This window comes from Staurois parvus, unplaced genomic scaffold (genome assembly GCF_062004578.1).
Source record: "Staurois parvus isolate SC_StPar_1 unplaced genomic scaffold, SC_StPar_1.0 ptg000430l, whole genome shotgun sequence".
In the NCBI taxonomy this organism is placed as follows: Eukaryota; Metazoa; Chordata; class Amphibia; order Anura; family Ranidae; genus Staurois; species Staurois parvus.
Window position 1 is genome coordinate 1,797,361 of NW_028318226.1, and position 288,358 is coordinate 2,085,718.

Sequence of the window (288,358 nt, forward strand, 5' to 3'; positions counted from 1 at the left end):
TCTTTCCTGGGCATTTAGATTTATGTAAATATTGGAGTACTGGAGATGGGAGAGTAGAGGTAGATGGAATCTTTTCAGAACGGATACAGTGGGTAATCTTTAGGTAGTTAAAGTATTCCTCTGTGGGTAATAATTTGTTTTGGAGCACCTGAAAGGGTACTATGTCTCCTGCTGAAAAGAGGTCTAGAACTAGGTTAATATTACATTTTTTATCCACGTGTTTAGGTTGAGATAGGGCATGAATGAGTGTAAAGAATTAATGGGTATCGGTATTAAGGTAGTTTCAGTGAATTCATAGGAGAGGAATGTAGACCAGGCCGCTAGGTAGGCTGTAATGCAGGGATGATTAGTGGAGGTTTGTGCATGGTCTATTGAGCTTCTGGTAAGGAGATATTGTGGATAAAGGGGAAGGAATAATGATGTTTCTATAAGAGACCAAATTTTTTCTTTAGATGAATGCCACCAAAAATATATTCGGTCGAGAAGTGTAGCTAAGTAATATGAGTGTATATGGGGGAGATCAGCTCCTCCTTTGTGGAATGGACGAATTAATAAATTTGTGACAAATCTATGGCATTTTGATTCTCATAGAAATTGGGAGAATTGTTTCTGGATATTGTCAAAGAAAGCTTTGGGTGCTGGTATAGGGAGGGTTCGAAATATATATAATAGTTTGGGTAGGATAATCATTTTTAGGGCAATACATCCTAATTTTGAAAGGCCAAATGTTCGAAGTGAGTGGATTTCTTTAGGTAGGGATTGAAGGAGTGGTTTAAAGTTGGTATGGAAAATCTGTGAGGTGGAGGGTGTTAGATGAATTCCTATGTAGGGTATGGAGTGGTTGGACCATATAAAGAGAAATTGTTTCGAGAGGCCTAGTTGCGTTTTCAGAAGTGTGTGTAGGTTTAGTATTAAAGATTTGTTCTCGTTTAATTTGTAATAGGAAACTTCAGAATATTGGTTAAGTATAGACCTGATTCGAGGTAGAGATTGGGCGGGTTTGGTGACCAATAAATTTTATCTTCGGAACCTTGGCAAGAAATGCTTGTGAATAGAGACTCTTCTCTCAATTTGATCGCAAGAGGTTCGATAAGTAATGCAAAAACAATAGGGGATAAAGTTCAGCCCTGTCTAGTGCTGTTGGTGATGTTGAAAGACTGACATAATATGCGATCTTTAAGAACCCTGGCCGATGGGCGTGAGTATAAAGACATAATAGCATTTTGTATCCATCCTGTAATACCAAATTTTTGTAGAACATCCCTCATAAACCCCAATGGATGTGGTCAAATGCCTTCTCTGCGTCTAATGAAAGGAGCAGAGAGGGTGTTTTTTGATATTCTAGGCAATGAATTAGGGAGAGTATTCTTCTGGTGGCATCTGGTGCTTGTCACCCTGGTATAAACCCTACTTGATCTGGGTGAATCAGATTTGGAAGATAGAGTAATCTGTGGCCAATTCATTTTGCAAATAATTTCATATCCTTATTTATGAGAGATATGGGTCTGTAGTTTTGTATGAGTTGGGGATCATTTCCTGGTTTAGGGATGGTAGTGATGATAGATTGTAGCATTTCTGTAGAGAACCGGAGACTGCGGCATGATTGAAGAGGTTTGTTAGATATGGAGAGAGGATGTTAGCAAAACATTTATAATATTCATTGGAATAACCATCTCCTCCTGGGGATTTGTGGAGTGTAGTGTTTTAATTGCTTAATCCATTTCTTTGGGGGAGAACGGTTCTGAGATTTCTTGGATTTGAGAAGGGGATAGAGCTGGAAGTGAGATTGAATTTATGAAAAGTTGTATAGAGGTGGAGGTCGGTTGAATTGTTTCTTTGTCATCTTTGAGATTATAAAGATTGGTAAAAGTCGGCAAACGCGTTAGCTATGTCTAGGGGGTTGGTTACCAGAGCGTTGGATAGGGGGTGGCGTACTGAATTTATTTTAGATTTGAGGCGATGTTGTTTTACCAATCTGGCAAGTTGTGATCAGGCTTTGTTTCCTATAGAATAATATTTTGCGTTTGTGTCAAAGAAGAGAGATTGAGCTTCTATGAGAGTTTTCCGGTTAGTAGGGTCTTCCAGTAGAGAGGAGTTGAGTCTCCAGGGCCAGGAGGTATAAGATTTATTTGAGTTTCCTTGGGTAATGCTTATGGGAATATGTTCAGACCATGTAATTGTGCCTATTTCCGATGAGGTGATATTTTGCAGAGTCCATTTACCAGAGAGGGAAAAGTCTATCCTTGAGTACGAGCATTGAGAGGGAGAGTAGTATGAATAGTCTCTTTCCGCCCCATGTTGGTATCTTCATATGTCGTATAAGTCATTGGTATCTCAGAAGTGATTCAGAGAGAGAGCAGTGGGGCATTTTCCTGAAGAAGACTCTAGGTAGAGATTTCTGATTATATTGAAGTCTCCTCTTATAATTAAATTGCCTTTTCTGAGTGACGAAATTTTGGTAATTAGATGTTTGCAAAACTGGATTTGGTTAGTGTTTGGTTCGTATACATTGACTAACGTGTGTTGGGTATTGTTAATGAGGCAGATCAAGATGTGGAATCGGCCTTGGGGATCAGCATATTCTGAGATAAATTGGAAGTTTACTGTATTTTTTATTGCTGTCAGAATGCTATTTTTCTTTTTGGAGTTAGATGCAAGGTAAAGAGTTGGGAATTGCTTGATGTTGAAGTTGGGTGTTTTGTCTTGGTGAAATGAATTTCCTGGATGAGGATTATGTCCGCTTGGAGAGAGCGGGCTTCCTTGGTTAATGTCAATCTCTTGAATAGAGAATTAAGGCCCCCAACGTTAAGGGATGCTATTTTAAGAGCCATAATTGTGTGAGTAGAAGCTTGGGAGTTGCTTCAAATGGGATAACGTATCCGTTAGTACTCGGTATCTGTTTGTGATGGTAATCATTATTAAAGTCAGTTTGTGATTCATGCGAAGTGAGGTCGTAAGTGGGTAGGTTCTGGTAGAGTAGGTTAGGTCACGTAAAGGCAATTTGCATGGTTTCTGTTGCTTTAGTGCAGATGGCGGGTGCAGGAAAATATAGGACTGGTTGTTCCAATAGAGAACTAGTGAGCAAAAAAATATAAAAAGATCTTGTTATAAATACAAGAGAAATGGGTAGCAAAATTAGCTACTGTTAACTGGGGGTGAACCAGTATCCATGATTTTAACAGATAGTCATGGTGTAGAAAACGTGTAATTCTTTCAATTGTGAGAACTAGGCCAAGCCATTCCAGCTACTAATGTAAAAAGGGAGGTGTATAGCAGGATGTTGTAAGGGAATGAGGAACCTGGTCAGGTCCAATCCCTGTCCATATGTTGAGGTTGGTGCGAGGTGCATTGAGGGTCTTCCAACGGCAAGATATTCCATTCCTTCAGTAAACCAATGCCAGCTTCCAAACTTCAAATAGTGAAGTATTTGCCCTATTGCTTAATAGTAAGCTTGGTGGGGAAACCCCACTGGTATCCTATGCCATGTTTGCGGAGTGCTTTAGTGACAGAAATTAATTTTTTCCTGTTGCTGAGTGTCGCTTTAGATAGATCAGCATATAGTTTGACGCCGCATATGGTTGTGAGAGAGGTGTCTGAGCTCTCATTGCCGCCATGAGCTTTTCTTTGACATGGTAAAAATGTATTCGTGCCAAAGCGTCTCTAGGGACTGAGGCGGGTAAAAAAGTGGGTTTTGAAATTCTATGTGCTCTGTCGATCACTAGTTCCACATCTGTAAGCGACGGCATGAGGTGTTTCATTAGTTGTTTAAGATAGGACATCAGGGTATCAGGGCTGACTAATTCAGGGATGCCATGGAATTTTATATTACACGTTGAGCGGTCTTCCAGATTCGCTATTTTGAGTTTTAATTGTTGTAATTCTGAGTCATGTTCTGCATGAGCGTCTACCATGTTGTTGTGGGCCGTGTATAGGCCACTAATTTTTTTTTCAATATGGTTCAGTCGTTTCTTATGTTCTTGTACAGTGTTAATGACAGCAGCATATTTTTCATTGTTATCTCAGAGACTGGCTGGTTAGAAATTGGAAATGCTTCAATGGCAGATTGCAGCTGTGACTGAGCTTCATGAGGGATGGTAGGCATGTGGGATTCTGTATGTGTGGGATCCTCTATTCTGGGCCTTGATTTTGCTGGGCTCATGGTGGAGGGGAACAAGTAGGTAGAAGACTCACCCAGGTCCCCATCATATAGTGGCATCAGCAGCCTCGGGTCTGGTGTATATTGTTGTTTATTCCATGAGGGAGCAGAGGAGCCGCTCTGCAGGCCGTTGGCGCCATCTTGGCTGCAGGGATCGTGGGCTGGATAAAAGTCTGTCAGCTTCCGTGGCTGACAGGGAGATTTGCAGCGTCGGGGCATAGTGGCGGAGGTTACCGGGAGGGGAGACCATCACCTGTGTAAGTTAGAGTCCTGCTTTTGGGTTGTAGCCGGTATTCGGGCCGGGATGGCTGAGGAGCTCCGTCAGTGAGCGATCATCACCGGAGCTGGCCGTGCATGCGCCACCTTGTTTTATTTATTTTTTTTTTGTTTACAAACGATTTTAGTGTACATGAGTAGACAGTAAAACAACAGCACACTTTAAAAGTGATATTGTCAGCAAAAACAAGGCACTTTTGAAAAGTACAATACATAAAAGTATATTAACATAACAAAGAAGATAAGAAAAAAAGAGGAAGTTACAAGTGCATGAAGTACGTAAACGACAAAGTAGGTTAGGTGATACACCTGTCAATAGTACATGCCAGCCAACTTTTACTGGGGATGTTATTAAGCATGTAATAAGTGTCTGCAATCTCTCCATGACTCCCATTTTTTATCGTATAAGTGCATCTTATCCAGTAGGGTATAATGAATGCGTTCCATAAGCATTACAGTGTCAATTCTGTGTAAAACGGAGTCCAAGGGTACAACATTGGACCTCCAATGTAGGGCAATAGACCATAAAGTGGCAATACATAATGTGTGTATCAATCTCAGATTGGCATCAGAGACCCCTGGGATATGGGCCCCTAATAAACAGGTCTGCATGGACAATCGTATCGGGGCACCCGACAATAAGGCAGCAACCTCAGAAATCCTACGCCAGATCAAAGATATGGTCGGGCAATCCCAAAATATATGAACCAAAGTACCCGTGCAGTCACAGCCCCGAAAACATAGAGGGGACGTTTGTGGAAACAGTACATGTAGTCTTGACGGGGTATAATACCATCTGGTTAGAACTTTAAGGGCCGTCTCACGAACCGAAAGAGATCTAGAGCTCTTGCATATATTATCCACCATGGAATCCCAATCCTCATCCGAAAAAGTGACGCCACAATCCTCCTCCCATTTTCGTCTGTACAAAGGGGGAGCATGAAAAAGACAGATCAAAAATTGGTGATAAAGATTTGAGATAAGACCCCTACCCCTGGGAGAGTCACGGCTGATACGTTCAAAAAAGGAAATCGGAGAGGATGGGGTAAGGCCAAAGTGCGCCTTAAAAAAGTGCCTAATCTGTCTATAACGAAGGTACTCACGAAGAGGAACATCAAATAACACGCGCAGCATATCAAAGGTAATATAAGATCCTCCTCTTTGGAAATCAGATAATCTGATAAAAGATCGATCATACCACCAACAAAACATATGAGGGGAAGAAAAGGCTACAACAAAAGTAGGATCCCCAAAAAATGACACACCTGGGGGAATAGGAGAGACTAAACCCAATTTAGATTTGTGTTTGGACCAAAGCGTCAGTGAGTGAGTCACTATGGAGTTATGAAAAACAGTCGATCAGGGGGAGATGTTAGACCATAAAATTCCCGGTAAATAAAAAGGACGTATCGACTGAGACTCAAACTTGATCCACGGGATTTGAGAGTTAATAGTAGCCCATTGTGACAATTGCGCAAAACGAGCCGAGAGATAATATAGCCAAAAGTTAGGAAGACCGAGACCTCCCGACCGTTGTGAGCGATACAAAATGGATGAGGCAAAACGTGGATGCTTATTTCCCCAAATAAAATTATTAATAGTCCGCTGAAAATGATCCAAAAACGTTTTTGAGACCGGAACTGGAAGTGCTCTAAAAAGATAAAGCAATTTGGGCAAAATATTCATTTTAACCGCCGTGACTCTACCCAGAAAGGAGATATGATAACTGTGCCAGATCTTCAGTAGAGTAGAGAGACGCGATACACATGGTGGATAATTAGCCGCAAATATATCCGAGTATCTGGGAGTGAGGTTAATCCCCAGATAGGATATCCTGTCCTTGACCCAGCGAAATGGGAAAGAACTACGGAGAGATGCACTTAGGGAGTCAGGAACATTAACAGGCATGACCACAGATTTGGTAAAATTAACGGTGAGACCTGACACTTTGGCAAAATTATTCAATACAGCACACAAGTTAGGTAAAGAAGTCAACGGGTTAGTAATAAAAAGCATAACATCATCAGCATACATGCTCAGCTTAAAATGTGAAACTAATAATGAATAGCCAGAAATATCCGAATGTGATTTAATCGCCAATGCCAAAGGTTCCAACACCAGCGCAAATAAAAGGGGTGAAAGAGGACAGCCCTGGCGGGTACCTCTACCCAATGTTACAGCCAGGAAGCCTAATTCTCGTTTTAGGAGAGTCATACAGGGCATGTATGCCTGCCAAAAACCCCTCACTGAAGCCCATTTTCTGTAGCAAGGAGAACAAGTAGGGCCAAAGAACACTATCAAAGGCCTTGTTTATATCCAAACTCATCAACAGAACCTCTTTGGAATGTAAATTGGCGTCTTGAATAACATTTAGAGTGAGATGAATGTTATCAGTAATAAATCTGTCGGGAATAAAACCCGACTGGTCTGGAGAAACCAAAGAGGAGATGATAGGGGCCAACCGGTCCGCCAAAATACGGCTAAATAGCTTTAGATCATTATTCATGACTGAGATTGGTCTATAGTTTTGTGGCAAACAGTGGTCCTTCTGTGGCTTGGGTATTAGAGACATGTTAGCCAATAACATCTCCTCAGGGAACTTACCCCCCTGCAAAACATCATTAAATAAAGTTATCAAGTATGGAGCCAATGTAGAGGCAAAATGTTTATAATAGCTAGCGGTAAATCCGTCAGGACCCGGCGCAGTAGAGCGCTTGAGCACGCCTATCGCACATGTTATTTCCTCTAAAGTACAGGGGGCATTAAGAGTGACAATCTGAGAGGGTGTAAGGGCAGGGAGGGGTATAGAGTCCAGCCAAGAGTCCGACAGAGGGACAGAATCCGACTGCAGAGGAGCTAGTAGTTTAGAATAAAAATGTTCGAAAATACCCAAGACTTCCTGAGGTAGAGATGAGATAGCACCCGAATTTGTGCGTAATTTATACACGTGTGGGGGGCGCAGAGAGTGGTTCAGCTTCCTTGCGAACATGGTAGATGCCGAGTTACTATGTAATAGGAATGAGGCCTTCGACCAGCGAAGGGCCTTTTCAGTTTTTTGGGAAAGCAGGGCATTCAGTTCCAAGTGCTTTTGGGACAGTAGCTGTTTATTAAGTAGAGATGGATTAGCGACATGGCTTCTATAGTGTGCTTCTAATTCTCGGGTTAGAAGTAGTATTTGCTGCCAACGTTTTCTATTTCTGGATGAGGCCATGGAGATAAGTCGGCCTCGTAGGACCGCCTTGTGGGCTACCCAGAGTGTGGCTGGGGAAATATCAGGGGTTAAATTAGATTGAAAATATTCCTGAATAGATGTAACCACTTCCTGGCGAGAGTCAATATCGGTTAGCATAGAGTCATTAAGTCTCCAAGAGAAGGGAGTAGGTGCCAATCCCACAAATGTGATAGATAAGGCCACAATACTGTGATCTGACCAGGGGCTCAAATGAATGCAAGCTACCCTAGAATTAGCTAGTAAAATTGGGGTACAATATATATAGTCTAATCTAGCATAAGAGTCATGTGGGTGGGAATAAAATGTGTAATCCCTGGCTCCGGTGTTGTGCGCTCTCCAGGCATCCACCAACTGGAGGGTATCTAATTTCTTAGTAAGGGATTTTGGGAAAGCCTGGGAAGAATGCGAGGGGGAACTACGGTCCAAAAGAGGATTTGCCACCAGATTAAAATCCCCACCCACCAAGAGATGAGGAGACAAAAACCTATCCAGAGTACCAAAAAATTTTGAAAAAAAGGTAGCTTGTGCTGAATTCGGTGCATATACATTAGCAATAGTAAGTTCTCGACCTGAAAGGGTGCCTTTAAGAATGATAAACCTACTGTCCGGATCACGATACACATGTTGAACCTCAAAGGGGAATGAGTTATGTAGAAAGATGGCTACGCCCCTACTCTTGGAGGAATGCAGGGTATTATACCCCTGCCTATAAGATCTATGAAAATATGTCGGGTGTTTTGCAGCTGCAAAATGTGTTTCCTGTAATAAGATAATCTTGGCTCCCAGTCGTTTATATTGAAGAAAGGCCGTTTTGCGCTTGTTTGGCGAATTGAAACCCTGGACATTATGCGAAATACATTGAATTACCATAGTAAACAGAGCTTATTACTATCATCATAAAAGTACACATTACAAGGATATCCCCTAAAATTAATTGGCTAGACATAGAAATCCGCAGGTCTATAGCAGACAGACGTACAGGTGGCAGAACCAGCCCAGGGGACCCCCCGGCCCCAACATGGGGGCCATGATGTCCACAGACCGACACAACACCATCCTCATGCACTAAAGTGTTGAAAAAAAAAAGACAAAAAACAATAGAGAGGAGATTTGAAGAGCTCCTACAAATAAGAGGGTAACTGAAGAACATGGATCAGGCTGAAAATTTGTCATACCTGATAAAACAAAAAGTTCAAATATTAAGGGGCCAAATGGGCCCAAACCCTGTCTCCCTAAAACATGGAAAACGGAACTGCCACCCCTCAATCGGGCGGCGACACTTCTGGCCATGTCAGGAGGCAGGGTGGGGTAACGTGTCAAAGAGTTGTGAAACCATAAACCAATGGGCGCAATTAAGAGGGACCAAAGACCCTTGTTATACCTTGACTCGTCCAGCTATCAATGCAAGGCACACACATTACTCAGGATTATAAAATTAACATAGCAGTAACCATAGAAATACACATCCTGACAGCGTAAGATGTAAGAAACAAAATCCCTGTGTCTCAATTCTCGGTAAAGTCATAAAAGACAATAGGCAAGACCAAGGACTGTCAAACAATAGGTAATAGGCAAGTGAGAATGGACCTGTCAACCCGGATCCTGTCTGACTCTCCTTCTATCTCTCCGTGGAGATGGGGTATGCCAAATGGGAGAGACACGAGGGGTGAAGGGTGGACGTTGAGGTGATGGGGCATCCGCTAGGCCCAGTTTGGCCAAGATTGCTCTACCTTCAGAAGGGGATGTAGCTATATATGTGCTCCCATTATGTGGAACAATCAACTTAAAGGGAAAGCCCCATTTGTAGCGGATACGAGCTGAGAACAGGACCGTTGTGACTTCTTTCATTTTTCTACGCTTCTCCAACGTGGCCGGGGAAACATCCGGAAAGATTTGTAAGACCGAGCCTTCAAAGGAGATCGTAGGGGTATTGCGAGCAGCTCTGAGTATTTCCTCTTTGGTCAAAAAGTCCCTCATGCACAGGACAATATCCCTAGGTGGCTTGTCAGTAGGAGGTTTAGGGCGCAGGGCTCTATGGATGCGGTCACAGGCAAAAGACCCAGGGTCACGATCCGGGAGGAGTGATTGAAATAATTTGGTCACGATTAAGGAGAGGTCAGACATAGACTCCGGGATTCCCCTGATTCGCAGATTATTCCTGCGATTGCGATTATCAAGGTCCTCCACCTGCGCCTGTAGTTGAAAAAAGGCAGTTTGTAAATGATCATGCTCTCTGGAAAGTTCACCATAGGCCAGGCTAAGTTCATCGTGTTTGGTTTCTAAGCGGTCTGTCCTGGAGCCCAATGTGGCTATTTCCTGAGAGAGAACATTAGTGCTTTTATGCAATTCTGATTGAAATTTGGCGGCTAGTTTGGCGTACATAGATTCCAAGCAGGACTCCAAGTCTCCTTTTGTAAGTTGCTGTGTATTTTCACTGACCAAGGCCGATAAGGGAGCGGTGGTATCCTGTGTGGGATCGGACAGGGATGCTCGCTCTGTATTGACTGGAGACATGTTACAAAGCTCGTGTGCCTTAAGTAGGTATGTCGTGAGGGACTTCTGGGCTTGTCCCTTTTTTTTCTTTGTGGACGGCATACAGGGAGTCTCCTGGGGGTGATCAACTGAAAATAGGATAATGAATGGAGATTATAACCCCAAGGGACCTATAACGCCCAAAATAGGTTTAGGATTGTAGTTACATGAATGCGGTTAGATCCATCTGCGAGAACATTATATTGTAAAGATATTTAGCAAGCCATGGAAGGGTAGAGAGGACATAGATCACAGTAACACGCAGATATAGCACACCGGAGCAGGATGATGGCACCAGATCCCAACCTAGGACACAAGAGGGACAAGTGGGAAGCAGAGGACCTTCAACCCCAAGCGCAGGGCCCTCCAGGGAGACACTCCATGGGGCAATATTAAGGCCTGTGGTGGTTTATGTAAGGATATATATTATTTATAAAGGGCGTGTCCCTTTCCCTTAGATGAAATATTACAGTGCCTCCAGCCGTTAAAATACGGCAAATATTTAGTAAACCAATAATTTGGACACCTTGATAATTTGATCACCACTTATTATTATACCTTGAATTCTTTTAGCCAATATGATTTCGTACCATACACACAAAATTTGCCTTATAATAGATAAATATAAAAATTTATTTATGTACAAAAATTATATATATATTAATACAAAACGCAAAAGACTGGTGATAAATGAATATTGGTACACACAATCAAAATTATATCCTACCAATGTAAGACACAATAATAAGGTTTCTAACTAATTACATCAATATCACAATTTTTAAATGATCTGATTATTTATTAAATTTATTAATAATTAATAATTTCGAGTATCTCAAAGGTTATATTCTCACAAGCCGTGGCCATAGGATTGCAAGAAGTTAGCCCTTGATATTTTATACTCTGATCATTAATATTCAATAAATTATGAAATATGAAAAAAAATTATAATATGGCAACAAACAATTTTTTAACAGTAAAACAGGATCTCTCTACATATATCTAACTACCCAAATTTGTTGTGATACACTAAGGTAATTTTATGATTCCACACAACAGAGAAAATAGGTAATACAAAATCAAATAAACAATCTCACCGCGCCCGGCATTCAGACTAGGCAACTCTCCCGTGGATTTAGCTGGCAGTGGAACGCCTTTAGAAATGATATTATAGGGCAAGTGATAGATATCTTGGATGGGAGAATGTAGGAAGTTATAAGGACAGAGGTTTAGAAATTTAGTAAAGTTTTAGGAAGTTTGAAAGGATGGAAGAGTAGTTATTCAGCAGAGATCTTCTTCAGATGTCAGGGTCTTCTTTTGATGAGGTCTCTTCTTTTTGAGGTTTTTCTTGATGAGGTTTTTTTTTTCATGAGGGTACAAGGGCTTTTATATCCACTAATCCATTGTTCTAAGATACCTTCCCACCAGGCTTCTTGATTGGCTAGTTGAGAAATGTGTGTACATAAGCTATTTCTCACCTGCCCGCCAGGTGGCGGTCATGTATCATAGAACAATTTGAGTATTTGAGATGACTCATACCTTGGGTGGAATCTTAAGGTAATTTCAGGAATCAAATATACGTCTTTTTCCAGATATAAGTGATCATACCTATAATATTCTAAATAGGGACCATGGAATATAGGTGTATATTCAGTTATTCCTTCTTGAAATACCATCCTGTTTGTTTCCTGATAAGACATGTAACTAATGCTAATTTATAATACATCTTACTTCCCATCATCTCAATACTCAAGTTAGTGATATATAGTTCCCATTTCTGAATATTTAGTGGTGTGTAAAATCCATAACATCTCATTTATAATATGTTTTTGTAATATATTTTTGTAATTATATACAGTCAACTTTTAGACTTAAATGTCCTGAATTTCACCTCTTTGTTTTAGAATCAACATTTTCTATGTGTAGGAAAAAAACTCTCTGTTTGCCTGGCTCTCGTATTGGACTCATGGTAAACAACTGTTAATGCTTTCACCCTTGGTGAACAATAGTATATTGTAATAGTTTCAGAGGTCTGTTAGTTCATCACACTCTGCAAGTTTTGGTTAAGCTTTCAACCAGTTGAGTTCCCGTCTCATTATTGTTAAAATGTTTGAAAGTCGAAGTCCTATCTGGCTATTTGTTTGACTTTCTGTATATGCATTCTTCTCAACCTCAATATACAAATAGTCCTTGTTGACAGTCCAAACAGTCTTATTGTCTTGGAAAAGTCTTACTTCCCCCATTCTCTCCATTTCTTTAACTAGAATCCTTGATGGTTCAACCAAGACAAAATTAACTCTTAGCATCCGGCTATACTGAGCTGTTTGTCATATAATATTATGTCTTGATAAAGTCATATTTTTGAGACATAATTCAAAAGGTCCACAACAAATCCCCCTTTTTTTTGGGGTACAGGCACGTGTAGAGGGGTGTCTGTATCGAAAAACATGAGTGGGACTTTTGGTTAGAGTGATCGTTCGTCTTCTCCGGTGAAGTGAATGAAATAATAAAAAAAAATATATTTTTTTTTTTTTTATAATAAAATGGCAGCGGTGATGCTGGTTGGTACTCAACTTGACTTTGACTTTGACACTTGAAGTGTCTTTAGATGGACACTTCTGATGACGATCCTGGTCTTGTGATGAGGCCGGCCTGGCCTGGCACATCCACCTTGGGGTCCATGGGTCCTCCGCACGACAGGTCTCGTAGACGGTCTCCTAGGCGGGTCTTTTCCTCTGGACTGGCCCTTGGTGGCCTGGGACATCAGGTTATCGTCTCCGGATCGATCTCTGGCATCTGGTCTTTCCCACAGGACATTATAGCTTCCTTCTAGGGTCTGGTCATTGACACCTCCGATCGCCGGTCTGATCATAGTCTGGGCCTTCCTTTCTAAATTATTAAAATGAACAGTTTAAGTATTGGATATACATAAAATTATATTACTGGATCCTGTAAGGCAAAAGATGAGTAATATGTTTAAAGGAAATTTAATAATGATCTCAATATCTCCAGATAGGAACTGGTGGGTTAGTCTTCCAACAACTGCAATTGAGACTTTGGATGGCAAGCACGTAATTGATTGATGTGCACCCATCTATCACTGATTTCACCATACCGGGTAACCTGCAATTTATATGCGACCGGAGAGATTTTATCAATGATAGAGAACGGACCTTTCCAAGATGGAAGGAATTTCCGTTCCTTGATCTGGTCTCTTGCAAAGTTGTATAGATAGACCTTGTCACCAATCTCATATTCCTTCTTGGAGGTTTTGAGATCATAGTATGTCTTAGCACTAGTTGCAGCTCTTTCCAAATTTCGCTGGGCAAAGGCAAAAGCATATTGCAGATGTTTACGTAAATCCTCTATGTACTGGTGTGTGGTGGTAGCATTGATCAAATTTTGATCTGTAGTGCGATACAATAAGTGCTGGGGCAGTACCATCCGTCTACCTGTCATCAGTTCAAAAGATGACATTTTTGTAACTGTATTCGGAGTAGCCCTCAACGCCATCAGGACCAGCGGGAGTTTGACATCCCAATCTTTGCCTGTTTCCTTAACAAATTTCTTAAGGACATTAACGATGGTCTGATTGTATCGTTCTACACCACCACTAGAGGCTGGCCGATAGGCGATATGCAATTTCCTTTTAACCCCCAAAATTTTCCACAATTTGGCCATCACTTCGCTAGTGAAGTGCGATCCTCTATCAGACTCTATCCTCTGTGGGAGACCAAAACGAGAAAATACATGATTTATTAGCAATGCAGCACATGTCTCGGAGCTATTATTTGGTGCTGGTATACATTCGACATACTTGGTGAATAAACATGTAACTGTTAACATATACCGATTTCCTCGTGAAGATTTTGTTACGGGCCCAATAAAATCCATCTGAAGGTCTGACCAAGGCATACATATCCCCCTCTTCTGGAGAGGTGCTCTGTGAGTTGGCTTGGTAGGTTGAAATTGGGGAAATATTAGGCAACCTTGGCAGTACTCCTTCACATCACGTAACATATGAGGCCAGTAGGCATAATCCCGCAGGATCTCATACGTGATCTTCTCTCCACGATGACCGGAAGTGGGAGCATCATGGGCATGCTGTAGCATCAAACCTCTAAATTTAAGTGGGACGACCCATTGTTGTACGCCACCCTTTGAGGTTCGTATCAACAATCCCTGGTATAAAGAGAATTGGGATTTGGATTTCATTAAGATACGTAAATCCTCCTTCCCACTACATACTTCCTTATTTATGGGATTTTGGTTGGGATCTTCTATATGACTATAAAATAAGCCAATTATTGGGTCTTCTTTTTGGGCAGTAATTAAATCCTCACTAGGAGAATCGTGACTCCACTGTAATGCATTCGGATCACCAGCTGTTCTGGCCTGTTGCCTGGTGACAGCTTCAACCTGTACGGTACCTAAAAATTGGTCAATGTCTAACAGTTCACCGGTGATTGCCCCTTCCTTGGCTAGAGAATCGGCCAGATCGTTCCCTTCTTTCTCGGCACCTAGAACCTTGGAGTGGCCTTTGGTCTTCTTGAAGTGCAGGGTGAGATCATTGGACCTTACCAGTTCATCGATGTGACAAAAGAGCTTACCATGTTTCACGGGTTTGTGATTACTCTTGTTCATGTTGTTTCGCTTCGACCTAGGGAAATACTCCACAAAACTATTCCTGACATAATTGGAATCGGTTATGATGGCACACTCTTTAATGTTGAACTCTATAGCCATCTCAACTGCTCTAAGAATTGCAGTAAGTTCAGCAACCTGACTGCTTTTTGGTCCAAGTTTGTATCCCACAGAAATTGGGGTGACACCTTGGGTCCAAACGATTCCAATACCTGCCACTAGTTGGAGCTGTTCCCCATCCTTGTGATGAAAAGCACAACCATCCACATATACACACGGCAGCTGTTTACAGTATTCTTCATCATAAACCTTGTAGGGAGAGAACAGTTGTTCTTCCAGAAAGTCAGTGTCCGGGGCCTCCATAGCAGGCGTAGTTGCGGAACAATCATGGAGCTCGGCTAGGCCCTGGGCTACTGGACTTTCCTTGTTCTGTTTGTACCGAATTTCAAGAGGCCACCCTTGCAAAGACAAAGTCCAAACAGTGATGCGGCTATTAGACACATTTCCTCCCTTGATACGTTCACTCTTTAAATACTGTAAAGGCTGGTGTGCCGTTTCAACAATGATTCTCTCTCCCTGAATGTAACTGCGGAAATTCTGTAATGCCCACACGGTGGACAATAGAGCTTTTTCACAGTCACTGAACTTTACTTCAACCGGGGACAAAGTTTTACTGGCATAGGCAATCACCTTACTGACATCATCACGTTTCTGGTAAAGAACAGAACTCATACTTACCTGCGTAAACCCTGTCTCTAGATAGAAATTTTTACCCCCTTCGGGATATCCGAGACACGGGGCTTGTGTGAGACGTTCCTTTAATTCCTTCATGGCGTCCTCCTGTTTCTTACCCCACGACCATTCGACATCCTTCTTCAGTAGGTGAAGCAGTGGCTTGCTTATCTCGGCGTAATTATCAATAAACTTACGCGAGTAGTTTACCATACCTAGGAATGATCTCAATTCTTTAAGGTTAGTAGGGACTTTAAAGTTCATAACCGCCTCAACTTTCTTCTTTTGTGGGTTCAAACCTTCAGCAGTAACTTCATGGCCTAGGAAGTTTACCTTCGTGCGACACCACTGGGCTTTTTGTAAGGACAGTTTAACTCCTGCTGCTTTTAATTGGCCCAGGACATGCCGAAGTTCTGTAATGTGTTTGGCCATATCAGTACTTTTGATCAGGATATCGTCCACATATGCCAACGTCCCCCTTTCGAAGGCGTCTGGCATGGCCTTGTGCATGAACACAGCAAATTCATGTCCGGAATTTATGAATCCGAAAGGCATTCTCACCCAACAATATTGTCGATTCCCAAAACTGAAGGCCAGTTTGTATTGGTCTTCCTCACTCACCTTTATGGTCCAATACCCCTGTGCACAATCCAAGGCTGTGAAAACTTGGGATCCTTGGAGCTGGGCGAGACATTGGTCTATGTATGGGACAGGCCATCCTGTGTTTGGGGTTTTAAGATACCCAGGATCGGGTGGTTGTAGGAGCTGTGGATGGGCCGAATTATACCCCTTTCATGTAACTTCCTGATAATCTCAGCTAGAGATTCATAGGAAGCTAATGGTAACCTATACTGTCTTACAAATACTGGTGGGGCATCTGGATCTGTTTGGATCCTAGCGATGTGTAGGTCAGTAGTCCCACAATCGTAAGAATCCTTGGCAAAGATTTCTTGGAATTCAAGGAGAAGCTCTCGGAGCAATTGTCGGTCGAGATCATTGGAACACGCATCGGCGAGGGCCACCATCTCTTCCACTAACTCCTTGAATCCAGGAAAGCTTTCCGGCTGACCTATCTCATATGCCTCTTCAAGTTTTGTGGTGAGGTCATTGGGTATGTGATGTGTGTGTGTGTTCTCCTGCCATCCAGGTTCTTTGGGGTACTCTTGTTCTTTGATTGGGTGATCAAAGACAATTGATGTCTCTTCGATTCGACAGGTGCCATCTTTAGAATCGAATGGATAAATGGACTCTATGGTGAAAATACCCTCTGGTAATGAATGGAATGTTTGTTCAATTAATTGTTCCTCCGACAAATATTCATCGGGGATGAGTCCAATCACCTGGTTAGTGACCCCAAAGGTGTAATATTCAGTCTCTACCGCTAGACCAATAAGGGTCTCTTTGGGTAAGACGATGTCCTGATTGGACAGATTATGTACGTAAATGTACATCGGGGATTGATGTGTGTTGACTAGGGGCGTGTGTGTAATGTTCAGTCCCTCCCCCTGCATTTTATGGGAGAGGCATACTAATGCATCTGACCCCTTCAGTCTATGTCCCTTTTTAACTTGGATGGGGAGTATGAAATTATTTATGCCCTTAGGAATTGTAATCTTTTGGGCTACCTGGACTTCAACAGCATAAGGCATCTGTTGCTGGGATTTTAAAGCTAAGTCCAGATTTTGGTATTTTTCGGGGTCCCCCTTTAGTCGACTCCATAAACAGTCATTAATTAGGTCGACTTGCATTGCAAAGCGATGTAATATATCGTTGCCAAAATAAATTTTGGTTTGGGGATTATCCAAGACTAGGAACACATGGGTGGCTGTTTTGTTTCCTACAGTGACGTTTAAGAGACACCTAGCCATTGAATTGTGATCATCAGAGTCATCAAGGGAGTCTGAAATCCAATGACGCTGAGGTGTGGAGAAACGGATCATTTCCATTTCGGTCAGGTGTTTTATCAGCCCATGGCTTACAAAGCTGTGTTCCTGTCTCAAATCTAGTTTGGCATATTTTGACCTATTAAGACCATTTATCCGGATGGGGATAAACAAGTCGCTGTTAACCCTTTCAATACCTGTCAAGAATTGGGTATGATCTCCCCCTTTTCTTGGTTTATCCTCCTGATGAAAAGATATCGTAAGGATGTCATCTTGGAGGGAAATATCTTTTATTTTCTCTTGGGGAATTCTAAAAATGTGTTCCTCATCTCTTCTGATAGGGTTATGGTCATCAGGTTTGATAACCGTTACATCAGGAAGTTGGCTGTTCCTGAAATGGATTTCTAATGATCCAGGCCTTTCTTCCACCAGGTGGCAGTGTTGTCGGGAATGGGGAGTTTTAAGTTTCCCATATTTAATCGGGGTATTTACCTGTGACCACAGTACTTGGTTCACACAGTCAACTATGGTGTTCAGCCTTTTTAGGAAGTCCATCCCAATTATCATGTGGTGCCGGGAGATGCTGGCAATGATGATGGGGTGTCTCAGTTCCTTATTACCCAGTTTCAGTTTAAGCCAGGCGGTACCCATGACCTGTAAAGGGTCTCCACCTACACCAATCAATGAGCTGTCAAAGCTTTTAAGTCTCGGCTTGGTGGGCATGACATTCGCCACTTTATCAAAATGTTCCTGTGACATGATGGTTGCTTGGGATCCAGTGTCTATTAGGCCGACAATAGGAAGATCACTGGCATCCTGCACCTGTACTGTGGCATAATATCTCCCATCAGATTCAGTCAGCTCACACATGAAATTAGTGTGGTTGAAGATCTGTGGGCCCTTCAATAACATATGACTAGCTCTTATCTCACCGCATGTGGTGGACACATTACCCTTATCCTCCCTGGTGGGATTCTTGGACTGTCTCAAAACAGAAGCACAACTAGAAGTTGGTGCTCCATCTGGCTTGTCAATCCCGACGACTTCCGATGCCGCGACTATATTAGGGGCAATAGATGGACACTGAAAAACAGGAGAATCGTTAATACCCAACAACTGGTCCCCCTTTGCCTGAGAACTAGATTCTCTATTAGTAGGCGTGTCAGGGACGGTACACACATCTCCTATCATTCGACTCAGTGTTCTCCCCTGTTGGTTTAAGGCTTGGTTGCCTATTAATTCTGTGACCCTTGGTTGGTCACAGGAGCTGCTCCTAAAAAAGGATTGGATGGAAATTGAGTGACAAGCCTGTCCATTTGTTCAGCCATTTTGCTGACCTGTGCCTCTATTTGTCCAATACGCTCAGAGGAGTCATTCTGTTGATTCTCCCTTTTCCTATACTTGCGCTTGTATTTTGGACGAGACTGGTAATGAGACTCAGAGTCAGAACTACTGCTCTGGTCCCGACGCCATTGTTCTCTCTGAGGTTTTGGGGTCTCCCTGTTATTAAAGGGAGCCTGGGGTACTGTTTCCCCCCTTTGAGCTTGAGGGTGTTCTTGGCGTGGAGGAAATCTTTGGAAGTCGGAGTTTTTATTAAAATTGGGATTCTTATTGTAATTATGGTTCCTGTTGAAATTGGGGTTCCCATAAAAATTCCCATGTTGGTTTTGGCGAGGATAATAGAACCTCCGAGGATACCATTGACTCCTTTGATTCTCATCACTATACTGGCCCTTACCATACTTTTTACTCTTCTCACTTCCACTACCGTAGTTTCCTGGCTTTTGTCTATCCTTTCTCACCCACTGGTTTTGGGGTGCAAAGTTATGGACCTCCTTCACTTGCTGGGTTTGAGGTACAAATCTAGGGGAACCATTGGTTTTACCCCCACGGACTACTTCCGCATATGATTTCTTCTCTGCCTGCAAATTTGGATTTGGAGGGGAAACGGTAGTGGCTGCTACTATCTTGGGGCTATTTTTAGGTTCTCTTTTCATCCCGCCCTCACTGGACTGTTGGATCGAGAATAAATAGTCACTCTCTCTCACCAACCAATCAAGAGAGCATCCTTTTCTGTAATCCTTTGCAAGTCCCAATTTTATGTAAGCAGGTAATGCTTCATAGAATAGTGTCTTGAATTCTGGCTGGTTAGGATTGGGATCCTTTTCAGCCAGGAAATAGGCATTTCTGAGGACAGCCAGAAATTCCGCAGGGCTTTGGTGAGGACCACACTTTAAATTGTAGGCCGCAGCCTTGGCAGAGGTTACAGTTTTATAAGGCCCAAATTCCATGTGGCACTTATGTTTAACCTCTCTCCAGGACTGATTGGAATAGGCCCTCAAGGTCTCAAAGAATTGCCGGTATTTCTCTCCAAACACCCATGGCAGCAATTCTATTTTGGTGTGGTCATCTCTAATGCCCAGAATCTCTAACGTCTGTTCATATGTTTTCATGTGTTCGGTGATCTCAAGGGACCCTTTCTTAGAAAACATAGGAACAGTGTCCTTCAGGAACTTAATGACCTTTGGGGTGTCATATCTCCTGAATGACCCCTGGGATTTCCCTTCCTGCCTATATGAAACCTCATATTTTTCTTCAGAGCGCTCTGGAGTGTATCTTGAAAGCTTAGGAGGTGACCTATATTCTGACCCTGACTCACTATCAGATACTTCGCTGTGATGCGGGTATCTCTGCTCATCAGCCTCTGGCTTGACTGGGTTGGTCCGTCTTTGGACCCCAGAATTTATTTGGGCCGTCAACCTCATAATCTGCTCCTCCAGAGTTTTCTGCTCAGATTTTATCAAGGTAAGTTCTGACTGGTCATGCTTATCCCCTGGGTGAACTTTAATTTTGACAGGAGATAACCTCTCTGATCTGAAGTACTCCACCTCATCTTTTAAGTCCTGATACTTCTCTTGAAGTTGTTTTAATTCCTGAAAGTTTCTCTCATACAGGTCCTGAGCACTTCGAAAGTCTCCGACCAATCTATCATAATATTTCTGGGATTCGTCTAAACGAATACCGGCATGACCAAGCTTCCCTTTCAAAGACTCAATGTCCTGATTTTTGCTTTCTAACAAGAGGCGGGCCTCTGACAACTCTTCCCTTAGAGTCATGGTCCGCTGGGCAGCTCCAGCGGTCATGAACCATAACATGGGCCAAGCTTCTAGGAGAAGTCTGTCACGGCTTCTATCACTTTCTACTCTAGCAAATGCCATTAAAAACTCAACAACCTGACCCTTTTGGTTGAACAGGTCCTCAAAGGTGCTCATAGCCTGTTTTTTCTCTTCATCCACAAATTCATTATTGCTATCCCCCAAACTTAATCTCTTGCGGAGGTAATCTATTACTTCACATTCAACATACTTCTGCCAAGCACCGGCAGCTTTCCGGGCTGGCTTCATAGCTTCCTGCTCAATGCCTTGAGCCGCCATATTTTCCTCGTTATGCTTGGAAGAGGTGGATCCGTGATTACTGGATGCCATTTTGATATAAAATATATGTTTGACAAAGTGTACAAATATACAATCACCAGTGCGTTTTGTGTTATGGTACGATTTCTATGGATCTCAGCAGTGCCTCCAAATTTATCCTGTGGTGGTTTATGTAAGGATATATATTATTTATAAAGGGCGTGTCCCTTTCCCTTAGATGAAATATTACAGTGCCTCCAGCCGTTAAAATACGGCAAATATTTAGTAAACCAATAATTTGGACACCTTGATAATTTGATCACCACTTATTATTATACCTTGAATTCTTTTAGCCAATATGATTTCGTACCATACACACAAAATTTGCCTTATAATAGATAAATATAAAAATTTATTTATGTACAAAAATTATATATATATTAACACAAAACGCAAAAGACTGGTGATAAATGAATATTGGTACACACAATCAAAAATATATCCTACCAATGTAAGACACAATAATAAGGTTTCTAACTAATTACATCAATATCACAATTTTTAAATGATCTGATTATTTATTAAATTTATTAATAATTAATAATTTTGAGTATCTCAAAGGTTATATTCTCACAAGCCGTGGCCATAGGATTGCAAGAAGTTAGCCCTTGATATTTTATACTCTGATCATTAATATTCAATAAATTATGAAATATGAAAAAAAAATTATAATATGGCAACAAACAATTTTTTAACAGTAAAACAGGATCTCTCTACATATATCTAACTACCCAAATTTGTTGTGATACACTAAGGTAATTTTATGATTCCACACAACAGAGAAAATAGGTAATACAAAATCAAATAAACAATCTCACCGCGCCCGGCATTCAGACTAGGCAACTCTCCCGTGGATTTAGCTGGCAGTGGAACGCCTTTAGAAATGATATTATAGGGCAAGTGATAGATATCTTGGATGGGAGAATGTAGGAAGTTATAAGGACAGAGGTTTAGAAATTTAGTAAAGTTTTAGGAAGTTTGAAAGGATGGAAGAGTAGTTATTCAGCAGAGATCTTCTTCAGATGTCAGGGTCTTCTTTTGATGAGGTCTCTTCTTTTTGAGGTTTTTCTTGATGAGGTTTTTTTTTTCATGAGGGTACAAGGGCTTTTATATCCACTAATCCATTGTTCTAAGATACCTTCCCACCAGGCTTCTTGATTGGCTAGTTGAGAAATGTGTGTACATAAGCTATTTCTCACCTGCCCGCCAGGTGGCGGTCATGTATCATAGAACAATTTGAGTATTTGAGATGACTCATACCTTGGGTGGAATCTTAAGGTAATTTCAGGAATCAAATATACGTCTTTTTCCAGATATAAGTGATCATACCTATAATATTCTAAATAGGGACCATGGAATATAGGTGTATATTCAGTTATTCCTTCTTGAAATACCATCCTGTTTGTTTCCTGATAAGACATGTAACTAATGCTAATTTATAATACATCTTACTTCCCATCATCTCAATACTCAAGTTAGTGATATATAGTTCCCATTTCTGAATATTTAGTGGTGTGTAAAATCCATAACATCTCATTTATAATATGTTTTTGTAATATATTTTTGTAATTATATACAGTCAACTTTTAGACTTAAATGTCCTGAATTTCACCTCTTTGTTTTAGAATCAACATTTTCTATGTGTAGGAAAAAAACTCTCTGTTTGCCTGGCTCTCGTATTGGACTCATGGTAAACAACTGTTAATGCTTTCACCCTTGGTGAACAATAGTATATTGTAATAGTTTCAGAGGTCTGTTAGTTCATCACACTCTGCAAGTTTTGGTTAAGCTTTCAACCAGTTGAGTTCCCGTCTCATTATTGTTAAAATGTTTGAAAGTCGAAGTCCTATCTGGCTATTTGTTTGACTTTCTGTATATGCATTCTTCTCAACCTCAATATACAAATAGTCCTTGTTGACAGTCCAAACAGTCTTATTGTCTTGGAAAAGTCTTACTTCCCCCATTCTCTCCATTTCTTTAACTAGAATCCTTGATGGTTCAACCAAGACAAAATTAACTCTTAGCATCCGGCTATACTGAGCTGTTTGTCATATAATATTATGTCTTGATAAAGTCATATTTTTGAGACATAATTCAAAAGGTCCACAACAGGCCCCAGTAGGCCTCTGAGCCCAACAGGGTCCGTGGTTACGGGAGATGGCAGGCTCCGGGGTCAGCAACGTGAGGCCCACTCCCCAAGTCACTGTGGGGGGAGCTAATGATAAGAGGGCACCCGCATCCCCCACTCACTGTGACCAGATGGAGGCTCCAGACAGATGATGTAGGCCGCAGATGCCGCCGCCACCGCGGTAAGCAGCAAGGCTCAGCGGCGTCTCTCCCCCAGTCCCAGCAATGCAGAGGGCGCCGCGGATGTCCCCAGACGATCTCCCACAGCCCGGATGGCAGCAGGTGCGGATGGGAGAGCTGATGGGTGGCGCCGGAGCCCCGGCCCACGCGGCCGCACCAGGCCGCGGACGTCAGCCGCCACGAGGGGCGGAAATATCACCCGGGTTCCGACTCCCCGGGATCGGGGATACTACCCGGGTCCTCCGCCGTCACTCCGTGATCCGCTGCCGCACGGATGGGAGCGGATTTAGAAGCTTGGCACCGGAGCTCCGGATTATGCGGCCGCTCCGGTCGCCATCTTGGACACGCCCCCCGTTTTATTATTTTTTAAATTATTTGTAATGCCCTTTCTATGCAGCTGAGCTGCAATATGTAGGTGGGGTGTTGTGTGGGTGTGGTTTTGGCTTGAGTGTAGGCAGAGACATAGATGGTCCCACTATCTTCTATTGCCCAGGGGCCCCATGAGTTGTCAGTCCGCTCCTGATTCAGTTCCTTTATTCTTTCCCCAGCAAAGCTCATCCATGCCACTTATCTTTTTGGTTGCTCTTCTCTGCACTTTCTCCAGTTCTCCGATATCCTTTTTATGAATTGGTGCCCAAAACTGAATTGCATATTCCAGATGCGGTTTTACTAATGATTTGTACAGGGGTAAAATGATCTCTCTCTCTATAGATTCTCTACCTCTTAATACAGCTTGGCATTGCATGCCATTATTAAGTTTATGATTTACCCAGATCCTTCTCCACCATTGATTCCCCCAGTTATACTCCAATATGTATGATGCTCAATTAAACAGTGTATTGAGGTCAGCTTGTAGGTTGGAGACATCCTGTCAGGACTTTATTCCACTGCAAAGCTTGGTGTCATCTGCAAATACTGAAATGTTACTTTTAATCACAGATATATATAGTTTATAAATACAGTATATTAAAAAGTAAGGGTCCCAACACTGAACCTTGGGGTACACCACTAATAACCCTAGACCATTCAGAGTATGATATACTTTTACCCAAAGGTAAGTTTATAATAAAGCTTACCTGTAGGTAAAATGAACCTTTTTAGGAGATACTGGCTCCTTTTAACAGCAGGTGCATGCGCTCTGAAGGAATGGTATACCCGTGCCGTTCCTTCAGATCACTCTGCATTGGCTCGGGACTCCCGCACCAGGTAGGAAGACCTGGTGAAGAAGAATGCCTCTGCAGCGGTTATAGAGCACCGCTGGAGGGCTTTATTTAAAGGTAAGTCCTTCATAATGTGCTATTATGTGATGCATACTAGCACAATATGACATTACCTTGCAGGGGAGTTTTTTTTTCTTGCTGCGGATTACTACCGCTTTAACTGCTACTCCAAAGAGTTTGGTCTTTTAGCTTGTTTTCTATCCATTTACAAATGGATTTTACATATCATACATTTCATACATACAGTCTGTAGACTTTACCTTACACATTAGCCATGTGTGGGGAACTGTGTCAAATTCTTTTGTAAAATCCAAATATATGATATCCACAGCCACCCCTCTGTCCCCCCCCTTGCTCGCCTCCTCATAAAAAGAAATCAAATTTGTTTGACAACTTCTGTCTTTCATGAATCCTTGCTGTCTGTTGCCTAAAATATTTTTTTCCCAGCAAGAACTCATCTATGTGGTTTTTTATTAAACTCTCCAGTATCTTTCCAACTATAGAAGTTAAACTAACAGATCTATAATTACTTGGTAAAGATTTTTATCCCTTTTTAAATATTGGCACCACATTGGCCTTTCACCAATCCAGTGGTACTATGCCAGTCATTAAAGTGTCCCTAAAAATTAGAAACAATGGCTTTGAAAATGAGAGAGCTCAATTATTTTAGGTCCCCCACTCTAGATCATTTTCTAAAACAGGCCTACATGCTCAGACCTCACCTTTTTTTTACTATTAATATATTTGAAGACTCTTTGGTGCTTCTACTTTCTTTTGTAATCTGTTAGTTTTGAATTTTTGCGGCATTGATTTCCTTATTACATATTCTGTTATATTTTTTGTAACATTCTTTGTTTCTTCATTTTCATATTTTTTTAAAAGCTCTTTTTTATTGTTTATAGCTTTTTTTTAACTTTTGCCGTAAGCCACATAGGATTTATATTTAGCCTTTTATACTTATTGACCATGGGAATATTTTTTGCAGTGTGTTTGCATACAGTCTTTTTGAAGATCTCCCATTACTCTTCAGTGTTCATTGATGCTAATATTCCCTCCCAGTCTGAGTCTTGGAGAGCAGCCCTCAACCTTGGAAAATTTGCTCTCCTAAAAGTTGAGTGTTTTTATCTTTTCCGTATGTGTTTGTTGTTTACAGCTAACATTAAATGAAATCATGTTATGGTCACTGCTACCCAGATGTTAATTTATATGGACATTTATAATACGCTCTGCATGGTTTGAGATTACCAGGTCCAGCAGAGCATCATTCCTAGTAGTGGCCTTTGTGAACTGTACCATAAAATTGTCTTGTAGTAGGTCTACGAATGTTTACCCTTTAACTGTTCCTGCAGTATCATTACTCCAGTCAATTTCTGGGTAGTTAAAATTCCACATTATTATCACTGTCCCTGCCCTTGTAGCCCTTTCAATCTGTGCAAGGAGTCTCCACCTCCTCATTATTACTGGGTAGCCTATAACAAACTCCAATTACCAGTACTTACACCGTTGTAGTATGTACACCCATGTACAGTTCCACCCATAATGCGTCAGCCTCATCAGACCCCTGACTGACCTGTCTGCCCCATTATTATCTAATTTTCCCTCCACCCTCAATCCTAGTTTAAATACTCCTCCTGCCTTCCCATCAACCTTTCCCCCAGCACAGCAGACGATCTTGTACCCCAATGAAAGGTCAGCCCAGTGCTCTAGAAACCCAAATCCTTCCCTCTTACACCAGGTCTTTAGCCATGCATTGAGTTCTCTAATCTCCCCTTCTTTCCTGTGTTGCGCATGGCACAGGCAACATTTCAGAGAATATCACCTTGGAGGTCCTTCCCTTCAACTTGCATTCTAGTTCTTTAAATTGATTAAGGAACTTCCACCTTCCATATATTCTGTCATTGGTTCCAAAATTGACCAAGACAGCTAGGCCCTGCCCAGCCCCTTCGAGTAATTTATGAACCTGGTCCACCACAGATTTGTCTAGGCAAGTCTGTGACAGCTGTAATTATGTACACCCATCCTACTTCTACCCTATGTGAGTGTGTTTCATGTGATTTTAACATGAAACTCGTAAATTTCTGTTCAAAATCATTAATTCCTATCTGCACAAGGAAAGTGTCAGGTTAACAAAAGGGACAACACACTGTTCCTCGGGTACCCTCAGCAAGATTCAGGCCTAATTCACACTAATGTAGACCCATGCTTCTAGAAGAAGCCATTGTACCACAGGTCCATGTATCAAACAAACAGTAAGGTACATCCCCCCCCTTCTCTGGATGATACAGAGGCCTGTTTATGGACATCTGACATCTGTACCTCTCCACACTATTCCCCACAGCTCTATGTTTCACTTTAAATAAGAAGTAATGGTGACCTCTTGTTGCCACACAGGGGACTACATTGTTTGCCACCTACAGTAACACCTTCTTACATTTGCTTTAAAAATACTGAAATGATAAAACACAAAGAGGTCATGCTGATTTTGAACAGTAACTTAGAAGAGTTTAATATTAAAATCACATGAAATACACTCACATAGGATAGAAGTAGGATGGGTGTGTATACTTACCAACTGTCATAGATTTGCCAGGAGATCCCTGCTTTTTAATTCATTGTCACTAGATCAGGAGCCCAGGTTTGGCTTGGACCAACAGCTTGCAAAGTCTCAGAGACTGGCTGAAGCTAAGACTGGCTAAGACTGTACAGTTGCAAGAAAAAGTATGTGAACCCCTTGGGATTACGTGGAGTTTTGCATGAATTGTAACCTTTCTTTTGTTTCCTTTGTTACTTTTGTAACCCTTTCCAGCTTCATGCAAGTCAACAATGATCGTAGGTCTTCTGAGAGCTCTTTTCTGTGAGGCATGGTTCACATCAGACAGTGCTTCTTGAAACCAGTAAACTCAAAACAGGTGTGTGTTTTTTAAGGGCAGGACAGCTGTCAGCAACACATCCAATATCATCACACTGATTGGAGTCAAGGTTGGCTCACTCCTGGCTCCAATTAGCTCTGAGAGAAGTCATTAAGCTAGGGCCTCACATACATTTTCCTTCCTGCAATGTGAATGTTTACATGTTATGTGCAATTAAACCATGGAAACATCTAATGTTTGTGTAGTATTATGTTCAGCAGACTGTGTTCTTCTATTGTTGTGACTTAGATGACGTTCAGAGCACATTTTATGCCCACTTCATGCAAAACTCCACTTGGGGTTCACATACTTTTTCTTTCAACTGTAAGTGTATTCCCCCCCCACTCCCATCGAGTAGGCTGTATGGTGCCCCACATTTTCCAAGGGCAGTCCTGTGACAAAGTGCTGTTCTGGATGATGCAAGGAAACAGCAGGGGCCCACTGTGGAGCGCAGTGTCGGCATCTGATGTAATTCAGGTGTGACTCGTTTCTTGAGTAAGGAGTGCGCGGGTCTATGCCGGACCCTGAGCATGCTCAGAAACGCGTTGCACCTGGATGATGTCAGAGGCCAACACTGCTGTTCTTGACTACGCTCCACAGCGGGCCTCTGGGACTGGAGGAAATCCCGGAGGGTCCATCCATCCATGACCTGCTCTTATGATCCCACAGCAGCAAACCACCATGGTGATGAGGAGAACTGAGCATCCACATTACTGATGAGCTTGTGTTTTATCACTAACATGTGAGTTGCCTACCTACTTTTTAACTATTAAAAGTTGCACTACAGTTTGCACTTAGAGGTGCTGTGTTTCTCTATTGGTTTAGGCACACAATGAAGACTCTTGACAAAGTATTCAAAGGTAAAGAAGTTACACTCAAACTGAAGATCAGACTCTTCCATGTACTCATGTTCTCAGTTGTCAATCAAGGCTGTTATAGCTGGACACAACAAAAACAGGACAGAAAGAAGATCGACTCATTTGAGATTTGATGATGGAGAAGGATTTTATGTATGCTGTGGACAGCCCATAGAATTATTATTTCAATTTTGAAAGAGATCAAACTGGTTATGTCACTAGAAGCCCAAATGATAAAGTTACGACTGTCCTATTTTGGTCACACGGTTAGAAGAGAGAGATCACTGGAGAGGGAAATAATGTTTAGGAAGATCAAAGGCACTAGGCGAAGAGGGAGACCAGCTACTAGATGGGTGGACACATTGACAACAGCTATGGGGATGACACTGGAAGATCTCACCAGACCAGCACATAACCGTCTTCTTTTTAGAACTCTCATTCATCAAGTCACTAGGACTCAGACCTGATTTGACGGCACTTAAAGAAAAAATAGTTTGTATCGGTGGGATAAAATAAACTCCATACCAAAGCTGTTAGTGGTAGTTATATAAACCCAATCATTCATGTCAGTGTGATAAAATAAGCACCATCTACTTGGTGACAGTGGGATAAAATAAGCTCCATCATTGTCAGTGGGATAAAATAAACTCCATATTGTTGGTGTCAGTAGGATGAAAATAACCCCAAATAGTGTCAGTAGTGTCAGTAGGAGCATTGCTTGTCAGTGGCTGCTTCCCAAAATGCCCACTGCCATATTGCTGCTCTGCCTCTGTTGACTTGGAGTATGCTGTGACTGCCAGATAGGAGACAACAATCAGTGCTGGGATAACTGCAGTGCCAGGTGCTGGAAAGCAGCATGTCCCAATACTGGGCGCTACTCTGCCAAGTGTCTTGGATCCTTCAGGACATCCTGCAGGATGTGAACACTGTAGGACATTCCCACAGGACCTGAAACACTTGGCAGATATATCATCAGATGGTCATAACAGGTTTTCCTGTGCAGGGGAAAATCCAGCTAAACAAAGGGAATGATAAAACTTTTCCAGTCTCCTAGTTAACTAGATGAATCTATTAATATTGACAGGCAGACCTGCATAACACCAACTCAATTCTTAAACAAGAACAGAAGGTCTTGTGGCTTTATCAGACAGATGCAGGCCCCAGTATGGACTGGTGACTGGGAGCCCGCCCAACCTTATTTTATCTTGCTCAGATCCAGAATCCAGACAGATCCAGTTTTTTGTAATAGTCACTATATTTCACTTAAGCCTTTTATTTTGTTCTATAAGACTATATCACTTTGGCTTCACAGCATTATTCTGATAGCATGTAATCACTGGTACCATGACATTGGTTTGGTAAAAAGGTACCAGATAGGTATTATTGCATTACTTTGGTCATTATACATTGCACTTCTTTGTATCTTGTATACTCATAAAAAAAATAATACAAACACCTTTAGAATAATATACATTTATTTTTAATTGTGTGTTGCTTTGAAGCAAAATAGGAATGAAAGATTCAGGCTTCTAATAAACTCTTCACACCATCATTTAATGTCTTCATGTCTTTAGCGAGACATCATTCGTACAAACTCTGCAAGGCAAAATATCATGAGTGTCAGATGCGGAGCTGAAAGATCATTTCAAGAGAGAAAATTAGGTGATACCTTGCTTTAAAGCAGAACTAAATACTTTTTTTTAATGGAAATAATCTAAAAGTTACAGCCCAACACTGGGCAAATAAGAAATTATTCCTTGCAGTGGGGCTGTGCCTACACTGGAAGTTTTATTTACTTGTTTTGTCTAGGGAAGAAGAGAAACCACTTTACTTATTTGATCCTTCGCTTCCTGGCGACACTCCTACGTGATCTGGCAGTGGACTGTCCATTGGCGTCCTCACATTCGGGGCAGGGCTATGGACTCTATTCTGATCTTCATGACGTCAGGACCCTAGACCAGTGAAGTGAGGGGGTGCAGATGCTGAAGTGACCAATCTAACTGCAGGGAGCAGCGGAAGATCAGAAAAGAGACAGTCCCACTACAAAGGATCATTTTTTATTTGCTCAGAGTTGGGTTTTAATAATGGTGCATTCATGGGCATTTGCAAATCTGTTATCTCTTGGTTTACCCATATTTCAAAACAATCAGATATGCTTTAATGAAAATCTTTCACTGCTGCTAGTTGTTAAGGGTGCAGAATCTGACGCAGTTTCTCTTATTTTTGCTTCATAATTTAATGTACACTAACCCAGAATAAGAAAATGAAGTCAGAATTCTCAACCTTCATATGTTTCACAGGTCAGTGACTCACTAAGTAGTGGAGCATGGGTGAGGATGATAGTAGAACTTGCTTTTTTGAAAATAATAATTAATCTTCCATATTTCTGTCTCACATTTTTTCTATTAAATTACTAAAGTAATGAAATGTACTTTAAATAAATTAATATTGTTGCAAATAATACATCCTAACTGAATCAGAACTATCTTCCTGGGGGGAGGGGCCTGAATATGGCACTGTGAGGAGTAGGAGCTCCAGACACCCGCCACATGTGACAGTTTTCTGCCTTACATGAGGCCCGGGCTGGTGCAGTGTGAGATCCTGCAGGGACCCCGAGTGCGAGCGGTCTTAGTGGCGGCCGATGAGGGGAGCCGGTGGTGACCAGTGCTGACCGCAGGAGCCCTTGGGAGGGTCGCGGGTGGCAGTGGTCGGAGAAGAGTGCTGGACCCCTCAGATGCCAATGAATTGGGAGCTGAAGGTGGCGGTACTGGAGGAGAAGGGGTTGGTGAGAGTATACAGGTGACCGACCATGTGACCACCCATGTGTCTGCCCAGGGGACTATGGTGGCAATTTGAATATGACAAGCGGTCTTAAAGGAAACACCCTAGGCATAGTTCACCCCAGTGATCCGCCTGGACCTTCCTGGAGCCTGACTTGGAGACCTTGGCGGGGACTGGAAGTGCAGCGGGATTGGGCAGTCCTGTGTGGTCGGCTTGGAAGGTGGTGGTGAGTTGCTGTAGGTAATGACAGGACATTTAATCCTTTGTTGTTCCTAATATAAACTGTTTCAATCTAAAATACACCTGTGCACTGGGGATGGGGGGGGGGGGGGAGGAGAACTATATGAGTACTACATGGGGCGGGGTGTTTAGTGGCTGGCAGAACTGGCTAAATTATTACTACTTCTAAAGTAACACGGTAAAAGCCATCAGAAAAAATAAAAAATGGTCTTTCTTTCTAACGGTAAACCCTTAAACTAAATGAAAAGTAGATGTAGATCTGCTAAAAGGGGGGGGGGGTCAAAAAACCCCCAATCAAATGCAAATACAAGCACAATCGGGAAATACATGCCCCTGCAGAAAAAAAGCCCAGAAACCCAAACCATGAAGAACCAGCATGAAGGATTTAAAAAGTATGATGGAGGTCAAGCTAGACTGTCATTCGGGACACTGGAAGAGAATCAGACCAAAGAATTTCCAAACATGTAAAGCGTAAGAGAACAAGGAAATATGGAACAGCAGGGAGCCATGTCACAAATACCTACAAAAACTGAGATGGCAGAAATGTTGAAACTAGAGATGTCCATGAAAAGTGAGATGGGGATATTATGCAGTGATTCAGGTTGGATACCAATTCGAGTTGAAGAAGTAGATGGAAGAATGAAGGTATACATGCAATTATTCAATAATTTAGAAATGCAAGTGGAGGTGATGCGTGGAGATCAGAGAAAGCTTTCATTTATAGTGGAAGACCAGGAGAATCACAATAGAATAAATAACTTAAGGATCAGGGGTCTACCAGAAGAAGAGGAACAGGAAGAGGATCTATGGGAGAAAATAAAGAGGTGTGTAATCCAATAATGGGAAGAACAGCGACAGAAAAGTTAATAATCGAGGGAGTACAAAGGATCAGACGGCCAAAAGGAGTACTGGCGGAAAGCCCTAGAGACGTGATAGTTTTATTTAATCACTTCAAAGATAGAGAGAGAATATGGAAAGGTTTGCATGACTGTACCAAAATAAAATATGAGGAAACAAGCTTGCACATTTGTGCGGACATTGCTCCAGAGACACTGGCTAGAAGAAGATCTTTGAAACTGTTGCTGGAGCATATGAGAGAGAAAAGTTCGCTATAACTGGGACTTCCCAGCATGCTTAATTGGATGGAAAGATGGAAAATCGGCAAGGCTGAGGTTCCCAGAAGATCTCAATTACTTTTTCAAGAAATTAGACTTGAATAAAATAGATATTGAAAGACGGGCAGAGGGGCCTAGAGAGAGTGGAGGGCAGGGATTAGGAAAATGGCAGGGGGTATCTAAGAAGAAGAAGTAGGGGGGAATGATGTGGGGGGCAAGGGGTTGGGGGGTGAGGTATGGAAAGAGAGCCCCCCTTTTTTTTTGTCTCTCTCCTTTCCCCCAGCCCTCTGTGGCCACACCATGGTTCCCTCACCCCCGGTCCCTTCCTTCCCGGTTTGAGATAATGGGTGGGAGGGATGGTGGGGCAGTGAGAACGTGCATCTGGCAGGCGGTCTGGAGGCCAAGAATGTGGATGGTACGAGTTAAAATTTGTAGTTGGGGGGCGTGTCCAAGATGGCGACTGGACGAGTCGCATGACCCAGAGCTCCGGCCGAGACACTGACAATCCGCTGCCATCCAGGCGGCAGTGGACCCGGAGTGTCAGGCGGAGGCACCGCGGCACGAGCGGGAGCACAGCGGAGGTGAGCCAGGTGATTATCACCCCCCTCCGTGGCGGCGATCCTTTGCGGCCTGTTTAAGCCGCGGCTGCGGCTGAAATCACTACGGGTGAGAGCGGTTGGAGGTAGGAGGGGGCTCCTGTGGACCAGAGACCCCCTTCCCGGAACAGCAGGCAATCCCCCCCCCGGCCTATCGGACCCCCACCACTCAGACCAGGGGATACAGCCTGTAATAAAGGCCTCTAGGCGCCCACACTACCATAGGCCTTACTGAGCCACCAGCGGGCCCACAAGCTCTTCAATCCCTGCAGCCCTGCACCTGGGGAATACAGAGGGGCCCCTTGCTTGTTCCCTGAGGGACCCGAGAATCAATACTCTGCAGGGTTGGCGCAGACACTAGGATCAATACTCATTGACTGCCACATACAATCTGAGGCCTTCACTGGGGCCCTCGATCGTCCTACAGAGTAGCACATAAGTTTATAAGCACAGAGGGGCCAAGCTTGGGCCCAGAAAACATGGTGGCTTAGTTACAGAAGCCCTGACACAAGTTTTGATACTATCAAGGAGAGACACCGCTGCTATGGGGAAAGCGGATAGGAGACCTGCTACCCCACGGTCTAGATCCCTCCGCCGGCCTAACGGTCCCAGAAATCGCAGCATTCCGGAGTTATTCCGGTCTCAGACACCTGAACACGCTAAGGCCTCCGCTCCTGCTTCTCCCACACAGTCGCTTCAAAAAACGCCTCACTCGCAAAGTAGGAACACAGCCACAACACCTACAGCCTGTCCTCTTGATATCCCACCTCTTACTATAGAGGATTTGAAAGCGTTTGCATCAGATATTAAAGAGACCCTCTCTGCTGCGATAGCAGATTTACATATCGACATGCAGGCGGTAGCCCAAAGGCTTGAAGTGGTGGAGGATAAAGTTATCACACAAGACCTTGCCATTCATGATATACGCACGCTGGTAGATATGCATACTATGCGTCTAAGAGAGCTTGATCGCCACATCGAAGACCTGGACAACAGGGGGCGACGTCATAATTTAAGGGTACGCGGTGTCCCTGAAACAATTGAATCTGGTCAACTCACCCAAACGCTCTTAACCATTTTCAATGATCTGCTGGAAAGACCGCATGAGTCTCCTATTGAGTTTGAACGCCTCCATAGGGCGATGCGCCCTAGAGGTAGAGAGACTGACCCCCCGAGAGATTAATTTGTTGCTTAGTCGATTTCCGTCTTAAAGAAGAAATATTGCGTAGAGCAAGGGATTGCAATCGTGTGATCTTTAAAGGGGTGGACAATACATTTTTTCAAGATCACATCTTACCTTACAACGTAGAAAGGACTTGCGCCCTTTATTGGATCTACTACACTCAAGGGGTATTGCTTACTGCTGGAGATTCCCATTTGGCCTCTCAGCAACACACATGGGGAGATCAGCGCACCTGAGATTCCCGGAGGATGTAACACCATTTTGCGAGGCCCTCGACATTCCTAAAGTGGACATACCCAATTGGACAGGTGAATCCCACCTCGCATCCCAGGAGGAAGAAGAACCGATGGAGGCACACTCTGCTGGACATCAGGGAGGAACAAGGCGATGCGGACTATCCCACCACACCTCGTCCTCTCCTGCAAGACGACGGCTCAACTTTGGGGACAGTCCACCAGCCTCTCCAGCACGCCGTAAGGCACGTCATGAATGACACTTGTCCGTTCCCCTCTTCTCACATCAGTGCGTTACCGCTTATCCATTTAACGGCTTTTCTCGCATCTGAGCTAATACTTCAAATGCCTCTCCTTCAAATCCTGGTTCAATTTCACCTCCAAAAGAAGTCCTAACCACTTTGAGACAGGCGCCAGGGTATGTGTATTATAATAGACTGTCCTCACTCTCATGTACAATATCTGCTCATTATATGTGTACACCGATTTTGATTGTGGACACCAAGATTATGTTGGCTCTTGCTTTTTGCAGGCTTCATGGCAGCGGTGTTCACAGAGCCTTAGTCATTCCTCTTACAGACTTTGAAGTTTGTGGGATCGGTCAATGATGACCTTTCGCACCATGCTGGTGGCCTCGGCCAAGGCCGGAGCATGTTGCAATTTTGAGATCCAGTGCTGCAGACTGCTTATTTTCCTTGTCTTATGTCTGCGTCACTAAATCTTAACATACTTTGCAGATGGTTTCCCCAGATAGGACAGGTCATGCGATTGTGATCTTATGTATATCGTATTTTGGTATACTGAGGCCTTCCTGAGTTGCCCGCCAGGTACGTTTGATGATCCATGGGCTATTCCGGAATGAGCCTTATATCTGTGAGTTCATATGTGACACTACAGTTCTGTGATACTGCTGGTACAGATCTATGCCTTGCCTAAGCACATACCTCGCCCATTATGTTTATCAGCAGAAGTCTTAATTACCTATGCGCTCATGGGACCTTTTTCTTGACTATAATGTCCCCCCTACGCACACACACGCATCCAGATTTATGCATTCACAAGTGAGATAATGCGGGTAATGCATTACTGCCCCTCCCCCTTCTCCCCAGTATCTATTCCATATCACCTCCCCCTTATCTTACAGCTTAACTGCCTTCACATCCTTCTCAATTTTGGGTATGATTACCCTTGAAATCTAGGTTTCACCTAGTTCTCAAACACCAGCCTTTTAGCTGCCTTTCGACTTGATGTGGCATCAGGTATACGGAATAGGATTTCACTAATACGTTATGCACACTATCAGTGTGCTTTAAAGTTGTGTTAGCTTTTAACTTCGTGTATTTGATTTATGATGGACCACGTTCTTGACCGGCCACTACCACATGATACTTCCGTAGTGGTTTTTCATAACCACATGCATCTGGAGTTTGACTTTCGTGTACGGTGGTGGCCTGTCGTACAGCATACTACGTCCCGGTTGAGATCAATATTTCTCTTATATTAGGACTATTGAGCTGCAGTTTAACCTGAGGATTGGCCCTTGACCTACATTTATGATTGTTATTGCATTACGTATTTGCTATTTCTGTGATTTCATATACAACTAATGTTGTTTCAGTCTACATTGACATATTATAAGAGATCTTATCACGCTGTCTTTTTGGAACGCACTATATGACATATGACCAGGCGCAGATTAGATGAATCGCTACTATTATTTACTGCTTACCTTGTGATAATATAGTATTGTAACTGTATAACTGCACCACATCCTGTGACATGGTCTCACCTTCATGCCCTCCTCAAATAGTATTACACATGACTAAACACATTAGAAATGGCCCTCAGACCATATTCCCTATATACCCACGAGTGACCACCTCGAATCTCACACACAAATGATTACCTATTGTAACTAACACACCTTTATATGTATTAGCGCATACGTTTACCATGTGAACCTCTCTCCTTCACAATTAGCTGACATCCACCTACCTCCTTGTGTCATGGCTTTCTTTTATTAGACTTTACATTACACGTGCTTTTCTTGTACATGATACCTGGTGGGCCCTTGAGGTTTTTGTTGGGTCTGTCCTGAGGCACCTCACAGAGGCCGCCGCTGGATCTGACACAACTCCGATCTCTACTATACACCCATACACAATACATCAAATACCTTCTCAACGTATAAGACTACTTTTACAGGACAGCGTAGCTGGACTACTCGTCCCCGGAGTTTATTGCTCTTGAGAAGTATTGGGATTAAACGTCATCACATCTGTTTTTAAATGTGAATGACTAATGCTTCTCACCTCTATTGTTTTCTGATATCTTGAACTCTTTTTCTTTCTCTCTTTCATTTCTATTCCTCTCTTCTACCTCCGTGCTTCCCCCAATCACCCCCCCCCCCCTTACCCGGGGTTTTTTTTTTTTTTTCCCTTTCCTCTAAAAATAAAATGTCCACTAAACGCACAACTGTACAGGCCCACCGTACACTCACTGTGGCATCTCTTAACGCAAGAGGCCTAAATATACCGGAGAAACGTTCACAGCTCCTGACCTACATGAAAAGTCTGCGAGCAGATTTGCTTCTCATTCAAGAAACTAATTTTCGTGCTGATCACATCCCTAAGTTTGCTAACGCCAACTATCCAACCGCATATCATTCAGTTAACACAGAAGTTAAAGCAAAAGGGGTATCCATTTTGATCTCCAAAACACTCCCGCTCATGATTACCGAATCTCTCTCTTTAGCGAACATCTATAGCCCCAATACAGCACAAGTGAGTTTTTTTTGTAAAATCTCCAAAACTCTAGCAGCATTCCAATCGAGTTTCTTGAGTCTTGGAGGTGATTTTAATGTAGCACTGAATCCCTTATTAGATACATCGACAGGCTTCTCATCGCAACCCTACCGAGCACTTAAACAGATTAAAATCGAATTGAATGACCTTCTCCTCCATGATACATGACGTACCCTACATCCCAATGATAAAGATTACACTTTTTTCTCAGCACCGCACAAAAGTTATTCCAGAACTGACTACCTCTTTCTCTTGCAAAAAGACTTACACACATTGAAGTCAGCCTCCATCGAACCAATGATTCTTTCTGACCACCACCCGATTACGATGATTTTACAACTTCCCGATGCCCCTCCTACATCTAAAACATGGAGATTAGATTCCTTTCTCCTTACAGATTCGTCCGTTATTGCTCAAATGCGCAAATCTCTAACCAATTACTTTAAGGAAAACTCGTCCCTGGAAACGACTCCCCTCACTCAATGGCAAGCACACAAATGTGTGATTCGTGGACTTTTGCTTTCCATATCTACCTCACGGAAACGTATGGCTCAAGCGTCTTTTACCTCCATACTCCAAAAAGTACGTACACTGGAATGCTCACATAAGCGCTCTAAGGCTGGCGATTCTGCATACGAACTTGACCAAGCCCGCAAACAACTTCGAGACATAGTGGAAAAGAAAACAAAGCGTAGTTACATTTTAACTCAAAAACTCTTTTACGAACATGGAAATAAGAGCGGTAGGTTTTTAGCCCGGGCCTTGCAATCTAAAAAAGCGTCTCATACCATCTCTCAACTTCACTCTAAACAAGGTCTCTCACTTACCACCTCCACGGATATCGCAGCCGAATTCGAAAAATACTATACCTCCCTGTACAACCTACCTTTACCACCCAAACCATCAGGGGACGCTAGATCACGTAAGGTCGTTATCCAGTCTTTTCTTGCTCATTTCCTCCCTAAACCCATTCCCCAGTCTCAAGCAAAAGAATTAGATGGTGTTTTGACGATGGAAGAATTGCAACAGGCCATTGCACAATTAAAACCAGGCAAAAGCCCGGGACCTGATGGACTTACAACCACATATTACAAATATTTTTTTTACGTCTTAGCACACCCATTCCTAAGAGCTTTCAACTTACTAGATACTCCAGGACAGTCCATGCACCATCTCTCCGAAGCCCATATCACACTAATTCATAAAGAAAATAAAGACCAGACATTACATACAAACTATCGCCCGATATCCCTATTGAACGTCGATCTAAAGATTTTTGCCAAGATATTGGCCAATCGCTTATTGCATATCATAGATCCTATTATCTCAAATGACCAGGTGGGGTTCGTTCCCCGTAGAGAGGCTAGAGACAACATGATCAGGGCAATCAACATACACCATTGGTTAACACAGAAGAAACAATCTGGCTTCTTCCTTTCTTTAGATGCTGAAAAGGCCTTTGACAGATTGTCATGGGACTACGTGGAAGCAGTTCTGGTTGGCCTTGGGCTCCCTCCCCGTCTTTTAAACTTTATCATGTCGCTATACACCGCTCCGACTGCTAAAGTTAGAGTCAATGGCCTCCTTTCAGAAGCCTTTTTCATAAGCAATGGGACTAGACAGGGCTGCCCATTATCCCCCCTCTTATTTATTCTTACATTGGAACCTTTCTTGAATTGCATTAAATGGAATGACAATAATAAAGGGATCTCTATAAATGGCAAAACTCACAAAATAGCTGCCTTCGCTGATGACATCTTACTCTTCTTGACATATCCACACATTACACTACCTAACCTACTACAAGATCTCAAACTGTTTCAATATTTGGCCAATTTTAAAATAAACTTCAATAAATCCCAAGCAGTCAATATCTCCCTAACCCAGGACGCGCTTAGACAAGCGAAATCTAATTTCCCCTTCACGTGGCAATCAGAAGCCATCACCTATTTAGGAATCCAATTGCCAACCCAGCTTACAGAGCTCTACGCCAAAAACTTTTTACCCATCCTGCGTAACATTACCAAAGATCTGCACACTTGGGATAAACCGTTTTTCTCTTGGTTTGGCAGAGCAGCTATCCTCAAGATGAATGTGCTTCCAAGACTTTTGTACCTACTACAAACGATTCCAATCAAATTGCCCAACTCCTTCTTCATGTCCTACAAAACATTATGTACCTCGTTTCTATGGAGTAATAAACGCCCTAGAATTGGTTTTGACCAACTGACCATGCCCAAAACGTGTGGAGGTATAGGGCTACCTGATATCTCCCATTATTACAAAGCTTGTCAAATGGCAAGAATAGTCCATTGGTCCACGAACCATTCGCGCAAGGCCTGGGTTGAATTGGAGACTGCTTTTTCAGGTACCTCGCTCGCCACCTCCCCTTGGCTGCTTAACTCTCGCATTCCATCTGAGCTTAAGGAACACATTCTCATAGGCCCTACTTTGTCCTGTTACCATCAGATCTGCAGGAATACAGCGTTCTCATCCTCCCCTGGTCCACTCACTCCGGTCAGATTGAACCCAGACTTCCCCCCAGGTATGTCACATGCCTTTCTTGCGGGATCTGGCCTCACAGACGGCGTGAGTCTGCACCACCTCTTCAAAGACGGATTGCTCTTATCCAGAGACCTCCTTATGAATAAATGGCCTACCTTGACCTTAATGCCGTGGATGTATAGACAACTCCAACACTTTATCCACAGCTCACCCCATCTAAAATAATATACTAGACATCTTACCCCCTTTGAGAAACTTTGCTCAACGGACTCTCCCCAGAGACAAGTTATATCCCTGCTCTATACATGTCTCGAAAACACCAGTGACCTCTCAACTAGGAAAGCTTGCAAGGCCTGGAGCGCTGACTTACAAATCCAACTTTCGCCTGCTGACTGGGACCACATATATGAACACATACACAAAGGATCTATATGTGTCTCCACACAAGAAAATAACTTTAAAGTATACTCTAGATGGTATAGGGTACCATCCCTGCTTCACCGCTTCGACTCCAACATTTCTGATTTGTGTTGGAGATGCCATCAAACGACGGGTACACTCCTGCACATTTGGTGGGAATGCCCATTGTTGGAACCCTCCTGGGGGAAAGTTCAATCTACAATCGCACAAGTTACTACGTATGCCCTAGACCTTTCCCCCGCACAATTTTTGCTTCACCATACCGCTCTTCCATTTCAGACATACCGCAAATCACTCGCCATGCACATGGTAAATGCTGAAAAGCAATGTATCCCAGTCCACTGGCGCTCAACACATGTTCCCACTATACAAGAATGGTTTGCTAGGATCGACAAAACTGAGGAAATGGAGGAACTGATTTCTATAGCTAAGGAACATCCCGAGAGATTTAGGAAAACATGGGCATGCTGGAGTCATTTCAAATCCACTTATACCTATCATCTAATAGTAAAGGATCAATCTATATCACCTGACTGAATGTCCTAATGCGGTATTGGGAAATACCCGGATCACCGGGGACACTTTTACCACGTGTAAGGATGGGCTGTAGGTCTATGTCATGACATGCCTTACGGGGTTTTTGATCCACGGGTTACCCCACTGACCGATCTTGCATGTACCATTTTCTAAGCCTTATTACTACCTTTCTGGCTTGGCTAATACTTAGGGAAGTGATCCAATTTAACTTTTTATTACCTATACATTCTACTGTCACTTAACCTTACCTTATTTTATTTCTTCTTATATTAATAAAGTATTTTTGGAATGAAAAAAAAAATTTGTAGTTGGCTTGTGTGTTTTGAGTCTCACCTCATACTAGAAATCCCTAGTGGGAATATTTCACGAAAGATTCCAGGGCAATAGGCCAGGAGGGTTTTAGGGTAAAGAGAAGAAGGGGGAAGGAAGGGTGGAAATGGGGTGGTGGGTGGGAAAACAGAGGGGGGGAAGAAAATGGGGGTTTTTGGTAGGGAGGGGAAGGAGAAAGTCCATATCTTAAAATGTCTGTATCTGTCTTTTTGTGTTGGGCAGTGCCCGAGTGCTCGAATGGTCAGTCTGCCCCTGCTGCTGTCATTATTCTTGTCAATTGACGCCGAAAAGGCTTTTGACAGGGTTAACTGGAGTTTCATGATTGATACGCTAGAGGTATTAGGAATAGGGCCTAAAATGTTAAGGTGGATAAAAGGGCTTTATAGCACTCTGTCAGCGGCGGTCAAGGTCAACGGATCCCTCTCTCAGTTCTTTGAAATGTTTCACGGAACCAGACAAGGATGTCCACTTTCTCCTTTATTATTTGTTTTAGCCCTGGAATCTGTCCTGGCAAGGGTAAGAAAGTGTGTATACATAGCAGGAATAAAGATAGGGGAAGTGGAGCATAAGGTGGCAGCATACGAAGACAACATGTTATTCTATATTGTAAATCCTAGAATATCGTTGCCTAATTTAATGAGATAATTAAAACAGTACGGCGAGCTATCAAATGTGAAAATAAACCCTGCAAAGTCAGAGATCTTAAACATCAAAGACTTTCCACTTACTTGGAGGGAAAAGGAAATAGGCTATTTGGGAATAAAACTAACTCCTTCAATAAAAGGCCTTTACCAGGAAAATGATATCCCATTATTAAATGAAATAGAAGAGGAGCTGGGGAGATTGTCAAAAAGTGGAGCTTCCTAGATGGGTTGTATAAATCTGGTAAAGATGATGATATTTCCAAAAATCCTGTATATGTTTCCCAGACTCCCAGTACACCTACCAAGATCTTTCTTCGGGATAATAAAGAAGATGATACTTAAGTTTATCTGGGCAAACAAAAAATCAAGAATTAGGTATGTGGTACTGTGTAAGGCAAAAGGGAATGGGGGCTTGGGTATGGCTAATGTTAAGAAATATCATCAAGTGGTGATATTACCACGAATAATAGATTGGATATTTAATTCACAAGGGATAAGTTGGGTGAATATGGAAGGGATTTTGAGTAAGGCACAGTTAGGGAACATGGTTTGGATGCCACAAAATTTTTGCACATTAGATGTGAATATTAGTCCACTGACAAAGAAAGTTTTAAGTGTTTGGGATAGAATGTATAAGCAAAAGGGATGGAAATACAATTCAGTTATGATTCCCTTGGCGGGAATGGAGTATTTCCCCCCAGGGAAGGATAATATTTCTGGGAAATGGATTAAAGATAAGAACGCACGTTTGAAGGATATACTGAACAAAGGGAAATTGCACACTTTTTCTGACTTAAAGAAAAAAATTATTTTGCACATTAGCTGAGTGGCGGTATTGTCAATTAGGTCATTTTGTCTCAATGCTCCTACAACCACTGAGGACGTTGGAGGATCTGTATCCATTTGAAAAACTGCTGAATGTAACTACAGTTCCTAAACAGGGCACCTCCAGGATTTATAAAGTTCTTATGGATATGAAGGGTACCGATCCTCCCAGTTCTTGGAAAAATGGGGACAGAAGTTTGAAACAAAATTGAACAAGCAACAAAAGAATAAAATACTAAAATGAACACATGAGGTGATGAATATGAGCACAGTTAAAATGAATTATAAATGTTTGGCTAAATGGTATATTACACACTGAGTGAGGCACATAAACAACAAGTAGATGTTTCACCTTTATATTGGAGAGGGTGTGGGGAAAAGAGAACAATGGTACACATATGGTGGGATTGCTGGAAGGTAATATTACAATATATTCACGAAATATGTGGGATTACTGTACAGAGAGACCCATGCACATGTTTATTTTATAAATTTGAACCTTTAGTAAAACTACATAAGAACAGGGTACTATATCATCTAATCAGTGCGGCTAAGAGCTTTTTTCCCAAATTCTGGCTAGCCCCAGATCCACCAAGAATAAATGACTGGGTTAACAGTGGAAAATATTTACAGGATGGATGAGTTGTGTCATACTGAGGAAGATAGAATAGAAAAATTTAGGAAAACATGGAGTAAATGGTTAATTTTCAAAACATCTAAAAGATATCTGGAACTGGCTGGAATATACTGTAGGTGGAAGAGCATTAAAGGAAGTTCTAATGGAGTACCCAACAGAGAGAAGGAGATAGACGGGAAGGGATACAGATATAGATAGATAATCACAAGAAGGGATAGAAACTTGGAATTTGGATATGGACTGGAGTAATTGAAGGGTGGGAGGAAGGGTAGGGTAGGGGATACGATGATGCAATTGGAATGTATGTATTGGTGAAGTTCTTTTTATTCTTGTGTGCACTAGATACTTTTTTTTGTATTGAAAAAATGTAATAAAAGATATAATAAATAAATAAATAAATAAAAAGAACTGTCTCCCTGGAGCACAGATATGCATAGTTGAGGAACTGTTACAACCTGCAAGGGTCACAAAGAACTTTAAGCTACCCCACAACATGTAAATCAAGTTTAGGTAGAGTTGTGCCTTAATGTTTACATCAAGCTAAAACCTGGAGGAGGGAAGATAGAGGGGGTAGGATTAGAACCCTGGTTAGGTTTTTACTATTAGAGAGAATTCCCCTGTCATGACAGTAGTTTCACTAAACAAAAAGTGATGAAAGTTTTGCAGCAGGGGAACAAGCAGCAACACAAGCTCACATAAGTTCTCAACTTTGATTAATATATTGTAAAAAAAAAAAAAAAAAAGGTTTGTGTTGCTATTGGATAATTTCCTTTTACCTCTTGTCTGGGGAAATAATTGTCTACTGGGCAGTAAGTGGGGGAAAATCCCTCAAACAAAACCCTGCAAAGCCATAAAAGCCCCATAGGGATTCTAATCCTTCCACAATTTTCCTAAAACTAAAACAAATATGTTCCGGGTGTGAGACACATGTGATACCCATTCAGTCTCCCCACAATGCAAATCTCGGTGTCTGAATGAGCAGTTGCCAGTTCTGAAAACTGTTTAAATTTCAGATATGGCAAAGTTGAATTACTCAAACAGTGATTCTTCAGGTTCGGACAACATGGAGCAGAACAGTATGGGTATGTAATGGGTACCTACACTTCAGATTCTGCCTTATCTGTTTTTTTTTTTCCCATTTAGTACAGAAAAACTTGCAGCCTATGAATTATCTTCCTGTTAACGACACACACAAGCTGTAGAATACATGTGTCAATAATTAACTGGATGAGTTGGGAACCTTGAATCTGTCTGATTTATCAGAGAAGTGGTTCCCAACATTACGTGCCAGGACAGTTAGGCGTACAAGAGAAAAATTCAGTAATCGTGACAGACTAGGCATCTGGGCTGTACAGCATAATGCATTTCCATGGTGCAGGCAGCCTGGTCTCATGGCATCATTGGTTTTTACAGTGTTGGTGGCCAACCCGCTTGAACCATGGAAACACATGACGATTTGTAGCCTTGACCACCTACATGCTAGCTATCAGTGGACACAGTATGGCCGGGCTGCCTGTCCAATGGAAATCATGACGGATGCGGATTAGCTCTCTAGCCTACCACCACTACTTAGCTACCAGTTATGTGCTGATATTAAAGAGAAGATGAGGGCAATATCTGTTTTGCCTCCTACCATCAGACCTTGCAGTGCCCTACTGCCTGCAGTGGTGATTGGAGGCTCGAGTTCAGACAGCACACAAATCAAGGCAATGTTCAGACATCTCTGGCGGCTGAATTTAGGGCATTTAAAGAATAGCCTTTAGCAACCATTCATCTCCTTTTCATTTTCTAGTCTACATTGGAATCACAACTGTGGAAACCTGATTGGATGCTGTGGACAGCACAAACACTCCTTCTTTTAGCACTTTTATAAAAAAAAGCCCAAAGTTCTTGTGGCATGTACCTTCAAAATCCACAAGTCCGTCTCCATTCACGTCCACATCTCTCAGGATTTCATCAACTTCTCGAGGACCAAGTTGCTGACCCAAGAGTTTTCTCATGGCCTCTCGCAGTTCTCGTGTACTGATTCGACCATCACCATTTGAGTCAAACTGAAAGTGTTGAAAACAGTGGATGAAAAGGTTTATGATGAGATAGGACTGCATGTTGTGTAAGGTATCTATACATTACAGGAAACATTTGTTTGTAAGATGAATACTGTGAATGATAACTGTCACAGTTGCTTGTGCTCTCAACAGAACCGTCAAGCCATCAAACGGCTGGTATCCTAACTGATCACATGTGCAGCACAATGGCAACTGCATATCCAACAGAGGCTACGATGGCAGCTTCCTTGGCTGTAAAGGATAGGAGGGTTTAATTCTGCTTTATTGATAATTCTTGATTGCAATAATTTGCAGAGTTAATTCTGATTGGTTGCTATGAGTTACTACCCCTAGTGAGCAAATAGGAAAAAGACCTCTTGGTTGAATAAGGCCCATAGTAAATGCTGGGCTCTCAACTCCTCCCATGAACACCGGGGTGTCTTAGCCCTATGTTGGGCAAATTAAAAAAAGGTACACATATGCATCTCTTGGTGCCTCCTAAAAACTTTTTATGTCTAGTGTCCTACATGTCAAATATGTTCAGTTGAAGAGAGTTAATGAACTAATAAATATAATAATTTTTAAGAAAGTACCAAAAGTAAAAAAATGTCTGAAAAAGTAGCCAACAAATCCTGTTTGTTTAGTAAGTATTCATAAGGTAGCCCTAAACTCAGAACCCTTTAAATTTGTATATAAGAGATGACTGAGAAAAAATGTATGTAAAAAGGTAAAATTACATCAAGAAATAATATACAGTACACATTAATTCAGTGTACACTGTATACAAAGTTCTTGATGGTATTTTAAATTTGTCATACTGTTCTGAGGTACTATAAAGGCTACCTTATGTATCAGAGGGTAGTTGGCATCCTTGCCATGTAACTACTGAGAAATAAATCAGTAACAGGAAAAGCCAAAATACAAAGAAAATGTTGGATTCTTGACTGTTCCGAAGAGTAGAAAAGTTTTTCTCACTCACTTTCAATTTCTGATAGACATACACAGAGATGGAAGGAATGAAGTGCAGTCACTGCCTTGTGATAGTAAGCACAACACACAACATGTGCAAGTAATGAGCATACCTCCCGAAAAGCATCTCTTAGCTCCTTTACACCAATCATGTCGGCTGTCTCTGCTAGAAGTTTAGGCCCCATTAGCTCTACAAAGTCCTCAAAGTCAACTTTACCCCCTGCTGAGAGCAGAAGAACAATTAGTGAACAATTAGTGAAAAGCAGCAGCATTGACAAGGTAAAGCGTTTATACAATGAAGTATGTCTAAAGCTGGATATACACCATAAACCAGCTCCCCACATTAATGCAAGCAATGTGGATGAAGGAATCTCTCCCGCTGTGCTATTGTATTCTGACAGTGAGGACTCACAGTCAGAATACACAGATCAGAGCTGCAGTCATTGGCTGCAGCTGCTGATCGAATGCGGTTTTTCCAGCAGGAGAACAAAGAGGGGTGCACATGGAGTGAAATTTGGCCGTTTCCTTCTGAACTGGCCAACTTTCAATTCATGTATACCCAGCTTTAGTTGTGCCACAGGACAAACCTAGAAAATGATACATTCACACTGCTCAGTTCTTGGTTTGTGGACAATCCACTGACAGGAAAGCGCAGAGGGAAAGGCATCCGTAACAAAAAATTGACAAAATAAAGCACACACAGCAAAGTCATGACAGATGGCCCAGCGAATAAAGTGAATGCCGATTTAAAGCAAACATGTAAACTATGCATTCTGCCAGATGACATTTCCTTTCCTTTAAGTCTGTAATGCAAATAAATAAAGGGATGTCAGGTAGGGAAGAGTCTTAAGCTGATCAGTGGATTAAAGGATAAACGCACTTTAGATTGAAAAATTAGTTTTACATCCTCCTCCCCTCTTCATCTCTGCATCAATAAAGTCAAATAATGCAAGAAAAAAATTAACACTGTATTGGTCTAAGGGAATCTGGGCAATGCTAAAAAAAAATGTATCTCCTGAATGGAGCTATCGTTTTATACTGCCTTTATTATATTACAGACCAGTGGGTTTATGATACATTTTTATTTTTTAAACAAATTTGCAATTATCCTTTAGGGCTCATTTAACTGACACTCCTTACCACCCCTCTAAAAAATCATCTGCCTTGGATTGCTTTTCAGAGAGTGGTAGAGTGGCTGCCAGGTGTCCAGGAATGCCACTTTTCTTATTTCTCTTATTTAAATTTTCAGATTTTCTATTGAAATACCACCCTGCTCTTGATTGAGTCACAGTTGGTGGTGGAACTGCCTGCCAACCTTGACCTGCACATGGCAGTGTGTACTAACATGGCTACCTATTTTTACCTTCCTTGTTGCCTGTGTAAATGAGGCAGAATGAATACACTTATAAAATAAAGGCTATGTTCAATACTGAAAGAGTAAAACCACGACCAACCACTAGCACTTGTATGTGCCTATGGAACAGAACAATTTTTATATTTCTGCTAAAGACCTGGTAATTTTGTCATTACATAACCACTTGCCCTCCAGACAGGGCGGACTGACAACTCATGGGGCCCCCGGGCAATAGGGGATCATGGGGCCCCTGTGTCCTTGCCCAAACTCAAAAAAGCCTATGAAAAAGGTACCAGGGGCATCTCATGGGGCCCCCTACTTACCCGGGGCCCTCGGGCAGTGCCTGAGTTTCCAAATGGTCAGTCCGCCCCTGCCTCCAGAGGATTTACCCCCTTCCTGACCAGGCCATTTTTTGCGATATGGCTCTGCGTTAATTTAGCTGACAATTGCGCAGTCATGTAACGCTGCACCCAAATTAATTTCATGTCATTTTGTTCCCACACAGAGTTGTCTTTTGGTGGTGCTTGATCATCTCTGTGTTTTTTATTTTTTGCGCTATAAACAAAAAAAATCATCAATTTTGAAAACAAACAATAATTTTGACTTTTTGCTATAAAACATATCCAAAAAAAAAAAAATCAAATTTCTTCATAAATTTAGGCCAAAATGTATTCTGCTACATGTCTTTGCTAAAAAAAATCCCAATACGTGTAAATTAAATTGGTTTACATGAAAGTTACAGTGTCTACAAATGGCATTATATATACTGGAATTTTTATGTATTTTTTATACTAGTAATGGCGGCGATTAGCAACTTATAGCGGGACTGCAGCAAGCATTCTGACACTGGGTGGGAACTGACTAATGGCCACTGACATCCCCAGTGACACCGATACAGCGATCAGAACTAATAAAAAGCACTGACACTGTACTAATGACACTGGGCAGGAAGAGGTTAATATCTGGGGGCCATCAAAGGGTTAAGTGTGTGTTGTGCTTACACTGTGTGCTGTTTTACTACAGAGGCATGCTGCTTTGTATCTTTCTGCTGTGTAGAGAGAGAGAAAGCAGCATGTCCATGCTGACAACAGAGAAATCTGTGTTTACATACAGGTCTCTCCACTCTCAGCTTTAGCGGCAATCACCGAGTGCCAGCCGAGAATCGCCGGCTGGGACCTGGTGATTGACATCCGTTGCAACCAATAGCAGCACGCGCATGCACCCTCTACTCAGAAATGCAAAATCACATATATTTACGTGATTTTGCGCAGAGCTGCTGCCCTGTAGCAGTATATCTGCTATAAGGTGGTAGGTAAGTGGTTAAAGAAGAAGGAAAGTCTATCTACTAAGTAAGCTTTAAATGTTACCTGCCCTCTGCTTTTGCCAAGGCTGCATGCCATTTCTAATATTAAGCAATAGATGTAAATTACTTTCTCTGTTTCCTAACGATCACATGACCTCACAGCTCCAGGTCTTGTATAGCTGCTGCAAGAGCCAACAACAGTGAGAAATTTCCAGAGAAGTGATATCATCCCACTGGCATCAATGCTCTGGTCATAGTCATAGTTCCCTCCCACCAGCTGCCACAGCCCCCCAAGACCCGGAGCTGTCAGCCAATGTGACTGCTGGGAAATAGATTAAAAAAAAAGGTAGCAGGCAAAGTTTAAAGCTTACTTAGTAGGTAGCCTTCCTTATTTCTTTTAAATGACAAGGTAATACATATATATATATATATATTTTTTTTTTTTTTTTATTTAGGACAAAACAAGCCATTCTTTTGGTGATATTTTCCTGCAAAAAGTATTTTATTTTCAAGCTAATGTGTAAACAAAAAAATTTAAAAACACGAACATATTTTCTACTTATGTTTTATGTTATAATTTGTTTCGATTTTTTTCAAAAGTTAAAATTTTAAAAATGTAAAAAAATAGAAACAAATTGCAGACAAAAATAGCTAAGGGGAGTTAGGGCAGATTAGGGTTAACTAATAATTAATAGGGGCTTAAATGGTAACACAGTTTATTTAAAAATAAAAAAAATGTATAAGCCTGCTTTTCACTGATGCATGCCATTAAAGCTCACCCCTATATTTTGCAGATGAATGAAAAAGAATAAAGACAAAGTAACAATAGTATGTCAAAATGGACCACATAATTCAACGCTTAGCTGAAAGTCAAACCATTTGTAAAGAAAAATGTAGCTCAGGAAAACACAGTTTTGGCAATTTAAATTTAATTGCATTGGACTGATCAGTATTCCAAAAGGTATGTGTCCTTTTCCTATTATACCAATAATGTTACTGTAGAATGCTCTTATTTGTTAGAGTTACACACACACACGTGAACACTAACTGATTTTTTGTGAGAGTTCAATAAGTTCCATTTCAGTAGGCATGTAACCCATGGTCCTCATACACTCTCCCAGCTCCTTGTAGCCAATGAATCCATCCTTATCCCGATCAAACTCTTTAAATGCTTCTCTCAGCTCTGCAAAGGGAAAAACACAATTATAAGAGCAGAACCATGCAAATACATATATGTAAAATTATGGTAGGACAGTGCACAAGCTTACAGGAGAGGACTGAGTGATTATCCCCACACCCCTGGGCCGGATAAAGGGAGAGGGCATTCTGGTGGGATACCAGACTAGCCACCATCTGGGACTGTGAACTTAAAGTGGCAGATTCTGGGTCCCCTTGTCCAGGGATTCCCTCAGGTAGCTGGGTGAAAAGGAAATTTCATCTGGGGTCTGAGGTGGTACACCAGGAGGGCTGGAGAGATCACAGAAGAGGATTTTTGTATGATGGACTTGTACTTAGTTGCTAAGGAGTTTGTCCTCAGTTTACAGTTCCCCTGGGCAATCCCGTACACCCCTCAACCCCATTCAAGTTTAGTACCCCGTAATAAAAAAAAACAAGCTCAATGACTGTTTAATGTCTGTGTACAAGGTCTGAAGGAAATGTGTGTTGCCTGGCTGTGCAGTAGTATAGAGGGACCCAAATCTTCAGTGACTCCTAAGGGGGTAGTATTGCATTGGCTTTTATCAATTTACGTATATTTCCTGAAATCTACTATCATACCATTATCAAACACCGCTACACCAATTTATTTCGGGTCCCTTAGTGGAGAGCGCAATGCCACTGCCCTGCCTCTCTACCTTGTCCAATCATAGAATGCTTTGCATTCAATCAGAAAATGCAAATCATTCTCTGAATGGTGCCCTTGCCAAGCATCCAACCTCCTATGGTCATATTGCAGCAGGCCAGCTGCTCAGCACAAGACCTAGAAACTAGTGGAGATCTCTGGAGTAGCAGTGTCTACTTCTTTGATTTCCAGCTTCCAGGGTCATTGGCCAGGTATGTTATGTTCATATGTAGCATTTACCCCCTAAAGGGCCAGCTGATTTGGTCCCAAAGTTCTTTCCTGAGTTAGGGTGCTAGCAGCCAGGCACACAGTCTCAGTCACTCTTCCAGCTCAATGACTAGCCTAGAAGTATCCTTTTTTTGATGCTTTATCAGACCAGATTCCCAAAAGAAATCTCTTGATCAGCTCCAGCAAAGTTCAGCAGAATAAGCTCCCCCCAGCTAATGCAGCTGGGACCTTGATGAGCAAATTAAGAAGCACAGCTGAAGTGCCCAGAAGGGCATCATTCCTTCAGGCTGGAATCTTTCCCTCCTGGACAACAATCCCTTTGCTCCAAAAATGGTCTGGGACCACAAAAATATTCAGGCTGCCTATTTGACTCTCCCAGCCTACTACATTCCAGAACCGTCTAGAAGGTAGGGTGAAGCAGTCAAATCTGCAACCAATAAGACACAGAACAGGCCAAAATAATCACAAGCTGCTCAGCTGATTACAGTAGAGCTAAAAGAACTACATTTACCTAGTCTAGCTAGCAGCCAAACTAGGAGAGTGCTACAAGGAGCACCAATGTACAGTGGGGCAAAAAAATATTTAGTCAGCCACCAATTGTGCAAGTTCTCCCACTTAAAAAGATGAGAGAGGCCTGTAATTGGCATCATAGGTAGACCTCAACTATGAGAGACAAAATGAGAAAAAAAATCCAGACAATCACATTGGCTGATTTGGAAAGAATTTATTTGCAAATTATGGTGGAAAATAAGTATTTGGTCAATATCAAAAGTTTATCTCAATACTTTGTTATATATCCTTTGTTGGCAATGACAGAGGTCAGACATTTCCTGTAAGTCTCCACAAGGTTGGCACACACTGTTGCTGGTATGTTGGCCCATTCCTCCATGCAGATCTCCTCTAGAGCAGTGATGTTTTGGGGCTGTCGCTGGGCAACACGGACTTTCAACTCCCTCCAAAGGTTTTCTATGGGGTTGAGATCTGGAGACTGGCTAGACCACTCCAGGACCTTGAAATGCTTCTTACGAAGCCACTCCTTCGTTGCCGGGCGGTATGTTTGGGATCATTGTCATGTTGGAAGACCCAGCCATGTTTCATCTTCAATGCCCTTGCTGATGGAAGGAGGTTTGCACTCAAAATCTCATGATACATGGCCCCATTCATTCTGTCCTGTACATGGATCAGTCGTTATGGACCCTTTGCGGAGAAACAGCCCCAAAACATGATGTTGCCACCCCCATGCTTCACAGTAGGTATGGTGTTCTTTGGATGTAACTCAGCATTCTCTCTCCTCCAAACACGACGAGTTGTGTTTCTACCAAACAGTTCTATTTTGGTTTCATCTGACCATATGACATTCTCCCAATCCTCTTCTGGATCATCCAAATGCTCTCTAGCCAACTTCAGACGGGCCCGGACATGTACTGGCTTAAGCAGGGGGACAAGTCTGGCACTGCAGGATCTGAGTCCCTGGCGGGCAGTGTGTGTTACTGGCGGGCAGTGTGTTACAGTGTGCCATGTATTGTCCCCCCTATTGTACAGCGCTGAGCAAACCCTTTGGCGCTATATAAACTCGTAGTAATAATAATAATAATAATGGTAGCCTTTGTTACGTTGGCCCCAGCTCTCTGCAGGTCATTCACTAGGTCCCCCCGTGTGGTCCTGGGATTTTTCTCACCGTTCTTGTGATCATTTTGACCCCACCGGGGTGAGATCTTGCGTGGAGCCCCAGATCGAGGGAGATTATCAGTGGTCTTGTATGTCTTCCATTTTCTACTTATTGCTCCCACAGTTGATTTGTTCACACCAAGCTGCTTGCCCTTTTGCAGATTCAGTCTTCCCAGCCTGGTGCAGGTCTACAATTTTGTTTCTGGTGTCCTTCGACAGCTCTTTGGTCTTCACCATAGTGGAGTTTGGAGTGTGACTGTTTGAGGTTGTGGACAGGTGTCTTTTATACTGATAACAAGTTTAAACAGGTGCCATTGATACAGGTAATGAGTGCAGGACAGAGGAGCCTCTTAAAGAAGAAGGTGCAGGTCTGTGAGAGCCAGAAATCTTGCTTGTTTGTAGGTGACCAAATACTTATTTTCCACCATAATTTGCAAATAAATTCTTTCCAAATCAGCCAATGTGATTGTCTGGATTTTTTTTCTCATTTTGTCTCTCATAGTTGAGGTCTACCTATGATGCCAATTACAGGCCTCTCTCATCTTTTTAAGTGGGAGAACTTGCACAATTGGTGGCTGACTAAATACTTTTTTGCCCCACTGTAACTATGTAAAAAGTATCCATACCTGGAATTCATCATAAAATATCAGGAGGGTCAAAAGTGGCATAAGCAAATCTTCAGGTATCATAGAAAATACCTTTAAAGAAAAACTCTGGTTTAAAGCAAAAGCAAGATATTGTGTAAAAAGGAGGAGAATCTGTGGAAAACTATTTACAGGAGAGCCACTATTCAACCTAGTGACTTTCACTCTCAAACTGTTTTTGACCACCTTCTTCAAAGCAAAGGAGAAAAGAGGAAGTTCCCATTGCACCATCGGGCCTGAGGATTCTTTCTTCTTTGGACCTTGCCATGGCAAACACAATTTTTACAGTAAATTAAAGGCCTATTTTACCCCAAATACATTTTTGACAATATGCAAAGGCAAAACGGGCTGTGTCACACCCTTGACTCTTATCACTAGGGGCTAGAAATGAGATTTGGATTTGTATCAAATGTGAATCTGCAGTGAATTTCCATATTTCAAATTAGATCTTCAAATTTTGAGCAAATTCGTGGTCTTTGACCTTGGCTAGAACTTCAGAATAACTAATAGAATGTGGGAGCTGACTAACTCATCTCACTTTAACTAACATAGGGGAATTGAGAACAACCATAGTGTCAGTGTGTTGTAGCTTGTATAGTGAGAGAATAGAGAGAGCTGTGCCTGTACTTCCTTCCCCAAACCCACTCACACCACTCCAACTTTGCCCATTGTCGAACAGCCACACTTTACTGCTATCACTAAAATTAGCTTCTTTGGCAAATAATGTATGCATTCATGCTTAAAATCATTGTATACCTTTACTTTTGTTCCTAAACATCATAGTACATGTGATACTATGGGGTAGTATATCTCATGCTTTGTTGTTGCGGGGCCTACTCTGTGGACAAAACCATCTGACACTTTTGCCAACGTATTAATGATCACATTTGCTATACAACAAATGCTAAAATGATGACCCCCATTAGTTATTACATAGGTATGAAGAACAATTTTGACCTATCATATATGCCGTTCATGGACCTAGATAGGGTAAAGAGGGACCCAGGATGAGGAGACTGGGACAGGTCGGTTCTCCAAAAAGAAACAAACATTTTGGATAGAAAGGCTTGCAGCAAATATAAAGCCAGGCCTTTACGAGATGCTCTTGTACAAGTCTTTTCTTTAATGGTTACTGATGTAGATATGATGGTCTGTTTTTTACATGTTTTTCTCTTTTTTTTCCCCCCTTCCCCTCTTTTTTATTCAGGGGGTGTGGTTCACTCACTTTTGGTTGTCTGGTTGTGCGGGGTTGGGAAGTCGCTGGTTAGTATCTCCCTGGGTGGTGCAGTGTCGTCACGTGGGCCTTGATACACCTTTTTGGTGCTGTTCCAACTTCTATTTTCTTCAAGGGGCCCTCCCCCCCTGTGCACTCAACTATCAAGGATGGAAACTTGGTTTTCTCAGTTAGCTGGGTGGATTGGCCATCCTTTGCCTGTTGTGGAGCATGGAGGGTTCGGTACGCATGCGCCGCTATCATGGCGGACGTCTGCTGATGTTGTCCTTGCCAGAGTCATTGCGCATACATGGCGCCCATATCTGTTTTTCGTGCGCATGTGCGGTGTAATTTACCTCTGCCAGCATAACATCTAAACTGTATACATGTTTGGCCGTCATTTTTACCACTCGCACATGCGTACCACTGCAACGTTCCACCGGAGATCATTAGACGATGGCATCTCACCGGAGGGGGAGTATACATTTGGGGCCTGCTCCATGGTACTCCTGGGAGAACGGTGACATCCACATGCAGCCATACTGACTAACCTCTTTTGCAAACAGTATAGGGGTAAGCTATATGCTTTTATTATCGGTGACAGCCTCCTATTTATTCTTTATCTTTCTATACTATGAGTGTGCTGGTGTATATTTTTAAGATTTAGGGAATTGATCTCATCTACCCATTTCCTAGCCTAATAAGGAGCCAGCAGATTATTCCTTGCTTGGAAGATCTAACATTCATATTGCCATCATGGCTGGGCATAGTTTAATCATTTTTATATTCCTTTGTGACCTGAACTGAAGCTTTTGGATTCCTGGAAGCCACAGCGGCATAGGTGGTTTCAGTTCAACATTTAGGTGAACATAGTATATTATGTACGTAAAAATAATTTCCACCTTCTCTTTGTACTTGTGATTGGTAGCGGCAAATTTTGGGTTTAATGTGTATTATTTTTATAGCCTTTCCCATTGGGGTTAGGATGTGGGCCTTGCTATATGCCTTCCACACCTGAACATAGGGGATACCCATTTCCTACATTTCTGGAAGACCTACTGGGCGCTCTTCACATTGTCTAGCCAGATCATCTATTTTTTGGTGTCTTTGGAGCTAGGGCCATCTTCACACAGATTTTCTGCATTCTGTCACAGTTCAAATTAATTGTGCATGTGTTGTAAATGCTGTTTGTTTATATGTCTTCTTTTGTATGCTTTATATGCAGTCAGGAGTCTCAACTCTCCTGAGGAAGCAGGCAGAATATTATGCGAAACATGTAGAGGAATTACTATCTACATAGAATGGAATCTGACTCAAGGCAATGCTTCAGGACTATTACAATACAATGTAGGATCAAACTATTGTGTATGACTAATTGTTTCTCTTGTGTTGAGCTCTTTTATCAGCATTGTTTTTATCATTGTGTATTAATAAAGATTACAAAGAAGGTTATACTCCTCATATTTTATAACAGTGTCTTGTGCAATACCTTTTGGGTCACCTCAAAAGTCCAGGGGTAATACCTCTTTCGCTCCACATATCAAAACCTTTACTTGTATCCACTGAAATGACAAACCTCAGGCAATACCCAGAAATGAACCAAATTATCCTACATATGTTGTACCTGCATATCTGCAGCCACCTTTTCTCTATAACCTCCTAAATACATTTTACAAAGCATATCTGAGCTCAGATAGGCAGGGGTCGGATGTTGCACACTGCACAGCATCAAGCAGTGTGTAATCTGTGACCTGAGTGGAGGGAAAAAACACACACCCTCTACACAGTCTCATAGGGAAACATGCACAGCTGAGGCTTTCAACAGCTACTGTGTGCTGTAGGGGGATGAGGCCGTCTTCCAGGATTGTCTGGTGTCGGCATAGACTGGCAGAAGTGTCTCATGCAGATGGCAGAGGAAGGAGAGAGGAGACGGAAATCACACTAGGCAATACGCACAATAGAAGGATGTGCTTTGTTCATTTTTCAACCACTTTAATTATATCAAAAGATTTACTCAGTAGTCCATTTAGCTCCAAATAACTAAAGGCAGCACCCATAATCCTATCTTCTGATCTTTTACAGAGGTATTAAACCCAAAATAAAAAATGTCTTGTATTACAACTTACCAGGTCTTAGATATGGTAGCTGCATTCGTTTTCTTTTTTATTCTATTTTCCTTTAGTTTCACCTGTTGATCTGGCCAGTGTGTCTGTTATTTTTCAACTGTCTTTAAAAGGAGGAGTACAGACAAAGCTCGAATGGCTGTACTTCTCCCGTGGATCACAGAAGGGCAGTCTGGGCTAAAGCCTGCTGTTGGCTGGCATCACAAAGCTGGCACAGGCTGAGGAAAGATCACAACCATGTTTCCAGGATCCACCCAGGAGCCTGGACTGGCACTGGCTCTGCCTCTCAGGGAGGCGCTGAGAGCCTGAGCCAGCTGCTCCTGCCCCCACCACAGCCCTGCTCTCTAGTGATCGGGGGGGGGGGGGCAGAGCAGACAAGGGTGACTGACAGCCATGGCTCTCTGCTCAGAGCAGCTGGGAGAACTGAGTAATCAGCAGTGTTTGATTGCTCAGTTCTCACCCTTAAAACCGATGGGGACAGATGCTGCATCCACCTAGGTAAGTATGAATTAAAAAAAAAAATACTTCTCTTAACAGGTCAAGCTGTCCAGACAAAGTGGCAGTTAGCTGATTGAGACAAACCATTTAACAATGGTTAGCTTTTATTCATTGATGTAAAACCTTTATCCCAAATGGTAAAAAAACCCAAAGTTGCTGTATTTGCCTAAATTGTGGTTGTTTGGGTTCAGCTTTAATTTATTATTCAGGTCCATCTAAATCTGCTAGTGTATCTTACACTACCTTCTCCCCAGGTGTCTCTTTTGTTCTTCCATCCAGAATGGAGACACCCTAAGAAAGTGTGTCACCGGTCAGATCACATATAAAAATGAAGAGAAAAGATCTAAATTCTAGTTGACTGACCAATGCCAAGGTCATCTATTGCTCAGGGTGAAGATATTGAACAGCACCCTCCCCAAGATGTATGAACAATGTGCGCCAGTCAAATCCCCTCCCCCGCCCAAAAAAATTGAGCACTAATCTGCAAACTTAAAATCCCCCCCATCCCCCCAAATCACGCCAGCTAGACCAAACCCCTTCAAACTTCCCCTGCTAGAACAAATCTTACCCCAATACCTGCAAATTCCTCCTCCTAACACAAATCCCCCCAAGTTTCCCCTCCTAGAAGAAATGTTACAATGTCACCCCCAAAACTGCCCCATCACAACAAATCCCCTCCCCGCACAAATCCCCCCCCCAAATCACACTTCCCTGCAAATCCCCACATATTTCCCCTGCTAGAAAAAATCTTGTTCCCGTCACCCCCTAAATTTCCCCACCCAGCACAAATCCCTCGCAAATTCCCCTTCCTAGAACCAATCTTATATCAGTCACTCACCAAATTCCCCTCACTCAGCACAAATCCCCCCAAATTTCTCCTCCCCGCTCAATGCCACACTTTTCCTCTTCCAGTACAAATCCCTCCCAATCCCACCACTTAGCACTAACCATCTTGTCCTTGCATGGGAAGAATGCCAGCTGTCAAAGCTGAGAGGTGGGTGGGACTAGAGCAACTGTCAAACGTCAGCTCCCAGCATAACTCCCTCAAGGCTTGAGAAAATGGGTGGAGCCCCACAAACACATCTGCCTGCCCTGCATTCATTCTATTGGCTGACGTTTGACATCAGCATTCAGCTTTGACAGCTGGCATTCTGCAGGTGCAAGCCACCACTCTGCCCAACAGTTTTGACACTAGAGCAACTGCTGTTAGCTCCAACATGTGATGCTGTTCCATCCAGCTGTGCCCTTTTTGATGTCATTGGTGTTTCCTAGGCTGTCTGCATGCTGATCTTCCTCTATCCCAGATGAGATAGCACAGCCTGCACCTCCTGGCTCTCTCCTCCTACAAAGATTTGACTTGTCACTAAACTGGTAGAAGTAATGATGCTGTTGTCACAACTCCTGTCAGCTTGTAGCATCAGGGACTCTAAAGAATTCGAAATTTTCAGAACAATTCAAATTCGGATTGGTCGAAAATTGATTGACTGATCTGAATTCTTTGTGTAGTTGGTTACAGAGCAGGCTGGCAACTGAGTCTAACAGCTGATGAATCGTCAGTTGTCCACCACCCACCAGACACACCGTCTGACAGGTAAACATAGGGGTGGGAGTTACCCGGTGATGTAACAGAGTGACCTCGCCCCTTGTCTACCTCTTATTGGGTGAGTGTCATTCCCAAATGACAGATAAACATGGGGCTGGGTTATCTGGTGATGTTACTGGGTGATCCTGCCCCTTAATGGCACTTACCCAATGAAAGGCAGATATGGGGGGGGCTACCAGGTGATGCCATTGAGTAACCCCCACCCCTATGTTTACTTACCTGTCTTTCGGCTGTTTCCCTGGATGGAAACAGTCATGCTCAGCGGGCAGCGCTTTTCTATCGGGTCTGCGTTTTTATGCTTTTTTTTAAGGACTTGTCAAAAACTGTTGTGTTTTTATTAACTTTACTTTTTTTTAGTGAATGAGTAAAAGTACTATGTACTCCATACTCATTCACATGAGAAGTGCAGGATCTAGGGGTCCCCTTGTTAAAGGGAGCTTCCAGATTCCAATAAGTCACCCCCCCACAGACCCCCACAACCACCGGGCCAGGGTTGTGGGGTAGAGGCCCCTGTCTCCATCAAGCAACTTCTCCATGTTGAGGGCATGTGGGCTGGTGTGATTCAGGAAGGGGGGGCTCGCTGCATGCTTGGATAAGGGTCTGGTAGAGATAGGGGGGATCCCCACACTGTTTTTTTTCTCCTGAATTTTTAATTGCCGGCAATTCATTTGTTTACATTCAGCTGTCAGCGGGGAAACCTGCTGACAGCTGATGAGTCATCGCATGTTAAGGACGTGGGGGCCGGATTGTTGGCATGCTCCTTAACAACCTGCTATTCTTTTACGTTCTGCACACTACTCACTACCTCTGCTGGAAGTCTATTCCAAGCAACAACTACCCTTTCAGTAAAATAATACTTCTAGGATTAGTTGTGAACTTTTCTGTTAGTTTGAGGTCACATCCATGTGTTTTTGAATTTGGATTTGTATTGAGAATCCTTTCCCTTCTTCCCTCCAGACTGTAAATATTAGGTTCCTGAAGTCGTTCCTGATATGATTTAACCTTCATAGCTTTCACCATTTTGGTTACCTGTCCTGTTATACCTCGAAGTAATCTTAGAACTCTGGGATGAATACCATCAGGGCCCATTGCTCTATTAAGCTTTAACCGAGCCAGTTCCTCTGCTACCTCTGTCTCTGGAAATCCTAAAAATGATCTGTCATTACTAGAACTAATAGGTTTCCCCAACTTGTTACTACTAGTACAATTTATTTCTGGAAAGACTGAACAGAAGTAATTGTTTAAATGGTTTGCTACATCCAAGTCTCCCTCAACATACAGTAAGTGTTTTGTCCTGTTTTTATTTTAATGATCCCATTGTATTTATTCTTTCCATCACTGATGTATCTAAAAAAGGCTTTGTCTCCTTTCTTGATAGATTTAGCAATTTCCTCCTCTTTCTGTGCTTTGGCAGCACCGATAATATGTTTGGCCTCCTTTTGTCTGTTTTATACACTTCTCTATGAGCTACACTTCCTGTTTTCATGAATCTCATATATGCTGATTTTTTTTTCCTTTAGTATCCTACTTATCTCTTTATTGAACCATATTGGCTTTTTTCTTCCATTTACTCTAATAATTTGCCTGACATATAATCTCGTTGCCTCCAGGATGGCAGACTTTAATAGTGCCCACTGATTAATTACTCTTGTTGTTTTACTCCAATTTTTCAATTCAGTTTATAGAAATTCCACCATTTCAGCAAAATGTGTCCCTTTGAATTCTAAAACTTTTGCTTTTGTATATGATTTTTCAGTTCTTGTTTTTTTATCAAACCAAAAACATTGGTGATCACTAGAACCCAAATTTTCTTCCATCTCAGCATCAGTCAATCCCATTTGTTTCAGAGCAACTGTTTCAGAGCAACCCCATTTATTGCCTCCATTACATCCCTGCTCCTGCGCGTAATAGCAGTTTGAGAATTCCAGTTAATATCAGGCATGTTAAAGTCACCCATAATATTTTTGTTTTTAGGTTTAATAACACGTTTAGGCTCCAAGTACACTGGATGCTTAGCAGAGTGCTTGCATTCTGAACATTTGTCCCTGGGCACATACTGAAAGTACAACTCGATGCACCATCCAGCCCTGTCCCGTGGCAGCAGCTGTCAACCTCTCAGAGTTTAACAGACTGCTATCAGCTGGACAGGGCACCAATGCCTTCCGCATGCACCCAAATATAAACCAGCCCATGCACTGTAAAACTCCTCACCTTCTATCTCCTCTGGTCTCAGCTCTCTGTCCTAAAATGAAACAGAAAAGGTGAATGCAACTAGACACAATGTAAACACTTTTTGTTACTTGTTACAGAGGAATTTAATAAACAGCTACAAAATACCAATAAATAGTAATTATTTTTATACAGGTTTTATTATCAATAGTTTTTTTTGCAAAGGCCAGTGATCATTTGATACTTTTCTGATACTTTCTGTAACATAATCTACCTCAACACTATAATAGTTAAAGAGATTAAAGTGAACCCAACATCACAATGCAAGTCCAAAAAGTAAAAAAAACAAAAAACCAACACTAAAAGAAAAATGTACCTACCTTACTAGCAACCAATGATATCACTTAGTGTGAATGATGTCACACTAGACCCAATGATGTCACTTAGCATTCCAAAAGGAACCTGGGAAAGCTGATTACCCCAAATCCTCTGGGTTTAAAGTGTATATAAAACCTAGCAATGGACTTCTCTTATTTGGTCCCTTTTGGTCTGTAAAATATACTATTGAAAGTGTTTTGTTATAACTTCAAAACATACCTTTTGGAATTGCAAGAAATCTTATGATCTGATAACTTCCTGTGCTCTCTGCTTGTGCCAATTAGAAATGTGCTGTTCATTTCATTCTGAATCGAAATTTGGATGAATTTCCAAATTACAATAGTAACAAATCAGAAATAATGAAACTGTCTTCTGATATTCAAATTTCAAATAGAATAAATGTGAATAGAATAGATTAGAATAGAATAAAATAGAATAGAAAAAAAACTATAGAATAGAATAAAACAAAATATAACTGTCTTCCAAAATTCAAATTTCAAATAAAATGAATTTGAATTACATTAGATTAGAATAGAAAAGAACAGACTACAATAAAATAGAAAACAACAATAGAATAAAATTCAATAAAATAGAAAGAATATAACTGTCTTGTGAAATTTGAATAGAATAAATTTGCATTCAAATAGATTAGAATAGAAAAGAATAGAAAATAAGAGAATAGAAAAGAATAAAATAAAATTAATTTAGAGAATAGAATAAAAAAATAGAATTTAGAGAATAGAAAAAACAGTAAAATAGAATATAAAAAACCCCAAAATAGAATAGAACAAAATAGAATAGAATATAGCTGTCTTCTAAAATTCGAATTTCAAATAGAATAAATTAGAATGCGATTCAAATTTTCCAAATTCAGTTGAATTGAATTCAAATTGAATTTAACAAAACAAAATTATTTAAATAACGAATCAAAATGAAATGAAACAATTTTTTTCAGTCTGCACATGTCTAGTGCTGTTATTTACATAATTCTAGGCTCTCTCTGAGAATTACAGAACCACACACCCTCTATGTTATGGGGAATAGGAGAAAGCGAGATTCTGTAGCCCTATCTTGTTTCTGTTGTTATGGTACAGAAAAATCAGTGAGCGTTGTCATGCTAGAAATGGAAGAGCATTATTGGCAAAATTACAGGTAGAAAGAAAGGAAAAAAAACCTTAATTTTATTTGCTGTGGCATAAAGAATGTTTCTGCAAACGCATACTTGAGGGGTTCATGTGAATGTGATGCTTTTATGGAAAAAAGACATATGGGGGATTTACTAAAACTGGTGCAATCAGTTTCCAGGTTTAACTGTCAAAGCATAAGTGAACACGCTAAAATTTAGAAGCTGATTGGCTCCCATGTTCAGCTGCACCAGATTCTGTGTGCACCAGTTTTAGTAAATCACCCCCAATGTCTTTTAGAAAACTCTTATCATTTTACGATCCCCTGGACTATTTACAAATTCCATTTGTATTTTGTAGTATTTTATAGTTTTTATTGATGTCTGCTGAAATTTCAACTGTATTTGAAAGTTTTCATTTGTTCATTTCTATCAAGCATTTATTGGTACATATGTTTCCATCAAGCAAGAACATTGAGGTATAAATAGATATTGTAAGCAAGGTACTAAAGCTGGCCATATACTGTGTAAACTGGATGCAATTCGCTCAGTGGCCCCGCTCCATTCAACAAAATCTGATCATTCAGTAATTTTTTGAAGGAGCCTGCTGGAGAACTTTTGGCCAAACAGTGGCTGCATCCTATCAGATGCTGCCACTGTACAGATATTTTGACAGCTGGTGGGACTTGGCTGTCAAAATGCAATGGCTGCAGCGGTAGATTCATTGATGATGTATAAAAAATATTCTATCAGTGTATGTCCAGCATAGTGAACAGACTAAGGGCCCTTTCACATTGGTCCTTTGAAAAATGCAATAAAAATGCATATTCGAGTTTTTGATGCATTTTTGGTGCATGTTCTGGTTTCCTGTTTACGAGCATGCACCTGTAAAACATGGACATGTGACACCAAAAATGCAACTGTGGTGCATTTTTTATATATGTTTTTTAATTAATTTCAATGGGAGGTACATCAAAGATACAGCACGCAGGAATTTTCAAAATGCACTGGTGTGAAGATTTTCATAGGATTTAAAGGGAAGTATTTTTCTTGCGCTTTTAGTAGGGTAAAAATGCAGCAAAAACACATCAGTGTGAAAGGGCTCAAAAGAATCAATCACTGTTATTTTCAATAATGAGGACAAATGATAGCTGAATAGCCACATTGCAAAGAACACAACCTACTGTCTGTAAACAAGTAGCAGTTGGCAAAGGAGACATTCAGAGTCATAAAACAGACTTAGAATGGTGCAGACTGCAAGCAGATGATGAAACAGAGTTCAGAAGAATTGACAGGGACGGAATCAGAATGAGACGAGGGATTGCAAATTACCAAAGGACAGCAAAATCAAAGATAACAAACAAGATATATTTTTGCTTAGATACTGCCCGAGCGCAATTGGCTTAAGTCAGAGACTCATTTGATCCTAAAGCCGGCCATAGACAAATCGAAATTCAGCCAGTTCAGAGGTCAAATTTCGCATTTGCTTTGGCTTATGCCAGAGACTTGTTTGATCCTAAAGCCGGCCATAGACGGATCGAAATTCAGCCAGTTCAGCGGTCAAATTTCGATCCATCTTTGGGCAGGTTGGTTGTACTGAAGCCAATTTATTGAATTACTTAAGTAAATACAGCCTGTTTTTTTTCCCTATGATCACTATAATCACTGCCACTGCAGCAGTAATCATTGTATTCTGATGATGGATAGACATTCGGCCGGACCCTGCTGAACCAGCTGAATTTTGATCCATCCAATTTTTAGCCATATTTGGCCAGCTTATAGTGGAACTCCATCCAAAAAGGGGAAGTTCCGCTTTTCTGCCTACTCCCCCCTCCGGCACTTTTTTTTTGGGGGGGGGGGGCGAGTACATGGTTTTGACTGGTACCACTCCCACTTGTGGGTCAGATCACTGCACCAATCTGAGCCTGAAGTTTGGCCCCCCTTCTCTTACCCCTCACAGACTGTGGTGTGCTTTGCACATGCACAGTAGAAAAGCGGCTGTGAAACCACAAGCCTTCACTTCCAGTTTCCCTTATTGAAGATGCTGGCGCCAAAAACCTGAAGCCAATTTGAAGAATCGGCTCGGGCGAGGACATCGCTGGACCCCAGGACAGGTAATGCCTTTAATAAAAAGTCAGCAGCTACAGTATTTGTAACTGCTGACTTTTATTTTTTTTGGGGGGGGGGGAGCCTGGCGCTCCATTTTAAGTGTATTAGTACTAAAGAACATCTCCCCATCCCTGTGGGTTGGAGTCTGCAGTCCTAAAGCTGGCTATACATGGATGGATTAGGATTTGGACGTTTCTTTGGGCAGACTATCGACAACTAGCCTGTCAGGTTTTTATTCATGTGATCACTGCCGGCATATCATTGTATTCTGTGGGTAGGGAAACCTCCCGCTGTCAGAATACAATAGCACAGTGTTGATGGGTGAATCAAGCAATTTTCTTTCCTTCAACCTGTGGTTGAAGAAAAGAAAATTTCATAATGTATGGTCAGCCATATATAAGGTCCACAATATGGAGCACATGGGTAAGAATAGTGTGCATTGATGGTAATATAGTGTGAATATGAGTCCTTGGACATTATTAAAGAATGTGTTATATCCGAGCATTTCAGAATCTGGATATGTGCCTGTTGTACCATGTACTTTTATTAAAAGTATCCTGTTCTCTTTGTATTGTTAGCATTGTGTAAAAAACATACCTGGTGATCCTGCCAGTTCCCCTGTTTTCTCATTTCAAACTGACCACGTTAGGCATGAGAGCACATCCTTCCCAGCGTGGTCAGTTTTCTGGCTGTGCTGGGAGAACAGTCTGCCTGTCCTCCAATAGTCAAGACTTCTGCTGACACGCCCCCTTGCACAGCTATACAATGGGAAGATCAGTGTATGCTGTTTCTCCACCCCACTTCTCTAAGCTCCCTAATAATACAACTGAGAACACACATTATGCGGTCACTTACAATGTTTTTTAAATCCATACACCAATGTTTTGCCTTTCATTTCTATTTTGAACAGAATGGATTGTTTTACAAGGTAAGCGTTCACATATACTTTACAGAAGGCAAGGATATACTTACCTCACATTTTCAGTGGACGGGATTTTAAATCCTTTTCTTCCTACCTCACCTATTCTGAGTGCTCATACACAGCTTTATGTAAATATAAACAAAATATGAAGTTACACTACAAGAATATAATACTAAATAAAAACAGAACACAAATGTATCCACCATTGCATGGAAATTGGCATTGGTGACTGGATGAGGATTTCAGGTTACAATCACAATGTCATAACATGTTTCAATAATTTTTATTTTTGCATTGAGAATACAACTGCAGTGATAATTAGGAATAATAATGTTCATGTTTAGGACACTTCCGAAAGCCATAGATACTCTTGTCTATTGGAACCCGTAAATAGTGGATTTTTTTCCAAACAGAGGATTTTTTTTAAATTAAATGGCATCATGGTTATGCTACATTATCAGTGTTGATGCATATACTGTGAGTTCTTTTTTAGGCAATAATAGATAAAATATAAAAACATTTTATGGTATTCTAGCTTAAAGTGTTACTGAACCCCGGTCTTCCACAGTACACAGAACATGGAAATGCAATTATTTTAGTAAATATAAACTGCTAAATACATTTTCTCATCAGCAGTATATAGCAGTCTTGTGAATTCTATCAGTGTCCAGCAGAGCACCGACTAAAGCTTGTAGGAGGAGTTTTCATTCTCCCCTCTGTCTGGACAGCGCTCATTGGCCCTGTGCTGTTCACATGCACTCTTCCAAGAAAAAAAAACACTCTCTAGAAATAAACACCAAACTGATCATGTGTAGCTTGGCCCCTAGCCTTTGTTCTATCAGCAGACAGATGGAGGACAGTAGAAGAATGGGAGGATCAGAGAAGACAGGATCAAACATCCTTTTTACACAATGCAGAGTATTAACCCTTTAAATTCCACAGTTAGTATAATAAACATGCTTTACTGCATATACAGACTGATTTTACTGTTGCGCGTTTAGTAACACTTTAATAGACATACCAGCAAAATACTGGTCTGGATCTGATATTGATTCCATTCGTAGACATCAAGACTAACAGAATGCGTAACTGACATATTAGACAGAGAGTAACTAACTTGCAGTTTACTAAACAGGTTCACAGTTAGAAGCTATGATGCAAAAAATGAAGGATGGCAAAATATGCAAACATTGCAGAATAATGCACAAACATATGAAAGCTGCACAAACATAGACTCTTCATAGCAATGTCAATGTGGCTGCAAAGCATAGTCTCTGTAACACTCCATAAAAACAGAGAGACAAATGAAAATCACTATTTTAGTAAAACAATATTGAGTTCAGCTACCTGCAATTGTCTTCATAGCCAACAACCTTCACTGTGAAGTGATGTAGCTCTGGTAACATATGTGAGGCATTCAAAGCCCAAGCAAAAAGGGTCACCATACTGAAACTGGAGTATTCCAGGTCTCGCAGCAGTAACTGGACTGTTTGAGGAAGCTGAAAGCTATTACGTTCTGGTCCAACTGCCCACACACTGGTTTTGACAGTGGAGGATCTCTAACCAGGCTGCAGATCACTTACTCAACTACATCTGCCTTATCAGATGTGTCCTATCTGAGCTGCTGATGGAGGGAATCAAAGAAACCTATCTTGTGTCCAGGAACCCAGGGAGTTGTGAGAAAAGAGTTAAATGGGTCCATGTCTGCATCAGAGCATGGTGTGTAAAGTGATGACTTTGCTACAGTATCAATGCTGATGTGAATGCTATTATACATCAATAAAACCAGATTTGGAAGGTACCATTATGTCCAGTGGGCAAAGTAGCCAATTGTAGTCTTACTACTATAAAATAAGGCTTCCTTGTTGGCCACACTGACATTTTAATGATGATAGAGTAAGGAGAAGCTTTGAAGTGAATGCATAGGGTAAGTTGAACATTGCAAGCAACATAAGCAATTCCCAAATGCGGTGTGTACAAAGCCATTCGGCTCCATACACTCTTTTTGACCTAGTAGTTGGGAGGCATTTGGCCAGAACTGACATGCCCACTAAGTTTTGTGTGGCTTGGCTTTATATTGCACCTGTCATAAATGAAGCAGAGGGGCTGTCATTTCTGGCCTCCAGGAAATTTTAGTTGCCTGACTCTTGCCTGCTTGCCTACTTGACAGCAAGAAACGTCAGCAATGACAACCTAGATAATTTTCCCATGACAGATATAATTTAAAACTTACATTGCAGGAATTAGTTTAGCCAGGGTAGCCATTGACTTCTTACTGACCAGTGCTGTGGTCCAAAAGGTCATAGTTGTCCTAATCATATTTTGTGAATAGAGTGGGAAAAAGGAAGGAGAGGAAAAGGGAAAATGGACAGATGCTTTCATTGCCACTTATCTTGGGTAAGGAGCAGGGAAAATGGTAAGCAAAAAATGTACAAATCATCTGATCAAACCATGTGACTGATATACCCAAGAGAAGTCCTCTGATCGGAATATGTTTCTAAGCATGGCACACCATTACATATTCTTTCCTGCCTGACACATTACTATACTTTTTTGACCAATAAAGATTTGAAATATTTTATCTTTATTTGAAAATCTTGAGTATGCGGTCCAGTTTTGGTCACTGATCCTCAGGAAGGACGATCCTAAGGAAGGACGTCCTTGGACTGAAAAGAGTCTGGAGAAGTGCAATAAAGCTAATAAGGAGCCTGGAGAACCTCAGTTGCAAAACTACAAGCAGTAAACTTATCCCTGGAGAAGAGACATGTAAGAAGGTATATTATGGCAATATACAAATCTTTAAATGGTGTTTCTAGCATTAGGAAAAAACTATGTGAGGTCTCTAGAGAAGACACAAGGACATACGATGAAGTTGGATGAGAAGTGGTTCAATTTTAAACTGCACAAGGGGTTCCATACTGTTAGAGAGGTAAGGATTTGGAACTCTCTGTCAGGAAAGGACTTACCACTGGTGGTGCTGATGGGCTGCAGTACCAGTTCTTGCCAGCGGGTGCTTTTCAGCAGCCAGGATCTCACCGCCTGCAATCAAGCCATCACCTGAGGCTGATTGCAGGAGGTGTATTTAAGCAGTAACCAGGCCTGCAATCAGTGCCTTGGTGTATTGTTCCCTTGAGCCCCTGCTACCTGTTCTGTGTCCTGTCTTCCCCTACGCTGGATTTCTGTACATACATATATTGGGTGAAGGGTTTTGATTGTTTGGGTTTGTTTGCACTGTATGTTGTTATACACTGTAGTAGCTCACATTAAATTATATTTTACATCACACCTGAAGCCTGCGATTCCCTCTGTCAGTCCACACATTTCTGGTCATATCCGGGTTTCTGACACTCTCTTACACAGCTGGGGGTGTCAGTGGGGAGTGTAGATAAATTCATTCATTTAGCTGGGTTTAATAGTGAACACAGCGTACAGGGATATGGAAGATGGTGGTGACAAAAACACACACATACACTCAGGTTGAACTGGATGGACTGGTGTTTTTATTCAACCATACAATCTATGTAACTAAAACCTATTTAAATGCCAGGACTGTTTTCTATACTTGGTGTGCCCCTAAACCCCCAGACAGAATTCTGTATACATACGATCTGTGTGATTGCGATGCTGTGTCGAAGGAAGATGCAGGCCGTCCCGGCAAGACTCTGCAGTGCAGCGAAGCTCTGCAGTGGCCGTGGCCAGCTGTCCACAATCTCAGCACCCAGGTCAGAGGGTGATAGGGGGGCAAGCTGTAAGTGGGAGTGCATCCCATCCTGATAGGAGAAAAAAGATCACACTCACTATATGCCTTTGTACCACAGTAGCAATATTCCTTATGTAAACTGCCAACTCTACAAGCCTCAGTGACAGTTCTGCCCTAGCAACAAATATGACTCTCACTGTCATTTGCCCCTCTCTGAAAACTCTAGAAGAAAGACAATTAGAATTGGAATCTGGTTTATGTGAACAGCTCAGATACAACCTTGGGAGCAATTTCCTTGGAATGATTGCTTGGCATCTTGTTTTTTTCTGCATTTTTAAACAGCAAAAATTCATGGAAAAGAGAAAATAAATTGTGTTCAGTAGAACCTTTTGACATCAATCAATGGTATTGAATTTTAGAAAGTCTCTTATGATGCTTTTTGGTTGTGTTGACCTGCAATTTGTCATTAATGCAATGCATATCTGCACATGTCAAAGTACATCAATACAAAGGTACATTATATCATGCATTTCTGCTATAAACCCTACTTTAGGGCCTGCTTATACAGGTATACCTCGGTTTACGAATTTAATGTGTTCTCCGGGACGTTTCGTATTGTGAAAAATTCATAAACCAAAATGCGGTTTCCCATAAGAATGCATTGAAAACCAATTAATCCATTCCGGAAGTCAGAAAAAAGTAAAAAAAAAAAAGTCACTGTTACTATACGTCAGTGCTGGTTTTTAAATGTAATTACCTACTTTTTTTTCCTTCACTATAGCTCAGAGAATCAGCTGTCACTTTCCCCCCAGTTAAAAGAAAGAAAGTTTCCTTTTAGTTTATTTCCTCGAATTAAAAAGAAACAATGTTTCCGTTTAGTTTCTTAAAAGAAACAAAGTTTCCTTTAGCTCCAGGGAAAGTGTCAGCTAATTCTGTGAGCTATAGTAAAGAAAAAAAAAAAGCTGGCAAATCCATTTAAAAATCGGCACCGACATACACTTCGTATTGCGAAAAAAATTAAAAAATTCATAAACCAAGGCATTATTTTTAATGGATTTTCATTCGTAAACCGAAAATTACGTTAACCGAGGCGTTCGTAAACCGAGGTACACCTGTACTACCATGTTGCTGTAATATGTGGTAAAACAATGCACATGCTGGCTGAATGGCACCCCAAAGCATCTTCTGAATACAGCTGCATTACAGGACACTTCAATGTATGCTGCTGTACGCAGGAAAAATAGTATCAGGGCCTATTTTTTGCACATTGAGTTGTGTTACCATCCATTCATTTTTGTTGGGCTCCCTAATACAATTTCCTTCAATGTAATAAAGATGCATGCATTGCATTCTGGTGCAAGCAGGCCTAATACTGCTATGTGTATTCTCTTTATGGAAAATAGAATAAAATAGAATTGCACTAAAATAATTACATGTTTTTATTGCTTCAATACCTAGGATGAGAATTCTGTTATGAATGGTCTTATCTTGAAATTTCAACTCAGAATGGCTGATGTATGAATGCGTTCTGTAAGAGAAGGTTCTTATTGACCTTAGCAAGAAATCAGGAGCTATATTTCATTTCCAAACCTACACTGCTAAATAACAGTTGATAGTTAATTTGTTGTTTAAACAAGAACATTTTCTTACTGCAGACTTTTCACACATCAGCCCCCCCCCCATGGGACTTAAAAGATCATTATCATGAAAAAATGTTCATCTTAACCTCATACAAATAATCAGCATTGATAGTATTTAGTATATAAATTCTTTTTATAATTTGTTTTAATTTCATGTGCAATTATTTTTATTTTTCTTCATATTTACAGTACATGCAGACAAATCTGTCCAGCAAATCTTGCAGGGGTTGGGAAAAAAAATAACAGCACAAAAGATTTACCCTTTTTTGTCCAAAGGTCACTGAAGCAAAGCTGGCCAAGTTTAGCAGTGTCAGTGAAATTGAAAGCAACTCAATGACCAATTTCCATATCTAAACAATTCTACATATCTTTTAGGAACATAAGAATTTAATTTATTGTATAATTTTAATAAAATTGCTATTTTTACATCAATATTTAAAATTTTTAAAATTAATTTAGAATTATTTTTAATAATGTAATTGTATCTGAGAATTACTGACTCTACTTTTATGGTTGATCCAAATCCTATTGCAGCCTCTCTTAGTATTCAGAGGTTTTAAACTAGAGTGTTTCACAGATATTTACCATATAGTGGTTAAGGTTTACAAGTTTACACATTAAGTGTTTATTCATGTCTCGTGGTAGCTCTGGAAATTTCTATTTTTTGGAAAATTCACACCTATAGAATGTAAAATTCAATTTCATCATGGGCTGCATCAGCTTTATACTTGCCCTCAAAGACCTGGTTGAATCTGTAAGACTAGATGTCCAGACTCTCCCCCTTTATATCAGATGTCAAGAACTCTCCCCACCATCAGAAGTTGAGTCCCTCATCCTCCCTTACATCACAGTGCACCCCCTTACCTTGTGCTGCTTCCGGAAAGAAGCTGAGGGTGGAGCTGGGAAGCAAAAAAGTACAGGGTTTGGAGTCAGCTGCTGGGGTCTGCTGAATGTGGCAGAGACAAGGGCAGTGCCGCAAGCTACAGGTGAGGTGTGAGGGCCAAATTAAATGGCCTGGCAGGACAGATTTAGCACACAGGCTTTGTGTTTGAGATATGTGCTGTAAATTATTGCTTTAATGTGTATTTCCACCTTTGTAGACAAAGTTAAGAAATTCTCACTATATGTGTTACCATTCACAAAGCATACCTAGAAATTATTTTTAAAGAATACTTCTTCCCTTTTTTGAGTTGTTTGCTTTAGGCAGGTTTATACTGTACATACTGTAGGACACAAAATGCAGCTTCTATTGATTTGAATAGATGAGAGAGAGAATGTAATAACATACCATGTGCCATCCAAGCTTTGAGATCCTAAACCCTTTGTTACGGCAGAAAGTCTTGCACGTCTAGTTGACAACTGATAATGAATCTGCCAGCACAGTACAGACAGGGTCAATTATTGCAAATTTAACTCCCCAGCCCCCCCCCCCCCCCAGAAACATTACAAAGAAAAGGAGAACTAAGCAGAATTTTTCAGTCCTGAAGTTTTCAGATAAGAGCATGCAAAAGATAAGCAGAAATTTTTTAAATTTTTTTCTAAAGTTATGCGGTGTGAATTAGAACATGTAACAATTTTAAAGTGTTATCCCAATTTGAAAGCAAAAGTGGAAATACATTCTAAATGCTGTATAAGGAAGAGCTCGGCTGAACAACAAGTTGCCTAAACAAAAACATCTTCCTGAACCTTGGTTCCTAAGTGCCTATTCTTGTGAGTTCTCTCTTGATCCAGTTTCTCATGCCCATTGAACTTGGCTTGCCCCACCACGATTTTTGCTGCCTGCCTGGATCTCCGCCTGTTTTTACCAGTTGTCAGCTGTTGCCAGTCCAGGTATATTCAAGGGCCACAATCTATGAGACATCTGCAGCAAATGTCATCACTTCTTGATGGGTGCACTTGCAAAAATAGATGGTTCTTTAGACTCTGCACCTCTGCCCTTTTTAGGACCTACTTTTTCCTGCCCATACAGTGGGTACCCTCTTTCATGATAATTAGACTATTGAATAGATGACACTGCAGATCCCACTGAATTCTGATGGTGGTGGGGGTTATCTGTAAGCTGAAGACAATTTTTTTTCAATGAAGCCTCCAGTCTGCATGTGATCACTGTTACAGCTGACATAGAGATCACATAATCCAGAATTACTATAATTGGTTCCTGGCTGTCAATAAGGAACCAAGCTCAGTGACAGCTGGTATAGAGAGTCAGTAGCCACACAAAATGTTGGTTACTGGCTGTCGGCATACACCATAATGCTGGAGAATGTTATTAAACAGATTGTGGATTGGAAGGGGTTAAACCACCTGAATAAGTTCCTGTTCATAATGCGCATGTTATGATGCATCAAAGCATGTTAATTGGCTTTCCATTATTTGCAATGAGTCTAGCTCACACACGTGTTGCAGCATGACATACAGTTGTGACCAAAATTATTCAACCCCCAATGCTGTAAAGGGGTTTAGGGACTATAGTGTACATTTGGAATTGTATTCAGAATCAAATCCTACAAGGACGTTGTAACTACCCAAATGCAACTAAAATGACATCAATTGTTTATGTAATACAGTAGTAAATGGTTCTTATGTGGTTTCTTCATTGCCACAATTATTCAACCCCTTAAAGACTACCACTCTGAAGAACAGAGGTTCATACAGGTGCTTTCCATCAGGTATTGAAAACACCTGTGGATGTCACCGAGCAGCAATCAAGCATAATAAGCACCAATTAGGCAGCTTTAAAATGACTGTGATACTCAGCTCCTTCTAGACATTTACTGGTGTGGTTACAAACATGGTGAAGGCAAGAGAATGGTCCAGGAAGACAAGAGAAGAGGTGATTTCTCTTCACAGGAAGGGCAATGGCTATAAGAAGATTGCAAAGATGTTAAACATACCAAGAGACACCTTAGGAAGCATCATTCGCAAATTCAAGGCAAAGGGCACTGTTGAAACGCTACCTGGTCGTGGCAGAAAGAAGATGCTGACTTCGACTGCTGTGCGCTACCTGAAGCGTAGAGTGGAGAGAAGTCCCCGTGTGACTGCTGAGGAACTGAGAAAAGATTTGTCAGATGTGGGTACAGAAGTTTCAGCCCAGACAATAAGACGCACACTGCGTAATGAAGGCCTCCGTGCCAGAACTCCCAGGCGTACCCCCTTGCTGTCTCCAAAGAATAAGAAGAGTCGACTGCAGTATGCCAAAAGCCATGTGGACAAACCACAAAAGTTGTGGGATAGTGTTCTGTGGACTGATGAAACAAAATTAGAACTGTTTGGGCCCATGGATCAACGCTATGTTTGGAGGAGGAAGAACAAGGCCTATGATGAAAAGAACACCTTGCCTACTGTGAAGCATGGTGGAGGGTCAATCATGCTTTGGGGCTGTTTTGCTTCTGCAGGTACAGGGAAGCTTCAGCGTGTGCAAGGTACCATGAATTCTCTTCAGTACCAGGAGATATTGGATGGAAACGTGATGCAGTCCGTCACACACCTGAGGCTTGGGAGACGTTGGACCTTTCAACAGGACAATGATCCCAAGCATACCTCCAAGTCCACTAGAGCATGGTTGCAGAGGAAAGGCTGGAACATTTTGGAGTGGCCATCGCAGTCACCAGACTTAAATCCGATTGAGAACCTCTGGTGGGACTTAAAGAAAGCAGTTGCAGTGCGCAAGCCTAAGAATGTGACTGAACTGGAGGCCTTTGCCCATGAAGAATGGGCGAAGATACCCGTAGATCGCTGCAAGACACTTGTGTCAAGCTATGCTTCACGTTTAAAAGCTGTTATAACTGTAAAAGGATGCTGTACTAAGTACTAAGATTGAATGTCACTTGGGGGTTGAATAAAACTGATAATGCTGTGAGCACAGAAAAGACATTTGTGGTTATTTCATTATAACTGTTATGTTATATTTGTCTGACCTACAAGTGCCTCTTTAATGTAAATGTAAGCAAGATGACTGAATGATCAAAAGCAATGTCAAACTGGCCAAAACACTCAATTTCAGTGGGGGTTGAATAATTTTGGTCACAACTGTAGCTAATAGTTCAGGTGCAATTTTATCCATCTTTATGCATCATAGCGGCCTATAAAAGTCAATGGAGGTACTTGAAAACACAGGTCCCTGTAAAGGCATATTTGTAAATGCCTAATGGAATTGTGCTCTTTTTTCAACCTAACAAACTATGGTTAGTGAGATTGTCCCCAACAACACATCATGTGCTCTTGGCCTACATTGAGGAAATGGAAGGCTCTTCATACCTGTCCCTAGATTCTGAGCACATAACTCAAGAAAACATTCTACATGCATGAAAACACATGTTAAAAAAAACACAAGAACTAGTTCTGGCCAGCTCAGTAGATTTTAAGAAATACAGTGGAATGCATTCCCACATGCACAAAACATAACTGGATATTAACATTTATAGGTAATAACAACAGGGATAGTTGATTCAGGGAATATCTGATTGCCTCCTGAGAGATTAGGAAGTCAATTTTCCTGCTGCTGGAGCAAATTGGATCATGCTTTATTTTATTTTTTTGCCTTCCTCTATCAGGGGTCTCTAGACTTTCTCAACAAAGGACCAGTTTACAGTCTTTCAGACTTTAGTTGGGGCTGGACTGTGGTCATTGGAAGTATAAAATGACCTGGCATTGGTTGGAGTAAACAATGCCCCATCTTTGTTGTTAGGGTGAGAAATTTTGCCCCATTGTTGGTGTCGTTGGTAGGAACTGTGCCCCATTGTTAATGTAATTGGTAGGAACTGTGCCCCATTGTTAATGTCATTGGGAGGAACTGTGCCCCTTCATTGGGAGGAACTGTGCCCCTTCATTGGGAGGAACTGTGCCCCTTCATTGGGGGGAATTGTGCCCCTTCATTGGGTCCATTGGCTCCATTTCTGGTGTCAGAAAATGAAATAGTTCCCCAAGGGCTAGATAAAAGAAAGCAAAGGGCCTCATCCGACCCCTGGGCTGCAGTTGAGGCCACTGCTCTAAATCAACTGTGGGTATAGGATTGTGTATGTGGAGGTTTTCTGTTTATTTTTTCTATTGGTTGAACTGGATGGACTTGTTTCAACTCATGTAATGCGTGAAAAATGCGTGAAAACTGAAGCACATAGGGGTGAAGACAGCCCAAAACATGACCATTGTAGACATCCCTGGCAGTGTTATAGTTTGTTCCAATCCTGTCCTTGTCACTTTCACTAAACAACTTGGTCTACAAATAAATATGGTTAAAGGTTGAGAAAAATTATAAAGTAAGACACATGGAAAAAAAGCAGTTAAAGCAGAACTATCCTCAGCCAAGAAGTTGCCATCTGCAGTTGTCACGGTGCTGCACATGTGATCAGTTATGACACCAACGATTTGATGATTTGACAGTCTGGTTGCGAGCACAAGCAAATGTGACAGTTATCCATATAACTATTTTTTGAAACCGTTAAATCAATGGGTTTAGTTCCCCTTTAATATACTAAATACTATCATTATACATACTAACTGCACACAGTTAGTATATAATACAAGATTTTTTGGCATAGTGTGCTAACAAGAAATGTGTTGTTGGCCTTAGTAACTAATAAGAATCTTGGTTTCATTTTCAACTTTGTACTTCAGAAATACCAGTTGAGAGCTGATGGTTGTTGGCAAAATGACAATTTTTTTGTTAAAACACTCTTTATACACTCTTCAGCCTCAAAATATGAAAGCATAAAAGCAAAGCTTCAAATTTAAACCCAACATGTGGCATCATCAATACTAGTAAACTGTAATGTGGAATTTATAGTAGACGCCTTCAGTTGGCTACAGGCCTGGACTGGCCATAGGACACACTGGGCATTTGCCCGGTGGGCCTGGGCCGCCGGGCTTAAGAAGAGTGGCTTGTTGATGACTGGCCACATAGCAGGAGGTAGGCGGCGACCGCGGTGTGGACAGAGGTAACAGACCACGGCCGCCGCTCACCTGCCACTATGCGGCTATGCCCAAAGCAGGGCTGACAGAAGGAGCAGCAGTCACGGCTCCAGTGGCAGGCAGGAAGCACCACTGAGGACACAGACACCTCCCTAGCCAGCCACTGCACACAGTCACAGTGAAGGGACAACGGCGGCCTCTCTCCTTCACCCGCCGACACACTCTGACAACTCGGTGGTGGATTGGGTTGTCTGTTTGCTAATCGGGCTGTCTCTTTGCTACAGTATATCGGGATGTTTGTTTGCTGGACTTGGCTGTCTCTTTGCTATATGGGGATGTCTCTTTATTGGATTGGGATGTCTCTTTGCTGGATAGAGCCATCTCTTTGAATATATAGGGGGCACTGTGATTAGATCTCTAGGGACACTAATGTAAAGGGGCACTATGATATAAAAGGGGACTGCGCTGTAAAGGGGCACTGTAATCAATACAGTGCCCCTTCACAGTACAGTGCAGAGGAATGACTCCATGAATGTTCCATCAGCAACTGTCCCGCGAATGCACCCTTGCACGCGTCAACCCCCCAGGAAAAATTGGCTTTTCAGCCTAAAATGTCCAGGCCTATTTTTTGTCCCAGTCCGGGCCTGGCTGGCTGTATGCAGGTTTAGAATATCTAAACTGCTAGGGTCAGTTCACACCACAAAAACGCACTCCGGATGCATTCTGGATATGTTTTGCTTATAGCTCGCACCACACTCCGTTCCGATGCAGTTTTGTGTGTGCCAGTACAGTGCTGTGCAGAAAAAATGTTCTACTTTTTTTTTCTGCATCTGAAAGTGACTGGAGCTGACTGCACTGGTGTGAACTGGGGTCATTGGAATACATGGAAAACACTGTGCATTTTTGATGCAGAAAAAAAGCTCACTGGAGTGCATCTAATGTGAACTTAGTTCACACCATATGTGCAGAAATACCAGTGGAAACTTATGTGCAGATTTCACTTGCAGAGACATCAGTTTGCATCAGTTTTCATGCTTGTTTCAATTAGTTTTATATGCGTTGCAGATTCCTGCACAGAAAAAATGTGCACATGATACTAGTGTTGTGGTGTGAACACTGCACATAGACAACTGATTTTGTCGTTCCCTTGCAGAATGATTGAAGAAAAACTGATGTCTCTGCATCATGGTGTGAATGAGCCCTTAAAGTATGTAAGCTGTGAAAATGTGGAATAGAATTCCTCAAGAGTAGGTTATGGCCAGCTGAGTGGATTGCTTTAAAAAAAGCCTGGATTCTTTCTTAGATACACAGAATATAACTGGACACTAACATTTATAGGTAAAGTTGATCCAGGGAATATCTGATTGCCTCTCAGGGGATCAGGAAGGAATTTTTTCCCCTGCTAGAGCAATTTGGCTCATGCTTTTTGCTGGGGGGGGGGGGGGTTGCCTTCCTCTGGATCAACTGTGGGTGTAGGAGGTCAGGACTCTGTGCAGGTCAGTCAAGTTCCTCCCCCCCAAGCTCACTCATCCATGTTTTTATAGACCTTGCTTTGTGCACTGGTGAGCAGTCATGTTGGAACAGGAAGGGGCCATCCCCAAACTGTTCCCACAAAGTTGGGAGCATGAAATTGTCCAAAATGTCTTGGTATGCTGAAGCCGTAAGAGTTCCTTTCACTTGAACTAGTGGGCCAAGCCCAACCCCTGAAAAACAACCCCACACCATTATCTCCCGCCACCAAACTTTACGCTAGGCACAATGCAGTCAGGCACGTACCATTCTCCTGGCAACCCCCAAACCCAGACACGTCCATCGGATTGCCAGAGAAGCATGATTTGGCACTCCAGAGAAAATGTCTCCACTGCTCTAGAGTCCACTGGCGGCGTGCTTTACATCACGGCATCCGAAGCTTTGCATTGCACTTGATGATGTAAGGCTGACCCCACTCTGTCATTTTACATGGCCTAACACTTCGTGGCTGAGCTGCTGTTGTTCCCAGTTGCTTCCACTTGGTTATAATCCCACTAACAGTTGACTGTGGAATATTTAGTAGCAAGGAAATTTCATGGATAGACTTATTGCACAGGTGGCAACCTATCACCGGACCAAGCTTGGAGTCACTGAGCTCCTGAGAGCGACCCATTCTTTCACAAATGTTTGTAGAAGCAGCCTGCATGCCTAGGTGCTTGATTTTATACACCTGTGGCCATGGAGGTGATTGGAACACCTGGATCCAATGATTTGAAGGGCTGTCCCAATACTTCTGGCAATATAGTTTATATTGCTGTCTGTGTTGGGGAGATTCACTTTCCAGAAAGTGATGGGAAATCCAACATTATAGAGTTGTCACCAGAGCATGAGTTTAGGGCACATCCTTCAACTGAGACACCAAAATCTAAAGGTTCCTTTTCACTTTGGAAAAAAACTAAATTAAAAAGTTTTGGCTTCACGTACACCCTCTTTGCTACTGTTTGTTGGTATTTCATTAACAGCAAATTGATTTTGGCGAGCTGCATATAAGATGACTGCCAACAAGTGCTTACATTTCCCAGCAGCAAAGATAATTACTAACACTTTCCCAATAAGTAAATATACCCTGTAGAAGAAGATACGTACACCTACGGCAACATTGCCAATTACATCTCTTTGCTATTAAGAAATATAACTACTTGATGACAGTTATGTCATCGCTGCACATTGATTTCAAATTAGGTCACTACCAGCAAGCAGTTAAAGTGACACTAAACTCACATTTTTTAAATAAAAAAATAAATGCAATATGTTTAAATATAAATGTATTTTCTGTCTCTTCCTTTGTTTCATCTCTCAAATGCATGCTTTTTTTTGCTATTCTCAGACTTCCTGTGGTTTATTTACTAAAGCTGAAGTGTGCAAAAGTTGAAAATTAGGCTCACTTCTGCACAGAAACCAATCAGCGTCCAGGTTTTATTGCTTAACCACTTGAGCTCCAGAGGATTTACCCCTCTTAATGACCAGGCCTCTTTTTGCTACTCGGCGCTGCACTAATTCAACTGATAATTGCGCGGTCATGCAATGCTGCACCCAAACAAAATTTACGTCTTTTTTTTCACACAAATAGAGATTTCTTTCGGTGGTATTTGATCATCTGTGCGCTTTTTATTTTTCACGCTATAAACATAAAAAGGCCAAACATTTTGAAGAAAAACAATATTTTTTACTTTCAGCTATAAAAAATATATAGTAAACTCAAAGTTGGTTATAAATTTAGGCCAAAATGTATTCTGCTACATGTTTTTGGTAAAAAAAATCCCAATGAGTGTATATTGATTGCTTTGTGTGGAAGTTATAGTGTTTACAAACTATGGTATAAATACTGCAACTTACGCCATTTTTCTGCTATACAGCGCTGCGCTAGTTTAACGGACAATTGCACGATCATGCAATATGGTACATAAATGAAATGTACAACCTTTTTTTCCCCACAAATTGAGCTTTCTTTTGGTGGTATTTGATCACCTGTGCTGTTTTCATTTTTTGAGCTATAAAAAAAAAGGCTGACAATTTTGAGGAAAAAAAACAATATTTTGGACTTTTTGCTATAAAACATGTCCAGTAAAAAAAATGCAAAAATAAAATTTAGTCATAAATTTCTTCCAAAATGCATTCTGCGACATGTCTTTGCTAAAAAAAAAACCCAATACGTGTAAATGAATTGGTTTACGTGAAAGTTATAGCGTTTACAAATGGCGGGAAAGATACTGGGATTTTTAGGTTTTTTTTTTATACTAATAATGGCGGCGATCAGCGAATTATGGCGGCAATCAGGGACTTATGGCAGCGACCAGTGACTTATGACGGGACTGCGGCGGACATTCTGACATTAGGGGGTACTGACTTGGGGTCACTGACATCCCCAAAAACACTAATACAGTGATCAGTGCAAAAAAAAAAAACTGACACTGTACTAATGGCAATGGGGAGGAAGGGGTTAACTTTATTTTGCAGGGAAGGGTTATAGGAGTGAGGGGAATGTTTTACTAGGGGGCGGGGGTGTGTGCTGCACGGGACAAGGCTGATTGAAAAAGAGAAACTCTTCTTTCTCGATCAGCTCATCCTCGAGCTGACAGGGAAGTGACAGACAGCACAGCTACTGCAGCTGTGCTGTCTGTCACTGTTTGCCGCCGATCGCCGGAACATAGCCGCTAACGAGCGGCTGTGACCCGGCGACTGACATCTGCGGCGGTGATCCGCGGGACAAATAGGGCGGCGGCGTGCCTCGCGCGCGCCCCCTATTTGCTTACAAAACACACGTCTTAAAACGTGGTTTTGCCTGCGAGTGCTGCCCTGCCGCCGTATATGTACAGTGGCTGGGCGGCATGCGGTTAATTGAACAAGCTGAGGCTAGAAGCTGATTGCTTTCTATGCAAAGTGAGCCTATATTTGCACTCTCCAGCTTTAGTAAATAAACACCCCCCCCCCATTCCAGGGTGGCTAAATTCATTCTCCATGCCTCTCCCTTGTGTATGTGAGCATAGCCACTTCTTTCCTGCTGGCTTCTGAGATGGGGTACACATCTATGTGCAGACATATTCAGCTCTATGGGACCTGTAGGGCCCAAAGCTCTATTCTTTAGCAAAAAAGGACGCAAATTTCATTTGGGTGCAGCATTGCATGACCGCGCAATTGTCAGTTAAAGTAATGAAGCGTCGTAATGCACAAAATGGCCTGGTCAGGAAGGGGGGTAAATCCTCTGAAGTGGTTAAAGCATCTTTGACATCTGACACACTTTCAATTGTGCCCTATACCTGTGCACAGCAATGCATACTATGGTTACACATTAGCTACAGGTAGATCCACAATTTACAGAATAAGTAAAGTTGATCTAGAGCATATCCAATAGCCTCTTGGGGGATCAGGAAGGAATTTTTCCCTTTCTGGATCAAATTGGATCATGCTTTGTTGGGATTTTTAGCCTTCCTCTGGATCAACTGTGGTTATAGGATTGTGTATACAATATAGGATTGTAAAATTTCTTAAATTTTTTTTATTGGTTGAACTAGATGGACTTATGTCTTTTTTTCAACCAGACTAACTAGGTAACTATGTAACAGTGGAGGACTCGGGCAAATGCAAGTGTGTTGTGTGTTTACGATACTTTGCCTGGTGTAATAAAACATAGGCAGCATGGGAGGTGGAAGAGGTATGTGTTTAATTTAAGGAGCGTTTATACAATCTTTGTTTTTGGGGTAAACTTTGCTTCAGATCGATAATGTAGGCTAAAAGCATGTCCATATGCCAATAGAACTTTTGGTTGAACATTTTTGTTTTCAAAATGTTCATTTGATTTTTGCATAGTCGTTTTCAATGTAGGGACCAGAAAATTTGAAGAAGCAGCCTGGAAAAATTTTCTAACTGTGAAAGTAGTTTTTTGCTCAGGAAAATGTGTACATAATGTAATGAAGCCTGTTTAATATATCTGGGATTCCATTCAAATATCAAATCTCGATGAAATTTTAAGGACTTTTGAAGAAAATTTGTTGACTCATTGATGAGAAAGAACGCTTGAATGAATGATTTTCCAGAATTACCATACAAACATGAACAAAATCCTACTGCTGTATGGCTGACTTTGTTACCAGAGTGCAATGAATGTAATGCAAATTCCAAGCAAAGAGCTAAAAGCTTGTTCTGTCTGACTTGCCCCATTTGAATTTGCAGTCAACATTAAAGTGGAACTAAACTCATCAATTTAAATGTTTCATAACCAGTTACATTCATGGCATGCTGTGAATAACTCTCACGGTTGCTTTTTCAGGTCAACCAAATTGTCAAACCATCAAATGGCTGGTGTCATAACTGAACAGATGTGCAACAACATAGTAACTACAGATCAAACAGAGGCTAAGATGGCAGCTTACTAGCCTGTAAAGTATAGGAGGGTTTTGTTACACTTTAACAACCTTTGACCAGTTTTCAGGTGAAAAAATAGCGTTATGGATCAAGATAACCTACCGTCAGTTTCCATCAGTTCACAGTATCAGTTGAAATCGGTGGTAGGTTATGTTGATCCTTTCAAACCACTGACCATCTAAGCGCTAGTTAAAATTTGCATAACAGCACATCCCAGGTTCCAGAGCTCTCCAAGATATCTAAAGCTACTTGCAGGCACCCGGAGCTTACATAAATTCCAGATGACAGTTTGTCATCAATGAAGACACCACAAGTACTTTTCAGATTCTGACTTCAGTTTTAAGTCCATTTTTTTGTAGTTTACATTTTTAGTTTTCTGTTTATACGCCAAAATGTTAGCCTTTTTTAACCTGTGTTACTCTAAGAATCTTTTCAGGGGTAGGTATAGTCTCAAGCTATCATAAATCAGCTCAAGTATCCATAGGTCTCTTCCTATCAGTACAAAATTTATCTGCTTTTGTTTTACTGTCACCTGCTCTTTTGGGTTTTTTGTGTTATTTTGTGCAATATTTATGTAATCCTCCCAACATCTGTTTGTCTAGCAGGTTTGGGTAATCCTATTTCTAAACTTGCCACTTTATCTGTGAAAGTCTGTCCTCCCCTATATGCTTTATTGAATCAACCCACTGAGCTCTTAGAAGCTCAGTGAGTTTACACAAGGGGCAGAGTTATAATGTCTGGAGCAAAAAAAAGAGAAAATGGGTTATGCTCATGGCAGCCAATCATATTCCTTCTTTTTCATATTAAAGTAGAAATGTATTAGTTGCTTTGGTAATAACCTTTCCCTGCAAAGTCCCATCTTACAGTAGGTTGGGTATTAGTTATTTTAAAATGTAAGTTTATGTCTAAATGTTTGCTATGGGCAAAAACATTCCTTCCTTTGGGGTTGAGAAATAAGCTCCAGCATCCCTGGGGTAAGAAATAAACCCCAGTTTACATAAAAAAATAAACCCCAGCATTCCTGGGGTAAGAAATAAACCCCAGTTTACATTAAGAAACAAACCCCAGCATTTCCGGGGATAAGAAATAAACCACAGTTTACATTAAGGAATAAACCCCAGCTTTCCTGCAGTAAGTAATAAACCCGTTTACATTAATAAACCCCAGAATTCCTGGGGTAAAAAATAAACCCCAGTGTACATTAAGAAACAAACCCTAGCATTCCTGGGGTAAGAAACAAACCCCAGCTCTCCTGGGGTAAGAAATAAGCCCCAGTTTACATTGAGAAATAAACTTCAGCAATCCTGGGGTAAGAAATAAGCCCCAGCTTATGTTCGCATACCCCGTTGTTGTCCCAAGTGGAACTAATTGCACTCCATTTTATTATGTCGGTTTCCTACCCAATACTTTTATTAATAACAAAGCAGTAGTGTGAAGTAATTCATAGCAAATGCTTAGGAACATACCTCCTGCAATGTTTCTATACATTTGACATTTTTCAGACTACTTGCTATTTTTTTTTCATGATCAGAATGATAGCTTGCACAAAAGAACCTTGACATATTTTGTGATCATTTGATGTGATTTTAGGGTGATTGGTTGCTGTTTTTGATCATTTGTGCACCTAGCAGACTAGCAGATTTGTTTTAGCTTGTACATTCAGCAATACTCTAAACAATTGTTTGTCTTAATAACATTTGTACAAAATTATCACCGGCAAAGAATGGCTTTCAACAAAAAAGGAAAATTAATTGAACTGCTATGTTCCATCCAACTCATTGTTAAAAGTTGATTTTACATATTAAAATTGCCATTTGTGTCCATTGTATCTTATAAAAAAAACACCATCCTCATTACGGCTATATCCTTATGTTAACCAAATGCATGGGAATTCTCAGGTAATGTTATCAATTGTCAACCAACTTTTTATCCTCAATTAAATTGGTGGTATGTTGTCTTTATATATCTTTGATCATTTGATGAAAGTTAGTTAAAACGGTTTTAAATTGTACTATATACACGGTCAGCGTTAGGTTTGCCTTAAGTGGCATAGTGTACATCTACCCAATAATTATAATTAGTTAGCTGTTAATCCTTAAATGAGCCCCCAGAGTTCAAGATCCTTCTGGGATCCTCACCTAACACTATGGATGGTGCACATGAGTTGGTTTGATGTTCTCTTCTGATTAATAGTAGAGGAATGGATCATAACTTCTTCAAATTTGTAGTATCACTGTTAAGTTTCATATGTACGGATGTAAGACTTACTTTATAAATAATGACACAAGCGTTCTTTGAGCTTTGTCTAAGCTCAAGCAATGTTGTGAATTGATGCCCATATGTATAAATCCTGAGGGTTGGCCTAAATCAGGAGCTAATCAAGATTTCTTTTGGCCACTAAGGAAAATTAAACTTTTAGAAACCTATTTTTTTTAACAGAATTATGACATCATATCACTCTTACATTACATACAGTAAGTAGTGCTGAAGAAGAAAGACCGATACCATGCATCTGGGATCTCAGGTTGACCTAACATAGATCAGATGGCAGAGTATCACCTGGTGATGTTTCTGCTTAGTGGAATCTGACAACTGCAGGCCTCACCTCATACTCTAAATACAGGTGAATTACATCAGTACTCAGCATGAGACAGCATCATCAAATAACAAAAGTTCTCCAGTACATTTTAGAGCTGCTTACATCTAGGAACAAAAACATGCGGCCTTAATAAATTTGTGTTGCTTCCCCAATGGGACCACCCTGCATATCCAGGTGTCAGCAAGAACAAAGGATCTCGACTGGATCTTGATCTGTGAAATTCACACTTCTCATTTCTAATTTGCTGTGGGTTAGGCTGGCCATACATCATACAATTTTCTGTTCTATTTTTGCCCAATTTTCTTTAAATTTACCTTCAACTATGTAGTGCAAGGTCCTGCCTAATTGGATACAATTGAAAGTGTTTAGGTTTGTCCTCATATTATAAGGTTTTTAAATCTAAAGCAAAATTCTGCAGAAAATTGTATAATGTATGGCCAGCCTTACTAAACATAACTACCGGTAATCTTTGCAAATTTAGTCACATCTATCAAAATATCTAAACAATCTGTCTGTGTTGTCCTTAATATTCTGTGTTATAGGCCTATTTGGGGGCAACACAGATATTTCTTCTTTCAAATCATTTCAAGAAACTGTTGGTGACATTCAGCAACCCATGTCAAAAAGAAAAAAAGGTCTCAAGTGAAATAAAACCTGCTTCAGGGAAATTGTTTCTGCAATCAGCACGCATCAGAGGTGAACAATAACTCCTAGCAACCAATTAGAAATAAGATTTCATTGCCCTGACATTCTAAGCTTGCAGAAAGCTTGCATCTGAATCCAAACGATCCATTGGGAGTTGGATCTTGTTTAAAAATGACACCCTTACTTAATTAAATTTTGCTATAGGCTACAGGGCCAGGACAAGGGGTGGGCAGAAAGGGCAGCTGCCCTGGGAGCAAAATGGATACAGAGCAGTAAACCCATTCTATGGCATGCTAGATGTAATTGCTGATTTCCATTTTTCTTTTAATTATAGAAGGCTGGAAGGTATGTGTTTGCTATGCATTACTGCCTATCATTGTTCTATACAAAATTATATAAATATATATATATATATATATATATATATATATATATATGTATATATATATATGCATATATACATACATACACACACACACACACAGTAAACCCGAATATCTTTTTAAACCCCCCCCCCTTCCTCCCTTCCCCTGCATGTCATACCTTATTTGTCTTCTTTCGCTGAGATTTAGTGCAATTTCCCATCGCTCGTCTGTGAGCTGGTTGGTTGCATTGCCTGCCCTAGGTGTTGTGACTGTGTTTCACGCCATGAATGCATGTATATAGTGGGAAAAAGTTGCCTCTAAGGAGTACAGAAATGCCTGTAGATGCGTTGTGGTACAGATGCTACTGAGTGTGATGATATATGTATCTGGATGTATCAGGCTTTGTATTTCTAGCTCTCTGCTGAGTTATGGAGGGGGGGGGGAGAATAAACCTGCTGCTAGGGATTAAAGATTTCAATGAGAGCACAAGCCCTGCGAGAGGACAGTTGGATAGACAGAGTGAGGGAGTGGGAAACTAAGATGGAATCACATAAAAGAAAGTGGGAACACAGTTATAACACATGCATAGGCAAGGGTAGGTTGGTACAAATTTAGGCTTGTATATGACAAAAAAAAAAAAGTGCAGAAGTCACATCCAGTATATTTGAAAACAGCAAACCAAAATGTGACCGCTTGTTGTACACTGCTATACTTTGTGCATCTCTTTCTCCTTGCAATGCCTTAATGGATAAGCCTCAAATACCGAGTGTACAAGGCCAAGGGATATTAAAGACTAAATATAGACAAATGTAAAAATCTCAGATCAGATCTCTCTTTCTTTATTCTTCCATCTGTTGTCATTCTTTATCCTTCTATTTTTTCTCTCTGTCACCTTTCTTCCCTCTCTCTTTGAGGTTGATTTACTAAAACTGGAGAGTGCAAAATCTGGTGCAGCTGTGCATGGTAGCCAATCAGCTTGTTCAATTACCCCTGGTTCCCATCTGTGCGGGTGGTGCTGCTGCGGATCCGCACAAAAATCTGTGCAGCCTCACCACCCGCACAGACGAATGCGGGCCTGCGGGCGGGCGCCACTAATTCTATTTATTTCCTCCATCCCCCCAGAGCTATTACCTTTTGTATCACTCAACCCTTCCTCTTAGATTGTAAGCTCTAAGGAGCAGGGCTCTCTGTTTCCTCTTGTACCAAATTATATTTTAACTGTTATGTCTACCTTCATTTTGTAAAGCACTGCACAAACTGTTGGCGCTATATAAATACTGTATAATAAAAAATCATAATAATGGCACACCACCCGCACTGGAAGTCGCAACCGTACTGGGAACCAAGGTTCCTGTGCGGGCTGAGTTTTCCAAAGAAGTGCAGGGACTTCTTCCCTGCGTGTCCCGGGGCACGGGAGTCCATTCAAATTAAGGGGCTCTCATGCCTGCACAAAACACGGACAGCAGGAACGCGTAGATGTAAACCTAGCTTTCAGCTTGAAATCTGATTGGTTTCTATGCAGAGCTGCACCAGATTTGGAACTCTCGAGTTTTAGTAAATCAGTCCCCAAAACCTCCATCTCTCGCTTCCTTCTCTGTCTACCTATTTAAGTTATTTTGCTGCATGAAATGTGAGAGCCCTTTTTTCTATTCACAGTTTCAAAAAATGTTTTAATGCCATATACCCACAATGTATGTTACAAAGAAATAAGAGCATCTCAATAAAGCAAAGATTGTCTAGAAAAAGAATCAAATTGTTCAATAATATAAAGCATAGGATTTACAGTGTACATTAAATCTTTTTTGGATCATGTAATCAGAGTTTTCCAATTTGTATATAGCTGTATTTGGTCATTTTGATATACTGTGTAGACGAACAATTCCAACCAAACTAATAAAACTTAAAGCGGTATTAAACCCAAAACCAAAAATGTAATATATGGCAGCTTACCAGTCATTAAATGTTGTGGCTGCATTCATTTTCTTTTTTTAGGCATTTCCCCTCTGTTTTCACCTGGTGATCTGGCCAGTAACACACCTCCTGTATTAGAATGCCCCTTACTCTGGATAAAGGAGCACAGGGGCACGTTTGGACTCCAGCATTGTCAGTCTGAGTTGAGGGGAGTATAAATCCCTTTACACACGGACAGAATATTGGCCAAAATCACCTAGTACGGTCGATAATGGCCGACATTTAGGTATAGGTCCTTGTTTGACAGAAGCCATTCTGACAATCAGTTTCTGTCCAATGGCATGCTGGGAAACCAGCAGCCAATAGGCATTCGATCAGTGCTCTCAGCCAATGCCTGCGAGAGCTGACTGATGTGTTGCGGCAGAGCGGGCGGTCCCCCTGTCAGAACACAGTAGCTTTGCAGGGAGATTCCTATACTACCATTGCATTGTTAGTACACAGACCTCTTCGTGGGTGCCTCAGGGTTTTTTTTTTGTATGAACTAGCAGATTTAAATACACTAACAAATTGGAGCCAAACACCTGCTTGTTTTCCTTTTGGGATAAAGGTTTTACATAAATAAAAGCAGATAATTGTAAGCACCCCTGCTAGTGGTAAATGGTTTGTCTCATCTCTGTAACTGATACACTGTGCCAGAGAACTTGTCCTTTTAATAAAACAGACTTACTGGCTGGATTACTAGATTAAAAGAAGAAAGCTTAAAAAAGAAAATGAATGCAACCATCACATCTAAGAAATGATAAGCTGCAATATAATGAATGTTTGCTTTTGAGTTTACTACCACCATAGCCTCCCTAGCGGTCTGATTATGTCCATATTTCTGTGCTTAAAGCGGTACATTTTTTTGCATGGAAATATGTATTTTTTTTATTGTAGGCCTGTAATTTTTAGGAATAACTCACTGAAATCTGTCCGAACAAGAGTCTAGCAAACATCCCAGGTATGAAAAAATTTGAAACACAAAATCATAAATTATAATTTAATAAATAATCATAAAAAATGATAATATAATAATAATACATTTAATTAAATAATATAATCAAACCAAAAACACTGAAATTTGAAATAGAGCGCCAAGTTTGCACATCACTGAGGAAAGTCGCAAAATCATTTTCAGTGTCTGATGACGAATTTCCTCACGAATCATTATCACTCAATTCTGCAAGTGATTCTAATTTACTATTGCTGTTCTCTAGCTGGTCTAAAACCGCTTTTGACCTACAGGGATGCTTTTTGGACACCATGGACATTTCTCAGTTTCTAGGCAGAAAGAACAGTAAAAATGCAGGCAGGGCACAGGACACAGCACTAGGGACAAAATGTATGTGAAATGGTTTGATACAGTAGTGTTTTACTATGTGATTTTAGTGAATTTAGTGAATGTCACTTTTACAACTTTCAAATTTCCCGCCAGTTCCGTCCCTCATACGTCCTGACGTCGCAGGGAACGGAACCCAGAAGACAGATGCCGGCATCCGCCGGAGGACATTGCCGGGGACACTGCAGGAGGGACATTGCGGGAGCGCAGGACAAGGAAAGTGAAGAAGAGATCCCGGAGCAACGCTGCAGAGTATTCCCGAGTGTAGCTCAGGGTTACCGCTTGTGGTTCTGAAACTTTACCCCAAGCTACACTCGGGAATACCACCAGAGAGGTTAAAAGAAAAAAAACCATACAGGTGGCTTATATTCAATTTTTTCCAGGCCCCTATACCAATAGTGTCAGTACGTATCCATTGTAGCACTGGTAATTTCCTGACATAAAAATAATCCATTCTCAGAAATTTCCTACAGACCTTGTACAGTGGATATAAAAAGTCTACATACCCCTGTTAAAATGTCAGGTTTCTGTGATGTAAAAAAAAATTAAACAAAGATAAATCATTTCATAACTTTTTCCACTTGTGACCTATAAACTGTACAACTCAAATGAAATCTTTTAGGGGGGAAGTAAACGTAAAAAACTAAAATAATGTGGTTGCATAAGTGTGCACATCCTCTTATAATTGGAGATGTAGCTGTGTTCAGAATTAGCAATCACATTCAAAGTCATATTAAATAGGAGTCAGTACACACCTGCCATCAGTTAAAAGTGCCTCTGATTAACCCCAAATAAAGTTCAGCTCTTTTAGTAGGGCTTTCCTGACATTTCTTAGTCACATCCTACAGCAAAAGCCATGGTCCGCAGAGATCTTCCAAAGCATCATAGGGATCTCATTGTTAAAAGGTATCAGTCAGCAGAAGGGTACAAAAGAATTTCTAAGGCATTAGATATACCATGAAACACAGTGAAGATCGTCATCATCAAGTGGAGAAAATATGGAGCAACAGTGACATTAACAAGAACTGGACGTCTCTCCAAAATTGATGAAAAGACGAGAAGAAAACTGGTCTGGGAGGCTGCCAAGATGCATACAGCAACATTAAAGAAGTTGCAGGAATATCTGGCAAGTACTGGCTGTAGTACTTGTGACAACAATCTCCCATATTCTTATGTCTGGGCTATGGGGTAGTGTAGCAAGACGGAAGCCTTTTCTTACGAAGAAATACATCCAAACCTGGCTAAAGTTTGCAAAAACACATCTGAAGTCTCCCAAAAGCATTCGGGAAAATGTGTTATGGTCTGATGAAACAAGGTTGAACTTTTTGGCCATAATGCCAAATGATATGTTAACAACACTGCACATCATCAAAAGAACACCATACCCACAGTGAAGCATGGTGGTGGCAGCATCATGCTTTGGGGCTGTATTTCTTCAGCTGGAACTGGGGCCTTAATCAAGGTAGAGGGAATTATGGACAGTTCCAAATACCAGTCAATATTGGCACAGAACCTTCAGGCATCTGCTAGAAAGCTGAACATGAAGCAGAACTTCATCTTTCTGCATGGCAACGACCCAAAGCATACATCCAAATCCACAAAGGAATGGCTTCACCAGAAGAAGATTAACATTTTGGAATGGCCCAGTCAGAGCCCAGATCTGAATATGATGGAATATATGTGGGGTGATCTGAAGAGGACTGTGCACAGGAGATGCCCTCACAATCTGACAGATTTGGAGTGCTTTTGCAAGGAAGGGTGGGCAAACATTGCCAAGTCAAGATGTGCCATGCTGATAGACTCATACCCAAAAAACCTGAGTGCTGGAATCAAATCAAAAGGTTCTTCAAGTATTAATTTAAGGGTGTGCACACTTATGCAACAATATTATTTTAGTTTTTTTATTCCTACTTACCTCCACCTAAAAGATTTCAGTTTGTTGTTCAACTGAATTGTATAGTTTATAGGTCACATTAAAAGGTGGAAAAAGTTGTGAAATTATCTTTGTCCTATTTTTTAACATCACAGAAACCTGACATTTTAATAGGGGTGTGTAGACTTTTTATACCCAATGTATATTGTTTCATCCTCATTGACCCCAAGAAGACATAATAAAGGATTACAAATATTTAGAAGGTCATTATTGTCAACTATGAACTCGGTTACTTGTTGCCCTAAATCCCACACCATATGTAGAAAGGTCCCCTCAGTACTATTCACAGTTTTATTTAACCTGTACTACAAATGTTCTTTACCCTAGGATCACACCTATGCAGATTTCAGTGCATATTACAGTTTACAAAAACACACTACAGTCCATTTAACACGATTTTCTATGGATCTAATTCACATCTGTGCGTTTTGAGCAGGTGCAATTTTTTAAAATGGTCAGGAATTTTTTTCCCACAGCAGATTTTTTTTTTTTGTGTAATAGACTTTATTGGAACTACCCCAAAAATGCAAGTATTAATTTTTTTTTTTTTTTTTGCCAATAGCAAAGTATTATAATAATACTAGGATGGTAAAAAAAAAACATAGCAGCTATCACAATACCATAATACATAGCATAATAAACATCACAAAACAATAGTGCAGCACTAAGGTACATTTAAATGTATGTGTAATATAATAGTGCAATGCAAATATATCAAACTCTTATATGTCACCATAAATTGAAAAAAATAAAACAAAGGAATCCAAATGTGCGGCCAAAAACTGTGAATTCAGTTCTTCAATTATGAAAGAAATGACAGATGTGGATACCAAATGCCACCAAATGTCTTAGTGATAAGCCACACAGCACATTGGTGTACAACAGAGGGAGGCTTACCAGAATCATATGACCTCAGTGGTCAACCGGCACTTGTGTATAAATCCAAGATATCCAGCTTTCCTCAAAACCACGTCAAATGATGGTACTGCCGCGTTATATCAGATCGCTGTGCATATACACTCAGTTGGACATAGTATCATGAAAAAAAATAGGACACACTCTCCATAGTGTAATCCCGATTAAAACCCCAACTAAATGCACTTACAATGAAAAGATGACAACCAGGCACCTCATATCATATGAACAACTCATGTTCCAGAATCCAAGACGACTGTAGTTGGAATCACTTATGTTTATTGGCGTGTGTTCTGTCTCTGCCATACTGGTTTTGTCCTGATGATGTCATCTTTGATGAAACTTTATCCTAGAGCTGCACTATTGTTTTGTAACAGGAACGTATTGATTTTGATGTCACTTTGATGTGACTTTCATGCAACTTTGTGTGGGTGTGACTTTGGTGCAACAATTTTTTATATTTGATAATGTTCATGTAGTGCAACTTTGATGTGACTTTACATTTTCTGGCACTCAATTAGCATGAAAGTAGAAACAAAATTGCACCAAAGTTGCACTATATGAACAGAACTGTCATATTTTCCTATCCTATTTCCCCCTTGCTGTTCAGTTTTTGCAATAAAAAAAGTCCTTGCTGAGTTCTGTTTTTACTGCACGGAACTATTTATGGTTATGGGTTATTTTCACCTTTTTCATTCTCTGTTGCATCTCAGCTTTACTGACCTCCTATAGCCTCTTTGCAGTCATTTTCTGCTGACATGCATGCGCTCCAAGGATGGCTGCATGGAATTTCACAGTGCAGGTTTCCTGGTGCATAATGTGTGTTTAAATAGCTCTCAGAAGCCCACAACACAGGGTGACAATGCTTAGTGCTAGGATTGCACATTCAAATGGTGGCTGAAATTAAACCTTTACAGTATTTTATATATATATATACACACACAATATTTTTTTTTATTACAGGTCCTTATATAGCACCATCAATGTATGCAGAGCTTTACATATATATTGTACTTTCACATCAGTCCCTAACCCTCAAGGAGAGTACAATCTAAGGTCCCTAACTTACATTCATACATACACATACTAGGGCCAATTTAGACAGGATCCAATTAACCTACCTGCATGTCTTTGGAGTCGTGGGAGGAAACAGGAGTACCCGGAGGAAACCCATGCAGGCACAGGGAAAACATGCAAACTCCAGGCAGGTGGCGTCATGGTTGGGATTCAAACCGACGACCCTAGTACTGCCAGGCAGAAGTGCTAACCATTTAGCCACTGTGCTGCTATATATATATATACACACACACTGTATATACACATACAATAATATAATAATACATACAATAATATTTCTATTTTTATTTTACAGTTAGTCCAGTTTATTTTTCAAACTATGTTTCTAATGTTACATGGCAAAGTTAGTTTCAAAGAAAACAAAGGCATTTTTAAAAAGTTTGCGTAAGCAAATCTATCATAAGCATGATAATATGGATATCAGACATTCCTGGCAGAAGAAAGGCAAAGATGGGATGTATAGCATGTGCGTGTATACAGGTGAAACTTGAAAGATTAGAATATTCATTTATTTCAGTAATATTCATTTATTTCAGTAATATTCATTTATTTCAGCAAAAGTTCATTTATTTCAGTAATGCAACTTAAAAGGTGAAACTAATATATGAGATAGACTCATTACATGCAATGCAAGATAGTTCAAGAACTGATTTGTCATAATTGTGATGATCATGGCTTACAGCTCATGAATACCCCAAATCCACAATCTCGGAAAATTAGAATATTACATGAAATCCATAAAACAAGGATTGTACATAGAACCATATCGGACCTCTGAAAAGGATAAGCATGCATATGTACTCAGTACTTTGTTTGGGCCCCTTTTGCAGCAATTACTGCCTCAATGCGGCATGGCATGGAAGCTATCAGCCTGTGGCACTGCTGAGCTGTTATGGAAGACCAGGACGCTTTAATAGTGGCCTTCAACTCTTCTGCATTGTTCGGTCTCATGTCTCTCATCTTTCTCTTGGCAATGCCCCATAGATTCTCTATGGGGTTCAGGTCAGGAGAGTTTGCTGGCCAATCAAGCACAGTAATCCCACGGTCATTGAACCAGGTTTTGGTGCTTTTGGCAGTGTGGGCAGGTGCCAAGTCCTGCTGGAAAATGAAGTCAGCATCCCCATAAAGCTCGTCTGCGGAAGGAAGCATGAAGTGCTCCAAAATCTCCTGGTAGACGGCTGCCTTGACCCAGGACTTAATGAAGCACAGTAGACCAACACCAGCAGATGACATGGCTCACCAAATCAACACAGACTGTGGAAACTTCACACTGGACTTCAAGCATCTTGCAGTGTGTGCCTCTCCATTCTTCTTCCATACTCTGGGTCCTTGATTTCCAAATGAGAAACCAAGAACCAATGCAAAAGTTGCTCTCATCAGAAAAGAGGACTTTGGACCACTGAGCAACAGACTAGGTCTGTTTTTCTTTAGCCCAGGTAAGACGCTTCTGACGTTGTTTGTTGTACAGGAGTGGTTTGACAAGAGGAATACGACATTTGAAGCCCATGTCCAGGATCCCTCTGTGTGTGGTGGCTCTTGATGTACTGACTGCAGTCTCAGTCCACTGCTTGTGAAAGTCCCCAAAACTTTTGAATGGCCTTTTCCTGACAATCCTCTCCAGACTTCGGTCATCCCTGCTATTTGTGCACCTTTTTCTTCCACACTTTTCCCTTCCACATAACTTTCTAATAATGTGCTTTGATACAGCACTTTGGGAACATCCAACGTCTTTTGCAATTACCTTTTGAGGCTTTCCCTCCTTATGGAGGGTGTCAATGATGGTTTTCTGCACAACTGTCGGGTCAGCAGTCTTTCCCATGATTGTGATTCCTACTAAACCAGACTGAGAGACCATTTAAAGGCTCAGGAACCCTTTGCAGGTATTATGGCTTAATTAGCTGATTAGAGTGGGACACTTTGAGCCTAGAATATTGCACCTTTTCACAATATTCTAATTTTCTGAGATTGTGGATTTGGGGTTTTCATGAGCTGTAAGCCATAATCATCACAAGTAGGACAAATCACGGCTTGAACTATCTTGCTTTGAATGTAATGAGTCTATCTCATATATTAGTTTCACCTTTTAGGTTGCATTACTGAAATAAATGAACTTTTGCATGATATTCTAATTTTTCAAGTTTCACCTGTATATACAACCCCTGGCAAAAAAGTATGGAATCACCACTCTTGGAAAATGTTAAATTGTTTAATTGTGTAGAAAAAAGAACTAATTACAGACATGCCTCAAAACTATTTTCATTTAACATTCCAGCCTTCTGGCTTTAAGAAACACTTAAAAAATAAAAAATAAAGAAAACTGTTGTCAGTTGCAACTGTTTTTGCAGATCAAGCAGAGGAAAAAAAATATGGAATCACTCAATTCTGAGGAAAATATTATGGAATCATGAAAAAAGCGCTACAGTACACCACTAGTACTTTGTTGCACCACCTCTAGCTTTTATAACAGCTTGAATTCTCCGAGGCATGGATTTAATGATTGACAAACAGTATTCTTCATCAATCCGGCTCCAACTTTCTCTTATTGGAGTTACCAGATCAGCTTTGCAGGTTGAAGCCTTGTCATGGACCATTTTCTTTAATTTCCACCATAGATTTTCAATTGGATTGAGGTCCTGGACTATTTGCAGGCCATGCCATTGACATTATACGTCTCTCTTGAAGGAAAGTTTTCACGGTTTTTGCCTTATGGCAAGATGCATTATCATCCTGAAAAATGTCATCATCACCAAACATCCTTTCAATGAATAGAATAAGAAAAGTGATCAAAATCTCAATAGAAACCTGTGCATTTATTGAAGATTTAATGACTGTCATTTTCCCCGTACCTTTACCTGACATGCAACCCCATATAATCAATGATTGTGGAATTGTGCATGTTTTCTTCAGGTAGTCCACTTTATACAATAGGAACGGCACCAAACAACAGTTCCAGCATTATCACCCTGCCCAATGCAGATTTGTGAATCATCACTGAATATCACTTTCATCCAGTCATCCACAGTCCATGTCCAAAGTAACCTTGACAAAACTGAGTCTTAGAGAACATTTGTTTAGCTCATTACATAAAAGTAAAGTAATAACATAACTGGGATTACAAAGTCTTCAGTTTTATTCAAATTAACTAATTTGATTAAAAAATGAATACACCCTACAACAAAAAGTACTACATCTAGTATTGTGTATGACCTCCATGATTTGTAAGGACAGCACCAAGTCTTCTAGACATGGAATGAACAAGTTGGGGACATATTGCAACATCTATCTTTTTTCCATTCTTCAAGAACAACCTCTATTAGAGCTTGGATGCTGGATGGTGAGTGATACTCAACTTGTCTCTTCAGAACTCCCGAAAAGGTGTTTGATTGGGTTCAGATCAAAAAACATACTTGGCCGCAGAATCACTTTCAGTCTGTTCTTCTTTCAGAAATGCAACAGTGGCATTAGATGTGTGTTTTGTCATGTTGGAAAGGTGCATGACGACCAAGGGCACAGAGTGATGGTAGCTAGAGATGAGCGAATCGAACTTGGCGAAGTAAAATTCGTTTCGAATATTAGGAAAATTTCGATTCGCGACGAATCCGAAAATTAGCAGACTTCGGATTTTTTCCTAAAATGGCGGCGACATGTGCGGCGACGGAGTGGGGATCTCTGGGAAGGCGCGCAGACAAGGCGCGCTGACTCATTATGCATTCATTCATGACATGTGATCACATTAGCCAATCAGCAGCCAGCCAGCCAGCACTGTGTAATGGTCGAGCTATAAATTGCGGCCATTTTAGAATTCTGCATTAGCCTCCAGTCATTCAAGAGAGGCAGAGCTGTCTGTATTCAGGGAGAGAATTAGGGCCACAGAATCGTTACTTAGGGAAACAGAATCGTTACTTAGGGACACAGAACCGTTACTTAGGGACACAGAACCGTTACTTAGGGCCACAGAACCGTTACTTAGGGCCACAGAAACGTTACTTAGGGACACAGAACCGTTACTTAGGGCCACAGAATCGTTACTTAGGGACACAGAACCGTTACTTAGGGACACAGAATCGTTACTTAGGGCCACAGAACCGTTACTTAGGGACACAGAAACGTTACTTAGGGACACAGAACCGTTACTTAGGGCAACAGAACCGTTACTTAGGGCCACAGAACCGTTACTTAGGGACACAGAACCGTTACTTAGGGACACAGAATTGTTACTTAGGGACACAGAACCGTCACTTAGGGCCACAGAACCGTTACTTAGGGCCACAGAACCGTTACTTAGGGACACAGAATTGTTACTAAGGGACACAGAATTGTTACTTAGGGCCACAGAACCGTTACTTAGGGCCACAGAACTGTTACTTAGGGCCACAGAACCGTTACTTAGGGACACAGAATTGTTACTTAGGGACACAGAATTGTTACTCAGGGACAGACACAGAATTGTTACTGAGGGACACAGAATTGTTACTGAGGGACACAGAATTGTTACTGAGGGACACAGAATTGTTACTCAGGGACACAAAATTGTTACTCAGGGACACAGAATTGTTACTCAGGGACACAGAATTGTTACTGAGGGACACAGAATTGTTACTCAGGGACACAGAATTGTTACTGAGGGACACAGAATTGTTACTGAGGGACACAGAATTGTTACTCAGGGACACAGAATTGTTACTCAGGGACAGACACAGAATTGTTACTGAGGGACACAGAAATGTTACTGAGGGACACAGAATTGTTACTCAGGGACACAGAATTGTTACTCAGGGACAGACACAGAATTGTTACTGAGGGACACAGAATTGTTACTCAGGGACAGACACAGAATTGTTACTGAGGGACACAGAATTGTTACTGAGGGACACAGAATTGTTACTCAGGGCCACAGAATTGTTACTCAGGGACAGACACAGAATTGTTACTCAGGGACAGACACAGAATTGTTACTGAGGGACACAGAATTGTTACTGAGGGACACAGAATTGTTACTGAGGGACACAGAATTGTTACTCAGGGACACAGAATTGTTACTCAGGGACAGACACAGAATTGTTACTTAGGGACACAGAACCGTTACTTAGGGCCACAGAACCGTTACTTAGGGCCACAGAACCGTTACTTAGGGACACAGAATTGTTACTTAGGGACACAGAACTGTTACTTAGGGCCACAGAACCGTTACTTAGGGACACAGAACCGTTACTTAGGGACACAGAATTGTTACTTAGGGACACAGAATTGTTACTTAGGGCCACAGAACCGTTACTTTGGGCCACAGAACCGTTACTTAGAGCCACAGAACCGTTACTTAGGGACACAGAATTGTTACTTAGGGACACAGAATTGTTACTCAGGGACAGACACAGAATTGTTACTGAGGGACACAGAATTGTTACTGAGGGACACAGAATTGTTACTCAGGGACACAGAATTGTTACTCAGGGACAGACACAGAATTGTTACTGAGGGACACAGAATTGTTACTGAGGGACACAGAATTGTTACTCAGGGACACAGAATTGTTACTGAGGGACACAGAATTGTTACTGAGGGACACAGAATTGTTACTCAGGGACACAGAATTGTTACTCAGGGACAGACACAGAATTGTTACTGAGGGACACAGAATTGTTACTGAGGGACACAGAATTGTTACTCAGGGACACAGAATTGTTACTCAGGGACAGACACAGAATTGTTACTGAGGGACACAGAATTGTTACTGAGGGAAACAGAATTGTTACTCAGGGACACAGAATTGTTACTCAGGGACAGACACAGAATTGTTACTGAGGGACACAGAATTGTTACTCAGGGCCACAGAATTGTTACTCAGGGACAGACACAGAATTGTTACTCAGGGACAGACACAGAATTGTTACTCAGGGACAGACACAGAATTGTTACTCAGGGACAGACACAGAATTGTTACTGAGGGACACAGAATTGTTACTGAGGGACACAGAATTGTTACTCAGGGACAGACACAGAATTGTTACTGAGGGACACAGAATTGTTACTCAGGGACAGACACAGAATTGTTACTCAGGGACAGACACAGAATTGTTACTCAGGGACAGACACAGAATTGTTACTCAGGGACACAGAATTGTTACTGAGGGACACAGAATTGTTACTCAGGGACACAGAATTGTTACTCAGGGACAGACACAGAATTGTTACTGAGGGACACAGAATTGTTACTGAGGGACACAGAATTGTTACTCAGGGACACAGAATTGTTACTCAGGGACACAGAATTGTTACTCAGGGACAGACATAGAATTGTTACTGAGGGACACAGAATTGTTACTGAGGGACACAGAATTGTTACTCAGGGACAGACACAGAATTGTTACTCAGGGACAGACACAGAATTGTTACTGAGGGACACAGAATTGTTACTGAGGGACACAGAATTGTTACTGAGGGACACAGAATTGTTACTCAGGGACAGACACAGAATTGTTAGTGAGGGACACAGAATTGTTACTGAGGGACACAGAATTGTTACTCAGGGACACAGAATTGTTACTCAGGGACAGACACAGAATTGTTACTCAGGGACAGACACAGAATTGTTACTGAGGGACACAGAATTGTTACTGAGGGACACAGAATTGTTACTCAGGGACACAGAATTTTTACTCAGGGACACAGAATTGTTACTCAGGGACAGACACAGAATTGTTACTGAGGGACACAGAATTGTTACTGAGGGACACAGAATTGTTACTCAGAGACACATAATTGTTTCTCAGGGACACAGAATTGTTACTGAGGGACACAGAATTGTTACTCAGGGACACAGAATTGTTACTCAGGGACACAGAATTGTTACTCAGGGACAGACACAGAATTGTTACTGAGGGACACAGAATTGTTACTGAGGGACACAGAATTGTTACTCAGGGACAGACACAGAATTGTTACTCAGGGACAGACACAGAATTGTTACTGAGGGACACAGAATTGTTACTGAGGGACACAGAATTGTTACTCAGGGACAGACACAGAATTGTTACTGAGGGACACAGAATTGTTACTCAGGGACACAGAATTGTTACTCAGGGACAGACACAGAATTGTTACAGAGGGACACAGAATTGTTACTGAGGGACACAGAATTGTTACACAGGGACAGACACAGAATTGTTACTGAGGGACACAGAATTGTTACTCAGGGACACAGAATTGTTACTCAGGGACACAGAATTGTTACTCAGGGACAGACACAGAATTGTTACTGAGGGACACAGAATTGTTACTGAGGGACACAGAATTGTTACTCAGGGACAGACACAGAACTGTTACTCAGGGACAGACACAGAATTGTTACTGAGGGACACAGAATTGTTACTGAGGGACACAGAATTGTTACTCAGGGACAGACACAGAATTGTTACTGAGGGACACAGAATTGTTACTGAGGGACACAGAATTGTTACTCAGGGACAGACACAGAATTGTTACTCAGGGACAGACACAGAATTGTTACTGAGGGACACAGAATTGTTACTCAGGGACACAGAATTGTTACTCAGGGACAGACACAGAATTGTTACTGAGGGACACAGAATTGTTACTCAGGGACACAGAATCGTTTAATTAAAGAGTATGTCAGACAACACGCAGAGGAGTGGCAGAGGAGGCAATGTTTTAGGAGCGAGCAGACGTGGCAGCAGAGGAAGGGGTGGAGGCAGCTCTAGTCGCAGCCAGAGGCCAGTGCTCCCGGTGTCATCCAGCGGTCGTGTCTCCACCGACAACCCTGCCGTCATCGATTGGTTGGCTCGGTCGTCTTCCTCTTCCCAGGTCACCTCTGACACCTACAGCCAACGGTCGGTGGGTACGTCAGACACAACCGTTAGTTGGCATGGCCCGGGAGCAAGCCCACTGAAATCACGTGTCCTCTACCTGCCCCTGTCCTTTGGTGTTCCCTCACGAAGCGAAGTATCGCATGCTGTGGGCTCAGCCCCACTGTACAGTGAGGAAGAGCTAACAGAGGGCGGTCAAGAACGGGGGGAGACATCCGCCTCTTCAGCAGCCAGGCGAAGAAGTACTGGCGAGGAGAGTGGCTCGGTAGCCGGTCTAGAGACAGGTCTGTCTCCTGACCCACACGCAGCCGAGGGGGCTAGTAGTGAGGCGGAGACCCTAATTGATGATGATGAGGCTGATCGCACTTGGCAGCCTCGTCGTCATCAGGCTATTGCTTCCGCATCATCAGGAGAAGAGGGTGGCAGCTTGGCAGCGAGCAAAACAGTCAGTGGGGGAGGCAGCAGGATCGCAGCAGTGTCAGTAGAGGCAAACGGCCACGGAGTAGAGCACCAGCTCCACTGCAGCCTACCACCACGGCCAGTAGTGGTGCCGGTGTGCACGGAGGAAGTAGCAGTCAGCCAGTGAGGAGTATCGGGGGCAAAGTTTCCTACTCGGCGGTGTGGCAATTTTTCGTCAAGCCGCCCGAGGAAGTAAACATAGCCGTATGTCGACTATGTGGCCAGAAAGTCAAGCGTGGCCAGGGGGCCCATGTTGGGACTACAGCGTTGCGTCAGCTTATGCAGCGTCGCCATTTGGTGGCCTGGGAAAACCGTGATAAAGATACGGCGGTTCTGCCTGCCCCAGCCCCCGCTCCATCACCTGCTCCGTTACTTGCTCCGTCACCCGACGTCAATCGCCCTCTATCAGCCAGTCAAGGCTCCAACACCTCTGCTGAGGGGAGTTGTCGCTCGTTGGCATCTTCCGCTTGTTCAGATGCTCCTTCTCCTGCTACTCCTCTTCACGGATTCCATCAGCAGTCTTTCTTGGAATCCGTTTCCAAGAGACAACAGTTTGCGAGCACGCACCCGACGGTGCAAAAGCTGAACGTCCTCCTGTCCAAGTTGCTGGTGCTGCAGTCCCTCCCTTTCCAAGTGGTGGACTCAGCACCTTTCCGAGAAATGATGGCTTGTGTCGCGCCACGGTGGAGAGTGCCAAGCCGGCATTTCTTCGCCAAAAAGGCAGTGCCAGCCCTGCATTCACATGTAGAAGAGATGGTGGGCCAGTCTTTGAGCATGTCGGTCTCTGCCAAAGTGCACGGCAGCGCCGACGTGTGGAGCTGTAACTACGGTCAGGGACAGTACATGTCATTTATGGCCCACTGGGTGAACGTGGTGCCGGCACAGCCGCACCAGCAACTTGGACAGGTCACGCCGCTTTTGCCTCCATGTTTGCACGTCCTTGGTCCACAAAAGATGTCCGCCTCTACCACCTCTTCTTCCGCCGTGTCCTCAGCTGCCACCCCCGTGCCAAGTCCCATTACCCGACCGGCATATCACATGTGCAGGGCGCAACGGTGTCACGCTGTGCTGCACCTGGTATGCCTTGGCGAACGTAGTCACACAGGGGAGGAACTTCTGAGTGTAATGAACAGAGAAATCGACAGATGGCTGTCTCCGCGCAAACTGAAAATCGGAACCATGTTGACCGACAACGGAAAGAACATGGTGTCTGCTCTGCGTCAAGGAAGGTTGTGCCATGCGCCATGCATGGCTCACGTGTTCAATCTGGTTGTCAAGCGGTTCCTAAAATCCACCATCCCACTGCAAGACATCCTTAAAATGTCACGTAAACTTTGCATGCATTTCAGCCATTCCTACACCGCAAAGCACACCCTCCTTGAGCTGCAGCGGCAGAACGGAATTCCACAGCATCGCCTGATCTGCGACGTTGCAACAAGGTGGAATTCAACCCTACACATGTTAGACCGCCTTTACGAACAGCGAAAGGCCATCACCGATTTCCTGATGTTACAAGCGGATAAAGGTACTCCCCTGTGTAACTTCGATGTCAGCCATTGGCAGCTCATGCGTGACACCTGCCGCTTGCTGAGGCCCTTTGAGGAGGCCACGCTATTCGTGAGTCGGCAGGACTATGGGATGAACGACGTCATTCCTCTGTTGCACGTCCTGGAACAAATGCTGTTAACAATGGCTGGTCAGGGTGCGGTAGACGTGGCGCACAGATCTCAACGCCACATGACCCCTGTGGGGGCAGGACAGGAAGAAGAGGAGGAGGTAGAGGAGGACATTGGTGCTCAGGAATTATTGAGTGAAATGGGTGGTTTTTCCACTCAGTGGACAGGAGTGGAGGAGCAGGAGCATCTGGTAGAGGAGGAGGAGGAGGAGACAGAGGACCCAGACGCACCGTGGCAGTATGCTGTGGAGATGGAGGCAGGGAGTCCCTCGCATTCCTTGGCACAAATGGCCCATAGCATGCTCGGTTGCTTGCGTAGCGACAGCCGAATAATAACCATCAGACAGAGGGATGACTTTTGGCTGTCCACCTTGTTGGACCCTCGCTACCGTTCAAAAATGGTGGCCTTTTTCACACCTGCTGAGAGGGAGGCCAAAATAACGTACTATAAAAACCACCTATGTAGTCAGTTGGTCTCTGCCTTTCTGCGCCAACGTCCATCCTCAGACACTGCGGGCCCTGTGCGCTCGCGTTCCGCTGCCATGGCAGCAGGGGAGGGGTGGGGTGGTAGGAGCAGTGGCAGCTCCACCAGCAGCGGCTGCCTCAGTCTGCAGTCGATGATGAGTAGCTTTCTTCACCAGCGCAGTGAGGAAACTACTAACCAGCCGCAGCAGCAGCAGCATCAGGTGGACCTGGAGCAGGACCTCAAACAACAGGCTTGGGCCTACTTGGACAGCACCCTGCCAACCGAGGTAGACAATCCCCTTGACTACTGGGCAACGAAACTTGACCTTTGGCCCCAACTAGCTGAATTTGCCCTTGAAAGGCTGTCATGCCCGGCCAGTAGCCTGGCATCGGAGCGCGTGTTTAGTGCGGCAGGAGGTATTGTAACTCCGCGGAGGACACGACTGTCCACCCAAAGTGTGGAGAGACTCACGTTTGTGAAAATGAATCAGGCGTGGATTAGTCTGGATTTCAAACCACCAGTTCCTGACACAACTGACTAAATCCGCCATGAATCATGCCCCAAACATGTGCCACTTTCAGGTCTCCTCACACTGCTGGTGCTGTCCATTTTGTCATAGGGTGCTGGCATATTACGGGCCTCCCATTGCTGCTGCCAGGCCCGTAATCTGCCATGGGCCCCTGTACCGCCTCCTCATGCTGCTGCTAGGTCCAGAGTCTCTCATGGGTCCCTGTACGGCCTCCCATTGCTGCTGTCTCCATCGCCACACTCTGCCATGTGCCACTTTCAGGTCTCCTCACACTGCTGGTGGGTTCCATTTTGTCATAGGGTGCTGGCAGATTACGGGCCTCCCATTGCTGCTGCCAGGCCCGTAATCTGCCATGGGCCCCCGTACCGCCTCCTCATGCTGCTGCCAGGTCCAGAGTGTGTCATGGGTCCCTGTACGGCCTCCCATTGCTGCTGTCTCCATCGCCACACTCTGCCATGTGCCACTTTCAGGTCTCCTCCCACTGCTGGTGGGTTCCATTTTTGTCATAGGGTGCTGTATGGCCTCCCATTGCTGCTGCCTCCACCGCCACACTGTGGCTCCACACTCTGGTTTTGGCCCCGTGACTGCCCAAATGAGTGAAGTGTGCGGTGATTCTAAGATCGACGGCACTCATCTGCATGTCATACTGACTGACAGTATTATTTCTCTTCCCCAGCAGACTCCAAGGGCATTTAAATTAAAGGTACAGTGTTCTGCACTAATATAAAGGCTCTCTGAAGCCTAGAAACACCCTTTTATAAGTTACAGTTGTGGCCAAAATTATTCAACCCCCAATGCTGTAAAGGGGTTTAGGGACTATAGTGTACATTTGGAATTGTATTCAGAATCAAATCCTACAAGGACGTTGTAACTACCCAAATGCAACTAAAATGACATCAATTGTTTATGTAATACAGTAGTAAATGGTTCTTATGTGGTTTCTTCATTGCCACAATTATTCAACCCCTTAAAGACTACCACTCTGAAGAACAGAGGTTCATACAGGTGCTTTCCATCAGGTATTGAAAACACCTGTGGATGTCACCGAGCAGCAATCAAGCATAATAAGCACCAATTAGGCAGCTTTAAAATGACTGTGATACTCAGCTCCTTCTAGACATTTACTGGTGTGGTTACAAACATGGTGAAGGCAAGAGAATGGTCCAGGAAGACAAGAGAAGAGGTGATTTCTCTTCACAGGAAGGGCAATGGCTATAAGAAGATTGCAAAGATGTTAAACATACCAAGAGACACCTTAGGAAGCATCATTCGCAAATTCAAGGCAAAGGGCACTGTTGAAACGCTACCTGGTCGTGGCAGAAAGAAGATGCTGACTTCGACTGCTGTGCGCTACCTGAAGCGTAGAGTGGAGAGAAGTCCCCGTGTGACTGCTGAGGAACTGAGAAAAGATTTGTCAGATGTGGGTACAGAAGTTTCAGCCCAGACAATAAGACGCACACTGCGTAATGAAGGCCTCCGTGCCAGAACTCCCAGGCGTACCCCCTTGCTGTCTCCAAAGAATAAGAAGAGTCGACTGCAGTATGCCAAAAGCCATGTGGACAAACCACAAAAGTTGTGGGATAGTGTTCTGTGGACTGATGAAACAAAATTAGAACTGTTTGGGCCCATGGATCAACGCTATGTTTGGAGGAGGAAGAACAAGGCCTATGATGAAAAGAACACCTTGCCTACTGTGAAGCATGGTGGAGGGTCAATCATGCTTTGGGGCTGTTTTGCTTCTGCAGGTACAGGGAAGCTTCAGCGTGTGCAAGGTACCATGAATTCTCTTCAGTACCAGGAGATATTGGATGGAAACGTGATGCAGTCCGTCACACACCTGAGGCTTGGGAGACGTTGGACCTTTCAACAGGACAATGATCCCAAGCATACCTCCAAGTCCACTAGAGCATGGTTGCAGAGGAAAGGCTGGAACATTTTGGAGTGGCCATCGCAGTCACCAGACTTAAATCCGATTGAGAACCTCTGGTGGGACTTAAAGAAAGCAGTTGCAGTGCGCAAGCCTAAGAATGTGACTGAACTGGAGGCCTTTGCCCATGAAGAATGGGCGAAGATACCCGTAGATCGCTGCAAGACACTTGTGTCAAGCTATGCTTCACGTTTAAAAGCTGTTATAACTGTAAAAGGATGCTGTACTAAGTACTAAGATTGAATGTCACTTGGGGGTTGAATAAAACTGATAATGCTGTGAGCACAGAAAAGACATTTGTGGTTATTTCATTATAACTGTTATGTTATATTTGTCTGACCTACAAGTGCCTCTTTAATGTAAATGTAAGCAAGATGACTGAATGATCAAAAGCAATGTCAAACTGGCCAAAACACTCAATTTCAGTGGGGGTTGAATAATTTTGGCCACAACTGTAAATTCGCAGCGAATATATTCGCATCGAATCAAATTTATTCCTCGAATTCGCCGAATCAGCCGAATCGAATTTTTGAATACTTCGCTCATCTCTAATGGTAGCATCTTCTCTTTCAATATAGGGCAGTACATCTGTGTATTTATGATACCATCAATGAAATGCAGCTCCCCGACACCAGCAGCACTCATGCAGCCCCACAGAAGGACACTGCCTCCACCATGTTTCACTGTAAGAACCATGCATTTTTCTTTGTACTCCTCACCTTTGTGATGCCATACAGTTTTAAAGCCATCAGTTCCAAAAACATTTATCTTGGTCTCATCATTCCAGAGTCCCCATACTCTTCTTTTTCAGCATGAGCCCTGCCAATTTCTAAGCTAGCTTTTTTGTGCATAGGCTTTAGGAGAGGCTTCCTTCGTGGATGACACCCATGCATGCCATTCCTCTGCAGTGTATGCCGTATTGCGTCACGGGAAACAATCACCCCAGTTTGGCTTTGTACTTCTTTAGCTAACTTCAATGAACTTGCATAGTGATTTTCTTCAACCCTTCTCATCAGAAGGTGTTAACTTCTGTGGACGGCCTGGACATCTCTGTGAGATAGTTGCATTTCCATCTTTGTTAAATTTTTGTATCACTTTTGCTACAATTTTCTGACCGATATTTAAAGCTTTGCTGATCTTCTTGTAGCCTTCACCTTTCTTGTGTAAAGAAATTATTTTCTTCCTCAGGTCTTGTGACATTTCTCTTCCATATGGCGCCATTGCTGACAGCATGAAATGAGAAGGGGTTTTCTTTGTTAAGTAACGCCCTTTTATAATCAACTGTCTGCTGGATGCCTGTTTAATGAATTATTAGACTCACCTGTAGTTGGATTCTTGTTAAAATCCCTGCAAAGCAGGGATTTGAAACACAGAGATCTCTTAATAAAAGCAGCACATATTACACATTGTTAGGCACATATTTAGCCCACTGATAGTCCTAGATGTTAACCCCTTCCCATCCAGTGTTATTAGTATAGTGAGATTGTATATTATTATCACTGATCACTGTACCAGTGTCACTGGTGAGGTCAGTGGCAGTTAGTCAGTTTCTCCCCAGCAACATTTAGTGCCCGCTGCACTATCACAGTCCTGTTATAGGTCACTCATTGTAACTTTCCCGCAAATGAATGTACACTTATTGTGTACATTCACAATAAGTGTACATTTTTGTGGATTTTTTTTTTAAATAAAAGATGTAGCAGAATACATTTTGGACAAAATTTATGAAGAAATTTGATTTTTTAAAACTTCTTATTGGATATGTTTTATAGCACAGTTATAAAGTTTTATTTCAAAATGTTAAGCCTTTTTCCATTTAGATTGCAAAAAATAAAGACATAGTGGTGATCAAATACCACCGAAAGACAACTCTATGTGTCTTGGTTCACACTACTGCGATCTGAAAGTCAAGCGACTTACAGTGTGACTTTGCCAGGAAACTTGAGTACTAATTTTAAGCAACTCTGAAACAACTTTCAAGGAATGCCTGGCTAATCTTCCTGTAATGTCTGATCCAAATCACATCAATATACGCTATATTGCCAAAAGTATTGGGACATCTGTCTTTACACGCACATGAACTTTAATGGCATCCCAGTCTTAGTCCGTAGGGTTCAATATTGAGTTGGCCCGCCCTTTGCAGCTATAACAGCTTCAACTCTTCTGGGAAGGCTGTCCACACGGTTTAGGAGTGTGTCTATGGGAATGTTTGACCATTCTTCCAGAAGCGCATTTGTGAGGTCAGGCACTGATGTCAGACGAGAAGGCTTGGCTCGCAATCTCCGCTCTAATTCATCCCAAAGGACTTCTATCAGGTTGAGGTCAGGACTCTGAGCAGGCCAGTAAAGTTCCTCCACCCCAAACTCGCTCATCCATGTCTTTATGGACCTTGCTTTGTGCACTAGTGTGCAGTCATGTTGGAACAGGAAGGGGCCATCCCCAAACTGTTCCCACAAAGTTGGGAGCATGAAATTGTCCAAAATGTCTTAGTATGCTGACGCCTTAAGATTTCCCTTCACTGGATCTAAGGGGCCAAGCCTAATCCCTGAAAAACAACCCCACACTATAATCCCACCTCCTTTAAACTTTACACTTGGCACAATGCAGTCAGGCAAGTACTGTTCTCCTGGAAACTGCCAAACCCAGAAGCGTGATTCATCACTCCAGAGAACACATCTCCACTGCTCTAGAGTCCAGTGGTGGCGTGCTTTACACCACTGCATCCGACGCTTTGCATTGCACTTGGTGATGTAAGGCTTGGATGCAGCTGCTCGACTATGGAAGCTCTCTACGCACTGTTGTGCTAATCTGAAGGCCACATGAAGTTTGGAGGTCTTTAGCTATTGACTCTGCAGACAGTTGGTGACTTCTGTGCACATGCGCTGACCCTGCTCTGTCATGTTACGTTGCCTACCACTTGGTGGCAGAGTTGCTGTTGTTCCCAGTTGCTTCCACTTTTTTATAATACCACTAACAGTTGAACGTGGAATATTTAGTAGCCGTGAATTTTCACGGATGGACTTATTGCACAGGTGAGCTCCTGAGAGCGACCCATTCTTTCACAAATGTTTGTAGAAGCTGTCTGCATGCCTAGGTGCTTGATTTTATACACCTGTGGCCATGGAGGTGATTGAAACAACTGAATACAACTGATTTGGAGGGCTGGCCCAATACTTTTGGCAATATAGTGTAGTTAAGGATCAGACTTGGAGGCGACTTCCATTAAAGTCTATGGGCATAAGTCAGATATAAGTCGCTTGAAGTAGCACAGGAACCTTTTCTAAAGTCGAAGCGATTTCAGTAGTGCTAATTAAGACAGCTCTCATTGACTAACACGGGATTTCACTTGGCATGCAACTTGGGGTCTCACAAGTCATATCCCAAGTTGTGGCAGTGTGAACTGAGTCTTTGTGTGAAAAAATGATATAACTTTTGGGTACAGTGTTGTATGACCGCTCAAGTACCAGTTGAAGTAGCGCAGTGCCATGTAGCAAAAAAAAAATTTTTTTTTTACTTTTTGCTAAACGTACAGTAAAAAAATGTAAAAAATATAATTTCATCATAAATTTAGGCCAAAATGTATTCTGCGACATGTCTTTGCTAAATAAAATCCCAATACATGTAAATTAATTTGTTTATGTGAAGGTTATAGTGTTTACAAATGGCAGTATATACGCTGGTATTTTTTTTTTAAATTATTATTACTAGCAATGGCAGCGATCAGCGCCTGATAGCGGGACTGCTGCGGACATTCTAACACTGGGGGGAACTGACTTGTGTCACTGACATCCCCTGTGACATCAATACAGTGATCAGTGCTAAAAAAAAAGCACTGACACTGTACTAATGGTACTGGGCAGGAAGGGTTAACATGAGGGGCAATCAAAGGGTTAACTGTGTGCTGGGTGTGTTTTACTATAGGGCGGCAGTGTGTGTTCTTCACTGTAAGCACACTTCTTTGCATGGCTGTACTGTGCACAGCCATCCAAAGCAGTGTGCACGAGCTGACAGGGAGGAGAACTGTTAGTAAACAAAATAGTTCTTCTCTCCGTCGGAGATCCTCAGTAATCACCGGGCGCCGGCAAGTAGCCACTGGCCGGGACCGGTCATTCACAGCCGCGGCCGCGAATGGTGGCGTGGTTAAGGCTTGCATGCACCCCTACCTGGAAATGCAAAATCACATATATATACACGTGATTTTGCGCACCCGTGCTGCCCTGTAGCAGTATTTCTGCTATAGGGCAGTCAGGAAGCGGTTAAACAACGACTATCTCTATTTACTAAAATAAAGGATATTTGGGAAAACTCAACAAGTGAACACCAGCTTGAACCCAAGAAAAATAAAATGAAGTTTATATATTTTAAGTATGTATAGACAAAACTTAATATTTTTGGAATATATAAGAGAAGACAAAAAGAATGTAAGTATTAAGACACTTTTCCATACAAATGCATCTGTCCAAGATGAAATATCATATTATTTGAAGGACGACTGAAAGGGAAGTTTTAATACCATTATATATTTACTTTGTGGATTCTTTTTCCTTGTTGTTAGAAATCTAAGTGTATGATACCATAGCCATACTCCAATAAGTAGTTTATGCATGCAAATTCAATCATGTTTATATACTGTATATATACATTTTTTTTCCTTTCTTGCTCTGTATGTGCACAATTCGTATTTTAATTGTGATATGTGAAATCCTATATCCTAACTTTCCATTGGACTGCTACCCCAGATTCTCCAAGGCATTCCACATATTAGGGAAATTGACATAGTTATAGCTGTGCATGAAGTTTTCATATCAGGACTAATCACCAGAGAGTCTCAATACAGTAAATAATTATTTGAGAATAACACCCAGTGGCAAAGAATGGTAATGCTTGAATAAACATGGGGTTGATTATAAATCCCCCAGCAGGAATAAGGTTACACTTTCTAGGCTAGGTTTATTCAGATTTTATGAATGTATTGTGTGCCATTAGATAAAAGAGGAGGTGTCAGAAAAGGAATATCCATGTACACAAAAGCCCTGGATTAACCACTTGCCCTCCGGAGGATTTACCCCCCTTCCTGACCAGGCCATTTTTTGCTTTACAGTGCTGCGTTACTTTAAGTGACAATTGTCATGCATCGCTGCACCCAAATTAAATAAACTAATTTGGTGTCACTGACACCCCAGTGACATCAATACAGTGATCAGTGCTAAAAAAAAAAAGCAAATGCATTGGACAGGAAGGGGTTAATGTGAGGGGCGATCAAAGGGTTAGCTGTGTGCTGGGAGTGTTTCACTAGGGGGCAGGGGGTGTGCTCTTCACTGTAAGCACACTTATCGGGATGGCTGTACTGTGCACAGCCATCACAAGAAGTGTGCTCGAGCTGACAGGGAGGAAGATTGTAAACAAAACAATCTTCCTCCCCTTTGGAGTTGCTCAGTAATCACCGGACGCCGATGGGTAATTACTGGCCAGAACCCAGTAATTGACACCCGTGGCCGTGAATAGCGGGGCGTGCACCCCCTACCCGGAAATGCAAAATCATTATATATACAGTCAGGTCCATAAATATTGGGTCATCGACACAATTCTAACATTTTTGGCTCTATACAGCACCACAATGGATTTGAAATGAAACAAACAAGATGTGCTTTAACTGCAGACTGTCGGCTTTAATTTGAGGGTATTTACATCCAAATCAGGTGAACAGTGTAGGAATTACAACAGTTTGCATATGTGCCTCCCACTTGTTAAGGGAGCAAACGTAATGGGACAATTGGCTTCTCAGCTGTTCCATGGCCAGATGTGTGTTATTCCCTCATTATCCCAATTACAATGAGCAGATAAAAGGTCCAGAGTTCATTTCAAGTGTGCTATTTGCATTTGGAATCTGTTGCTGTCAACTCTCAAGATGAGATCCAAAGAGCTGTCACTATCAGTGAAGCAAGCCATCATTAGGCTGAAAAAACAAAACAAACCCATCAGAGAGATAGCAAAAACATTAGGCGTGGCCAAAACAACTGTTTGGAACATTCTTAAAAAGAAGGAACGCACCTGCCAGTGAGAGACTTACCACTCTGTGCTCCGGGGCTCCCTCTCACTTTACCAGGGCTCCCGAGTCAGAGCTGTAAGTTGAATTCCATAAACCACAGACTATTGCTTGATAATTAGCTATCAGAAATTAATTATTGGATTAAATCCTATATATATATATATATATATAGTATATACAGTATTTATATTCTACTGTATTGTTACAGACAAGTTTGCAACTTTTATACAATGTACATCGCAATTGGACTGTTATTTATTGGATTTGTAGGTGACTTATGCAAATAAGTATTAATTTAGTTTCATAGATTGCACCTGTATACAGTACTGTAGATCTTGTTAATGTTCTTAAAGAGTTTTGCTTGTAAGATTTACTCAAACAAAATAAGTCAGTTAAATTATTTTTATAAGTTATGTTTATGTTTGGAGGCACTTTTAGCTGACTAAATTAAACATTCAGGTGTTTCCTGACATAATATGTTCCTTCACAAAACACATAAACCAAGAACTAAAAACCAAAAAGTAATGCAGTGCTCACCTTTTGAACTTTTATTAAACAATTAAAAAAAACAGTGAGCACTATGGAATTCTTTGTTTTTCATGTAAATATATGAGCTCAAACAGTACCAGGAAGGGAATGCAACACTGCAGATGAACTTGAGGGTCCTGATTTCTAAGGCTGTATCTGACCTTTTGTACTTTATCGAGGTTCACCAAAACAGGTGAGCAGACACTCAAGAGGGCACATAGGTAGTCTGGTATGTGGAGACACAGTGGTGGTTTTTCATGAAGCTTGAGGAAAAACAAGGAAATTGCACAAAACGTTTTGGGGAAGAAGGACTTGTGTGCGACTACTTTTGGACTGAGGTCCTCATTATTTGGCACTTAAGAGGATTTACGATAACAGCACTTTGTTTTTTTATGCATGTTTAAGGATATATGGTATAACATTTTATATATTTATATTTATTTGTTTATTTGTATTAATTTGACATGTAAGTATGTTTTCACATTTTTATGTGATTATCAGATTACCTTTATGTCAGCTGTGAGTGGATATCACTTGGAAGGCATTTTCATGGCCATTATGTGCTTTGTTTATTAGCAGCAGCATCAGGGATTTGCAGCATGGTGCCTCAGATGGATGCCTCTTCTGCCTCTGCCTTATCCTGGTCTTGACAACACAGTAGCACAAATGGGAGATACCTTGTCACCCTAGAGTCCTTGAATAAGGACCTTCAGTATAGAATCACCTGGAATAATTTCAAAGAAAACTGCAGATTTTAAAGGATAAGTTAACGTTTGGGAACATGTTACATATTCCACCCATTTTTAGGGTGGAACATGTAACATGCTCCCAATGCTGCAGCTGTCTGCTGCTGCCCCCTCTCTCTGACAGACGTACGGGGAGAAGTTTCCCTGTACTATCTGTCAGATTTGACAACAGTACGGCCGTGCAGATGTCTGCCCACACGGCTGCCGCATTCATTCACAGAGTTCTGTGAATGAAAGAACTACAAGTTCCAACAGCCTTTACGGTTCTCAAGAGCTACCATGGTGCTCTGACGTGCTGTGGTAGTTCATTGATTTTTCCATAAGTATATCTGCTGTGAGATTTTGATTATTGGCTTTACAAATGCTGTAATAAAAATGTAAGCACTATATTTCTGAAGGAATGATTAGGATGTAAATAGTCTGACTATTCTATGTTCAGCAATGATCATCCTTGCACATTCTAATATATTAATGCAGTAGGCTTGTGTGAAAGTATTGCATCACCACTTGCTGATGAAATGATGCTCAATTAATGAGCTAGTTTAGGTCTAGTTTGTCTAGTGAAAAGAACAAACTCTGTAAGGTTAATTAACCTTAGTTTGGCCACAGTTAAAGCTGATTTCCTGCAAAACACCAATCCTGACCTTTAAGCAGGCCACAAATTAGTTATTATTATTATTATACAGGACTTATTTGTTCAGTGCTTTACAATATAAAGGGAGATAATACAGCATCGATACAGTTCAATACAAGAGGGTTAGGGGGGACCTGCTCCTTGGAGCTTACAATCTAAGTGGGAGGGGCTGGTGGTACAAAAGGTAATAACTGTGGGGGATGAACTGATAGGAGAGATGGAAGATTTGGTTATTACCTGAAGGCAGGACAGGCTTCCCTGAAGAGAGAGGCTTTCAGAGATCGCCTAAAAGTGAGCAGAGTAGGCGATAGACTAAGATTGGGGTAGAGAGTTCCAGAGGATGGGGGAGGCCCTGGAAGTCTTGGAGATGAACATGGGAGGAGGAGACAAGGGAGCTAGAGAGCAGGAGGTCATGGGAGGCACGGAGAGTACTATTTGGGTGATATTTGGAGACAAGATTGGTGATGTAATTTGGGGCAGAGTTAAAAATTGCTTTATATGTTATTGTTAATGTTTTGAATTTTATTCATTGGGCAATGGGAAGCCAGTGGAGGGATTGGCAGATGTGGAATGGTTGGTAAGTTGGATGAGTCTGGCAGCATTCATGATAGACTGAAGAGAGGATAGCCTGCGATTAGCTAGGCCAATGAGAAGGGAGTTACAATAGTAAAGGCGAGAGATAACCAGGGAGTCAATAATTTGCTTAATAGTTTCAGAGGTTAAGAATGGTTGTATCTTGGAGATGTTGCGGAGGTGAAGTCTTCAAGATTTGGACAGTGATTGGATTTGGGGCTGAAAGGATAGATGGGAGTCTAGGATTACACCTAGCACCCTGGCATGAGGGGAGGGACTGATGGTTGTATTGTTGATCTTGATGGAGAAGTCAGGGGAGGGGGCACGGGCTGGAGGGAATAGTATGAGCTCCGTTTTAGAAAGACTGAGTTTGAGGAAGTGGAGTGACATCCATGCTGATATCAGGGACGGACTGACAACTCATGGGGCCCCCGGGCAATAGGGGATCATGGGGCCCCTGTATCCTTGCCCAAACTCAAACAAGCCTATGAAAAAAGGTACCAGGGGCATCTCATGGGGCCCCCTATTGACCCCAGGCCCTCGAGCAATGCCCAAGTTTCCAAATGGTCAGTCCGCCCCTGGCTGATATGTCACTTTTTGTGTGTTATCAGCATAAAGATGGTACTTAAAGCCATGGGAGTTTATCAAGTGACCAAGGGAGGAGGTGTAGATGGAGAAGAGAAGGGACCCAAGGACAGAACCTTGAGGGACCCCTACAGAAAGGGGAAGTGGAGAGGAGGAGACCAAGTTATAGGTAACACTGAAGGAGCGCTGCGATAGGTAGGAGGAGAACCAGGAGACAGCAGAGTCTCGGAGGCCAAGAGAGTGAAGTTTGAAGAGAAGGGGATGGTCATCAATATCAAAAGCTGTAGAGAGGCCAAGTAATAAGAGCATGAAGTAGTGACCATTAGTTTTAGCAGTTAGCAAATCATTAGGGAGTTTTAGTAGGGCAGTTTTACTAGAGTTGAAAACTGAACGAAAATTCTTGTTGATTGTCAGATCTTTTTATTTGTTGCATCTGTTTGTGCTGCAATTGAAAGTGCCTGATCCAACATGCTGTTTTTTTTAGAAAAATTAAGCAAATGATGGCACACTTGTAGGCACCATTTTCATTTTTCAATCAATCAACACGTTTTCAACTCGTCTATAACCAGCTTAATGTATTTATCAAAAATAAATTATTTTTAAATGCTTCTAATTTATGTACTTGAATTTGTCTTGATAGTAAACTCTTGCAATCCCTTGTACAGCAGCAATCAGACTTGGAAAGGAAAGGCAACATTCCAGAGCCAAACATACTTTCAGGGGGAAAGAGCAGGGTGAGCACAGTGTACTATGGTTCCAACAGTGTGCTGCTGCTGCTTTCGCTTTCCAAATAACAGGCTAGGGTGTGTTCTTGACCAAGCTGTACTGGTATGGCAGTGGAGGTAGAGTTGAGGAGGCTCTATTCTTTGGGAGGTGTGTGCCTGGAGGACCTTTGGAGTAGTTTGACTTTGGTTTCAAGTCCATGTCTCCCCAAAACACACAGACTAAGAACTGGAGAACCAATTTACAGATTTGGAGCCTCTGTGTTTTGTTGGGGTATCAGCAGCCCAAACCAGCATTGACCACTTCAACCACCTCCTAGACTCAAAGCAGATTATAATCAGCTCAAAACCACCTGATACTGGGTTCTCCTGCTGTTATGTGTAATCTGTTTATTAAGGTGTTGTGTTTACTTTTATATTGTGTACCAGTGTCTGCCTATCCTGTCTAGATGTGTCTTTCTCCCATTGTGTAATAGACATATTTGAAATTCAGTGTGGAAATGGATTTTATATTTTGACTATAGATATGCTTTAATATGCAACTGCTGAAAAATAAAACATTGTTATAACAATGTCTTTGTCGCTTGTGACATCTCAGTGTTGCTGATCTCCTTCCCACTTCCTGTCTACATGCATGCTTTCCAACGTCAGTTTCACGTCATCGCTCATTGTGTATTTTCTGATAGTGACAACAGCTGAACATGCCGGTGCCATATACGTCTGCATGGCCACTTATGGCCTCCGCTAGAAGTACACATGACATGGCAAGGATGCAGAAGAGCAGCTGGGGAGATAAAGCTATGTCCCTTTATATATATATTATATATATATATTGAATATGGCCAAAATTGTAGCATTTGGCAATATATTTGGGAAGAATATTTTTAAAATATATTTCAAATATATTTTTCTTCCGTGTGGGAGAGATCAACAACGGATGAAATGCCTGGAAGCTGACATCACCCATAGTCTAAAGGGTAGGGGCATCCGTTGTCGCTGTCCTTCCTCTCCCCTGAACCCAGTTGCTCGGTGTGAAAGATGTGAATGGAATGAATATACATGGTAGTATAGGAGTTAGGAGGGAGGTGGGGGCCGTTTTAAGCTTAGATAGAACCCCTTGTGATACAGATCAAGAAAAAAAAAGATAAAATGTATTTTTAAAAAAATTGCCAACCCCCCCCCCCCCCCTTGCCCCACACACATGTGCAAACCCAGTCCAGGGCGTGCCCACTTATGTAAAAACACAGTCGCACCACATGTGTGACATATCTCCACAAATATCGGTCCTGATGATGCCATAGACGGAAACATGTAGGGCGGGGCTTGATAGCGCTACACTTGTCCTCTGAGAAGGAATTGCTTTTTGCTGAGATTTAAAGTGTCATACACATGGTTTTTATGTAAGTGCAATTTAAATTTTTTTTACCTAATAAATACGGTGTTACGCTATGGAAGTTTCCTTTTAATGTTTTTACAGTGGTGGAGGAGTACTGTGGAGGTTCTGGAGGAGATTGATCTAGAGGTGTTTCCACTATGGAGTCTGTCATCAGCGTATAGAGGTGTCAAGACCACACAGACGGCCACCTTTCCTGCAAGAGAGCGCTGCAAAATCTCATGCGATATTTGACCTACCATTCTAGGTGGTCAGTTATGTTTGGTGAGTGGAGCTCTGGAGGGGGAGCACTAATTGGAGCACTACACACAGAGAATTGCTATGGATAAGATGATTTACTACTGTATCATTTAATTGTTTTGGAACTTTTATGTTTGCACATTATTGGGCCAGCCTGCGGGGCATTATAGCACATGCATATTTGTGGGACATTTGTGTGTAGTAGGGAGTTCATTCATTTATTTATTATTTAAAATAGTTTTTGGGAGAGGCAGCGCAGAAATTTATGTTTTCATATCTCCACAAAGTCAGTATGACAGCAATAATTCTAGCACAAGAGCTCCTGGTCTAAACTGATGAGCTGTAAAGGCTTTTAAAGAAGAATTTTGGGTACCGTAGGTTTTTGCGATATCGCAGGCACACCCAATTTTAAGACTTGGCATGTTTGCTATCAATGTACCCGATGGAAACTTATCTATTACATTTCACAAAAATGGGTATATTGCTGTGTGTCTTTGCACAAAAATTCATTTTATTTTCTTTTTTCCTGAACATCTGCGTTTAATAAACAGTTGCAAAAATAATAAGAGTTTGCAACTATAATCTTCCTATTTTACAGGGCCTTCGTTTTCATAGTATTCAAAATATATATTGTTCTGGGGGTTTAAGTAATTTTATTTTTAAAAATGAAGATTTTTGCAAATTTGCTCTAGAGCCGAACTGGTTAGGAACTTCAGTTCTTCTTGGTGGGTGCATACAAATGAGGACCAACAATATAAAAGGCAATATTGGGCTAAACATTGTAGTTTGTACAGTAAAGCATGTATGCCAAAAGGAACAGGATACTAAGGTGCGCTATAATAGAATATTGTCTCTGTTACCCATAGCGACCAATAAAAAAATCAGAGCTCCTGCCTAGCTGTGTCTATTATATAACATGACAATGTTTCTGTTAACTATATTAAGCAAAACAAAATGATGGCTTCTATTTGCTTGGAGGTAAAGCAGACATTGTCCTTAAGATCACCAAGAGGGACACCTGAAAAGTTAGAAGGCTGAGGTTGCATGGTGTATGTCTGATGTCAGTCTCTGAATGCATATCACAAAACACAGAGGGAATGAGATGGCAGCACAAACCTCAGTGATTTCTGCGGGAATTAAAGAAATATTTCTATTTTCTAATCTACTAATCCTTTGCAATCTAATCCGATCTAAAGCACTGTTTGCGGAGAGAAACAAGGGAGGGGGAATAGACAGTGCAGGAAGAGATCCCTGCCTGTGTATATTTATGGATCAAGGCAACGAGTGATGAAAGGTTTGCATGTGTGATGTTCTGGTTTTGATGAATGATAGTAATTCTATATGGGCACTGTGCAGCAAATCTCTCTGTCCTCACAAATTGGCCTTATTTGGATTTATGTATAGGTCTTTATGAATAATTTTCAGAGGTACATAGTTACATAGTTAGTCCGGCTGAAAAAAGACAAAAGTGCATCCAGTTCATCCATAGAGAAAAAAAAAGTTATAATCCTATACCCACAGTTGATCCAGAGGAAGGCAAAAAAAAAACCCCCAGTAAAGCATGATCCGATTTGCACCTGCTGGGAAAAAAATTCCTTCCTGATCCCCTGAGAGGCAATCGGATATTCCCTGGATCAACTTTACCTATAGGTCTTTTACTATAGTAGGGCCCTTGCACACAGCCTCTCATTAGGCATACAGTCATACAGAGTGAAGTAAGGCTATATGCACATAACGGTCAGCAAATCTTAAATTTTGAAAATTATGCCCATACGAGTGCAAATGCAAGTGCCAGCAGTTGTGCGCATATAGCCACGCATGTGTAGTGCACTCATCTCAATGGGCAAAATCAGTAAGCAAATTTACCTCTGTATGGCCCATACACATAATATAGTGCTATGTACAGGAGCCAACCTCTAAATTGTATTCAGCACATGTGCACATATCCTGCCAGGTATTGGAACTGGCCAATGACCTTGCAGCATATCTGCACGTGTGGCAGCTTTTTACTCACGTGCAAACACACGTGTACAAGGCAACCTGATGAAATCACCAGGCATGTGCAGATGTGCCTGAGATCTCTGCTGGTTCCAGAAGACCTAGTAGACCTCTTCAGCACATCTGTATACAGACAAGACACTCAAAGATGGCGGCATGGAAGAGGGGCAGGGCAACTATTTTGGGGTACTGAAATTCCTTCTTGAAAGGGTACCACATGCTGGTATCCTGCAGTGCTAGTGTGATCAGATATGCGGAAACTACACAGAAAATACCAGATATCTATTTTCCAATTTCACGTTGCAAGCTGTCCTGGACAAGTTCAAGCTGCCTAAACAGTGAAAAACCGCACTGAAAAAACAACTAGACTGGTAAAATTTCTTTCTTCTATTTTTTTTTTTAACGTGCTGTGTGAATGGGAACACAAACATACTTGAGGTTCAAATCCGACTGCAAAAGTAGAACTACACATCAAAGAGATGCTGCACCATTATTAGACATCCCTATATCCTCTCCAAAAAAACTTCACAGCAACTTATTGAATTTAATTATATAATCACTAGATGAGTAGAAATTTCAGTTTGCAGTATCATAAAGGTTCACTTATCTTTTAAAGAGTAAGTGTACTTTCTGATAAAATAATTTATCCTGTCTGCATAGGCCACATGATCAAAAATATTCAATCTACCCCAACCATGGGTGTTTATGGGACCTAATATTTAGGTACAGCCAGCGACAAAGTGGTGTTGGGTTAGATACTTTTCAGAGGAACAGGAGAGCTAAGCACATGAGATAAATTTATGCTATCTGAAAGTACATTTATCGTAACACTTCAGGTCCGCTCTATAGCAGTTTTATTGCTACAGGGCGGCCCTCCTGTGCAAAATCACACACACACATATATACATATATATATATATATATATATATATATATATATATATATATATATATATATGTATATATTACACACATATATATATATGTGATTTTTTGCACTTCTGCCATAGGGAACGTGCACCGCCAGCGAATTGCTTCTACTGTTAACTCTCACATCAGAAGCCGATCTGGGAGTGCTATGTAAACAAGGTAGAGCTCAAGGGTGGAGTGAAGGATCCTGTGTCCCTGCAAAGCTGGGAACACAATGCTTCACTTCCCCTAGTAAAAGCACCACCTAGTGTACACCAAGCACATAGATATGCACACAGTTAACCCTTTGATCAACCTAGATGTATAACTCCTTCCCAGCCAGTGTCATTAGTAGTGCCACTGGTTTCCACAAAGTGTCAGTTAGTGTACAAGTGTCCGCTGCAATATCGCAGACCCACTATAAGTTTCTGATCGCTGCCATTACTGGTATTAAAAAAATAAAATAAAAAAGTTCCAGCACACGTCTCATAGTTTGTAGACGCTACAACTTTTCAGAAAAACTAATCAGTATAGGCTTATTGGGATTTTTTTACCAAAAATATGTTGCAGAATACATTTTGGCCTAAATTTATGAATACATTTGATATTTAAACTTTTTTTTATTGGATAGGATTAATAGCAGAGAATATAAAATATGTTTTTTTTTTCAAACTTGGTTGTTTTTTTTTGATAAAAAGTAAAAAATGCAGAGGTGATCAAATACCACCAAAGGAAAGCTCTATTTGTGTGGAAAAAAATTTACATAAATTCAGTTTATGTACAGTGTATCATAACCATGCAATTGTCAGTTAAAGTAAAGCAGCGCCGTATCGTAAAAAATGGCCTAGTCAGGAAGGGGGGTAAATCTTCCAGAAGTCAAGTGGTTAAAGAAGATATATCAGTATAATTTTTTTTTTTAAGTTTTGTCCCTAATAGGACTAAGTACATGTAGTACTTTGTCCCATACCTCTAGGTGCTTTCTAACCCCAGTTATGACATCCAGCCTGCCCCCGACCTTTCCGGTGGCGGCCGATTTGACAACAGCTTTAAAAAAGATGGCTTATTCATGGCTGCAATATCTCAGCTATAAGCACTTTCCCATAGCTCCCAACTGTCCCTGATCTTGAGGGACTGTACCTCATTTGAAACAAAGTCCATCATTTGTCCCTCATTTTGGTCTGATCTATATAGTAGTATATAAAATGCACTATTTATCAAAGTGTTTTACAGTGCTAAACTTTTCATATACATTTCTAAATTACTGCTTCTGTAAATTTCCAAAGCCAAAATAAAGGCATAGTAGTGGTCATACAATTTGTTGTATAATTCTCCTTTAAGGGGTGTGTGGCAGGGGGTGTGTCCTATGCTTAAATACTGTTGCTAATAGATGTTCCCCATTTAGAAAGCTGGGAGGTATGCTTTCCCGAGATGAGCAACAGCAATAGGAATGCAGAGAAAGGGGGGGGGGGGACGACATTTGGAAAACACTTCTGAACGATGGAGACTGACTGCTGGAAAACATAGGTTAAAAAATGTCTGTTTAGCCGCATTTGCATACCGCATTTTTGCGCGTTTATGTGCGTTTTGTATTTAGAAGCGTTTCTTAAAGATAACATCAGGAAATAGAGAGCAGAAGCAGAGAGAGCAGAAGCAGAGAGAGCAGTAGCAGAGAGAGCAGTATGTGTTGAGATTACCTATCTTTTCTGGTTGTATTCGCTATGGATCCCATGAGCATAATGCAGCACGTTCTACCATTTATTCCTTCACGTAAAACCTGTGTTGGTTTGCTAGGTCCATTTGAATACATGGAAAACACTTTGCATGCATTTCTGATGATGAAGAAAGGCTCTGGACAGCATTTGGATATGGAACAGTTAAAAAACATTTCTAAACGCAAACGCTTATAAATGCAGTTTGCCGTGTTTACATGCGCTTACAAGCATTTGGAACGCTGATAAAATCTACTCCTGAATGCAGGTTTGGTGCTTTCAAAAAAACCACTGTAAACCAGGGGCGGACTGACAACTCATGGGGCCCCTGGGCAATAGGAGATCATGGGGCCCCTGTGTCCTCACCCACACTCAAAACCACACCCAAAAAAGCCTATGAAAGGTACTAAGGGCATCTCATGGGGTCCCCTACTAACCCTGGGCCCTTGGGCAGTGCCTGAGAGCCCAAATGGTCAGTCCACCCCTGCTGTAAACTCAACTGCCTGTATACGACTGTAAATGACAGTGTAAATGGACACATAGGAAAACATTAGCGAGAGTTCAGGGGCTGCTGAAAAAAAAATGCAGAAAAGCTCCTAAATGTGAGTTTATCAGCTGCAGTGTACATGAGTCCTAAATCAGCCATCTACTTCAGAGTTGTTGTACGATCAAGAGGGGAGGAGAGCAGGCCAAACCTCATAACTGGGGTTAGAAAGTACTTACAACCATGGAACAAAGTACTACATGTACTTTGTCCCATAGGGGACAGAACTGTAAAAAAAAATATGATATATCCTCTCTAACGTTATGTCACAACAGACCAAAATCAAAGAGGTAGGCCCCCTTTTATATATATTTTAGGCCAGAAGGACTCCAAAAAGAAGTGAGGTAGCCTGGGTTTGTAAGAAACATCTTTTCATTATGTTGACTTGACTGCACACAGGAGTCAACACCTGAATTAGTATTACGACATTCATCTTGATAAAAAGGGGTAGCAGTTATGGACTTGGCATTCCAGCAACCTCACTGTCTGCAGCATCCACATAGCCTAATTCCCCTTCCTTTCATACCTGCTACTGGATTGTGCTGTAAGCATCTAGAAGAAAGAAGCAAGTGTAAAAATAAGTTCCCTTTCCTCTGAACAATTAGCGATTCTAAAGAGAAAAAAGCCTCAGGGTTTTGATTATGTGATCAGCCCTGGAGGGAACTCTGCTATTGCCTTCTATTTATCCAGTTCCGCAAGATTAGTACGTTAAATTTAAATTTATTTTTGAGTACAGGTCTGCTAAAAGTAAACCTTTCCCAAAAAAATAGGGGCACTGCCTTTTTTGACCTCCTAAAATGGAGCAATGCAATTCTCAAGAGTATTTGTTCTTGTCTTCACAGGTGTGACAGGGTATCTTTAATTTAAGCACATTGGTATTTGTTTTGAATCCACATTTCTGCATGTTTCTGGAAGAAGCTATAAACTGTAAGAAAATATTTGATGGGTTGATATGGTTACCATCAACATACAATACTTCGAAATGAAATCTAAGATAAACTTACTGTAGGAGCAACATAGCAACATAGACACTTGTGGTAGCGAAATCAATGTATTTATGCAAAGCTACACAAGATGAAAAACTCATTTCACCACTAGAAGTCATCAAAGTTTTACTATTGTAATATTCACCCAATAGAGTTCACTAAAGACCATAGAGTCAGTTCACAAAGATACAGTAATCACACAATTATTATTATTATTATTATACAGTATTTATAAAGCGCCAATGGTTCGCTCAGCGCTGTACATTACAAAGGGGGACAGAACATGTGACAGAAGAATACCAATACAATGCAAAACATGAGGGGATCGAGGGCCTGCTCTTTCGAGCTTACAATCTAGGAACACAATAGAGGGTTTCAATAATTTAGCATTGACTACATACAAAAAACACAGATTTAAAATTGTGCAGTGATTGTTTGTGAAGTGAAGATTTTGCTGACAATGTTTCTAAGGTTAAATAATGAATGCAATTAAATTGCTAAAAGTATTGGGACGCTTTTACAAGCACATTAACTTTACTGGCATCCCAGTCTTAGTCTGTAGGGTTCAATATTGAGTTGGCCCATCCTTTGCAGCTATAACAAGCTTCAACTCTTCTGGCAAGGCTGTCCACAAGGATTAGGAGTATGTCTATGGGAATGTTTGACCATTCTTCCAGAAGCGCATTTGTTAGGTCAGGCACTGATGTTAAAACAGAAGGCACTCTAATTAATTTCAAAGGTGTTCTATTGGGTTGAGGTCAGGAGTCTGTGCAGGCCAGTCATGTTCCTCCACCCCAAACTCGCTCATCCATGTCTTTGTGGCCCTTGCTTTGTGCACGGGGGCGCAGTCATGTTGGAAGAGGAAGGGGCCATCCCCAAACTGTTCCCACAAAGTTGGGAGCATGAAATTGTCCAAAATGTCTTGGTATCCTGACGCCTTAAGAGTTCCCTTCACTGGAACTAAGGGGCCAAGCCCAACCCTTGAAAAACAATCCTACACCATAATCCACCCTCCACCAAACTTTACACTTGGCACAATGCAGTCAGGCAAGTATCGTTCTTCTGGCAACTGCCAAACCCAGACACGTCCATCAGATTTTCCGACAGGGGAGTGCGATTCGTCCCTCCAGAGAACACGTCTCCACTGCTCTAGAATCCAGTGGCGGAGTGCTTTACACCACTGCATCTGACTCTTTGCATTGTACTTGGTGATGTAAGGCTTGAATGCAGCTGCTCAGCCATGGAAACCCATTCTATGAAGCTCTTTACGCACTGTTGTGTTAATCTGAAGGCCACACGAAAATTGGGAGGTCTTTAGCTATTGACTCTGCAAATAGTTGGCAACTTCTGCGGACTGTGTGCTTCGGCATGTGCTGACCGCGCTTTGTCATTTTATGTAGCCTACCACTTCATGGCTGAGTTGCTGCTGTTCCCAGTTGCTTCCACTTTGTTATAATACCACTAACAGTTGACTGTGGAATATTTAGTAGCAAGGAAATGTCACGGATGGACTTGGTGGCACAGGTGACAACCTATTACGGTACCACGCTTGAATTCACTGAACTCTTGAGAGCAACTCATTCTTTCACAAATGTTTGTAGAAGCAGTCTGCATGCCTAGGTGCTTGATTTTATACACCTGTGGCCATGGAGGTGATTGGAACACCTGAATCCAATGATTTGGAGGGCTGGCCCAATACTTTTGGCAATATAGTGTATGTCAGGTAGCCTCCCTAGCGGTCTGATTATGTCCATATTTCTGTGCTCAAAGCAGTACATTTTTTTGCATGGAAATATGTAGTTTTTTATTGTAGGCCTGTAATTTTTAGGAATAACTCACTGAAATCTGTCCGAACAAGAGTCTAGTAAACATTCCGGGTATGTTAAAATTTGAAACACGAAATCTTAAATTATAATTTAATAAATAATCATAAAAAATAATAATATAATAATAAATTTAATTCAATAATATAATCAAACCAAAAAACACTGACATTTGAAATAGAGCTCCAAGTTCTCACATCACTGAGCAAAGTCACAAAATCGTTTTCAGTGTCTGATGATGAATTTCCCCACAAATCATTATCACTCAATTCTGCAAGTAGTTCTAATTTATTATCGCTGTTCTCTAGCTGGTCTAAAACCGCTTTTGACCTAAAGGGACACTTTTTGGACGCCATGGACTTTTCTCAGTTTCAAGGCAGAAAGAACAGTAAAAATGCAGGCAGGGCACAGGAAAAAGCACTCTGGAAAAAAATGTATGTGAAATGGTTTGATACAGTAATGTTTTACTATGTGATTTTAGTGAATTTAGTGAATGTCACTTTTAAAATTTTCAAATTTCCCACCAGTTCCGTTCCCATACATCCTGACGTTGCAGGGAACGGAACCCGGAACACAGATGCCGGCATCGGCTGGAGGACATTGCCAGGGACACTGCAGGGGGGACATCGCGGGAGCGCAGGACAAGGTAAGTGCAGAAGAGATCCCGGAGCAATGATGCAAGGTATTCCCGAGTGTAGCTCGGGGTTACCGCTTGTGGTGCTGAAACTTTACCCCGAGCTACACTCGGGAATACCTCCAGGGAGGTTAATTACCTCCTACTCACTCATGTCTGAGCATGTAAAGTGGTGTTGCAAACAGGATGAACGTTCTTAGTAGTGCAGATTTTAGGTTATGGTGGAACAGTTCCTATGGATCCTTTGAAATTGGCCATAGGGAATGTTGTTTTTTTTTCAGTGTTTTAAAATATGAAAAGTCTAATTCTTTGAAATTACTTTTTGAAAAATTTCTGTGGTCACAGAGATACAAAGTAAAAGATCCCAAAAAATCTATTGTGGGGGGGCGGGGGGTTATAATTAGAAGTGACTGTGAGGTTTTCTTCATAATATTTACCAACTTGAATACAGTTGTGCTCAAAAGTTTACATACCCTGGCAGAAATTGTGACATTTTGGCATTGATATTGCAAATATGACTGATCATGCAAAAAAATGCTCTTTTTTGAAGGATGATGATCATATGAAGCCAATTATTAGCAATAGTTGTATAGTCAATGAGTTTGTTAGCTCTTACGTGGAAGCACTGGCCATTTGGGTGATTTCTGTTATCATTATGATTTAAAAAGGAGCCAAACTCATTGACTATACACTGACACTAATTGCAATTTAAAAAGCCACAGGTGTGGGACATTAACCTCTAATTGGCATTTTAACCCATGTGTGTCACCTTGTGTGTCTGTACCAAGGCCAAACATTCCAGGGTATGTAAACTTTTGATCTGGGCCATTTGCCATTTACTTCCAAGCTCCTTGAGCGCTTAGTCTACAATCGCCTATGCACCCACCTCACTGACAACAACCTCCTTGATCCACTACAGTCTGGCTTCCGTCCCCTACACTCCACTGAAACTGCCCTACTCAAAATCACTAATGACCTGCTAACCGCCAAAGCTAATGGCCACTACTCAGTCCTCTTACTCCTCGACCTTTCCGCGGCCTTCGACACAGTCGACCACCCCCTCCTCCTTAACAAACTACACTCCCTCGGCATCAGCGACTCTGCTCTCTCCTGGCTCTCCTCCTATCTATCCCAACGCTCCTTCAGAGTTACCTATAACGCTACCACCTCCCCCTCTCTCCCCCTCTCTGTTGGGGTCCCCCAAGGCTCGGTCCTCGGGCCCCTTCTCTTCTCCATCTACACCTCCTCCCTCGGCAAACTGATACACTCCCACGGCTTCAACTATCACCTCTATACCGATGACATGCAAATTTACCTCTCCACCCCTCGCATCGCCCCCTCAGTCTCCGCCCGTATCACCCACCTACTGAACGACATATCAGACTGGATGTCGCTCCATTTTCTCAAATTGAACCTTTCCAAAACCGAGCTCCTGATTTTCCCCCCAGCCCGTGCCCCCCCCCCCACCCTCTCCATCACGACCAACAACTCCACTATCAGTCCCACCCCACAAGTCCTAGGTGTCACTCTAGACTCATACCTGTCCTTCCAACCCCATGTCCAATCGTTGGCAAACTCATGCAGGCTCCACCTCCGCAACATCTCCAAAATATGTTCGTTCCTAACCCCAGAGACTACTAAACAACTCATTCACTCCCTTATTATCTCAGGTCTGGACTACTGCAACTCCCTTCTCACCGGCCTACCCCATCGCAGACTATCCCCGCTTCAGTCCATCCTAAACTCAGCGGCCAGACTCATCCACCTTACCAACCGCTCCTCTTCTGCCACCCCCCTCTGTCATTCCCTCCACTGGCTCCCGATTGCCCAACGCATTAAATTCAAACTACTAACACAGACATACAAAGCCATTCATAACGCTGCCCCAAACTACCTCACCAACCTGATACCCAAATACCACCCAACCCGTAATCTTCGCTCCTCACAAGACCTCCTACTTTCTAGCTCCCTGGTCTCCACCTCCCATGCCTGACTGCAGGACTTCTCCAGGACTTCCCCCATCGTCTGGAACTCACTACCCCAATCCATCAGACTGTCACCTTCCCTCCTCACCTTTAGGCACACCCTGAAAACCCATCTCTTCAGGGAAGCCTACCCCACCCTCACCTAACAACCGATCTCCTCCACTCCTCCCACCACTCAATTCCCCACAGCCACTTCCTCCTGTACCACTATCCCCTCCCTCTTAGATTGTAAGCTCGAAAGAGCAGGGCCCTTGAATCCCTCGTGTTTTGTTTTGTCACTGTATTGTCTCATGTTCTGTCCCCCACTATAATGTACAGCGCTGAGCAAACCTTTTAGCGCTATATAAATACTGCATAATAATAATAATAATAATTTGGGTGATTTCTATTATCATTATGATTTAAAAAGGAGCCAAACAACTATTTGATAATAAATGGCTTCATATGACTATCATCCTTCAATAAAAGAGCATTTTTTTGGCATGATCAGTCATATTTTCAATATCAATGCCAAAATTTCACAATTTCTGCCAGGGTATGCAAGCTTTTGAGCACAACTGTATTAGCCTGTATACCTATACTCCTTCATTACCTGACAATTTTTCAGTGCTGTGATAGTGTGACTGACAATTGCTTGGTCATGTAAGACTGCAACCATAGAGTTTGTTCTAGAAGTATTCAGTAACCACTGTCTTTTTATTGTTTACTATGTAAAGACAAAAATTTTGAAAAACCTGTTATAAAATGAGAATGCCAGGACAGTACAAAACACCCTGAAAATTGGAAACTATAAAAAAAGTGCTGTTTAATATAAAATCACATTAGTGTGACTTTTATGTAATGTAGCAAAATGGTAATGTTCAAAGTGAAGCTATGAATTTTACTGTAGGAGTACTTTATTCCCCTTGTGATGCTAAATTGTTAACACAATATTAAGATAAGAATATGTTGGGTTTAGGAGAACACAAACTAGCACAATGGAAACTTTTCTATAGATCTGTCAATCGCTTAATAATTCAGATTAAGTTGTTTTCCTTTATATGAGTGTACAGTGTTTGAAATATATATACTCTGTGTGTGTGTAAATATATATATATATATATATATATATATATACGCATCTCAATCACAAACACATTTATATACCGTATATACTATATACACAGTAAAATAGAAAATATGCTTTTTTTTTATACTTTTTAAAACTTTTCTTTAATGGGGAGGGTCTGGATCTGGTCAGTGGAAACCATATGCAGGCCCCCTTTCCCCCTCCATGCAGCTATGTAGAAACAGACCACTTCTAATAGTGCTGTGGAGCACTGTGCAGCATAATGGAAAGCCCAGAGGCCAATCGTCACAGCTCCTGGTCTTAGCTCTGGGTCCCGGCTACGACAACAGCCAGCAGTTCTTAGACTAAAGCCCCAGGGTTCACAGAAACCATTATTTTACAATGGCACTGGGACAAATAGCCGCTAACCCTGCACCAATTTAAAATGGCACTGTAAGGTAAACCGGATTTCCAGGATCAGAAAACCAGTGCGGACTTTTGTGCATTACTTAGGCAAAAGGGCAATATCAGACATATTGGGGTTTATTTACTAAAGATGGAGAGTGCAAAATCAGACTCACTTCTGCATAGAAACCAATCAGCTTCCAGGTTTCATTGCCAAAGCTTCATTGAAGAAGCTGAGGTTAGAAGCTGATTGGTTTCTATGCAGAAGGGAGTCTGATTTTGGACTCTCCAGCTTTAGTAAATAAACCCCATTGTGACGGTTCACTGCTTGTGCATGTGCACATAGCATTTGGAGTGCACACTTGCCATCCTATTTAAAACGGATGTGTCACTGAGAGAAGTTGCTGAATGGTCTTCAGCTTGTTCCCATTGTTCTGAGATCCTTTTCCATTGCATTTGCCTACCTGTGTTTGACCCAGCTTGCCCTTGGACTTCGCCTCTGCTTTCTGCCTCAATTCTGCTCATCTGGTTACCTTCAACCTTGGCCTGGTTACTGGAATTGAGTTTGCTTGCTGATTCTCTGCTGTTTTGACCTCCTGTTACCGACCTTGACTTGCCTTGTCTGCTGATTCTGTTCTGCTTTGCCCTGCTGTTACAGATAGTTGGTGGTTTCCTGGTTTTGCTCTGTCTGCTGATTTGGCATCATGCTGCCCAACGTTTACTACTTCTCTGCTCTTTGGTTTCCTCTGCTACCCTCTACTCTGATTCCAAGCTGTTGCTGTGTCCAGAGGACTATGGATTCTAGTTCTACCCATCTGCAGTGTAAATACCGTCAACCAGCTACCACAGCACTAGTGCCACTCTATGCCTTCACACTCTCTGTCTCCAACTTCAGAAGAGCAGGAGGTGTGAGAGAAACCCCCCACAACATTCTAGTCTCCACCAGGTACATGATTGGGGACACAAATGATTAACCTAATTTGAGTTATTTTTCCCTATATTGATACAGTAGTATTAGTTACTTACTGTAGCTGAGGGCTCAGTATAGTAACATTTTACTTTTTTTGTACAATTGAAACGTTTTTATATTATTATATTATATTATATGGGTCATTCTGCAATTCAGGGACATATGCTGCACAGACTGAGATTCTCTTTCCTCCCCTCTAGTATTCAGCGCAGAGTAAACACATCATTTCCTGCTGACAGAGTGGGAAGGGTGTCTGAGAAGCAGAGGATCTTGGGACCTGTAGTCTAGAGACTATTTTTCAGCATTATCTGGACTACATTTACCAGATGAAAGGATAACCAAAAGGGCATCCTGGGGAGGCAGATATACTCCCCTGCAGATGTCGCACTGAGTGACTTGGAGGCTGAGGGGGGGGGGTGTCTTTTTCCTTTTCAAGACCAGGCCGTGGCTCCACTGTCCAGCACAGTAAACCTGTGCGGCAGTCCAGCATCACCCAGCACTACGGGGCAAATCTTAACGTTCCCAGGACAGCAATAATCTCTGTAAATCAGGTCAAAAACTGCTGAGCACTTTGCAGGTGTCACTACCCACTGTCTTGATTGGTTGTCAGGAGGCAATTCGCAGCCACTCTACTCTGCCAGTAGCCTGACCCTCCACAGTGGATTTTGGTTGTGTCATCTCCCAGGGGTCTGGTGCTCACCACTTGCGGGGGCAAGCCTAATATTCTCCCTAACACAGTATAGACACTGCATGCAGACACGGTTATCCCCCCTCTTTACCTATTTAAGGGCTTCTGTTGGGGAATACTTTTTGATATCCCATGCACTCTGCCAGTTGCCATTGCACAGTGGGCCCCACCATAAGCTAGCTGCAGACCAAGGATACATTTATTTCCAGGATTTCTCTGTTCAAAGGATTCCATCTACAGCAGGGGTGGGCAACTGTGGCCCTCCAGCTGTTGTAGAACTACAAGTCCCATGAGGCATTGCAAAACTGACAGTTACAAGCATGACTCCCAAAGGTAGAGGCATGATTGGACTTATAGTTCACCAACAGCTGAAGGGCCATAGTTGCCCACCCCTTGTCTACAGAGTTGTCACTGACTTTTTTTTTATTATTGTTGACGTAAAACTTGTTTACATTAAGGAGAGAACTCAGGTTTCAGAAATTGTGCTTTATTGCTTTCTTTGCCTGTGACGGCAGGACTTGGAAGGAGCTGACTGACAAAAGGTCCCCTCTTCCCCCTTGTGCTCCTGGAATCATAGGTTTATTTAGGGATTGTTGGTCCTGTATTTAAGCCTATTGACATGGTCACCTCTACTGTATATCTTTGTGACTTTGTTGCTTTATTTTGCATGTTGGGGAACACCCACCGCTAACCTCTTTTTTTGTCTCCTGCTGACTTAATAATCTCTAGTAAAGCATTATCTTTTAAAGATTTTATTTTGAGAGTCTCTTGCACTTGTGTTTGCAGTATTCCTATTCAACCAGGTGGTGTGTCAAGAGGGTCCAAGATTGTCCTTGGAGTTGAGGCTCAGAACCCAAAATCATCATCAGGGCCTTCAGGTATGGCACTACAATAATAATGCTTCTGTGCCCCCAGATATTTTTCTGATTATACTTTTTGCTACATTCCAGAAATGCACATTCACCAACCTGCAGTAAATCAACATATCTGTGATAGTAACATGGTTAAGGTAAATGATAAGGAGATTAGAAAGAGAAAGGAATCTGGGCACAAACCAGAAACTATTATGTGTTGCAAGATCTAGGCATTAATGAATCAGCGGATTGTTAAGTGACTGCTTGAATACTAGCTCATGTTTAACCCCTTGGTGCCGCCATCACACAAATAAAACTGGGCTTTTTTTCTGCTGCGTTGCTAATTTGCATACCTGTCTTTCTGCAGCACAAAGACCGGGGTGTCACTGAAGAGCCCCAGGTCCTGTTTTAACGATTGGTTCCAGGTCTCATGATCACTGTGATAGCTTCTGATTGGCTATCACAGTGGTCAGTCACTGTGAAGCCTGCCCCTTTTTTTTCTCTCCTTGCAGAGAGAAAAAAACAACTGTGTGTTATTAAGAAATAAAGAAAAATACCTAGATCAAGGTTTGATCTAGTTCAGTGCCAGAGTTAGTGTTTGGGTCCCAGGTCAGGATTTAAAAAAAAATAAAGAAGAAGATCAGGGAAAGGCTACAAAAAATTCTGCTTCACTGAAGGTTCCCATGGGTACAATGGCCTCTAAGTTTGGCACAACCAGGACTCCTCCAAGAGCTGGTCGCCTAGCCAAACTGAGCAATTGGAGAAGGGCCTTAGCAAGAGAGGTGACCAAGAACCCAATGGCCACTCAGACTGAGTTCCAAAGTTCCTGTGTGGAGATGGGACAAAGTTCCAGAAGGACAACCATCATTGCAGCCCTTCACCGATCTGGACTTTATGGTAGAGTGGATAGACAGAAGCTGTATATTGTATAGGGCACGCTTGTTCAAACCCAACCTCTGTAGCTATAGGATAAAGGTGCCAGATGGATGGATGGATGGGAGCAGTAACACTGAGGCAGCTCTTCTTAGAGTGGAAGCAAGGCTCTAATGTGGTAAACAATGTTTCTGAGCATACTCAGTAGGCTCCTTCTTCAGGTTTGAAGAAGGAGCCTACTGAGCGTGCTTCAAAACTCGTTACCGCCCCCTTCACCTCTTACATCCGACTCTGCTCTCCAAACCTCATTTTGATACACAGACACATCCTAGGTTTTACTTGCTGATTGTATAGACTGAGCTGCTGCTGGATGGCTGGATGTCTCACATGGATCTTATTACACCACACGATGAGTCTTTTTAACTATTTATCTTGTAAGTGCAATTTATCTATTGTTCACTAATAAATTGTCTATACTGCAATTAGAGGCGCCTTTCTCTCCTTTTTCATGGCTAGACAGCAGCCTTTTCTCAGTTCAAAGCACATGAAAGCTCGCGTGGGAGCTTGCAAAAAAAGCATCTGAAAGACTCTCAGGCTCTGAAGAACAAGATTCTCTGATCTGATGAAACCAACATTGAACTGTTTGGCCTCAATTCTAAACATTACGTCTGGAGGAAACCAGGCACCACTCACCTCCTGTCCAATACCATCCCAACAGTGAAGCAAGCTGGTGGCAGCATCATGCAGTGGGGATGTTTTTCAACAACAGCAGGGATTGTGAGACTGTTCCACAGTGCTCAGGATTTCAGACTGGGCCAAAGGTTCACCTTCCAGCATGGCAATGATTGTAAGCACACAGCCAAGACAATACAGGAATGGCTTAGGGACAGCTCTGTGAATGACCTAGTGTGGCCCAGCCAGAGCCTTGACTTGAACCCTACAGAACATCTCTGGAGAGACCAGAAAAAGGCTTGTCCACCGACTGTCTTCATCCAACCTGACTGAGCTTGAAAGGATTTGCAAAGCAGAATGGCAAAAATTTATCCAATCCAGGTGTGCAAAGTTTGTCGTGTCATACCCAAAAAGACCTGAGGTTGTAATTGCTGCCAAAGGTGCTTCAAAATAGTACTGCGTAAGGGGTCTGAATACTACTACTTAGGTACGTGGTAATTGATATTTCAGTTTATTATTTTTAATAAAGTCACAGACATTTATTGTGTGTTTTTAGCTGTTATAGCCACAAAGAGTATATTCTCTTCTTTTTTTGATCTTATGCTGACTATAGTGTGATTTTTTTTTTTTTTTCACTACACAAATGTGGAAGCATCCCAGGAATAGAAGCTATACTTAAGCAACAGCAGAATGATCAAAAGCAGGTAATAGCATACACCAGTATAAATGTACACCCAAAGGAAACCTTGCCAATTATAGTTCCTTTAAGCTTGCATTCACAGATATTGTGTGGGGAGTGAACAAGACGTTTGCACAGTAAATAGTGGAAAGCTGAGTTGATATCACCAACACCAACTTGGGAACTGCCAAGCTTGTGGTTTTAGAACAGAGACAGGTAGTCTGGCTGTCCTTTTTGAATTGTCATTCCTTTCAAACTGGACTGCTAAAATAAAGTGCAAATGCTCTTTCACTCTTGAGACACTACAAGGTGATATACACAAAGCTCAAAGTTTTGGAGGAAACAAAGTTGATCCTTCCTCAAGTTGTCATTCCCAATTTCTATAACTAAAGCAACTTTATGTCATCTAAAATATACAGTGCATAATATATGAATGGATTTTTTTCAAAGCCAAGACCATGACATATGACTATTACATCACTGTGTAAATTCATTAATCTGGATAGTGACAGAGCTTCTGGCAGGACTGCATCCCCTTGTCAAGTGATTCTGTGCTGAGAACTACAAAGAATGGCATTCTGGAAAGAGAACAGTGACCTGTATTTTCTAGTTAAAATTCAGGGTCACTCAGAAAATGATACTGGGAGCTAATTGAATTCAATTAGTGAAAGAGTAAAATCCTAGTGCACATGAATGAATGCCAAGGTGAAAATTACAGTCAGCAGGTAGCCTACGTGTCACTTGAGCCAGCATGCTTGAGCAGAGTGTTCCTTTTAAAAGGAACATGTGACACCGGAAAAACACAAGAGGTGTTTCACATAATCATGACTATTGTTCTCCTAATACAACTGTTTTATATCAAATAACAATTGACATTGAAAACATAAGACAAGCATGAATGGATGTGAATACACCTGGGCAACCTGAGAATGGATTCTAATTCAGACTAATGACATCCACCAATTGAAGTTAATTGGAAAATGTGAAAAGGAAATTTACCAAAGAAAATGTAAACTGTAGCTCCTACAAATAGGGTATATTTTTAGTCTATTTTTAGTTATTTAATATGCACATGTTAAGCTGTGGTCTACTTGTGTAACTGTTCATAGCTCACAACCGTTTCTCATTTGGAGAAAATGTCCCTCTTTTGGAACAAAATCCATCTGTCCTTCTGTCCACTTTACGCCCTGTTCCAAATTATTATGCAAATGATATTTTTCTCATTTACCTAAATAATTGATATAAATAACAGTCAGCATAATTCTCATGTTATCAACTATTAAGAGTACAATTCAAATTTTATTGAACAAACCTCCTAATGATAACAGTATTTTTTTTTAAACATAAAAAACTGTCATTGTCATTTGTTGTGTTTGCAGCATATTTACTGAAATCAAAAGCTATTTCAATCAAACTTTTAACAACATTTTAACTTTTTAAACATTTTAACAGGGCACGTTACATTTTACCATAGGACCCCTTATTTGATAGCAGCTTCACAAGTCTTGCATCCATTGAACTTGTGAGTTTTTGGACAGTTTCTGCTTGAATTTGTTTGCAAGATGTCAGAATAGCCTCCCAGAGCTGCTGTTTGGATGTAATTTGCCTCCCACCCTCATAGTTCTTTTGCTTGAGGATGCTCCAAAGGTTCTCAATAGGATTGAGGTCAGGGGAGGATGGAGGCCACACCATGACTTTCTCTCCTTTTATCCCCATAGCAGCCATTGATGCAGAGGTATTCTTTGCAGCATGAGATGGTGCATTGTCATGCATGAAGATGATTTTATTACAGAAAGCATAGTTCTTCCTTCTGTACCAGGGAAGAAAGTGGTCAGTCATAAACTCCACATACTTTGCAGAGGTCATCTTTACACCTTGGGGGACCCTAAAGGGTCTGACCAGCTCTGTTCCCATGATTCCGGCCCAAAACATGAGTCCACCACCGCCTTGCTGTTGTCGCAGCCTTGTTGGAACAGGGTGGTCGGCCACCAACCATCCACTACTCCATCCATCTGGATCATCCAGGGTTGCACGGCACTCATCAGTGAACAGGACTGTTTGAAAATTAGTCTTCATGTTTTTTTCTGCCCAATGTAGCCATTTCTGCTTGTGAGCATTGGTTAGTGGTGGCCGAATAGAAGGTTTATGCACAGTTGCAAGACTCTGGAGGACTCTACACCTTGATGTCCGTGGGACTCCAGAGGCACCAGCAGCTTCAAATATCTGTTTACTGCTATGTAATGGTATTTTAGCAGCTGCTCTCTTGATCCGATGCATGGATCTGGCAGAAATCTTCCTCAATGTGCCTTTATTTGCACGAACCCGTCTGTGCTCTGAATCAGCCACAAATATCTTAATAGTGCAATGATCACGCTTAAGTTTTCATGAAATAGCTAATGTTTTCATACCTCGTCCAAGGCATTGAACTATTTCACTCTTTTCGGCAGCAGAGAGATCCTTTTTCTTCCCCATATTGTTTGAAAATGGTGCTCTGCTTAATAATGTGGAACACCCTCCTTTAGTAGTTTTTCCTTAAATTGGGCTCACCTGGCAATCTAATTATCACAGGTGTCTGAGATTGTTTTCAGTGATCAAAAGAGCCCCGAGACACAATGCCATCCATAAGTTAAACTGAAAAACAAAATATTTAATCTTTGTGACACTTAAATAGAATTTGCACAATAATTTGGAACAGGGTGTAGATGTACCTCTTTTTGTATGGCAGGAGTGTACCCTTTGTCTATACACTTTGTGCAGAAACATCTCTCTCCTTCCCAGCTCAGAGTGCTGGGAGGTATGACTGCTTGTAGGAGTGCGTACATATGTGCACACATCTGTAGGGGTATGTACTGAAGTGTGCACATTCAGAGTCATAATAAAATAAACAATGGTTGCACCGATACCGATATCGGTATCAGTGCCAATACTAAGCGTTTGCACAATTATCAGTACGCGTGCAAATGCAGCAATACCAGACGTGACATCGGCTTGGGGGGGGGATAGGGCTACATTCTCCCACATGGCGGTGAATCCTGTAAATGTCTATTGCTGTATGTCCGGCAGTAAGTTCTGTTACATGTCCCTTGCTATACTTCTGGCAGTGAGTCCTGTTACATGTCTGGCATGTCTCTGGTTGTACTTCTAGCAGTGAGTCCTGTTACATGTCCCGCAGATCCCTCGCTGTACTTCTGGCGGTGAGTCTTGTTACATGTCTCTTGGTATACTTCTGGCAGTGAGTCCTGTTACATGTTCCTTGCTGTACTTCTGGCAGTGAGTCCTGTTACATGTCCCTTGCTGTACTTCTGGCAGTCAGTCCTGTTACATGACCTGCAGGTCTCTTGCTGTATTTCTGGCGGTGAGTTCTGTTACATGTCCCGCAATTCTCTTGTTTTACTTCTGGCAGTTAGTCCTGTTACATGTCCCGCAGGTCTCTTGTTGTACTTCTGGCAGTGAGTCCTGTTACATGTCCCGCAGGTCTCTTGCTGTACTTTTGGCGGTGAGTCCTGTTACATGTCCCTTGCTGTACTTCTGGCAGTGAGTCCTGTTACATGACCCGCAGGTCCCTTGTTGTACTTCTGGCGGTGAGTCCTGTTACATGTCCCGCAATTCTCTTGTACTTCTGGCAGTTAGTCCTGTTACATGTCCCGCAGGTCTCTTGGTCTTGGTTTACTTCTGGCAGTGAATCCTGTTACATGTCCCGCAGGTCTCTTGTTGTACTTCTGGCAGTGAGTCCTGTTACATGTCCCGCAGGTCTCTTGCTGTACTTTTGGCGGTGAGTCCTGTTACATGTCCCTTGCTGTACTTCTCGCAGTGAGTCCTGTTACATGTCCCACAGGTCCCTTGTTGTACTTCTGGCAGTGAGTCCTGTTACATGTCCCGCAGGTCCCTTGCTGTACTTTTGGCGGTGAGTCCTGTTACATGTCCCGCAGGTCCCTTGCTGTACTTTTGGCGATGAGTCCTGTTACATGTCCCGCAGGTCCCTTGCTGTATTTTTGGTGGTGAGTCCTGTTACATGTCCCGCAGGTCCCTTGCTGTACTTTTGGCGGTGAGTCCTGTTACATGTCCCTTGCTGTACTTCTGGCAGTGAGTCCTGTTACATGTCCCGCAGGTCCCTTGCTGTACTTTTGGCGGTGAGTCCTGTTACATGTCTCTTGCTGTACTTCTGGCAGTGAGTCCTGTTACATGTCCCGCAGGTCCCTTATACTTCTGGCAGTGAGTCCTGTTACATGTCCCGCAGGTCCCTTGCTGTACTTCTGGCAGTGAGTCCTGTTATATGTCCTGCATGTCTCTTGCTGTTCTTCCATATTGCACTTGGTTGGTTGTAAACTTGTGATGTTTACATGTTAGTTTTATAATATTTAAATGTAAATATGTTCTGTGAAACTTAGCTTTCACAACTTTGTGACAAGCAAATAAAAATATTTGATTAGTTTCATACTGTCTCATGAGTTACGGTTCTTCATAATTATAAAGAAATGGTAATAATTTTTCATTAGTCTAAAAAACTGTCATATGACCCTTAAAATAGGTATCAGTAATTGGTATCGGCAAGTACTTGAGGAAAAGTATTGGTATTCGGTCTTAAAAAAAAATAGTATCTGTGCATCCGTATAATAAACCTTTAATTCCCAAAATATGTTAACATAGTGGAAACTTGATCTGCTCCATCAGCTAATTCAAATGCACTCCATCTTTCCCCGACACATGCAGCCAAAGTAGAATAAACAATGGTATTACAGGTCAGGCACATGTGTGTCTTGCTGCGGGCTAGTATGATAGTGTGCTGCACTGAGTGTATGTTTATGTATACCTTTGATGATTATGGTGTGGGAGGGGCAGATTAGTGTCAACGTGCACCTTAAAAAATATAATGGCTTGGGGTCATCATCATTTACTTATAAATGTACATGTATGTACATATGTTTTTCAGCTGATGGTTTAAAGGCTTCCCCGCCACCCTATAGCACAATTGCTGCTACAGGGCGGCATGGCTGCACAAAATCACGTATAGCCACCATTGGCAGTTATGGCTGTCGATCACCGGGTCCCAGCCAGAGATTCCCCACCAGCACCCAGTGATTGCCGGGGAACACTGACAGGGGAGAGGTCTGTATGTAAACAATACAGATCTTTCCCCATGTCAGCACCAGCATGCTGCTTTGTTTTGCTCTGCATAGCAGAGCAATACAAAGCAACACGCTTACAAGGTAAAAACACAGCACACAGTTAACCCTTTGATCTCCCCAGATATTAACCCCTTCCTGGCCGGTGTCATTAGTACAGTGTCAGTGCTTTTTATTAGCACTGATCACTGTATTAGTTTCACTGGGGATGTCAGTGTCAGTATGCCCGCCGCAGTCACGCTGTAAGTCACTGATCGCCACCATTACTAGTTGTAACGTACATGTAAGATTTGAGTAGCTGAGATGTGATCTGTAGAAAAAAAGACAATGTAGATTTAGCATTCCATGTTAATAATAGGATGGGTTCAGGATTCAGTCAGAGACATATGGTCACCAATTAGCATCTGAAGCTTCCTTAGCTACAGAGCTTCCTCTGGACTGGAGGTGACACCTAGATGCCAATAAGATTTGTCACCTTCTGGGAAATCTGGAAGGAAAAGGCTAAGACAATTCGGCTTCATGACACAGCGAGAGACCAGAGGTGGTTTCGATGTGCCTGGGGAGCTTTGACGTATATACACAGATCAAAGGAATATATTTCCTCTCTCATAAAAGCTAAAATATTAGTTGCAGAGAGATGAAAATACTTCCTTCTGGGGGGTGTGTCCAAGATGGCGCCGGGAGTAGACACTTCCTCCTAAGCTCCGGCGCCTTGCACCATCATCCGCTGCCATCCCGGGGATAGCAGCTACCCACTGCTGATCCACAGATCTCCGGATCCTGCCTGACACTTGAAGAGGGGTCCTGGGCGATTTTACCCCCCTCCGATCATCCGGGGCGCCGGACAGCTTCCTGATCCTGCGGCCGGGACGGATCACCGCCGTGGCTATGACGACACGCTGCCACACTGCCCTGCGGACCCCAAAAACAGGTCAGATACGGGGATAGCCTGAGGGGGTCCCCCTGGCTCTTCTGTAGGCCCTGAGGACCACACCAATCCCAGTGAGGCCTGGAGATTAATCAGATTAATCAAAGGGGCTGTGGCCCTGGATAGGGGGAGAAGCTCCATCTTTCAGCCCCCTTCCCAAAAGGTTGAATTAGGGGATCCTGAGGCACCTTTTGGCTAGCTTTCACAAGGACGGTAAAATATTGGGGCCCACGCCTACCTCAGCTGAGATTACACCATTTATCATAATAATGGATCTTATGTGAATGCATCCCCACCGGGGGACATGTACACACATCAGGGGAGGATGACTAAGTGATTCCCCTGTGCCGTGTCACCGGAATATTTATCTCGGAAATTTGCTTCTACACTCCAGTATATTACTCCAATAGATTGAAGGCGTTTTGGAACCCTCTGGGCTTTTCTTAACAATGCATCGCACTCCACGTACTAAACCTAAACATCGGGCCCAACAGCAATCCCCTCCGCAGGGCCATGTCGCTAAGCTAACACCTAGCCCTCCTGAGCCTGATGACAACACTCAGCTTCTGGGGGACCCTGAGTCGGATGGCGATAGTCAGCGGCAATTCCCATCAGGGATGGCCGATCCTCTTGAACAAAATCCTGAAGCCTTATTACACAAATTCCGTGCTATAGTGTGAGAGGAGATTACAGTTGCCTTCCGCAAATTATCTTCTGATCTGGTAAGAGGCTTAAAAGAATTGGGCCTTCGTGCTCATCAATTGGAACAACGTATGGATCTAGCGACTACGGTCTTGGAGGGTCATGAACAGGAGGTGAAGGATCTAAATGCTGAGCTGGACACTTTAAAAGATAAATTGGAAGATGCTGAGAATAGAGCCCGCAGAGATAACCTTCGCATCCACGGAGTCCCCAAGGTACTCACTGATTTACAGGGTACTGCTAAATGCTCTTTTTCAGGAGCTGGCTCCTGAGATCCCCCTGGAGCGTTTGGAGTTTGACTGTATCCATAGAGCCTTAGCTCCTAAGCCCACAGAGGGTCCTCACAGGGACATTATTATTAAATTCCACTTTTACCGCACTAAAGAGCATCTGTTACAGGCGGCTCTGAACCATCCGGCTTTGGAATTTCAGGGACACTGTATTCATCTGTTTGCGGATTTGTCCCCAGCTACGATTGCCAAACGTTGTACTTTGAGACCCTATCTCCAAATTCTTCAATCAGCTGATATCAAGTACAGATGGGGCTTCCCTTTCAAGCTCTTATTCTCCTTCCGAGATCGTCAATTCCAGGCTTCTTCACCAGCGGATCTTCGCAGTCATTTTCAGGAGCTTAATTTGGAGTTGCCACAATCCCAGAGTGAGGAAGCTACAATTTCTACACGCCCTCGGAACTCCCAGCCTTCACGTAAATCTTCTCCAAGTCAGAGTAGCTCTCAAGCCCTTCAATCTCTGCAGGTCCAGGAAGTCTCGGCGACTTGATATTTAGTGACTGGCCGTCAGTATACAGCTTCATTATATATGGATCTTTGCCGCCACTTTCTGGAATGGAATCTGGAATGGTCCCGCTCCCCGAATGGGGAGACTACAATATCCGTAGGCCGAGGAGCCCATAACCTTCATGTGATTTATCTCTTCCGGGTCAGAGTGTGTCTCAGGTTCCTCTCCCCTCCCCTTTTTTTTTTCCCTCTCTCTCCTCTCTGATTGGTTGAGATTTTCATCGTTTTACAAGTTTCTTGTTGTTCACTCACTCACAGGTGTATTAGCCTAAGTTGTTTGCATAATAATTCTCTGTTCTTTTTTTATTAATGCCGAGTTGTTCCGGTGGATTATTGTGTCCCACTCTGAGCTGGCTAGCGGTATGGTTTTTTGCCCTGCCTGCTACCCAGTCTCTATGTGGGTATTTTACCCACAGTTGATTATTACGATGTTTGTATTAATCTTACTGTTTTATAGATATATTGCTTGTATATCAGATGTCTTCTTGTTTTCTTCTTTCGTCTCCACCTCCTTTTCTCTGTCCCTTGTCATGTGTGTTTTGTGTTTTTGTAAAATTTTTTTCAGGGCTCCCGGGGATCACGGCGGATCTGAGCTTTTCTCTTTCCATGCATTATGTCGCTTAACTGGTTATCTCTGAATGTTCAGGGGATGAACTCTCCACAGAAACGGGTAAAGATATTTAAGTTTCTTCGGGCTCGTCGGATGGACATTGCTTGTCTGCAAGAAACTCTACTTCAGCCCCAAAATATTTTGATGCACGCTACCCTCAGATATTTCAGGCTACTGGCCCCACTAAACAGAGAGGGGTGTTGGTTGCCTTCCATAGCAAAACTCTGCCTACGTGAAGCCTATTGCTGATCCCAATGGTAGATCCCTTCTGCTACAGGGCACGATCCAAGGTATAGAAGTTACCATAATGTCCTACTATGCTCCCAATGTCAACCCTGGACCTTTTTTGTCACACCTCTGTTCCCTTTTGGCTATACATCAATGGGGTACTCTCTTGATGGCAGGGGACTCCAATTTAGTGTTAAATCCCACACTAGATAAATATCCAGCAGAGCATCCTGTCCTTTCCGCATCAGCTAAGTCCTTTGTGCATATGTTAAGTACCCATGATTTGGTAGATCTCTGGCGGGAATATTTTTATTTTTATTTGGAATTGAGTACAAGTAGCACATGATTTATGGTTTAAGCGCTTCACTATTTAAATTTGTTTAGAAGCCATTCGTAGGCATCCTGATATTAAGGGGATTGATGTGGCTGGTTCCCAACATAAATTGTCTCTGTTCGCAGACGATATACTGTTGTCAATCACGAATCCAGGGGTCACTTTGCCAAACTTTCTTGCGGTTCTGGATTCCTTTGCAAATCTTTCGGGTCTTCATGTTAATCCTGCCAAATCAAAAGCTATGTCAATTACTCTCTCCTCCTCACTTTTGGCTACTCTGAAACATTTGTTCCCTTTTCAATGGTTCTCGGCACTACCATATCTAGGAATTAAGCTTACCCCGACATATGACGAACTATACCGGGCTAATTTCCCCACTGTTTTCCAAGAGCTGACCGAGATGTTGTCCTCCTGGTCTCATTACCCACTTTCATGGTTTGGCAGAATCGATGCGATCCGTATGACATATGATCTCCCTAAATTATTGTATTTATTTTGCGTTTTACCAGTCCCTGTTCCTTCGGATATATTGCATATCCATCAGCGAAAACTTTTGTCCTTCATTTGGAGTTCTTCTCAACCCAGAATTAGTAAACATATCTTATTTGCACGAAGGAGTGAAGGTGGGTTATCTGTCCCAAATCTCCAGTCTTATTACCTGGCAGCTAATATTGCCCCCCTAGGTCATATTCATGGATCTCACCATTTCCCCTTGTGGGCCACTGTAGATTTGTTAAAATCCCATTCGATACCACTCTCTTCCTTACCGTGGCTCCCTTTTTCTCATCGTCCATCAACCCTTAGTCCGACGCTGAAGCTTTTGCTTTGTCTTTGGGATTCCATTAAATATTCCACTGGCCTTATCTCTGCCCATTTACCGTTGTTACGTCTGTTACATAAACCGTTATTCCCTCCAGGCCAGGACAATCCTAGGCAATTTGCCTGGTGGCAAACACATGGTTTTTATGATGTACATTCGCTGCTATCTCCTACTCGCATACTTACCTTTGAAACTCTGCGCTCTTCCTATAACATTCCTTTGCGGGAACATTTTGGTTACCTTCAACTCTGTCATTTTGTTAATACACTAATACGGACGCACTTGGGACCTTACCATCTGTCCCCCTTTGAAAGCCAGTGCAGACATAGACCCCATGCTCCGGGTCTGATCTCTTTGGTCTACTCTGCCATTATTTCTTATAGAACTCCTCCGGTTCGTTCCTATCATCAACGTTGGCAGTCGTTTTTGAGAATGATGACATTCCTCGAACATTTAGATAATGCTTGGGCCATGGTCCGCAATCCTGTTGATCCAAAGTCCCCCCGACTTTGGATCAACAGGATTGGCAGACCATGACCCAAGCATTATCTAAATGTTCGAGGAATGTCATCATTCTCGAAAACGATGACACAATTCTTTATCGATGGTATTATACGCCTGCTCGTCTAGCTAATTTTATCCCCTCATATTCTCTGGCTTGTTTCTGGGGGTGCCAACAATTGGGTACTATGGTTCACATCTGGTGGACTTGCCCTAAGGTTAGCAGATTGTGGATTAGGGTTTATGCCCTTCTCCACACTATGCTTCACGCAAACATTAAGCGTGATCCGTACGAAGCGCTCCTATTTAAACCACTGGAGGGCCTTCTCCGCCCTGAATGGCAGCTGGCATCACATTTATTTATGGCTAATAAACTGACTATCGCGAGGGCTTGGAAGACTCCTCTCCTCAGCTTCGAGGCTGTCAAAAACCGGATGAACTTCATAATGGTTAATGAAAAATTGACAGCTATACTGTTGGATACCCATACAAAATTCCTGCAGATATGGCGTCCCTGGCTGGCGGCAGCCCACCCATCGAAATTTGACCAGTCCCTTCTGTCACTTCGAGGATCGATTCTGTTGCAGTCACCCTGGAGCCCTTTTGTGATTGTTTTTATGTTTTGTTTTTGTCCTTGTCTTTTCATCGATTGTCCCTCTCTATTCCTCTGTCCAATTTGTTCTTATGCTAATTATAATGATTGTGATCATTGCTCTAAGTGCTACATCTGCAATACTACCTATGCAACCTGGAGTCCTTTGTGAGCCCAATGTCTGGAATATATATATTAACGTCTGGAGAGGCTTTTCCTCAGGCCTCTCCTGTTTTCAATATGCTGATATAGCAAAATTTTCTATTAGAGTTTGCATTTTCATTGACCTCCAAATGTTTCCTCATCGTTTCCCCCTTACCCCTCCCCCTTTTTTTTTTCTTTCCTGTCTTCTCTTCCATGACACTTAAATACTCAGATTATGCTTATATTTCTACCAGTATTTGCTCTGAAATATTTCTAAAAATGTCCTATATGTCTCATATTTGTTGGTCAATGTATATCTTTCCCGAATGTGTGTTTATTTCTGCTTATTCTATAATAAAACCCTTTGTAAAAGAAAATACTTCCTTCTGATTGGACACACTGTAGGCTACACCTGCATGTAAAACTGTATTTGTAGCCTATGTAGAATGCCAGAAAAATGCAGAAAATGGTTATATGGCACCGGATTGCGACAGATGAACAGTGATTGGTACTGTCACGATCGGACTGATGCGCTGGTGTCGGAAATTTAATCCCTGACTTGGTGATTCAAACCGTTCCTGGTCCAATCGACTTTGGGCATTTCAGTACCCAGAACGTACTGTGGGCTAGTACAGGAACACCCCCCAGAGTCGATTGGCCAAGGGCTAATGTCCAGCCTATGTCCATATTCCCATAAATTGAGGACCCTGAGATATGGACGTTGTGATTCGCATGGAGCCAGTTCTATTGACTGACGGATTGCGGACTTTCTCCGACTTGCTCCAGTCGCAGGATAACTCTTGGTAAAAGTTTTATTTCTGTTTTCATTTCCCTTTTATTTTATAGTCAATAGCCAATTGTGTGTCTTCTTGTATTTTCTGTAACTTTTTATACTTTGTACATATTTTATGCACTGCCCACTTTCCTGATATTAAATCATAAAATGAATAAGTGACTTCTGGGTACTTAAGCTCGGGCTCATATCTCCAGAGAGATTGTATTGTATTGCAGTGTCTTTATATGCTCGGTCAAGTTCATTGCCAATCTGTATGCAATTGCACTGTGTGTTGGCAGATTGCATGCGGATTGTAAACAGGTCTGCCAGACGGAGATCTGTGTGTGTGTGGTGGCCCAGCAGGCTAGTAAAACTGTTGGGTGGTGGCAAGCTACCGATTGTGGTGTGTCTGGTGTGGGGGGTGTGTGGACAGTGGAAGAGTGATTAACACCGTGGTTCTAGCTTGTAGGATAGCTGGAGGAATCCTAGAAGAGTGTGCGATTGCTAGGCTGCTCCTCAACCCTTAGTGTGCACCAAATTGTATATAAGATTCGTGTCTGCTTATGTGTGTGGTCAGCCAGCTGGATTGGAGTGGAATCTCCCTCTAGTGGTGACCAGAGGTAGTGCGGGCTGTGAAAGTATATCACTGCTGGTCATATATACTTATATATATTCAGATTAAGTCCTCCTTATTCCCTCTTACCCCAAGTCACGGCCGCACTTGCGCGCCTCGGTTAGCTAGTCTCTATGGGCGTGTGCGTGTGGGTTGAATCCGTGACACTAGTATAAAAAAAAACATTCCAGTATATATACACCTCCATTTGTAGATGCTATAACTTTCACATAAACCAATTTACATGTATTAGACTTTTTTTTTTTTTTAGCAAAGACATGTTGCAGAATACATTCTGGCCTAAATATATGATGAAATTTGATTTTTACATTTTTTTTTACTGGATATGTTTTAAAGCAAAAAGTAAAAAAAAAAAATATATACAGTGGGGCAAAAAAGTATTTAGTCAGCCACCAATTGTGCAAGTTCTCCCACTTAAAAAGATGAGAAAGGCCTGTAATTGGCATCATAGGTAGACCTCAACTATGAGAGACAAAATGAGTAAAAAAATCCAGACAATCACATTTGTTTTTGATGGATCAGATCAGATTGGATGTAGGCAGGTCTAGACAGACACAAGTCTGTTTATGCTTACTGCTCTATTTAGTGTTGCTGGAGAGTTAGTAAAATGTAATGGCTCACTCAGTAGTTGGAGTGAGCATATCTGAGTAGGGATCCAAGTTAGGCCTCCCCCTGGTTCTGGAGGCTCATGGAAACTTCCAGAAGCTAGTGGGCGGAGGGGTGGAGACCTGGATGTGCATATTCATGGGTGTCTGACCAATCCCAGGCAGGAGGTCCTGGCAGGGTAGGCTTATTGGCCCATAACTATGAGGGAGTCATGCCAGCAGGGAAGTTGGCTGAATGATAGATTAAAGAAGGTGCTGCTGTGTAGTCTGGGAGGGGACCCCGGAGAAGAGAGGGTTCTGCCTCCAGGCTGGAGGAAAGGAAAGGAGGCTGACAGAGGGAGCTCCACTGCCTTACAGCCCACCAGGGAAGGAAAACCTGCTAGCGTGGACAGACACTGGCTCAGTGAGAGGCCTGAATGCAGTTTACCCAGAGATACAGGGTAAAAGGACAGTGTGAGTACTTCTACACCCCTTGCGCCTACAGGAGAGGGCTGCTAGGTGCAATGCTTTACCAGTTCTCCCTGGGACAGTGCTACATACCTGTCTTGGAATCTCTTGCTCCAGGATATTCTTCAAAAGACAGACAGATGGATGGGCATTTCTTAGCTGGGGTCTGAAGAGATCTTAGAGGAGGCTAGGTGTTCCTAACAGACTGTGCCACTTCGGCTGGAGTAGAAAGTTAAGGATCTACATTTTGTATATGTAGCGCCCCTCTGCCACATACAGAATTAGGAAGTTTGTTATTTGTTATCACTGCAAATCAAGTTGGGCATCCCATTTACCCCTAAACCCTATCCAGGTTGTTTATCCTCCAAATAAAACAACTAAAACAAGCTCATGGACTGGTTACTTACTGAGTGTAGCTGGAAAATGCTTGTTGCCTGGCTGTGCCAGATATAGGGCGACCCAATACTCAGCAGCTCCTTCGGGGGTGAGCGCTTCACACATACATGGGGGAGATCCAATACAAACAGATATACAACTAACACAGCTTTCCTAGCCTGCAGCCTACATTGCTGCCCCCTGTTTGTACTGGAAAAGAGAAGGCTGCTCATGCTATAGAAAATATGGCTAAGAAAACTGTGCAAAATATACTGAATAGACTATTCACTGGGGAAAATAAGTGAATCTGTGATCACATGTGCAGTGATCTCTCGTAGAGTCCCCATGAGATTAAAGAAACTGAGATCAGTTTTGGGTTTGCTGACCCATTAACAATGAAATGCAAAAAAAAGCACTGGTCTGCAGCTTGTCATAACACGTGATGTAGAGAAGAATCAGAAAACACTTTTGAATAAAACATGAGACCATCTCTCCTTTCTTTTGTCTGTGTCCTGTACAGTTGAAAAGGAGCCTTTAAAAGAGAACCAGAGTGTGTATGCATGGACATCATGATGTCTAAATACAGCCCTGTGTGGGACTATTATAGATTGTCAGACCAAGATGATGATGCCACTTCCAAGTTCAAGTTTATTAGGAAATGCCTTCTACCCAATTGTGTATAGTGGACAAGGCTGTTTTTCTGCAATGGACTACAAGCTCCAGTAGTGCAATATTTCTTCAGCTGGGAAACTTATCTAGAGACTGAATTCTCAGGGCCAGTGTACAAAGTTCCTGTTTGGCCTTATGGGTTGACGCTGTTAAATGTTTATTGAAGTTCAAAATGCCATGCCTTGTTAACCAAAGAATGTATCCAACACATTATGGCATTTACTCTGCACTAGACAGCCAGTGAAGTATCTAAATGTCATGGCAATCAATGGGTTAAGACAAGCTCAGGGTTACCCTGCCCATCAAAGTGATCTTGGCAACTGCATGGCCACCCCATTACCTCTACAAATTCAAAATTTGCGAGTCCACCAGCTACCTCACTTCTACGCCTGGGTCACACCTACGTTCTTGCTATGGAAGCCATTAAGACATATGGGGAGATCAGTAAACATGACTATCATATTTACCGATTTTCATTTGCCTGTAAAAGTGTTACGTTCTGGGTTTAACGTGAGCAGAGTGTTAGGTGAGAAGATGGGGTTGTAGACATGTGTTGTGCTGCAGTATATTCACCAACCTGAAGGTGGCACTGTGCTACTTCTACAGGCTGGCAGGAGACCCTTGAGGACTAATTTGTCCACTGTCTTGAGCTCCAGGCGGTTATTTTGGGAAGGAAGGCATCACTTATTGGATGCTGAAATCCTGTGAAATTTGAAACGGAAGTCCTTAAATAGGACATTGTGAGTCATTTGGCACAACCACGGTGTGGAAGTAAATTAGGGACAGAGCTCCACTGCTTAGGGTAAGAGTAGGAGTAGGGATTCAGAGAATTACCTGACAAAGAGGGAAAGAGTAGGTTTTCCCTTACAGGGTGTCTCTCCATATTGCTGGATCTATACAGCACTATGTCCACTAATCTGCTCTCATCACACACTCCCCACTCCTCTGCACAGTCTGTCAAATCACTCTCCCCAGCATATCTGGCCCTCCATCTTGCATATTCATCATCCTTTCATGGTTGCCTTAGACCGTTCAAGCCTCCACCAATGCCACTCCTCTAGGTCCAGACACAATTGTGAACAAAAATGCTACAATGTCCATGTCCTGATAGAACTGTCTGCTGGTGTGAAGTTTGAATACCTGTGTGTCTCTTGTTACTAAATGTAGATTGCCCCACCCTGTGTCATTTTGCAGGGAGGGGGGAATTGTCCCCGGAGTGTATAGATCTTGTATCTGTGTTTAAAAAAACTAGTCTACCTCCTGGTTTACTTCAAGACTGGTGTCGTCTAGTCTTGTATGGTCGGCTCTGGTGTCTGCTGTCAGCGTTCGGACGGGGAAGCGGTATTCTAATGGAAGTACTCAAGCGCAGTCTGGGTTGGTTCCGTTACATACCCTCCTTCCTTTCTCTCCATCCTACCGATAACATTAAGGACTGGTTCACACTGGCAGGAATGCAATTTTGCATGTTCCCATTCATTTCAATGAGCTGCCAAAGCATGGGAACATGGAAAAAGTACTGATGGTGCGACTTTTAAAAATCATGCTGCACTAAACTCTATGGTACTGTGGTGCCAGGCAGTTGGTTGGCTGCAAATGCACCAAGTTTGCGACATGCATTTGGGCTGCAATTAATGGCACCAATGCGCATCCTGCAAGGACAGCGTATTCCTGTGTGGTGCGGCAAACGCACTTTACCTGCACCGCTTTCTGGTGTGAATGGGCTCTTAAGGTCCAGTTCCCTTCTAGCCTATTCACATTGTTTTTAATCCAAGTTCATTACAGTTTTAAACCTTTCATATCTATCTTTGCTGTGTATATTTATTACAGGTATTTATATAGTGCGAATTTAAACACCACTTTACGTATATATTGTGCATTCACATCAGTCCCTGTCCTGAAGGAACTTACAATCTAAGGTCTCTAACTCACATTTATGCATACTAATTAACCTACCAGCATATCTTTTTTGCGTGGGAGGAAACCAGAGGACTCGGAGGAAACCTGCACAGGGAAAATGTGCAAACTCTGTGCAGGTTAGTGAGATGCAAACCAACAACCAAAGTGCTGCCAGATGGAAGTGCTAACCACTTGGCCAATCAGAACTCAGCCGCCATCTTGGTACTCCCGATCCAATACAACTTCCCTGCAGTTTTTGACTGCAAGAATTTTTTCCTGTTTTGGTCTGCAGACCTATTTTAAATGTGAGTAGCTATTTTTGGATGTTATTCAAAATAAAGTTTGTGACATATTACATTATAGGAGTCTTCTTGCGTGTATCTTCTATGTGAGGCACTGGAGATGATAGAGGTCTGCGGACATTTCTGGAGCATGCCTCTGAGTGTTTGTCAGCGCCATTGGAGATGACCGGTTGCTTTTTGACTGCTATCGAGGACCAATTTCTTGGAGTCATTCTTTGAGGTTCTCTGTGCTTTGTGACTCTTTGTGGATTGCATTTTGAAGGTGAACATGCATGCTAGCCAGTGGAGGATATTTGCATTTATTTTTGCGGCACTGGATGTTTCATGGCGTGCACTAAAGATTTACTGTGTTTTTTTCTGTGTTCTGGAACTGCCATATATACATTTTTTTTGGGACGGAGTCACATGATTTATTGCTATAATTGGGACTGAGTCACTTTTATTACACTATACATACACATCATCATTATTAATATGTTCACCTCTGTCACCAGCACATTATAGCATTTTGTGCTGCCGTCATGGTTATGTCAATTTTGTGCACCTATTCACATATTTTTTGGATATGTTATGTTTACACTTGGATAAGGGACATATGTATTCAGCATATTTTCTATTTATGTTTTACTGTTCATTCACCCTTTCACTCTTTATTTGTTTTCACTATTTGGGAATAGTTAGGTATTTGCGGCACTTTGTTTTGGGGGTCATTGAAGATAGTGAGGTAGCACAGGAGAACCACCTCTACACTGCACTTGGCCACTCGACTGCCACTCACATTTGACACCATATTTGAGCATTTTCACCTATGAGACTGTGGTTTAAGACTTTATTACAACATACATTTTAAATTATACACAGACACATTGCTTTGCAGTTTATTACTGTATAAATACTGTATAATAATAATAATACATCTCCTTAGAACTTTCTCGTACTGACGGCCAGATATCCGCAAATATTTTTCAGGATTTCAGTGTGACCTAATAACATTATAGTTCTTCAAGGGAAGTGCTTCTCCAGTAATGCCCGTAGCGTAAATGACAGGAAAGAAGTAGCGCAGGGCAGGCATGACTAGGCCTAGAGTGGGTAAGGAAGGCTAGAAAGGGTTAAGTCAGTGCAGGGGTTTGAAAATGTATAGGTGGGAGCTGGTTGGTAGAGGGACAACGTGGGTGGTCTCTTTGGCACCTTTGGGTGGGGTGTCCTGGGTGGGGGGCGGTCAGTCGGAGCTGGACGTTGGTGAGTGAGCTTCAGTGAGCTTCCCTCCCACCCTACCTACACCAGCATTATTAGGGCCTTTTTCCCTGAGAGACAGTGGGGGCTGTCATGGATGGTCTGGTGGCCCAGCTGCGTGAGGCGGCAGCCTCACGAGGAATAGACTGGTTGCAGAGCCGGGTCTCTGCCTTTCTGCAGGACCTGGGCTTGTCACTGGACCCGGGCTTATCACAGGGCCCGGGTTTATCACCAGAGGAAGGGGGGCGGGAGCGCCCACGTGCTCGGAGGTCTAGGCCTCCGGAGCGCTTTAGCCCGGACTCCCCCTCCCCCAGAGCTCAGCGCGGCATCGGGAGCCCCACTCGGGACGCTCCGGCCCCTCGGGCAAGGCACTCTCTGGCCTCTGCTCGCGGGGGAGCCGGGAGGAATCCCCATCTTCGGCGGAGCTCGGTGGGCGGGGTTTCGTACGGAGGTAGCCCCTACCCCCCGCCCGCGCGGCAACGGAGACGGGTCGGCAACGGCTCCTCCACTGACGAGGTGCCTGTCAGGGAGGGAGCCCAATGTGGGAGAAGGAGCGCTGCGGCTGCCGGGCTGTCCCCTGCGGCAGTCGGCGGGCCCTCTGGGAAGCATGGAGCGGCAGCTCTGAAGAGGCACAGCCAGAAGGGCAGCATTGGGCAGAGTGCTGAGAAGTGTGTGCCGGGACGGAGACCAGGGACGTCGAGGGGCGTGGCTGGTGCCAGGAGGAGGAGTCAGCAGCGGCACGGCCTGGAGGGACCTGTGGCTCCTGGGACAGGGAGGCCATGCAGCCGTCAGGAAGAGGACGGAAGATCGGAGGGCGAGCTGTCGGAACCCGATGCGGGGGCGACAGCTGGCCGCTCTGCGGCGATGGAGTCGGGACGCGCGGCTGATGGGACATCTCCTGAGCAGCCTGGTGAGTTCCCTGTTTTATTTTCTTCTGCACTTCGGGACCTGTTGGGGGGAGGCGGGGGCGCGCCCGGGCGGAGAGGGATGCAGGCGTTCCCGAGTCAGGTTTAAGGGGGGGTCTCGGCGATTTGATGTCTGGTTTGAGGGATTTGTTGCGGCGCTTTGAGCGGGATGAAGGTAGGGCCCCGGGGCCTGCTTCAGCGTGGCTTCCGCCGCCGGGTGGGGAAGGGTTCGGGGTCCTAGAGCAGGAGGTAGGGGACGTGCGGAGCTTGGGGGTTTCTCCTCCTCCTGGTTCTGCGCCAGGGGTGGTTACAGCGGAAACAGGTGTTCTGGTTTCCGCGGTTGTAGATGGGGGTGCTGGGGTCTCCGGGACGGTAGGCGTGGCGGACTCGGCCAAGAGCGAGGTATACGTATGTTTTGAGGGCCCTTTGGGTGCGCACTTACCGTCGGAGGTTCGAGAGCGGATTTGGAGAGGAGAGTATGTGGAAATTTTCACGCTCTTGCCTTTGGAGCGTTTTCTGTTAGATGGGTCGCGGGTTGACGAGGGTAGGCGAGAGGACGCTGAGAAGCGGCGCTTTCGTTTTATCTCGCGTACATTTGCGAATTGGATGCAGGCATTTGCGATCATGGCCAGTGTCATTGGGGAGAAGACTCCTGAGCATTGCTCAGCTCTCTTTTGTTACCTGGATGCCATTAGCGAGGCTCACAGGGTTTACGGTGGGACCGCATGGCTTCGATACGACGAGCAGTTTCGGCAGCGGCGGGCTGTTCGCCCTTCGTTGCATTGGGACCATAAGGACATTGGCCTTTGGATGCGCCTCATGACTCCCGTGCGGGCTCCTGGTCCGTTTTTTCAGGGTGGGGTCGGTGGTTCATTCTCCCCAGGACAATCGGCCTCAAAGCGTAGGGGTGTATGTTGGCAGTTCCAAGAGGGCGCGTGTCGTTTCGGGGGGTCCTGCCGTTTTAAACATGAGTGTTCAGGTTGCGGCGGCTCCCATCCTTTGTCGCGCTGTTTCAAGCGGGGTAGAGGCCTGCCCGGAGAGCATGCGAGTAAGAGGGATGACTCCGGTGAAAGTGGAAAGGATGCGGCCTTTCCTAAATAGATATCCGGATCGAGCAGCCGCCGGGCTGCTGTTGGCCGGTTTTTCGGAGGGTTTTCGTATCCCGTGTAGTTTGACTTCGATCCCCCCTTTAGCTCGTAACTTATGGTCGGCGGTGCAGCATGCTGAGGTGGTTTCGGACATATGGGCGGGCCGTTTTCTGGCGCTCCGTTTTCAGATCTGGTGGTTTCCCCCTTGGGGGTGTTGCCCAAGAAGGAGCCGAATTCGTTCAGGTTGATTCACCACCTGTCTTTCCCCAAAGGGGGTCGGTTTATGACGCCATCGATCCGCAGTCCTGTTCGGTGTCTTACACATCGTTTGCTGCGGCAGTTTTCTGGGTTCGTCGTTATGGGCGCGGTTTGCTTATGGCGAAGTCGGATATTGAGTCCGCATTTCGCTTGTTGCCGGTACATCCGTATAGTTTTCGTTTTCTGGGGTGCCATTGGCAGGGCTCGTTTTACGTGGATAAGTGCCTTCCCATGGGGTGTTCGATTTCTTGCGCATTGTTTGAGCGGTTCAGTTCGTTCTTGGAGTGGGTGGTGCGGGATGTCTCCGGGATAAATTCAGTCATCCATTATTTGGATGATTTTCTTTGCGTGGGTCCGCCCGCTTCCAGGGTATGCGCGGTTTTGTTGGCTACGTTGCAACACGTTGCTGAACGTTTCGGGATTCCATTGGCTTTGGACAAGACAGAGGGCCCGGCTTCGGTGATGACTTTTCTGGGCATCGTTTTGGACTCGGATGCCATGGAGTGCTGGCTGCCAGGGGACAAATTGTTGGCCCTACAAGGGGAAATTCGTGGGGTGCTGAGCAAGCGGAAAATGCAGCTACGGGCATTGCAGTCGTTGCTGGGTAAGCTGAACTTCGCTTGTCGCATCCTGCCGATGGGGCGAGTATTTTGCCGACGGCTGGTGGCGGCGACGGCGGGAATTACTTCCCCTTTACATTTTATTAGTTTAACTAGGGAACATCGGGAGGACTTGCGGATTTGGCATACCTTTTTGGATGACTTTAATGGACGGGCGCTGTGGATGTCTGGAGCAGTCAGTAATTTTGACTTGGAATTGTTCACGGATGCGGCGGCTTCCGGGGGATATGGGGCCTTTTTTAGGGGGCGGTGGAGTGCGGCTCCGTGGCCTTCTTCTTGGGCCGCGGCGGGTTTCCTTAGTAACCTGGTGCTGTTGGAACTTTTTCCAGTGGTATTGGCAGTTGAGGTTTGGGGTGAAAATTTTAGGAATCAGAAGGTTCGTTTTCATTGCGACAACTTGGGGGTGGTTCAGGTCATCAACCGGGTCTCGGCTTCCTCGCAACCAGTGGTTGGCTTGCTTCGCCATTTAGTGTTGCGTGGCCTGCAGCTGAACGTTTTTCTCCATGCTGTGCATCTCCCTGGGGTTGATAACATCTTGGCTGACGCTTTGTCTCGTTTTCAGTGGGACAAATTCCGAGAGTTGGCGCCGGCGGCGGAGCGACACAGGGTTCCTTGTCCTGACTGGCTGTGGGAGATTGCCTTGGGGTCGTTGCAGGTTGGATCCGGAGGTCGGTGAGTGAGGCGACATGGTCTGCATACTCGAAGGTCTGGCGGGAGTGGCGGGACTTGTTACATCAGGTCGAGATAGATCCGTGGGGGCCGGAGGTAGGGGTGGCTGTTTTGTATTATTTGGCAAGGAACTTGGAACGGGGGGTGTCGGCTGCTGCAGTGGATCGGCGGTTGGCTGGCTTGGCCTTCCTCTTTAAGCTTCAAGGGTGTCGGGACTTCACAAAAGAATTTTGGGTATGACAGGCTCTTTGAGGTTACCGTAGGGCTTGTCGCAGTAAGGATTCTCGTCGTCCGGTGTCCTTTGAGTTGTTAGGATCGTTGTTTGAGCATCTCCGCTTTGTTTGCTTTTCAGACTTTGAGGTGTGCTTCTTTCGGGCGGCCTTTGCGGTGGCTTTCTTTGGGACATTGCGTATTGGGGAGCTTTTCAGTCCATCCAAATCCGTTCTTGGGGGGTTGTTGGGGGATGATGTCAGGGTCTCTAGTGACTAGGTGGAGGTGTTCGTCCGTCGGTCCAAGACGGACCAATTGGGTCGTGGTGCGCGGGTGAGGTTTTTTGCCCTTCCAACATCATTGGTGTGCCCGGTGCGGGTGGTTCGTGACTTTTTGTCCCGTCGTCCGGTGGGGCGTGGCTCTTTTTTCATGCATGAAGATGGGTCCCCGTTAACTCGTTTTCAATTTGTGTCGGTTTTTCGACGCTGTTTGAAGGTTGTGGGTTTGGATGCATCTTTGTATGCCTCTCACTCGTTTCGGATTGGGGCGGCTACTGAGGCCGCCCGGTGGGGTTTGTCGGATGCGGCGGTAAAACGTATTGGTAGATGGGATTCCCAGAGGTTTCGCTTGTACATTCGTCCGCATCTGTTGGGTTGATTAAGGTTGGATCCCGGGTTGTTGTCCCTGGGTTGGGGGGAGTTTGTCCTGTCTCTGTGCCGTTTTTTGTTCTAGTGGTAGTTCTTGTTCTTTTATTTCAGATGGAGCGGTGCGCCTGGTGTGGATCCTGGGGCACTCCTACGTTTTTTGGGGGGCCAGGCGGGCGGATGTGAGGCCTAATGGGCGGCAGTTGGGATTGACTAGACAAGAGGCTTGCGTGCGATGGATAGGTGTGCCGGGGATGTTGTGGGGTCGTGTGGTGCCTGAAGTTAGGCGTTTTGCTAGTCTGGATAGGCCACCGGATGTTCTGGTATTGCATGCGGGGGGTAATGATTTGGGAGTTCGGTCCATGCGGGAGTTGGTGAGGGATGTAAAGATGGACTTTCTGCTATTGCGGAGGGATTATCCGGAAATGGTGTTGGTGTGGATGGATATGGTAGCCCGCGCCTCTTGGCGTTTGGCGCGGTCGGTGGAGCGGCTCAATAAAGCGCGGATAAAGGTTAACAAGGAGGTGGGGCGCTTTTTCATTCGGAACGGGGGGTTGGTGGTCCGGCATTTGGAGTTGCAGGTAGATACCTGGCGGTATCTGCGGAATGCTGGGGTACATCTCAATGCGGTTGGGACGGATTTGTGGTCTCTGGGTTTACAGGATGGTGTGCAGAGAGCAGTCCGTTTGTGGTGGGGCACGCATGGGTAAGGGCTTACCCAGCGTGTTGTGGCGGTTTGTTGGTCTTTGGAGGCGGGTATTATCTTGAAGGTACAGAGAATGGTGTGGGACCCATCGGTGGTATGGTGTGCCCGGGGAACATTCCAGTTAACCAAGGTTTAACTGGAATGTGGTGGTGCTGCACTGCGGACGGTAAGGTTGTCTCCGAGCTGGTTGGTTGCGGCTGGAGGCCTGGTGGTATATGGGGTCCGCAGGTGCATTTCAGATAATTTGTGGATGGGGCCTTCGAAGACCAACAACAAATTGGTATGTTTTCTGTTACAAGGAATGGTTTGGTGTTTAAATCGTGTGGTTAATAAAAGGCCACGTTGGCCATTTACTCCAAATCGGTGTCATGATTTTATTTAAGTAAGAGTTATAGGTAAGGGGATCTGGATGAACCGATCTCTGGTGCACTAGTCAAGTATTCTGTGGTGTATAAGCACATGTTATATTACTATTAAGGTGCCTTGTTGATAAACATTACCTTCTTAGGCCTGAAGAAATGTATGACCTGCAACATGAGTAGTGCCATTGTTCCCTAGTCCCCATACCCCTTTTATGGCCAATAACGTGCATAAAAACCTTCAAAATGGGAACTTTTGAATTTAGAAGTTCAAGTCCCATAGACTTGAATTAAGTTCGACTGCAAACCGAACACGGGGGGGCTCGGCCCACCACTACAGTTAACTTTGTTTCTGTGATCATTCAATTTCTACAATATACTGTATTTTTCGCTCCATAAGACGCACTTTTTTTCCCCAAAAAAAGGGGGGAAAATGTCAGTGCGTCTTTTGGAGTGAATATGGAGCGGCTGGTCCGGTATTTCCGCCGCCTCCACCGTGTCAGAATACCGGGCCAGCCGCTCAGCTCTTTGCAGCAGGACCTTACCTGTTCCTCGGTCCAGCGCTGTACAGTCTTCCCGCGCCGGCATCTTTAGTGTGGCACATGACAGGTCCCAGAAGACACCGGGCCATTCACAAAGCGCAGCCATTCTCACGCATGCCCAGTGGGCACCCGACTGTCAGCCGGGTGCCCACACTAAAGGGAGGACAACTCAGCGGAAGTGGGAGCAAGTTCCTGTCAAATTCAGGTACCCACTCCCCCTCCCTCCCCAAAGGTCCGCAGTCTCTTGGTCATCCCCTGTACTGTGTCCGCAGTCTCTTGTCATCCCCTGTACTGTGTCCGCAGTCTCTGGTCATCTCCTGTACTGAGTCCGCAGTCTCTGGTCATCCCCTGTACTGTGTCCGCAGTCTCTGGTCATCTCCTGTACTGTGTCCGCAGTTTCTTGTCATCTCCTGTACTGTGTCCGCAGTCTCTGGTCATCTCCTGTACTGTGTCCGCAGTCTCTGGTCATCTCCTGTACTATGTCCGCAGTCTCTGGTCATCTCCTGTACTGTGTCCGCAGTCTCTGGTCATCTCCTGTACTTCAGAATATTTTTTTTCTTGTTTTTCACCTCTAAAACCTAGGTTTGTCTAATGGTCAGGTGCGTCTTACGGAGCAAAAAATACAGTAAATCTTTTAAGTATCCATGCATGTTGACTTCTCTCAGTCGTTGGGTATACTGCATAGTCTCTGCTTACGGGAACAGAGAAGTCATAAAAGGCTTATTTAGACACCTCGTGTCTCCGTAAAGATTAATTATCACCTCTCTGTGTATAATGACACAATAGGCTCAGTAGTGCGAAGTTACAATGAAAAAGTCAAATTAATACAGCATATAATAAAAGTATTCTGTATAATATTTATTTACATATTGTATGGAGGACAGGCTAAACAGGTAGTGGCAGCTGTAAACCATACACGAGACAGGGAACCTCAGGAATAGTTTAAGCAGGATTGTCCTACACTTTTTTTCAGCAAGATAGTAAACAAACACAAGTCAATGCAGGATGATTTTGTACAGACAGCATTGCATGGCATAAAACAAAACATCTGCTTGCCAAAACCACTAACTAAATCTCAGATCTGATGATCTGGAATTTAACATATTCTGTTTTTCATACCAATTTAGTCCTATTGGCGGGATTTTTGATGCCCCTCTGGTCAGTCCTTGTTGTCTGGTGTAATGCCTATGAAATGTGTTGGCCTTGTACCCTTTGTTTCTTGGGTAATTTTTACTATAAAGCATTGTTGCCCAAATGCCATGAGCATGAGAAGTAACTTGATGTCATTTCTTTAGCCAAAGGAACAGAGTCACAAGATATTCTGCTGAGAGCAAGATAAAAACTTGTTTGTGGAATGAACCGTGTTCATGACATACAGTTGCAAGAAAAAGTATGTGAACCCCTTGGGATTACATGGAGTTTTGCATGAATTGGGCATAAAATGTGCTCTGAATGTCATCTAAGTCACAACCATAGAAGAACACAGTCTGCTGAACATAATACTACACAAACATTAGATGTTGCCATGGTTTAATTGCACATAACATGTAAACATTCACAGTGCAGGGAGGAAAAAGTATGTGAGGCCCTAGCTTAATGACTTCTTCCAGAGCTAATTGCAGCCAGGAGTGAGCCAACCTTGACTCCAATCAGTGTGATGATATTGGATGTGTTGCTGACAGCTGTCCTGCCCTTAAAAAACACACACCTGTTTTGGGTTTACTGGTTTCAAGAAGCACTGTCTGATGTGAACCATGCCTCGCAGAAAAGAGCTCTCAGAAGACCTACCATCAAGAATTGTTGACTTGCATGAAGCTGGAAAGGGTTACAAAAGTATCTCCAAAAGCCTTGATGTTCATGTGTCCACGGTAAGACAGACTGTCTACAAATGGAGAAGGTTTAGCACTGTTGCTGCTCTCCCTAGGCGTGGTCGTCCTGTAAAAATGACTGCAAGAGCACAGCGCAGAATGCTGCATGAGGTAAAGAAGAATCCCAGAGTGTCAGCTAAAGACCTACAGAAATCTCTGGCACATGCTAACATTTTTGTTGACACATCTACAATAAGGAAAACATGAAACAAGAATGGAGTACATGGGAGGACACCACGGAGGAAGCCATTGCTGTCCAAAAAGAATATTGCAGCACGTTTGAAGTTTGCAAAAGAGCACCTGGATGTTCCACAGCACTACTGGCAAAATATACTGTGGACAGATGAAACCAAGATTGAGTTGTTTGGGAAGAACACACAACACTATGTGTGGAGAAAAAAAGGCGCAGCACACCGACATCAAAACCTCATCCCCACTGTGAAACATGGCGGAGGGAGCATCATGGTTTGGGGCTGCTTTGCTGCCTCAGGACCTGGACGGATTGTTGTCATTGGGAAAATGAATTCCAGAGTTTATCAGGACATTTTGCAGGAAAACGTACGACCATCTGTCCGCCAACTGAAGCTCTGCAGAGGATGGGGGATGCAACAGGACAATGACCCAAAGCATACAAGTAATTCAACAAAACACTGGCTGCAACAGCACAGAATACGCCTTCTGGAGTGGCCCAGTCAGAGTCCTGACCTCAACCCGATTGAAATGCTGTGGCATGACCTTAAGAGAGCGATTCACACCAGACATCCCAAGAATATTGCTACACTGAAACAGTTTTGTGAAGAGGAGTGGTCCAAAATGACTCCAGATCGTTGTGCAGGTCTGATCTGCAACTACAGGAAATGTTTGGTTGAGGTTATTGCTGCCAAAGGAGGGTCAACCAGTTATTAAGTCCAAAGGTTCACATACTTTTTCCTCCCTGCACTGTGAATGTTTACATGTTATGTGCAATTAAACCATGGCAACATCTAATGTTTGTGTAGTATTATGTTCAGCAGACTGTGTTCTATTGTTGTGACTTAGATGACGTTCAGAGCACATTTTATGCCCAATTTATGCAAAACTCCACGTAATCCCAAGGGGTTCACATACTTTTTCTTGCAACTGTATAGTAATCTCACATTAGGAGATAAAAACCTGTTTAAGGACATCTAAATGAGGAAATCCTTCAATCTGGTCTTTCACATACGTAGAACATGTAATGGTTTAAATGCTGATTAAAAAGTACCTGCATGACTACATGTTGATTGTGTGCGTGTATATGACTTGTTTTTAGTTATTGCACCCAGCATTTTTTTTATTACATCTGGTGACTTACATGATCTCCAGCCTCCCATTTTGGAAGTCATCCCAGTTTTTGCTCTGACATATTTTTGTAAGTAAAAACACTTTTTGGTTATGTGATAAAATAATTTTTTTCATTATTTGTTCATTTATTTTTTGGTATACTCATTTATGATTGCTTATATATTCACTAGAAAGCCCTTTGTCTCTCATGCCCCCCCAAGGAAGATCTAGAATGTGGAATGATCGAAACGCATCAGTAATTTTTTCTCTTTTCTGTGTGGTTTTATATTCTTGTATTAAAAGTTTTCTTGTAAGAATATTGTCAGAGCAATATTCTTTTTAGAAATTATGTATTTAATACTAGAATGGGAATTGGTATGTAATAAAGTTGACAAAAATCTTTAACAAAATGTCTCCTTCAATATATGTATGATCCTATTGCTGCATTAAAGTCCCACTGGGGGTTCTTTGGGTAGATACTAACTACATGTCAGTTCCTTGTACCTTTTAGCATTCTTTCAGTAGTCAGCATTTTCAACCAACAGGCTTGGTCAGCTCATATTTGAGAATGGGCTAGCTATAATACCAGCCTTGTGTAAGACTGGGGGAAACACCAGTTGCTCCACCACTTGTTTCCCTTCTTTTTTCATATCATACAGTAATTCCTAATAAACTGCAAAATGAGGCCACACTGTTATATATCAGAATCTAAAAGTTGAGAACTGTGAGCCCTCACCTTGTAAAACAACCCATTCAGTTTAAAATAGAAATGAAAGCAAACCATTTATGCATTTAAAAAAGCATACATACCTTTTCCCCCTTTTTTATAAGTGATCACATACCCTCTGTTCTCAGAAGCTCAGAGGAGAAACATCAGCACACTAATCTTCCCAGTGAATGGCTGCTTAGTGTGGTCAGTTTATAATTGGATTGCAGAAGGACTGGCAGGAACACCAGGGATTTGGCACAAAGGAAGAAATACAAAGAACAGGATATGCTTTCCTACAAGTACATTACACGTGTCAGGAATATGAAACATTGGGTTGACATATTAAGTCAGCTTTCAGTGGCCACAGTAGTGGCATATGGGTTTGAGGATGTAACCTGGGGCATCTGTGAACGTGAAGCTTCCCTCTTCATCTTTTCAATCAGTGTGTTAGGTGGGGGAAAGTTAGTGGCAAGTTCTTTCATACTGTACAGGTCCATTTGAATAGAATTTTCTATGAGCAGTGCATGTTAAAGATATAGTTTCTATGGCAAATTTGCCACCTTGGCTTTTCTCTTAAAGATTGTGTTTTGGCAAAGGAAAATAAAAAGTTATCTTTGTGACGACAGTGAGGTCTGACAAGCCCCAAACTATGTGGAAGGAATGAGGAAGTGTCACTGAACTCAAGAACAGGCAGACTTTACTTAAGCATTTTTTACTTTAAGGGCTAGTTCACACTAGATGCAGTTCAGTGCACTCTTATTCTGCATCAAAAATGCATGCACAGTGTTTTCCATGTATTCCAATGGCCCTAGTTTACACCAGTGCAGTCAGTTCCAGTCAGTGTCCGGTGCAGAAAAAAAAAAAGTAGAGCATGCTGCATTTTGTCTGCACACAACCATACTGGAACATGGCAAACTGCATCAAAACTGCACCGGAACTGTGTGTGGTGTGAACTGTAAGCAAAAACGTATCCAAAATGCATCCAGTGTGCATCTTTGTAGTGTGGACTGACCCGTAGGGCTGGATCACACTGGAATGCTCTGGACCGAACCTGTGCGGTGTAATTTTGCAGCCCATTTATGTGAATGGGCTGTAAATCACACCAGAACGCAGAAAAAGTAGCGCATGCACTACTTTAAAAACATACTGCACCAAATCGCATGGTACTGTGAAACTATGCAATTTGAGGTGCCATTAACAATAAATTTTCACCCGCAGCAGATCACAAGGGCAGTGTGTTCCAGCGTGGTGTGGGAAGTGTTCATGGAACATACTTTTTCCGCACTGCATTCTGGTGTGAACCAGCTCTTCAACCAATTTATTTTTTATTGTTGTTTATATAACTGCTTTTCTGTAAATATGTTTTGCATCCTTTTTCCTTTCTTCTCATTAAAGCAACGTTTAAAAATTGTAATGCTGAATCTGTGAATGCTCTAAATAGAATAAAGAAAAGAAAGAAAGAACTCTGTCTCTGTAAAGAGCTACCGTGCATACATGGCATAAAGTTAATTATTGCAAAAAATGTATTTCTACTCTCTTTAAAAACTTTTGTATATGTATATATGCAGTAAACATTGCTCGAGTGTAGGGATCAGATATTAAATATATGCAAACATTAATTTCATTGGCTGGTAAAAGCTACATATGCTAAATCCATGAGAATTTGCGTAACCACACCCAGTGCTTAACCCCTTCACGCCTAAGGGTAAAATAAAATCAAAATGCCTAAGCACAATTCTGCAACGTTGACATGTGTTAGTAAAACCGGACATATCATCACAACTACTTTGTACATCCAGGTGGATTATACCTTGTTTTTTCAGGACAAATTGGGTTTTCATTTGGTGGTAAATGGTAATGGATAGCTCCTAATTTTTTTTATTATCAAAGGAAAACTGACCCAAAATAGTAAAAAGAAAATCATTTTTTTTATTTAGCTGTGTGTTTCTTGTTACGACCATAACCTACCTCCATAGAACAACTCAAAATAAATTCTCCAGCTCTTGACGATCACAACGATACCATATATGTGCATGTTATTTGTTGTTTTTACCCGTAGTACAGCCCAGAAACAATAGTGTGCATTTTGTTTTTGTCTTTTTTTTTTTTTACCTAAAACACACTGACACTGACATTAACGCTAACTGACACTGATACCAATTTTTTGTTTAAATCCTGACCTTTGACCCTGACCTTGACCCAAACACTAACCCTGGTACTGAACTAGATCAAACCTTGATCTAGGTATTTTTCTTTATTTTTTTTTTTAATATTTATTTATTTATCTTCTTTTTTTTTTTTTTTTACAAACATTTATTTATCTCTCTATGTTAGGAGTTAGAGAGATACAATGTATCTCTCTTCTCCATTCACAGAGAGAAAAAAAAAACAAGGGGGCCGGGCTGCGCAGTGACTGATCACTGTGATAGCCAATCAGAGGCTATCACAGCGATCACGTGACCCGGAATCGGGAGTCCCGATCGTTAGAACGGGACCCGGGGCTCTTAGTGACACCACGGTCTCTGTGCTGGGAGTACGCCGAGCGGTGCGCTCCTAGCACAAAGACAGGTACGCAAATATGCGGCCCCACGGAAAAAAGCCCAGTTCCGTAAGGAATTTTTGTGTGCCGCCGGCGTCAAGGGGTTAATATGCAAAACTGTTGCACTAATTGATTGGACATGCTTATAGGAGAAGTCTGAGGTGCATAAAATAAATCTGATCCTGCAACTGTTCAATGTCAGCTCTAAGGCTCCGTGCACACCAATGTGTTTAGTGCTTTTTGCATAAGCGCGCTACAATTCATTTAACATGGTTTCCTATGGCCCATGTTCACATCTATGCTCTTTTGAGCTTATGCATTTTTGGAAAGGATCAGGGACTTGCTTGGTAATGCATTTTTGCTGCATTTTGCATTTTTATTCTGCTCAGCAACAAAAAAAATTCCACTTAAAAAAAAAAAGCTGAAAAAAATGCAAAACACAGTAAAAAGGCATAAAAATTTTGTCAAAAACGTGTGTAGAAAAACGCAAAAGGAACTGTGAAAAGCACTGCAAAATAGACAAAATGCAAACGGCATAGGTTTGAATGCCCCGTACAGACGATAAGAAAATCGTACGAAAAAATTTGCAGAAGCACTGATCAAACGATTTTCTCTTTGTTGATGAGTAGGATGTTTTAACCGATAACGATATTGTAAATGAAAAAATCCGGTTGACCAACAGTGAAAAATGTTGTCATTTCGCATACGAACGACTGATTTTCTATGTGGTGGTATGACGGTCATACGAAAAAAATCTATCTAGCGCTATCACGCATGAGCGGAAACAGAAGATGACCCGAATGTTTATGCCCAAGGAATCTTCGTAAACACGAACAAAAAATCCAAATGTTAAAAGTAGATTGGCCTAATGAGGTCACACGCATACTGCATCACTTCCACTTGTATGGAAGACATCAACACTACGTATTGCCCAAACATTTTTTTTTAGATTGGTTAATGTGGGTCACAATTTCGACCAATGACCGCCTCTCGGTCGTTGGATGACCGATCGGTCGATTTTCTAATCGTGTATTCCCACCTTAAGGATGAGAGCTGACCTTCATGTGGCCAGTCATCAGTCAGAGAGCAGTGACTGTCTCAGCCACAAGTATTTCTCCTTCCCCTTCTTGCTCCTCTAATGCTGGCAGGAGCGACAGACCTAGGAAGGAACTGACATGGCTGGATTTGGTTTTGGCACAGACAGTTGTCACTTAGGCCACTGGGGTGGATCCCGACAACATTGTTGGGATTCTTCTCAATCGCGGCACAGCTCTGCCCTGTCAGCAGATAGCAAGCATGACTTTGGGTGTCAGTGGTATCAGCTGACTTTGGGTCTCAGGAGTACAGTAGTAAATGGATTCCTGTGATCCAAAACAGCAGTATTACCAAAAAGTGTAGGCTTTACTTCTCTTTTAAAAAAAAGTGTTAAGGTATTCATATTCTGTTTAGTGATTAGAGCATTTTTCTACTTCCCTGTTATGCTGTTTTACAGTCAGTTCTAAAAAAAAAAAATCTATTGAGCATTTGTTTTCTGTTCATTTGCTAACGCTATTTTTAAACTCTGCTATGTGCGATCATCTGTAATCCTTCTTTGGATTTAATTCCCATCATCCCCTGTGAATCAGCTGAAATTTTAAATCAAGTGCACAATGTGAGAGACAGCAATGACTTCTTTAATGACAGAGAAAAGAATGACTGATCATATCGGATCCATATGCAAATAAAATATGATATTTTGCAAAAAGGAACTGAGTATCCAGGGCCAAGACTGAGGGCCCTCCTAATGGTCATGGCAGGTGGCCAATTCTGAGAACTGAGAGATTCCATCCCCAGAGTTCCTAATATTTAAGAAAACATTGGGTGATTTGATCTCTCAGTTCAGTTTACGAATTTGATTATTGAATTTCAACAAAGAAATGCCGATGGCACCCAGCTTTGTGGTGGAATAACGTCCTTACAGGATGTCTCCAACTTACAAGCCGACCTCAATGCACTGTTTAATTGGGCAACTATGTGAAAACTGAGGTGTAATGTTGATAAATGTAAGGTTATGCACTTGGGGGCTAAGAATATGCATGCATCATTGATACTGGGGATTGGGGGGGGCGTACAACTGAGGGAATCAATGGTGGAGAAGAACCTAGATGTTCTGGTAGATCATATGCTTAATAACATGCAAAATACTTTCTTGTATTAAAGAGGAAAGATTCTAGAGAAACCTAATCATTAGTAACACCTCATCTGGAATATGCAGTTCAGTTTTGGGCACCAATTCACAAAAAGAAAATTGTGGAACTGGAGAAAGTACAGAGAAGGGCAACCAAACTGATAAGAGGCATGGAGGAGCTCAGCTATGAGGAAATATTAACTGATACATCAATGCGAGAGCTGTGTGTCAATCCCTCTATATACAGAACCCACCAAGCTCTAAAACATAACTTTTATTCATACACAGCTAAAATGTTGGCAAAAATCTATAGCCCTGCCGGTGGATACAGGGGATAAAAAAAAACCTGGTAGGAGTATTCAAATTGGGTTTTCCATGAAGAGAAACATTTCCTTACTTATATCCAAAAACTGGTCATACCAATGAGTGTCTCCCACACTAGACTATGTTTCAGTGTTACCCTGCATCCACTGATAATATACAGCACATCAAAAAGTGAGCATCCCAACCCTAAAACTCAGCATGTTTCACCCATAAAAGGGCTTTGTCAGGAGTAATTTAAAATAAAGCATGTGCTCAAACACAAAACACCATGTGCCATGAAAGCGGCCGCCATCTAAAACTCTTATTTATATATTTTAGTCCCCACTAGAGGGCAAACATGAATCCAATGCAGACATGAGCTCCATCATACTACCAGAGCTCCCCCCTGTGGTCAGTTGGCACACTACTATCGATTGTATTATTAAGTGTTCTTGCATGGCAAGACCACTTACTGTTATCTCACATATATATTCTTATTAAGTGTTCTTGCATGGCAAGACCACTTACTGTTATCTCACATATATATTCTTATTATTATAGTCAAATTTATCACCCTAACTCCTCCCACATTTTTTACACTACATAGACAGTAATATACCGAAACATGCGGATTGTTCTCGATTGGTGTGCTATTACTTTGTGGAACGTTTCCCCGAATAGTTCACGAAATATCGGTGTTTTTGTGGTGAAATTGGTCCCATAGGAATGAATGGTGGAATGTTCAAAACTAGAGTGGGAGCTGACAACAGCTAGAGTGTGAGCTGAAAAATCAGGACATGATTTCTCAACTGCCATCACTCCCTCATTTTCAAGCCCACCTACACAAATCTTATATCAAAACGTCCAGCTATCCCTGCTGCCACTGCAAATGTCCATGGCTAAGCCATAGTCCTGATAGTTTTCACAATATGACCATTTGTTTGCAATTCACGCCGCCCATTGACATTCATTGAAACTCCACTCTAGCCACCTCAAATTTGAAGGGCAATGTCTAAACTGCGACTGTGCCTTCATGTTTAATATTTCAGAGACATACTATACATCAAAATGTAGGTCTGGGTCTTGTGATTCTCACAATATAAAGCTCTTCAGTATAGGATTTATAATTTTTAAACTACAACCGTTTGAAAATGGCAACCGCCAGTGAAGTGAGCAAGTTGGAGCAGTTTGTTTTTAACCGCTCTTCTCTGGCCTTGCTGTAGAGTGAGTTGCCATAGGAACCCAGGTGTGTGAGCAGTCAGCAGAGTGACAAGACACTCCACCCAGTTACTCCGCCCACTCTAGTTGTAGACTACTGGTGGAGGCAAGAACACTTCACACAATTTCCCCAGAAATTGTAGCTTTTCTAGTTATTATTATACAGTATTTATATAGCGCCAGAAAGGTTTGCTCAGCGCTGTACATTATAGTGGGGGACAGAACATGAGACAATACTGTAACAAAACAATACACGAGGGGTTTGAGGGCCCTGCTCTTTCGAGCTTAAAATCTAGGAGATCTATTAATTGTACTATACAAGTTTAGATCAATACCTCCAATTTTCTCCTTCTGCATTGGGGGGAGGAGCCTGAACATGGCGGCTGTAGGGAGCGTGTGGCAATAGCTCCCTGCTAAGCTCCGCTACCCGACCACCCCAGTGACCCTCTGGAGCAGGGATTTGTGATCCGACTCACCGGAGTCTGCTAGGCAGCGGAGGAGAGACGAGAGAGCCGGAGATGGGACCAGGACAGAGGTGGCAGTGACGCGCTGGTCCACCCGGCGCCTCACAAGAGAGAGATCCGGGAGGCTGAGAGGCGAGGTGACGTGGTGAGAGCACGTGACCAGCCCCGGAGGATCTCTGGGAGAAGGAGAAAACCGGCCGGCATCCCGATGTAAGAGGGAGCCGCCGGCTTACATTTGCTTAAACCCCCCGGCCAGCTGATCGATGCTGGGTCTCGGTGACCCAGGAGAATTAAGAGACCCACCCTGCTTCCCTGGGACGATCTCCAACAAAAATAGGAAGAGAAAAGTGGAAACCCAGTGGAATCCCCCCTAGGACTGAGCCGCTGCGAAAGCCCTACATCTAAAAGCTCGGAGCCACCATTTGAGAAGAAGAAGGGTGAGTGAGAGCTGCTGGGGGCTTATTGTGTGGGGGACCCCCGAGAGACATAGGAGACCAAGGGGTGAAGGAGAGGAGGGGAGGATTCCCAGGGTTAAAAAAAAATTAGATGATGAGAAGAGCTCCAGGTGTCCTAGGAGAGTAAAAATCATAAGGAAAAACTGCAGGCTTGTCTGGTTCACAAATTAAAGGACTGGTATAACACCATTTTGAGAATAAGAGAAGAAATCAGATATTTTGAGGAGATGAAGAATAAAGGCCCTAAGGGAGCAGGGCTTAAAGGGTCTCAAACAGGCACGATAAAGAAATTTACATCACACGGAAATATTACGCCAGAAAGGGCCCAAGGCGCAAGCGCAAAAGGGGAAATGGACATTAGCTTGGGAAATAGTCCTAGATTGTCAATGGGTATGAATAGTAGCTGTAGCCACTTAACAACAGATGGCTTGGAAAAAAAAGAATTAGACGGTGAACTACAAGTACCAAATAAAAAGGAGATGATAGAAATGTTCCAAAATCTAGAAAAAACGCTAAAACATGAAATGACAGCTATGCGGAAGGATTTGGGACATCTGTTATCGAGAAACAGAGGAGAAAGTTAAAAACCAGGCCCAAACCATAGATAATCTAGAGAAAAAAATAACCTATTTGGAGAATACCCAGAAAAAATTGCTCTATAGGATGGAAGTTCAAGAAAATAAAGAAAGAAGGCATTACCTCAGAGTACGAGGAATTCCAGAGCATGTAAAAGGGGAATTACTATTTGATCTAGTTGTAAAAATTCTAAACTCCATAAGAGGCAGACCTGAAACAGACGGGATTAAACTGGATGGAGTGTTCAGAATAGGAAAGTTCAATCAAGCTGCTGAGAAAGAAAGACCAAGAGATACAGTGGTCCAGTTTCAAAAATTTGGGGTCAAAGATGAGATATGGAGGAAGATTAAAGGAAGATCATTAATTAAGTATGGAGACTTAAATATCCAAATTTTTGCGGACTTAACATCGGAGACCCTATGGAGAAGGAGATCCCTGAGACCCTTGTTGGAACAAATGAGAAAACAGAATGTGCAGTATAGATGGGGTATTCCAGCTTGTTTAATTGGCTGGAAAAATGGTGTTACAGCATACTTGAGATACCCGGAGGAACTGAGAGATTTTTGTGACAGACTGAAACTGCAAAGAATGGTGATAGCGGGGTGGGAAGAAGAGGAAGAAAAAAGAGATACAGAAGATACAAGAAGAGAGGACTGGCAGCGGGTCGGGGGGAGGGGGGGTCCGGGGGTGGGGAGAGAGGGGATGGAGAATTAAGTAAAAACGCTGCTTTTTTCTTCTTTTTTTTTTTTTTTCTTTTTCTCTCTTCTTTCTCTCTCGACCCCCCAGGTCCCACCTTTGTTGAAATAGTAGTTCCTCTGGAGCTTTGGTTGAGGGGGGAAGTGAAGATTTTAGTATCTCCCTGAGTCTTGCGGATAGAGAGAGGGGTCCTGGGGAGGTCGGAGGAGAGGCTAGCCGACCATGGGAGGAGCTTACGCCCAAAGTACCAAATCAATGGTGGGAATAGAGCCACAAATGATTTATAGGCAGTATCTAAGCCTAAAAACGGGTAGGGGGAAAAAAAGAATGAGGGACGGGAGGGGGGGTGGGATGGGAGGTGGGTTGGAGGGAGGGAGGGAGGGAGGGAGGGGGGGAGGGGTTACTGGGTTAAAACTCTGCTTGATAGTAGGTATAAAGAGGAAGAGGCAATTTGGAAGAGAGATAGAGTGAAATAAGAAGGATGGAAGAAATACAGTTTATAACCTATAACGTGAATGGGCTGAGTTGTCCAGGGAAAAGATTTAAGTTGTTTAAGGAGTTACATCACAGGGCAACGTCAGTGGTATTCTTACAGGAGTCACACTTTGAGTTAGAGGCAAATGTGAAATTGAAATCTAAATATTATCCAACATGGTACTACACAGATTCTCCAATTAAAAGAGCAAAAGGGGTTGCAATAGGATTGGCAAAGAATATGAGATTCGAGTTGGAGGATAGAATGACCGATCCTGAGGGGAGATTTTTATTTTTGAAAGGTAAACTTCAGGGGATTGAGTGTACATTAGCCAATATATATTGCCCCAATAAGAAACCGGAGATGTATATGAAGAGTCTGCTGAAAACATTGATAGAATTTAAAAAAGGGCGATTGATAGTAGCAGGAGATTTAAATTTCTGTATGGATCCACAAAAAGACGCTACTTCTTCTGTCCAAAGAGAGGGGGGTAGGTCTCTGAGAGCTTTGAAAAAAGTGATTCACGAGTATCAACTAGTGGACACTTGGAGAATTATGCATATGAAAGACAGAGACTATACCTTCTTCTCTAATGCACATGAGACATACTCGAGATTAGATTATATTCTAATAGATCATCAACTCATTGAACTTCTGGTTAAAATAGAAATAGAGACAAGAACGTTCTCTGACCATGCCCCTATCGTAATGAAAATGGGATGGGGAAGAAGGTGGACTGGAGGCTTAGGGTGGAGGTTAAATGAGGCCCTTCTTCTGGATGGGGATATAGCTCAGAAGATCGAGAAAGAGATTAAGATATATTTTAAGGAGAATGAAACAGAGGAAGTATCGATAGCTACAGTTTGGGAGAGTCATAAGGTATTTATAAGAGGAATCCTGATTGCGGCAGGTGCTAGGAAGAAAAAAGAAAGAAGAGAGAGGGTCAGTGGGCTTTTTAAAGAAATACTGGACCTGGAGCAGATCCACAAGAAGAAAATAACAAAAGATACAAGACAGAAGTTAATGGATAAAAAAGAGGAGTTAGAGATGTTGATGGATGAGGAGAAGAGAAGAGTTTATAACAAAGTCTTAAGTGAGAGATATAGATGGGGAGATAGACCAGGAAAATACTTAATGAGAGCTTTGAACAAAAAGAAAAATAGGAACTATATAGAAAAGATAAAAAGTCCCAAGGGGGAGTTGGTCCATTCAACTAAAGGGATTATTAAAGTGTTCACGGATTATTATAGAAAGTTATATAATATCAGTCCCCAAGGCTCTCCAAAAGAAACTCGAGAGGGAATTAATGAAAAAAGGATGATATATTTAAAAAATGCGGGACTACCAAAACTAAGTGAAGCTCAGTTGAACTCCTTGGACGTGGAAATTTCCCAGGAAGAAATTAAAGCAGCATTAAGAAGTACAGGGGGAGGAAAAAGCCCAGGCCCGGATGGTTACACAGTTAAATATTATAAGAAATTCAGTGAATTACTGTTACCCAAGCTGAAGATGTATATGAATGCTTTGGGAGGTGGGATGGAGGTGAGGAGAGAATCTTTACAGGCCCATGTAGTACTTATTCACAAGGAGGGAAAACATCCCTCTCAGTGCTCCAGTTATAGACCAATTTCATTGTTGAACACAGATACCAAACTGTATGCAAAGGTTTTAGCAAACAGGTTGAAAGGTCTAATGTCTGATTGGATCCATGGAGACCAGGTGGGCTTTGTACCAGGGAGAGAGGGTAGAGATAACGGCTTAAGAACCCTGATGCTCATTCAGAAAAGTAGAAAAGGGAAAGCCCCGGTGGTGCTCTTGTCAATTGATGCAGAGAAGGCATTTGATAGAGTGGATTGGGGATTTATGATGGACAACTTAAAAGCGCTGGGGATAGGAGATAGAATGTGTGAGTGGATAAGTAAATTATATAGGGATCCTACCGCAATCATTAAGGTAAATGGGGAGAGATCAGACCCCATTGGGATGTCTAATGGAACAAGACAGGGCTGCCCACTGTCCCCTTTACTATATGTTTTGTCACTCGAACCTCTGTTGTCAACAATTAGGTATAGTGGAGCGGTAAAGGGAATTCAGATAGAAACTATAGAACATAAAGTAGCGGCCTTTGCGGACGATTTATTGTTCTATGTGGGGAATCCCCGAATAACACTCCCAAATATAATGAAGATCCTGAAGGAGTATGGTGAATTATCAAATCTAAAAATTAACCCAACAAAAACAGAGATTTTGAATATTAATATACCAAAGAACGAAAAAGAAAAGATACAAAAAGAATTCCCCTTTATATGGAGAGAAAAAGATATAAAATACCTAGGAATAAAACTCACTGTCTCATCTAAGCATTTATATAGATTAAACTATATTTCTCTGATAAACGAGATTAGGGAAGAATTAAAAACATTAGAAGGAGGAAACCCATCCTGGATAGGACGTATAAACCTAGTCAAAATGGTAATTATACCTAAAATATTGTATAGATTCCAAATGGTACCAATTAAAATTCCAGAGGCCTTCTTTAAGATAATAAAAAAAATGTTAACAAGATATATATGGAAGAATAAAAAGCCAAGAATATCATATGAAATATTAAGTAGGACTAAAGAGAAGGGAGGAATGGGTCTGCCAGATGTCAAGAGATATTATAAAGCAGTGGTCTTAGCAAGAGTATACGACTGGACATTTAACCATAAGGGGAAAAGTTGGGTAAAGATTGAAAATGATCTTAGTGGGATTAGATTGAGTAAGATGATATGGGTTCCAGCACAGTTTAGAGGAATTAAAGAAAGCACAAGTATTTACACTTTAAATGTTTTAAGGGTATGGGACAACTTACACAAAAATATGAAATGGGAATTTAATTCTATACTAATGCCTCTTACAAATACTGAGTACTTCCCTCCGGGAAAGGATAAGATATCAGGGAGATGGTTTAGAAAGGAAGATACCCAACTGAGAGATGTTTTGGTGGAGGGGGAATTGAGACCATTTAAAGAATTAACAGAGAAGAAGGGAGATATCTTCACTAGAATAGATGAATGGAAATACCATCAATTGAAATGTTTTATAGGAAATCTCCCGAAACCCCTGAGATTAAAACAGGAGTGGAATTTGTTTGAAAGGCTGTTAGAAACACGAGGGGATGGGAAGCACGGTATTGCGAAAATCTATAGAATACTCACAGAATTAGACACAAACACAAAGTTAACTTTTATAACAAAATGGGAAAGGGATATGGAAGTAGTGTTTGATGAGGATAAACAGAGAAAGATATTTAGACTGATACACGAGAACGTTAGCATGAGAGAAGTTGAGATTAATTATAAGTGTGTGACACGATGGCACATTACACCGAGTGTTGAGCATAAGATGAATGGGGAATGGGGTTAGAGCTTGCAGAGGGGGAGGAGGGGGGAGGGGGGGCGGGTATGGGAGGGGGTGGGTCGGGAAAGAAAAGAGTTTTTAGAAGGGGAAATGTAGAAATGTTATAAATGTTTATATGTGAATTGTTTCCTTCATGGATATTTGTAATAATATGAAAAATTTATAAATATTTAAATTAAAAAAAAAAAATACCTCCAATTTTCTTTGTACGTTATTACCAACTTTTAACCATTTCAATTATATAACTTTATTTAGTAGGGAATCACTAGACCAGATGCACACAGAGAGAAACATCAGACTGTCGCAAGCATATTCAGTTTATTCATGTATAAATCGCAGAAATGTGAAACCTTCATTAAGGTCTAAAGGTGTTCTAGATCCCAATCTATAAATCTATCTAGCTTCTGCTCTCATCAGCATTCTATCTAAATTGCCTTTTCTCTGTCCCAATTTATTGTGCTTCATTAACTAACATTTTAGACCATTAGGTTTACCCCTATGTTTAGCCCAGAAATGCCTCGCTACTGGTCTATCCTTCTTCAAGAGTATGTCATTTATATGTTCCAGGGCACATCACCTTAATTGTCTAATCGTTAGGGTTGCCACTTCATCCCTTTAAAACCAAACACATATTAATTACACAGGTTGTGAGGTTAATTTATTGCAGATAAAGTACTAGGTGAGTTTAATTGGCACCTTAGGCTGGCCATACATTATGCAATTTTCTTGAGAATATTATTTTAGATGTATCAAAAACCATATAATATGAGGTCAAGCCTAAACAACGCTTTCAATTGTATCCAATTAGGCAGGCCCTTGCACTACATAGTTGAAGGTAAATCTAACGAACATTGGGCAGATGTTGGACAGAAAATTGTATAGTGTATGGCCAGCTTAAATCAGCCTCAGAACTGGTGTAATTAATATGTGTTTGGTTTTAAAGGGATGAGGTGGCCACCCTACTAATTGTTTTCCCAACATGCCCACTGCCAAGGACAACTGGCAACATACAGTATATAAGACCACTAGAAAGGTTTTATCTGTATTTTTCACCAATTTTTGGGTTTGTAAATCGAAGGAGCCATCCCCTAAATTCTTTGCTTGCAGATAGGTGACAGATGGAGAAGGTGGTAGGCAGTTTCACAGATATTTATTGCCCAAGAGAACCAGCCAATAGTTCTGTAAGATGTTGTAAATTTCTCCAGATTGTTGAGAGTAGATGCCTATCAGTCGCACCACATTATTATTATTATTATCGTCTTCTTGCAGTGTTGGTGTTAAAAACTAAAGACAGGTTATCATTATTGACCTCCAAAACAGCGATCAAAAATCTGAGAATATTGGAATCTCTACAACGAAAAAACGAGATGGGAAAATGTTGAAATGAGGTGCCCTTTTACTGATCTCAAGCTTAAGAGTGACTATACACCACCTTTCCCACAGGGGAGTAATATCCAGCAATTCAGGAAACTGCTAGAGAATGATTTAGGCCAGCTTTGGAAGAGAAGAGTTACCCTAGGTTCACACCTGAGCATTTTCTGCAGCGGTTTGCAGAAACACAGTACAGTCCATTTAACATGATTTTCTATGGGAAATGTTCACATCAGTGCATTTTCACCCGATGCGTTTTTTGGAAAGGGTCAGAGACTTTTCTAAGCACAAAAAGTTGAGTTTTTGGTTCTATAGACTTTAATGGAAACACTGCAGAAAAGCATGTATTGCGTTTTTGCTGCGTTTTTCATTTTAAATCTGCCTAGGAAAAAGAAAAAGATAAAAACAAACTGCAAAAAGCATCAAAAACGCAATGCAGAAACACAACCTGAATAGGTGTGAACCTAGCCTTAGGAAAGATCACAATCTAACACCTGGTTAAATGAAGGCTTTAGAGATGTTGCAAATTAGTAAAGAATTTGTAATGAACCCTGCAGATAAGGGTGGAGATGTGGTTCTGTTAGACAAGAACCACTATTTAAGAATGTATTTATTAATTCTCGGTAATGAGAATAATTATTCAATAATAGCTGAGATCCTACCAAGGAATACTTACATAAAATAAAACAGATACTTGATAAAGCAACTCATATGGAACTGATTTCAAAAGATGAATATAAATTACATTCTTAATATCAATCTGACAATTGCAACATTTTATGCCTTACCAAAGGTACATAAAAATCAACAAGATCCACCAGGTCGCCCTATTACATCAGGAAATCAGAAATGTAACTGAAAGAGCAAGTAAATACATGTACAGGATACTCTGGCCACATTTGTATTCTCTATCCTCATAAATAGAGGATACTTGTGACTTGATTAAGAAAATAGCTGACCTTACCCACATGGAACAAAAATGTATTTGAAATATATTTTAAAAATATTCTTCCCAAATATATTGACATATATTTGAAATACTCAATATATTCATATTCAATATATTTCAACATATATTTCAATACATATATATATATACTGCATGTTGAAATGCGTTTTTTATATATTACAAAATATATGAAATATTTTTTTAAATATATTTTTTAAATATACTCTTCAGATTTTTTTTAAACATATAAAAAAAGTAATTTTAACACATATTTTTACATATATTTGTAAATACATTCCAAAAATGCAGATTAAATGTATTTTTAAAGACATACAGTATATTTGAAAATGTATTTTTAACAATATTTTTCATATATTTTGTAATAAAAACGCATTTCAACATTTTATATATATATATATATATAAATTGTAGTATTTCAAATATATGTCAATATATTTGGAAAAAATATTTTTAAAATATATTTCAATTTTATTTTTCTTCCATGTGGGTACTATCATGTCAGATACACTATTCGCTAGTCTACACGTAGAAGCAATATATAATACCATCAAACACCATCTTGAGATAGCTGTAAGCACATACATTTTTCAGCTCTATAATTCTTTTGTCCTTGAACTCTTACATTTTATACTGACCATAAATATTTCCTGTTCAATAAGACCATGTACCAGCAGACAACTAGCACAGCGTGTGCATCCTTTTCTTAGGTTGGTGGGAAAACACGATTGTATTCTCGGAGGAAATGCATGAATACAGCTTTAGAATCTTGCTGTGGGCAAGATTCTTGGATGACGTGTTTATATTATGGGATGGCAGTATCTTAGCTATCAGTCGCTTTTTGGAGGTACTTAATGCCGAGATTGGCATGTACTTCACAAGCGAGATCCAAAAAGACACCATTCTTTCTTAGGCTTCACACCTATGCATTTTTTAGTGGTTTATGCTTAAATGCACTATAGTCCATTTAACATGGTTTCCTATGGAACATGTTTACATCTATGCTTTTTAGAGCTGTGTTTTTGGAGAGGGTCAGGGACTTTTTTAAAGGTTTTTGCTACAATAGAGTTCAATGGAGAAGCTGCTGAAATGCACGTTTTCTGCATTTTTGTTGTGTTTTTATTCTGCCCAGCAACAAAAAAGAATCCACTTTAACAAAAAAAAAAAGCTGAAAAAATGCAAAACACAGTAGAAACAAGTAAAAAAACTGACACACAAAAAAGCAAAATGCACTGTAAAACGGACAAAAAGCATTGGTGCGAACCAAGCCTTAGATCTGAAGATAAGTAGAGATAAAGATGGACAAATTGAAATAACAAGTTATTGTGAATCATCAGCTAATAATCTTTTGCATTGTTCCAGCCATCGTTCCAAATTACTGAAATGTGGAATTCCTATTGGGCAATTTTTATGAGCACAACGTAATGGCTCGTGGCAGGGTGCCTTTTTGGATGAAAGCAGGACTACTTTTAAAAAGTTCATGGATAGGAGCTACCCCAAAATACATCTTTTTAGATCATTTTGTAAAGCCAGAGATACTTCAAGAGACTTACTAGTAAGGTAAAAAAAAAATATAATAATCATGTGGTGCGACTGATAGGCATCTACTGTTGACAATCTGGCAAAAATGACAACATCTTACAGAAATATTGTCCGGTTCTCCTGGACAATAAAGATCTGAGAGACTGCTTACCACCTACTACATTTGTCACCTGTCGGCGAGCCAGGAATTTAAGAGATGTACTGTTGCATAGTCATTTTGAACAGGATAGAGGGGCCAAGCAATTGTCAACATAGCTGCCACAGAAACCTGTTGTAAAGCATGTCCTTTTGTTCTCACAGTGAAGGATTTGGCGAACCCAAAAAACAGTGAAAAAATGCAGATAAATTGTTTTTACAACTGTTGTTCCAGTGGGTTTATATGTGTTGCCCGTTGTCCACTATTTTATGTTGGGAAAATGATTAGACAACTAATCATAAAAAGAAAAAAAAAAAAACTAAAAACCTTCAGATTCTAGATTGTGATATTATACATGTCCTTATATAGTCTATAAAACAAAACCAGCCAAATGGTAGGTGATAATCAGTAAATCACTGTTGTGCTGTGCAGCAGTCCAGCAGCTCCATGAGGAATAACCCCATAGGTGTTGTAGGGCAATATGTGATCCAATAGTCACAGTAAAGCCGGCCATACACGGGTCGAATTCCAAAAGAATTTTCTTTCGAAAATCTTTTTCTAAGAATTTTAGTTTGAATTTCGCACCATTAGTGGGCCACAGAAATGGACGATTTTTGAGTAACTATCAAATTTGAGTGATTGGGCATGTTGGAAAGTTTTTGAAAAATTAACAAATTTAGAATCAAAGATGAAAGAATCGTGCGAGAAATGTAAATGAAAAAGAAATAAGCCAGCGCTGTGACCTGGAAAGAAATGAAAATTCTTGGCCACGAAAATTCTTTTCTGTTGCAACATGAGGTGAAATTGAGGGCTTGGTTGGTCAAATTTAAAAATCAATGGTGACACCATCAGATTACAAAACGCATGAAAATTCCGATTTTCTAAAGAAAATTTGTTCGGAATTTGATCCATGTATGGCCTGCATAAGTGCTTAGGAAAGCTGATGATTGTAAAACCACACCACACTAAATACAAATCATAAAAAACATTTATTGACATACTGCAAGTTCACTCTTTAACAAGGTAATTGATAATAGATCCCCATATTAAAACATATGTATGGAAAGCCCGTACCTAGGCATAAAAAGGCATGAGGTCTCTACTACAAGTTATTATAACAATTATTCCATGCACATAGAACCCCAGATGCCACTAATAGTAGATAAGGGCAAGCCAGTGATGACATGTGGTTGTGGGTCTCAGAAATAGATTACCTCCGTCAGATGAGGATGGCAGAAACTGGATGCTGGAATGGTATAAGATGTGGGATCGTGTGGATGAATGGCTGGATGGCCAGCCACAAAAGTGGATGTAAATGTGCAGACAAATCGCTGGTGTGTGGCTGATCCTCAAGGCCATCGCACTGGAAGTGACGTGAGAAACCCGGGAGATGCCGCTGACCGAAACTGGATGTGATAGAAAGCTAAGCAGAGGCTGGAACTGAGGCTTGGGCTGTCATCTTGATTACGCGTTTTGGGCACTTTGTCAAATCATGTGTAATCCACATTTACACCCCAGGGCCATGGATAAGGTGGTTACCACCAGTCCTTCTGTACAGGGCCCAGGCCAGAAGGGGGTCCCAGGCAACTAGGTGAAGGGGATGTGGGCAGGAAAGGTGATCAGCACAGCATGGGGGGCAATTACTGGAACCGATCCCCTGTATGGCAGCAACTATACAGCAGTTTAACACCCCGGTCACATCAGTTGTGACTTGGCATGCAGTTTGCATGCCATGCGACTTGCAAATCGTATGCCAAGGCACACCCTATTGACCGCTATTAGAGCAGTCATATCGGTGCGGTTCCGATTAGGTCAGTGCCGCACCGATTTCTAAAGTAGTGTTTGCGATTTGCATAGATATCTGTGTCAGATATCTTGCAAATCGCACTTGAAATCAGCAGGTCACCTGATTTTTAAATTGTAGGACGATTTCAAAATCGGCTTTGATGTGACCGGGGGCTAAGGCTGGCTATACACTATACAATTTTCTGTTCAATTTCTGCCCAATTTCCTTTGGATTTACCTTCAACTGTGTAGTGCAAGGGCCTGCCTGATTGGATACAACTGAAAATATTGTTTGGGTTTGACCTCATATTATGGTTTTTGGTAAATCTAAAGCAAACATCTCAAGAAAATTGTATAATGTATGGCCAGCCTTAAGCTGGCTTCTTCCCCTCTCCCTCCCACTGACTTTCAGCTGCTGTAGAGAGAGCCATACAGGGGATCGGTTCCACTAATTGCCCATCCGCCACACCCATCACTCTCCCTGTTCACCATAAATTTCCCCCTGCTGCCCAGGCCCCTGTGTGTCCCCACCCTCCACATTGCTGCCGGCTTCCCTCCTCTCCTTCCCACTGCCAACTGCAAGCACACAATAGGATCCATCAGGATGGAGAATAAGAGTAGGGTCCGGTTAATATTTCACATTTATCAGCCCCTTTTTTTCCTGAATTTACATGAGTGATCGGTACCAACCACTCACTGTGTTCATTCATACCTGCAACATAATAAACTGGGTTTTTTTTTGGGGGGGGGGGGACCCTGTCAGGTTGGCTTTATGGGGCCATGTGGTTTCTAACAGCTGCCCTGTTTACATCCACTTATGCGGCTGGCCATCAGGCCATTCATCCACACGATCCTGCATCTTATACCAGTCCCACATCCAGTTTCTGTTATCCTCATCTGACAGAGGTAATCTATTTCTGAGACCCTATCTTCTATTAGTGGCATCTGGGCTTCTATGTGCATGGAATAATTGGTATAATAACAACTTGTAGCAGAGACCTCATGTCTTTTTATGCCCAGGTACGGGCTTTCTAAACATGTGTTTTAATATGGGGATCTATTATCAATTACCTTGTTAAAGACTGAACTTACAGTGTGTCAATAAATATTTTTTAAGATTTGTACTTCGTGTGCTGTAGTTTTACAGTCATCAGCTTTCCTAAGCGTTTACTGTGGACTATTGGATCACCGATTAGACAACTAAGGCAACGTGCCCTGGAACATGTAAATTACATACTCTTGAAGAAGGATAGACCAGTACTGAGGCATTTCTGGGCTAAACATAGGGGTAAACCCAGTGGTCTAAAATATTGGATCATGTAGGACATTAAATTGGGATAGTGAAAGGGCGATTTAGATAGAATGCTGCTGAGAGCAGAAGCTAGATAGATTTTAGATTGGGATCTAGGGCCCCTTTAGACCTTAATGAAGGTTTCACATTTCTGGGATTACAGAAATAATACATGAATGATTATGTTTGCTGCAGTCTGATGTTTCTCTCTGTGTGCGTCTGGTCTAGTGATTCCATAATAAATAAAGTTTTATATACTTGAAATGGTTAAAAGTTGGTAATAACATGCAAAGAAAATTGGAGGTATTGATCTAAACTTGTATAGTACAATTGATACGATCGATAGTAGTCTGCCAACTGCCCACAGGGGGGAGCCCTGGTAGTATGATGGAGCTCCTGTCTGAATTGGATTCCTGTTTGCCCCCTAGTGGGGACTAAAATATATAAATAAGAGTTATGGTGGCCGCCTTCGATGCACATGGTGTTTTGTGTTTGAGCACATGCTTTATTTTAAATGACACTTTTCACTCCTAACAAAGCCCTTTTATGGGTAAAACATGTTGAGTTTTAGGGTTGGGATGCTCACTTTTTGATGTGCTTTAACCCAGGGGTGTCCCTAGGGTTGGTGTCACGCGGTGCGACACTTGGTGACATCCCCTCCGACGATCCCCGCAAAATGGATCGGATCTGCGGATTGAGCATAGTGGATCATAGTCCGATCCATTATCCTCCCCAATCTGCAGATCCGATCCATCCTGCAGCGATTGTCAGCATGCAACCTATGTGGGGTGACACCAGACCTGCTCCATGAAAAGGTAAGTTGTAAAGCATCACCGCAGGATGGATTGGATCTGCGGATTTGGGGAGCATAATGGATCAGACTCAGATCCATTATGCTCAATCTACAGATCTGATCCATCCTGCGGGGATCGTCGGCTTGCTTTACAACTCACCTTTTCGTGGAGCGGGTCCGGTGTCACCCCGCACACACCACCTGCACCTGCCTAGGGACGCCACTGCTTTAACCAATTGCCCTCCTGAGAATTTCCCCCCTTCCTGATCAAGCCATTTTTTGCGTCACGGCGCTGCGTTAGTTTAACTGACAATTACACGGTCATGCAACGCTGCACCTAAATTAAATTTATGTCCTTTTTTTCCCACAAATAGATTTTTCAGTGGTATTTGATCTCCTATGCGGTTTTATTTTTTGCACTATTAAAAAAAAAAAAAAACAATTTTGAGAAAAAAACAATATTTTTGACTTTTTGCTATTAAACATGTCCAGTAAAAATTAAAAAAAAAATGTTATCATAAATTTAGGCCAAAATGTATTCTGCGACATGTTTTTGCTTAAAGAAAATCCCAATACATGTAAATTAATTGGTATATGTGAAAACGTTTACAAATGGTGGTATAGATACTGGGATTATTTTTTTACTAGTAATGGCTGTGATCAGCGACTTATAGCGGGACTCTGGCGGGCATTCTGACACTGGGGGGGAACTGACTTGGTGTCACTGACATCCCCAATGACACCAATACAGTGATCAGTGCTAATAAAAAGCTCTGACACTGTACTAATGACACTGGGCAGGAAGGGGCTAACATGTGGGGCGCTCAGAGGGTTAACTGTGTGCTGTTTTGCATACTGGGCTATGTTTTTGCTTCACTGTATGCAAGTGTGCTTACAGTGGCTTTGCATGACTGTGCTATGCACAGCCATGCAAAGCAGTGTGCCGGAGCTGACAGGGGAGAGAACTGTTTTTTTTACAAACACTTCTCTCCCCCATCAGAGATGCTTGGCAATCACCGGCAGGAACCTGGTGATTAACAGCCGAGGCCGTGAATGGCAGTGCATGGCTCACGCGCACCCCCTATCTGGAAATGCTAGATCATGTATATATACAGTCATGGCCGAAATTGTTGGCACCCTTGATATTTTTCCTGAAAATCAAGTATTTCACACAAAAAAGGTATTGCATTAACACATGTTTTGCTATACACATGTTTATTCCCTTTGTATGTATTGGAACAAATATAAAACAGAGGCAGAAAAGCAAATATGACATAATGTCACACAAAACCCCAAAAATGGGCTGGACAAAAGTATTGGCACCCTTAACTTAATATTTGGTTGCACACCCTTTGGAAAACATAACTGAAATCAGTCGCTTCCTATAACCATCAATAAGCTTCTGACACCTCTCACCCGGAATTTTGGACCACTCTTCCTTTGCAAACAGCTCCAGGTCTCTCTTATTGGAAGGACACCTTTTCCCAACAGCAATTTTAAGATCTCTCCACAGGTGTTCAATGGGATTTAGATCTGGGCTCATTGCTGGCCACTTCAGAACTCTCCAGCGCTTCTTTGCCATCCATTTCTGAGTGCTTTTTGACGTATGTTTGGGGTCATTGTCCTGCTGGAAGACCCAGGATCTTGGACGCAAACCCAGCTTTCTGACACTGGGCCCTACAGTGCGACCCAAAATCCTTTGGTAATCCTCAGATTTCATGATGCCTTGCACACAGTCAAGGCACCCAGTGCCAGAGGCAGCAAAACAACCCCAAAACATCATTGAACCTCCACCATATTTTACCGTAGGTACTGTGTTTTGTTCTTTGTAGGCCTCATTCCGTTTTCGGTAAACAGTAGAATGATGTGCTTTACCGAAAAGCTCTATCTTGGTCTCATCTGTCCACAAGACGTTTTCCCAGAAGGCTTTTGGCTTACTCAAGTACATTTTGGCAAACTGTAGTCTTGCTTTTTTATGTCTCTGTGTCAGCAGTGGGGTCCTCCTGGGTCTCCTGCCATAGCGTTTCATTTCATTTAAATGTCGACGGATAGTTCGCGCTGACACTGATGCTCCCTGAGCCTGCAGGACAGCTTGAATGTCTTTGGAACATGTTTGGGGCTGCTTATCCACCATCCGGACTATTCTGCGTTGCAATCTTTCATCAATTTTCCTCATCCGTCCACGACCAGGGAGATTAGCTACAGTGCCATGGGTTGCAAACTTCTTGATAATGTTGCGCACTGTGGACAAAGGCAAATCTAGTTCTCTGGAGATGGACTTGTAACCTTGAGATTGTTGATATTTTGCCACAATTTTGGTTCTCAGGTCCTCAGACAGTTCTCGTCTCCTCTTTCTGTTGTCCATGCTTAGTGTGGCACAGACAGACACACAATGCAAAGGTTAAGTGAACGTCTCTCCTTTTTATCTGCTTTCAGGTGTGATTTCTATATTGCCCACACCTGTTACTTGCCCCAGGTGAGTTTACAGGAGCATCACATGCTTGTAACATTCTTATTTATCCGCAGTTGTGAAAGGGTGCCAATACTTTTGTCCAGCCCATTTTTGGAGGTTTGTGTGACATTATGTCGAATTTGCTTTCTTTCCTCCCTTTTTTTGTTTTGTCCCAATACACACAAAGGGAATAAACATGTGTATAGCAAAACATGTGTTAATGCAATACGTTTCGTGAGAAATACATGATTTCCTGGAGAAATATCAAGGGTGCCAACAATTTCGGCCATGACTGTACATGATTTTGCGCACCCCTGCCACCCTGTAGCAGTACTTCTGCTATAGGGTGGACAGGAAGTGGTTAAATTATCAGGGGATGCCAGATAAAACTGAAACACAGTCTGGTGTGGGAAGCACTCATTGGTATGACCCGTTTTGGATAGAAGTAAGTGAATTTTTCTTTTCATGGAAAACCCAATTTGAATACTCCTAACAGGTTTTTTATCCCCTGCATCCACCTGCAGGTTCATAAATTTTTGCCAACATACGTTATTTTAGCTGTGTATGAATAAAAGTTATTGACGCTCAGCTCTCGCATGGATTTATCAGTTGTGATTCCCTTACAGTAGCCTCTAATTAATTTGGTACTAAATAGTTGGGCAAATGTATTGGTTTATAAGGAAATATTAGCTGAACTGAATGTATTCTCTCTTGAGAAGAGGAGATAAAAGTGAGATATGATCATCATGTATAAATACATAAGTGGTCCATATAGTGAACTCGGTATAGAATAATTCACTTTCAGCTCATCACAGAGGACAAGAGAGCACTATTTATGTCTGGAGGAAGCGAAATTTAACCTCCACATACTGAAAGGCTTTTCACAGTGAGAGCTGTGAAAATGTGCAATAGGCTCCATCAAGAACTAGTTCTGGCCAGCTCAGTAGACTGTTTTAAAAGATAGCTGATTGCATTCCAAAAAAGCAAACATATAATTAGATATTAACATTTGTAGGTACAGTTGTGCTCAGAAGTTTGCATACCCTGGCAGAAATTTTGGCATTAATATTGAAAATAAGACTGATCATGCCAACAAAACTGTCTTTCATCTAAGGATAGTGATCCTACAAAGTCATTTATTATGACATAGTTGTTTGGCTCCTTTTTTAAAACATAATAGCAGAAATCACCCAAATGGCCCTGATAAAACCTTCACATACCGGGGAATGTTTGGCCTTGGTACAGATACACAAGGTGACACACAAGGGTTAAAATGGCAATTAAAGGTTAATTTCCCACATCTGTGACTTTTTAAATTGCAATTAGTGTTTGTGTATAAAGTCAATGAGTTTGTTATGTGGATTCACTGAGCAGGCTAGATACTGAGCCATGGGGAGCGGAAAAGAACTGTCAAAAGACCTAAACTGTCAAAAGATTTCAATTTATATAAAAAGATATCCAAACCCTTGAATATGTTAGTCAGTATTTTCAATCACTTATTAAGAAGTGGAAAATTTGGAGATTTCCTGATACCGAGCCAAGGCCAGGTAGACCAAGAAAGATTGCAGCCACAACTGCCAGAAGAATTGTTTGGGATACAAAGAAAAATCCACAGGTAAACTCAGGAGAAATACAGGCTGCTCTGGAAAAAGACGGTGTGGTTTTTTTTCAAGGAGCACAATAAAATGATAATTGATCAAAAAGGAGCTGCATGGTGGAGTTGTCAAAAAGAAGCCTTTACTGTGCCATTGCCACAAAAAACCCCAGTGAGGCGGTGTCAAGGTGTTGTTTGTCATATTGTAAGCAGGCTTTTTGTGGCATTGGCGATAAAAGGCCCAACATGACAAAATTTCACGATTTTTGACAGGGCATGCAAACCTTTGAGCACAACTGTAAAAACACCAAAGGTTGTTGATCCAGGGAATATTCAACTGCCTTTTCTTTCCTGAAATTGTTTTCACTGTTGGAGCAAATTAGTCCATGATTAATAGGGGTTTTGGCCTTCCTCTGGATCAACTGTGAGTATAGGATTGTGTATGGAGGTTTTCTATTTAATATTTTTTTTTATTGGTTGAACTAGATGGACTTGTGTTGTTTTTCAACCTGACTATGTAACTGTGTAACAGATTAGAACACACGTGAACACTGAAGGACAGTTAGAAAAGTAACATGCATTCCAGCCTTAAGCTGGCCATAGATGTATAGAATTTCAAAGTAACAGTCTTAGGAAATTTCATACCAAAAAATCAGAACATTTTGTTCAAAAGGTTTTGTTTGACATTTTAACATTTGATTTTGGAATGAATGGACTTTAACAAATGAAAAGCACATACACTGATAGAAATTTGTTCAAGGAATTTTTTCCAACCTGCCCCTTCACGTTTTTTCATTACTGTGGTCAAAATGAACATTTTGACCACAGTAAAATTTTGCGCACAGAAGTACTGCTACAGGGTGGTAGGGGTGCGCAAATTTGACCCCACTAATGATTAGAAAAAGGAACAATCTTTCTTAGAACATTTTTTCCTAAGATTTTCCATTCAAAATGTTACGCATCTATGGACAGCTTAAGGCAACTAAGTATTATAAAAAAACAAACAAAGATGAGAAAGGTAAACATTATAAAGTGAGATACTGGACAGCACATGGTTCAGGAGATCCTTAGGGATCCCAAGATCCACAATGCCTGAACTATGACCTGTTTCTAATCAGAACTTAAATATCAGCTTTGGATTGACTGATCCTTAAAGATTTCTCTCCTACCTTTAAGGCAGTGTTACGTTTCAGCCGTTCTCTTAGAGATCGCAAGATAGGCGTCTCCTTAATAGGAACTCTCTCTTCTCTCACAGCAACAGTCTCTTCTTTCTCCATCTGACTCTCTGCTCCATCGTCACCTAATCGTCCTCTGGACCTTGATTTCATAAGCTTTTTTTTGCTAACTTTTGTGGTTTTGCTTGCTGTCCCATTATCATTGGTCTCGTTCAGAGTGCGCTGTGTTTCTCGGAGAAAGAAAAACATGATGCCTCTTTCTCCTTGTAGTAGTGTCTCCTCTCGAACTCCACTTTCATGTAGCAGAGATAAACAAGAGACTTCTGGTGGACCTTCTGCTACATCACCGTAGCATGTTCAAGTATTAAATATCAGAAGATGAAACCTCACCATCTATTATGTATGACACAGGGTAATTACTAACCAGTCAATCTTGGAGATAGTGGGAATTTTATAAGCCTGCTTGTGTGGGTTTATCAAAAGGAGTGTTTTTTTCTGTGATGGTAATTGTTTTGCATGCTGCTTTTTGGAGCTCAGAATGTTATTGATTATGGTTGTTTAGAATTTAATTTTCCATGACTTCCTGAGAAGCTGGACAACTGCTAAGATGTAGAAGAGTGTGACTTTAATGGTGGTCACATGGTCTTTGAAGTATTCTGTCACAAAGCATTAACTGATCAATATTTAAGCCAAAACTAAGGTTTAAAACTTTTGTGCTTCTAGCGGTGCCAGACAAAAAATGTCCTAAGGAGCAGAATCAACTAGGTTATTTTCTGGAGCTTGTAATAAATAGGTCCTTTCTTTTGGAGTAGCACCCTCCTAGTTAATGTAGGGTGTTAGGCAAATTTAGTTAGCTCCTCTGTAGTCAGTGGAGCAGGGGTTGATTGCTCTAGTCTGCTTGGTGTCTCACATGCTGCTGATCTGATTGCTTCCTCCTGTATTTTAGAGAAATCTAGAATTATATTAGGAGGAAAAACAGAGGAGGCACTGTGTGACTGTGTGTGTAGCTCTGTTTTTTGTAACAAGTCATAGTCACCGGTCAGCAGTAAAGTGTGGTGTGAGACATTTCTGTGCAGCTCAGTGTGAAAGAGAAGAGTAGCCAAAGAATTCAATTCAGCAGTTCTGGGGTATCCCATGTTCCCCTTACCCCATCCAAGTTCTACAATACTATAAAGCCTCAAAAAACACCTCTAGACTGTTCTATTTGAGTCAATGGAGATTGATAAAATGCTGTGTGCCTGGCTGTGTGTGCACTAATCATGGGGGAAGAAATCATTTCTCCAGCAGCTCCTCCAGGGGTGTTCTATGTTGCGAATGTGGTGCCCAACCCCTGCCCTTCTCATCAACTTGTGACAAAAGACCAGCCACTCTCAGCACTTGGCACAAAAATTTTCCAGCTTGCGAGGCCACAGACTGGATGCCAGCAGCCTGAGAGAGATTGTCACTGATTTAAGTTAATTAACCTCCCGAACGGTATGATTATGTCAATATTTCTGTGCTCAAAGCGGTACATTTTTTTACATGGAAATATGTTTTTTTTTTTATTGTAGGCCTGTAATTCTTAGGAATAACTCACTGAAATTTGTCCGAACAAGAGTCTAGTAAACATCCCAGGTATGATTAAATTTGAAACATGAAATCATAAATTATAATATAATATTAAATACAAAATAATAATATAATAAATTTAATTCAATAATGTAATCAAACCAAAAACACTGAAATTTGAAATAGAGTGCCAAGTTCGCACATCACTGAGCTTAGTCGCAAAATCGTTTTCAGTGTCTGACAAATTTCCCCACAAATCATTATCACTCAATTCTGCAAGTGGTTCTAATTTACTATCGCTGTTCTCTAGCTGGTCTAAAACCGCTTTTTGGATACCATGGACGTTTTTCCGTCTCCAGGCAGAAAAAACTAAAAATGCAGGCAGGGCACAGGACAAAGCACTAGGGACAAAATGTATGTGAAATGGTTTGATACAGTAATGTTATACTGGTGTGATTTTAGTGTATTGAGTGAATGTAACATTTTAAAATCTTTGAATTTCCCGACGGTTCCGTCCCCCGTACGTCTTGTATGTCCCGACACTCGCATGGAACGGAACCCGGAAGACAGATGCCACCATCGGCTGGAGGAGATGGCCGGGGACGCTGCAGGGGGGACATCGTGGGAGCGCAGGACAAGGTAAGTGCTAGAGGGAATCCCAACGCTGCAGGGTAATCCCAAGTGTAGCTCGGGGTTACCGCTTCTGGTACTGAAACTTAACCCTGAGCTACACTCGGGAATACCGCCAGGGGGGTTAAACAATTAACTCTTTAAGCTTCCATCAGCACCTTTTGACTGAGAAGGCGGAAACTCATAATCTTAGCTATAACAAATATGAAAAACATATGTCTGTACACACTGTCACCACAGACAGGTATATTCAGAGATTTGTCACATACAGTAGCACTTCTCAAGAGACAGGGATCCTTTATTTTGCATTAAAAGGCTTATTCACTTTTCAAAATAGGGTTTAATAATGAACAGTCAAAATGGTGCAAATAAAATATTTACAGAAGAAAGGTGTTACAAAGTAGTAAAGAAACCATAAAGCAACAGAGAACTAAAAAGGATTTGAAAATGAAGAATACTTGCGAAGTCCTCGGTTTTAGTCCAATTGTTCAAGCAAAAATAGTGCATTGACTCTCTCAAGTCTGGTTAGGTGTTCTTTGGTTGATGTTAAAACTAGAGCTGTCGGAGGGTCCTGACATTTCCTTTTTCTTTTGTATCAAAGGGATTTTGACAGAGACTATCTGACCAATTACCCAGTTTAAGGGGTGGTGGCTGGGAGGTCATCATGTTTATGACTGTATCGTAGCACTCCCTTACACACAGTATCTTGAATTGGCCTGTCACCCAGGAGGGAGGAGCAGGGGAGGACTGACCATTTGAAAACTCGGGCACTGCCCGAGGGCCCGGGATCAGTAGGGGGCCCCATGAGATGCCCCTGGTACCTTTCTCATAGGCTTTTTTGAGTTTGGGCAAGGACACAGGGGCCCCATGATCCCCTATTGCCCGGGGGCCCCATGAGTTGTCAGTCCGCTCCTGGGGAGGAGACTGCTTTCTCCTCTTTTGTATGTGCTAACTTAGCCATGTATGACCTTGATTTGTATGATAGTCCCCATTCAAATATATCCTTAATATTAATGTGTCTTGGTCCTGTTGGATTTTGTGAATAGTGTGTGTATTTTGTTAAGTTGTGAATTGGGCAGAGGTCTCGAAGAGGTCGACCACACCTAGCTGCTTTCTGTGTAGATGTTTTATGGAATGCTATGTGTGCCTAGTGCTGTAATTGCCCTACACATCATGTGTGACCGAATAGACATATGTTGTCATTTTTTTACTAGAGGAATGAGAGAAGTGTTAATTTGTAGAGTATTTTATGGTCTGTAGAAACAGACATCCTGCCAGGCCTCAATTAGCTGTTTACAGCTCTGACCAACACTAAAAAGGGAAACCGTGAAACCTTCTATAAAACCATATAAACATGTAGTGCAGCGCTACATCTATGTGACTTTAATCATTTATACCAGTGAAACACAATAAACATCACCAAAAAAAAAAAAAAAAAAAAAATATATATATATATATATATATATATATATGGATAACGACCGTATAACCATACGTATGAATAGTAAATGTCCCACAGTGGTATGAATTATTCCAATGTTGAAATTCAAATAAATAGGTGACTTCTCTTAATCTCAGTGTGACTGTAGTCCGGTGTCATGCGAGAAAGAATGATAGAAATGCACACTCACCAGAGGCGCCTATACATCAGATAAGCCTGAGGTCCCCTCAATTCTGGAGAAAGATGCAGCCTGGAATGGAGCAACCTCTTCTACAACTTCTAGAGGTCCCCTGCGGTGAAGGTCTGCAACAGGTATAGAGATACCTCTGGGCCCTGGGATAGTCACCTTGGGTTCCTGGGGGATTAAGTGTTTGAACCAGAGCACAAAATGGTGCCCATAGTGTAGTAGTTCACATATAAAATATTTTATTTAGTAAAAAAAATGAATGAACACACATTCAAAAGATACTCATGGGTCAATATGGAATGAACCATCTGCAAATAGGTAACATGGAATGAAATTAATTTGCAAATAGGTATGTAGCCTATAAGCTGCTGGGTGCACTAACCGGCTAGTAACAAACTGTGGCCGCCGGACCTACGTGATCTGGCGGCGTGACGTCTCAGCGTGCGGTGCTCCTCCTTAATGCATTTCATACCCACCGTACATTTTCAAAAGGGGTGTGTGCCAATTCACCCCATATGTCTTTAGCCTAATTTCAATAACAAGGTCTGTCTTGGAAATTCGCTTTAACGAATTTCTCCTTACCGTGAGTACTCGCAGTTGGATGCGCAGAAATCCCCCATAAAGCTGTGCGAATCTCGTTTACCACGACTGCAGCTAAACTACACGATTCCTGCCCATCCAAATACTTTGGTTCTGTTGAAATGTAGGTGATTGGAGCTCCGTTACCCTAGAATGATCACACGACACTCTAAGGCTGGTTGCAATCCACATAAGGGCTGATTTTAGACCCAGCTCTCTGTTTTATTAAAAATACACACATGCCCCCCCACATGAATAAAGTCAATCCCCTCCCACCGAACAATGCAATGGGGAGTGCCTATACACAGGATATACATTCCAATTGGAGCATAGCCTTTCCTATTATCTATCACTGGTCCTCCCCCATGAGCCTTCTGAGGTCAGCAGACTTCCTCCCATTCCCCCCCATGAGCCATCTGAGGTCATATTTCCTGTCCTACTAGCTTCTATTGGTATGTAAATTCTCTGCACAAGCATCTCCTAAAAATATCAGTCTGTACCTGGATGGGCCCGATACGATCTTTATTAAAACACATCCATCCAAGATACAGTTCAGATTAGTAATGGCTTGTAAGATATGCATAAGCCTACACGTGGAGTTCACACCGCTTGCGCCTTGCGTTATGAAGCCCACGTGGTACTATGCTGCTGATATGTGGATACAGGCCCACGGTCTACTGACAGCAGCATTCGCATCGAATGCTGTGGTGGTATACACGCCGGTCTATAAGCGCAGATCTGCCATCTCATCCATTACCAAGCTGAGTACTGTAATACATACATTGTACATGCGCATGGCCCAATTGCAGCCTTCAGAGCTTTAATTAAGCCACACGAGAGACATATGAATAACACGAATATATGACACATTTAAAGTTCGACCAACAATACAAAATTTCCATGACATTCCCTCCTGTTTTATCATATTCTCCTCGTGTCCCTTCTTGATCTTCTTCAGCTTGATGGGTGTAGTCTCAAACTTCAAAGAGTTCCTGTAGTTGTCCCTGAGAATAAAAGCTCCACGGGGTACCTGAAACAACAAGACCCGACGCAGACTCGACGCAAACAGGCTTGATTGAAGCGATGATCCTCAAGAGCGTTGGAACCTTCACTACAGGAAGGCTCTTGCAAAAACCACAAACAGACTTGTGGTATGAATAAAGCTTGTGATCCCACGGTGGTCTGGGGAGATCCAGCAATAGATTCTCAAATTGCCCCTGCAGACGGGGCCACACAAGGCTGGTCTCGACCCAGACAGTTTTCCAAATCGCAGACACAAACCATGATGAGGCTTGAAGCTTGCTTGAAGGTCTTGGAGAATGTGGTCTTCAGAGAGATAAATTAGAGGGAAGCCAGGACATAATCTGTAGAGAAGGTGGATGGTTGGTGAGGTCTTCCTCCGATCAGTGGTTGGAGTGGGATCCCAGGAGCGGGCATGGAGATGTGGTCGTCTGCCCGAGCTTGGTTTACACGGTCGATGAGGCAACAGGAACATCTCACCGCGGCATATAAAAGGCAGATGAAAAAGAGAAGCATCAGGATATACACTCCCACTTCCTTCAACCAAGATCCGATGGAGAACAGGAAATCCCCCAATCCTCCCAAACCCTTGAACGGATTCCAACCCTCACTAGCTATAGCTCTAGCTTTTCCCTGTAGTTCACTAACTTTGTCCATATGGGCCTGGACCTTGTCATCGGTGTCTTCTATCCAAGTACAACAATCCTCTCCGATGAACTCACAGAACCCCCCTTTGGCGGCTAAAAGATAATCAAGGGCCATCTTCTCCTGAAGCACTAAAATTCCCATCTGCCGTTGTTCTTGGGCAATTTCTCTGACAGCCTCTACGGTCTCGTTAAACATACTATCCACGATGACAGAAAAATTGTTCAGGCGCTTCATAAGTTCTATTCCCCATCCTGTCCATGAGGGGAACCAAGCCCATGCCTGGTCGCTCTCAGAGAACAGCTCTCTGCGAACTCTCCCTGCCATCCTTACCTTCTTGTGGACCATCAACTCTTCATGATCCATCACTACATAGGATGCGGGGACTAGCTTTATGAGGGCACACGAACCTTTCGCGTTCTGGGGAAATGTTCTATAGGCTGCCGAACCACACAGAAAATAGTATGGACCTGTCAGAGCAGAGCAGGAAGAGTTCCTTGTTCGGCCTCTGGCACTGAGCAACAGTTGCACAGACTGGGGGATTGCTCCCTCAGTCTGCACATCACATCCGTCCTTCCAACACACGTGGTCTGGTCGGTCAGTGTGGTTACTCAGAAAGGAAGTCTGGTTAGTCAGATTGACAGTTATACCTCCCTCGCAGGTGGTAGTCCCAACAAACTTGTTACCTGTGCCAAAGCTGATGTTAAAGCACACCTGAGGGCTGCCTAGCTGCCCAGTTACCCATAATGGACTGGTGAGGGCCCTACAGGAGCTAGAGCTAATATTGGTGCTGAAACTGATGTTACCTGCTAAAAATGTGTCATTAAGTTCTACCGACAAATGTCTACGTGGGGGCTGACCAGGGGTCCCTTGCTTTTTCATGCCGACGCGGATGTCATATAGGGCATGAACAGCGGCCATTGCGGACATGTGATGACTGGGTGGGGGCTTAGAGCATACCCAACAGTTGGTTTTGTTGGCGGTTCTGGCTAAACGCAGGTGCATTTTAAATAAAAGGTTGGGGTATCTGCCTTCTTTTCCTCCGTTCACACACATGTAAGACATACAAACAACAAGAAAAAGGAAAATGACACCCCTCATTCTCTGGTGTAGCTGAAAAGCTTCTTGCAGTGGCTTGCGTGCACCCAGTTGTCTCGTCCCTCGAGTTTGAGTGAGGTAGGTGTCGTCAGCTGGACTTGGTATGGTCCGGTGAACCGTGGCTCGAGTCCGGTTCTTTGATGTTTCTTTAGGACGACCCAATCACCTGGCTCAATAGAAAGAACACCTGTTATTGTATTTGGATCGGGGAGCGATTCGCGAACCCGATGGTGTATCTTCTGCAGCTCCCGTTGCAGAGATTGCACATAACCTGTAAGCTGTGAATGCAAAGACGACAACTGTTGAGGAAAGTACAACCCTGTTTTGGGAGGTCCCCCAAACAACACCTCGTAGGGTGACAGCCCATGTGGTTGCCGAGGGGCATTCCGGATGGAATAGGGGGCAATGGGGAGACACTCAGGCCAAGGTTTTTGGGTATCGGAAGACGTTCAACCTTACCGCTACTCTCGGGGTGATATGGGGTGTGTCGCCGCTGACTCCAGTTCCACCAAAGAAATGCAGTCGTGTCCTTTGGAAGAGAGGTTAATAGTGGACAAAGAAGACATGTTAGCAGAAGAGGTGTTAGTATTGTTAGTCGTGTTGCAAAATTCAGCACTGTCATTGCTGTCCTCCCCCCCCTTCTCATCTTCCGACACAGGAAGAAGAGAAGCTGGGTTAAGAATAGTGCATCGTTTGATAGTGAGGTTAGTAGGGGTTAGGAGGGCTTTCCCCTGAGAGGGGTACCTTGCCTTGGATGTCCTGTTTTCGCAGGACCGTTCTTGCTGCACCGGTGTCAGTGAGGCAAGGGAGGGGATATTTTAATTCCTCTAGAAAAAGATGGATCTGGGCCGACACCGATTTGTCAACTTCCTATGAGAATTCATAGGAGTTACTTACCATGGTGGTCATAGGGGCGGAGGACTCATCAGGAATGAACTGCCACCGACCTTTAGGTAATTGGGGACAGCTCCTCCTCATGTGCCCCGTTTGGTGGCACTGGAAGCACCTGGGTGGGGGCCTATCCTTCCTGTGACCCAGATCCCTTGGTTTTTCGTGTGGGGTCTGGGACATAAGAACTTTGGCCTTGTCTTGTTTTCTTCTATCCATTTCCCTCTCTATTGCCGCAAGAGTGGAAAGGATAGCAGGGATAGACATCTCATTATATTCGGGTCGGGCCAGAACCAGCCTTTCCCGAATTTTAGTATCGATGCCTTCCAAAAATTTGGCCCGCAACAGAATGTGCGTCGCGGTCACCTTTACCCCTTCAGTTGGAGCATCAGGTCCAACTTCCAGATCCGCATCCAGTGCCGTCTGCTTGAGACGGCGCCAGAAGCAGGCGCTTTCCTCATTAGGACCCTGGGTGAGCTTCATCATGTCCGTAGTAGAGGTAGCACCATACATTTCTGGAAGCTTTGCCTTTAGCTGTGTACAGAACTCTTTGCCCCCTGAAGTCATCTCCTCATGCGTGGTTATAGAGCACCCTGCAATCACTGTACTGGCCACTTCCATGCCCACCTTTGCCCGTAGGATCTGTGCACAATCTGACCCGCTCATACCATAGCTGAACTGGTTTTGTCCAAACATTCGAGCAAATCCTCTCGGATTGACTCGATAGTCCGGGAGCTCAGCCAGAATAGTGCGGATCTCTGCCGGGGTGAAGGGGACATGCCAAACTACCCGTTCCCCTAAAGTCCGTTCCCCCCGTGCATTGGGAGGACCTTCAAATTGCTGCACCCTGACTGGATAGGCCTCGGTCCGGGAAGAGTGCAAGGGCTGACCCAGCTTCATCGGTGGGCTTAGATTAACCACCTCGCTTACTGCACCTTCAGGTTTGAGGTCCCTCAGATCAGGGTATAGCTGGGGGGCAGGGGTCTGATCAGTGGTTCGTAGCGCTTTGATGCAATCCGCCCTGTTTCTTAACCGGGTGTCTATTCCCCTTGATTCACAGATAGTCTGCAAATCGGTTGTTGAGAAGGCTTCGTAGTTGGAAACAGAAGGAGCTGGGGTGAAGCAGGGAGAAGGGAGAGGTAGAGGCAGAGGCTGAGGCATAGATACAGAAGACACAGAAGGTACATCAAAAGTGACGTCACTAACAGAAGAGACAGGTGCAGTTATACTTATCTCAGCCACTGTTGGTTGTTGGGGAACCCCAGCAGACCCTGATCCTGCCTGCCTTAGTAGAGTCAGCCCTGAAAGAGCTTCCTCCACCTCTGACACTGGATCCTCCTGTTTTATTCCCTCTGGAGGCCAGGTATACATCACCTGGTTCTTCCGGACAGACACCAGTTTATGTATGCCCTGCTTCCCTAATTGGATTGACCTGTGAAGCCATAGCTGTGCGATCTCTAGTTCTGATGCCTGCATCCGTGGTTCAAATTCAGAGATGAATTTTTCCCACCTCCATGCGTCAAATGTACCTTCCCGGGGAATTTCCCATCTGGTACCCTTCGACCATTTATTCCACCTTTTGAGGGGTTCTGTAGACTTCCCCCCCAAACTCACCTTCATCAGTTGTGCAGCTGTCCTTACCCTGAAGAGGGCTGCTTCCCCCTCTCTCTTCATGGACTGACTACTGCCCATCGTGACTAGTCACTGGTATATATCCCGCGTCCGGGTACCTGTTTACCCCCTGGAGCACTCGGTGGGATCCTACCGAGAGGCCTGATTCCACCACTTTCCCAGCACAGCGTAATTTATGTGATACTTATCGATCACCCGAAGCGCATCAAGTGGCGGTCAGACTGAGAGCACACCTCCCACTCCCACAGCGCAATTTATGCGATCCTGACCACCCGAAGTGTTTGTGGTGACCAGGATTTCCCTGGACCGCCCACTCACACAGCGTAATTTATGTGGCTCTCATCACCCACTGTGTTTGGCAGGCCACACCGCACAATGATGAAAGTGGCTTTTCTCTCCCTGCACACAGTAGCTAACACAAGTCAAAACAAAAAGAGGGGTTCTTGGATGTTACTTAGGGGTCACTGGTTGGGCAGAAACCTGCTAACTGACCTTTAGGAAATTTGTGTAAAGAAAAAAACTTTCCTAATACACACAGAAAAAAACCCTTTTCAACCTGAAAAACTGTTAAAAAGGACAAAGTGGATCCTTATGAAAAACACGGGACGTTTCACAGTAAAACAATTACACAGAGGTAAACCGAAAAACTGCGGCAAAAGTAACCTTGTTGCTGACGCAAAAATCACTCATACCAACACCGCTAAACGATCTGCGCTACACACGCAATCTTCACTGCAACCACCTAGAACCGTTTACACAAAAAGTCTGCTGGACGTGAAACACGCGACACAGCAGCTTAAAACAAACCCGCTTTACAATAAGGAACTACTTTTAACAGGAAAAACACAAGAAAAACATAATCACTATACAAGAAATCTATGTGCAAAAACCCAGACTTCACCGCGCTCACTAAATGTGGAACACGTGAAGGGAAAACTCGCTTAACACACTTTAAATTGGCTGGCAATACGCAAATTTAAAGCTAAAAGCAAACAAATGAAACTGTAAAAAATTTGGATTAAAAACACAATATGGGTCAAATGCATATAGAAAACTGCATACACATTGCATAGAGATTACTGCACATATGGTAGTCAACAAAATGGCCACCAACAGGGAAAGCACATGGTAGCCAACAAAATGGCCACCAACAGGGAAAGCACATGGTCATTACTAGAATGACCCCCCACAGGGAAGCACATGGTAACACTAGAATGGCCCCCCACAGGGAAGCACACGGCAGACTCTAGCCTCAAAATTGCCTCTTACATAAAACAGACGTTTGGACAGAACATACACTGGACAATTACACAACAATATACAGCACACATACAACACAATTTGGCACGATCACAGAACAGACATAAAACACCAACATATCACACTAACATGCACATGTAACAGAAAGGACCCCCTGCTGCATGCTTGCTGGGAGCGGTAGTACCACAAAACATTGTACAGACTACATAACACAGATCTTACAACAGTTAACAATTAACCTAAGCCTTTCAGCACTGTAATAATTACCTCACGTGGAGGGGGGTAAAGCAATCACCACAGTACCTACAACCCGCAAATACTTACCTAACACTATGCAACAACTTTTACCCGCTAAAACATATACCCGTTTAATTTTTGGTTGGAAGATTTTTAAACTTGACCAAATCCAGCCAACCAAACCCACCCCTCTGCTGCTCTCCGCAGAGACAAACCCTTGTCTTTCACCCACAAATCAAGAGTTTAGGACAAAAAACGAGGTCCTTGTTAAGCGGTATTTCTTGTTAGCTAACAGAGAGCGAAATCAGCCATACGAACACGCAAAAAGCGATCCTCTTAATGGCAGAGAGACCTGAAATGTGCCGGCATAATTTTTGCTAGTTCATGATAGTTCATTCCCCCCTCGTTCTTGGTTAGCTACGCAAGAATACGCGTTAGTATCCACCAGGCTCGCTTTAACGAATTTCTCCTTACCGTGAGTACTCGCAGTTGGATGCGCAGAAATCCCCCATAAAGCTGTGCGAATCTCGTTTACCACGACTGCAGCTAAACTACACGATTCCTGCCCATCCAAATACTTTGGTTCTGTTGAAATGTAGGTGATTGGAGCTCCGTTACCCTAGAACAGTGGTGGGCAACCTTTTTTTTCAACTGAGCCAAATCTCGCCAAAACCATGATTGAAATTTATTTTGAGAGCCACATTTTTAAAACTGAAAATACATCTCCCATATAGTAATTCATCCCCCATATAGTAATTCATCCCCCATAGTAATTCATCCCCCATAGTGTAATTCATCCCCCATAGTAATTCATCCCCCATATAGTAATTCATCCCCCATATAGTAATTCATCCCCCATATAGTAATTCATCCCCCATAGTAATTCATCCCCCATAGTAATTCATCCCCCATATAGTAATTCATCCCCCATAATAATTCATCCCCCGTATAGTATTTCATCCCCCGTATAGTATTTCATCCCCCGTATAGTAATTCATCCCTCGTATAGTATTTCATCCCTCATATAGTATTTCATCCCCCCATATAGTATTTCATCTCCCCATATAGTATTTCATCCCCCCGTATAGTATTTCATCCCTCATATAGTATTTCATCCCCCCATATAGTATTTCATCCCCCCATATAGTATTTCATCCCTCATATAGTATTTCATCCCTCATATAGTATTTCATCCCCCCATATAGTATTTCATCCCCCCATATAGTATTTCATCCCTCATATAGTATTTCATCCCCCCATATAGTATTTCATCCCCCCATATAGTATTTCATCCCTCATATAGTATTTCATCCCTCATATAGTATTTCATCCCCCCATATAGTATTTCATCCCCCCATATAGTATTTCATCCCCCCATATAGTAATTCATCCCTCATATAGTAATTCATCCCCCCTATAGTAATTCATCCCCCCTATAGTATTTCATCCCTCATATAGTAATTCATCCCTCATATAGTATTTCATCCCTCATATAGTATTTCATCCCTCATATAGTAATTCATCCCTCATATAGTAATTCATCCCTCATATAGTATTTCATCCCTCATATAGTATTTCATCCCCCCATATAGTATTTCATCCCTCATATAGTATTTCATCCCCCACAGTACTATTCCCCCCCCCCTTCTAGTAAGCCAAGTCCCCCGTGTCAATTCACTTACCTTTCCTCTCGCTGTCTTCCCGCGCCGTTCGGGTCTTCAGGGCGGACTGTGAGAGGAGCCTAGCTCCCCTCCCCTCACGTTCGGCACGCTGCCCCGCCTACACACATCCTGACAGCCACATCCGCGGGCCGGATTAAAAGGTCCGCGCGGACTTTTGGGGAGGCCAAACGAGAGGAGGCAGGGGAGCGGCCGACCGAGAGGAGGGAGGGGAGCGGCCGACCGAGAGGAGGGAGGGGAGCAGGCGCCCGGCACACAGAAGAGCCGCATTAGAGTGGGTAAAGAGCCGCATGTGGCTCGCGAGCCGCGGCTTGCCGACCACTGCCCTAGAATGATCACACGACACTCTAAGGCTGGTTGCAATCCACATAAGGGCTGATTTTAGACCCAGCTCTCTGTTTTATTAAAAATACACACATGCCCCCCCACATGAATAAAGTCAATCCCCTCCCACCGAACAATGCAATGGGGAGTGCCTATACACAGGATATACATTCCAATTGGAGCATAGCCTTTCCTATTATCTATCACTGGTCCTCCCCCATGAACCTTCTGAGGTCAGCAGACTTCCTCCCATTCCCCCCCATGAGCCATCTGAGGTCATATTTCCTGTCCTACTAGCTTCTATTGGTATGTAAATTCTCTGCACAAGCATCTCCTAAAAATATCAGTCTGTACCTGGATGGGCCCGATACGATCTTTATTAAAACACATCCATCCAAGATACAGTTCAGATTAGTAATGGCTTGTAAGATATGCATAAGCCTACACGTGGAGTTCACACCGCTTGCGCCTTGCGTTATGAAGCCCACGTGGTACTATGCTGCTGATATGTGGATACAGGCCCACGGTCTACTGACAGCAGCATTCGCATCGAATGCTGTGGTGGTATACACGCCGGTCTATAAGCGCAGATCTGCCATCTCATCCATTACCAAGCTGAGTACTGTAATACATACATTGTACATGCGCATGGCCCAATTGCAGCCTTCAGAGCTTTAATTAAGCCACACGAGAGACATATGAATAACACGAATATATGACACATTTAAAGTTCGACCAACAATACAAAATTTCCATGACAGGTCTGCGCATTACAAAAAATATTTTAGAGCCTCCATAGCTTTAGCTGACAGGAACATGTATTATAGGAATTAAAAGAAGGAGGATTGGGCAGAGCCTGATGCAGATAAAGATGGCATGAAGGCATAATAACTTCTACCACCCTGACCATAAATGGCAATCAATAAAATTCTATGGCGCAACCTTGGTCCACATGGGACATAGGAGCCAAATTAGTAACAAATATACAAGTCCATAAAGTCCAAACTACTAAAATAGTCCATACATTAAATGGGCAACTGTTCTTAAAATAAGTACTAAAGTAAATTCATTACATTATGTATAATAAAAGTGAATTAATCACTGATTCAAAATGTTGTATTAGCATCTTTGAAACATTTTTTCTTACTTACTAGTCAATCCCTTTAGCTGCTGTTTTTGGGCTCTTCATAACAACCAACAGGGAAATAAATAGTAAAAGAACACATCCCAGTGCTTCCTTTAGACATGTATATTCCACGCAGAGATCTGGATACTGCATTGTGTTGACTATAACTATTCAGTTTGACCATTTGGTTGCTTTATCACATTCTCAGACCTGTTTCTAGAACAGTTACATAGTTTTAAAGGTTGAAAAAAGACCCAGGTCCATCCAATTCAACCTAACAGTAATCAAGCAATGGATGCAAATGTGGGTCTCTGCTAAGATTTTAAGGTTTGTATAGGGACTACATGAAAGTTTAAAGAAACAGCATGAAACAATTGCAAATTTAAACTTGTAGCATATACTGTATGTCATTTTTGTTTTTTTTACTTTAGTTACACTTTAGTGTCAACTAACGTCTGAGCCAGAAAATGTTTGTTTCATAATTTAATGTGAACTTTCTGTAAATCGCTGTGATGTAGTAGATGGTATGAGAATGGGCCTAGAAACATTGTCTGTAAGAGTGTCAGGTACTTTTGTTGGACAACTATAGAGACTAGTGGAACTCTCTAAGGCTAGCCTTTCTTAATTATACTATAATCATGGTAGTTAAAAGATCGTGTGTCTCTTTAATTATGAAAGAGAAACAAACCTTGGCTTCTGACAAGCAACAGGTAGGGAACATAAGCTGGAAAATCAGCTTTGGACTCACTGAGAAGTCAGCTATCACCTGATCTCCTTTATGTGAATTGTATCCTTTAGAAAGCCAGACCTGCATTGTTTAATATCTAACAGTGAACACTGACCTCATTTATAAATGTGCCTTAAAGGGCTATCCAGCTAAATTGGTTAAAATATTTCTTTCTGAGTTTACAAAAAAAAAAACATTTGACCATTTTTTTAATATTTTGCTTTATTTTACTTTCTTTTGTGTACAGGGTCATGCACTTTGATTTTGAACAATAAATCATATATAGATTAAGCTTTCCATGTGACAATTTATGCCTTCCTTTTCTGATTTTCTAAGGAAAGACAACCCTTAGAAAGAATATATACAAAATATACAGTTGTGATCCACTTCTTTGCTGTTTCACAGCATTCTGTAGCATTGGGGCAATACTTTTCAGTGTTTGCACAAAGGGATTGATTTAAAGTGTATAGTATTTGAAGTCAAACACTTTTTAGTCTTGAGTATAGTGGTGGGGGTTAGAGCAGGTCTCACTTGATCGGTTTATCCAGGTGGCCATTGTCTGGCTGAATGTGTTCAGAAATCCAACATTTTGAGATGTCACCAGCACAGGAATAAAGGGGACATATTCCATTGTGGACAATTCTTCCAATGATAACTAAGGCCTCATTTACACTTGCGTTCCATTTGGCACAGGAGTGGTTGACAGGCATTTAGGAAGTGATACCATTGCCTCCTCCAAGCCTGTATTTTTTTTTTCTTTTAGCAGCCGAATCATTTTTTCAAATGGGAATACCATGCTGCAACCACTGGCCTAGCACTAAATATACTGAATGAGGAAAGACAAAACAGAGGGCGCACAGGCCTAGTGCGCCCTCTGTTTTGCCTCTTCCTCAGAGTCCTCGAAACGCGTCAGACTTTTGGATGTCTACACTCCCTATTGAGGACTGTTACTCAGCGCGGTGTTGACCCAGCTGTTCTTTATGATGTGCCTTAACTATATTGTCGTTTGTGAGTACAACACATACTTTATTTTTTATTAAACATTTTTTATGGTAATGCACTAGGCCTGTGCATTACCTGTTTTGTCTTTCCTCATTCAGTATATTTGGATTCCCCCGGTCTAATTGAGGGCAGCAAGGTGTGCATGTTCCAGGACATTCTTAATGTGGTTGTAGCCTGCATCGAGTCCATCCCCAAGTGCAGGAGCATTTGTGTTTGCTGGTCCACTGGCCTAGCACTGCTTGAAGCTGTAGAGCAGCCCAATTCACTAGAATAGGTCGCATTTGGTGGAGGTACTGCCCACAGAAAACAACAAGGGAATAAAGGGAAAAGTATTATGGCGCATGTTCAACATTAGCTGGCCACCCTGTTATTTTAAGGTGGGTGGTTTGGAGCAGTAAAACCATTGCTCAGTTGCCCATTTTTACTGCTCCTGACAGCACAGCAGAGAGATACAAAGCAGCATGTCTTCCAAGTAAAACGCAGCACACAATATGAAACACACACAGCACACAGTTAACTCCTTCCTGCCCAGTGTCATTAGCACAGTGCCAGTGCTTTTTATTAGCACTGATAACTGTATTAGTGTCAGTGGCCATTAATCAGTTCCCACTAGGTGTCAGAATGCCTGCCGCAGTCCCGCTATAAATCGTTGATTGGAGCCATTACTAGTATAAAAAAAAATACAGTATATATACCGCCATTTGTAGACACTATACTGTTCACATAAACCAATTAATATACAATTATTGAGATTTTTTTGCAATGACATGTAGCAGAATACATTTTTGCGTAAAGTTATGAAGAAATTTGATTTTTTTTAAATTTTTATTAGCAAAAAGTCTAAAGTATTGTTTTTTTTTGTTTTGTTTTTTTAAATTGTTGGTGTTTTTTTATTTATAGTGCAAAAAATAAAAAACGCAGAGGTGATCAACTACCACTGAAAGAAAGCTCTATTTGTGGGAAAAAAATAACATAAAACTTCATTTATGAACAGCGTTGCATGACCGCGCAATTGTCAATTAAAGAAACATAGTGCTGTATCACAAGAAATGGCCTGGTCAGGAAGGGGGGTAAATCATCTAGAGGGCAAGTGGTTAAATAAACCGCTGATCACAGTTGAAAGTAGAAGGGCTTTGTGTGCCATCAAGAAGGTGATTAGCAACACCTGATTGAGTTTACAAGTAATTTTTAGGAGGGGGTGATCCTTTTTTCAACTCAGTGATTCTGTTTTTGATTAAAAAAAAAAAATCCTTATGTATGTGTTAAATCTTTTACTTGGATGTTATAAGTTGCAAGTTGTAAATACAGCTGGATAAAATATAAACTGTGTCTGTCTTCCTTTCAGGCTGCAAAGTAACAAAATGTGATTATTTTAAAGGGGTGATTCTTTTCTATACCCACTGTAGATAAACAGTTCTACCTTCAGGTTTCTGTGTATTTTTACATTGTAAAACATTGTTACTATTTGTACTCATTTGGTTATATTCTGTTTTTTTTCTTCTGATTTTACACAACTTTCAGCCTGCGTTCACACTGACACGGTGCAGAATTTGCACCGGTTTCTGTGCGATTTCCGCACCGCATCACAATCGCCCCCCAATTAATATGAACTGCTGCGGGTGTGCATTTTAACCACTTGCCCTCCAGAGGATTTACCCCCCCTTCCTGACCAGGCCATTTTTTTGTGTTATGGCGCTGCGTTACTTTAACTGACAATTGTGCGGTCATGCAACACAGCACCCAGATGAAATTTACGTCCTTTTTTCCCCCACAAATTGAGTTTTATTTCAGTGGTATTTGATCGCCTGTGCGTTTTTTTTTATTTCTTGTGCTATAAGCAAACTTTGAGAAAAAAACACTATTTTGGACTTTTTGCTATTAAACATGTCCAGTAAAAAAAAATGTAAAAAATCTAATTTTGTCAAATTTAGGTCAAAATGTATTCTGTGACATGTCTTTGCTAAACAAAATCCCAATACATGTAAACAAATTGGTTTACGTGAAAGTTATAGCGTCTACAAATGGCGGGATATATACTGGGATTTTTTTTCCCCTACTAGTAATGGCGGTGATCAGTGACTTTTAGCGGGACTGTGGAGGGCATTTTCATACTGGGGGGGAACTAGCTTGGTGTCGCTGATATCCCCAGTGACACCAATACAGTGACCAGTGCTAAAAAAACAGCACTGACACTGTACTAATGGCACTGGGCAGGAAGGGGGTTAATGTGAGGGGCAATCAGAGGGTTAACTGTGTGCTGGGAGTGTTTTACCAGGGGGAGGGGTGTTCTTCACTGTAAGCACACTGATCGGGATGGCTGAGCAGTGTGCCCGAGCCGATAGGGAGGGAGACTGTTTGTAAACAAAACAGTTTTTCTCCCTGCCAGTGATTGTCGGTAATCATTGGGTGCTGGCATGCCCCCTACCCGGAAATGCCAGTATATCTGCTGTACTGCAGCGGGTAAGCGGTTAAGTTAATGACACCCCGAAATCAGTTCGTAAAACATGTTGCAATGTGTGAACACCCACGCGATCCGATTCTGGTGTGGACAAAAAAGGGGTCCTGGCTTTTTTGGTGCGGATGCAATGCAATTTGAGCCATACAAAATGGCTCAAATTGCACTGCACAGAAATCGCACATGATTTGCACAGGAATACGGTGCGAATCACATGCGATGTGCTGCACTGTATCCGTGTGAACTCGAGCTCAGTCATTCAATACAGCACCTCTTCAGTTCAGACACCAGCTGTTAGCTATCACCAATCTATTACCAATTGCTCTCTTAATTATTTGAAGTGGGAATAAGTGCCCATGGGTGGGTTTCTCTCTTTGTTTTCTGACAATACAAGGAATCATGTGCAAGGAAAAATAAAAAAAAATAAACTGCATATTTAATCAATCATGATTGAATTAAAGTCAGCACAACCTCAACCCATTCACTAAACTAAATGAAATATCACTTATGCAGGCCATAGATGGGGAGAAAAAACGGCAGATTTTTCTTTTAAAAAACGAAAATTCGGTCGTTCAAGCGGCCGACGTTACCATCAATGGTAAAAAAAAAATCGGCCGATTTTCATCCCTTCTACAGCTGGCAAAAAGTGTCCCTGCAGAGAGCTCCGCTATTTCTGACAGTTCTCTGACAGTTCCTTCACATTTACAGCGGTTGAAACATTGTATCTATTTGTTTCCATTTAGGATACAGATGTTTTTATTCGGAAACAAATAGATACAATGTTTCAACCGCTGTAAATGTCAAAGAACTGTCAGAGAATTGTCAGAAATAGCGGAGCTCTCTGCAGAGATACTTTTTGCTGGACTGGAATTCTTCTTATTTTCATCCTACTTCTTCTTCATCCTCATCCTCTTCTTCTTCATCATCCTCATCCTCTTCTTCTTCATCATCCTCTTCTTCTTCTTCATCCTCATCCTCTTCTTCTTCTTCTTCTTCTTCATCTTCTTCTTCATCCTCATCCTCTTCTTCTTCTTCTTCTTCTTCTTCTTCTTCTTCTTCTTCATCTTCTTCTTCTTCATCCTCATCCTCTTCTTCTTCTTCTTCTTCTTCTTCATCTTCTTCTTCATCTTCTTCTTCATCCTCATCCTCTTCTTCTTCTTCCTCATCCTCTTCTTCTTCCTCATCCTCTTCTTCATCCTCATCCTCATCTTCTTCTTCTTCCTCATCCTCTTCTTCTTCCTCATCCTCTTCTTCATCCTCATCCTCATCTTCTTCTTCTTCCTCATCCTTTTCTTCTTCTTCTTCTTCATCCTCATCCTCTTCTTCTTCATCATCCTCATCCTCTTCTTCTTCATCCTCATCCTCTTCTTCTTCTTCTTCTTCTTCATCTTCTTCTTCTTCTTCTTCTTCATCCTCATCCTCTTCTTCATCTTCTTCTTCATCTTCTTCTTCTTCCTCATCCTCTTCTTCTTCCTCATCCTCTTCTTCATCCTCATCCTCATCTTCTTCCTCATCCTCTTCTTCTTCTTCTTCCTCATCCTCATCCTCTTCTTCTTCATCATCCTCATCCTCTTCTTCTTCTTCATCCTCATCCTCTTCTTCTTCTTCTTCATCCTCATCTTCTTCATCCTCATCCTCTTCTTCTTCTTCCTCATCCTCTTCTTCATCCTCATCTTCTTCTTCCTCTTCTTCATCCTCTTTTTCATCCTCTTCTTCATCCTCTTCCTCTTCTTCTTTTTCTTCTTTCTGTCTTCCTCTTGCAGGTCACTGCTCATGCGCAGATTTTTTATCGGTAAAAAATCGGCCGATTGGCCCATTAATGCCGCGAAAATCGGCCAATCGGCCGATTTTTTTCCAACTTTACCAAAAAAAAAAAACGGCCAAAATCCCGAAAAACGGCCGACCAAATCGCCCACTAACGATCCGAAAATCGGCCGATTTTATTTTCGGCCGACAAATCAGCCGATTTTCGACCCATCTATGGCCTGCATTAGGAAGGAATTTTTTCCCCTGCAGGAGCAAATTGGATCATGCTTTGCTGGGTTTTTTTGCCTTCCTCTGGATCAACTGTGGGTATAGGATTATAACTTTTTTTTTTTATTTAATGTTTGAACTGGATGGACTTTTGTCTTTTTTCAGCCAGACTATGTTATTCTCTACTGCAGAATTCATACTGTAAGTGCTATATCATTCACAACTGACTTGTCTCAGACTATGAAACAGAATCATAAAAATAAAGTACAAAAGAGTGAAACATAACATTATTATTAGCTACATTTTACAGTCAGCTTACAATCTAAATGTATGGGAGTTTTCCTTTTCAGAGTTTTCTAAATTTTAAATAAGCTTTTATATCTCCTAATTATTTATCCAGAATGGTCATGAAAAATTCTTTCCCATGAACAATCATCTGCTAGCCCTAACATGTGATGCCACTGATGGGAATTTTCACATGACCATGGGGAGCGTCTTGAAGTTACAGCTATTTGGTGTAATTAGCAAAACCAAGCCGTCCTGCTTAGACCTGCTACAGTCAAAGCCGTTGTAACCATGCTATGCCTATGGCTTGGATTATTGTGAAATACAAACCTAGTCTTGCAGCATCATGCATTTCCTGGCCCTGTAATTCTCTAGTTATTTAGAAACTGAGCAGTACATCTTTCGCATTCTCTCTTGAGGATGTATTAAACATTACAGAAGGGTATGCTACTGACACACTGCACCTGGGTACCTTCTGACATTCATTCTTTTCTTAGAAGCAGCTCAGCATAACAACGTAAAAACAATGTAGTTATCAATAAGAAAATTAAACCTGCACATTTGTTAGAAAGTAATAGAACACATGTAATTGTCATACTAGCCTTCAAACCAGGGCTGGATCTAGGGGAGTGCTGGGGCAGGCTGTGTCCCCCCCAGTGGCCTCAGCAGGGCAGATCCTACAATGAGACACTGAATCCCAGCCCAACCATTATGGTACAAATAGCTGCAAGGAAAAAATTAGTGTTTGTACCCCCAGATCAGACAGGCTAGATCTGCCCTGGTAAAGTACATAGCCGTACAGGGACTATACAGCACGCAGAGCCTGTGTTATCACTCTCCTGGATCCCACAGCTGCCCTGAACAGCTACCAATTGAGATATATTAGAAGAGGCAACTGTATTCAGTTAGGCACCGGGGTTGTGTAAAGCACCTACTAATATAAGGGTTTACAAAAAAAATATAGGTATATTGGCAGTGGAGGGGTATAGTCAAAGTAACTTAAAAGTCCAATAAAAAGTTCAATAGCAAGCCCATAAATAAAGTCCAACTTATAGCCAGGGAAAATAAGGGGAGAGTGATTGTTGGACAGGCTGTGGTTAGTCATGGGGGGCAGTGGGCAATAAATGGTAGCATCAGAGGCAGCACCCTTAGAGTAAAGCTGAAATCTGTAAGCAGGGAAAGAGAAAATAGGGGCGCCAAACTAAGTGCAGCATTATTAGTAATTTATTGCAAGGTTAAAACTGTTAGCAACTCACTAGACATAAGTTGATAAAAGGCATGTCACCCTCATATGGCGTCCTGAAGGATCCAGGAGCAGGTATGCGGCACAGTGAGTCTGGGCGTCCGAACGGTGACCTCTATAAGGCTCAGGAAGTGGCTGGCCATTATGAAGGAACCAGCCTGGAACACAAATGGCGCTGGAGCCAGGTGTGTATGTGTGTGTGTGTGTATGTATATGTGTATGTATATATATATATATATATATATATATATATATATATATATATATATAATATTGTGGCAGTGCGGTATCCTGCCACCGTGATGTCCCAGAATTCTTACCTATACAGGTTGAGGGGCTCCAGGCAGTTCTCTTAATGCAGAGGAAACTGGCTTGTCGGTTTCCTCTTTGGTTTGTAAAGCCCGTTTTGGAATCTGTGGCCTGGAGATTTCTAGGTGATTTGGGAGGGATGAAATCTCCAATCCTGGGTCCATGTTTTGCAAGCAGCCAGCATACTGATTGAACAGGTGTGTGCATTCCTTTTTGTAGAGGCCAAACCATGATTCTGGGCTCCACCCCAGCAGACAGGAGGTCATTGCCCAGGAGTCAGGGGGGCTCCACCTAGGAGAGGTGGAAGCCAGAGCAGCAAGGGGCTGCTAGCTGTGTGCAAGATAAGCCATTTTTTGGAAGGAGGCTGTGTGCATACAAGGAGTCCAACTCTGTGTGCTGGGACTAGCCAGTGGTCTGGGAGACCCATATAAATGGAGGTATTGCCAACCAGCAGGGTTGATAAAGAGAGCCAGGAGGCTGAATTTTGTTTCATTTGTTTAATGGTGGCTACCCCTGCGTGGGAAACATGTTATAAAACTTTCCTTTTAATAAAATTGGGCTAAAAGGCCTTTAAAAAACAAAGTGAGTGGCTGTGTGCTGGAAAAGCTCTACCATTTGAAGCTAGGTCTCACAATAAATATATATATATATATATATATCATTGGTGTCTTTGGCCTACCTCATCGCAGGCTTTCCCCTCTTCAGTCTATCATGAATGCTGCTGCCAGAATCATCCACCTTACTTTCCGTTCTGTATCTGCCATCCCTCTCTGCCAATCCCTCCACTGGCTTCCCGTTGCCCAATGGATAAAATTCAAAACACTAACAATAACGTATAATGCCATTTATAACTCTGCCCCAAATTACATCAATGATCTTGTCTCTAAATATCACCCAAACCGTACTCTCCACTCCTTGCAAGACCTCCTACTCTCTAGCTCCCTTGTGTTCTCCTCCCATGCTCGTCTCCAGGACTTCTCCAGAGCTTCCCCCATCCTCTGGAACTCTCTACCCCAATTTATCAGACTATCGCCTACTCTGCTCACTTTTAGGCGATCTCTGAAAACCTATCTCTTCAGGGAAGCCTATCCAGCCCTCAGCTAATACTGGAATCTTCTACTCCTCCAACCAGTCCATCCCCCACAGTTACTACCTTTTGTACCACTAGCCCCTCCCTCCTAGATTGTAAGCTCCATGGAGCAGGGCCCTCCTATCTCTCTTGTATTGAACTGTATTGTTCCTGTATTGTCTCCCGTTATATTGTAAAGCACTGAGCAAACTGTTGGCGCTATATATATCCTGTATAATAAATATATATATATATATATATATATATTGTGACAGTGTGACGATCTGTCACCCAGGATTCTCAACTAGGCAGGTTGAGGGGCTCCATGGTAAGTGTTTGATACGGAGGAAAGTGGCTTTTCACTTTCCTCCTTTGTTTGTTTGTAAGGTCTGTTTTGGGATCTGGAGCCTGGAGATTTCAAAGAGATCTGGGAGGGATGAAATCTCCAATCCTGGGACCAGGTTTTGGGATAGGCCAGGAGACTGATTGCACAGGTGTGTGCAGGCCTTTAGAGAGAGTCAGGACCAGGGTTCTGGGCTCCACCCCGGCAGCTAGGAGTCAGGAGGGCTCCACTTGGAAGACAGGAGGTCACTGCCTGGAAGTCAGGTGGGCTTCACCTAGGAGAGGTGGAAGCCAGACTAGCTGTGTGCTAGGGGCTATAATTTGGGAAGAGTCTGCAGGAGACAGACGTTGAACTGTGTGTAAGCCAGGAGGCTGAATCTTTGTTTTGTTGGTGGATACCCCTGCGTGGGAAGCATTATGATTGAACTTTCATTTAAATAAAAGTGGGCTAAAAAGGCCCTGAAAAAGAAAGCGAGTAGCTGTTTGCGTTTGAAAGCTCTACCACGTTTAAGCGAGTTCCCACATATGGTGGAGGATGCAGTGGGCAGAATTGGAGATCCCAGCGATTGAAGTTCATCAGTTATATGAACTGTTTGGTGCATAAGTCTGCACTATCTGTGTGTGCAGGTGAGGAGAACCTGCTAGAGGAAAGGACTTTGCCTTAAAGAGACAGTGTTCCATGGTGTTGCTGAACTGTGTAACACACTGCTGTGTGCATGACTGCAAAGATGGGGCGGTCAAAACAGAAAAAGGAGGCAATGTTTGCTGAAATGAGAGAGAGAGCCCTGTGGCTAGGGGGTTATATATCGCATGTCCCAGCCAAGCCGGGAAATTTAGATGTGGGTGAGTCTGCTGTGGACTGGTGCAAGCGGCACCTGGCAGCATTGAACCAACCTAAAGAGGAAAGCAAGCCAACCTTCAGTGCAAGGAGAGAGCTGCAGGATGTCCGTACCTGGGAGAGGGGTGTTGTTGCCCCTGGTAACGCTGCTGCAGTTAAACCAGTAGCTGTTGTGAAAAATGTGAATGTGTCACGGCTTGAGAGTTTGTCCAGCGGAGAGAAGCCTATGCTATGTGCAAGGAGTCGGGCTGTCGGTGTACAGGGAGCTATGTCATATAAGGATCATGACAAGTGGTATCAAGAGGAGCCAATACAGCGTTTTGGAAAGAGCCAGCAAAAATCTGCTTGGAGAGTGCAATCTCCCATGGCGACCGGGGAAAAAAATATTGCCTGGAAGGAGGAGCTGCATTGGAGATGTGGCTCAGTATCCCAATAAAGAGAAGTGTAGAAATATACCCTGCGTGGAATGTGGTCAGTGGGGGCATGGGATCTTTTACTGTCCCAGACTCTGGAATACCGCTGATACTGCGCAAATATCTACAACTGCAAGCCCAGATTCTTGTTTTAAAATGTTGGCAACCACCTCTGGCAGCAGGGAGGAAGTTCCTGTTGGGCCTGCAGGGGGTGCTAGAGAGTCCATGGAGCCTATGGGGGCATCTGTTACTTCACCTTGGGGCAAGGGAAAAGTTGCCAAGGAAAGTGCAGTTGAGGATGCGTTTATGAGACGACGCACTCAAATGAAGATGGCGACACCTACTACTGTGGTGGGTAAGACTGTGTGTGGTAAAACCATGGCTGGGACTGTCATGTTGAGAAGGACTGGTTATGAGACTGTCCATTCTGATGTAGGAGTGACCCCAGTTAGTTGGGCCACTGAATGTGCTTTTGAAAGTGACTTTTCCCTGTGCAGTGCCTTGTACAGTGGGGAGTTAGGGGTTGAAGTAAAACCTGTGCGTGGTTCTCAAAAAGAAAGTGATGTCACTAATGTGTGCCTGTCACAGGTTGGTAGTGGGATAGTACAGCCCACAAGAGCTACAAATGCTGATGATGATGATGTTGATGTGAAATGTACTGCTGTTGGGAAAACCCTGAGCTCTTGCAGTGCAAAAGCTGTAATTAAAGATGGGTCATTTCCCATAGCAACTGGGGGTAAGATAGCACAGGTGTCCTTAGACATCTCCAGGGGTCTCTGTGTATTGGAGCCGGAGGTTGCCCTGGACAACTGTGATGTCACTCTGGTGGAGCAGAGTGGAACTGCACCTTGTCATAGGAGTGTGTTGGTGCAGCCTAACAATACTGAAAGTGTTCAGGTGAACACCGGGTTAATGCAGCCTGGCAAAAATGCAAGTGTGTGGGTAATTCAGGAAGCGCCACCAGAGCAAAGTGGTGGATGTGAGTTATTGCAACCTGCAGTGGGAAACCAGGTGTTACCCAAGTCTGATGTGATCCAGAGTGATTTGTGCAATGGATCTGCAACTAAGCCCGTCTATTCTTGTGTGTCTCCTTGGGTGGATGGATCGGTGCTGAGGAGCACTGACGAATTGAGCACATATACAATGGATTGGAATAGTTGGGGTAAAAGGCTAATCTCATTGATAGATGAGGTTTTTATGAAAAAAAATAAGGTGGACACCGTTTCTGCTGTGCCAGCAGGAGGATCTATAGAACAGCCTATAGATAAGGGCGTGCATACACCAGAGACTTTGTCGGTGACCCACAAAAGTGATGTTGGCATGGAGTGTCAAAATTATGTTGTCACTGGGAATGATCAGGGGCAGCTTGTGGATGCTGAGTCTGAGATGTTGAGAGTGAGCCCAGCACATGGCAGCGCTCTGGTGGCGCACCAAGCTGTGGTTATCGCCAGCTTGGAGGAGGTCCCTTTAAAAATTTCAACTTCTCAAGTCTCAGCAGGTGAGTCTCTCAGCGTTCCCAGTGCCCTAAATATCGTCAGGAAGGTCTTGGGTATAGAGTCAAGTGGTTGGGTTGTAACCAAAGTATTAAAGGAGATGCTTGAACTTTGGAAGGTACAACCAATGTATATTGAGGTGTCTCCTCCACAGTCGGATGGTCTGGTACTGCAGAGTACCACTAGGTGGAGCACCGAATGGCTGGCTGTACATGTCAAACGGGAACAAGAAAGTAGTTTATTTCTGAATTTGTTGATGGTGGTAAAAGTTGTATCACGGTATGCCGCTGGATTACCTGTAAATGTGATATATGAGAAATGTTTTGGAGAAATGGAAAATAAGTCAAAAAAGGTTTCACCTAACAGCCAGGTGGGAAGCATTTCTGCTGCTATGGTCCAGGATGGTGCTGGTCAGTTGTCAGTGAAGGGCATGTTGACTGCACCAGTGGACAAACCACATGAGATGGAAGGGCCGAGCATGGACCAGAGAACAGCAGAGATCCTGACCAGGGCTCAAATGGATGCGCATAAAGAAATCAGGGTCATTGGGCCAAAAAGAGGTTTATGTACAAGGTCTGATAAGACACCTGAAATACAGGAACCAATGGTATGTGAAAGCTGGCAAAAGAGAGCTCATCTGTACCGGGTTTGGATACAGATCCAAGTGGTGTAAGAAAAGTTAAAATGGTTGGACAGCTGCCTGCAGATTGCATGACGCCAGGTGAAGTGGCATTTTGTGAGGTTCAAGTGGGTGATGGCTGCCCTATGGTGTGTGCCATCTGCAGACACTGTCCTAACTAAGGCTGGAAAAGATATTGAAAGGTGTAATATTGACTGGAATATAACTGTTCATGGTAAACTGAATGCTGTGGTAATGAGTCATGCAGGTTGGATATCCAATGGTACCAGAAATAGGAGGGGTGGTCCTGGTACAAATACAGTAGAAATAGTTCCCCTACAGCCTTGGGACAGTAATACTGAGAGAGGTATTAGGAAACCTTGGCCCCTGAAGCAAAGGGACAGAAAAGTCAATAGAAAGGCCAGGGGGACCCCGTTAAGATCTCAGGAGAGAAAGTGGTTATGGAAATGCACCCGGAAAAAGAATAGGGAAGGTCTGAGTAGAGCCCATAGCAGAGTGACAATGGGGCTTGGGGAGAGACACCAAAGGAATCATTGGGTAGAGTTCCCCTTTAGGAAAAGTATGGTTAGACCAGATTGGACCCCTGTAAGTGAAAGCTGGCACAGAGGTGCCAGAAGCTGTAAGTCATGTGTTCTGCCCCCTACGGGGTCAAAACAAAGGGGGGGCATATGTGACAGTGTAATGATCTGTCACCCAGGATTCTCAACTAGACAGGTTGAGGGGCTCCATGGTAAGTGTTTGATACGGAGGAAAGTGGCTTTTCACTTTCCTCCTTTGTTTGTTTGTAAGGTCTGTTTTGGGATCTGGAGCCTGGAGATTTCAAAGAGATCTGGGAGGGATGAAATCTCCAATCCTGGGACCAGGTTTTGGGATAGGCCAGGAGACTGATTGCACAGGTGTGTGCAGGCCTTTAGAGAGAGTCAGGACCAGGGTTCTGGGCTCCACCCCGGCAGCTAGGAGTCAGGAGGGCTCCACTTGGAAGACAGGAGGTCACTGCCTGGAAGTCAGGTGGGCTTCACCTAGGGGAGGTGGAAGCCAGACTAGCTGTGTGCTAGGGGCTATAATTTGGGAAGAGTCTGCAGGAGACAGACATTGAACTGTGTGTAAGCCAGGAGGCTGAATCTTTGTTTTGTTGGTGGATACCCCTGCGTGGGAAGCATTATGTTTGAACTTTCATTTAAATAAAAGTGGGCTAAAAAGGCCCTGAAAAAGAAAGCGAGTAGCTGTTTGCGTTTGAAAGCTCTACCACGTTTAAGCGAGTTCCCACAAAATATATATATAAATAAAAAAACAAACCGTGAACTGCCAGTATTTCCTTAAGCTGGCCAAAGATGGGTCTATTTCTTTCTAAAGCAAAAACTGACCCAATTCCCCCAACCACACATTCGATGTGTATGGGGGAATTCTCCCAGCTGTGTCATTTTTATTCGGGAAGATTCTCCTGCCATCAGAGTACACAGATCGGTGCTGCAGCCTATTGCTTGCGACACTGATTGAACAAGAAAATATTAACAGGATGGTTGAACGATAGATTAGCCCTTGTTCATCCACACTGGCCACACGTGGAACGAAATTCGGCCATTCCCTGCTGAACTGGCAGAATTTCAATCCATGTAAGCCTAGCTTTAGCAACAACTTCACTGCTGATAGGGAGAATACAGATCAGTAAGCCTGACTACTCCATGATGTATAGAAAACCATATAACAGAAATATACCTGAACCACTGTTGGAAGAACACAGCAGGCACCGCTGGCTACCTGCATGTCAAGTAATTTTGCACCTACCCATGTATCTTAATGACAAAAGTAAGGCCAAAGCTCTTCTTCTGGCACTTCGTTCTGCACTCCTGTGGCCCATTTTCAGCCAACAACAGGCACTCAATTGGCCCAGGCTCTGGAGAGATCCCGACTTTAAAGTCAGGACTCTCCCAGATTCCTGTCCAGCCTGTGGCTCAGCCTCTGAGCCAGCCGCTCCCTGGATATCTATACTAATATGGACTGGGTAATGTGTTTAAGAACATAAGGATTCCCCATGGTTTGATGCAAATGAAAATGATCAACCTACAGAGGACTGAATTCAAAGATACCCCATAAATAAAAGTGAAAAAATGATGTAGCAAGCTAGTTCATTTTGCTGAAATTCTATTGCAGCAACTCAAAAAGGTACTCGGTAGTTTGTATGGCCCCCATGTGCTTGTATGCATGCCTGACCGTGTCGGGGCATGCTCCTAATGAGACAACAGATGGTGTCCTGGGGTATTTCCTCCCAGATCTGAACAGGGCATCATTGAGCTCCTGGACAGTCTGAGGTGCAACCTGGTGGCGTCAGAAGGAACAAAACATGATATCCCAGAGGTGTTCTATTGGATTTAGGCCATTCAATGGTATCAATTCCTTCATCCTCCAGGAATTTCCTGCATACTCTCGCCACATGAGGCCGGGCATTGTCGTGCACCAGGAGGAACCTAGGACCCACTGCACCAGCGTAGGGTCTGACAGTGGGTCTAAGGATTTCATCCCAACACCTAATGGCAGTCAGGGTGCCATTGTCTAGCCTGTAGAGGTCTGTGCATCCCCAGGCCATCACTGACCCACCACCAAAACAGTCATCCTGAACAGGCAGCATAATGTTCTCCATGGTTTCTCCAGCTGCATGTGCTCAGGGTGAACCTGCTCTCATCTAGAAAAGCATAGGGCACCAGTGGTGGAACTGCCAATTCTGGTGTTCAATGGCAAATGCCAATCAAGCTCTATGGTGCCGGGCAGTGAGCACAGGGCCCACTAGAGGACGTTGGGCCTTCAGGCCACCCTCATGAAGTCTGTTTCTGATTGTTTGGTCAGAGACATTCACACCAGTGGCCTGCTGGAGGTCATTTTGTAGGGCTCTGGCAGTGCTCATCCTGTTCCTCCTTGCACAAATTAGCAGATACCGGTCCTGCTGATGGGTTAAGGACCTTCTACGGCCTGTCCAGCTCTCTTAGAGTAACTGTCTGTCTCCTTGAATCTTCTCCGCTGCTCTTGAGACATTGCTGGGAGACAGCAAACCTTCTGGCAATGGCATGTATTGATGTGCCATCCTGGAGGAGTTGGACTGCCTGTGCAACCTCTGTAAGGTCCAGGTATCGCCTCATGCTACTAGTAGTGACACTGACCCTAGCCACATGCAAAACTAGTGAAAAAAAAAACAAATGAGGGGGGAAAAAAATGTCAGTGGCCTCCACCTGTAAAACCATTCCTGTTTTAGGGGTCGTCTCATTGTTGTGCAGTGTAAATGCTTTTTTATTCCCAAACTTTCCTTTAAATCAAAGGCAACCCAAGTACATCCTCATCACTTCAGATATTCTTTGACTTGATGCACATTTATTCCAGGGTCAGTGACTCGGAACATATTGAAGCCAAAGGATGAGAGACAGTCAGAAATGGCAACTCATATATATATATATATATATATATATATATATATATATAGGGCCACCTCACTGGTGTTTGAGTACTCTGAGAGCAATTGGAGAAGCACTCCTTACAGTAGTTGAGTCTTCCAGAGAGGATATGTGCAATTAGGCTCACGCCCAGCTGCCTGCATCCCAATTCTGACAATGGAGGGCCTCTCACCTAAAGTCGATCACTTGCACAGCTACCGCTGCCTCATCAGGTGTGGCCTCTTTGAGCTGCTGGGGGTGGTACTAGGTTTCCTACAACCAGGGAGTCGTAGGAAAAGGAGTGAATAAGGCATGCGTATGCATCTAAGCATGGTGAGTAACTAGTCTGTCTGCTGCAGTATCTCTGTTGTCTACCTTTTCCAACTTGACTCGAGTCCTGTTCATGTTCCTGCATCCTACTCTAGTACCCTGGTTTTCCTGCTTCTAGTACCTGTCCAGTGGTCTGCAGCTACACCTATCGGCCACAACCGATCAAGTGCTGCCTGGAAATACTGGCACATGTATCACTCCATGTCTTTACATCTCCTGTTGCCACTTCCAGGGGGTGTTGTACTGGAGGTTCAAAAGAAGCCCCCATAGCAGTTCATTCTCCAGTAGGTATGTGACATGACTAGGCCTTTGTCCTCCACTTGCCTTTTATTTATAGCACAACTTTCAATGTGAATATCCTCGTTAACAAATGTTAATGGGTATAACAATGTGAGACTATATGAAGCCACTGAAAATAAACAAGGTATTCACATTTCTTTTTTCTTTTTTTTCTTCTTATTTTCTACACATGTATGAACCTGAATAAGTAACTTCTGTGTAGGTTAACCAAGCAAAAGTTTCCAAAGAAGTTCTTTTTTAAAGGTATTTTTTTCTGTATTTACTAATTCAGATGATCTGTACTGGTACAGCTCTGACAAATGTGATTGCAATTTAATCCACTGAGTTTCTGCTTTACAATAGGATTGTTGAACCAGCCATTTAAAACTACCTACACATGTAACTCTATATACCCTGCTTGTACTGTATTTCATCCAGGCACATATTGCATGTCTCCAACTGCCGATCGGGCGTTTAGATTTAAAAGAAAAAAAAAAGAAATAAAAACAGACTAGATAGAATGAAGATTTAAAAATAGCCATGGAGTACATTTTAAAGCCCGTTCTAAGCAAAATTCTATCTTGTATCCCTGAGATTTCATGTAACCAAATTCTGAGCGCTGCAAAGGAAAGGCATGCAGAAATATATTACAGTATGTCACAATTATTATTATTATACAGTATTTATATAGCGCCAATGGGTATGCTCAGCGCTGTACAGTAGCAGGGGGGACAGAACATGAGACAAGACAGTAACAATACAATACACGACGGTTTCGAGGGCCCTGCTCTTTCGAGCTTACAATCTAGGAGGGAGGGGAAGGTGGCACAGGAGGAGATGGCTGTGGGGGATGGAGTGGCGGGAGGAGTGGAGGAGGTTAGTTGTTAGGTGAGGTCGGGTGTTAGGTGAGGTTGGGGTAGGCTTCCCTGAAGAGGAGGCGACAGTCTGATGGATTTGGGTAGGGAGTTCCAGAGGATGTGGGAAGTCCTGGAGAAGTACTGCAATCGAGCGTGGGAGGAGGAGACCAGGGAGCTAGAGAGTAGGAGGTCCTGTGAGGAGCGGAGGGCACGGGTAGGGTAGTATTTGGGTATCAGGTCAGTTATGTAGATTGGGGCGACATTGTGAATGGCTTTGTAGGTCAGAGTTAGCAGTTTGAATTTGATGCGTTGGGCAATCGGGAGCCAATGAAGGGACTGGCAGAGGGGGGAGGCAGATGTGGAGCGGTTGGTGAGGTGGATGAGTCTAGCCGCTGAGTTTAGGATCGACTGGAGTGGGGATAGCGCTCGTTTGGGCAGGCCAGTGAGAAGGGAATTGCAATAGTCTAGGTGTGAGATGATGGAGTGTATGAGTTGTTTGGTGGTGTCTGGGGTGAGGAATGTGCGTATCTTGAAGATGTTGCGGAGGTGGAGCCTGCAAGATCTAGATAGCAGTTGGATGTGGGGTAGGAAGGAGAGGTGGGAGTCCAGGGTGACACCCAGGACTTTGGCGTGTGGGATGGGAGAGATGGTGGCGTTGTTAGTAGTGATGGAGAAGATGGGGGGGCACGGGGTGGGGGGGGAAGACCAGGAGTTTGGTTTTGGATAGGTTAAGTTTGAGGAAGTGGAGCGACATCCCGTCTGATATGTCATTTAGGAGGTGGGCGATGCGGGCAGAGAATGAGGGGGTGAGGTGGGGGGGTGGAGAGGTAAATTTGGGTGTTGTCGGCATAGAGGTGGTAGTTGAAGCCGTGGGAGTGAATAAGTTTGCCAAGGGAGGAGGTATATATGGAGAAGAGGAGGAGCCCGAGGACAGAGCCTTGGGGGACCCCAACAGAGAGGGGGAGGGAGGGGGAGGTGGCAGTGTTGTAGGTGACGCTGAAGGAGCGTTGGGAAAGGTAGAACCAGGAGAGAGCAGCGTCCTTGATGCCATGGGAGTGCAGTTTGGCAAAGAGGAGAGGGTTGTCAACAGGCCGCGGAGAGGTCAAGGAGCAGGAGGATAGAATAGTGGCCATTGGCTTTGGCGGTTAGCAGGTCATTGGTGATTTTAAGTAGGGCGGTTTTGGTGGAGTGCAGGGGACGGAAGCCAGACTGTAGGGGGTCAAGGAGGTTGTTATCAGTGAGGTGGGTGCTTAGGCAATTGTAGGCCAGGCTTGGAAGTGAAGGGCAACAAGGAGATGGGTCTAAGGTTGTTAAGGTTAGTGGGGTCAAGGGAGGGTTTTTTGAGTATGGGGGTGATGTGTGCGTGCATTAGAGGGGAGGGGAAGGTGCCAGTGGTGAGGGAGAGATTGAAGATGTGGGTGAGGGAGCGAATGATGGAGGGGGGGGGTGACTGGAGGAGCTGTGAGGGGATAGGGTCCAGGGGGCAGGTGGTGAGGCGGGCTACAGTGAAGACCTTAGCGACCTCCTCGGGGGTAGTTGGGCTGAAGGAGCGGAGTGTTGGGGAGGTGATGCGGGGCATTAGGTATAGTGGGGGTAGTGCGGCTATGAGGTCGGGGGAGGGGACGATTCAGGGGTTAAAGGAGGGCGGGAGGCTCGGTGGAGAGGTGGATTGTGAGTTGACAATGTCCTTACGGATTGCGTCAGTCTTGTTTTGGAAGTGATTGGCAATCTCGTGGGCGGTGAGTGAAGTGCTGGGTGGGGGTGGGGGGGGGGAGCAGGGATTTGAAAGTGGAGAAGAGCCGACGAGGACAGGAGGAGAAGGTGTTGATAAGGGTTATGAAATAGGCTTGCTTGGCGGCGTGGAGGGAGGTGGTGTAGGCGGCTTTATAGAGGGAGAACTCGCGAGGGGATCTGGTTTTGCGCCATAAGCGCACCAGCGCGCGACTGCGTCGTTTGAGGCATTTCGTGTGGTCGTTTTGCCAGGGTTGAAGTGGTCAGGGTCTAATGCTACGTGTGGTTAGGGGTGCCAGGGAGTCAAGGGCAGCTGACAGTGAGTTGTTGTATGCAGTAGTGGCCAGGTCAGGGCATGAGAGGGAGGATACTATCATACAGACGGTCAGCTGCTGGGTGGAGATGGGTCGGGTTCAGATTGCAGAGGTTGCGGGGTGATGGTTAGACGCTTTGGGGGGGGGGGAGTTGAGGGAGGGGGAGATGGAGAATGTGAGGAGGTGGTGGTCAGAGAGGGGGAAGGGGGTGTTAGTGAAGTCGTGGGGGGTGCAGAGGTGGGAGAAGACGAGGTCCAGGGTGTTTCCATTGGAGTGGGTGGAGGACTGAGTGTGCTGTGAGAGCGCGAAGGAGGAGGTTAGGAGGAGGAGCTTGGAAGTAGCCGGGCTGTTGGCGTTGATCGGGATATTGAAGTCGCCTAGGATGATGGTCGGTAGCTCAGAGGAGAGGAAGAAGGGAAGCCAGGCGGCAAAGTCATCTAAGAAGGGGGATGCGGAACCAGGAGGCTGATAATTACCGCAATCCTTAGGGGGGTGGGAGAGAAGAGCTGGATGCAGTGGGCCTCGAAGGAGGAGAAGGATAGGGAGCAGGGGTTAGGGAGGACCTGGAAGGTGTTTAGCGGTGGTAGGAGCATACCGACCCCCTCTGCCTCTGCGTCCGCTCGGTCTGGGTGAATGTGTCCAGACGAGGCCTCCATAGGAGAGGGCAGCAGGGGAGGTGGAGTCAGTGGCTTGGATCCAGGTTTCGGTGACCGCTAGGAGGTTGAGGGAGTGGGAGACAAAGAGGTCGTGGATGGCGGTGAGCTTGTTGCAAACCGAACGGGCGTTCAGGAGTGCAACCGAGAGGGGAGGGGTGGATGTGGGGAGGAGGGGGACAGATATGAGATTGAGGGGGTTGCGGTGGTTGGCGTGAGTAGGGGGGTGCCGGGAGGGGGAGTGGGGAGATGGAGGGCCAGGGTTCGGGGAGATGTCACCAGCGGAGGAGGGTGAGGGAGGTGGCATGGGAACGGTAGGTGCAGGAGCGTGTGGGTCTGTTGGTGGTGGCATGTGGGTCGGCGGGGGAGTGTAGTATTAGGAGGAGGTGGTGAGAGCCATAGAGGGGGGAGGGAAGAAGTGAGGGTGCGATGTAGAGCTGTTTTGGGGGAGTAGGGGGGTAGAGGGAGGCAAGTTTGGGGATGGAGGAGAGAACGAGGAGTAGGAGTGCAGGTGGCATGCTAGGGTGGGCAGAATGCTGATCAGGTCGGAGAGGAGGGAGGTTTCAGTCAGGACGTGAGGATGGGGAGAGTCCCTTATGCAATGACGGAGTTCATCAGTGTCCAAACGTAGGGAGTGGTGGGCTGCTGGGGCCGCAGCTGGCTGGTTGCAGTCTGTGGGTGCTGTAGGCTGGCGTCTGCGGGTGTTGTGGCACGGCATCAGTGGGCACAGTGGTGCGGCGGCTGGACGAGCCGTGGGACGCGGTGATTGGAGGTCTTGTAGGCCCGGTGTCAGGGGTGCTGGAGGCCCTGCGTCGGGAGGCGTTGAGTGCACAGCTTCAGGAGGTGATGAGGGCCCGGCGGCGGGAGGTGTTGAGTCGTCGGAGTTTCGCCCGAGGGACAGCGCGCCGGAGGGTGGGGTGGTGGGCTGGTGGTCCCTGGTGGGGTGGTGGGCTTGCGATCCCAGGTGGGATAGTAGCCTAGGGTCCTTGGTGGTTTGCAGTCCCTGGTGGGTAGTGGGTGCCCCTGTTTGAGTCCCTGGTGAGATGGTGGGCTTGCGATCCCCGGAGGGATAGTGGCGGTCTCAGGTGGGATGGTGGGCTTGCGGTCCCCAGTGGTATAGTAGCCTAGGGTCCCTAGTGGCTTGCAGAGAGGCAGCTGGTGGAGGAGGCTGACCCTCATGGTTGGGGCTTACCCTCTCGGTGCGGGTGGCGGAGGTGCGGCGACATCTCAGTTCGCTGGGTGGCCTGGAGAGGTCCCTGGTCCGAAGGCTGGGTGTTGGCTGATGCAGGGTGCTGGGTTCTCTGAGGCAGCCCCTAGCTGCCGGGTGCAGGTAGCTGGGTGCCCGGTGGCTGGGTGTCCAGAGGTGGTAGCTGGGTGCCCGGTAGCTGGGTGCAAGGTGTCCGGGGGTGGTGGCAGGATGCCGGTAGCTGGGTGCAGGGTGGCCTGAGGTGGACCCAGAGCCGATGGGGAGGGCTCTGGGGAGACAGGCAGGCCGACAGGCTGGGTGGTGGAGCAGCGATCCGCAGTGGGCCAGAGCTGGTTCCTGGTGGTCAGGGATGGACCCAGGGCCGGTGGGGAGAGCCCTGGGGAGGCTGGCAGATTGGCGGGGACCGGGGAATGGTGCAGCTGCGGTCCAGGCCGATGTCTGGCGATTCAGGTCGGCCGCGGCAAAAATCGAGGCCGCGGCACCATGTTCTTTTTTTCAACACCCACCCACCTTTGACCATGTCCACCAATCTCAGCATACACACTTTATATGGTACACTTTCTTTAGTTTACTGAAAGATGTACCTACCATGAAAGGGTTTTGTTTGCCCCCCAGCAAAGGTCTGATATATAAGGCCTAAATATAGTGGTCTTCCAATGAATACCATTATAGTTAAATTATACTTTTGATACTTTTTGATTAATTAATTTTACAGAAGGCTGTAGCGTGGACGGGCTGTGTAGAGTCCGTGCGGAGTGGACCAGAGGCTGCAGACATAAGTTACCCAGGGGGATTCAATGTGCAACAGGCGCCGGAGGAAGGAAGACAAGGAGCTGACCTTTCATCGTCCCCCTCCCCTGGGGGAAGTCTGGAGTGCACACCTCCCTGGGGGAAGAGCCTAGATCCAGAGTTTTTGACAGCAACATCAGTGGGGAAAAAAAGGTCTAAAGGAAGATCTCTGGAAAAAAAAGTGGTGAGCTGTTCTTCCTAGGAGAAGTGTGATGATGTGTCCATTATCTTTGTTCAATGTGAGTTGAATGATGATTAAGTAAGTAGACACAAAGCAAGCTTGAATTGAAATGTTTACTCATAAGTTAGATGTCAGTGCAAATTATGCATGTAAAACAACTCTATTAAGCACTTTAAGTCGCCTAAAGTTCACATTCATACCACATCAGATCAATATATATTCTTTTCCACCTTTTTGTTATAGTATCATAGAGCTATTACATGTTATAGCAAAACATTCTGATGATTCAAGCATTGGTAAAGCTTTGCTAAAATGATGTCTGCATTGCTCTTTCTTGTTGTTGAAAGTGATACTAAAGTCTTGTTTAAAACAAACATGTTATATACTTACCTGCTCTGTGCAGTGGATTTGCACACAGCAACCTGGATCTTACTCTTCTCTGGTCCCCTGCCGGCGCTCCTGGTCCTTTCCTCCTGTTGTGTGCCCCCAGAGCAAGCAAGCATCTGCTATGGGGCACCCAAGCAAACAGAGCAGCGGCTCGGCCCTGCCCCCTCCCTCTCTTGATTGGCTCTCTGGCTGTGATTGACAGCAGCAGGAGCCAATGGCTCCCACTGTAGCCAATCACGAGTAAGAGTTCCCAGAGAACTGAGGCTCTTGTGGATATTGCTGGATCGAGACGGGGCTCGGGTGTTAGGGAGGGGGGCTGAGTGGCTGCTACACACAGAAGGTTTTTTTACCTTCATACATAGAATGCATGAAGGTAAAAACCTTGAGCCTTTAGAACCACTTTAATCCTACAAAACACTCATTTGACAGCATTTGTTATATTTTAAAGCAACTTTGGCACAAACAAAGGCAAAAAAAAAACCAGAAAGGATAATAGCTACCCCCACAGGAGCTGGTGTAATTTTGTCCAGATTCACTCCTATGCAGAGCAGAGGCAGCCAGACACACAGCAACCAACACTCATCTGGCTTAGTAAACAGTCTAGGGGTATTCTTTTGATGCTTTATTAAAAAAAAAAAAGAAACTAGGGAGATAGTTGGGTGCAGGATAACGATGGGATACACCAGAAACATTCAGTATTAACTTGAGGACACCTACCGTATTTTCCGGCGTATAAGACGACTTTTTGACCCTTGAAAATCTTCTCAAAAGTCAGGGATCGTCTTATACGCCGGTACACGTCAGGGGGCACTTTTTAGGGGGGTGGCGCGGTGCTGCCGCCGTCCCCCCTTCCAACGGAAGGGACACCAAGTACAGGGGCGGGCAGAGGGCTGCAGTCTCTTACCTGGCTCCCACGACGATCCATCCAGGAAGCGCTGCTCCTTCAGTCACTCCGGCCACTCCCTCACTCCTGCCGCTCGGCTTCGCCTCCTCACCGGTGATTGGCCGCCAGAACTGTAGCTCAGGAAAGGCACACAGGCGGCCAATCACGGGCGAGGAGGCGGAGCCGAGCGGACCCGCGAAAATCGAGTGAGGGTAAGTGTGCAGTGCAGAGGTGCTGCTGCAACCACATATGCTGGCTGCAGCAGTACCATAGTAGAACAGGGTCAGCAAGTGTCATTGGTGTCAGTGGGAGGAATAGTGCCCCATCATTGGTGTCACTGATACTAATGATGGGGCATTATTCCTCCCACTGACACAAAAGATGGGGCACTATTCTTCCCCCCCACTGACACCAATGATGGGGCGCTATTCCTCCCCCCACTGACACCAATGATGGGGCGCTATTCCTCCCCCCACTGACACCAATGATGGGGCGCTATTCCTCCCCCCACTGACACCAATGATGGGGCGCTGTTCCTCCCCCCACTGACACCAATGATGGGGCGCTGTTCCTCCCCCCACTGACACCAATGTTGGGGCGCTGTTCCTCCCCCCACTGACACCAATGTTGGGGCGCTGTTCCTCCCCCCACTGACACCAATGTTGGGGCGCTGTTCCTCCCCCCACTGACACCAATGTTGGGGCGCTGTTCCTCCCCCCACTGACACCAATGTTGGGGCGCTGTTCCTCCCCCCACTGACACCAATGTTGGGGCGCTGTTCCTCCCCCCACTGACACCAATGTTGGGGCGCCGTTCCTCCCCCCACTGACACCAATGTTGGGGCGCCGTTCCTCCCCCCACTGACACCAATGTTGGGGCGCCGTTCCTCCCCCCACTGACACCAATGATGGGGCGCCGTTCCTCCCCCCACTGACACCAATGATGGGGCGCCGTTCCTCCCCCCACTGACACCAATGATGGGGCGCCGTTCCTCCCCCCACTGACACCAATGATGGGGCGCCGTTCCTCCCCCCACTGACACCAATGATGGGGCGCCATTCCTGCCACAGACACCAATGATGGGGCGCCATTCCTGCCACAGACACCAATGATGGGGCGCCATTCCTGCCACTGACACCAATGATGGGGCACTATTCCTCCCACGGACACCAATGATGGGGCACTATTCCTCACACACTGACACTAATGATGGGGCAGCATCATTTGTGTCAATGGGAGGAATAGTGCCCCATCATTGGTTTCAGTGGGAGGAATAGTGCCCCATCATTGGTTTCAGTGGGAGGAATAGTGCCCCATCATTGGTTTCAGTGGGAGGAATAGTGCCCCATCATTGGTTTCAGTGGGAGGAATAGTGCCCCATCATTGGTTTCAGTGGGAGGAATAGTGCCCCATCATTGGTTTCAGTGGGAGGAATAGTGCCCCATCATTGGTTTCAGTGGGAGGAATAGTGCCCCATCATTGGTTTCAGTGGGAGGAAGCGTGCCCCATCATTGGTGTCAGAGTGAGGAAGCGTGCCCCATCATTGGTGTCAGAGTGAGGAAGCGTGCCCCATCATTGGAATACCATACCATATTGAAATTAAATCTGATGTTTTTTAATTTTTGGTGTGCGTTGGAAGAGGGGTAGTCTTATACGGCGAGTATAGCCCAAACCCTATATTTTAACAGGAAAAGTAGGGGGTCGTCTTATACGCCCAGTCGTCTTATATACGCCGGAAAATACGGTATCTTCCTCCTAAAGATTCTGAGAACAGTCCTTGCGACAGCAAAAGATGGGCTGAGATATACAGGGACACCATGAGCAATGTCCACTTTTAAGCATAAGCTGACCCTGATGCAAAGGAATAGCAGTAGCACACCATCACTAGGATCTCACACAGGTCTGTACTCACTAATGTCCTTGGATAATTAGATGCTGCCTTCTTTTTCTAATAATTTTTATTGAAGTTTAGACAAGACAATAAGATACAAGCTTGTTAAGTTAAATGTCAAGGAACGGTATCACATGGGGAGATAACAAAACCCCCCTCATCCTAATCATACAACATCTAAGCGCTATTATGGTGGTAGCCCGCAACCAACTGTGCCCTGAGGAGTAGGATGATAACTTAGAGCAGTGGTTGGTGTCATCTATGTGTTGTGGATAGTTTGAGGGTCAGAATCTCACAAAGTATATTGCAATTCTACAATGCATATACTGTTATTAAAAAGCTATAGATGGTAGAGGTATCTAATACAGGGGTTCCATACTTTTTAACATTGAAGATGTTTGTCCTGCAGGATGCTAGCTAATTTTTCATTAATCATGATCCAAGAAATTTTCTTTGACAAGTGCAAGGTTAATCACAGGAGATTTCCTTGATCTAGCTATAGTGATTTTGGCTGCCAAGAAAATTAAAGAAGGCAAGGGTTCTGCGATGTTTAGGTATCTTGCTTGACAGGTCTGAAAAAAATGCCACCTAACATTTTTGGGGACATTCAACTGGTCCCAGAGTAAAGCAGGTAAATGTCCTGGTCCAAAACCATGGACCCTCAGGAAGGTCCACCAAATGTGGAACATGTTACCCTCTTGCCCACAGTCCCTGAAACATAGGGGTGAAGCATTGTGGTAGATCTTACTCAAGGACAAGATACCAACAGAACAATACTTGGTTCGCTTCCACCAGGGATTCCCCTGTGGACCATAGTCGACCATTGGTACCAAAAGTCCTCCTCTATAGTTTCACCCAGTTCTGATTCCCAAGTCAGTTGTTAAGAAAGTTTGGGGCCTTAATCCGCAAACTGAGTGTATAACTCCGAGATGCTTCCACAAGTTCCCGGACCATGCAAACACCTGTTTTCATCAAAGATTCTGGTAGAGATATCCCAATCCCAACACAGCACCTATAAATAGTAAGTGATTTGGCAGAGGTGGAAAGTCTCCAAGGGGGGCATTGGTAAAGGCTCCAGGGCTGTCTGATACCTTTGTGATCTATGAAATGGGCTATTCTGTTGAGGCCCTTGTTAACCCAAACGGTTTTGTTTGGGAGGAAAACGCAGGTTTCCAAAAAGGGGGGGGGGCACTGGAGTGTGTGCGACTTCAGAGGAATATGCCTCCTTCCAATATTCCAGACACCTCTCCTGTGAATCGTGCAGACCAGATCCCCAAGTCCTTCAGTCAGCTCCAGCAGAATTCAGAAAAACAGACCCCCCAAATAGCCAGCTGGGATGAGCGGTAGAAAAGCACCGCTGATTTGCCCAGAAGGGCAGCAGCCCTTCAGGCTGGGATTTCCTCTTTCTGGACAAGAACACCTCTGTGCCAGGCCTCAGAGTATTTATGCTCCCTCCCAGACACCATCTTGGTCCCTTCTCCCAGGGATTGGCTGGGACCACATAAATATTCCTACTGTAGATTTCACTCTCCCAGCCCACTACTTTCCAGAACCAACCAGAAAACTAGGAGAAGCAGCCAAACCCACAGCCTATGAAACTCAGAGCAGACCAGGGAAACTATAAGCAACTTCACTGATCACAGGAGAGCTAAAAACTACATTTACATAAACCTATTACCTATCTAGGAGGGTACTACAACATTCTGAAAAGATGAGAAATATTACTTACCTATGCTGACACCCATGTCTCTGATCTTTGCTTTTCTGCATAGCTATACTGACTGACAAATTTGCAGCATCTGACACTTGGAGATGTACAGAATGCCAGCATCTCCTGTCGCAGGCTCTTGTTCCACTTTCTGGCCCATATGCCACTAGTGTGAAACGCACTAGTGCTGTACTGGCCAGTGGGTAGATGCAGACAGACACACTAGAGCAGTGGTAACCAAGTCTGGAGTGGCATAGAAAACACACATTGCCATCCCTATGTGTAAAAATATACAGAAAGAAAGCATTTTCTGCATGTATTTGGCAAAGCACAAGCCAGCTTTTTATTTCCAGACAACCAAAGGTTAGCTAGAATTGTACAGGTGCTTCTTTATTCTAATTCTTTTCCATGATTTACATATATGGAAGAAATGGAAGAGGAGTGATCCGAACTGGTGCAGTTCTTGTTGGACAGGGATCAGTTTCGGGTTTGGTCCTACCATGGGTTTACGATGAATACTGTATGTTTGAGATTCACTGTCCCAGTTAACTAATGCTCACAGTAGGTGTATACAGAAGGTATAGTATATTGCTAATGTATACAGTGCTATACTGTACTATATTCTGCTAAATTACTGTGGATTTACAGTGTGGTGGGCTACATGTTCTTGTTTTCACAGATCAAACCGCAAACCATCCTTTTTAGACTTCTTTTTTTGTGTGAGTCAGCATTAACTGTAGTTGCTGTTTACCTGGCAGAATTAATTATGTAAACCATTACTGCCATACTGTAGAAAGATAATCTTGGCTATGGGCAAGTATTCTGGGTTTCAAATATCAAGAAAGAAAAATATATTGCCCAGACCATAGAGTGAGCCTACAACAGACGGAAAAAGGGGGGGTGAAAAAAGAATTCACAAGAAAAAAGCGGTTACATTATGGACATAAAGCGATACCTAAAGATATATAAAAAAATGCAAATTTTGCACATATTTAGGCAAATACCACAGTTGGCCATCACCACAAGATGAGACAATACCAAAAGAACATATAGGACTGTGCATCAAAATAGCAATGCAAAACATTAGTACCAATGGACTATATGGACTAAGGAGCCCAGCTAGATAATGCTAGAATTCTGGTATAGGAATCAATTCAGGGCATGAATCAAATAGAGAAATATATATGCAACACATGAATGTACGCATAGCTGCTGATATGTGCGCCAATAGAGATGTGAAGACTAATGCTGTTGTATATCAAGAAACACTGTCCTCAGACAAATATTATTGCCTTATTGAAAGAATTCAAGTAGATCATGACTAGTAGGCTGAAGACGGTGTCCAGATGTGACACAGGATGAAAATGGAACTTTGGAAAAAACGTGGTAATAATAGCGACTTCTCCATAGGACATCCGTCTTCTGTAGTTGGAATAGCAGGACCCTGCCAGTATGGTGTAGGGATTCTTCACCACCAGTATACGGACTAAATGCCTCCCTTAATGTATGGCTGACGTTGAAACAATATGGATATCCACGCAGTATAGTGGAAGTAGGGTGCTGCGCACCATCTAGGAAGTGTGACATAATGTCCCCATCCTGTGATAAATAAGTGACGTGAGAGAAAGTCAATATGGCAGTCACTATGCAGCCCTTAAATAGAGGAGGCCCTAGGGTCGTAATTCCTTTTCAGTATAAACAGTGTTCCACTCACCACCCGTACAGTGAATAAGGAACGGTTCACAATATCTCCTGATATTCAAGCCCGGAGTACCAGAGGCAGCTGCCAGCATCGGGACTGTTGACAAGCGGGCTCCGCTTCCATCCAGGTACACGTGTAGATTGATGAACGCCCAGCAAGAGCATGTGTTTCCGTGTCCCTGCAGGACTTATTGTATGGCAAAAATGCGCTGGCCGGTAGTGACGTTACTTATGTGACATCAACGCGTTTTGCCATTGGGCGTAACTTATTCAGCTTCGTCAGGACCAAACAGACAGGGACCTACAAGAGGCAGTAATGTTACAGCAGCTGGAGCTTAATGCCAAGTGAGCTCTAGCAATGAAGAAAGGGTGGACGATGAGGTGGCAGATTGTCTGTGGATGCCACCAATTAGAGAAAGTTAGGAATGCTTGGCAGAAGGAAAGCAAGGGAGGGTCCTGTTCAGGGCAGGATCAGCTTGTAGAGTATTGGAGAAATCAGTGACAACCAGCATGTGTTTATGAAACACTGTTCTTGTCAGGCCAATCTGTTATTGATCTGTGCAGAAGTGATAAACTCACTGTTTAATATGTAATCGCTCTACCAAAAATATATGTGTAAAACGTGTGGCTCACAGATGAAAGTATAGATTTCAGCTGACAACAAGTGAAGCCTGCACCTGATGATTTTATGGCATTTTATTCATTTACTACATGTGAGTGTACTACTGCTTCTTAATAAATTTTTATATTAGTACATACTGCACCATGGGAGTGTCCTTTGTTCCCTTTTTAAGGATAGGAATGTGTGACCTCCATCACCCTTAAAGGGACCGATCCCTGGCTCTGGTTTGACAATCTATGGAAAGCTCAAAGGTGTTTGATTACTATCACATGGCTGTGGATTGAAAATGTGAAGAATCCTTTTGTCTAATTGATATCATAAAGCGCATTTCCATGTGCTCTGAGGTGAGAGTTCTGTGAGCACTGACCATGGCACTATATGTTATGTGCGCTATTTTACTTGATGGTGTTTGGGATATCAGCACAAGAAGAAAGCACATGAATAATGGAAGAATCTTTATTACAAATTGATTTTATATATATATGGACTCATAGATGTTTTATTCAGCTAAGTCACTATTTTATTTTTTTGTAGCGATTATTTAGCAGCGCTACATCACTTCATTTATCTTTAATTTGCTTTACTATTGTGGGAACACAATTTGATGTTAGCAGCAGCCACTATCATCACGCTTTTTTTATTTTCCTTTCTGCTTGTGTGCATTTTTTTTTTCTTCTCTTCCTCTCTCTCATTATTGAGGTAGCGCAGGGGTTTCACTCCTATACTCACTCCTATATTCAGATGAAAGTATAGCCGCCTGTGTGCCCATCTTTGAACATGCGTTTCACACAGTGGCGTCCCGAGGCAAGTGCGGGGGATGCGGTCCGCACCGGGTGACACCGACTGCACGGGGTGACACCTCCACAAAAAGGTAAGTTGTAAAGCAAGCCGACGATCCCCGAAGGATGGATCGTTGGCTTGCTTTACAACTTACCTTTTCGTGGAGCGGGTCCAGTGTCACCCCATATAGGTTGCATACCGACGATCCTGCGGGGATCGGCGGCATGCATCCTATACGGGGTGACACCGGACGTACCCGCTCGAATGAAAGGTAAGTTGTAAAGAAAGCCGACGATCCCCGCAGGATGGATCGGATCTGCGGATTGAGCATAATGGATTGGAGTCCGATCCATTATGCTCAATCCACAGATCCGATCCATTCTGCGGGGATCATCGGAGGGGGTGTCACCAAGTGTTACCGCACTGGGTGACACTGACCCTAGGGACGCCTCTGGTTTCACATGCCTGATTTACACACTAATATAGCTTTTGTTGAAATATACAGTCATACCAGGACAGATATGACACTACCTGCATGGAGTTTGCATGTTCTCCATGTGCTTCCTCCTGGAATTCAGATTTATTCCCACACTCAAGAGACATGTTGGTTGCATGAATTGGCTCAAGTATGTGTATACAGTATAAAATAGGAAGCTTAGACTGTAACCTCCTCGAGGGCAGGGACTAGTGTGAATGTACAATATTTGTAAGGTGTTTTATAGATTGTCAGTGCTAAATAAATGCCTGTCATAAATAAATACAAAAATAACTCCCCTGCCAGATCCTGAACTTCACCATGCAGCTGCCCCGTCTCAACATTCGGCAGCAGAAAGAAGAAAAAACTTCTCCTACAGATCCTGCACCTCTCTGTGCAGTCACCACACCTCCTTGATTTCACCTCCCTTGGTCTCAGCATTCAGCTGACTCCAGTCCTCCTCTGATCTTCCTCCAGACCCTGCACTTGCTTCTTCCCAGCAGAATCACAAGGTAAGGGGGGTGCACTGTGATGTGGGAGGAAGGGTGGGGTCCTTTGACTTCTGATACAAAATGGGGGGAGGGGGGGTGTTACAATTTTTATGAGAATAATACAATTCTATGCCAATTGAAAAAGAAGTTTGCATGCTACTGGTATCATCCAAAAGAAACGTTACTGGAGACTTCATGTTCTGTCTGAGCAGTCTCCAAAAAAGTTTCTTGTGGCTGATACCAGTGGTGTGTGACCCTCCTCTTCACACTTGTATCATCTGCTACAGAAGTGTGAGTGGACCTTTACCTGCCCTTCACAGTTTAAAGTGTTACTAAACCCCGGAACCCTACATTCACTGTATCCGGTCTCCCACAGTACACAGAACATGGAAATGCAATTATTTTAGTAATATAAACTGCTAAATACCTTTTTTCTCATCAGCAGTTAGAGCAATCTTGTGACTTCTATCAATGTCCAGCAAAGCACTGGTTACAGGTTGTAGGAGGAGTTTTCATTCTCCTGCAGCAGGATGCAGGACCTCTGACCCCTGTCTGGAGAGTGCTGATTGGCCCTATGCTGATCACATGCACTCTCCCAAGAAAAAAAAACTCTAGCAATACACACCAAACTGAGCATGTGCAGCTTGTCCCTAGCCTATATTCTATCAGGAGATTTTTGGATATCCCTAAAGGGGAGGGGCAGAGAAGAGAGGATCAAACAGATCATTTTTACACAATGCGGAGGTTTAACCACTTAGGTACCACAGAAAGTATAACAAGCATGCTTTACTGCATATACAGACTGATTTTGCTGTTGTGAGTTTAGTAACACTTTGAGTCTTAAGTTATTACTAAAACCAGTAATAATCAAATGCAGAAGCAATTATTTAATAAAATTAAAGAGTAGATACATTTATATAGGTTTACAGAAATAACAGGCCCTTGGAGGGCAACCATAATGCTGATGCGGCCTGCGATGAAATTGAGTTTGTCAACCTTGTGCAAGAGCATACAGAAACTGCAAAAAATCTTCCCTGGGAGCCACTGTTTGGTACAGGCGCTCATAGTAAGTAAACAGGTCCATTTTTTTGCTTTGGATAGAGTGAAAAACTTAAAATGTGCCAGATTATTATAGCTTTCTTTGACCCCGTTTGATCATGTACCACAGATCCTCAAAAATGGGAAGGGGTAGAACTTCTGTTTGTCTTTTTCATTGTGTGTGCAAACCTATTGTAATTCGTAAGAAATGTGAAAAGTTGGATTCTTGCAGAAGTCATGCTGACTCATTTCAAGACTCACTGTCCATTAAAACAATCTCACAAGTTAAAAAGAAAGTTATTTTTACTTTCATTTGGAAATTCCTTGGCCATATGTTGTGATGGGAGCATCAATTTTACTATCATTATAAATAACACTTATCACCAAATAAAAAAAAAAGCATATTTTTAATAACACTTGTTTTGTAAACTGTCAATGGTCATTTACTTAGCTTATTTTTTGTCAGTAGATTGCATTTGAGAGTAGATTGAAAATTAAATACATTTTGCAAGGCAGTATTGCCAAAATAATGCCTTGTTTCTTCAGAAAAAAATATATTTATTGCTTTGGTATCATAATTAATAACAAAGTTGTTGCCGAATCCATGGACTCATAGCTGAAGTGTTAAAAATGTTCTGGCTCATAGACGGTATACAGGATGGGGTTTTTTGATTGAACTGACAGCTTACAAGAACAGTAATGCTGTTTGCTATCCCTTTATAAATTACCCGAACATTTGCCCTAAGACCGGGAGGGACCTAGATATATGCCTACATTGCCTCCTAGTTGTCCAGTTATTCCATTGCAGGCTCTACTAGTCTTAGGGCTCATGTACACTGCAGCTAATAATCTCACGTACAGGAGCTGTTCAGCGATTTTTTTTTTTTTTTTTTTTTTTTTTTTTTTTTTTTTTTTTTTTTTTTTTTTTTTTTTCTTCTTTTTTCTTTTTTTTTCCAGCAGCCCCTGAACTCATCCTAATGTTTTCCTATGTGTCCATGCACACTGTCATTTACAGTAATTTTTTTGAACGCAGAAAACTTGTGTTCAGGAGAAGATTTTATCAGCATTTGAAACGCCAAACGCTTGTAAACGCTGCAAACCGCATTTATAAGCATTTGTGTTTGAAACATTTTTTTAACTCTTCCATTTCCAGATGCTGTCCAGAGCCTTTTTTCATCATGAAAAATGCATGCAAAACGTTCTCCCGATACTCAAATGGACCTGGTACACCATACTTTGAGGTTTTGCATGAAAGAAAATATGTTAGACACTGCTGCAATAATTTCTGCACAGAAATGAGCTGGAACACATCCAAATACCACAAAAAAAGACAGCTAATCTCAACAAATACTGCTCTCTAGTTCTCTCAAAATGTCTGAAATAGTAAATGTTTTACTGTTTTTCAGTGCATTCTGGGCATTTTGTAAGGTCTCCTGAGGTTATCTTTAAAAAACGCTTCTAAACACAAATACTCATGAACGTGGTATGCAAACGAGGCTAAACTGACGTTTTCCAGCAGTCAGTTTCCATCGTTCAGAAGTGTCCTGTGTACATGGGGCCTTAGGGCTCATTCACATTGACTGTTTTACCAACTCTTGCCAAACGCCCCTATAGCGTTTGGCAAGTGTTGGTCCGGCATTTGCGGAGCTTGGCAAACGCTCCGCAAACACTGCATGCGGGGTTCAGTGGCGGTTGCTAGGCGTTTGCCGAGCGTTAAAAACGCCCCACAAATGCCTATACTGAAGTTTGGATGGTGATACCACTCCGCAAATGCGTCGCAACCGCACTGCAAACGTCAACCAGGCGTTTGCGGACCAGCACCATAGACTAGAATAGGAGGCTTCAACGCCTCCTGACTCGATCAGAGGCATCTGTTTTGCCGCAACGCGCCGAGGTGTTTGGGAAGCGGTAAAAACTCTTCCCAAACACCTTTCTGCCGCTTGAAAACAAGGCTAGTGTGAACGTAGCCTTACACTGTCCTTGCCCCCAGTGTAAGCACTTACAATTTAAGTTAATCAATTGTTGGAAAAAAAAGTATTTTAAATCTTCGTGACTGTTAGAAGCTTTCCTTAACCTAATATCTAATATCTACATATTAACAGTACTAACATATGTATGAATGAGTTGGATCTTAATAGAATAATCATATTGTTATATTTTTATTTGTTCCAGATTGGGAAAAGTAAGATAAATAGGCTTTTTATAGTCTATGTCAATATTATATATGGATATATATACATATATCTTGGGTTTTTCCTCTACATTCAAGCAACATGTGGTAGTAATTAGTCAAGCTGTCCCTCCCCCATCTTTTCCCATCTCTGTAAGTAAGAGATACATACAATCTTTATATCAAGAACTTGACTATATTTTTGGACATTATCTAAACATTCTGTATTCCAATATTTTATTTCTAATTTTATGCAACATTATTATTAAATCAATTTTTGAGTTTATGCAAGAGTTGGAAGGACTTTCTATTTTGGACTCTTCTCACCAATACAAGTTAACAAAATATCGAGACAATATGGTATTTTACAGTGACCAATAGAGATGAGCGAATCGAAGTAGGCGAAGTGGAATTCGTTTCGAATATTAGGAAAATTTCGATTCGCGTCGAATCCGAAAATAAGCAGACTTCGGATGCGTGAATCGAAATTTTTCCTAAAATGGCGGCGACATGTGCGGCGACGGAGCGGGGATGTCTGGGAAGGCGCGCAGACAAGGCGCGCTGACCCATAATGCATTCATTCATGACATGTGATCGCATTAGCCAATCAGCAGCCAGCCAGCCAGCACAGTGTAATGGTCGAGCTATAAATGGCGGCCATTTTAGAATTCTCCATTTGCCTCCAGTCATTCAACAGAGGCAGACCTGGCTGTATGCAGGGAGAGAGTTGGGGACAGAGAAACGTTACTTAGGGACACAGAAACGTTAGGGCCACAGAATCGTTACTTAGGGCCACAGAATCGTTACTTAGGGCCACAGAATCGTTACTTAGGGCCACAGAATCGTTACTTAGGGCCACAGAATCGTTACTGAGGGCCACAGAATCGTTAGTTAGGGCCACAGAAACGTTACTCAGGGACAGACACAGAATTGTTACTGAGGGCCACAGAATTGTTACTGAGGGCCACAGAATTGTTACTGAGGGCCACAGAATTGTTACTGAGGGCCACAGAATTGTTACTGAGGGCCACAGAATTGTTACTGAGGGCCACAGAACCGTTACTGAGGGCCACACACAGATTTGTTACTGAGGGCCACAGATTTGTTACTGAGGGCCACAGAAACGTTACTGAGGGCCACAGAAACGTTACTGAGGGCCACAGAACTGTTACTTAGGGACAGACACAGAATTGTTACTTAGGGACAGACACAGAATTGTTACTCAGGGACACAGAATCGTTTAATTAAAGAGTATGTCAGACAACATGCAGAGGAGTGGCAGAGGAGGCAATGTTTTAGGAGCGAGCAGACGTGGCAGCAGAGGAAGGGGTCGAGGCAGCACTATTCGCAGCCAGAGGCCAGTGCTCCCGGTGTCATCCAGCGGTCGTGTCTCCACCGACAACCCTGCCGCCATCGATTGGTTGGCTCGGTCGTCTTCCTCTTCCCAGGTCACCTCTGACACCTACAGCCAACGGTCGGTGGGTACGTCAGACACAACCGTTAGTTGGCATGGCCCGGGACCAAGCCCACTGAAATCACGTGTCCTCTACCTGCCCCTGTCCTTTGGTGTTCCCTCACCAAGCGAAGTATCGCATGCTGTGGGCTCAGCCCCACTGTACAGTGAGGAAGAGCAAACAGAGGGCGGTCAGGAACGGGGGGAGACATCCGCCTCTTCAGCAGCCAGGCGAAGAAGTAGTGGCGAGGAGAGTGGCTCGGTAGCCGGTCTAGAGACAGGTCTGTCTCCTGACCCACACGCAGCCGAGGGGGCTAGTAGTGAGGCGGAGACCCTAATTGATGATGAGGAGGCTGATCGCACTTGGCAGCCTCGTCGTCATCAGGCTATTGCTTCCGCATCATCAGGAGAAGAGGGTGGCAGCTTGGCAGCGAGCAAAACAGTCGGTGGGTTGCCCAGGAGGCAGCAGGGTCGCAGCAGTGTCAGTGGAGGCAAACGGCCACGGAGTACAGCACCAGCTCCACTGCAGCCTACCACCACGGCCAGTAGTGGTGCCGGTGTGCACGGAGGAAGCAGCAGTCAGCCAGTGAGGAGTATCGGGGGCAAAGTTTCCTACTCGGCGGTGTGGCAATTTTTTGTCAAGCCGCCCGAGGAAGTAAACGTAGCCGTATGTCGACTATGTGGCCAGAAAGTCAAGCATGGCCAGGGGCCCATGTTGGGACTACAGTGTTGCGGCAGCATATGCAGCGTCGCCATTTGGTGGCCTGGGAAAACCGTGATAAAGATAAGGCGGTTCTGCCCGCCCCAGCCCCCGCTCCATCACCCGCTCTGTTACTTGCTCCGTCACCCGACGTCAATCGCCCTCTATCAGCCAGTCAAGGCTCCAACACCTCTGCTGAGGGGAGTTGTCGCTCGTTGCCATCTTCCGCTCGTTCAGATGCTCCTTCTCCTGCTACTCCTGTTCACGGATTCCGTCAGCAGTCTTTCTTGGAATCCGTTTCCAAGAGACAACAGTTTGCGAGCACGCACCCGACGGTGCAAAAGCTGAACGTCCTCCTGTCCAAGTTGCTGGTGCTGCAGTCCCTCCCTTTCCAAGTGGTGGACTCAGCACCTTTCCGAGAAATGATGGCTTGTGCCGCGCCGCGGTGGAGAGTGCCAAGCCATCATTTCTTCGCCAAAAAGGCAGTGCCAGCCCTGCATTCACATGTAGAAGAGATGGTGGGCCAGTCTTTAAGCATGTCGGTCTCTGCCAAAGTGCACGGCAGCGCCGACGTGTGGCGCTGTAACTACGGTCAGGGACAGTACATGTCATTTACGGCCCACTGGGTGAACGTGGTGCCGTCACAGCCGCACCAGCAACTTGGACAGGTCACGCCGCTTTTGCCTCCACGTTTGCACGTCCTTGGTCCACAAAAGATGTCCGCCTCTACCACCTCTTCTTCCGCCGTGTCCTCAGCCGCCACCCCCGTGCCAAGTCCCATTACCCGACCGGCATATCACATGTGCAGGGCGCAACGGTGTCACGCTGTGCTGCACCTGGTATGCCTTGGCGAACGTAGTCACACAGGGGAGGAACTTCTCAGTGTAATGAACAGAGAAATCGACAGATGGCTGTCTCCGCGCAAACTCAAAATCGGAACCATGTTGACCGACAACGGAAAGAACATGTTGTCTGCTCTGCGTCAAGGAAGGTTGTGCCATGCGCCATGCATGGCTCACGTGTTCAATCTGGTTGTCAAGCGGTTCCTAAAATCCACCATCCCACTGCAAGACATCCTTAAAATGTCACGTAAACTTTGCATGCATTTCAGCCATTCCTACACCGCAAAGCACACCCTCCTTGAGCTGCAGCGGCAGAACGGAATTCCACAGCATCGCCTGATCTGCGACGTTGCAACAAGGTGGAATTCAACCCTACACATGTTAGACCGCCTTTACGAACAGCGAAAGGCCATCACCGATTTCCTGATGTTACAAGCGGATAAAGGTACTCCCCTGTGTAACTTCGATGTCAGCCATTGGCAGCTCATGCGTGACACCTGCCGCTTGCTCAGGCCCTTTGAGGAGGCCACGCTATTCGTGAGTCGCCAGGACTATGGGATGAACGACGTCATTCCTCTGTTGCACGTCCTGGAACAAATGCTGTTAACAATGGCTGGTCAGGGTGCGGTAGACGTGGCGCACAGATCTCAACGCCACATGACCCCTGTGGGGGCAGGACAGGAAGAAGAGGAGGAGGTAGAGTAGGACATTTGTGCTCAGGAATTATTGAGTGAAATGGGTGGTTTTTCCACTCAGCGGACAGGAGTGGAGGAGCAGGAGCATCTGGTAGAGGAGGAGGAGGAGGAGACAGAGGACCCAGACGCACCGTGGCAGTATGCTGTGGAGATGGAGGCAGGGAGTCCCTCGCATTCCTTGGCACAAATGGCCCATAGCATGCTCGGTTGCTTGCGTAGCGACAGCCGAATAATAACCATCAGACAGAGGGATGACTTTTGGCTGTCCACCTTGTTGGACCCTCGCTACCGTTCAAAAATGGTGGCCTTTTTCCCACCTGCTGAGAGGGAGGCCAAAATAACGTACTATAAAAACCACCTATGTAGTCAGTTGGTCTCTGCCTTTGTGCGCCAACGTCCATCCTCAGACACTGTGGGCCCTGTGCGCTCGCGTTCCGCTGCCATGGCAGCAGGGGAGGGGTGGGGTGGTAGGAGCAGTGGTAGCTCCACCAGCAGCGGCTGCCTCAGTCTGCAGTCGATGATGAGTAGCTTTCTTCACCAGCGCAGTGAGGAAACTACTAACCAGCCGCAGCAGCAGCAGCATCAGGTGGACCTGGAGCAGGACCTCAAACAACAGGCTTGGGCCTACTTGGACAGCACCCTGCCAACCGAGGTAGACAATCCCCTTGACTACTGGGTAACGAAACTTGACCTTTGGCCCCAACTAGCTGAATTTGCCCTTGAAAGGCTGTCATGCCCGGCCAGTAGCGTGGCATCGGAGCGCGTGTTTAGTGCGGCAGGAGGTATTGTAACTCCGCGGAGGACACGACTGTCCACCCAAAGTGTGGAGAGACTCACGTTTGTGAAAATGAATCAGGCGTGGATTAGTCTGGATTTCAAACCACCAGTTCCTGACACAACTGATTAAATCCGCCATGAATCATGCCCCTGCCATGTGCCACTTTCAGGTCTCCTCACACACTGCTGGTGTGTTGAATTTTTTGACATAGGGTGCTGGCAGATTACGGGCCTCCCATAGCTGCTGCCAGGCCCCTAATCTGCCATGGGCCCCTGTACCGCCTCCTCATGCTGCTGCCAGGTCCACAGTGTCTCATGCCATGTGCCACTTTCAGGTCTCCTCACACTGCTGGTGTGTTGAATTTTTTGACATAGGGTGCTGGCAGATTACGGGCCTCCCATAGCTGCTGCCAGGCCCCTAATCTGCCATGGGCCCCTATACCGCCTCCTCATGCTGCTGCCAGGTCCAGAGTCTCTCATGGGTCCCTGTACGGCCTCCCATTGCTGCTGTCTCCATCGCCACACTCTGCCATGTGCCACTTTCAGGTCTCCTCACACTGCTGGTGTGTTCCATTTTTTGTCATAGGGTGCTGGCAGATTACGGGCCTCCTATAGCTGCTGCCAGGCCCCTAATCTGCCATGGGCCCCTATACCGCCTCCTCATGCTGCTGCCAGGTCCAGAGTCTGTCATGGGTCCCTGTACGGCCTCCCATTGCTGCTGTCTCCATCGCCACACTCTGCCATGTGCCACTTTCAGGTCTCCTCACACTGCTGGTGTGTTCCATTTTTTGTCATAGGGTGCTGGCAGATTACGGGCCTCCTATAGCTGCTGCCAGGCCCCTAATCTGCCATGGGCCCCTATACCGCCTCCTCATGCTGCTGCCAGGTCCAGAGTCTGTCATGGGTCCCTGTACGGCCTCCCATTGCTGCTGTCTCCATCGCCACACTCTGCCATGTGCCACTTTCAGGTCTCCTCACACTGCTGGTGTGTTCCATTTTTTGTCATAGGGTGCTGGCAGATTACGGGCCTCCTATAGCTGCTGCCAGGCCCCTAATCTGCCATGGGCCCCTATATCGCCTCCTCATGCTGCTGCCAGGTCCACAGTGTCTCATGCCATGTGCCACTTTCAGGTCTCCTCACACTGCTGGTGTGTTGAATTTTTTGACATAGGGTGCTGGCAGATTACGGGCCTCCCATAGCTGCTGCCAGGCCCCTAATCTGCCATGGGCCCCTATACCGCCTCCTCATGCTGCTGCCAAGTCCAGAGTCTGTCATGGGTCCCTGTACGGCCTCCCATTGCTGCTGTCTCCATCGCCACACTCTGCCATGTGCCACTTTCAGGTCTCCTCACACTGCTGGTGTGTTCCATTTTTTGTCATAGGGTGCTGGCAGATTACGGGCCTCCTATAGCTGCTGCCAGGCCCCTAATCTGCCATGGGCCCCTATACCGCCTCCTCATGCTGCTGCCAGGTCCACAGTGTCTCATGCCATGTGCCACTTTCAGGTCTCCTCACACTGCTGGTGTGTTGAATTTTTTGACATAGGGTGCTGGCAGATTACGGGCCTCCCATAGCTGCTGCCAGGCCCCTAATCTGCCATGGGCCCCTATACCGCCTCCTCATGCTGCTGCCAAGTCCAGAGTCTGTCATGGGTCCCTGTACGGCCTCCCATTGCTGCTGTCTCCATCGCCACACTCTGCCATGTGCCACTTTCAGGTCTCCTCACACTGCTGGTGTGTTCCATTTTTTGTCATAGGGTGCTGGCAGATTACGGGCCTCCTATAGCTGCTGCCAGGCCCCTAATCTGCCATGGGCCCCTGTACCGCCTCCTCATGCTGCTGCCAGGTCCACAGTGTCTCATGCCATGTGCCACTTTCAGGTCTCCTCACACTGCTGGTGTGTTCCATTTTTTGACATAGGGTGCTGGCAGATTACGGGCCTCCCATTGCTGCTGCCAGGCCCGTAATCTGCCATGGGCCCCCGTACCGACTCCTCATGCTGTGACGTTGCAACAAGGTGGAATTCAACCCTACATATGTTAGACCGCCTTTACGAACAGCAAAAGGCCATCACAGATTTCCTGATGTTAAAAGCGGATAAAGGTACTCCCTGTGTAACTTAGATGTCAGCCATTGGCAGCTCATGCGTGACACCTGCGCTTGCTCAGGCCCTTTGAGGAGGCCACGCTATTCGTGAGTCGGCAGGACTATGGGATGAATGACATCATTCCTCTGTTGCACGTCCTGGAACAAATGCTGTTAACAATGGCTGGTCAGGGTGCGGTAGACGTGGCGCACAGATCTCAACGCCACATGACCCCTGTGGGGGCAGGACAGGAAGAAGAGGAGGAGGTAGAGGAGGACATTGGTGCTCAGGAATTATTGAGTGAAATGGGTGGTTTTTCCACTCAGCGGACAGGAGTGGAGGAGCAGGAGCATCTGGTAGAGGAGGAGGAGGAGGAGACAGAGGACCCAGACGCACCGTGGCAGTATGCTGTGGAGATGGAGGCAGGGAGTCCCTCGCATTCCTTGGCACAAATGGCCCATAGCATGCTCGGTTGCTTGCGTAGCGACAGCCGAATAATAACCATCAGACAGAGGGATGACTTTTGGCTGTCCACCTTGTTGGACCCTCGCTACCGTTCAAAAATGGTGGCCTTTTTCACACCTGCTGAGAGGGAGGCCAAAATAACGTACTATAAAAACCACCTATGTAGTCAGCTGGTCTCTGCCTGTCTGCGCCAACGTCCATCCTCAGACACTGTGGGCCCTGTGCGCTCGCATTCCGCTGCCATGGCAGCAGGGGAGGGGTGGGGTGGTAGGAGCAGTGGCAGCTCCACCAGCAGCAGCTGCCTCAGTCTGCAGTCGATGATGAGTAGCTTTCTTCACCAGCGCAGTGAGGAAACTAATAACCAGCCGCAGCAGCAGCAGCATCAGGTGGACCTGGAGCAGGTCCTCAAACAACAGGCTTAGGCCTACTTGGACAGCACCCTGCCAACCGAGGTAGACAATCCCCTTGACTACTGGGCAACGAAACTTTGCCTTTGGCCCCAACTAGCTGAATTTGCCCTTGAAAGGCTGTCATGCCCGGCCAGTAGCGTGGCATCGGAGCGCGTGTTTAGTGCGGCAGGAGGTATTGCAACTCCGCGGAGGACACGACTGTCCACCCAAAGTGTGGAGAGACTCACGTTTGTGAAAATGAATCAGGCGTGGATTAGTCTGGATTTCAAACCACCAGTTCCTGACACAACTGACTAAATCCGCCATGAATCATGCCCCAAACATGTGCCACTTTCAGGTCTCCTCACACTGCTGGTGTGTTCCATTTTTTGTCATAGGGTGCTGGCAGATTACGGGCCTCCCATAGCTGCTGCCAGGCCCCTAATCTGCCATGGGCCCCTATACCGCCTCCTCATGCTGCTGCCAAGTCCAGAGTCTCTCATGGGTCCCTGTACGGCCTCCCATTGCTGCTGTCTCCATCGCCACACTGTGCCATGTGCCACTTTCAGGTCTCCTCACACTGCTGGTGGGTTCCATTTTTTGTCATAGGGTGCTGGCAGATTACGGGCCTCCCATAGCTGCTGCCAGGCCCCTAATCTGCCATGGGCCCCCGTACCGACTCCTCATGCTGCTGCCAGGCCCGTAATCTGTCATGGGCCCCTGTTGTCGCTTGTTGGCATATTCCGCTTGTTCAGATGCTCCTTCTCCTGCTACTCCTCTTCACGGATTCCGTCAGCAGTCTTTCTTGGAATCCTTTTCCAAGAGACAACAGTTTGCGAGCACGCACCCGACGGTGCAGAAGCTGAACGTCCTCCTGTCCAAGTTGCTGCTGCCAGGCTCGTAATCTGTCATGCGCCCCTGTACCGCCTCCTCATGCTGCTGCCAGGTCCAGAGTGTGTCATGGGCCCCCGTACCGACTCCTCATGCTGCTGCCAGGCCCGTAATCTGTCATGGGCCCCTGTACCGCCTCCCCATGCTGCTGCCAGGTCCATAGTGTGTCATGGGTCCCTGTACGGCCTCCCATTGCTGCTGCCAGGCCCGTAATCTGCCATGGGCCCCCGTACCAACTCCTCATGCTGCTGCCAGGCCCGTAATCTGTCATGGGCCCCTGTACCGCCTCCTCATGCTGCTGCCAGGTCCAGAGTGTGTCATGGGTCCCTGTACGGCCTCCCATTGCTGCTGTCTCCATCGCCACACTCTGCCATGTGCCACTTTCAGGTCTCCTCACACTGCTGGTGGTTTCCATTTTTGTCATAGGGTGCTGTATGGCCTCCCATTGCTGCTGCCTCCACCGCCACACTGTGGCTCCACACTCTGGTTTTGGCCCCGTGACTGCCCAAATGAGTGAAGTGTGCGGTGATTCTAAGATCGACGGCACTCATCTGCATGTCATGACTGTCAGTATTATTTCTCTTCCCCAGCAGACTCCAAGGGCATTTAAATTAAAGGTACAGTGTTCTGCACTAATATAAAGTCTCTCTGAAGCCTAGAAACACCCTTTTATAAGTTAAATTCGCAGCGAATATATTCGACTCGAATCAAAATTTTTCCACGAATTCGCCGAATCAGTCGAATCGAATTTTTGAATACTTCGCTCATCTCTAGTGACCAATGTTCAGTGAAAGAAACTGGCTGATCAAATTTGCCAGGTCAAAGTAGGTAAATAAAAGGATGTGGAACATTGAAGGTTAAGCAACAGCTCAAATGGCAATCCACTGGATAAGTAAACAACCAATGGATAAAAAAAAATGAGTAAAAAATAAATTTTAAGATTTAGGTATGTAGAGGGAGTAGTAAAAGCGTACCCTTTACTGAATGGTTTAAATATATAGATACTAATAAATGCCAGTGTTTTCTTTCTGAAAAAGCATAAGAAATGTAGTATTTGTATTTTGGCATGATCAATGTAAATAGGTAGTTAAACTGGCAAACGAAGCCTGAGATTAAGGGATAAAGTGAGAGATTAATTATTGACAAAATGAATTATCATTTTCGTCCACAGTAGTGTTTTAAGTCCTCATGCACACTGGACGTTTTTACAGCGGCTGTTTTTGTCTTTTGACGTTTTATTCTACAACCAGTAAAACCCCCCAGCATGTTATCCTATGTGTCCATGCACACATAGTCTGTAATCGTTTTTTGACAGGGACGTTTTTTGGCTGGAAAAAAACCCCAGAACTAGTGATTTTCTAGAGGAGTTTTTTAGCTGTAAAAACACTTTAATGCGGCAAAACACGGTAAAATGCAAGCCAGCTCTTTTGGACTTTTTCTTACCAAAAACAAAATTTTTTTTTTTTGGTCAAAAAAATGCTAAAAACGCAAACATGGGAAAATGCCGCTAATCGCAGCAAAACGCTAATGCAAAAACACAAAAAAAAGCTGAAAATCTCACGTTTTTAAAGTGACTTTACACAGCTAACATTACCAGCGTTATCAAAACGCGCCCGTGCCCATGGACACTAATACTTTATAGTTTTCTATTTTTTTTCTTAACACTAGCATTATTCACAATTAATAGATGATTAAAAAGACATTTTCACTAACTTTCCTAAGACTACTATGTGGGTACTAGTCACTCAGTTGCACGTAATAGACATATGACTTATGTATAGAATTTTCATGTGATAAGGCATTTATGGTAGAAATGAACAGATAGGCATGAAGGATGCTTTCCGAGCTCAAAGGCCTTTTGCTGTTCTCCTGTGATTTTTCTTTCTTTAATAGACTCAGGAATGCCTTAGGGATTCCAGAGTTGATTCCTGTTATATTACTTCAGACCCAGAAGGTGTTCCTCCCCTTCATGACCAGGCCTTTTTTCGTTCTATGGCGCTGCGCTATTTTAACTGGTAATTGCGTGGTCATGCAATGCTGTACCTAAACAAAATGCATGTCTTATTTCACACAAATAGAGCCTTCATCCCCACTGTTTTTTTATTTTTTGTGATATAAATGAAAAAAGACTGAAAAGTTTGAAAAAAAAACCAATATTTTTTTGTTGCTTCTACTATCCTGGCATTTCTGGGCCAACATTAGAAGCTTATGCCAGATACCACCCACTTTTCTAACCACTTGAAGACCTAGCCTTTTCTGAAACTTCTTTTTCCATGAAAAACCATTTTAGTTGCTAGAAAATTACTTTGAGCTCCCAAACATATAACTTTTCAAGCAGAAGCCCTAGAGAATAAAACAGTGGGTGCTGAAATGTTTTGTCGCACTGATTTTTCAAATGCACATTTAAAAAAACAAACACTTTTTTAAAATGTTAATGCACAAAAACACAATATATTTCTGAATTGTTTGATAAAATATAAAAGATGATGTTACACCAGGTAAATAGATTTTAAATATGACATGCTTTAAAATTGCGCATGCCCATGCAATAGCGACAAACTACATACATTTTTAATATCCATAGGAAATGTTTTAAAAGCCTTTACAGGTAACCACTTTAGATTTACACAGGAGGTCTAGTGCTGGAATTACGGCCCTCGATCTGACGTTTGCGGTGATACCTCACAAGCATAGTGCAATCTCAGTTTACATACCAACACAGGACCGACGCTTGTGTTTGCCTTTTGATTGCGAGTACGGAGGGGTGATTTTTTTTTTTTTAATTATTTCTTTTGATTTTTTTTGTTTTGTTTTTACACTGTCCCTTTCCAGGGGGGGGGGTTAATCACTTTTATTATCACAGGGAATGTAAATATCTCTTGTGATAGCAGTAGGCAGTGACGAGCAGGGGCGGACTGACCATTGGGGAACTCGGGCACTGCCCGAGGGCCTCGGGGTCAGTAGAGGGCCCCATGAGATGTCCCTGGTACTTTTCATAAGCTTTTTTGGGTGTGGTTTGAGTGCGGGAGAGGACACAGGGGCCCCATGATCCCCTATTGCCTGGGGGCCCCATGAGTTGTCAGTCTCCCCCTGGTGACAGGTACTCTTTTCTGAGAAATCTGGGGTCTATTAGACTCTAGATCTCTCCTCTGCCCTTAAAGCATCTGATTACAGCAAGATCGGTATGATCAGATGCTTTCCCAATTTTAAAATGGCACTGTTTATAGCCTGCAAAACTGAAATGAAAACTAGAGATGATTGGAGCCATTCCAGTCTCCGATCAACTGTATGGTCAGACGGCGGAATCGCCGGCTGCATTCTCGGGTTCTCTGGTGGGACAGGAGACCCCAAAAAATTATGCAAAGTGGTGGTGGGGTTGGGGGGGGGGAGAGATGTCCCTACCCGCTGCTAATTAGCCACTATGATTGCTTTACATTAAAGCTGACCACCAGCAGAAAAAAACTATACCAGAATGATGCCTGTAGCTGCAGCTCAAAGTCCAGTCACGTGGTTCTTGTTGGGCATATATGTAACAGCAGAGAACATGGGCATATGATGGTCTGTTGACCAATAGACTGCAATTCATTCTTTTTGTAATGCCCAGGGTTAGGTCCAAAAAAGTTTTAAACTTGGAATCTGTGATAGGTTTCCATGTGAATTGTCTGGCAAGAGCTGAATTTGGGTGGGTGGAAATGTATTGTTGTGTGTATCAGGGGCGGACTGACAACTCATGGGGCCCCCGGGCAATAGGGAATCATGGGGCCCCTGTGTCCTTGCCTAAATGCCTATGAAAAAGGTACCAGGGGCGTCTCATGGGGCCCCCTACTGACCCCGGGCAGTGCCCGAGTTTCCAAATGGTCAGTCCGCCCCTGGTGTGTATTGATTGCTTTGGCCCACAGTCAATTGATACAAATCTTCTATGAAAAACAACAGCACTAGTATAGTTCTGTTCGTAATCAATATATTGATCTGTACAAACACTATACTAGTAATGGGAGTGATCAGTGACCTATAGCGTGAGTAGCGTGCAGGCAATCTAACGGTAACTGACCCTGGCTGGGAAGGGCACTGTCAGGGAGCGTGGGTCTCGCCGCAGCGCACAGGTCTGCGCATGCGCAGATTGCATAGGTGCACCAATGTGCAGGCATTAGAACCTGGGCGTCTGCGGCGGCAATTGCAGCTGCGCATGCGCACGTGGGCGTGCACGCCTGGCACCAATGACGGTGCAGGGTGCACTATTTAAACTGGCCAGGCGGTGATCAGATTGCCGCAAGGTCTAGTTCCTGTTACCTGTGTTCCTGAAGTGCGTTCCTTGTTGCCGACCCTGCCTGTCCTGATTCGTGTTGACCTTCTCCTGCTCTGACCCCTGGCTCGTCCCTGACTATTACTCTGCCTGCCCTTATTATTATTAGACCTCCCGTTGCTGAACCTTGGCTCGTGACCCGGCTACTCTCCGCTTGGTACCTATCTGCCTCCACCGTTACCGACCCGGCTAGTCTGACCACGCTCACTCCTGACTGTCATCCATCCATCCCGCTCAGGACCTGGACCTGTCAGCCTCTTCACATCAGGCTCACCCCTGGCACATACCCTCAGCGGGACCCCTCTATCACAGTTGGGTGCACTCAGGGGCCGTGCCCTGGTTTCAGTCTCGCACCAAGTCCATCCCCACCATCGGGGCTCTGGTGAAAAGGCAGACTGGAACTTAGACTCCGCGTCCTGGGGAATCTTGTTCTGTGGATCACTAGAGATCCGCCCGGGCGGTGTCTGACAGGCACCAACTGACCCTGACGCTATCTGATGTTGCTAGTGGCAGTAATACAGTGATCAGTGAAAATTGCTATATGCTGACACTGTACTAATGGCACTGGCTGGGTGACGTGGTGATTAAAGGGTTAACAGGGGCAATCAAGTTATCTAGACATCTGCACATGAATATGAATTGCTATGACCTAGAGCTCCCTAGCCAGGCATATTTAGCAACACACAGTAACAGTGGTAGAGTCCGTTAGGAAGCAGGAGCGGACTGACCCATCCTCTGGAACTCCCTGCCCCAACCCATCAGATTATCACCTACTCTCCTCTCCTTTAGGCTCACCCTGAAAACCCATCTCTTCAGGGAAGCCTACCCTACCCCCTGCTAACTTGACCGACCTCCTCCACTCTTCCTACCACTCCATCCCCCACAGCTATCTCCTCCTGTACCACTATCCCCTCCCTCCTAGATTGTAAGCTCGAAAGAGCAGGGCCCTCGATCCCCTCATGTTTTGCATTGTATTGGTATTGTTCTGTCACATGTTCTGTCCCCCTCTGTAATGTACAGCGCTGAGCGAACTATTGGCGCTTTATAAATACTGTATAATAATAACTTAGATTAGCTAGGATGTCGGTTTGTGCTTTATTTTCCAGGTCTCTGGAGGACTCTATATGGCAAAATTCAGCCCAACTGTATATACACTATGTTGCTTATTTGAACAAATATTATTACGAGTGCTCTTTATGCCCAGTAGGGGTCTGATAGTGAACTTAGGCCTCTAGGTGGCATGGGTTTGCTAAGTGTAGAATGTGATAGTATTTGTATGGTATAGTGATTTATGTGCTTTTGTGTAGATTGTGCCCACCTGCATTAGTTTTCAATTTAGATATAACATTTAGGGTCAGGAATGTTATGTTCTAATATTGTGAACTTTTGGAGGGTTATCTCTGCAGGGATAGTTCTTCAAACTTTACCCAGTTCAGTAGGTTGTACATATTTGTTTGATAGGAAATACTAACTCTTTCTTCTCTCTAACTCTGCCCCCTTCTAGGTGAAACAACAAAGCTGAAAAATTCCCAGATCTAACTTGCCAGCCAGCCTGCAAACAAACCAACATTACCTGTCTAGCAGTATGCGTTAAAAACAAGGGTTTAGTTAGCACATATTTGCAAATACATGCGTAAGCTACAGAGCCTCGTCATGGCACCCTAGTATTCTGTAGTTCCTAACTCTACAAATTTAGGAGCCCCCATAGTATAGGCACATGTATTTAATGGATAGACCAAGGGCAGATGGACCTGAGGGAGCCCACCCCTCCTTAAAGGTACAGGAGCGCACTGGACACCCAGCATGTATCACAATGGCAGCTTGGGTGTCCAGTGTGCGTCGTTGACCAGCAATTCAACAGTACAAAAAGCGCATACTACTAGACGGGTATATTCGGTTTGTTTGCAGGCTGGCTGGCAAGTTAGAGCTGGGAATTTTTCTGTTTTGTTGTTTGACATGCATCGCCCGTCCATGTGCTCCTTGCTGTGAAGGCCAATTATAGACTGGGGCAGTGACCAGTTTTTGTCCTCTTCTAGGCCTGTTGAACTTCAGCTTCAACTTCAGCTTCATTACTAACCTATTACTGTAAATACCTGGGTGTGCTTAGATAGTGATAGGGACTAGTTAGGATAATGTATGACTAAGGAATGTTTTTATTAGCTATGCCATATGGATAAGGAATGTACAGTATACATTGGCTATGTCGCTCCATTTATTTTTGGCAGGGGGTGTACTTTGCTATTTGTTGAGTATTTTGCACATTGGTAGGGCTCTGCCAGCTAGGCTGTATATATATTGTGTGTGTGTGTGTGTGTGTGTGTGTGCGCTAATTATATATAGAGTGTGTGTTTGCTAAAGGGAACATCTGCTGGTGTTTTGAAGAGCTTAGTCTGCCTAGTTCTCTGCTCTTGTTGCTCTAAGGTAGGAAGCTTGTGTGCTGTTACTACTTTTATTGCAAAGCCAAGTCTATCATTTGCTATATGCAAGGTTATTTGCTTCAGCTCTGAATTTAAATGTAATAACTACAAGCCAAGCCCCTAGTTTGCTATTAGCAAAGGGTATCTGCTTCAGCTTTTCAGAAAAGAAATCCCTGTCCTCAACATGTACATAGTTTCTGTTTTTGGAGGATCCCACTCAGTTCTCCAAAAATAAAAACAACACCCCTAGACTGGTTGAGGAAAAGTGTGGCTGAGATTGTGTGCTTGCAAGGAAAATAATAAACAGCATTTTTGCTTGCACATCTTTGGATGATGGAAGCCAACAGAGTTTCACCTCATTTACTAAGCTCTGGTAAACAATCCCCTTGAAAAGTACAACTTCCTTTGCAAAGTGAACAGTCTATTTCCCTTAATCATAAAATATGGCCCAATCCCTGCAGATCATTGGAACTGTCTGTTGGGAATAGATGACGAGAGATGCATTATTTTTTCAATGCTGTCTCCAGCATTCATTTCTCATAACAATCCCAAGATCTTCCCTCAACTTGGCATGGGGTTTTTGGCTAGAGCTACACAGGTAATATTGAGTTATATAACTAAAATTTCACATGATGGATCACCTGTATTGGAATACTTTGCTGTTGTTCAAGTTTATGGGCAATTTCTAGTCATACAATTATGTGTGCAAATGCAGACATTAGTTCAAATCAGTCATATTATGAGTATTAGTAGTGATTTTTTTTCCCCTTATGTTTTTAATGGCCAACTTCAATTATTTGCACATATATTACTTCAAGCAGTCATATTATGGGCATTAGTAGTGATTTCCCCCTACGTGTTTAATGGCCAGCTTCAATTAGTTGCATATATATTAGTTGTGTGGGGTCCTCCCCAAAAACCATTCCAGACCCTTATCCTGGCATGCCGGAATGGGGGGGAGACGAGAAAATGCCCCCCTCCTGAACCATACCAGGCCACATGCCCTCAATATGGGGGGATGCTTTGGGGCAAGGGGAGGCCCCCCCACAAAACCATCTTGTTGATGGGGACAAGGGCCTCTTCCCTACATTTCTTTCTGGTGGTTGTGGGGGTCTGCGGGCAAGCTTTTTGACATCTGGAAGCCCCCAGATGTCACCCCCCATGTGAATGACTAAGCAAAAGCGGCTTCCCCAGTGGCCCTTCAGGTATGAAATATGCATACTTGAGCTGGGCATACACTGATTGAAATTTGACTGATTAAGCCAGGATAAATTTTGATTAGTGTGTGGCTGTCCCCACTCAATAGAAGTTGATAATTTGATCCATTTCTGTCAAGGGACATTTTTCCTTGATCAGCGGCTGCAGCCAGTCAACTGCAGCAGCTGACCAGTGTGAAAGGGAAAGTTAGTGCACACACACACACACACACACTATATTGCCAAAAGTATTGGGACACTCCTCCAAATCATTGGATTCAGGTGTTCCCATCACCTCCATGACCACAGGTGTATAAAATCAAACACCTAGGCATACAGACTGCTTCTTCAAACATTTATGAAAGAATGGATTGCTCTTGGGAGCTCAGTGAATTCAAGTGTGGTACTATGATAGGTTGCCACCTGTGCAATAAGTCCATCCGTGAAATTTCCTTGCTACTAAATTTTCCATGGTCAACTGTTAGTGGTATTATAACAAAGTGTAAGCAACTGGGAACAGCAACTCAGCCACCAAGTGGTAGGCCACGTAAAATGACAGACCAGGTCAATGCCAACTGTCTGCAGAGTCAATAGCTAAAGACCTCCAAACTTGGTGTGGCCTTCAGATTAGCACAACAGTGCGTAGAGAGCTTCATGGAATGGGTTTCCATGACCGAGCAGCTGCATCCAAGCCTTACATAACCAAGTGCAATGCAAAGTGTCGGATGCAGTGGTGTAAAGCACACTGGACTCTAGAGCAGTAGAGACATGCTCTCTGGAGTGAGGAATCATGCTTCCTAGTCTGGCAATCTGATGGACATGTCTGGTTTTGGCAGTTGCCAGGAGAATGGTACTTGCCTGACTGCATTGTGCCAAGAGTAAAGTTTGGTGGAGGGGGTATTATGGTGTGGGGTTGTTTTCAGGAGTTGAGCTTGGCCTCTTAGTTCCCATTCCTTCCTGCACTGTGAATGTTTACATGTTATGTGCAATTAAACCATGGCAACATCTAATGTTTGTGTAGTATTATGTTCAGCAGACTGTGTTCTTCTATTGTTGTGACTTAGATGATGTTCAGAGCACATTTTATGCCCAATTCATGCAAAACTCCATGTAATCCCAAGGGGTTCACATACTTTTTCTTGCAACTGTGTGTATGTGTGTATATATATATATATACATAAAATGAGTTAGAAGGTGGGAGGAGTTTGAGTGGAAAGTACAAGGGGATAGGAGTTTGGCTTCATAGCTGGTCTCCATGGGACTTGGTGGGGCCCTTGGTGCAAAGATGTAACCTCCCAGTGGTTGGTATTCCTGCGTGAAGAATACCTGAAGTGGCCTGACAGCATGACTGGAACTGACTTTGGGACAGGACTAGAAGTGTACTCAACTGGGAAAAGTGCCAACCGCAGTCAACCTTCAGAGTGAGAAGAGAAAGATGGAATCTACAACTCTCTCAGGTGATATGTAAACGAATAGTATATTCTGGAATCGGATGCCTTGAATTAAAAATGCCATAACTTTGTGCTATGTTGTTGCCCACCTTTAAGATGGAAAGTAAAGTTTTTGCAAATACATTGGGCTCACTTCCATTATTACTGGAGGGCTATCTATGAGATAGTTAACCGGTTCATACGGAGCTGACTGTGTGGCATGGAACTGTATACGTGTTAAAAGTAGCAGATGTAATGTTTGTGACGTTGTCAGACTACCTCAGCCAATCAGAAGAAGTTTTGTATTAATTTATAGAATACAAAGCTCTCTGTGAAAGGGTGAGTTCAGGAACACAGCACTGTGTACTGTATTTAGCTGAAGCCACATACAGGTTAGGCAGAGCACAGAGCCACTACAACCATAAGGCAGCCCATACAGTGATCATTTTTTCAATCAACCAGCAGATTAAAAGAAAAAAAAAATAAAAATCTGATCTCTCATCCACACATTCAAGGTAGATGAAAGTGGGACAGCTATGCTGTCATGTTTTGATGGCAGGGAAACTACCAATCAGAACACAATGATCAGTGCCACCGGCTATAGCTGGCAGCCCTGATCAATCGGAAAAACCCAACAGGCTGGTTGTACAGAAGTCGATCAGGAGATCAACTTCTGCACAACCAAGGTGCCCAGAAATGGATTGAAATTGTCCAGTCCCTGCTGAACCTGCTGAATTTCAATCCATGTATGGCCAGCATTAGTGAAGTAAATAGTCCCTTTGGACCATCTTAAAGTGATTCTAAAGGCTCTTTTTTGTAAAATAACAAACATGCTATACTTACCTACCATGTGCAGTGGTTTTGCACAGAGCAGCCTGGATCCTCCTCTTCTCAGTTCCCCTGCAGGCTCTCCTGGCTCCTCCTGTCAGGTGCCCCCACAGGAAGCAGCTTTCTATGGGGGCACACGCTGCTCTGTGTGTCTGGGTTGGCCGTGCCCCCTCTCTCCTCATTGGCTGATTGGCTGTGATTGACAGCAGCAGGAGCCAATGGCTCCCGCTTGCTGTCTCAGCCGAGGCAGGCAGAGACCTGGAACAGCTGAGTCTGTCGTGCGCATTGCTGGATCTTGATGGGGCTCAGGTAAGTATTGAGGGGGCTTGCTGCACACAGAAGGTTTTTGCCTTCAAGCATAGAATGCATGAAGATAAAAATTCTTCAGTCTTTACAACCACTTTAAATGAAACTTGAAGATCAGCGTTTACAATAACAGGACCAAAAACTATGCAGTCTCCAAAGCACTAAGGTTCCATTTAGATATCACATTACTGGAAGGAGTGTTTCCGTTTGCAATTTTAAAAGTGTGATTTACAAGCATTTCTGCAGGTCGCCCATAAGGCAGCTCATTCATTTCAATGAGCTGCCCTGTGCATTTTTGTTGCCCCAAAAGCAGCATGATTTCTAAATGCCCATTTTGCTGCACGATCCTGTTGTGCAACAATCTCAGCAGAATCGCAGTGCATTTGGGGTGCCATTAAGAATAACATCACCCAAACGTGCATTGCACGTTTTACCTGAATAATGGAATCGCAGGTAGAATTCCGCAATTCCAAATTGCCTAGGGTTAGGTTCACACCTATGCAGTTTGCATTTGATCTGTTTCTGCAGTGCTTTTTGCAGTGTGTTTTTGCACATGCATTTTTGCTACGTTTTGCGTTTTTTTTAACTTGTTGCTGGGAAGAATAAAATGCAAAAAGGCATCAAAAACGCACTACATGCTTTTCTGAAGTGTCTCTATTGAAGTTTATAGAACCAAAAACACAACGTTTTGCATTGAAAAAAAAAAAAGTCCCTGACCCTTTCCAAAACAAAAAAAAAAGGAGATGTGAACCTGTCCCATAGGAAATCATGTTAAATTGACTGCTGTGCGTTTCTGCAAAATGCAGCGGAAAACTCATAGGTGTGAACCTAGACTAATGTGAACGCTTATCAAAACACAATCATGGAGGCACATGGGAGGAGTAGGTACCTTGGCACACATTTTTTGGGTTGCGGGTTATTGGGCTATGGTTAGAATGGTCTTGGAGCAAGTACTCAATGTTACCCTATCCCTAGACCCGCTATACTATCTTTTGGGGCTACCCTTTAGGGGTATCTCTAAGCAAGCTAAGAGGTTGGGAATACATATTCTGACGGCCGCTAGACGGGTGATACCTTGACTCTGGAAATCAGTTGATGTTCCCATGCTAAGGCTTGGTTCATATATGTGCGGGTAGCAGGGGCGGACTGACAACTCATGGGGCCCCCCAGGCAATAGGGGATCATGGAGCCCCTGTGTCCTTGCCCAAACTCAAAAAAGCCTATGAAAAAGGTACCAGGGGCATCTCATGGGGCCCCCTACTGACCCGAGGCCCTCGGGCAGTGCCCGAGTTTCCAAATGGTCAGTCCTCCCCTGGCGGGTGGTGCTGCTGTGGATCTGCACAAAAATCTGTGCAGCCGCACCACCTGCACAGAGGAATGCGGACCCGCGGGTGGGTGCCATTAGTTCTAATGGAATGCCACCCGCACTGGAAAGTGCAACCATACTGGGAACCGAGGTTCCTGTGCAGGCTGCGGTTTCCAAAGAAGTGCAGGGACTTCTTCCCTGCGTGTCACGGGTGTCCATTCAAATCAATGAAAGGGGTGGGTAAGTGAGCGCAAACAGATCAGGTAAGCAGCTAACATACAGGGTAATCCTCAATACCTTGGAATGTAAACTATAAATGGGGTATGTAGTGCTAGAGAACAGATGACAAGCACAGGGGCTGTTACCATATGAAGTAACAATACAACAGTTCATATAATAGTTTTAGCTCGAAACATGTTAGGGGATCCACCCTACTGACGCCTTTGCTACTAGGGAACCACTAGCCACCAGGGAACAACCTCACCAGACCTGGATGAGTATATTTGCATTATCACTTACCATATTCTATGGCTTTATGCTAATGATACCACTAGCCACCAGGGATTTATCTATTGGACCTGGATTTGTATGCGGTGCATGCTGAGTGAACCACTAACCACCAGGGAGCCTATCTATTTGGGCCTGGATGTATATTTTATCAATGTGAGTTCTGGTTGCTTTGCTCACGTCTTGTGTTCTTAATAAACGTACTTCACTATTAGCACTTTCTTGCCTCCCGGCTCGTTTTTTAATGAGCTTATGCAAGGTGGCATTTTGGATTTGAAAGCCAGAGGGGGCCTGGACAGCGGTGAACCTGTGACCCAGATGTCCGTATATGACCAGATGTTGCCCAGGCTGTTGACCAGACCATGACGCCCGGTTGCTGTTGAATTGCATACAATGCTCATATTGTGTGTACTTGTGGTAAGCGCACAACCTCATTATCTTTTCTTATTCCACTGAATGAGATCTGGAACATCATTGGATCATTTCCATTTTTCCTTCTGGCTGTATTATATGAACTATTATATGAACTGTTGTATTGTTACTTCATATGGTAACAGCCCCCGTGCTTGTCATCTGTTCTCTAGCGCTACATACCCCATTTATAGTTTACATTCAAATGAATGGGCTCTCGTGCCCACGCAAAACGTGGCCCGCACGGCCGCATATATGTGAACCAGGCGTAAATCATCTCTTAAGAGTGATCTCTGAAATCAGAGAAATTTAATATTTGAATATCTTACAGCTCTAGTGGGTGAACACTTGGGTAACTTTCACTCTATTTAGGAGCTATGGGATCATTCTCCCTTTGGTAGACTTCCTTCTCCCCCCCCCCCCCCCCCTTATATAGTCCAGACACCTTTTTAGGTAACGTGCCTTTGACAAATAATGTAACCCAACAAATATGCAGGCTTATGTCGATTTATGCCTTTGTATTGTGCAGATTACCATGCTGTCTATTTATGTTCATATTTCTTCTGATTTTGGTTTCTTTTATACTGATGGTGGTTTTCTTTCATTGCAACCTTTACACCCAAAGTGTTGTTGTTGTTGTCACTATGTTCTGAAAAAAAAATGGGCACTGGCCCTTAATAAAAATGTACAATATTAAAACATAATCATGGCGTGTAAATAAAATTGCTTTAAGTGCACATAATAACAGAACTAAAACTCTATTAGGAGCTTATATACATACAGCTAGTATGTACTTTCCCTTTAATTAACTCAACAGTGCAGAACTGTCATCAGCTTGTAGATGAATAACAATCTCACATCCTGTGATGAAATGATTGCTACATTGTTTTACATGATGTGAGTCCCAAACATCAACATTGAAGGCTCTCTCTACTCTCTAGTGACACTGCACACACCCTCCCTTCTCCCTCCTCCTCAAGCATGATCACTGCTGCCTATGGGAGGGTCTGGTTGTCAGCTAATCCTATCACGCCATCTGCTTTATAAAGAGGGTCTTGCTATACTGCCAGTGCACTCTGATTGTGACCCTTTCCCTGCTGCCGCCAGCCATACCCTGCAAACAGTAAGTGTTCGGCTGATCAATGTAGGCCAGCAATCAGTGATTGCATGTGTTGTGTGTCTTATTGCTTGCACAAGACTAGGAAGGCCTTTGAATATTGCTGATGTTGGCAATGTACTTTTACCGTCTAATGGCCTGTTATCTAAGAGCTCCCTGTCCATTGCTTCTGTATTCTGCTGAAGTTGTCTCTACTTGAGCTTTACCTTTTAGTAATGCTGTTTGCATTTGTACATGATAATCTGATCTGCAATAATTTACAACTCTGCTTTTTGTCTGGTTTGTGGTGTGTTGTGTGTTTTTTTTACTAAAACCCCATTTTCATTTCCAAGGGGTATTTAAAGTAGATTCTATTCCCCCCCCCCCCACCCCCACCCCACATAAAATAGTTTTCTTTCTTTTTATTGCTTCTCAGTGCAGCTGAACTTCTCCTGCAGCCACTCTTTTCTACATGCACGTGCTGCAGTGATGGCTGTGATGATTGATTTTTTTTTTTTTTTTTTAAATGTTTTACAGGTATTTATAGAGCCATCAATTTTATGCAGTGCTCTACTATATATATATATATATATATATATATATATATATATATATTTATTTCACATCAGTCCCTAACCCTCAAGGGGTGTACAATCTAAGGTCCCTAACTCGCATTCATTCATACATACACATACTAGGGCAAAACATGCAAACACCAGGCAGGTGGTGTCGTGGTTGGGATTCAAACCAATGACCCTAGTACTGCCAGGCGGAAGTGCTAACCATTTAGCCACTGAGCTGCCCATCAGTGGGCCATGTGTGTTGAACTTGGACGGCCAGTTGTAGACTCAGAAGCTCATTTGACAGGTCACACCACAGTAAGGAGACAGTGTTGTCAGCCTGTAACAGGAAGTGTCTGATCAAGAACATTCATGGCAGGATCACTGGGTAATTTTTTAAAAGCCAAGTAGGAGATTTTTTTGCATTTGGGCCTGAAAATCATTGTAGCTGTGAAAGTTTTGGAACCTGCAGGTTCATACAGAGGTACAAAGCTTCAGTGACAGGACTGGAGGAAGTGTCAATTGATAGAAGTGCAGTGATGTCACTACATTTGTGCTCCATTGAGAACCTGTGCTGTGGCAGAGCCATGCACAGCCTTACCAAATTCAAATCAGTGGGGGAGAAGCACCCCTGGATTCTTTGGGGGGGGGGGGGGGGGGGTTGGAGAATTTGGTGTTGGGACAGTGCATACTGTGACCAGGTTTCATGTCACACCCTAAATATTGGTGTATCATGGTCATAAAGATGGACTTGCTATTAACCACTTCCAGTCCGGCCCATGTACATAAACAGCTGAATGGGAGCAGGGCAGGAGCAGGTGGGCATTAAAACATAAACAGCCTCCACATTCACTGCCTGTGCACGCTCCCTGGGAGCACGCAGCACCACGATCCGGTGCCCGCTGTGTCCGGAGGATACATACTGGAATTAAAAAAAAAAACAAACTTTTTTTATACTAGTAATTGCAGCTATCAGCAGCTTATAGTGGGACTGCGGGCATTATGACACGGGGGGGAACTGACTGTCACTGACATCCCCAGTGACACTAATACAGTGATCAGTGCGAATAAAAAGCACTAACACTGTACTAATGACACTGGGCCAGAAGGGGTTAACATTTGGGGTGATCAAAGAGTTAACTGTGTGCTATTTTACAAACTGTGCTGTGAGTTTTACTGTGCAAGCATGCTGCTTTGTATTGCTCTGCTATGCAGAGCAATACTAAGCGGCATGCTGGTGCGGACAGGGGACAGTTCTATTTTGGTTACATACAGACCTCTCCTCTGTCAGTGTTCCTTGGCGATTGCCGGGTGCCGGCAGGAAATCTCCGGTCAGGACCCGGTGATCGACAGCTGTAGCCACCGATGGTGGCGTGGGTGCCCCCTACCCAAAAATAAAAAATATAGTGTGTGTGTATATACGTGAGTTTGTGCAGTCCTGCCACCCTGAGCAGTCGGGAAGTGGTTAAAGCACTAAGAAACCCAAAAGCAAACATTTCTTATAATGCAGCTTACCAAATATTTGCTGACCGCTTGAGAGGAGAGCTGGTAATCGGCATTACTCAGAGGGAACATCTACACTGATAGGTCATTTTTCCAAATAAGCTGTACTGCAAAATGTATTAGTTACAGAGATGAGACAAACCATTTTGCACTAGCAGGGGTGCTTACAATGATCAACAGTGGCAAAGAAGCATGCAGATTTTACATTTCCTGAGGGACCTAAGTGTTGTTGACTTTGGTTCTGTTTTAAATTCGAACTCCCCTTTAAAAAAAACAAACAAACAAAAAAAAAACCTCTTACAGGACCCAGTTGGCGTGATCACTTCCTCAGCAGCCCCTCTGATATGAGATATGTATACCTATTGGTCCAAGCTGCACCAACATAACTATAAGCTGCACCAACATAACTATGCAATAAAGATTATACCTGGTTTTCAGCTTTACGGTTGCATTCAAACTATAGCATTTAATGAACACCTGTAAAGTTGCTCGAATTTATAAAAATGCAGGAAAAACGTGTGCTGTGCTATTCATTATCAATGGCACCTCAAATGTAGGAAAGTGTAGTTAAAGGATAAGTCCACTTTCTGGGAACATGTGCCATTTTTGGGGTGTAACCAGGTGCGGACTGACCATTTGGAAACTCGGGCACTGCCTGAGGGCCCAGGGTCAGTAGGGGGCCCCATGAGATGCCTCTGGTACACTTTTTTGTGTTTTGAGTTTAGGCAAGGACACAGGGGCCCCATGATCCCCCTATTGCCCGGGGGCCCCATGAGTTGTCAGTCCACCCCTTGGTGTAACATGTTCCCACTGCTGCAGCTTCTCCCCAATCTGCCACCACCTCTGACAGTGAGCCAGGGATCTTCTTGCTAAACTTGCTGTCACAATTTATAATTTAACCGCCTCCCGCCCGTCATATAAGTAAATGACGGGCGCAAGGCGGTTCTCTCATTCTGGGAGGACGTCATATGATGTCCTCCCACTCTAACCGCGCATGCGCGCCCCTGGGGGCGCTCAGCGTGGCAATCAGTGGTGCGCTGTGTCCCTGGGACACAGCGGTTCACCGATCAGCGGAAAGAGCCAATGATGTCAGATCTGTCATGTGATCAGCTGTGTCCTATCACAGCTGATCACATGTCAATAAGGAAATGCCAGTTATCTGCATTCCTCTCCTCACAAGCTGTCACGCTGACCAGCTCGAGAGGAGAGCTGGTAATCGGCATTACTCAGAGGGGACATCTACACTGATCATCAGTGCCCTGATGATCATTGTAGCCCCATCAATGCCATCTGTCAGTGCCCATAAATGCCACATATCAGTGCACATCAATGCCATATGTCAGTGCTGCCTATCAGTGCCATATGAGTACAGCCTTTCAGTGATGTCTGTGAATGCCCACCAGTGATGCCTGTCAATGCCCATCAGTTCCACCTACCAGTGCCTCCTCATCAGTGCCCATCAATGCAGCCTCCTTAGCGCACACCAGTGAAGGAGAAAGATTACTCATTTACAGAATTTTATAACAAACGTAAAAACATTTTTTTTTTTTCAAAATTTTCAGTTTTTGGTTTATCAAAAAATAAAAAAACCCAGAGGTGATTAAATACCACCAAAAAGCTCTATCTGTCTCAAAAAAATAATTTCATATGGGTACAGTGTTGCATGACCGCAATTGTCATTCAAAGTGTGACAGCTGAAAATTGGCCTGGGCGGGAGGGGGGTGAAAGTGCCCAGTAGGCAAGTGGTTAAAAAAACAAATGGCAGTCTGTAATGTTTTCTATAATGCCTTTAAGTGGTTGTACAGGGTGTTTTTTTTTTTTTAAGATTGCATGAAGGTAAAAAACCTTCTGTGTGCTGCTCCCTTCACAGCCTCCCTTATACTCCCCTGAGCCCCTTCTTAAACCAGTGACGTGCACAGGAGCCTCAGCTGTACTTGGTCTCTCTCTCTTTCCTAATTGGCTGAGACAGAGCAGTGGGAGCCATTGGCTCCCAATTCCAAGAATCACAACCAGTGAGCCAATGCGGAGCAGGTGGGGCTGAGCCGTGACACTGTCTTATGGATGCTTAGACTGGGGCTTGCTCCCGAGCCCAACAGTGCCCCTATAAGCAGGCTGCTTGCTATTGGGGGCATTGGTCCTGGGGCAGGAGCTGGGTGCACCAGTGGGGGACCCAAGAAGAGGAGGATCGAGGCTGCTCTGTGCAAAACCATTGCACAAAGCAGGCAAGTATGACATGTTTGTTTAATAAAAACAAATAAACAAGAAAAACACTTTAATATCACGTGAAAGCATTGACATCCTAAAATAAAATAAATTGCATGTGTGAACATTTTAGATATGTGTAATATATAATTATTACACATACACACAAATTGAGCAGGTACTACTTTGTTTCTGTATTGTAGTAACGAAAAAAACAAAACCTAAAAAACTAGCATGGATTAGGTTGAATAATGGTTGTTGTGCTTGCTGCACAAGTCTGTTTAATGGAACTTTTTTCAGAGGACTCCAGTGCTTCTCCCCTATAAGAAAATGCAAGTTCATAGTGAAACACATGCAGAAACTTGTGAAGTATAATCTTATTGCACGATTACACATCTGCTGGTGACAAAGCAGAATAGCTGAGGTTCAAATGACTCCTTACATAACCGGTTATGCACCTCCAGTGGTGGTACTGTGACTCCACCTCGGGGCACCAGGCTTCCTATTGTCATGTGAGGTGTGCACAGATTTGAATTGTAATGTAATCCTTTGGTGTTTTTGCCAAGTTAAAAGATGTAACCAGGAGCTAATGTTGGAAGCAAAATCTTTAACACACAAACCAGTGTCAGTGTACACCTCATACCAGAACTACCCACCTATATAATAAATGCACATCAAAAATGCAGAAAAACCTAAGACCCATTTTTTTTTGTGATTTTAAATACATTTTAACCAAAAAATAAATTTATAATATTTATGAACCACTATTAACCATTAACATGCTTTGGTTGTAAAGACTCGGGCAGTAATATCTTATGCAAACTAAATTACAGTTTACCTACCACTGTCCTCCCACAAAGTGGGCGACATTACCCTATAAAGCGTGACTGTCGCAAGGGGAAAAATACTTCAAAGTTGAAGATGCTGAGAAGATCCAAAGGGCAAGGCTGGAGATTCCAGATGACTAAACATTCCAGGACTCCATATAAAGCACAGGATCCACTCATTGGCTAACTGTTTTCCCACCAAAACATCCTGCCACCAATCCAGCACTCACCTGACTGCCCAACAAATAAGCTAAATCTTCCAAGCAAGAGCAGACAGATTGTAACCTGTAACACAAACCGTAGAAACCAGCAAAGCAACCCCAGAGAGACGTGTACTGAACATCGCCATAACCCTCTGTAAGGCCTGGTTCACACTAGTGTGATTGCAGATGTGACTTGAATTGCGTGACAATTGAAGGCAATCGCATTTCTTTCACTGGTGCCTGTTCACCTCAATGCAACGCAACTAATGTGACTTTGCGGAAGGCACCTGTGCTACTTTGGTGCAGTTTGGCACCATTTTGAGCCCCATCGACTTTCAATGGGTGAATCGAGGTCCCACAAAAATCCATACCAGGCCCTTATGCAAGCACACATGTCGGCAATAAGGAAGAGAGCATGTGCTCTCCACACTCCTCTACCAACCAGGCCACATGACCTCACCTTTGGGGGAGGGGGGGCACTTTTGCCAGGGTAGGGAAGCCCCCTTGCAAAGTGCCTTGTAACCATGTTGATGAGGACACGGGTCTCTTCCCCCACAGACCTGGCCTGGTGGTCGTAGGGGGTGACTTTTATCAGAATCTGGAAGCTGCCTTTAACAAGGCACAAGGGTGGCATGTGAAATTGCAGTATGGTATATCAACTCATTGACCAAAAAAAGTAAATGAAACCGATCTTTGGCAAGTCCCTTTTTTTTTATTAAAATAAAATTCTCCCGAAATATTGTAAATCCATTTGTCCAGTAATATTTGAAGGGGGCCCATACACGCTAGCTTCCTCCCCAGCCCCCCTCCCTTTTTTGGGGGGGAGGAGGCTATTTTAGTTACTATCTGGGTCTGCTGGGACTCCTCTGACGGCAGAGATGAGTTGCTGGTTTTTAGGACCTCAGTGGGTGCCGGCTCCTTTTCAAATGACTCATCCCTGCTGGGAAGGATGAGTCAATGCAGTAGTAGCAAAAATGCAGCTACAAAAGTTGCCCTGCATAATTGCATTGTAAATTGGGTAAAGATCAAGTCACACTAGCGTGAACCTTGCCTTCAAAGTGGTAGTAAACAAAAAAAGTTTCCTGCTGCAAGGAAATATTGTAATGTGCTAGTATGCATTAAACTGAGGCTCTCATGGACATCGGACTGGAGCTCAGGTAAGTGTTGGGGGGGGGAGGCTGCTACACACAGGTTTTTTACCTCAATGTATAGACTACACGCATGGAACTCCTGTGCATCCCAGTGCAGGAAAATGCGATCCTCACGTTGGAGGATTCCCTTGATATGCCCTGTGTGAATGAGGCCTAAAATTATTGCCTTCAGTACTTGCTGTTTACAGCTTTTAATGCTGCTGGCTCCTGATCTGGTCTTTACAGGAAAAGGTGTACAGTGCAGTCACCAGTCAGTCTGTTATTTTGGAGGAGGAAGGCGTAGAGGAGTACCTTGCCATCCCAGGCTACGGGGCTGTGTGTTTTTCTATTGACGCACACGGTGCAGGGAGACACAGCTTTAGTCCCTGCATGTAAGGGTGGCTTTATGGGATGCTACAATAGAAAGGGGCCACCATAAAATGGGAAACCTGGTGCAGTGGCCATGACATCAGACTATACAGGCACATAGGCAAGGATTAAATGATAAAGTAGCTGGATAAGTGATTAAATCAGCAGCTAAAAGTGCTTTAAAAAAAAGTGATTGTAAAGGCTCAAGGCTTTTTTTTTTTTTTTTTAATTTTTTTTTTTCTCCCTCCAAAACAAGCACAATATAATTACATGCAGCCCCAATCCTCCTCTTCTGGGTACCCGCACCTGCTCCCCCCCCCCCCCCCCCCGAGTGCCCCCCCCAGCAAGCTGCTTGCTATGGGGGCACTCAAGTATACTTGCTCCCAAGCCCTGCTCTGTGTGTTCTTAGAGCATGGCTTGGCCCAGTCTCCCTCCTCACTGGCTGACAGTGGCCCCACACTGCAGTCTGAGCCAACCAGGAGGGAGAGAGACCCTTTACATAGGTGGATCGATCGAGCTCAAGTAACTTTAAGGGGGTTCTGGGGCTTTAAAACCTATACCTGTGACAATCCCATAGGGCCACTTTCCTAGTGTGCCCCCATATATGTGGCACTAACCCATGTAAACTGTCCTAGGTCTCTGACGGTTCTTGTAAGTATGGGGTAAACGAAAACTAAACCGAGAACCTACTGCTGTACAGCATGTGTCGTGTTCCCCCTTCCCCATCCTGGTGTGTTGGCATGTTCATGCATGACATAATGCACTTTAATGTGACACATCAGGACCGATAAGTGTGAAGGGATGCCTTTCATTGACTGTCTTCTCATAAAGCTGCTCATAGTTGTTTTCTACCCATTCACCCCTTTATTACAAAGGGGGAAAAGAAATCATAATTTAGCAGATCAAATTTTCATAGGAGTTTTCCTCTGGAGTAGTGCTAAGCCTTGCAAATAATTTATAACTATTTTCAATGGTGGCAAAAAGTAGAAACCTCATCCAATCAGTCACACCCCCTTTTTTTTTTTTTAACTTCAAGTGCTGAATGAAAATGTAAAATCAGTTAATTTACTAGTCCTATATACATGAAACCACATACAGCATTCTGAAGTAATCAATTAGAAAAGCAAGATGGCGGGGTTGTTTTATAGATTGTACATTTATACTGTGCTATTTAATCTAAGAATCTGCTTGGGTAATCTAGGAGTTAAAAACAGACAAACTCTTATCTAGAGCATAAAATGGCAGCAATTCATTGGAAAAAAAAAAAGCCCAAGGGAGGCCAGTTTAATGTCACGAGTGCCATATTTTGTTTCATTTATATTACATAGCTTGTCAAGGTTTACTATTTGCAATACAGTAACATTAAACTGTCTTCTGTTGATCTTTGTATCTTGTGCAGTGGGGGACACTGGAGCAGGAAACAACATAATGAGTAGACCCCCTCAACCACTCATTATGTTGCTTCCCCTCTGGGCCTCATAACTCAACTGGCATGTATACAAAGGCATGACATGCATTTTGAAAGCCAGCGAGCCCCCTCCCTGGCAGAGGCACAGGCCAGTAACTTGTATAATGTGGGATTGCTCCTTGTGTTGCTTCCTCTTTGGCCTTGTAACTGTACAGAAATGTGTGCATCACAAGGCATATTTTGAAATCTAGCTAGCCCCTTCCCTGGCAGACACATGTCATCTAAAGAATGTTCAAGTAAACCTTTAAAATCAAAAACAAGCTATGTATAGTGAGTGCTTAGAGATATGGGAGCAGTTAGCACATATGGTGAACCCACTCCATAAGTCAATAAAATGCATCAAACAAAAGTGCTGCACTGTAAGCAATAATATGAATGTATCCACCTTGTACTAAAATACCAAATGGTAAAAATAAAAAAGTGGAAATGGTATAATAAAGGTTTTCAACATTCATAAGGGACCACCACATTACACATCAAAAAGGTAAAGGTGAAAAGCAAGTGTACAGTAAAAATAATAAAAATATTGACTGCATAAACAGTCCATATAAATGAAAGTCCTTGATGCAATGACTCAACACTCCAATCAAAGACTTCCAAATTCAGTGCAAATAGATGACGTAAGTGCTCAGTGGGATGAGTGACTGCACACACAGTCTGTATGAACCACAGTCCTCAATGTCGTGAAGTGACATCCAAATGTGGGAAAGACATCTGAGATCCTTCACCAATATGCACTCACCAGAACTAAGATCAAATGAGCTTCCAACAAATGACAATCCTATCTCCTCTCAGGGCTGGTTCAGATCCATCAGGAACATGTCCTGAAAAAATAGGTCACCACATTTAGAAGAACCGATCCTCCTATAAACATTCCGACCATGGAAGCTCCCACTACATACTTATTCATGATCTGCTAATAAACAGAGTTGTAGTTCATAGAAGCAGCGCACAGTAGACACCCCTCAGCACACACAGAGGTCACTGAGAAGTTTCTGCACAATACAGGAAGAACTTCCACTACAGCTACAGGGGCAGGCTGGAGACACTGCAAGGAGGATAGGGATGATCAGCTGATTTCTTCATGCATTTCAAGTAAACCTTTAGTGGCTTCAGAAAACCTGAATTACAGCTGGTGTGGCACAGAAGGCACTATCCAATGCCACACCATACTATAGTGAATCTGGCCAGACTATGAACAGGGTAGCAGCTTACATGCTTCACCTTACCCAGAAGTGCTGGGTATTCTTTCTATGGAGAAGCAAAGAGCAACAAGTTTATATGGTGAGTTGAACCAGGTTGAGAATGCCCTTTTGCAGAAACAAGCCCTCATCACCCTCTGTAGCTGCAGACCTCTGGAGCAATTCACTGTCCATATTCGGTGAAAACACTGAAGTAGTCTTTTCAAGCAGTGGCACTTGGACTTCTAATCGCCAAGTTAAACACTTAGCAGGTGCTGAGAGGGTGAGCTGAGCTGCTGAGAGCACAACTTGAAGGACTTTGTTCTTCTGTGAGCTTTGAGATGAATTTAAAGTCAGATGCCAACACCATTGTTCTTAATGTGATTATGTTTGGATGGGCAGGTTGTTTCTCTTCTTTATGGATAGGTATGATTACTCAAGTTTCTGCATGATTGAAGGCAGCATGAGGTTTATGCCTCAGCTTCCACTAAAACAAATGGGGATTAGTTTTGGACTTGGTCTTTATCCTACGGCTGATGTTGACTATGGATTGCGACTTCTTAGTCCTGTGGTAAGCAGAATTTTTGGACTTGCTAAAAGCGAAATACCAGGAATTGCTAACGGTGGAATGCCAGGAATTTTTATTAACACAAGTAAAAAGTTTCAGACAATTAAACAATTACTGTGTTTTTAATTGTCTGAAACAATGGCATTGTCCTATGTTACTTCACACTCCTATACTGTGAAATTATAATGTGCTCATTTTGCCTGTAAACTGATGGCTTTTTTTTTTTCTCAGTGCCTGGATACACAATCGTGTATTTCAATGTTCGAGGTAAGTAGAAATCCTCTTTGTTAATGGACCTTGTTCTGAAACCATCTCCTTGTCTCTTAATAGTATAACTTGCTAAAGGTTAAGGTTTAAAAGTAGACTAGGTGAGCAACCTATCCCTGCTCCTGCTCTGTACCCATAGTTTGTCAGGTTGACATGTCCAATTAAAGGCCATGTCCCTTCTGTCTGAAGGTATTATGCCTTTTATAATTCTTCAGACACTCTTTGCTTGGGCAAAGGCTGACAGGATTGGTCAACAGACTATCAGCTTGCCAGTATCAGTAAGAGAGCACTGTAGTTGTGTGACCATACCTCTTATTTTTGAAAGATTGAAGTTCTAAAAGATGCCAATGACCATTTACAATGAATGTCCAATCGGTTATGTGGTGGTTTATGTAAGAATTCTAAATACGTAGGGTGGTGTCCTCTCCCTTAAACAAAATATCGCAGTGCCTCCAGCCGTTAAAATACGGCAAATGTTTAATGAACCAATAATTTGGACACCTTAATAATTTTATCATCACTTAATAATGTACCTTGAGTCCTTTTAGCCAGTATGATTTCGTACCATATACACAAATTGCCTTTTTGATAAATAAATTTATTTATGTACAAAATTTATATATATTAATACAAACGCAAAATACTGGTGATAAATGTATACTCGTACATACAATCAAAAATATGATATGCTAATTTCTATATGGGATCATACAATATCTGACTATTAATTTAAAAGAAAATATAACATTTTATTAGGGATAAGTTTTAACCTTATAGTGCTTCAGAAATTATTTCTAATTTCTCGTGGCCATAGAGAAAAAAAAAAATTATCTCTGATAAATCTCACTACAACACTACAACTTAGTTAATAATTATATATATATATATATAATCTCGATACAATATTCAAATAGTTATGTTGATGATAATTATGTATAACCTTAATATATTCCTAAACACGCAATACAAATGCTATACGTCTTTAGAAAATTAGAAATATCAAATAAAATTTATAATAGTCTAACACAGTCTCACCACTCCCAAAATCTTGAGTTTGAGGATTCCCCAGTGGGATGCAGTTGGGCCTTCAAATGGTCCTCAAGACAAAATGGCAGCTGGAACTCCTTCAGCAAAATGGCCGCAGGTAGCAAGTGAGGGATAGTGCAGTAGGTGTTAGCAATAGGATAGATGATATATATTTTGGAAGTTATAGCAGTCTTAATTGTAGTATTTAGAGTAGAGTGTAGTTATTATGGGTAAAGTAGATCAGAAGAAGTAGTTCAGTATAGTCATAGACGAGTTGATAAAAGTCTAGATCAGAAGTGTCATAGAAGAAGTTTAGAAGCGTAGAAGTCTTAAAGTCCTTAAGTGTTTAAGTTTTTGAAGTCTTTCAGATTAAGTGTGAGGTGTATGGCATTTTTATACCATACAATCCTTTGTTTCAAGAGACCCTCCCAACAGGCTTGTTGATTGGCCAGTTGAAGTGTGCGTACATAGAGATATATCTCACCTGTCCACTGGGGACAGCCAGGTATCACAAAACAATTTGTGTTTTAATGATGACTCATACTTTGATTGAAACCAAAATGTCTTTAGGTATCAAATATGTCTTATTCAAGTATAGTTGATTTCACTACTAATTCTTGGATAAGGACCATAGAAAGATATACATACATTCGGTTTCTCATTTCCCTGATATTTAAACTGTTTTGAGATAGCTGATTTCTTTTGGAAATGTACAATTAACACCAATTCACAAATCATCTTATTCTTCATCATTTCACACTTAATTGAGTGGTATGCAATACCTAACCTTCTTAGAGATATTTACCCTTGATAAAAAGTGGTAATTATCAAACTTTATATTTTCAATGTCCCAGCTCTCACCGCAAGGTTCACATGACTGGGAAAACCTTTATTTATTTACCCTATTGTGTAGGAATTAGGGTAAATAGACTTGCCTGCAATTAAAACCACAGTTCAATAGCATATTGTCACATTTCAAGGAGACGGTTTGTTCATCACACTTTCCAAGGTTTTGTGTGAGCTTTCAGACAATCGGGTTTGGTTCCCCTATTGTCACTTCCAGACCTTGTATATGTTTACCTGCAAAAGTCCAAATAGTGGTGTTTGACTCTATAATTAAGTTTCCTGCAGATGAAGTCTCCTAGCTTCCCATAGACAATGGTACTTGTTTAGATGACACTTTTGCAAGGTCTTAGAATAACCAGAATCAGATCCCACCATTGTCTTTTTCTGGTACTCTTGTTTGATCACCTGTAGAAATTCAAATAGTGATATTGTGTCTTGAACAAGTTCTTCCACTCATTGTTTAGTATAACTTTCTGGAAGGTCACTCGAAATTAACTGAGGATGTTAACCCATGACAGTAAGCTGGGATTCCCAATTTTGGGATATCATTTTTCTTAATAAACAGTCCCCCAAAAGTCACTACAGTTACTAGTTGACCAAAATGAGAACAATGAAAGTAGGTGAGTGGATTACTGAATTTGCCCTTGCCATACTACTTCAACCTTAAGAATTCAACTCTGTATACATTTATAGTAATTCATATGATTTTGCAAGTTTGAACATGAATTGTGTAAGTATCAAAAGTTACAATACCATAGCTTGACATTACACTAACCAGGTTCGTGGGGAAAACCCATGCCCACTTTGGGCCTTGGGGGGTGTGGGGGGGGGTAAATTGTATAATTTTGGTTCACTGGTCAGTACCTGTCAGGGATGCGGGTATGACCAGAAGTGTGTGGACTGACACAGGGAAACGCAGGCTTCAGATATAGTAAATAATATAATTTATTACGACTAACAATACAAACGCAGTGCAAAACTAAACATAACACAGTGCAAACACACTGAACCAAACCTCCAACAGATAACAAACATACGATACAAGAGTAGTCAGGCAGGCCGGGTCGGTAGCAAACGGAGTACCAGGAGCAGGCGGGAGAGTGGTCAGGATTAGCCATCCTTAAAATACACCACCTGCAATTAGCCCCAGGTGATGGCTAATTGCTGAAGTGAGCCTCTGGTTGTTGAGAGCACCCGCTGGCCAGCCCTGGTACTGCAGCCCACAAGGCAGGTGAGCTCCACCACTATTGGCAAGTCCATTCCTGACAGTACCATGTTCTGCAAATGTGTCGAAGGCAATCCTGACTAAGGTCATTTTGACCTGCAGAAGTGTTGTAGCATTTTATTTGTTAGATTGGATTGTGATTGGCTCTAATTAGTTTAGTTGCACAGTATATTGTGCCTTGCTTCTGCACTGTGTTGCCAACTACATGCAGACATATGGAAAAATCAAACTGATAGGTTTGGCTGTTCTAATTTTTTTTGCTCCTATCTCATAAGTCAGAACTGGACTTGGTGTACCATTTAGACTGCTCAGAGCTTCCCTATAGATGGGTAGGACCTAGCAAGTTTAAGGAAGAAATGTGTGAATTTTACATGTTCTGGTGTGTGTTTTTTTTTTTTTTTTTTTTTTCCCCGTAAAGCATGCAGCAAAGCTTACACTGACAACTCAGGAAAGTCAAATGGTCATCAAACACCATGCTACTAACACAACCTAGCTAGGACATGCTATCCTTCAGCCTGACATTGCTGGATATAAACCAGTTCAGCTGTATTTGTGCCTGCTGCATAATTAGCTGACTAATGCCTTACTACCAGTCGGTAAAATGGCAGCCTCAAATGCTGGGATTGACTGTATGGGGAGCAAATAAATGGATCTGTTGTGAAATTGAGGTGGATAATCTTTTTAGCAATGACACTCAAGACAAGCTTGGCTTCAGACTGTCATGCACAATAGCTGTCAAAAACCAGGTAATTGGATGCTATAAAGATAGGGTCATAAATGTAGGTGCTATTTAAATTTTGGGTATATGTATTGGCAAATCCTTATGGTTGCTTTTATGCCTCAGGTCGTTGTGAAGCCATGCGCATGCTAATGGCTGACCAGTGTGTGGATTGGAAAGAAGATGTGGTGACATTTGATAACTGGCTGAAAGACCTCAAAAAAGATGCTGTAAGTGTGTTATGTTGGTGGGTTTTTTTTTTTGGTAAGACAATAAGGAAAGTTCAACGCAAAACCATGTTTTGCATGGGAATTGACTTAAAGGAGTAGCCATTCTTTTGTCAGTCTCATACTTGCTAAAATCATTATTTATATATATTCTTTTAATTTTCTTTGCAAATGATTGCATATAATTTATAGTGAACAGCCCTAACTCCTTCAGTTAATCAATGCCACTAAATGGCATTTCTCAAAGTTCTTTGGACAGCTGAGTGGAATTTTTAAAGTGTGTGTGTGTTTTTACCCATGTAACCTATGTTGCTTTGGCTGTCAGTCTTATCCAGAAGGTCATCTTGAACTCAATCCCACTCCAATAAAACTGTAGATCACCTTTATGTTGAGTCTGGAACTCTCACTCCTTCAATTTCCTGCTGAATAAAGCAGTGTTTCACCATTTATAATCAGACCAGCACTCTGGCTTCTTAAAGTGAACAGCCATTAATACATTTTCCTAAAATTATTGCCATCCTTAAAAATGGGATCTTGAACCCCCCCCCCCCCCTCCTCCAGTAACATAGTTGCATAGTAAGTCTGGCTTAAAAAGAGACAAGTCCATTCAGTTCAACCAAAAAAAAGTTACAATCCTATACCCACAATTTATCCAGAGGAAGGCAAAATAACCTAGCAAAGCATGATCTAATTTACTCCTGCAGAGGAAAAAAATCCTTCCTGATCCTCTGAGAGGCAATCTGATTTTCCCTGGATCAAATGTACCTATAAATGTTCATATCCAGTTATATTGTGTGTATCTAGGAAAGAATCCAGGCCTTCTTTGCTTAAAAAAAAAAAAAATCCACTGAGCTGGCAAGAACTAACTCCACATTTTCACAGCTCTTTTACTGTGAAGAAATCTTTCTGTGTTTTGGAGATTAAATCTCTTTTCCTTTCAGATGTAAAAAGTGCCCTTGTTCTCTGTGATAACCTCAGGATGAATAACTACAGAGTTCACTATATGAAACATTGATGTATTTATACAGGTTGATCATATCCCCCATTAATCTCCTCTTCTCAAGAGAGCATAAGACTCCCAAACTAAATTTGGGGGGTGTGTGTCCAGAACCTAAATCTCTTGAAGCCATATACCCTACACATTGCAGACGTGTAAATCAATAGACTGGCTGTAAATAATTACAAATTCTTTGGCATGCAAACATGTACTGTATAAACTTTTTCCATACTGCTGGTTTGCTTAGTCTTGCATTTAATTAACACAAGTAGCATACTAGTGAGATTGATTCACTGCCCTTGTCTGTTGAATAACTTTACAGGCCTTCTAAATTTGTGGCTTTACACCACCCATGACTACATAGTTAAATACAGTAGTTGCTCGGGTTGAAAGGCACAACTATCTAGTTCAATTTATGGTGATAAAATAGCCTCCATATATAGATGTTAAGTTGTGTGTGTTTCTTTAACTTGTTCCATGTAGCCTGTTAGAATCCTTCTAGTGTGGATGTTACGGAAACAAAGACAAACCAATACACTCTTAAGCTGGCCATACAGTATGAGAATTTTGGCTGATTTCTTGATGGAGCAGACAGACCTTTCCTACTTAGTGTCTGCCCCACCCACTATCCTTAAATGAGAAATTAAACGTGTCTTACAGAAAAATATTTGGCCAAACAGTAGCTGCATCTGAGGCTGGGAAGCTCCCCACTGGAGTAATTTACAAAACTTTTTTTAATTCTGCACCACTCCCCAACTGGAGTAAGGCTTAAAAGCCACTGCATCAGCAGTCTAGCAGATAGCAATTATGGGTCAACAGAAGCAGATTCTCAGTATAGGTTTCTTTAAGCTGTATTCTTTTAGATGTTTCACTTTCTGAATGGGGTTTTTTTTTTTATGCTTTTCCGAGCAGGTGTTTGGTCAACTTCCAGGATTCAAGGATGGAGACTTCAAGATGTATCAGTCAAATGCCATTCTCCGCCACCTTGCTAGAAATCATGGTAATTATTTTTTATTTTTTTCATATGGTAGTGCAGGGCTCAAAATTTCAAGTCCTTAGCTACTAGCCAGGACTTAAGAGTTACTCACAACCAGTTACCCTTAATTCCGCCCCTAAACACACACTCGTAAATTATCTCCTGAAATGGCACTGTTAAAAGTTTTTTTTTTTTATATACAGAAGGAAGGAGAAGGGAGGGGGTAGGCGGAAGGGAGATATGACTCGGTCAGAAGCACCACAGCTGTCGGCTGCTCTGTGTACAATTTCCCGCCCACACATCCTCTGATGCTGCATGGCCTGGAGTGTGGGTGGGCACAGGGGGAGGCACAGCAGATCCAGCCTCTTTTCCCTCTTCTCCTATTGGTGTGGCGGATGGGCACTGAGGAGCAAGCAGCAAGGGGGGGGCCAGAAAGAAACTGAATGATCAGGGGTTGATCAGTGCAGTGGTGGGGGCAGTAAGAGGCAGTGACCTCCTTTTTATGGCTTTCAATGAAGCGGCTGGAAGCCAATTCTCCTTCTCTCCCTCCCGCAGCTTTCACCTGCTTCATTGAAAGCCATACAGGAGACTGCTGCTTGTCACTGCCCCCACCGCCGCCCCTCCCACACACCCCTAGACCCAGTGCTGCTCACGCCCACCTTATTTCCACTCGCCATATGTGAACAGGCGAGTGGAAATTTTGAGGGCTGTAGTAGTGTATGGCACAGAGGGTGCATTTAACTCAGAACTTTAGAGAAATGCTCTACTCTGATTTCAGATTTGGTTGGGAAGCCAAGTGTTATAATAAAGGTGGGAATCTAAAAGTGCTGCTGGAACCAGGAAGAGGAAGAATGCCTTCCCTTTCTGTTAGCTGCAGTCTAGTCATACATTGATAGCCCTTTAAATATAAACCTATCCTCCAATTAATAAAAAAAAAAAGTTAAAACCCTGCAAAAAAGACTTGCTATGTATCCATTAAGCCATGTAATCCATGTTCTTTGCTCTGAAACGTCAAGTGTCTTGATGCCTAGTACTCTATTGCTTGCTGTGGTTTCACCAAGTTTTAAAATCTGACAGATCTGCTTAACTACTGTCAGCTGAATATTTTTTTTTTTTTTTTTTTAGGTCTCTATGGGAAAACTCCAGTTGAGGCTGCACAGATAGACATGGTAAATGATGGAGTGGAAGATCTCAGGCTGAAGTATGTCCGTCTCATCTATCAAAACTATGTAAGTATGACTTGGCAGTGAGGGGGGTTTTTAAACAAATCTTCACTCTTGATTTTGAGATTTGTGTGTTTTTTTTTTTTTTTTTTTTTTTCTTTCCCCTCTTTCAGGAAAATGGAAAAGAAGATTACATAAAGGCTCTTTCCACTGAACTTGGTTATTTTGAGCATATCCTTTGTAAGAATAATGAAGGAAAAGGCTTTCTTGTGGGAGATCAGGTGAGAATCTGTTTGGACTCTTAGGGATTTCACTCAGCCCTCTAACTTATGGCTGTAGAAACAGGAAAACAAAATGCTGCATGGAAAAGTGGTTCTAAAGGCAAAAGGTTTACCTTTAATGCATTCCCTACATTAGGGTAAAAATGTTGTTGGTTGTATCGCCCTCTCTCCTCCCTAAATACTTATCCGAGTTTGAGTCCTGTCTCGACTCAGTGCTGCTCTCCTCCTTGCCTTAAAGTACCCAGTAAGTGGCGGGAACCATCGGCATTGCTGCTGTCAATCAAATGTTGTGGGATGGAAGTGGAGGGCAGGGTCAAGACATCCTGTTTTTTAGACTCGCCCAGCTCAAGAGTGAGACCGCAGGTGCACACCCATAGGAAGATGCTTCCAATGGTGGCACACCAAGAAGTCTAGAGCACCAGCAGGAGACCCTTGAAAAGGAAGTTTTAGGCTGCTCTGTGCACTACACACTACACCATTGCACAGAGCAGGTAAGTTAACATCGGTTTTAGGAGAAATAAGTTCTACAATCACACTTCAGAGACTAGGGATTACTTGGTTTATCTTTAAAGATATTGGCCTTATTTCAGGCTGCATAACATTAGGGACATATCTGTGCTGTAAACCAGCTGTTCTGGTCCATTATGTATTTGGATTTGTGTTACAAGCAAGCCATATAAATACTTCCAGAGTTTTTTATTTTGGCAGGGTACATTACAAATAAAACATGAGTGAATATAATCATTACCAAAAACTATAGTATTAGTAAATGCATGCATTCTAGCTTGAATAATTTGAGATGTAGTCCTTGTGACTTGACTCTTCTTAAGCTCTACTGTTTGCACCCCTCTTTGGCCACAGAACTGCATTGCCCACTCCTGTCAGCATTGCCCTATTCGTGGCCAGAGCGGCATGACCACGTGCCTTACTTCAGTATTTTTGTCCCTGGAACTGTGCTCCTTTCTTTGCTCTTCTGGTGCTCCCCACTTATATGGTTGTTTTGCCATAAAATTGAGTGACTGTGGGTCTTTTAGCAACTCTGCCTTGTTGGTATGTCCCTTGCTGCTTGTACAATGGGGACTCTAAATTTTCTACATTTAGATGTCCTGTTCATACATTGTAGGGTCAGTGCACAAGTTACTCACTGCAACTTCCCAGGTATCATAATGGAACCAAGGTCCCCAATAATGGTGATTTTGTCACCTTTGTGTTGAGTCCTGTTCCAGAGGTCTTGCCTCCATGTCACAAATGTAGTAATAATAATAAATTGCTGGTAAAAATCAAGCAATTTTGAATAGATGCAGCATTCCTTTTTCTGCAAAGCTTAGTTTGCATTAATGCAATGCATTGTGTGTGTTTAAAATTTATTTGCTATTATGCAATTCCAAAAAACACAACTAAAATGGCTGGGTAAGATTTTCATGGACTACTACTTCGGTAAAAAAGCATGTGCATTTTGCAACTCTCATAGGAGTCATGTTGCATTGATGTGATTGAAATCCTAGCTATTTCCATTGTTGTGCAACTCAAGTCACATGAGAAATTGCACTAGTGTGAACAAGGCCTAAGTGTGTGTGTGTGTGTGTGTGTGTGTGTGTGTGTGTGTGTGTGTGTGTGTGTTTACAAGTGGGGAAAAAACCCCAAAAAGTTTGGCCTCTCCTATTTCCCATCTCAATCCTGACGCCTCTTAGCCCTGTCTTCTCCTGGCTCAGCTCCTCTACATGCTACACTGTACACTGTGCTACTTGTAAAATGACACTGTCTGCTCTGGATTCCAAAAGACATATGATCAAGCAAAGCACAGAGAAAGTGCCTGTACTCTATCCTGTTAGTCTTAGTCAAGGATGCTCCTCCTAGTAGCTAGTGACAGACGGAGGACTTTAACCAACATAAAAAAAAAAAAGTTCTGTGGTTGTGACTAGAGAAGACATTAAACTAGAGGGACTGTGTGTGTGTAGTATTTATTTATTTCAATGCTCTTTAGCCATAATATACTGAGACATTTTTCCCTTCTGATTTTCTCTTCTTTGTCTAGATTTCCTTTGCAGACTATAACCTTGTGGACTTGCTCCTGAACCACCAGGTGTTGGCTCCAGATTGCCTCTCAGGGTTCCCTCTCTTATCTGCCTATGTCACCCGCATCACCAGCCGTCCTAAGCTTGAAGCCTTCCTCTCCAGTGATGCCCACAAGAACAGACCAATCAATGGCAATGGCAAGCAGTGAATAGGTCCTCAATGAGATCATGCAATGTTTGATGTTGGGCTGTGTGTCTTAAACAATAAAGATCACAACAGCAATAATTTTTTTTTTTTGATTGTCACCTGTTGATAGTCTTTTATAAAAATGATGATACACAATGAAGTCTCTACCCTTCTCTTTATTTTTACAAAGTCGAATGTAACCTGAAAATCCCCCCCCCCCCATTCCTTACAGCACTACAATCAGTTAATGAATATTTACACAAGGATATAGAGCACATATGCTGATTTGGTTATAGTTGGTGTGCTTTGGAAAACCACTAAAGATGGCCATATATCACCAATTTCCTAAAGAATCAGCTGAAATTTGCATAGCAGATGGTCCTGTTGACTGAAGAGTGGTTACATCCAGGCAGCACCTGCTGTTTGGGTATTTTGTTGGCCAACTGTCAAAATACAGTTGTGTTCAAAATAATAGAAGGATTTTGAGCTTTATTCAATTTTTTTTCAAACACACTGCTAATAGCTTTTATTTCCATACACACAAATGCATTGGGAACACTACACATTCTATTCCAAATCAAAACATGAAGAAAAATATCAAATTTGTGTTGTTCCTCTAAAAAAAAAAAAAAAATTGAAGAGTGAATATTAGACTGTTCAAAAAAAAAGCAGTGTTTTTTATTCTATACAAACTCAAACATTCACTATATAAACTGAAAAATGTTTCAGTTAATATTTAGTTGTATAAGCACTGTTTCTGAGAACTGCTGTACATCTGTGTTGCATGGAGTCAACCAACTTCTGGCACCTGTGAACAGGTATTCCAGCCCAGGATGATTGGACTACATTCCACAGTTCTTCTCTATTTCTTGGTTTTGCCTCAAACTGCATTTTTGATGTCGCCCCACAAGTTTTCTATTGGATTAAGATCTGGGGATTGGGCTGGCCACTCCATAACGTCAATCTTGTTGGTCTGGAACCAAGATGTTGCACGTTTACTGGTGTGTTTGGGGTCGTTGTCTTGTTGGAACACCCATTTCAAGGCATTTCCTCTTCAGCATAAGGCAGCATGACCTCTTCAAGTATTCTGATGTATTCAAACTGATCCATGATCCCTGGTATGCAATAAATAGGCCCAACACCGTAGTATGAGAAACATCCGCATATCATGATGCTTGCGCAATCATTCTTCACTGTCTTCACAGTGTACTGTGGTTTGAATTTAGTGTTTGCAGGTCATCTGACAAACTGTCTCCGGCCACTAGACCCAAAAAGAACAATCTTACTTTCATCAGTCCACAAAATGTTGCGCCATTTCTCTTTAGGCCAGTCAATGTGCTCTTTGGCAAATTGTAACCTCTTCAGCACATGTCGTTTTTTTTTTTTTTTCAACAGTGGGACTTTGCGGGGGGTTCTTGCAGATAGCTTGGCTTCACATAGGCGTCTTCTAATTGTAACAGTACTCACAGGTAACTTTAGACCTTCTTTGATCTTCCTGGAGCTGATTGTTGGCTGAGTCCTTGCCATTTTGGCTATTCTATCCATTTGAATGGTAGTTTTTTGCTTTCTTCCACGTCTTTCAGGTTTTGGTTGCCATTTTAAAGCATTTGTGATCATTTTAGCTGAGCAGCCTATCATTTTCTGCACTTTTTTTTCCCCTCTCCAATCAACTTTAATCAAGGTATGCTGTTCTTCTGAACAATGTCTGGAACGACCCATTTTTCTCAATTTCAGAGAGAAATGCACTGTAACCAGCATGTACAACATTTGCTGCCTTCCTTCCTTAAATAAGGGCAATAATTGCCACCTGTTTTTTAAAGAATGAATGACCTCACTAATAGAACTCCACACTGCTATTATTTTGCACATGCCCCTTTCAATTAGTGATTCAATTACACAGAATCCGCAGCATGCATGTCATGATTGTTGGGTCTGTTGGATTTCTATTATTCTACTACACCTGCTAGTAAATTATTTGCCATGTAGAAATATTATTTCTACCAAAAACCGTGATTGATCAGGTTAGTGATGTCTGACTGCTATTATTTTGAACACAACTGTGCATTAGGTGCAGAGGTAGATTGGGTTTTTTATTTAATTGTAAGGCCAACTTAAGGCTTACCTCTAGTCTTATATGCCCTACCTTGCTTGTATATGCTTTTGTCCCTACATTGGAAGGTTAGGTTGAGAATGGTTCTTATGACTGACGGTTAACAGACCTATAGATGTGTAAGATGATTCATGCTTTTGGCATTGGAGATTTCCCCTTTCTACTGGGCCTCAGTTCTTCACACAATCCATTCTATTGTTTAACTCATTTGGTGCAACCTGGAGCTTCTGCTAAAATGACATTCACTGGGCAGAGAATTATTGTGCAAGGTACAGGACACAACCCTTTCTATTTTCTATACTCCTAAATGCATAATGAAGTAGAATCCCAAGGCAACCGGCATAATAGAAAACCAAAATGTTTTACCCAATGGGGATTTTTGATTGTACAGTCATTCTTGTGATAAGCACATCTAAACAGGTGAACCTTCTTTCATGGTTCAGCAAAGCTTTCTGCATCATCCCAAGTGTTTCTCTATCGCTCTCTCGATTCAGAATACAATCATCTGTGTTGCTAGCTGGTTGTACAGAACTCAATCAATACATTGATGTTTTTTTTCATCTAACTCATCAATCCAACATCTAAATGCTTACTGCCTTGAACTACCTAGAAGTTTCCATATTGGTTACCCTCTGTGTTTAACTCAGACTGTACCCCACTGTGTGGGACTAACCTGTATTCTTGGCTGTGGGCACTAGATCCTGTGTTAGGCGTTCACCTAGGCATGGATTGCAACTTTGGAAGTTGGCTGCATATTGCTATACATGTGTAGGTAGAGTCTAGTGAGCATGCCCGCTGTGGGAGTGACACCCATACGTACTTGGTAAGCAAAGTATTTATCTTGTCAAGTTAAATAGAATTTTAAAAGTATATAAAGCAATACACTGGACTTAAGACGTACAAGCAGATTTTTGGTAGAAAACTAATGTCCATCACAGTATTACACTGGACATGCTTCCATGACACTGGAGTGCTTCGATAAAGGGGTGATGGCACTTATAGTGTAGGTTCATGCTGTAAAAGGCCTGTCCAAAGGTCATGTCCGGGGTACCAGACAGTAGTCGCAGACTGCAAGGAAACCTTTATTCTGTACCTGGCCAGTAGGATTCACTTCCTGTCTTACTTATGCTCAAATGACAGGGAACTTCTATGTATGTCCCTATCACATTGGCCACTGCAGATGGCTATATGTATAATGTAAAGAGGAAAGGATTGTCGCAACTGCCAACCAGCCCAGGTGAATAAACAGAGCAGCTTCAGCCTACATGCCTCCACCAAACCATGTACCCTGATGAATTTTGCATTACCTCCAAGGCTTAGTCATGAATATGACTAAGCCCAAGTGGGCTGTGCGAAATGCCTCATAGTGTGTGGTTTGGTGGAGACATCTAGACTGAGGTCGCACTTTATTATATGTTCACCTGGGCAGGTTGGCAGTAGTGGTGATCCTGTTTAAGATTAGGATAAGCCTGCACCCCATGTTTTGGGACACAGGGATTTGCTTTCACCTCCTACTTTGAGTGCTGCCAAAAGCAAGCTAACTGGCTAATGGGGATATCAACCTGTAGAAACAGCACAGTGCCACCTTCAGATTGGAGGACCTATTGCAGCCTACACAGGTCCAGGGCCATGGTCTATTTCTATGGTTCCCAGACCATGAAGGCCTTTTCTGAGCTATGCCCACTTTGTTGAGCTACACATGACCTTTTTAATAAGCCCAGCATTGTGCATAAAGGAAGCCTGGGTTTTCTTGCATACGGATTCTGGTTTTTAGCATTATTTGCAGAGCATAGCACACAATGTGGTTTAGTGGGCAGTGGAATAGGAGTTGTTCACTTTATTGTGGTAGCTGTTTTTGTCTCCAATGCTTCCCTGCATGAGTACTATTGAATTGGAGCAGCTTTTCCCTCCTGGTTAGACTTGGTCTTAGAAGAATGAGGCAACTGTGTGATTCCTCCCAGATGACCTGTTTCTGTCCATGTGCTTCATTAACCACTTGAGTTTCTGGGGATTTACCCCCCCCCCCCCCCTAATGACCAGGCCTTTTTTTGCTGTTTGGCGCTGCACTAATTCAAATGATAATTGCGCAGTCACGCAATGCTGTACCCAAGCAAAATTTACGTCCTTTTTTTCACACAAATAGAGCTTTCTTTTGATGGTATTTTATCATCTGTGCGCTTTTTATTTTTTGCGCTCTAAACAAAAAACTAATTTTGAAAAAAAACAATATTTTCTACTTTCAGCTATAAAAAATATATCGTAAACTCAAAGTTAGTCATAAATTTAAGCCAAAATGTATTCTGCTACATGTTTTTAGTAAAAAAAAATCCCGTGCATTAGCAGGCAAACTGGCGCTATATGGGAGGGGCGCTAACACTATCGGAAGTCACCAGTGACACTGATACAGTGATCAGTAAAAATCTGTTCACTGTAATCAATGACACTGATGACAGGGCAGTGAAGGGGTTAACGGGGGGGAGGGGGCGATCAAGGGGTTAAATGGGATTACTGGTGTACTGGCGGGCAAACTGGCGCTATCTGGGAGGGGCACTAACACTATTGGAAGTCGCCAGCGACACTGATACAGTGATCAGTACAAATCTGTTCACTGATCAGTGACACTGGTGACAGGGCAGTGAAGGCGTTAACTCGGGGGGGGGGGGGCGATCAAGGGGTTAGACGGGATTACTGGTCTATTAGCGGGAAATCTGGCGCTATCTGGGAGGGGTGCTAACACTATCGGAAGTCGCCAGCGACACTGATACAGTGATCAGTAAAAATCGGTTCAGTGATCAGTGACACTGGTGACGGCAGTGAAGGGGTTAACTGGGGGGGGGGGAGATTAAGGGGTTAAATGGGATTACTGGTGTACTAGCGGGCAAACTGGCGCTATCTGGGAGGGGCGCTAACACTATCGGAAGTCACCAGTGGCACTGATGCAGTGATCAGTAAAAATCAGTTCACTGATCAGTGACACTGGTGACAGGGCAGTGAAGGGGTTAACTGGGGGCGGGGGCGATTAAGGGGTTAAACGGGATTACTGGTCGGGCAATCTGGCGCTATCTGGGAGGGGCGCTAACACTATCGGAAGTCGCCAGCGACACTGATACAGTGATCAGTAAAAATCGATTCACTGATCGGTGACACTGGTGACAGGGCAGTGAAGGGGTTAACTGGGGGGGCGATCAGGGGGTTAAATGTGTCCTAGGTGTGTTCTAACTGTGGGTATTTGCTGTTTTACTCACTGTTTGGATGTCTTCTTCTCTGTCTGGAGCAGAATGTGTCCAGGCAGAGAAGATTGACATCATATCCTGTCCTGTGTAAATGTCAACACAGCACAGGATAGGACAGGGACCGATCATCTGATTTCAGCCAGACATCACTGGCTGAAATTGAATGATTGATCCCTCCAGGATCGAATGGTGTCACCCGCGGGTCGGCGGGAGCACGGAACCCGTTTTAAAACGTGGTTTTGCGCCCCAGTGCCACCCTGCACACGTATATATACAGTGGCAGGGCGGCAAGTAGTTAAGAAGGCACACAGCATGTTGCTGCATTTCCTGCTGCCATGCTTTACTGAGGGAAAAAAAACCACAGTAATTTTTGGTCAGATGGAGATGCATCACCCCATTAATTTAGCACACCTGAACTGTGAGTACTCAACTGGGGACCCTCTCATTAGCAATAGGTGATCACAGGCACAAGGGAGCTGGGACTGAAGGCCAGAACTGGTGTTCTGCTGAAAATGAAGGAAATGTAGATGCATACAACTCAAGGTGATGACTGATTCCCTTCCCAAAATAATGCCCTACAATTTCCTTCCTGGCTTTATCTCAGACATGCACCCTTCAACCTGTGTGACAAAAGCAGATTTTATCTGCAAAATATCTGCAAAAATGAAAGGAGAGAGAGGGGTGCCAAGCAGCCACAGTATGTCACTTTATTCCATCAAAAGATAATAATCTATGCACTCACAAGTGAAAGAGTGAAAGGTATATCACTGCTAAAGGGGGCATTCTGTTTTCCAAAACATGTATCCCATCACTCCTTGCAACACAAGCAGGAAGTGCCTTGAGCTGTGATCCTGTGTGGCTTTTGTGTCTACAGCTGGTGGCTTTAGCATCATTCTCCCACAGCAGCTAAGCAAGTCTCACCCATCCATCCATGGCTCAGACTGTTCTCCCATAGTGATATGCCTTTCACTGTCCTTCACTTGTAAGTGTATACATTATTGTTATGTTTTGATGAAATAAACTGACATGCTGCTTGGTGCCCCACTCTCTCCTTAATATTCTGGTAGTGGGTCCTGTCGTTTCAGTTCTCAAATACCTTTCAGTGCATATTAAAGATGTTTCCCTCTTTAACCACTTGCCTACCAGGCACTTATACCCCCTTCCTTACCAGGCCAATTTTCAGCTTTCAGCGCTGCCGCACTTTGATTGACAATTGCGCGGTCATGCAACATTGTACCCATATGAAATTTTGATCGTTTTTTTCTCACCAATAGAGCTTTCTTTTGGTGGTATTTAATTGCCACTGGGCGCTTTACTTTTTGCGCTATAAATAAAAAAAGTGCAAAAAATTTGAAAAAAAAAGTTTATTTGTTTCTTTTATAAAATTTTTCAAACAGGTATTTTTTCTCCTTCACTGATGTGCGTTGATGAGGCAGCACTGATGGGTACTGATAGGCGGCACTGATGGGCACTGATAGGCAGCACTAAAGGGCACTGATAGGCAGTACTAATGAGGTGGCACGGATAGGCGGCACTGATAGACAGCACTAATTAGGGGTCACGGATAGGCGGCACTGATATGCAGCACTGATAGGCGGCACTGATAGGTGACACTGATTATGGGTACTGATAGACGGCACTGACTGGCATCACTGCTGGGCACTGACTGGCGGCACTGACTGGCACAACCCCTGGGCACTGACTGGTGGCACTGACTGGCAGCACTGCTGGGCTGCACTGGTGGGTGGCACTGGTGGGCAGCACTGGTGGGTGGGCACAGGTGGGTGGCACTGGTGGGTGGCACTGGTGGGCACAGGTGGGTGGGCACAGGTGGGTGGCACTGCTGGGCACATGTAGGTGGCATTTCTGGGCACAGGTAGGTGGCACTGCAGAGTGGCACAGGTGGGGGCACTGCTGGGCACAGGTGGGGGCACTGCTGGGCACAGGTGGGTGCACTGCTGGGCACGGGTGGGCGGAGCTAGTGGGCGCACTGCTGGGCGGAACTTGCGGGTGTCACTGCTGGGCACCGATCATCAGGGCACTGATCATCAGTGCCCTGATGATCGGTGCCAATCTCCGCTCTGACAACTGCCGGTTCTCGGCAGTACTTTCCTCACGATCTGACAGCGTGAGGAAAGTGCAGCCGAGAACCGGCACTTGCATTTCCCTGTGATCAGCGTGTCATTGGACACCGCTGATCACGTGGTAAAAGGCCGGTATGATCGGCCTTTTACCACATCTCGTGATCAGCTGTGTCCGTAGGACACAGCGATCACGGAGATCGCCGGGTGCGCGCCCCCTGGGGCGCAGGAGAGCACGTTCTGGGAGGACGTCATATGACGTCCACTCAGAACTGGCCGGCCGCGGTGAAGCCGTCATTCGGCTATGCGCGGTCGGCAAGAGGTTAAGGTTTCTTTTGATAGGCGTTTTGAAACCCTGTCTTTTGTTGCTCTTGCAGCCATGTAGCTGGAAAATGCTGCTATGTCTATTTGTCAGTCTATAACCAATTGGTCAAGACATAAAACAAATGCTTTTGATGCTTTTGAGATTGTACTTTGAAAGGTCGCAAGAATACGCACAGAATTTTGTGTCTTAAAGCTTGGTCTGCTGAACATGCTTGTAAGAAACATCTTCTACATGTTCCATTTGTTGGTGAACTCTTTGGGAATCCCTAAACTCATCAAGGAAGTAACTGGGTGTGGGGGATACTCCTACCCCAAAGGATAAAGTCTATGGCTTTTATGTCGAATCAAAGAGAGGGATTTTTCCACTCTCCCCAGGTGTTAAGGTCAAAATCAAGGTTAAACACTTCCTTTTGTCACAAGTCCTGCCCCACCAAGCTCTTTACACCAGAGAGGTGCAACCATGCCTTGAGGTGGGATATAAGCACCCTTCTTTATCTGAGATGTCCCAGACATATGGGTCAAATTGGTCATTTTAAAGAGGTATAACAGAATTTTTCCCTGTCTCCTGTTTGCTTTTTACTTCCCAATTGCCCAGCTACAGACTAAAGGAAGGCATATTTATTGGCCAGTTTACACCAACTTCAGGCACAAGGGAAAGTTTTAGCATTTCTTCAGAATGGTTTTATGGTTCTATTAAAATGTTCATGGTCCAAAACTCAAATTTGGGTATCCACCCAATACTGGACTTAAATCCCTAAGCAGAATTCTTTGTTCCAAAATTCCTGGATGAAATCTGTGACATTTGTCATTGATTCTTTCGGCTGGGGGGAATTTCTTGCATCAGTACATATACAAGATGCCAATCTCCACATTCCCATTTTCCCATAATACCAATGCTTTCTCCAGTTTGCTATGGGAGGCTAGCTTCCAGTTTGTAGCACTGCCATTTGGGCTCTCATCTGCACACACAGTGTTAACAAAAGGTTTTTGCACCATTTTTTGCTCTTCACAAACCCAGGGCATTCATTTCGCAGGTTACTTGGATGAAATCCTGCTGAAAGACTACTCAGCCAAGAATTTGTTTGCCAAAGTCCAAAGGACCATCCATTTCTCTCAAACAGTTGGCTGGATAACCGACTTTCCAAAGTCATCTGTTTGTTAACCACTTGAGCTTCGGAAGATTTTACCCCGTTCATGACCAGACCATTTTTTGCTATTTGCACGCTAGACAATCTCCAATCAAGCGCCCCTGGAAACCATCTCTCCATACCCGATTCAAACTCCATACACCCTTAAACTCTAGCTACCGGAAGACACAGCGACGAGATGCGCCACTGCACGCAAGACTATTTGCAACCAAGCCTCCCACCACAACTGTCCGCCACCCTGTGTACCTCTCCAAAATGCCTCTTCCACTCCTCCTCATATTCCTCTCCTCCGTTCCCAAAATCTTTTCTCTATATCCATCTGCTCCTCCCAAACAACTGTATATTGTGCCCTCACTGCTTCCTTCGCCCCCTCTACAGCACCCACCACCTCCTCTTAATACTCCACTCTCCCACTGACCCAAACACCTCCACTGGTAGACTTACACGCTCCTGCACATCCCGCTCCCATGCCACCTTTCTCACCCTTCTTCTTCTCCTAACCGTGGGGGACATCTCCCCGAACCCTGGCGCTCACCGACAAGGCACCCTCCCACTGCCACGTCCTGCCGCAACCCCCTCAACCTAGTATCTGTCCCCCTGCTCCCCAAAACCACCCCTCCATTTTCGTGTGCACTCCTGAACGCCCGTTCAGTCTGCAACAAGCTCACCGCCATCCACGACCTCTTTGTTTACCGCTCCCTCAACCTCCTAGCCATCACGGAAACCTTGATCCAACCCACTGACTCTACCTCCCCAGCAGCACTCTCCTATGGAGGTCTCATCTGTACCCACTCACCCAGACCCAACGGTCGTAAAGGTGGTGGGGTTGGTTTGCTCCTGTCACCACTGAGCACCTTCCGAGTCCTCCCAAACCCCCCCTCTCTATCCTTCTCCTCCTTTGAGGCCCACTGCATCCGACTATTCTCCCCAACCCCCCTGAGGATTGCTGTAATCTACCGGCCTCCTGGACCCGTATCCTGCTTCCTTGATGACTTTTCCGCCTGGCTACCCTTCTTTCTCTCCTCCGAGCTACCCACCATCATCCTTGGAGACTTCAACATTCCTGTCAACATCAACAACCCGGCCACATCC

At 43.2% G+C, this 288,358-nt stretch overlaps 2 protein-coding genes across 4 annotated transcripts; one reads left to right on the top strand and one right to left on the bottom strand.

Annotated features, from left to right (window-relative positions):
* Positions 1-29,678: 29,678 nt before the first annotated feature.
* CABP2 (calcium binding protein 2) lies at positions 29,679-187,657 on the bottom strand. Of its 3 annotated transcripts, XM_089687552.1 has the most exons (7): positions 86,187-86,393; positions 68,866-69,030; positions 60,771-60,801; positions 49,791-49,925; positions 46,199-46,308; positions 44,975-45,122; positions 29,679-29,817 (listed from the first exon to the last, which is right to left on the bottom strand). In XM_089687552.1, the coding sequence occupies exons 1-7, from the start codon at positions 86,226-86,228 to the stop codon at positions 29,792-29,794; spliced, it is 657 nt and encodes a 218-aa protein (XP_089543678.1). In that variant the 5' UTR covers positions 86,229-86,393; the 3' UTR covers positions 29,679-29,791. The 3 variants fall into 3 exon arrangements, with proteins under 3 accessions (XP_089543678.1, XP_089543677.1, XP_089543676.1); XM_089687551.1 differs by lacking the exons at positions 68,866-69,030; positions 86,187-86,393 and adding an exon at positions 187,339-187,657 and having other exon boundaries at positions 46,199-46,305; XM_089687550.1 differs by lacking the exons at positions 68,866-69,030; positions 86,187-86,393 and adding an exon at positions 187,339-187,654.
* A 70,650-nt stretch (positions 187,658-258,307) lies between these two features.
* On the top strand, positions 258,308-278,526 carry GSTP1 (glutathione S-transferase pi 1). Its single transcript, XM_089687578.1, has 7 exons — positions 258,308-258,458; positions 268,674-268,709; positions 272,651-272,754; positions 274,661-274,748; positions 275,850-275,953; positions 276,061-276,168; positions 278,204-278,526. Coding segments are annotated over exons 1-7 (630 nt in total). The 5' UTR covers positions 258,308-258,457; the 3' UTR covers positions 278,393-278,526.
* Positions 278,527-288,358: the final 9,832 nt, after the last annotated feature.

Bases quoted from the DNA above. Each gene is read 5' to 3' on its own strand.
- GSTP1 (XM_089687578.1), top strand. The intron at 272,755-274,660 runs GTAAGTGTGTTA...TTTTCCGAGCAG, and splicing joins AAGACCTCAAAAAAGATGCT to GTGTTTGGTCAACTTCCAGG. The intron at 276,169-278,203 runs GTGAGAATCTGT...TTCTTTGTCTAG, and splicing joins GCTTTCTTGTGGGAGATCAG to ATTTCCTTTGCAGACTATAA.
- CABP2 (XM_089687550.1), bottom strand. From the start codon at position 187,593: ATGTTTTTCTTTCTCCGAGAAACACAGCGCACTCTGAACGAGACCAAT. The intron at 60,802-187,338 runs GTAGGAGAGAAA...GTTTCATTTTAG, and splicing joins AACGTAACACTGCCTTAAAG to GACAGAGAGCTGAGACCAGA. The intron at 45,123-46,198 runs GTATGCTCATTA...CAACACTTTCAG, and splicing joins TAAGAGATGCTTTTCGGGAG to TTTGACTCAAATGGTGATGG.